Source organism: Trichosurus vulpecula, chromosome 6, assembly GCF_011100635.1.
Source record: "Trichosurus vulpecula isolate mTriVul1 chromosome 6, mTriVul1.pri, whole genome shotgun sequence".
NCBI lineage: Eukaryota > Metazoa > Chordata > Mammalia > Diprotodontia > Phalangeridae > Trichosurus > Trichosurus vulpecula.
The window spans coordinates 69,402,259-69,690,616 of record NC_050578.1 but is presented as its reverse complement, the minus strand read 5'-3'; the positions used below and the strand labels follow the sequence as shown (position 1 = coordinate 69,690,616).

At 37.9% G+C, this 288,358-nt stretch overlaps 2 protein-coding genes and 1 pseudogene across 6 annotated transcripts; 2 read left to right on the top strand and 1 right to left on the bottom strand.

Annotated features, from left to right (window-relative positions):
- Positions 1-72,845: 72,845 nt before the first annotated feature.
- AFF1 (AF4/FMR2 family member 1) lies at positions 72,846-208,643 on the top strand. Of its 2 annotated transcripts, none has more exons than XM_036762792.1 (21): positions 72,846-73,315; positions 119,437-119,557; positions 120,331-121,254; positions 141,200-141,241; positions 153,760-153,846; positions 160,265-160,301; positions 161,679-161,730; positions 166,186-166,240; positions 166,377-166,411; positions 167,891-168,047; positions 171,898-172,830; positions 182,122-182,222; positions 185,407-185,638; positions 192,220-192,302; positions 192,403-192,463; positions 198,333-198,469; positions 199,654-199,725; positions 200,328-200,421; positions 200,552-200,595; positions 202,268-202,476; positions 203,383-208,643. In XM_036762792.1, the coding sequence occupies exons 1-21, from the start codon at positions 73,287-73,289 to the stop codon at positions 203,502-203,504; spliced, it is 3,627 nt and encodes a 1,208-aa protein (XP_036618687.1). In that variant the 5' UTR covers positions 72,846-73,286; the 3' UTR covers positions 203,505-208,643. The 2 variants fall into 2 exon arrangements, with proteins under 2 accessions (XP_036618687.1, XP_036618686.1); XM_036762791.1 differs by having other exon boundaries at positions 141,197-141,241.
- Positions 208,644-217,939: 9,296 nt separating this feature from the next.
- Positions 217,940-257,097, bottom strand: KLHL8 (kelch like family member 8). Of its 4 annotated transcripts, XM_036763098.1 has the most exons (11): positions 256,873-257,044; positions 252,680-252,801; positions 245,823-246,180; positions 240,596-241,144; positions 237,488-237,674; positions 236,191-236,334; positions 235,055-235,166; positions 231,660-231,828; positions 231,068-231,227; positions 220,698-220,899; positions 217,940-220,150 (listed from the first exon to the last, which is right to left on the bottom strand). In XM_036763098.1, exons 3-11 carry the CDS (start codon positions 246,144-246,146, stop codon positions 220,027-220,029), a joined length of 1,971 nt encoding a protein of 656 aa, XP_036618993.1. In that variant the 5' UTR covers positions 246,147-246,180; positions 252,680-252,801; positions 256,873-257,044; the 3' UTR covers positions 217,940-220,026. The 4 variants fall into 4 exon arrangements, with proteins under 4 accessions (XP_036618993.1, XP_036618992.1, XP_036618991.1 ...); XM_036763097.1 differs by lacking the exon at positions 252,680-252,801 and having other exon boundaries at positions 256,873-257,097; XM_036763096.1 differs by lacking the exons at positions 252,680-252,801; positions 256,873-257,044 and adding an exon at positions 256,312-256,332.
- A 27,720-nt stretch (positions 257,098-284,817) lies between these two features.
- LOC118855429 lies at positions 284,818-285,230 on the top strand (annotated as a pseudogene).
- The last annotated feature ends 3,128 nt before the right edge of the window (positions 285,231-288,358 follow it).

Here is a 288,358-nt window from a genome sequence, read left to right as displayed (position 1 = left end):
TTTAACATTAAAAAAAAGAAAGATCATGGCAATTGGTCCCATCACTTCCTAGCAAATAGAGGGAGAAGGAGTGGAAGCACTGTCAGATTTTGTATTCTTGAGCTCAAAGATCACTGCAGATGGTGACTTCAGAGATATCACCTTGCCATAGTCAAAGCTATGTTTTTTCCAGTAGTAATGTAGGGCTGTGAGAGTTGGACTATAAGGAAAGCTGAGCACCACAAAATAGATGCTTTTGAATTGTGATGCTAGAGAAGACTTTTGGGAGTCCCTGGGAGAGAGCAACGAGATCAAATCAGTCAATATTTAAAGAAATTAATTCAGGCTATTCGCTGGAAGGACAAATGCTGAAGCTGAAGCTTAGAGTACTGGCCCTGGAGTCAGGAGGATGTGAGTTCAAATCCCACCTCAGACACTTGACACTAGCTGTGTGACCTTGGGCGAGTCATTTAACCCCAACTACCTTGCCTCCCCCCTCCAAAAAAAATTATGAAAGAGATGATTTTAGAGAAACCTGGGAAAACTTGAATTGATGAAGTGAACAGAACAAGAACAAAAACAAAAAGTGTTGAAGGAAAAAAAATATGAATACTATATCCTGTATTTTAGGCACAAATCTCCCTGAAACAATTTTATTTTATTTAACATTATTCTATATCCAAGTTATTTTTAGCTTGGAGAGAATAATGTCCAAATTGGCATAGTTCTCCCAGGCCCCCTGACATGTTTCTCTACCCCAAGATTATTGAGGTAATTTATAAGAATCTTAAACAAGGAAAAGGATATAATATGTTAAAATACAGTTTGTATTAACATTCCAGAATTATCACCATCCAGTTCTTTCTTGGACATTCCCCTGATGCCAATCACTTCAAGAGGGTGAGGAGGCAATTATTTAGACAATTGTCAACTTTGGTTATCACCCTTTATCCACTTGTCCAAAAAAAAAATCTTAGCTTTTGTCCTAACTGAAAAGGTCTGGAAAAGGCTTTAGGCTGGAGAAAATATTATTTCTTATTGTTTTCAATTTTACTAAAAAGGTAGCTTTTAACATGCTTCCCACAAATGCAAAATAATTCTGAAAGATCTAATAATTTTGATCGATGCAATCCCCCATCAAACCACCAGAGGGCCAGTGACGAAGGAAGCTATCCGATTCCTGGTAGAGAGGTGATGTGTTGCACAGTGAGATATGTCTTTGAATATGGCCAGTGCAAAATTATTTTGCTTGACTCTGCCTATTTGTTATGATTTTTTTTTCCAATTTAGGGAGTACTTGAGAGGGGACAGAAGACCAATAGGTAGTACTGTCAAAAAAGACAGAAAAGAAATAAAATATGGTGATTGAAGAATTTTTTTAAATGCATAAAAGAACAGAATAAACACTTTTGAAAATAAAGGTTGCAGTTTTTATATGCTTCTTTTCAAAAAGCAAGCTGTATGTGGTAGAAATTTACAGTTGCCCATATAATCATCTTTTTCTGTTTTATGTATATGGAAATGTTCATTTTGTGTAGCATTTGCTCAGTTCTGTTTTTTAAAACAACTATTTGAAGGGACAGCTAGATAGTGCAGCTAAGTGGGGCAGTGGATAGAGCACCAGTCCTAGAGTCAGGAGAGACCTGAATTCAAATCTGGCCTCAAACACTTACTAGCTTTGTGACCCTGGGCAAATCACTTAACCTCAATTGCTTCCAAAAAAAAAGTTATTTGGTACTGTTTAAGAATAGAAAAGTCAATCAGTGTTACAGTTAAGTTACAGCACAAACAAAAGGAAATGAACAAAGTAGCATAATGTTCAATGAACCTGAGACCCCCAAATGGGAAAACTAGAAAGCAGTCTGGCAGAAACTGTAAAGACCAACATCTTGCACAACAGTTCAAAAGGATATATTTATATATAAAAGACCACAAAACAAGCAAATTAAAAGATCAAAGAAGGAGATAACTTTCTCAACTATGGATTATGAAAAAAATTCATGAACAAAGGATAGCAAAAGTCACAGAAGATAACATATATAATTTGGGCTTCATAAAATTGAAAAACGTTTGCATGAACAAAATGAATTCATTTTAAATTAGAAAGAAATATTTTTCCAACAAGTTTCTCAGATAAAAATCTGATATCCAAAATTTTATCCAGATAATTCATAACACTAAGAGCTATTCCCCAATAAGTGGTCAAAGCATACAAACAGCAGTTCTCAAAGGAAGAAATCCAATCACCAATCCTATGTGTAACAAGGCAGTCTCCCCACACGTAGTACAGATTTTTTGATGTGGCTTATAGGGAGGCCAAAATAGACACACATCTAGTATCTCCTCACCCTAGCCTTCTCCAAGGGAGACTTTAATTCCTGCCAGGGAGGCAAGCAGGAGGTTGGAGCCAGAAACTTGACCACTCTGCTCTCCTCAGAAAGAGGGGGTACCAGATTTGAATGATATCTATCTATTCCCTTAAATAGTGTTAGTCTAGGGGATATCATTTTCAGGTTCAAGCTAAACTCCTGATTGCTATTCTTTATTGGGGAAAGGAATACCCCCAAGCTTTACATCCAAGGCTTGAAACCCACTTATCCAAATTGGTAGCAAAATTAAAATCTGAGAGACTATACAGATGAGAACATATATCAGACAATTCAAAGTAAAAGAGCTTTCACACTGGGAATGAGATAACTCAGTTCAGCAGAGAGAAATTTCCAGATCTCACCCAAAAAGGAAATTCCCTGAAGTCTCTAGTGTAGCAAGCTAGGGACAGGGACATAATCGAGACTTCTAGCTCCTCTCCATGTTGGCCTTTTCCCAGAGTCTTTTCCTACCTTCAGTAACTTTGAAGTAGGATTGGCATTGAACAAATCTCTCTCAAAGCTGGAAGCCACAAACACTAAAGAGATTGAAGAGGCAGAAGCTGCTTAAAAAATTGGATCTCCTCTCTCCTACTGTCATTAATTCTGCCTACCCTTCCTATAGTCATAGCATTGATTGCCACCAATGAGGAGAGAGTCCCACACCAATGGGTTTTTTGGTTCAGGTTACATATATCAAAAATTTTCCAGATCACTATAAATTAGAAAAATTCAAATTAAAACCATTGAGATTTCTACTTCATACATACCAGATTGGAAACGATAACTAAAAAATGAAAGTGGTAATTATTGTGGGGATTGACGTTAGGGCATTATTAGAGGAGCTGTGAATTGATCCAATCATAATTGTGCATACTCTTTGACCCAGTGATCTTACTACTTGGCTTATACACCAATGAGATGAAAGAAAAAGGGAAAGATTCCAAATGTACAAAAGTATTTATAGCAGTACTTTTTGTCATGGCACTCTAAAAGGGGTGCCAGTTAATTAGGAAATGGCTGAATACATTTCGATATGTGAATGTAATTTAATATTATTTTGCCAAAAGGAATGATAAAAGATCTGGCAGAAACCATTTAACACATCTTACACAACAGAGTCCAAAAGGAGACATGTCCTGTTTATAAAAGGCTACATCACTAGCCAATGAAAGGTTCAGAGAAGGAGATACCTTTACAAACTATGAATGAAGAATCCATGAACAAACAAGGGATAAAGAGGATCACAGAAGGTAAAATTTGAAGAATTTTGGGAAGACGTGAATTGTTACAGAGAGAAGAAAACATAACTACTAAAATCAACTAGAAGTACAACTATAACATTGTAAAAAAAAATCTTTGAAAGACTTAAGAAAAAGGAAGATGATGAATGCTGGAGAAGATGTGGGAAAATTGGAAATCTAATGCATTGTTGGTGGAGTTGTAAACTGATCCAACTATTCTGGAGAGCAATTTGGAACTTTGCTGAAAGGGTGATAAAACTGTGCATACCCTTTGATCCAGCTAGTAGGATTGGTGCCCACTACTAAGGTACCACAACTAGGTCTGTGCCCCAAGGAGATCATAAAAAAAGGGAAAAGGACCTACTTGTACAAAAATATGTATAGCAGCTCTTTTTGTGGTGGCCAAGAATTGGAAATAGAGGGGATGCCCATCAATTGGGGAATGGCTGAACAAGTGGTTTATGAGTGTAATGGAATACTACTGTGCTATAAGAAATGATGAGCAAGCAGGTAGATTTCAGAAAAACCTGGAAAGACTTATATGAACTGATATTGAATGAAGTGAGCAGAACCAGGAGAAGATTGTATATAGTAATAGTAACATTGTAAGATGAACAACTATGATTGACTTAGCTCTTCTTAGCAATACAATGATCCAAGACAATTCCAAAAGACTCATGATGGAAAATGCTATCCACATCCAGAGAAAGAACTATAGAGTCTGCAGATGAAAGCATAGTATTTTCACTTCTTTTTTTTTGTTTGTTTTTTCTTTCCTGTGGTTTTTCCTTTTTGTTCTGATTCTTCTTTCACAACATGACTAATATGGAAATATGTTTAATATGATTGCACATGTATAACCTATATCAGATTGGCTTGCTGTCTTGGGGGGAGTAGGGTAGAGAGGGAGAAAAATTTGGAGCTCAAACTCTTATAAAAATGAATGTTGAGAACTATCTTTACATGTAATTGGAAAAAATAAAATACTATTAAAAATAAATTTTTAAAAATAAGACTTAATAACTCTGATTGATGTAATGACTAACCATTGCTCTACAAGGGTGATGATGAAGCATGTTACCCACTACTTGACAGAGAGGCAGGGCTATGAAAGAGCAAATTGAAATATACATTTTTGAACATAGCTAACATGTGCATTTGTTTTACTTAACTGCGCATATTTGTTCCATAAGAGGGTTTTATTGGTGATAGAGGAGCTTGAAATAAGGGAAGGAGAGGGGAACTAGAAATATGGCTGCCTTCTCCCCAAAAAATGAAGAAAAGAAAGCAAAAAGGGCCACTGTCACACTTTAAATGACCAGAAAAGCCCAAAGAGACTTTTAAGTTCAGGAGACAGACAAGCAGTACAACTTTGAAACTAACATCCCTTTCTAAAAAATGTAACATATAAGAGAGTCATGATTTTATTCTCTTCTGTGTACATGGAAATGCTCATGTTTGATAATGTTTATAAAAGTGCAGTCAAAAATATTTATACTTTTTTAATTAAAAAGAAAAAACAAAAACATACCTTCTACCATTATTAATTCTAAATGGATAATAGATCAAAATATTAAAAGTAACCATAAAAAATAGAGGAAAAAGGAAGGCAAAGCTTACTTACAAATAGAGGGAAAATTCATAATCAAGCAAGAGATTAAAAGGACCATATTTTTAAACCAGACTTGAGATTTCATTAGCATAGAAAACGTCCAGTGAGGAAATTCCTTCTAATAATGAAGATAGCTATCTGTTCTTCAATTTACTGTCTGAATAATGCTGAGTGAGCAGAGAAGAGCCAGGAGAACGTTGTGCACAGCCACAGATATATGGATTCCGTAAGGACCAACCCTGACATACTTCGCTCTTCTCAGCAACCTAAGGTGCAAGGACAACTCCAGGGGACTCACGATGGACAATGCTATCTTCATCCAGAGAAAGAACTGTGAAGTTTGAATACAGATTGAGGCGTACTACATGCTTGCCTTTTTTGCTTCTCTTTTGTTTTTGTTTTTGGGTTTGGTTTTTTTTTGGTTCTGTTTCTTCTTTCTCATGATTCATTCCATTGGTCATAATTCTTCTCCACAACTTGACTAGTGTATAAATTAATTCAATGCGAAGTTATACATGGTAGCTATATGAGATTCCATGCCGTCTTGGGAAGGGAGGGGGGAGGGAGGGGAGAAAATCTGGAACTCAAAATCATGTAGAACCGTGTATGGTAAACTAAAAATAAATAAATAAATTTTAAAAAAATAAAAATAAATAAAAATAAAAAAATAAAAAAAAAATTTACCGTCTGAGAGAGTTGTCCGGGGGGCATTGAGAAATTTCTCAAAGTGACTTGTGATAATTAGTCAGTGAAAGAGACTTGAACCCAGGTTCTCCTGCCTCTGAATCCACTGTCATGATGCCTTTAAAAAGACATAATAAAATACAAAGCAATTTTAATTATCCAAAATATAAAGGCATTTGCAGAAATTAAATCAACAGAATCAAAAGAAAAAATACAGATTGGAGAAAAAAGCTTTTCACCAAATATCTCTGAATAAAAATCTAATGCATACCATCTACCAACATTTCCTCAAATATCCTAACTTCCCAGTTCCTCAAATATCCTAACTATGACTTCTACTCCACCACAACTACACACAGAAATAGACCTATCTTTGATCTTGCTATCATGCACAAGGGTTTTACTTCCATGTTCATTAATTCCACAATTCCTGATCATAATCTTTTATCATTCTATCTTTCCCTCTACCTTTTCTTCATCTTCACTATGGCCTCAATCCCTCCACCCCTCGGTTGGTTACCAGGCCATCTCCCCTGCACTAGCCACAATCTCTTCCCTTCCCTATCTCCTTACCTGATGAAACAATTCAACTTTATCCTATTCTCTGCATTCAAATCCCTTGACCCTTTGTCCCATTGACAATCATTCCAGGTCTCTCACAAATCTTCAGTCTCTCACTATCTACTGGCTGCTTACCTGCCACCTATAAACACCTGCCACCTATAAATCCCACACTTAAAAAAAAGAAAAAAAAGGTTGAATCTCACTTGGTCCAATCATCCTTGCTAGCTATCATCTTTATCTCTTCTCTTTGTGGCTAAATTCCTTGAAGAAAGCCATTTATCCTCAATGCCTCCACTTTCTCTCCTCTTCCACTCTACCAAATCCTATATAATATGGCTTCTGACCTTAATATTCAACCCAAACTCCTCTTTCCAAATGTCACTAGTGATTCTTTAATTGTCACATTGAATGACTTACTCTTTTTACTTGCCAAATCTAAACCCCCTACATGTACCTTTGATCCCCTATACTTCCATCTTCTCAAGCAGATTGTAGCCTCAATCAGCACCAATTCCCTTGAATCTCTAACCTCTCCCTATCTACTCTGGTTCCCTCCTTACTGCCTTCAAACATGTCCAAGTGTCTCCATGCTTAAAAAAAAAAACCCAAACCTTTCACTAGACAAGTCAAATTGTCAGCCTATCTCTCTTCTCCCTTTTTCAACCAAACTCCTAGAAAAAGTTATCTACATTCATTTCCTCCTCCTTCCTCTCCTCTCATTCACTCTTCAAGCCTTTGTAATTTGGTTTCTGAACTCATCATTCAACTGAAACTTCTCTCTTCAAGGTTACTAAAGATCTTTTAATTGTTAGAATGTTATGGTATTCTTTCAGTTCTCCTGCTTCTCAAATCTATCTGCTATATTTGACAGTTCATCACAACCTCTTGGATATGCTCTCTCCTCTGTAGATTTTCAAAAAATCTTTCTCTTGTCTCAGTCTTCTCAGTCTCCTTTGCTGAATCTTTATCAAGGCCACACTTCTCTTTTTTTTTTTTTGAAGGGAGAAACCAGGGCAATTGGGGTTAAGTGATTTGCCCACGGTCACAGAGCTAGTAAGTGTGTCAAGTGTCAGAGGCTGGATTTGAACTCAGGTCCTCCTGACTCCAGGGCCAGTACTCTACTCCCTTTGCCATCTAGCTGCCCCCAGGTCATACTTCTAATGATGAGTACTTCCTAAAACTCTCTTCTAGGCCCCTGTCTCTTTCTCCCTCTATATTCTCATGATGACCTCATCAGCTCTGATGAGTTTAACTATTACTTCTACGTAGTTGATCCTGAGATCTATATATTCAACCCCAGTGTCTTCCCTGACCTTGAGTCCCATCTCACCGATTGACTATTAAACATTTTAAACTTGATATATCAGAGACATGTTAAGTTCAACATGTCCAAAGCTGAACTTATTATCTTTTCCCCTAAATATTCCCCTCTTCCAAACTTCCCTATTTCTGTCAAATAAATCACTCTCCTTCCAGTTTCTCAAGTTTGTAATCTTGGCTTTAAAGTTCAACTCTGTTAGAAGCATATCAACCCTCATTATTCCAACTTCATCATTCAAGTGAAGCTGTTTTCTTCAATCTTATCAATGATTTCCTAATTTGCAAATTCAGTGGTCTTTTCTCAGTTCTTATAGTTCTTGATTTCTGTAGCCTTTGACAATGTCTGTCGTTTTTTTCCTCTTAATACTCTCTTCTCTCTAGGTTTTTATGACACTGCTGTCTCATGGTTCTCTTCCTATGACTGTTTTGCGGTATTTTATTCTTTATACTTATATCCCAAGTGACTAAAATGGTGCCTGGCACAAAACAGATACTAAATAAATACTTAATTGACTGAATATTGTTAAACCTGAAAATTTGGTTGAAGGAAACAACAGAGCTAGGTGATAGAAAAATCCATGTTGTTTATTATTTTCCCTTAAAGCATAGCGGAGCTAGCTTACTTGTACGTACAAGGAGTCAGAGTATAAACTCTGGCTGCCTGAACAAAGCAATGAGAAAACTTATATACGTTATTTTAGCAGAGCTAGCAAGCCTGTATGACCTCATTTTTATGACCCCCATGTATGTTTAACCACGATACAAGAAGAGGATTTTCCTTAATGGAATAGATTGTAAATACAACAAATTAGATAGTTGAGAGAGTGTCAATTGGAATTACTACCCCAGGATCTCTGTGTTTAATTTGCCATTAACATTCCACAACATAGTATATGCCCATAAAATGTTAAGATAAGGAAAAGTCACATAATTCAAGATAGTGTCTGGGGTCAAGGTTTTCACCCTTAATGGCCATGGACAGAGCAAGGAATGCTCCATCTGGATTTTGTTGATATAAGATAGAGATATCTCTGAGCTTACTCAGAGAACAAAGAGACTGTTAGGATCAGGCTTTTCTTCTGGTTAAGTAGTTCAGGCCCTGAGTCTTATTGAAATTACAAAAATGATATAAAATAGTATAATATTTTCCACAATATCAATAATTGAAACTTTAAAAGTAGTAGGTTATAGCAGTAGTCATGAGTGATTATATCCTTTTTTTGTTTGTTTCTTTCAAATACTTGTAAATGTTCTGTTTAGTCAAGTCAACAAGCATTTATTAAAGCCCTTATTGTGTAACATAATATTACATATTATATTTATTGCAGAAGATACAGAAGTAAGGCAAAAATAGTCCCTGTCCTCCAAAAGTTCACATTCAAAAGTAGGAAACAACATGTCAACAAATATTTATGAATGTGTGTATGTATGTATATCTACATGTATTATTGTATTATAGATGATATTTTACACATATTAACATTCCATATTTATTAAACAGCAACATTCCATGTTACTATAGTATATTGTACATATATTAGGTATACACACATATATTACACATATATACAAATATATTATGCACGCATACACAAGTGTACATGTTCAGTCTGTGTGTGTGTGTGTGTGTGTGTGTAATTATAGGTAATCTCAGAGGAAAGGTATCAGCATTGAGGGAGACCAGGAAACACCAAAGATGGTACTTGAGCTGTGATTCGATGAAAGCCAGGATAGCCAGGAGGCAAGGAGAGCATTCCAGGCATGAGGGACAGCTAGTGAAAAGGCATAATGCAGGGAGATCGAGTGTCTTGTGTGAAAAACAGGAAAGAAGCCAATGTCATTGGATTGTAGACTTCATGGAAGGGAGTAAAGTTTAAGAAGACTGGAAGGGTAGGAAGGACTTTAAAATTGAAATAGGGAATTTTATATTTGATTCTGAACATGACAGAGAGCTACTAGAGTTTATTGAATGAGGTGGGGGAAAGAGGGAGGTGGAGAGGTTGACAAGCCAAGCCTGTACTTTAGGAAGATTGTTTTGCTGGTTGAGTAGAGAAAGGACTGGAGTGGTGAGCAAGCAGCTTAGGAAGGGAGACCAACCAGCACACTGTTGCAATAGTCTAGATTTGAGGTAAAGAGGGCCTCCACCAGGGTGGGAGCAGTGTCAGAGGAGAGAAGGGGGAATAGATGAGAGATGTTTCAAAGGCAGAAACAATGGGACCCGTTTAAACCTATATCTTGATGCACAAATCAATTAAGAAGAAATTAAGAAAAATATTTACATTCTGGAACTTTATATCGAATGTGAATATACGATAGTTTCATCATAACCCAGAAAAAACACTAGCTACTGTCAGCCTAGATGTCTTAAGTCACTGCATAGTAACCCCTAAAGAAAAATCCTTTAAACTGAGGCCTGTTAATGCTAAGTTGGGTCAAAGATATAACTTCAATACATATTATTCCAGATACAATTTCATAATTTTCATAATCAATAGTCAGGCAATTTATCATATAAATCACTTCTGTAATATAAACAAACTGTCATGCCCCACTTTGGCTATGTTTGCATTGAGGAAGGGCTTAGCATGTTTGTAAAAGTGTCCAAAATCACTTCTAATCTCAAGGTGGAAATTACAAAGCATTTATTTCCTTACTCCTTTCCTGTTCTTTTTTCTTAAGGAGATTCAAAAGTTCCTCATACTTTCTTAATCCTGCATGTCTTATTATTACACAATCATGTCCCAAGTCTACCGTCAGAACTAGTTTTCTTCATTGTACTGAGTCTCTCCTTCGCAAATTATCACAAGTATTCTTATACAATTCCAATTAATTACAAAACTTATACTTTTCCTGATCAAAATGGGGATCAAACTTCCATGAGTTTGGGGAAAATATCTGCCTCTCCAGAAACAGAAATTTGCTAAGACTGTCTTCAGTCTTCATTTTATTCACCTGGATAAATCCACAGATTCTATCTAGAAGGAGGTCTCTACTGCATTAAGAGATTTCTTGCCCCACTTAGATATTCTTTTTTTTTGAAAGTCGATAAACATTTATTAAGCACCTACTAAGTATCAGGCACAATGCTAAATTCTGAGAATACAAATACCAAAAAGAAAGATACTCCCTAGCCTCAAGGAGCTTACAATCTAATGGGGAAAGATAACACACAAAAGGGAGTTGAAAAGGTGTGGGGGCAGGGATAGTATGATGTTGTAGAGGTCCAAAAGAGTGCAGCTGGATGGGAAATGAAAAGATGGCTGCCAAATGCAAGTTATACAAGGAGCTCACTACCTTCCAAACAGAGAAGTCCCACCTACTTCGAGTATTCTAATAGCATTAATTAGCACCTGGCACCTGATCTCCACAACTCCTAAATCCATCTCTCCCCACCCCACCTCCCACCCCTCCCCACCCACTTTCCCAGCTTGAGTTCTTAAAAGCTTACAAATACAACATCTATGCCAACTCCTTTTACGTGATTACGCTTCTAATACTTAAATCGTTTAGAGAAGAAACACAGTGGTAAGGTAAAATTCTCCTAAAATTAAATTTTGCTAATTCTTGATTTAAATGATCCTTTTTCCAGGATGAAGAGAAGAGATAAGTGGTTCTTAAGCACCAGAAAAGGTTTAAAAATTGCAAAAACAGGGTTTTTTTTTCCCTTTTTTTCTGTTTTATGGAGAATCCTCCAGGAAAATTCCTTCTAAATTCTCTTTGAACTCACTAGAAACTGGCTTCAGCTTTGTTTAAGAACTGAGCATTTTCTGTCACTCTCTAAGGAAGAGAATGATAGAGTAAGTTGTTTGTGTGAAAATTTCACAGTTTCTTTTTAAGTCCTAGGGAGCTGTCACTTCAAACACCCACTAGGATATTTCAGCATTTATTTAAAAAAATTGAAACCACATTTTCATCATAATTTTAGAGAATGCCTGGTAAACAGATTACTTTTCAGTTCACAAATTTAGTCTCTAGCTTGCAACATATATAACAAGATGGAGTCAATGTGGTTCACTCAATTCCCACAATTCCTTCATACACTAATGTTGGCAGGTCTGGGAATTAGTACAAACATTTTGGAAGGCAATTGGATTGGGAAGTAGTTTGGCAGAAACTAAGTATAGACCAACATTTCACAGTACATGCTAAAATAAGCTCAAAATAGTACATAACTTAGACATAAAAGGGAATATCATAAGCAAATTGGCAGAACATGGAAGAAATTACCTGTCAGATATATGAATAAGGGAAGAGTTCAAGACCCAAAAAGAGACAGAGAAGATCACATGAGGTAAAATGTGGGGGAGAAGGCAGAGAAAATGAAGGTGGATTTTCATTGATTAATTTTTTGCTGATTTAAAAAAAAAGGTAATGAAGCTGTCTTCAAGGCTTAATTAACTTGGGTTATTGAGACTCAAGTCATTGACATAGCTTCCTGGAGCCTTAAGTACAAAAATCAATCAAAGAGGGGTTAGTTAGGAAGGCTTTCACCAGCAGGGAAACTATGCTCAACTATCAATGTTGTATCCTTATTAAATATCTTTGCTATGTTATTAGAAGGTGAACTTCCTTTTGTTAATTGTTATGATAATCTATGAGTATCTCATTTAATTCTTGTTCCAAGCCTCAAACACCAGACTGGCCTGAATCAGGGTTTATTCTACAAATAAATATCTATTATCTACTATATTAATAACTGAGATCTTAAAGTACAGAAAACTTTTCGTCTTCATTCTTATTGCCTTAGACTTTTCCAAATAATCTTACGAAAAGGAGAAATTAAAATCATAGTGCCTGAAATAACAGAAACTTAAACCAACAAACATTTTTAATATCAAGAACTAGCAATTTTTGGCCAATGTAGTAGAAAAATATTCTTATCCCATAGACCGCATTAGCTTAACAAAAGACCCCACAGGCCTATCCTACCTACCTATCCTATCCTACCCTACTGATTACTTTTTCACTTGCCTAAAAATTCTCTTGGGTATAACACATTATGACCTTCTCCACTCTTAGTCATCTGATGTCTTTTCGATATACACAGTATATTAGCTCTCCACAGTGTGGAGAGATGGGGGTTAAAAGGAAATGCATAGGTTGAGTGAAGAGATAATCAATGAAAAATGGAGTTACAACAGAGTGTTAAATCCCAGATCCTTGCTATATCTCTATTGTTCTTTGCCAACATCCAGAGGGCAAGAGAGGATGGAATAGCATAGTATTTCTTTGTATTCATGCTCTTTGTACCAATGTCAATGGCATGATGGTAACCCTCCATAGTGACCTCAAACTGGGTGGGTTTCTAACAGTTGGTCTAACAGTTTTCCGTTTTCTTCATTTGCTGATTGGGAAATTACCCAGTCATTAAATGCATCCTGCCTTTAGGTTTAAGATTAGCTTGTGTACCATTTGGAAAGTCCTCATAGGCTTATAGGCCTCTCGGGGCATGCCAAAGGATTTCCAGTGGCCTGTGAAAAACATACAGGGGCAGGCCGGATTTATACCTATGCTTTCAGGTATATTTAATAGGCATGAATGTTGTATTTTAGCAAAATCTTTTTCTGCATCTACTGATATAATCATATGATTTTTGTTGCTTTTTGTTATTGATATACTCAAATATGTTAATAGTTTTCCTTATATTGAACCAGTCCTTCATTCCTGGTATAAATCCCACTTAGTCACAATGTTTATAATCTTTGTGATAGATTGCTGTAGTTTCCTAGCTAATATTTTACTTAGAATTTTTATACCAATATTCATTAGTAAAATTGTTCTATTATTTTCTTTTTCTGTTCTTGCTCTTCCCGGTTTAGGTATTAATACCATGTTAGGTACCGATATTAGGCATCAATATCATATTAGGTACCAATACCATAAAAGGAGTTTGTTAGGACCCCTTTGCCTATTATTGCAGGGCAAGTGAGGGTAAGTGACTTGCCCAAGGTCACACAGCTAGTGAGCGTGTCAAGTGTCTGAGGCTGGATTTGAACTGGGGTTCTCCTGACTCCAGGGCCGGTGTTCTACTCGCTGTGCCACCTAGCTGCCCCAAAATAATTTATTTAATATTGGAATTAATTGATCTTCAAAGGTTTGGTAGAATTCACTTGTAAATCCATCTGATCCTGATGCTTTTTTTCTTAGAAAGCTTATTTCTGGCCTGATCAATTTCTTTTTCTAAAATAGGCTTACTTTAAAAAAAATAAATAAAATAGGCTTATTTAGACACTCTATTTCCTCTTCTGTTAATCTGAGTAGTTTATATTTTTATAGTTATTCTTCCATTTAACTGAAATTGTTAAACTTATTGGCATATAACTAGGGAAAGTAATTCCTAGTAATTAGTTTCATCTTCATTAGTAGTGTTTTCATCCTTTTCATTTTTGATATTAGTGATTTGGTTTTCTCTCTTTTTAATATTTATATTAACCAATGGTTCATCTATTTTATTGTTTTTTTCCCCATAAAACCAGCTCCTAGTTTTGCTTCTTAAGTCAATGGTTTTCTTACATTCAATTTTATTAATCTCATTTTTAATTTTAGGACTTCCAATTTGGTGTTTAATTAGGGATTTTTAAGTTGTTCTTTTCCTAGTTTTTAAAATTGCATATCCAATTTATTGATTTGCTCTTTACTTTATTGATGTAAGCATTTAGAAATATAAATTTTTCTCTGATTACTGAATCCCATAATTTTGGTATGTTGTCTCATTATTATCATTGCCATTTTTATCATTCTCTTTAATAAAATTATTTATTGTTTCTACGATTTTTTTATTTGAACCGCTCATTATTTAAGATTAGATTATTTAGTCTCTAATTAATTTTTATCTGTTTCCTTGGTCCTGAAGTAAATGTAATTTTTACCGCATTTTCTGAAAAGGATGCATTTAATATTTCTGCTTTTTTGTACTTGACTAAAAAGTTTTTATGCCCTGATATATGGCTAATTTTGTAAACATGCGATATATCACTGAGAAAAAGGCATATTCCTTTCTATTTCTCCAATTCTTATGTTCAAGGAGCTTTTTTCTAGTATTTTTGTGCCTCTTTTGCAAGATATTAATTTTTTTCATAATTTTCTTACATAATCCTTATTTCTTTTCCCAATTTTTCCACTACTGCTATTATTTGATTTTTAAAATAATTTTTTGCTCTTTTTAGAAAACTTCTTTCTTTAGCTTTTCTAGGAATTCTTGTTGGACTTGTGTCCAATGTGCAATTTCTTTGAAGCTTTCTTTGTAGATGTTTCAAGTACACTTTTCTTCTTGCCTTGAACTGAAAATTCTGATAAGAGTGAAATTCAATCATTGCCCATTTCCCCCCACTTTTTTTCCCCTTTGCATTGTGAAAACTCTTCCTTGTATACATCTTTTATATGAGATACTTTTCTTCATTCTTCTTCTCTCTTCTCCCAGTGCATCCCTTTTTCTCTGTCTTTTGTTTTTCTTTTCTTTTTTTTGAGGGGGAAGGCCGGGCAATTAAGGTTAGGTGACCTGCCCAAGGTCACACAGCTAGTAAGTGTGTCAAGTGTCTGAGGCTGGAATTGATCTCAGGTCCTCCTGATTCCAGGGCTGGTGCTCTACCCACTGAGCCACCTAGCTGCCCCAGCCTTCCATTCTTCTTTTGAGATTATCCCATTATAATAGACTCACTCGCATTCCCTCTAAGTAGACTCCTTCTAACAGCCTTAATGATAATATTCTTGTACTCATATATCATCTTTCCATATATGAATGAAAAGTTTAATTTTGTTAAATCTCTGATGATTTCTCACTCATGTTTACCTTTTTATGCTCCTTTTGATTCTTGTGTTTGAATGTTAAATTTTCTATTCAGCTCTGGTCTTTTCATCAAAATATTTGAAAATCCTCTATTTCATTAAATATCAATTTTCCCCCTATAGCATCATACTCATCTTTGCTGGGTAGGTTATACTTAGTTGAAATCCTAACTCCTTTGCATTCTGGAAAATCACATTATAAGCCCTCTGCTCCTTTATGAAGCTACTACATTTTTTGTGATTCTGACTGTGCCTCCACAGTCAGGAATTTGAATTATTTCTTTCTGGTTGCTTTTAGTATTTTCTCCTTGACCCTGGCACTCTGGATTTTGACTATAATATTTCTGTGAGTTTTTATTTTGGTATTTCTTTTCATAGGTGATGGGTTTATTCTTTCAATTTCTACTGAGATTTTTAAGGTATCTGGGAAGTTTTCCTTTATAATTTCTTGAAATATGATGTTAAAGACCCCCCTTTCTCTATCATAGTCTTTCAGATAGTCCAATAATTCTTTAATTATCTCTCCTTGATCTATTTTCAAGTCAGTTGTTTCTCCTATGAGATCTTTCACATTTTCTTCTATTTTTTCAGATTTTTGACTTTCATTGTTTATGCCTTATGAAGTCATTAACTTCCACTTGACCAATTCTAAATTTTAATTAGTTATGTAGTTAACTAGTAGTTAAGTAGTGAGGTTTTTGTCTCTCTTTTGTCTTTTGGCCAATTCTGATTTTTAATGAGTTACATTCTTAAGTATTTTTTTTGTACCTCTTTTCACCATTTGGCTAATTCTGATTTTTAAGGAATTATTTCCTTCAATTTTTTTGTGCCTCTTTTATTATGCTATTAATTTTCTTTTCATAACTTTCTCATATAGCTCTCAGTCCTGTTCCCAACTTTTCCTTTCCCAGTCTTATTTGATGCTTAAAATAATTTTTTTTATTTTTAAAAAAAAATCTCTTTAGCTCTTGCTTGGCTTATATCCAATCCATATTTTTTCTTTGAAGCAAAGTAGATATTTTCAAATCATTGTCTTCTTCTGAGTTTATGTCTTAAGCTTCCCTGTGGTCAGATTCTATTTTTGGTGTTTGCCCATTGTTCCAGTCTGCTTCTTGACTTTGGACTTTACATTGTAGTTGGGCTCTGCTCACCTTGGAGCGAGATGACTAACCTAAGCTTATGTGTTTTATGTCCTTCTTCTGCAGGTTTTGGTGTGATCCAAAGACAGGTCTATTCACTGCCCTTCTATTCTCTTTTTTTTTTTTGGAGGGGGGAAGGCAGGGCAATTGGGGTTAAGTGACATGCCCAAGGGCTTCTATTCTCTATTCTGTTTTTTTCATAGGTAAGGCCCCTGTTCCCTGGTGACTGTGACTACTCCTCTCAGCCCTGGAATTGCAATCTAAAACAGTGTAATAGGCAATGGAACTGTCAAATGTCAACTGATCCTGTTTCTAGTTCTAGTATGGGAGTGAGTTCTCTTTATGACCAAGTGTTCAATCCCCCTTATTATCCCTGCATACTGCTGCAGCCCACAGCCAGTGACACTTCTACTGTGTTCCACTTCTGCTATTTTGCACTCCTGGACAGCTCCCACCCCAGTGTCCACTGACTTCTCTTTCTGTCCTCCTAAGCTGCCCTGGGTGGGAAAAATGACTCACTGTGACTTTTTTTTTTTAAATTTCACTGTGACTTTTTCTTGGCTTTCCCACTCAGAACTTTGTTGTTTTCTGTGGCCATTTCGCAGGTCAAGTTTTGGGGATCGCTTGGCAGTTCGGACCTTTCTAACTAACCATTCTGCTGACTTCCAGTCTTGCATCTCCAACTACCAATTAGACATCTTGAATTGGATGTCCTGTAAAGACTCAACAAGAGCCAAACTGAATTCATTATCTTTCCCCTAAGCCTTCTCCCTTCTCAACTTCCCTGTTAGTGTCAAGGGTAAGGTCTCTCTTAAGGACTGTGGAATTGATTGTGCGATACGGGAGACACTAGCACAGGACTGCTCAGTATGGTGTGCCCACATCAGAGAAGGTGCTGTGCTCTCTGAGCAAAGCAGAATTGAAACACCTCAAAGGAAACACAGGATATGCAAATTTAGAGAATGCACCCCAAATGTTCACAGGGACTATTGGTGCCCCACCTGTGGTAGAGCATTCTGAGCTTGTATCTGTCTGATCAGCCACAGTCAGACACGTTGAAACTTGACTCTAGCATAGTGATGTCATTATGGTCCTCTTCAAGAACAAAGGACGACAACTAAACAATCAACCAACCAAGGGTGCCCCCATCCTTCCAAATCCCCAGATGACACACTCTATATATATCATACTTGACTCCTTTCCTGCCAAGACCTGTCTATTTTGCCTTTGCAATAACTCTTGCATAAGTCCTTTTGTTTCCTCTGATACTGCCCTTGTGTGGGCCTTTATCACTTTATGGCAAGATTACTGCAGTAGTCTGCTGGTTGGTCTCCTTGCTACAAGTGTCTTCCCACTCCAGTTCATCCCCTTCTCTGCTATCAGAATGATCCTTCTGAAGCTCAGATATGACCATGGCCACTCCGTACTCAATACACTCCAGTGGCCCTCCACTGCCTCCAGGATCAAAGATAAAATCCTCTGCTGTTTAAAGCTTTTATAAGCTATGCCCCCCTTTCCATTCTTATTATATATTACCTAAATGCCCCCACATCCATAGATGCTGCTCTCTGTCATTACTGTAACAAGACACTCCATCTCCAGACTCTGGGCATTTTCATTGGCTGTATCCCTTGCCTGGAATGCTCTCCTTCCACATCTCTACTTTCTGGATTCCTTCGCTTCTTATACATTCCATCTAAAACCCCACCTTCTACAGTAAGCCTTTCCCAATGCTCCTTAATTCTAGGGTCTTCCCTCTACTGATTATTTCCAATTTATCTGGGCCATCACTAGTTGTCTTGACTTGTTTTGCCACTGGACTTCAAGCATTCTGGAGGAAAGAGTGAGGGTAATAACTCTGCCCAACTCTGCCTCACTTATATCCAATTTTCTTGCAAGTCAAGACATCACCTTCCAGAAGTCATTGGTCCTTTTCAAGAACTAAGGATGAACAACAATCCAATTTATCCTGTATATAGCTTGTTTGTACAACTTATACTGTATATAGCTCATTTCTACATAGTTGTTTGTATATTGTCTCTTCCATTAGACCAGTGGTGGGGAACCTTTGGCCTCAAGGCCACATGTGGCCCTCTGAGTCCTTAAGTGCAGCCCTTTGACTGAATCCAAGCTTCATAGAACAAATCCCCTTAATAAAAGAATTTATTCTGTGAAGTTTGGATTATTCAAAGGGTAGCACTTGAAGACCCAGAGGGCCATATGTGACCTCAAGGCCGTAGGTTCCCCATCCCTAAATTAGACTATGAGAGTAGAGAATGTCTTTTGCCTTTCTTCATATATATATATATAAAGATTGACTGATTATTACATTTCACAGTGGTTTTTTTTTAAATAAAATTTGGCTTTGGGCTTAATCTTAGTTTAAACAAAACAATTCTTTACCCTACTCATTGAAAGTAGGCAGGATCAGCCTTATGGTTATAGCTAGTATTGTAGGCACTCTATCTTTTATCTTTTTATGTTCTCCTTCTAGCCTTTTTATTTTCTTTTTCTATGAATTAAGACCACTTCTGGGCCCACTGTGTTTGAAACAATGTACCCCTTCTGTTTCCCTAGGAGATTCACCTGCTCTGCACTCTTACATTGTTCTCAACTAGATTCAGCCCTGGGGGACTCTATCTTCTAACGAGGGGGGCAGTGAAAGGCTCCTTTTTCTCATACTTCTACTAACAGGACAATTAACAATAGCTTAGGTCAATGCCTATAAGTAGAGGTGGAGTACAGTAAAAAGGTATTAAATGTGGTAGAGAGTAATCAAGTGTGGATAAGTACTTACTTCTTAAACACAAAATAAATGCTAAATAACACAAAAGACTCACAGCACGCGTTGACATAAAATCTTAAAACAGAATTCAGTAATTTAACTTTTATGTACTATAATACTCTCCCAGACGGCTGATATTCAGACTTCAAAACATAGTTTGCAGAATGGCTTATGAGGCATTTTACATTTCACCTTGGCTCTGCACTGTCCATACAACTCTTAGTCCATATTTTCTGGTGAAATGGGCTAGTCTTAGTGGCAACTTCTTGTTGTAGTTGTGTTCTCCAGGATTACTGAAATAGTTGCAAAGGACTCCTGCCTAAGCTGACAGCCAGCTTTGACTAAAAAAATACCCATACTCTCTGGGTCATAAACCTGGACATATTCATCTCATAGATACCTATTTACCAAAGACTGGGAAGAGAAGATTCATAAGAAGCAGCCCAAGACCCCGGCTCAGGATTCTCTAATCATGGCAGGTACTTTAGCAGAGGAGTGCTCACTGTGGGATGGTGGATGGGAGTAGGGGGGTAGGAGAGGGAAAGCAAAGAGTGAGTTATTGTCATGGTGTGGGGGAAAGATCAAAGGACCATTCAGGGTTTGTTTGTTTGTTTTTTCAAATTTTTCCGATTTTCCAATTGCTTTCAGTACTGACCTATCACATGGCCAGAAGTAGCTAGGGAATTGATTAGTCATTCTCAAACTGCCCAAAGTGGGAATCTCTGTATGCTCTGATGCTACCCCTGTTAACACTTTAATACGAATATATTTCTGATATATTTTGCTTTAACTTCATTTTTGAATAGATTTCTCCCCTTTCCTGTGTAATAACGGTTATTAAAAAAAAAACCCAATTCGGTCAAACCAATCAGGACATCAATTGTGTCTGATAATGCATGCAATACTCCTCACCCATTGACCTCCTCTCCTGACTGCAAAGATGGGAGGTACATTTTCACCAAATCTTCTCTATGGGCGAACAGCAATCTCCTTTATACTTTGGCCTTTTCTGGTTGGACTTGGCAGAGGGGGAGGCTTGCTCCTGACCATTGCGGTGGAGAGAAAGGAGGGAGCTTGAACTGAGTAGTAGAGAGTAAGTGGTAGGATTGGGGAAGGGGAAGGGAGGGCGGGGCAAGTGTGGGGCAGGCCCTCCTCCAGGGAAGGGCGTGGTTAGGAAGCTCCGGGCGTTCTCCGTTCGCTGGGGAGCAGAGCTGCGAGCTTGCTTTCGCGTCTTTTCGGGCCCTCTTGGCTTCCACACTTTCTTTGCAGGTTCTTTGCATCATCTGAAGCCAGAAGCCTCAGGGCCACCGCTGAACTAGTGTCTCTGCTCATTTCTCCCCGTGTCTTCTTCTCCTTTGGACTTGACCAAGTCAAGGGAGTGGGGGGGGGGGGGGTGGGGGGCGTTAAAGGGAGCAGGACTACCGCTAAAGTGTTGAAGGTAAGCTCTCTGCCCCTTCCATGGGTTTTAATCTAGCTCAATTACCTTCCTTCTCCTCGGACTGAAATAGCTGACTGTCATCCTTCTTGCCCTTTGCGGGCAAGGGGGTGGGGAGGTCAGAACAAAATTCTGGGAGGAAAAAGCCAGCGAAACAGCTGGGGGTGGGGGGTGGGGGCAAGCAGACTACCTTGCCTCCGAAATAGACAAACGTTAGTTCGTATTTTCTCAGTTTTTTCCTGTGAGAGATTGTGATTGGGCGCAAAGGAATATACTCAGAAGTTTATGGTGGAAAAAGGATAAAACTCCGGTGGGATGGGGGAGGTAACACTTTTGGCTTCGCCTTTCTTCCCTCTCCAACTTTTTCCTACCTCCAACCTCCATTTCTCATCTTTTCTCCCGTACTCAGACCCCGCTAGTGAAAACAAATTGGCAGAGAAATGCAGCCATCTAGATGGTTAATGCAGAAGGCATTTGGAGTGGAGGGCAAGTTTCCTGTCCGGGGAGAGGCCGAGGGTAGCAAAGGAACCAAGAAAAGTTTGTATTACCTGCAGAGACTCAGCTCTTCTAGAAATATCCTAGGGTCCGGTGAAATCAAGGGAGAGCATTTGGATTCAGACTTCATTACTTTGTGTGTGTATATTCTCCCTGTGCCGTATTAAATATAGTTGGGGAGGGGAGATCTCCAGGTCAGCAAGGTTAAAAAGGCAGTATACTAATTGTACTTAGGACTTGCGTAACTAGCGCTTACATACATACACACATACATACATACATGTGTGTATATATCCATATGCACTTTTATATGTATGTATCTAACGGCTTAAATATGTTTTTCTTTCCTTTCCAACTCCTCTCATACTAGAAGTCTTCAGTATATGCAGTGATAGTCCCTCAAAAAGTCCTGGTTTGTTTTCCTTCGTTTTTTAAATATTTATTTATTTTATTTTCAATTCAGGGAACAAAACAAGCATTTCCATAATTCCTCACCGTTTTCATTGCCCATGATATATTCCTAGCTTCACCTCAGCTACACTGAGTCATAGCCTTGACCTTGCCGTCACACAAAATGTACTTCCCGCCAGCTCTCATTTCCTCACCCTTAAACCCTTATATTCCCCCCAGTTTGGAAACTTTGCTTAACATACTAGTTGCTTTTTCTTCCTTCCTTCCTAGTTATTGAATCTTCCCCTCTTTTTTCCTCTCAGATAAAATTTCCATTCCTCTCTTCCCCTTCAACTTGTTTTGTTTTTAAAATTTCATTTTCTCTATCTTTTTCTAAAAAGGATTTCTTTGTTTCATTGTCTTCATTATTTATCTTCCCTTTCTGTCTACTCTAGACTTTTATTTTTTGATTTATGGCCCTTATACATATTTAGTCTTTTGCTATCTAGAAGATGCTTCTTTGGGGGTTTCTTTTAGTTTCTATGTTAATTATTTTGGGGATCTTGCCCCCTTTTTGATTTTTGCAAGTGATAGAGAGGATATTGCTCCACGATATGAATTTTCCTGTCTCTGATTATACAGTTCAGTATTGACATTCGCCCTCCCCATGATCATTTTTACATCATTTGCTTGGAAATCTCCTTAGTTCCATGCCCTCCCACTTTTCCTTTCCACTCCTAAGACTGGATGAGTGGTCTCTGTAAGAACCAAATCCCCACAGTTTATATACCCATTGTAAGGTCCCCATCTCCCTTTACAAAATTCTCCCATTGAAACAAAATTTTCCCCCTTTCTTTCCTGTCTTTTCAGTCCCTCCCTTTTCTTGCCTCCTCACCCATTTCTTGTAGGCTCTCTTTTTTTCTGAGAGATTACAAGAATTATTTTCTCTCTACTGTTAGCCTTTGACTTGATTAGGCTGCATGACATATTTCCCTCTGTCTTCCTCTTTTCTTCCCTCTCAAGATTCTCACTGGACCTGGGCTGGCAAAGTGGAAGGCAAATGCCAGGCAGGCAGGTGGAGTGGGCCAAGGTGGGGTGGCAGTGCATGAGTGGGAACTGGACTTCCTTTGTATTGCACCAGAAGATTTAAAATAAATATGGCACTTTACCTTGAAAAAGACCTGAAGTTTACTAGTGGAAGTGGCCATTGGAAGAATTGTAACTTGTGAGACATTGTGAAATGGTGCAGTTTTCTGCATTCTTGCTGTTTATTGAGGAGGAAATGGAGCATAAGCAAACACCAATTTGGAGTTAAGCTCATATTGTTCCCTAATACATCAATTGTATTGGAACAATGTCACATTTTCAAAACATTTGTTACAGCAGAATTGACTGTGTTTTTTAAAAAGAAATCTTTTAATGTGCTCAGTTGTTACTTTGTTGATGTGGTTCTTGTTTGATGTAGGTTTGCCTTTTATGTCAGTCGGGGACATTTAAAATGCAAATTATTTGTTTAGGTCTAGTTTTCTTTCTAGGAAGGCTTTAATGCTTTTATATTGAACATCTATCTTTTCTCATTTGCAGGGTATGTTGCTTTGGGTTATATCTTGAGAAAGTATCTTTGCTTTTCATAACAAGTTATTCCTAATTCCTTCTCGTGGTTTCTGGTGGGCACAGAATAGTTTTGTGTTATTTGAAATTCCTTTCCCTTGTATTTTGAAAGTTTTTCTCTGGGTTATTTGCTGTTTTTTGTTGTTCATCATTGGAATTTTAAAATTAAATCACTATATGTTTGCAGCATAGGTTTTTTTCCCCCTTTTCTGGAGGCAGTCTATAGGCTCTTTTTGATTGGCACTGTGTTTTCTGTGTTTAGAAATTCTGGGCAGTTTTCTTGTATTATTTTTCACATCATGTTGTTCAGATTTTTTGACTTGTTATGTTCTTCCTGGGAAACTATAAGTTGTCTCTTTGTAATTCTTAAGTTGTTTCTACATATCCTGTAGAGGTCAATGTTTTGCTTGTATGGAGATCAAGCTTTCTTTCAATGTTACTGCTTTTTGTTTCTCTTCCAAATTATTCTTTGCTTCCATGTTATTTGCATTCACAATCAATTGGCAAATTCTCTTTCTCTGTCTCTCTCTCTCTCTTTCTCAACTTGCCACCTTGGATTCAAGTTTTGGGGTTTTTTTTTTTTGGTGAGGCAATCAAGTTTAAGTGACTTGCCCAGGGTCACAAAGCTAATAAGTGTCAAGTGTCAGAAGCTGAATTTGAACTCAGGTCCTCTTGACTCCAGGGCTGGTGCTCTATCCACTATACCACCTAGCTGCCCCCAAGTTTTTCTATTCTCCTAATTATTTCTGCTGTGGCAAAATTCTTCATTCTCTTTTAAACCATTTAGGAACTGCATGCTAAGATTCTGTGATTTCTTTAAAAACCATACCGTCTTCCGCCTCATCAGCTGTTGATTTATTTTCCTTTGTCTTACAATATTTATCCATAGATTTCCAGGCTATTTTACATGATCTGCGGGCTGCAGTCCCTTCTGTTATTATTCATTTCCTTGTGTATCTGCTTATGCTCAAGGTCTTTAATTGAGGATTTTTCCTTCTGAGATCCTTGATAATTTCAGTCTTTTTCTTTTCCTTCTTTTCTCCTATTGGTCACTTTTGGACTCTCTACATTTTGATAGTGGTTTCGTTGGAGGCTGGACCTCTGAACTATCTTAGCCTCTTTCACTGGAAAATTAACGTTTCGCAGGCCTCTTAACCTCTGTCCTAAGTGACTTTAGAGGGTCAGAATTGTCCCCAGCTGGTTAGCATACTGCACTCTCTCTCAGACTTAATGGACTGTCACATAGCTCCCCCCCCCCAATATGTTCTGTCTTAGTTTCCTCTGTTCTAGTCTGAGCAAGCATCTGCGTTTTCACTTTCTGTAGCCCTAGGACAAGGGGGCAGGGTAGAGTTGAGTTCGGGTTGTAAATTGATGCCTTAGCTTGGGCAACCCTGCTGCCACAGGAGGTGGCAAAGGACAAAGTATTGAAAGGGTGTTAGGAGTAAAGGATTAGTCTTTTCTACTGTTAGTTTCTTAAAGTGTTAACCTCTTTAGGGTTTTTTGTATTCTTGTTGCAACAATTCAGTGGGGGGGTGGGGTGAAAACCAACACAAGCCCAACAACAAGAATGCTGCCGGCACAGATTCTTTTGATCTGCTTTACTAAGGAAAGTAGTGTTAAGGGGTTAACAATCTTAATTCAATCCAACATACAAATATATCATTTCACTTAGTTCTGGGGAAAAAGCCAGCATCCTGAGCAAATACAAACAAATTACAAACATACATTATAAATAGACCAAATACAATTCATAGTTACCAAGAAACCAATGAGCCAGGGAGCTCATAACAATGGCTGGCCCAGAGTCACTCACTACTCCTCCTGTGGCTCAGAGCCCCCAGCAAATCGTTCTGTTCTCTCTTTTTTATAGAGTCTTTGGATCATCTGAGCCATCAGAACTTAGGTGCCTACTGTGGGCTCTGGTCTTAGCAACTCCCCTTAGGGCCCTGAGGGCTTCACGCCCACATTGGTTTAGTACCTAGTAGATAGAGGTTTGGGTGTGGGGTTTTGCACCTAGTAAGGCTCAATCAAAGACACTTAATTAATCTATCATTCTAAAACAGTAAGAAAGTCCCACCTTAGTTACCAGTGCAATTCTAGACCCTGGATACACCTGAAATTTCTTTATTTTTGTGTACAATTCCTATTTTGGAGAGGTTTGAGAGGTCTTAATGATAGTAGACAATATCTAGCCCCTGATCGGCTTTGTCATGTGACCAGGAAGTCCTCATATGTTGTCATTCCATGTTTCCTTCTGCCTAACACTACCTAACTTGTTCTACATCTTTGCTAGAAGCCCTGGTCCCACTACCCCAATTTCTTGCCCAGGCAGTCACCCTTGCAGTGTTGGCACTGTCCTTACTTCTCTGTCTTGAACCCTTGATAAACCAGTTCAGTTCTACACTGTCCTCGAGTACTTTGTCTTCTGGCCTTCTGCCATGCCTCGCCTTTTGCTACGTTCACCATCCACTGCCTTCCCTCCAATTCATGTGCTGCAGAAGGAAGCTAGAGAAGAATCACCCAAACATGCTGACTGGAACCTCTACAGATTTTTGTTGCATAATCTCAACTGGACCCTCACTGAAGCAAGGCAATTTCATACCTCTAATCAGTTCACTATCCCACTCACCACAGTGCCTTTTCCAAATCTTTTCATTCCCCCTTAGGTTTCCCATGGTACTTTCTATCCCACCCTTTCAGCTGAGAACCTTATCTCATGTTTCATTTGCTGGGTGCTCCCTTTAGTCCTTTTCCCCTCATTCCACCTCACTCAGATACCTGTTTCCTCCTTATCTAGTGGCCCTTCTTACCAAGGCAAACCACTCTACAAGGACAAATTATCTCATTCAGTCCTATCTTCTTTGGCACATTGACCCTTCTGCAATCAACACTCTTTTTAATTGATTTTCCCCTATTGACTATAAACACACTTTGCCATAGATGAGCTGTGTGACCTTCACCAGCCATTCAGCTGCCTCTCTGGACCTCAGTTGCATCATCTCTAAAATGAGGGTGGGAAGATGCACTAGATTGCTTTTAAGATTCTTCCCAGCTCTAAATCTGTGCTCTTATCTGAAGTCTCAATGTTCATTTTCAGTCTGATTCTACAAAGATAAAAAGCCTTGAAGTTCTATCTCCTAGACTCACCAAGAACTTCCTCTGGATTTCATTTGTGAAAGGAATAGCAGCAACGATTAACAAATATTTATTAAGTACTTGCTATGTTCTGGGTGGTAAGGACTGGGGATACAAAGACAAAAGGAACCCTCAAGGGGCCTACGCTGAAATGAGGAGGAAGATGTAAAGTCAGGAAGCAATTAAAATCAAAATGTTAACAAATAAAAATATAGCCAGAAAAGCCTCAAGTATAGAAAACATCTACTGTCTCATAGTTTATATGGTCACAGGTAGCACCCTCTCTCTCTCCCCCCCCCCCCACCCTGTCTGTGTGTGTGTGTGTGTGTGTGTGTGTGTGTATGTACATCTACATATACACACACACATATTACTATATACATATAGTATACGTACACACAACAGATAAAAATTAGTCTGGCAAATTATGTTTTAAAGCAGCAATTATGTTTTCCACCACAGATTCAGACTCTGTGAGATGATTATGTGTGTTATAATTGAACACGTTGTCTTCTAGTTAGGGATTCTTAACTGGAGGTCCTGAACCTGGTGGTATTGTGTTTTTTTCACTTTGTTTTGTTTTGAGTAACTGCATTTCCATGTAATTAGTTTCCTTTATAATTCTAGATATTTTATTTTACATATTTAAAAACATGATTCTGAGAAGTGGTCCATAGGCTTCTCCAGACACTGTCAAAGGGATCTAGAACACAAGATAAGAACCCTTGGGTCTAGTGTGTCAGAATTCCAAGTTAATCACAAATGACTCAGAAATATTTACTCTAATATTCCATTTAAAATAGGTTCATTGTATGCCTATGAACTGGTGGCTAGATGGCAGTGGGCCTAGGGTCAGGAAGCCTTGAGTTCAAATCTGGCCTCAGACACTAGCTATATGACCCTGGACAAGTCACTTAACCCCATTTGCCTCAATTTCCTCATCTGTAAAATGAGCTGGAGAAGGAAATGGCAAATCACTCCAATATCTTTGTAAAGAAAATCTCAAATGGTGTCATGATGGGTCAGACATGACTGAAATAATTGAATAACAACAACAGTACATATAAAAACCCAAGAATTCCTGCCTGCAAGGCCAATATACCCCCTTTCAACAGTTATCCTCCTCATTGTAAAGAAGAGCCCCACCTCACCAAATTCACTGTCCTAAAATCTAGGGCCTGCCCCTACTCAGGTATTGATTAATTGTTCTAAGTAGTCTTCCAGGATTCCTTTCTTATTCAAATAAATTCTAAGTGTTTTTCTTCAGTTCAAATATTCCCCATTTTTGTTTTTACTTTCTTCTACTAGTTCAACGACCAAAAAAAAAATTTCCAAAGAAAAAGAAGAGCAAGAAAGCAAAATGGGTGTCTGATGAGGCTTTCCAGATAGCTGAGGAAAGACAGAAAGGGCAAGAGAAATGAGATAGGGAAAAATACCCAACTGAATGAAGAATTCCAGGGAATAGCAAGGAGAAATAAGAAAGTTTTCTTAAATGAACAATGAAAAGAAATAGAAAAAAGCAATAGAATGGGAAAGACAAGAGACCCCTTCAAGAAAATTAGAGACATCAAGGGAATATTTCATGGAAAAATGGGCATGATAAAAGACAAAAATGGTAGGGACTTAATAGAAATGGAAGAGATTTCTAGGTGGCAAGAATACATAGAAGAACTATACAAGACAGATCTTAACATCACTGATGACCATGATGGTATGGTTTCTGATCTGGAGCCAGACATCTTGGAGGTGGGCCTTAGGAAGCACTGCTAACAATAAGGCTATTGGAGGCAATGGAATTCCAGCTGATAGATCTGTTTAACAGATGATGCTGTTAAAGTGCTACACTCAACATGGCAGCAAATTTGGAAAACACAATAGCCCCTGGATTAGAAAAGAACAGTTTACATCCGAATCCCAAAGAAAGGCAATGCCAAAGAATGTTCGAATTACTAAACAATTGCACTCATTTCACACACCAGCAAAATTATTGCTTAAAATTCTGCAAGCTTGAATTCAGCAATATGTGAACCGAGAATTATCAGAGGTACAGGCTGGTTTTCGAAGAGGCAGAGGAACTAGAGACCAAATTGCCAGTGTTTGCCGGATTTTGGAGAAAACAAGCATGTTCCAGAAAAACAAATACTTCTTCATTGACTACATTAAATCCTTTGACTGTATAGATCACAACAAAATGTGGCAAGTCCTCAAGGATATGGGAGTCCCATTCGTCTTACATGTATGCTGAGGAACCTGTATGTGGGCCAAGAAACAACAAGTTAGAACCAAACATGGAACACGTTATTGGTTCAAGATTGGGAAAGGAATACAACAAGGCTATATGTTGTCACCATATTTATTTAACTTACATATAGAATTCATCGTGTGTAAGGCCAGGATGGATGAATCAAAAACCGTAATTAAAGTTGCTGGGAAAAATAGCAACAATCTCAGCTATGCAGACAATACTATGATGGCAGAAAGTGAAGAAGAATTAAAAAGCCTTTTGATGAGGGTGAAAGAGAGTGTAAAACCTGGCTTGAAGCTTAACATCAAAAAACTAAGATATTTTACACCCTGAAGATCGAACTTATTCTACATTTAACTCCCACAATTTGTCCTTCCTGAAATAATTCAATAAAAGAAAAACCCTCATAGTCACTTCTTTATTTGCAAACTGTGAAAATTCTTTTATCTAATGATGATGTTCATCTTTCCCTATTCCTTATGACCCTTAACACTGATCTTTATCCTCACTGTGACCTCCCTTCCTCAGTTCTTTCCCAAGCCATCACTGCTCTGCCTATACTCTCTTCCCTTCCCTATCTGAACTTCCTGGTGAACCAGCTACCTCTTGGATCAAGAGGTATTTCTCCTGCACAAGAGATATTGAAGTCTCCTGTCACTACCATGTTACCATCCATGAAACTCAATGTTTCCTTCATGAATTTGGGTGGTAATGCCATATTGGTTTGTTGCCTATGGTTCCTTTCAGCATAATATAGTTTACTTATTTGTTCCTTTTTATTTTCTGAATGTTTGATAGCATGATGGCAAGTCCTGATTTTCGGGATTCATTTGATCCATAGTAAATTTTTTTCCATTTCTTCAGTTTTATTTTGTATAAGTCTTAGTTTAAAAAAAATGTTTTGGTTAGCCACAGATTGTAGGGTTTTGTTTTCTTATCCAGTATGTCACTCTTGTTTTATTGGATTGTTTAATCCATTCATATTTAAAGTTACAAGAGTTAGGTTTATATTTTCCTCTGTAAAATTGTTTTTTTCCCCCTGAGTTAGGTTTTTTCTCCTTCTGCTGTAAACATAGTATTATGTTCCTCCAATTACTTTAGTTTTTTTTTTTTTAGGTGTCCCTGTTCCCACTGGCTCTCTCTCCCCTGCCTTTCTCCCTCCCCACCCGTCTGTTCTTTCTGTTTGGATTTTGTGCATGTGTTCTCTTCTTCATTTATCTGGCTATGTATTTCCTCCCCCTCTTTTTTCCTTTCTTCCTCTTCAGCTAGCCCTGTTCATTAGTTTTTTAAATTTCATTTTTGCATCCTTTTCAAAGAAGGATTTCTATTATTTTCTTCATTTTCAGTCTTCTTGTTCTGTTTATTCTAGACCCCCATTCTCTGTTTTATGAGCCCTATAATCTTCTGATCTCTCTCTTTTCTCTGTATTCTTTATGTAGTGAGAGCTTTTAAGGTATCCAGAGTAGGCTCCAGCCTCTAGGTGCTTTCTGCCACTGTCTTGTAGAGTTTATCCTTTTTTATTGTGCCTCACTCTCTGAACAGTGCCATTTATTGCAAATATCTGTCTGCCCAATGGTATGGGTCCTCCACTCCCAATCTGTACCCTCTTTTTTTTCTGGTTCTTTTTTTTCCCTGTATTTGCCTCGAAATCACTTCACTATGTCTATGTTCTGTCACTGCTCCAGGTGCTAGTCACCCCCAGGAGTACCACCTCCCCTCTTCCAGGACAAGTATATTTTTCAGGCACCAAATCCCTCAGGCCTTGTCCAGTGTAAGACCCTTACTCCCTTCACCCATAAGAGCATTCATCAGTGGGACCCCCTCCTACCTCCAAAGTATGGCCTCCTTCCTTTCTCCCCTTTTCAGTCTTTCCCTCTTCCTGGACCTCATCCACTCCCTTGTAGGGTCTTTCTGAGACCACAGACCCTTGATCTGACCCCTGTGCATCACTCACTCCCCTTTATCCTGTTTTTCCACTCTTCCCCTTTCCTATATGTTGTAATATATTTAAATATATTTATATATAAACATATAAAAAATATAAATTCTATAATATATGTTATATATTACATATAAGTTACATATATGTGTATATAAAATATAACATGCATAAATATAAAAATATAATCACACTAATATATAATTATAATATATTTATACATATATAATACATATTAAATATATTTAAATATATTCTCACAAAAGAAGCATTTACCTCTAGGCATGATGTCTCCGCGTTCTATCCATAATGCCCCCATCCTCTTCTACTAAATTTCTACCTTTCCCACTGTCTCCTTGTGTGCATTTGGGCATAATTCCACATTGTTCTCCAAAATGACTGGATCAATTCACAGTTCTACCAACAGTGATTTAATGTCCCAATTTTTCCATATCCCCTCCAACATTTGTCACTTTACCTTCCATCATTTTAGCCAATCTGATAGATATAAAATATCTCAAGGTTGTGTTAATTTGCATTTCTTTAATCAATAATTTAGAACTTTTTTTTCATATGACTATAAATTGTTTTGGTTTCTTCATTGGAAAACTGCCAGTTCATATCTTTTGACCATTTATCAATTGGGGAATATTTTTTTTCTCTTCTATGTTATGAAAATGTTTGTTTTATTTCTTAAGTTTAGAGTAAAATAAAATTTTAAAAAGATTAAAAAATAAGAATAGAGAAAAGTTTCTTACTGGTCTTTTTCTCTTGTCCTTCTGGTGCTCTTACTGGTCTGTATTCATTCCTCCTGCAATTCTGTTGTTTGGGGTCCTCAAGAAGCAAATAATTTCTTCGGGTCTGGTTTTCTTTCTAAAAATGTTACAAATTCTTTTTTTATTATTGAATGTCCATCTTTTGTCCTGTATGGTTAACATTAGATGTGTAGGATTAGCCGCTCTGGGCTGTATCCTGAGCTTCACCACTCTTAGGAACACATTCCATTCCCTTCTCCTTTTTCTAGTGAGTCTAGAATAGTCTTGCATCACTCAATTGTCCTTTAAGGCTAAATTGCACTCTGACCTCTTACAGGAAGCCTTTTCTGATTTTTCTGCTTACATGTTGTATTCCCTCAGTAGGAGAGAAACTCTTTGAAGAAATGGCTGCTTTTTTGTTGTTTGTTTTTTTGTCTTAGTTTGCCTAAAGTAGGCTCTATGGCAGGGGTGGGGAACCTGTGGTATCCAGAGGTCACGTGTGGCCTTCTAGGTCCTTGGGTACAGCTTTTTGACTGAGTCTAGGTTTTACAGAACAGATCCTTTAATTAAGGGGATTTGTTTCATGAAGTTTGGATTCAGCCAAAGGGCTCTACTTGAGGATCTAGAGGGCCACATGTGTCCTGGAAGCCACAGGTTCCCCACCCCTGCTCTATGGGGTAGAAAGCCTTGAATATAGTTTTTGGTAAGGTTTTCCTAGATTATGTCATGGGAATTTCTGAGGGCCCATGGTTATGTGATGTCATCCATTCATTCCACAAATATTTATTTATCATCTGCCCACACAATGGGAGATGTGTGGGAAAGCAAGCTAGGATAGAAATGTGGATCAGTTTTCACATTCTGTAAGCAAGAACTATTTGGGCCTATGGGTTGAAGTTCAATATTATGTATTTCATATCTATATTCAGGTACTTTGTAAATTACAGTTTAAAATCCTCTTTTTTCTTCCAGATGTGCAGATTTCCCTCTTTCCATTGACTGGTCATGATGCAATCTAAGGACCAAATCAGTAGCAGTGGCAATGGGTAAGAATGGCATTTGAATCAGTCGGGGTAAGAGTTTGATCTTATTAAATATAATGACTTTTTATGTAGTCAGAATTACTGTTGAAAAGCTTTAAAATTGCCCATAAAGTGTATATGTAATACCATTTTTTGGTTGGAGGTGAGGAGAATCACTAGACCTTTGATTTGTTTGGAGTAGGAAACCACTTTGCCTATGCAGGTCATCCTTTGTCTTGCAATCTATAACTTAGAGCCCTGGGGCACTGAAAGTTTAAGCAACTTACCCAGGGTCACAGTCAGTATATGTAGGTGGAGACTTAAACCCAGGTCTTCCTGATGTGGAAGCCTGCATTCTCACCATAAGCAGTGAGGTGGTATAATGGATGGAGTGTTGGACTTGTAGTCAGGAGGATCTGATTCCTTCAGACACTTACTAGCTGGGTGAGTCTGTTGCTCCAGGCTCCCCCTCAAACCTCCTACCTGTGCCTTCCTGGGAAGGAGTGAACTTCTTAGCCTTTCTGAGCAGTCATCTAATTTTCATCACCCTCCATGTACCCTCTCCCAGATGCAGCTCCCTTCTCTCTCTTTACAGTTGCCTGACACACTTAGTCAACTCTACTCTGGGACTTCTATGGACCATGATCACCTACCTGAACTCATTCCTCAATGATTAACATATTCTCACCCCATCATATTCTTCTCATCCCAGAAATTCTGAACACTGAGCTGTGATGATTAGTACCCTATTCTCTATCCCCTTATCTCATAGTTCTATCCTCTTCAACCCAGCTTCCTCGATGTCCTACTCTAAAGCTAGCCACCCTTTCCCTCTTTCCATCGTGCTCTCTGAAATGCCTGTTCCTTAGGTAACAAACAAGTTTTCATTTCAAATCATTTTCTTTCTTGTTCCCTCCTTCTTGTACGTATTGAGACCTGGCTCTCTCCTGATAATACAGCTTCCCTGGCCACCTTTTCCAGAACTGGGTGTATTTTCACTAATACTCCCTCACTCATTTGTCTTTGTAGGGGAGTGGGAACACTCCTTCCTCCCCAGTGACAATTCCAGTCTCTCCCTGTACCACCGTCATTTAGCAACCACTTCTTTGAGGTTCACTTGAGCCATATATACAATACCCAATCAAGATTTTGGTGGCTGTTTACTGGCTTCCCTTTCCTTTGTCAGATTAAAATTAAGGCAAACTGGCACAGAGTTCTGAGTACATTCAGCTTATTGATAAGGCTAGCAGTTACCAACAAAATGGATCTCAGCTTCTCAGTCAGCCAAAAGACCAGCGCTTACTAGCTTTCATATAGTTTTGGAGAAGTATACAGGATATTAAGGGAAGTCTACTATCTCTGGTTGCTGAGCTCTTTTCAGGGCTGCTTTCCACCTTTGATGTCCACCTGCCATCCACCTCTTACCTGTGGCTCCAAGAAGCTGTGGCACATGCAGCAGTCACACTCCGGTAAAACTATTTTGGCAGACCAGCTAAACCAGGTTGAGGGTAACAGAACTCAAACTTGTTAGTGAATGAGTGAGGTGTCTACCCTAAATATGTGACAATTTTCCCTGTGGAATAGGTGCATGTTAACACTTTGTTCCAACGGGCCATGAAGGTGATGGAAGCAGGCACTGTGGAGCGTTCAGAACTTGGTGAGACATCAGCGATGCCAGAATCATCCACTGTGTCCTAAGCCATCACCAGTCATCTTGACTTTGATTACTCTGGAAGAGAGAGTGAGAGTGATGACTTCACACAATTATGCCTTACTTAAATCCAATTTATGTGCAAATCAAGACATAACCCATACCATTTTACCATTGTTATCTACCTTGAAGTCCTGTAGCAACAGGCAAGTGACAAAGCAGCAGGTGAGGATACAATGGGAGCTGTAGTCACAACCCTGCACATAGGTGGCCCAGGGTCATCATCTTGTTGGACTGAAGCATCAGTAGGATTCAGCAGCCTCCTGACTGTCTGAGCAGCCTTTTTTAAGGTCTGTGCTGCTCACCTCCTGGTATGAGGAAAGGCCACCTATAGTTCGAGGGCATGATCTGGGAAAGGATCCAGCAGTAGAGACAGAGAAGGTGATATCAGGTAGATAGGAGGAAAAGCAGGAGAGAATGGTGTCCCAAAAACCTAGAGAAAAGAGAGTATCAAGGAGGGGAGTGTTTAACAGTGTCAAAGGCTGCAGATATGTCAAGGAGAATGAGGATTGAGAAAAGGCCATTGGATTTGGCCACTAAGAAATCATTAGAAACTTTAGAGAGAGCAGTTTTGCAGGAGTGATAATGTCGGGAGCCAGATTGTAAGGGGATAAGGAGAAAGCAAGAGGAAAGAAAGTGGAGGCAAATATTGGATATACATAGCCTTTTTGAGGAGTTTAGCTACATAGCACAGAATTGATACAGGAAGATAGTAAGGATGGAAGAATCAGTTGAGGAATTTTTCAGGATAGGGGAGTCGTGGGCATGTTTGTAGGCAGTAGGAAATAAACCAGTGGAAAGGGAAGGATTGAAAATTTGTGAAAGAATGGGCATTACAGAGTGGGCAATCTGTTGGAAAAGACAGGATAAAATGAGATCGCTTAGAGTTAGCCTTTAGTAAGCCCCCTTCATCACGTGATACAGAGGTAAAGGAGGAGAGAGTATCAGAAGCCATCTAAGTAGTAGGAAATGAAGAAGAGAGAGTTCGTGGTGGATGGCATCAATTTTTTTTACAAAATATGAGCCAAGATTCTCAGCTGAGAGTGTTGGGGAAAAGGGAGCCGCATCCTGTAGGAATCTCAAACCCAATGTGTCCAAATCTGAACTCACTATCTCTTCTCCTCATCCCCTCACCCCAGTTCTTCCTACTTAAGAATTTCCCTATTTCTCTTATGGGCACCACCATTCTTCAGTTACCACAGACATTTCATTTCTTAACTCTTCCTCCTCACACATAGCCAATCTTGTCATTTCTACTTCTACAAAATCTCGAGCATCTGTCCCTTCTCCACTTACAAAGCCACTCTTCTGTTTCAGACTCTCATTATATGTGACCTACACTTCTGCTCCTTGCTGATTTTTCTGCCTCAGGTCTCTCCTTCCTACACTACAGCTGCCTAAGTGGTTTTCTTAAAGGACAGGTTTAACCATGACTCTCTCCTTACCAACTAAACTGCATTGGCTCTCTGATGCCTCTAGAATCAAACATTACCTCCTCCATTTCACTTGGAAACCTTTTATGACCTGGCCCTGACCCACCTTCCCAATTTTTATTATTTATTAGTCCCCTCCCACAGTCTTAAGTCCAATCAGACTGACTTTCTTGCTGTTTCTGATACTCCATATTCCACTTCTGAGTTTTTGTATTGGTGGTCTCCCATGACCTTTCACTTTACTTTTAGGATTCCTAGTTTCCTATAAAATTACTCATGTGATACCTACTACTTGAAGCCTTTCCTGACTCCCTCTTCCCAATCCCTTTTGCTATTTTCTCTCTTCTCCTTCAAAAAAATTACCTCCTTTCTTTTGAATCTAACTCGTGTACACTTACTTTTTTTGTGTAGTCTTTACTTCAGTAGAATTTAAGTGACTTAACAATAAAGATAATTTAACTTTTGGCTTTTACATCCCATATGCCTAGAATCAATGCCTGGCTTAGAGCAGGTGCTTAATAAATGCTTGCTGATTTGATTATGACTCCCTCTTAGTTGTATCTGTAATGTCTGAGGGGTTGAGGTAACCAATAGGATGCCATTTGCAAACAGGCTTATCTGGGAAACTTCAATATACATTTGTATTCTATATTGGATTCCAATGCCTAAAAACATTTATTTCATGCCTTTCCTGACATTTTAATGATCAGATGGTTTTCTATTGCTAAATTATTCAACTAATCTTAAATAATTTCGATATATGGATGGGGGTGTTTCTCTTGGTCAGAGAGACCCTTTAAAGCATTATTTGGTTGTATTAAATAACAATTTTTATTTAATCAACAAACAAAAACACAGAAGAATCTTGTATTCTCTAGTTTAATTCTCAGGTGGTAAAGGTGTGGTTTATTATGAAATATCAGTTGGGAAAGCCTACCTGTTCTCTACTAATGCTTTAATTGGGAATGTCCTTGATGCATATGGAGATGTTTGCATAAAAATGTTATATACACACACACACACATACATACATATGTACGTACGTATACATACAGACACATATACACACATATATACATATACATACATACACACATGCGTACGTATACATACAGACACATATACACACATATATACATATACACACACATATATCCATACATGTATACACATGCATACATACACACACATATCTCTGGGGTATTAGGTGTATAGGTCAGCAGTTGCTAATGGTCTTTCCATTGTAATAAGGTTGGAGATTTTTTCCTACCTCTTTCTTACCATTATTTCAGATACCTTATCAAGCGACACCTTAATGACCCCACATTTATGTTATATAATCTAATCCAGTTACTTAATTCTGTTTTTTAAAGTGTTATTTTCTTCAGTATTTTTTGTGCCTCCCTCCTTCACCTAGATCTGTCAGGTCTAACTGCTGAGCCACTCATGGTGACATTTGAAAGATCAAAGAAAATAGGAGAGATATCCCAACATTGGAGAAGGGCAAATGTTCCAGTTAAAAAAAAAAAGTAGTCAGAGGGTAGATCTGTAAACTGGCCAGAGAGTATGACTTTGATTCTTGCGAAAACTTAGAAAGGGTCATTAAAGAGTTATGTGGCAGACATCTAGAAAGGAAAGGCATAATTTCAAGGAGCCTAGCTTCCTCAGGGACAAACCATGCTAAAATAACCTCATTTCCCTTTTTGACAGAATCATTAAGCTTGTAAATGAGATGGATATTTTGGATGTAGTTTACCTGGGTTTTTAACAAAGCTTTTGCTGAAGTAATAATATCTCATAATAGTCCTGTGGAAGAGATGGAAAGATGTGAACTAGACGATGATATAATCAGATGGATTCACACCTGGCTGGATGCCCAGATTCAAAGAGTGGTTGTTAATGGTCTGCATCCTTACCTCCCTTCAGCATGGGGAGGGCTCCAGTGGAGCACCCCAGGGATCTGTGTTTGGAGCACTGCTGTTTAACATTTTTGTCAGGAATAGCAGATATGCTTAGCAAATTTTTATATAACACAAAACTCGGGGAGACCTAACACTGGCTGGAGGATCCAAAAAGGTTTTTCACAAGCATTGGTTGAATCTAATTAAAGATGAAATTCAGTATGGATAAACACAAAATCTTGCGCTTTGATATCAAAAATCTACTCCACAAATTGTTGTTGTTATTTGTCCTTTGTTCTCAAAGAGTACCATGACATTGGTGAATTGGATTTAAGTAAAGGAGGGCTGTTGCAAGGTCACCAACCTCCCTTTCTCCTCCAGAGCCATCTGGATCCAGTGGCACAATATAGGTCAGGATGACTGGAGATGGCCCTGGATGCAGGGGGAGACCTTGGCCTTTTTAAGCTAACATCTTTCCAGTTCTCATTTTGATTGAGGCAACGCCCATTCAGTGATTAAGGCTAGTTGAGAAATGAGCCAAGGAATGGCCCCTTTTAGTGGGGGAAGGCATGGATAACAGTCTTTGTTCTGGGATTTTTAGAACACTGCAATCAAAATATGAGTCAGCAGGATGATGTGGCAGCCAAAGCATCTAATGTAATCTTGGGCTGCATTAGAAAGAGGAAGAGTGGCCAGGAATAGGGAGGTGATAATCCCACTGTATTTTGCCCTTGTCAGAACTCATCTGGAATACTGTGTTCAGTTCTGATTGATAAGCTGGAGAGTGTCCAGAAGAGGGCGATCAAGAAGAGGGAAGGGCCTTGAGGCCATGACATAGGAAGTTTGATTGGAAGAATTTGACATGTTTAGCCTGCTGAAGAGGAGATTGGGAATGATAACTGTTTTCAAGTATTTGGAAGGCTATCTATCATGTGGAGGAATCGGACTTGTTCTGTTTGGCTCTAGGTAACAGAACAAAGTAGAAATATTAAAGATTTCAGTTTAATCTCCATATGGAGATAAGCTTCCTAACAGTTTGAGCTATCCAAATGTGGGAGTGGGTCTTACCTCTCAAAGTGGTAAGCTGACTTTCCTTAGAGGTCTTCAGGCAGAGGTTGAATGACCACTCGTGGGCTGTGTTATGGTGGGGATTCTTTTTTTTTGTTTTTTTTTGATAGGGCTGCTGAAATTCCTTCCAATTTAAATTCTATGATTCTAAAATATACCATTTTAGAATTGTATTCAGTTGTGTACCAAAGGAAAATGTGTTTATTAGAAAGAGCTCAGTATTGCCTGCTACAATAACCTTCTGGTATTAACTCCTAAAGGAAAGACTAGAGTTTAATAGTTTCAGTAGAAATGTAAATTCCTTTAGGGTAGGAGCTGATTCATTTTTGTTTTTGTATCCTTAGCTCACATTCTAGTGCTTAGCACTAGACATGATGATACTGGTGCTTAATAAATACTCTTTGATTATGAGTTATCTCCTAGCCTTGGTCTACTGGTCTGGTGATAGGCATTTGTGAATGTTCTAAACTTTGAATAATGGGATGGGGATTAGGAAAATTTTTCCCATTTCCCAGATGGTTGTGTAGGTAGCCAAGAAAGCTCAAGCAGCTCCATTTTGTCTTTAGTCTCTCTGTTTTGCCCCTGACCCTCCCCACCCTGTCTATGACCTCCCTTACTGCTGAAGAAGAGCCTTTCTTGTTAATAATCCTGCAGTAGGCCCCATCCAATCAAGGGATACCACATCCCTTATTCCAACCCTGCAAGCCCTTAGCAACCAGCCTTGTCCAATCCTTAGGTACCCCATACCCAATTCATCTCCCACTTAAATTGAAACCTGTATAAGCTTTGTCCCTTTGTTCCTTTGGCTAGTCTCTGCCTATGTGGGTTGATGGGGGGCAGTGGGGGTCCCTTATGGGTGAACTCAATAAACCTTTGTTGGTTCCTGAATTTTTGTTTTGGGTTTGATATTGGTTCTGGTTGTGGTTGAAACCAACAGTTTTACCCACAGTTGACTCTTAGGCAGATTCTTTGTGTTCTACATACATCTCTGTGAATAGCCTTGTCATGCAAAGTGTGGTTTGGAATCAAAAGACCTGAGTTCTGTTCTCAGGCCAGCTACTTATTATTTGTTTGACACTGGCTATTTTACTTACCCTCTTTGGGCCTATTTTTCCTTGTCTGTAAAGTGAGGGTTTGATGGGATTGCCTCAGAGTTCCTTTGTATCACTGCTAGAAATGCCTAGAATTCATGAGGCAGCTAACAGGTGCAGTGGAAAGAGTGCTGTGGAGTCAGGAAGACCCAAGTTCAAATTTGGCTTCAGATACTTACTAGCTGTGTGACTTTGGGCAAGTCACTTGACCTCTTTTTGCCTTAATCCACTGGAGAAGGAAATGGCAAACTGCTCCATTCCAGCATTCTTGCCAAGAAAAACCCCATGGACATTATGGTCCATGGGATCACAAAGAATCCGATATGGCTAAATAACTGAACAACAAAATTTATTGCCTTAGGATAATAAGACTTGGAATTTAGTTTCTTAGGTTGTTCCATTTTCTTTAAATGATTGTTTCTACTTTGTAATGTCTCTTACTGCCTCTGATGAGGTACAGACTCTGGAAACCCCCTGAACTTTCCCTGAATCTTCCCACTTGATTTGGCATTTGCCTGAGTCTATTATTCCCCTCAACTGGCCTTTCATTATCACTAAGCCCAATTCTCTGTTACCCTTAACCTAGCCCAGGCCTTCATTGTCTGTTACCTCTGGATTGCCTCTGGCTACTTCCCACCCTTGATCCTATCAAAACCCCATTCTCTTGGTTCCTGCTGTGGGACCTCTAGTCACCCCAGCCTGCAGGCCACTCCCATCAAGATCCTCTTTGAAACCTTCCTCCAATCACCCCAGACTACTGGCCATTCCCATCAAGATCCTCCCTAGACCCCTCCTCCAGACTCCTTGGCCAACCCTAGATACCTGCCACAGTCTTTCTGTATATAAAATATAAGGCTCCGTTAAGGTGCTCAGATTCAATCTGGCCTGCTTACCTAAGTGTTACAAATGCTCATATTCCTTAAGAGTATAGCCAATGCTGATTCCTTAAGAGTCTGGCCAATATGGCGGATTCTTAATAAATCTTGTTTTCCTTTGGCTGAAAGGAGGCTTGGGTCAAATTCATTCGTGCAGTACCTACATGTTGCTTTTTGGGGTCCCAGCACCCCTAAACCTCAACACCTCCATTACTTTTTTCTTGTACTGATGTTCCAAGATTTCCCCCTACAACCAAAATTTGGGGACATATATTAAATACCTAAAAATGCAAAACTGTTAAGGTATGGGAGACAGGGTGGCTTCCTCATTTCTGTTTAGTCTGGAAACTTTTACTATGGAGAAAGCTTTTAAGAGACTAGGAAGCTTGATGTATGTCCCGGGTCCTGTCCAGGAGGAGGCCTAAAGGCAGGAAGTATTTAAATTTAATTTTGAGCACTTTCCTGGAATCACCTTATCTATCATCACCCTCTGCTGTCCTGGGGAGAAGACTGATTTTCTTTTATACTCAGAGGCTCAGGGGCGAGTGATTAGCCCAAGGCCTTGCAGCCTAGCTGGGACTGGGATGGGGATCAGAGTGGTTTTCTGACTGTCAATCTAAAGCTCTTTTTACTATATGAGGAATTTAGAACTTCAGAAAAAAGTTATGTAGTAATGCCTGTGTAATTTACTGAATATCTCTGTGAAGGGCAAAGTTGGCTTGCTGGAGATGCTTCTTACTTTCCCTCCCAACCAGAAAAAGGCTGGACAGGAATGCTCCCAGACCACACCTATTTCCCCCCTACTGGGACTGACTCTGGACTGGGCCTTCCCTTTTGGCTATTGTTTTCTCTTCAGATTTCCCTCCCTTCCTTAGAGTTAGGGTGGAAACATTTGTCTGGAAATCTGGAGTGAGCCACTCCTTGGTTTCATGCTACTTGTTCTGCCACCCAGTTAAAATCCTGGAAACTATTTTCTGTAGACCCAGGTCACTTTCCATCCTTCCTCACTTAGTATATTCTGTACATGGGTCACAGTTTTTCTCTCCTCCCTAACTCCTTCCTTCATACATCACTCTTCCCTCAACTACGCTAACCACTCATTTGCTCAACCTACTCACTTTCCATGACCCACCTCTACCCCACCTCAGCCACACAAAAGATGATGGGACTCTTGATCTTCCCCTCACCCACAAATATACCACTTCCATCTTCAAGAATTCTGAATTCCCCGTCTCTGACCACAGTCTGTTGATTTTCTACCTCACCATCTGCCTTCCCTTACTTACTTAATTTGTCCACACTGTGACCTACCCCTTGATCCCTCAGTTCTCTCCCAAGCCATTTTTCTTACAACTAGCCATATCTTTATTTTTCCCCCTGATCTTGACTTGTTGGGGAACCAATTTAGATCCACACTGTCTTCTTTCTTGAGTTCCTAGCCACCTCATCATTTTGCTGATGGAACCCTGCCAAATCTCAGCCTTGGATCACTTGCTGCTACTATGTATGTGTTACTGAACCAAGGTGGAGGAAATTGTGCCATGGTTCTGATTGGGTCCACTACAAATTTATGTTACATGACCTCTTCTGCAGCTAGGCAGTCCTACTATACCTCCCTCATCAACTCATTATCCCATTCTCCATAGTAACTCTTTCAAGCCTTTTCATCTCTTCTTAAACCTCCCATGCCTCCTCCTCCCCCCACCCCACCCTCTGAGCTAAGAACCTTGCCTCATATTTTACAGAAAAAAATTGTCATTCACCATGAGCTCTCTCTTCTCCTCTCTTCCTCATCTTCTATCACTCGTGCTTTCTGCTACTCTCACCTCCATCTCTATCTCACCTGATGAAGTGGCCTCATTCCTTACCAAGGCTAAGTGATCTCATGCCATCCCGTCTCCTCCAACAGATTGCTCCCTCTGTCATCCCCATTCTATCACTTATTTTCAATCTATCCCTGGCTCCTGGCTCCTTCCCTGCTACTTATAAAAATGCTCATGTCTTCCGTATCCTCAAAAAAACTCATTTGATCCTTCCACCCCCTGCTATCTTCCTGTATTTCTTTTGCCCTTTGTGACTAAAGTTCTTGAAAATATCATGCTTCCGCATTCTCTCTTTTCATTCTTATCTTAACCCCTTAAAATCTGGCTTATTTAAAATAATAGCACTTTTTATTTACTTATTTTTATTTTTTTAGTTTCATTTATTTTATTTTTAATTTATGGAATAAAACAAGCATTTCTGTAACAGTATAATTTAAAAAATGATTGCGCACAAAACTGCAAATCTATTATGACAATTTACTATTCCTTTTAAATATATAATAAAGTTATCATAAATTTTTTCCCTTCCCCCTCCCACTCAGAGATGGCTACCACTAGATACAAATATGTATGTGTGTATATGTGTGTGTGTGTATATATATATATATACACACATATATATATACACACACATATATATACATATATATATAATGTAAAATCATTCTAAACATACTTCTATTTATCAGTTCTTTCTCTGCATACAGATGGCATTTTCTTTCATATGTCCTTTGTACTTAATTTGGGTGTTTATAATATTCAAAATGACTTATTTGCTCAAAGTTGTTCTTAAAACAATATTGCTGTTATAGCATACAGTCTGGGTTTTGACCTCATCGTTCCACTGAATTTCCTCTCTCCAAAGTATTGATGATCTTATAATTGCCAAATTCAATGGCCTTTTCTCAATCCTCATTCTTTTTTTAAAAAATTATTTATTTTTAGTTTAAAACATTCAGTTCCTCAAGTTTTTGAGTTTCAAATTTTCTCCCCCTCTCTTTCCTCCCTCCTCCCCACCCAAGACTGCATGCAATCTGATATAGGTTCTTTCACACTAAACATATTTTCACAGTAGTCACGTTGTAAAGAAGAATTTAACCAATGGAATGAACCACGAGAAAGAAGAAACAACAAACAAAAACAAAACAAAACAAAAGAGAAAATAGTTAGCTTCAACCTGCATTCAGACTTCTTAATTCTTTCTCTGGATGTGGATAGCTTTTTCCGTCATGAGTCTTCTGGCGCTGTCTTAGAACCTTGCATTGCTGAGAAAAGCCAAGTCTTTTCAAAGTTAGTCATCACAGATACAATGTAGCTGTAATTGTGTATAATGCTCTCCTGGTTCTGCTCCGCTCACTCGGCATCAGATCATATAAGATTCCAGGTTGTTATAAACTCCTCATTTCTTATATCACAATAGTACTCCATTACATTCATATACCACAACTTGTTTAGCCACTGCCCAATTGATGGGCATCCCCTTCATTTCCAATTCCTTGTCACCACAAAAAGAACTGCTATAAATATTTTTGAACACAACGGGTCCTTTTCCCGCTTCTATGATTTCTTTGTGATACAGCCCTAGAAGTGGTATTGCTGGGTCAAAGGGTATATACATTTTTATAGCCCTTTGGGTATAGTTCCAAATTGCTCTCCAGAATGGCTGGTTCAGTTCACAACTCCACCAACAATGTAACAATGTTCCAATTTTCCCACATCATCTCCAGTTTTGTTGTTCCATTTTTTGTTTTTGTTGTTCCATTCTCTTGTTTTGTCACTTTAGCTAATCTGACAGGAGAGATGTGGTACCTAAGAGTTCTTTTGATTTGCATTTCTCTAGTTAATAGTGTCAGTCCTCATTCTCTTCAACCGTTCTGCAGCCTTTGCTCATCCTACCCTTGGCACTCTCTTCTCTCCAGGTTTTTGGGATACCACTTTCATCTTGTGTTTGTATGACCTATCTGATTGTTCCTTTTCAGTTTTCTTTGCTGGATCCTCATGGAGATCCCTTCCTCTAATCAAAGGTGGTCTCGTAGGGGTCTGCACTAGGCCCTCTTCTCTTCTCCCATCATACCTACTTCCCTCGATGGTCTCATCAGCCCCCATGGATTTAATTTTCATCTCTATACTGATGATTCTCAGATCTACCTTTCCTGCCCAAATCTCTGCTGACCTCCAATCTTGTATCTCCAGTTGCCTTTCTGGTGTCTTGAGCTAGATAGATATCCAGTAAACGTGTCCAAAACAACTCATCTTTCTCCTTAAACCATTTCCACCTCCTGTCTTCCCTGTTACTATTGAGGTCAGGCTTGGGCATCATCCTAGAACCCTCACTATCTCTTACCCCCATAACCAATCTGTTCGTAAGGCCTGTTGATGACATCTTTGCAAAGTCTCTTGATGCCTTTGTCTCCAAAAAGTACTCTGATCCAGTAACACTGACCTCCTTGCTTTTCTACAAACAAGACACTATCTTTCTACTTCTGGTATTTTCTCTGGCTGTCCCCCTCCTCATATCTGCCTACTCACCTGCCTGGTTTCCTTTAAAGCCCAACTAAAATCTCTTCTTTTATTGGAAGCCTTCCCCAGCCCCTTAATTCTAGTGCCATCCCCCTTTTAATTGCTTCCTTATTTATCTAGTATATGACTTGTTTGTACATATTTGTTTGCACATTAGATTGTAAGCTCCTTTAGGGCAGGGACTGTCTTTTGCCTCTTTTTGTATCTCCAGGAAATACTGGAATATAGTGCCTGGCACATAGTAGGTAATACTAAATGTTTATTGATTGACTAACTGAAATAACTGACATGGTGCTTCTGACCAGAAGCAATGGCTCCAGATTGATATGGTTTATTTTTCTTTGCTCTTTTAGGGGAATTCATAATAAAATACAAAATAAACTAACATAGCTTAGATGAGGAACTTTCATAGTATTTACATCCTATGAAACTACAGAGCGGCTGTCACACTTAAATTCTGACTTCAGATTTATATGTTATCTTCGTTGAACTCAAATGTTTATGTGAAAGATAACCAGAGGGACAGCACGGTGGTACAGTGGATAGAGCACTGGCCCTGGAGTCAGGAGGACCTGAGTTCAAATCTAGCCTCAGACACAATAGCTGCATGACCCTGGGCAAGTCACTTAACCCTGATCTCCTCCCCCTCCCCCACCAAAAAATTAAGGAAAAAAAGATAACCAGGATAACAAAAAAGAACCTTTAGATCATAACCAGAAACAAAAGATGGAAAGGCTTTGTGGCTGTATTTCCATTACTCAGAGATGGACAGTTCAGTATTTCTTCTTGATCTGTAGCTCAAGCCACCAGAACCCAGGGGCAGATATTTTCCTTCTCATGGATATCTTTCCTATTGCTTTTCTGGTACTAGGAGAGAGAAGACATTGGCTCTTGTTGCTGCCACTTCTGGGCTTTTCGCCTCCTCTTTCATGTTTCTCCAGAGTACTGCTCAGACCAGTTCTCACAGCAGCAATTGTTCCTTGACTAGGAACATGAGCAAAGACTCCAACCTGTTGAACTGATTGTGAGATTTAATCTATTTTCAATGTATATTCTTTAGCTTAGTCTTCTGCCACCTCCTAATATATGTAAGATGAAAAATAAGTAATTTTCATTATTAGAATATGGCAGTTGGCTAAAATACACTTTTAATCTTGGAAAACCTTTTTTAATTCTTTGGATGTTCTCAGAAAAAAATAAATAGTACATAGTCTGCCTTTGAACTATGACAACTTTCTAACAATGTTACACAAAGTATAAATCTCAAAGAATTTTGTGGGTCCTTGAGAACCTCCTCTCAGGTCCTCTATCACATCTATAACTTTCTTGTGACCTGGATTAATGTGCTTTTTTAAAAAATATTTTATTTTTTCAATTACATGAAAAAACAAAATGTTAACATTCTTTTTTTTTTAATTTTGGAGTTCCAAATTCTCTTCATTCCTCTTCTCCCTCATTGAGAAGGCAAGCAATTTGGTATAGGTTATCCCTGTTCAGTCTTGCAAAGCAAATTTGCATATTGGTCATATCGCGAAAGAAAACACAGACCAATTAATGTATTTATTCAGTGCTATGAAAAGAAATGCTAGAAGAAACAAGAAAAGTAAAGAAAATCAAAAAAATATATACTTCAATATCTATTTAGACTCTATCAGTTCTTTCTCTGGAGGTGGTTAGCATTTTTCTTCCTAAGTCCTTTATTTGTCTTAGATCAATATTGCTAAGAATGTTGGGACTAGCTACATGGCACAGTGGATAGAATGCTGGGCCTGGAGTCAAGAAGACTTATCTTCCTAAATTCAAATCTAGCCTCAGACACTTATTCTCCATGTGACCCTGGGCAAATCACTTAACCCTCTTTGCCTCAGTTTCCTTATATGTGAAATGAGCTGGAGAAGGAAATGGCAAACCATTTCAGTATCTTTGCCATGAAAACCCCAAATGGGGTCACAAAAGGTCGGACATGACTGAACAACATATTGCTGAGAATAGCTAAGTTGTTCACAGTTGATTATCATACAGTGTTGCTGTTACTACTTACAGTGTTCTGCTTCTGTTCACTTCACTTTGCATCAGTTGATATAAATCTTTCCAGGTTTTTCAGAAAGCGCCCTGCTTATCTTTTCTTATAGCACAATCATATTCCTTCACAATCATATACCACAACTTGTTCAGCCATTTCCCAGTTGATGAGTATTTCCTCAATGTCCAATTCTTTGTCACCACAAAAAAGAAGTGCTATAAAATTTTTGAACATATAGAGCTTTTTCCCTTTAAAAAAATCTCTTTGGGATACAGACAGACCTGGTAGTGGTATTGTTGGGTCAAAGGGTATGCACTGTTTTATAGCCCTTTGGGCATGGTTCCAATTCTCCAGAATGGGTAGATCAGTTCACAACTCCACCAAAAGTATGTTAGTGCCAATTTTTCCCACATTTCCTTCAATATTTGTCATTTTCCTTTTCTTTCATTTTAGTCAATCTGATATGTGCTAGATGGTATCTTAGAGTTGTTTTAATTTGCATTTCTCTAATCAATAGTGATTTAGAGCACTTTTCACATAAGTATGGATAGCTTTGATTTCTTCTGAAAATTACCTGTTCATATCCTTTGACCATTTATCAATTGGAAAATGACTTGTGTTCTTTCAAATTTCACTGAGTGCTCTATATTTTTGAGAAATAAGGTCTTTATCAGAGATATTTGCTGGAAAAAAAATTTTCCCCAGTTTTCTTGCTTTCCTTCTAATCTTGGCTACATTTGTTTTGTTTGTACAAAACTTTTGTCATATAATAAAATTTGAATGGTATACTATTTGCATATATGTTTAGTATTGCTATTATTTCATTGTCTGTGGCACCTTTCAGCAAAATATCTTTTCCCTGTTTATCTCTGTTTAGATCTGTTTTTGCTTTTTCTTTGTCTGAGATCATGATTGCTATTCCTGCTTTTTTTTTTACTTCAGCTGAAGCATAATGTATTCTGCTATAGCTTTTAACCTTTACTCTATGTATATCTCTCTTCTTCAAGTACATTTCTTGTAAACAACCTATTGTAGGATTCTGGTTTTTAATCCAGTCTGCTATCTGCTTCTGTTTTATGCATGACTTCATCCCATTCATATTCACAATTATGACTACTTAATGTATATTGCCATCCATCCCACTTTTCCTCCCTGTATATCCTTCTCTCTTTCCTTTCACTTTGTTCCTCCTCAAAAGTGTTTTGCTTCTGACCATTGCTTCCCCCAGTCTGCCCTCTCTTCTGTCAGTTCCACTGCTTCTCTTATTCCCCTCCCCTCCTATTTCCCTGTAAGGTCAGATAGATTTTTATACCCAAGTAAGTGTGTATGTTATTCCCTCTTTGAGCCAATTCTGATGAAAATAAGGTTCAAGCATTGCCTGCCATGACTCCTCCCACCATTTCCCCCTCCAATGTAAATGCTCTTTCTTGCCTCTTTTATATGAGATAATTTACCCCATTCTACCTTTTCCTTCTCTCTTCTCCCAGTGGATCCCTCTTCCTCACTTCTTAAATTTATTTTATTTTTTGGATATCATCCCATCATTATCAACTCACACCCATGCCTTCTGTCTCTGTGTGCTCCTTCTAAGTGTCCTAATAATGATAATGTTCTTAGGAGTTACAAGAATCATTTTCCCATGTAGGAATGTAAACAGTTTAACCTTATTGAATCCCTTAGAATTTCTCTTTCCTATTTTTACCATTTTATGCTTCTCTTGAGTCTTATATTTGAAAGTCATATTTCCTATTCAACTGCAGTCTGTTCTTCTAAAAATCCTCCGTTTCATCAAATGTCAGTTCCCCACCATGCCTCCCCAGTCCCCTGAAGGGGGTTTGTGTTGAAATAACTCAGTTTTGTGGGGTAGGTGATTCCTGGTTGTAATCCTAGTTCCTTTGCCCTCTGGAATATCATATTCCAAGCCCTTCAATTCTTTAATATAGAAGCTGCTAAATTTTGTGTTATGCTTATTGTGGCTCCACAGTATTTGAATTATTTCTTTCCGGCTGCTTGCACTATTTTCTCCTTCACCTGGGAGCTCTGGAATTTTGCTATACTGTTCCTGGGAGTTTTCATTTTGGGATCTCTTTCAGGAGGTGATTGGTGGATTCTGTCCATTTCTGTTTTACCCTTTAGTTCTAGGTTATCTGGGCAGGTTTCCTTGATAATTTCTTGAAAGATAATGTCTAGGTTCTTTTTTGATTACGTCTTTAAGGTAGTCCAATAATTCTTATCTCTCCTTGATATATTTTCCAGGTCAGTGAGATATTTCAACGTTTTCTTCTATTTGTTTTTCATTCTTTTTATATTGTTTTATTGTTTCTTGATGTCTGGTGGAGTCCTTGGCTTCTACTTGCCCAATTCTGATTCTTAAGGAATATTTTCTTCATTGATCTTTTGTGCCTCCTTTTCCATTTGGTCTATTCTGTTTTTTAAGGTGTTATTTTCTTCAGTGTTTTTTTGTGCCTCCTTTACCAAGCTGTTGACTCTTTTTTCAGGATTTTCTTGCATCACTGTCATTTCTTTTCCCCATTTTTCCCCTACCTCTCTTATTCGATTTTTAATAATCCTTTGTTCTTCTAAAATTTTTTTTTGAGCTGGGGGCTGAAACCAATTGATATTTTTCTTTTAGGCTTCGCATGTAGCTGTTTTAACATCTTCATCTGAGTTTGTTTTGAGCTTCACTCTCACAATAGTAACCTTCTATAGTCAGGTTCTTTTTTTGTTGTTGCTATTTGCTCATTTTCCAGTCTATTTCTTTATCTTTAACTTTAAGTTAAGGTTGGGCTCTGCCCCTGGGGTGGAGGGGACACTGTCCCAATCTTCAGATTTTTTTTTGTGCCGCTGTTTTCAGGGCTTGTTCTGAGGGTCTGTAAGTTTTCATTTCTTCTAAGGTGATATGATCTAAAGGAGAGATGTGGTCACTGCTTTCCTGGCCTATGCTCTCTTGTCCATGAGCAACCACTAGCACTCTTTTCTGCCTTGGAACTGTCACTAGGGTTCCCCTTCTTCAGTCACATTATATAGTGTATTGGTGCTTGTTCTCACCCAGGGATTAGAAACAGAACCACATCCGTGCAATGCAACAAAATCCTGTACTTGGTGCCAGCAAAGAGACCCCTGTAATCTCCTACTGACCAGTTAGTTGTCTGACCTCCTTATTGTCTGTTTGCTGAGAGCTCCAGAAACTGGTGCTGCTGATTCAGTTGCCCCCAAGGCCTGCTGCTGGCTTGCCAGGGCACAGCCTGCATTGGATTGTACTCCACTCTCACCCCAATGAGACAGGCCTTTCCTGCCAACCTAAGTTATCTTGGTCTGAAAAATCATTTTATTTCCCTTCCTTTCATTTGTTCTGCTGCTCCAGCATTCATTTTGAGGTGTTATTTTAGAGTTGTTTGGAGGGGAATTTAGGAGAGCTCAGATAACTGCCGTATTTGGATTAATGTTTTAAAGGTATCTTCATGGGTGGTGATGAGTAGGGAAAATGAAGAGAATAATCCAAAAGCTGTTAGGGGAACAGGGATATATATTCTTTGCATTATATTTGTCCAAACAGGGCTTGAAGTAGATGGAATTTACTTTTTATGGAGGGCTTCAATTTAGCCTGTACATTTGAGGCCTGTATAATCAACTTCTCCTGTTCTTCCTCCTTGCCAACTTACTTCATCAGTGAGGCTAGTGATCAGTAGAGGAAGGTAGGAAATGGAGATATCTATTGCCTCTCTTTATTCAACTGTCCTTTTCTCTCCTCATTCTGAGACCCTGGGGCACATGACTGACTTTGCTTCTCTTATTTTTTGAATGTGTTACATTTATAAGACAAGAGCTATGAAGTATTTTATGGTCCAGCAGAAGTATGTTATGATTTGAGAGTTACTGAGACAATAATATTTTGGGGTTTCGAGTTTCTTAAATTATACCTAGTATAGTATTATTAACATTCTTATTTCTTCCTTTGACCAATATATTGTGAGGACTTACAGATTGGGAGGTAGGGTGGACAAGGTGGTATTAAATGATTTCTAAGGTCCCTTCCACCTTTTAGCAAAATTTCTCTAATGTTTTTTATTTGCTTCTCCCTCAATTAAAAAATAGATAGCTTGAGTAGAAAAGAGGTTAGATAAATTTAAAAGTAAGACAGTTGTCATAGGATTCACAATTGGAGGTGACTTTAAAAGATATTGTCCAATCCTGTCATTTTTTTCAGATGAAAAACCAGTTGTAGAAGAAGGGGATTTGCAGCCAAATCTAGTGCTTTTTCCCCTCTATATGTTCCAAACCAAGAGTCCCTAAGGAGCCATATATAGATTCATTGAACAATTAGATTTCAAACCACTTTATGGATTGGAACCATTTGGACATGACTTGCAAGGTAGAAGGGGACCAATTAGTGTCTAGAGGTGGAAAACTAGCTGAAATTATTGGTACAGTTTCACTCGGTGAGCACTGTCCTTGGTGCTCTTGATTTTAACATGCTTTGGAGACAGCTCTCATTTTTTTCCCCTCCCCTTCCTTCTCTTTTTCCCTTGACATCTGACTAGTATTTTAGGTTTTTCCCTCTTCGGATCTTCCAGGCAAAGGAAATATCAATGTTAAGAGCAGCCCTTAAACAACAACAAGAAGCATCCCAGCTTCCTTAGTGAGTACCCTTGCCATGGTAGATATTAAAAGAATATGAACAAATTGGTGTTTTTTGAAGAGGTGTTCTTCATTAGTACAAGGTTCTAGGGTTCCTTTTTTGGAGCTTGCTTGAAAGGCTGTCTACTCTAGCCCCCTCATTTTACAGAGAAGGAACTGAGGTCCAAAGAGGTTAAATGACTTGCCCAAGGTCACAAGGTAGGGAATGATTAAAGAAGGATTTGAACTCAGGTCCTCTGTATCTAAATTCTGTTCTCTTTCCACTGTATCAGGCTGCCTTTTACTTTTAGTAACAAATAATATTTCAGTACCATCTATGTGTAGAGGAATACAAAAACGAATTAGACTCAATTCCTATTGTTCAAGAACTTGCCAAACTGTGTTATAGGAGGAAATAAGATATTTACATGAGTAACTAAGGTATGAGGCATGGCATGATGCCACAAAAGAGAGAGGAAACAGTGTGCTGTGTCTGGCATCCAAGGACCAAGAGAGGCTCTGTTCTCAGCTCTGTTGGTTTGCTGCCTGTGTGATCTTGGGCAAGTCTGTAGTCCTCTCTGAGCCTTGTCTTCCTCACTTAGAAGAAAAAAAATAGGTGATGAATGAACATTTCCGAGGTCTCTTCCTTCACAAATTCATTATCTTACTGAAGAGGTTAAAGTAAAAATGATGATGGTAGGGGAACCATAGGTTCCTAGGGGTGCTCATGACCCCAAAATACCGACACACTGGGTGCTGCTGAAAGAATTCGACTCAAGCCTTCTCAGCCAAGGGAAAAGACTTAAAGTTTATTAGGGATTCACCATAATGCGTTGTCTTAAGAAATCCCACACTTTGTGATGCCTGTTTTCACAAGCGGGCTAGATTCAATCTAAGCTGAGTTAGATTGAACCTGAGCGCCTTCATGGAGGCAAGATGGAGATTATATACACAAAGATTGTAGGAGGGATTGAGGGGTGGTCTGGGCTGACTAGAGGAGGGCTTTAGGGAGGGTCCTGAGGAGGAGTCTAAGGAGGACAAGATGAGGTCAGAGTCCAGCAACCAAGAGAATGGGATTAATGGTGGGAAGTAGCTGAAGGCATGGATACTGATAGTATCAAGGGTGGGAAGTAGCTGGACAGTAAAGGGCCCGGCTAGGTAGAGATTTGGGCCTAATGATAATGTAAGGCTTATGGCCTTAGGGGAAGGCCAGATCTAGTTGGAAGATTCAAGGACAGTTCAAGGAGGCTCCCAGAGACTGTATTCCAGATTCAAGGGGGTTGCCAGAGACTCTGCCCTCATCATTACCACCACCTCAAACTTATCCCTCTCTCAAACTCCCCTGTTTTTTTCATGGTACTATTGAGTTATATAGATTCCCAACCTCAGAATTATCTTTTGATTCTTCACTTTGGCCCTACAGAGCCAAGCAATTTCTAATTGGTATGTTGAGGTTTAGGGATGCTGGGAACTCAGAAAGAGCAACATGCAGATCCTGCCCCAAGGAAATTGACCCAAGCCTTTTTTCAGCCAAAGACAGTTTATTAAAACACCGATAGAAGGTGGGCAGGATTCTAGAAATCCACCATAGTGGCCAGACTCTTAAGGAATCTGAGCCTTGCCTAGACTTTTAAGGTATTTGAGCACTTTCATGGAGGCAGGATGGATCTTTTATATGGAAGACTGTAGTAATGGAGAAGGCAATGAAAGGGCAGTTAATTAACTAGGAAAGGCCAGTTGCCCCAGGTGAAAGCCAGGAACCTGAACCACTTGGGAAAGTCCAGAGCTTTTCCTTTTGGGGATCCAGATCCCAAAGGCATGGCCTTTTCCTTTTGGGGATTCAGATCCCATCCCCATCAGATACAGGGGATAGAGTGCTAGGCCTGGAGTCAGGAAGACCGGAGTTCAAGTCTGGCCTCAGACACTAGCTGTGTGACCCTGAGCAAATCACTTGACCCTGTTTGCCTCAGTTTCCTCAACTGTAAAATGAGCTGGAGAGGGAAATGCCAAACCACTCTAGTATCTTTGTCAAGAAAACTTCAAGGAGAGCCACAAAGAGTCAGATACTATTGAACACAACTAAATATATTTCTACGTTATCTTTAGCATCTGTTTTCTTTTCTTTAATTCAGAGCCGCTATTTTAATTCATGCCCTCGTCACCTTTGGGCTTGACTATTGGTGTAGTTTCCTTATGGATCTCCCTTCTAATCCATCCCCCAAATAGCTGTCAAAATGATTTTAATGCCGAGGTCGGACCACGTCACTGCCCCCTTGCTCCTGTGGCTAGAATTTACAGCGAGAATAAAATATAAACTTTCTGATCGGCATTTAAAATCTAACCCAACCTATCTTTCCAGCCTTACTGATACCCTTCACATTTGGGTCTACTTTCACTGTACCTCAAAGAGGGCAATTTATCCCTCCCCCCCCCACCCACCCACCAGTCTTTTAGTGAGTGAGTCCTTCCTGTCTTTGAAGGCTTAGCACAAATACCACTTTCACCCAAGTTACTTTGTAATGATATTGTTTACATATATGTACACATTTAGCCTCTCTTAGTTAAAATGTAATCAAGAATTGTTTCACTTTTACCCTTATATTCTTAGCACCCAGTAGAGTGATGGGCACATAGTAGGAGCTTAATAGTTGCTTGTTTGATTGATCTCAGTGGATGAAGAAAGTGGCTATAGGATTTAAACCATTTTTATTAATTATTTTTAGTTTTTATACTTCTGTCATTTCCATAATGGTCCATTTCATTTATAACAAAAAACAGTAAAGCAAAATTACCCAGCTATCTTTAAGACAGCATAATACATTTTTTAAAAAGTAATTTTTAGTAATTTTCATTTACATTATTATAATTTTATAGATTGTTCATTGGCAATTAGATTTTAAAAGAGGAAGGAATTTGTGAGGAAATCAGAAGGAGCTCCGAGTTCTTGGGAAGCTTCTTTTGAGAGGTGCTTTTTAACTGCCTAATTCCTAGGGATCTTTGCTCTTAGTTGGAAATATGCTTCCTTTTGTTTTCACTTTGACTGACCCATAGCTTCTTTTGCAAATGAAAAGACAAGCTGGAGGAAGTGGGAATCCCAATAATCACTGCCTCTTTTCCCGTCTGAATTTAAAAGGATCTCCTGTCAAATAGAAGCTACAGGACCCATTACTTGTAAACAAGGAAGATGACCTTAAAACAATTTTTTTTAAATTGAAAGTAAATATTTTCTAATAGGATTTGGGGATTCTTGGTTTAGGACTGCTTGCTTGCCTCCCTAACAGCAGAGGTTCTCCAACTTTTTAGTTTTAGAATTGTTTAATACTCTCAATACTTATTAGAAGTATTGAGAAATACCTCTCCCCCTCAAACAAACCATTAATGTTGATTATACCTATCAATGTTTATTGTATTAGAAATTAAAACATCTTAGTATTATTTCAAATATAATTTTAACTGTAGGGATCTATGGAAAAGGTTTTGGGGATCCACAGGGATCCACAATAGTCCTTGCCCTCACGAAGCTTAAGTTTTACTGACTGAAGTAAAGCCTTTTTATCTATATTTTATTAAGTAAGTACCTACTGTGTTCCTAGCAATTGTGCTAAGCTCCATGGATACAAAGAAAGGCAAAAAACAGTTCCTGCCTTGAGGAACTCACAATCTAATGGGAGAGGCAGTGTTTGACCAACATTCTAAATCAGATATATACAGAATACACTGGAAATGATATCAGAGGGTATAGCACTAAGGTAAATTGAGTTGGAAGAAGGCATTAAAGACTGCTTTTTTTCTGATTATGTTATAAAACGCCATTTGGTTTTTAAAATCTTTAATAGTAATAGCTGACACTTATATAGTGTGTTAAGGCTTGCATGGTGAAGTGAATACCCTGTGAGGTAGATATTACAGATAGCCATAGGATCACAAGATCATAGATTTAGAATTGAAGGGACTTTAGAGATCATAGAGTAAAAGCCTTCATTTTACAGATGAGGAAACTGAGGCCCAGAGAGGTTAAGCAGCTTGTATAAAAAGGTTAGAGAAGTAGTGACGAGGAGGGATTTGAGCCACTGTAGTTTGGACTCCAGTTTCAGGCTATGTCCTTTTTAGGTATGCATGAATACACACAGTTGTAGAATAAGGCATTCAGAAATATGGGACTGTATGAGGTTTGAATTTGTTGGATTTTTGTAAATATCTAAGTCTACATGTCTTTAAATTCAGTCTAGAGTTCTAAGACCTACTGTTCACTAGTTCCTTCTCTGTCCATTTCTCTTCTTCTATACCTTCATGGTCTGTCTATTCCACTAAAACCTGTCTAAAAGAGCTAAATCATAAGGTACTGAAGATCAGACTTAGCCTCTTATAGTCTCTACTACAAACAGAGCTGGTCATAGTAGAGGATCAAAAGTCATTGAATTGCCTGATTCTCTCAGGAGAGAATCACTTCCCAAGAAGCTCTATACTAAAGGGGAGGTGAGAGTTCTGGGCAGGCCTGTTGGCAGGTGAGCCCTGTTAATGATTTCCTTCAGTTGAGAGTTTCTTGGTTTTAGATAAGATAGACCTCTAGGGCTTTGCTGCTTAATTTCATCATTATTGATATTTTAAACAATTGTTTAACAAATAAGACATTTTAAGCATAGAAGTATTTGCAAAGAACTATGATGTATAGTAAATATTCAAATAAAAGAAAATGTCAGCAAATAGTTAATGTTAATATGGTTTTGGTTCATATTAGCATGAATTTGGCCAGTATTCAAACAGTGGAATGTTTAGATTTCCTAGTAAAGTTAACGGTACTACATAGAATTATATGCCGAAATTGCCAACTTAAGGGCTAATTGTGTTTCCAAAATTAGTTATTTTTTGAAATATCACTGATAAGATTTTTGTAAAGTATACCATGCATATAAATCTATTAATATTTATTTGGGCAGCTAGGTGGTGCAGTGAGTAGAGCACCAACCCTGGAGTCAGGAGGACCTGAGTTCAAATCTGGCCTCAGACACTTAACCTATGTACTAGCTGTATGATCTTGGCAAGTCACTTAACCCCAATTGCCCTGCCAAAAACAAAAAACAAAACAAAAAACCCATTTATTTTATTTGCTAGAATGACTCATTGTTAGCAGTAGATAGGGCCACAGAAACACATATATCATGGCAACAGTTATAAGCAAGCCTCACTTGTTAGATCATGACAGCTTCCTTCCTATGTGCCCCTGTTCTGGTTCCTGGAAACATCAACCTTAACCTTTTACTCTGTGTGTCAACATTTCCTCCTCTTCCTTTTGACTTGATGCCAGTGAATTCCTTTGTATCTTTAAGTTGATTATTAGTCTTTAATTCTTGCAGAAGAACCATCATGCTTTCCCCCCCAAATTTATTTACTGGTTTTTCTCAGGATTGGAGAAAACATCTGGGTTTCTCAAGAAATTCCAGGATGGGTTTCCTACAGGGAAACATTACTTCCTGGTCATTGGATATTTAACAAAAGGAGGGTTACTTTGCCCCAGAATAGCAAGGCTATGCAAGAAGGATATTGTGACATTTAGTTTCTCTGGATGTGGACCTCCCCCTTGTCATTATGTGGAAACCCATCTGTTGTGCAGGGCAGACTAACATGGCTCAAGTGGGCTTTAGGAAATCCATCAAGTCTAAGGAGTCTAGACTGCAGATTTCTTATTTCCTTAGATGACTAATAAGCTGCATGAGGAAAATTGGATCCAATCAGGTTCCAGTGGCAGTGTGGTCTTCTTTTAGGCAAAGTCTTCCCATATTGTTAGTGGGAAGAATGAGGCTGCATCAGGGAAACAATGGTCCTTTCACAGCTGGACATGAGATGAAACTTCAAAGTTGTTTTAATTTACGTTTTCTTACTATTAACAATATGGCACTGTCTTCCATGTAATTATGTTTAATGTGAAATTCTTTTGAAAATTGTCCAAATGTTTCAACCGCAACCAAGAGAATGTCAGCATCAGTCATAGAGCCATGGCCTATGTCACTATCCATACTGAAGTGAAGAAATTAAGGGAATTGAGGAGATTAGGACAGCAAGTGATTAATTATGGGAATTGAGCAAACCGCACTGACTCCATCTTGTGACTCAATTCTGGAGCTAGCCCTTTCTCTTCGATTATGCATCTAGTCCAACTTCTGTCTTGTGAGAAAACTTTATTCCATTGTTTAAACCTGGTGCTGTGTGGCTGGGAAGCTGGACCATCTCTGCTTGCTCTTTATAGCCCATTTGAATATAGTTGTAAAACTATGAAGAGGGTCCCACCATGGGATATCTGCATTTGTTTAGGCAATTGGGTTTCTGCTATAACCTGTTGAATTTTGTGGAGACTTATTGCAATATCTCCTGATTGCTTAATATAAGATCAACATGATTGATTGATCATAGCACAGGCCTCTCTTTGTGTAGATGTCTCAATTTAAAAAACAACAGCAAGATGGACTCACTTGTGGCCTGAACCTACCTCTCAAATTTCAAGGAGGACATTTCTAGCTGCCTGCTTTAAGGTGGTCACCCCAGTATATGGACGTGGACCAGAAGGCTTGTATTCCTGGACTTTCTTTTTGTATAGAGTTCACTCAGTGAAAATAAACACTGACCCAATGGGCCAAGCAAAACAATGATGCAAAGCCCTATGTTAAGTGCTGGGAGTTCAGAGGGTTCCTGCTCACAGAGTGTTCACAGTCTAACAGGGGAGACAATACATATGGAAGATTTAGTAGCATCAGTTCTCCCTGGAACCTGGCAACTCACAATTGTTTTTCTAAGCATGGCATTTCAGTCTCAGATATTCAAGGAGAGTGGTCAGAAACACTTGGTATGGGCAGGTTGAGTTCTGCTGGTCTGAAAATTCTTAATGTAGTGAGAAACTTCAGTGGCCTATTCTGTGTTGCAGCTCCTGCTTCATAAAGTTCCTTCCCTCTGTTTTGTAATTCCTTATGTATAAGAAGCCACCGACATATCCCCTCCCAACAATAATATATAGAAGGATTTTGCTTTCAACCAAACAGCAAAAGGAGAAAGGTCTGCTTCACATGGGGAAAGCAAGGAGAAGTAAGTCGGTTTTAGAACATAATTTACCAGTCAGGGTCTTCAGTTCTTTGTTCATATGTTCAATATTTATCATAGAGATTTATCCTGAACTCTGGGGTTGATAAGGAGTATAAAACTTGGGAGTTCTTCTGAGACAGGAATAAATTTGAGAGCATATTAAGTCTTTTATGAGACTCCTTGTCTGAATCTATATGTGCTGGTGGTCTGTACTGGAGCACAATCTCTTTAAGAAGAAATTTAGGAACAAAATTAGCTGTATCTTTGGGACCAAGAAATGTCTCAACCCAGAATTCACCTGAAATTTTAGAAAAATTTGAGCTGTTTCTATCTTTACCTAAGCCTTGTATCTAATATGAATGTGCCATCAACAGGCTGAAGGAGGAATCCTAAGAATCTATGAAGGCTTGTACTGGAAAATTAGCCCTTATGTGTCTTTAGTATAAATTAATTTCACTTTCTTTACAATTAACAGTGCAATTTTATATGTAAAATCCTGAACCCATTTTTAAGAACTTGTTACCAAGTCCTCAAGCAACTCATTTACTTAGTTGCTTGTGGACTTGAATGCAAATTCAGGTTGGAAACAGTAATATCTTTCGTTAGATTATGGCAGCTCAGATGGTTAGTATTAAAACTAAATTATCACTTTTTGCAGATGATATGATGATTTACTTAGAGAATCCTGGAGAATCAAGTAAAAAACTACTTGAAATAATAAACAACTTTAGCAAAGTTGCAGGATATAAAACAAACCCTCATAAATCCCCGGCATTCCTATACATCACTAACAGCGCCCAACAGCAAGAGATAGAAAGAGAAATTCCTTTCAAAGTTACTGTAGACACTATAAAATATTTGGGAGTCTATCTGGAAGACAAACCCAGGGCCTATATGAACATAATTATGAAACACTTTTCACGCGAATAAAGTCAGATCTAAATAAATGGAAAAATATCAGATGCTTATGGATAAGCCAAGCTAATATAATAAAAATGACAGCTGTACCCAAATTTATCTATTCAGTGCCATACCAATCGAACTAACAAAAAATTATTTTACAGAGCTGGATAAAATAATAACAAAATTCATCTGGAAGAACAAGAGGTCTAGAATATCTAGGGTTTTAATGAAAAGAAATGCTAGGGAAGGTAGCCTAGCCATACCAGATATTAAACTGTACTGTAAAGCAGTAGTCATCAAAACTACCTGGTACTGGCTAAGAAACAGAGTGGTGGATCAGTGGAATAGGATAGGAACACAAGATGGAGAAGTCAACAACTATAGCAATCTACTCTTTGATAAACCCAAAGAATCCAGCTTCTGGGCTGAGAATTCACTATTTCACAAAAACTGCGGGGAGAATTGGAAAATGGTAGGGCAGAAACTGGGCATAGACCAATATCTAACACCATATACAACAATAAAGTCAAAATGGGTTAATGATTTAGGAATAAAGACTGATACTATAAGCAATTTGGGAGAGTAAGGAATAGTTTACCTATCAGATTTATGGAAAAGAAAAGATTCGTGACCCAACAAGAGATAGAGACCATTACAAAATGCAAAATGGATAACTTTGATTATGTTAAATTGAAATGTTTTTGTATAAAAAAAAGCCAATGCAACAAAGATTAGGAGGGAAGCAGAAAATTGGGAGAAAATATTTACAACCAGTGTCTCTGATAAAGGCTTCATCTCCAAAATATACAGGGAACTGAGCCAAATTTATAGGAATACAAGTCATTCCCCAATTGAGAAATGGTCAAAGGATATGAACAGGCAGTTTTCAGAGGAAGAAATTAAAGATATCTATAGGCATATGAAAAAATGCTCGAAACCACTACTGGTTAGAGAAATGCAAATCAAAACAACTCTGAGCTACCATATCTCTCCTGTCAGATTGGCTAAAATGACAAAACAGGAAAATGATAAATTCTGGAGAGGATGTGGGAAAACTGGAACATTGTTACATTGCTGGTAGAGTTGTGAACTGATCCAGCCATTCTGGAGAGCAATTTGAACTATGCCCAAAGGGCTATAAAAATGTTCATACCTTTTGACCCAGCAATGCCACTTCTAGGGTTGTATCCCAAAGAGATCACACAAGTGGGAAAAGGACCCTTATGCACAAAAATATTTATAGCTGCTCTTTTTGTGGTGGCAAAGAATTGGAAATCAAAGGGATGCCCATCAATTGGGGAATGGCTGAACAAGTTGTGGTATATGAATGTAATGGAATACTATTGTGCTATAAGAAATTGGGATGAAACGAACTTTGTAACAGCCTGGAAAAACCTACACAATATAATGCTGAGTGAGCGGAGCAGAGCCCGGAGAACATTATACACAACCACAGATACGTGGATTCTGTGATGACTAACCCTGATAGACTGCTTTTCTCAGCAACACAAGGTGCAAAGACAACTCCAAAGGACTCACGTTGGAGAATGCTATCTATATCCAGAGAAAGAACTGTGGAGTCTAAATGCAGATTGAGGCACACTCTATGCTCACCTTTTTTTTTTCCCCTTTTTTTTCCTCTTGTTTTTGTTTTTGGGGTTTTTTTTTTGGTTCTGTTTCTTCTTTCTCATGATTCATTCCATTAGTCATAATTCTTTACAACTTGACTAGTGTGTAAATAAGTTCAATGCAAAGTTATATGTAGAAGATGGATTCCATGCTGTCTTGGGGAGGGAGGTGGAGCCAGGGGCGGGGGTGGAGGAAGAAAATCTGGAACTCAAATTATGTAGAACCAAGTGTTTTAAACTAAAAATAAAAAAAAATAAAATAGAAAGGAAAAAAAAGAATAATCACATTCTGGAGTTTTACCCATTTACAGTTAATACTAGCTCACACATCCAGTGAATAGTTGATTCAAAAGTCCCCAGAAAATTCCTAGTTATTATAAGTTTCCAGAAGAACATGTTCTTATTAATTCTTAGCTCCTAAGGCAAAATGAAATCTCTGAATCTAAAATCTGTTGTTACTAAGTTGGTTCAAAGTTGCAATTTCACTTCATGTTAATTATTAAAAGATACAATTTCATGACTTTCCAAGTGATCTTAGACGAAATTCACTCTGTATTTAAAGTTAACTCGTACATTTTCCCACTCTGCCTGGGAAGGTCCTAGTTCCTCAAACTGTAAGCACACCAGAATTTCGTATCATGCTGATCTTATGACCCAGCCCACGTAGGAAGTCCTGAGCAATCTCACAGATGCAGGTCTCTGAAGAGGATTTTGCTATACTTCTCTCCCAACAGTGAGTCAGTATTATTTTTTAATTTGAAACAAAATAGTTTTAATACATATTTGTCACATTCTTTTAAGGATTTAATTCATGGCAGCATCCAGATACAAAAAGGTAAGTTACCATTCTAATGTCATTTCTGATGCAATGTTTTCTCAAATTTCATAGCTTAAGAACAGTTTTAGAAATATGATAACACACACGATGTTACGTATTTAAAACTTATTAGCAGTCAGGTGATATTAATTCAGTCAAATGCATTTCCAAATTCTCTTACATAGAAAATAATTTATTTTATTGTGCCTGGCATTTTATACTAGTCACATCTTAATCCAGTATGGAGAAATTATACCCAACCATAATTTATATGGTGCTTACGACATGCCAGGATTTTTCTGGTTTTTAAAGCCTAATTTAAAAATTTCAGAGCCTTGCCTTCTGTAGTACTTTAACATATTTCATTTTTGACTTCTCATTGGTTATTTGAATTTCTCAAATATATCAGCATAACAATTTGTTAACCTATATCACAAGGCAGTTATAAGAGTAGAATTGAAGGTTTTCCCTTTATAAGGCTTAAATCTGAATGGAGTCAATGCCAATGTAGAAAAGCACTCTTTAAGTAGTAGAAGATACCAAGGAAATATTTTGTCCAGTTGAATTCCTCTAAGGTCTGAATATTGCATTGTTCACTCTGCATAAGCCAGGCACTGTGTTAAATACATCACAATTATATAGTCCTCTCAACAACCCCAGGAAGGGCGAGCTATTTTTTTTTTATTATCCCCTTTGCAGATTATGGAAACTGAGGCAGACAGGTGAATTAACTTGCTCAAGGCTAATAGCAAATGTACTATAATTTCAGAATTTAATGCAAAATACTTTACTGAAATACTGACTACAATTTCCTAATAGTTCTGAGAACACATCTTACTGCAAATGAGACCACATCATTTAATTTTGGGCAAACATTTAAATCAAATTGGGGGTCACAATCTCCAATGATAATATTGAGAACCTTCATTTTCCTAGGGTCATTTACTGTTAACATTTCATTCATATTAAATAGTAATTTGGCCTGAGAAATGATGAGAGAGGTTGGTCTTTCATCTACACCAGAGCCAGCAGAAGGCAGGTATTCCAATGTTATGCGTAGTCATGTTATATACGTAGACCATATTTCTCCTACAAACCTCCCTGTGTAGTGAGTCATTTCTCTAGCCAGCTATAATCTCCTCTGCAGGGTTTCAGGAGTTCTAGTCCAGAGTTCTAGGGGTTATGGTGTTCCTCCTCTAATTTCTTAGCTCAAGATTCTGTTTCTTTTACAAAGGTATATTTATAGGCCGTCAGATAGTGCAGCAGATAGAACACTGGACTTGAAATCAGGAAGACATGAGTTGAAATCCTGCCTCAGACACATATTGGCTCGGTGACCCTGTGTGAGCATGTCACTTAGACTCTGGTTGCCTCAGTTTCCACATCTGTAAAATGGGGATAATATAGCACTTACCAGGGTTGTTGTGAGGATCAAATGAGATAATATTTGTAAAGTGTTTTACAAACTTTAAAGTGCTACAAAATGCTCCTAGTATTATGATGATTATTGATAATGATGATAATTATGATGATGATGATTTCAAATGTAGAGCAAGAGAAATACAAGTATTTCCCTCTCCTTTGGGGAGAGTGGGCTTAAGCTTAATACAGTTTCTACATAGCTTTGGTCCCAGTCAGTACACACCCAAATGTGGCATCTTGCTGGATGAGTTCTCTTCTTTGTTACAACTGGGCTGAGTCCCAAAGACAGGACTGATCCCTGGAGATTGCGCCTCTTTCCTCAGGGCATTGATGCTAGGCTGACTGCAAAATCCAATTATGGACTCCATTCCTGAACTCTCAGTTGAGTTTTAGAAACTCAGCAGGTGATAGTATCCAACTTATTCCAGATGGGCAAAGAACAAAGGCTTGGATGGGAGAAGACTCATGGCTTCCCCTTGGTGCTTCAATACACACCATCAGCTAGCAGGAAGTGAATGAAAGAAAGAGGCCAGACCCAGAGAGAGAGCTCTGAGGCCATCTAGAACCTTGTCAGTGTGCCCCTACTCTGACTTTATAGCCACACCCAATCAAGTGGCTTATGTTCAGCACCTGATTGGCAGACTGGAAATAGTTAGAAAATGTCTGCGTGTGTTTCAGATTCTCTCTAAGGCAGTTCCATTATATGTTACCAGCCTCTTCACAAAGGCAGTTGTATCAGTGACCCTGTTCATTTGCCACTCCCCTATTACATAACTGCCCATACCATGCCTTTGGGCTAGTACCCTTTGGCACAATACATACTATCTGTAAGCATTATGGAACTCAACAACTGGCACCTGTAAGCTTGGACCTAGGTACCTGAACTAGGAGGTAGAGATAGCTATGAACTGTTTTACCCTTTGAGGAGTAGTGGCTTTTTCAGACTGGGTTCAGTGGGTGCTACCAAGAAAGAAGGGCCTTCCAGGGGTAGCTAAGTGGTCCAGTGAGTAGAGCACTGGCCCTGGAGTCAAGAGGACCTGAGTTCACATCCAGCCTCAGACACTTGATATACTTACTAGCCATGTGACCTTGGGCAAGTCACTTAACCCCAATTGTCGTGGCTTCCCCCCCACCAAAAAAAAAAGAATTAAGTAGCCTTCCTTTTGGGGTAACTAGGTGGCACAGTGAATAGAGCACTGGCCCTGGAGTCAGGAGGACCTGAGTTCAAATCCAGCTTCAGACACTTGACACACTTACTAGCTGTTCGACCTTGGACAAGTCACTTAATTCCAATTGCATTGCCTTCCCCCCTCCAAAAAAAAAAAAGAGCCTTCCTAACTCTTGAGAGGCATTGACCACCCTTCACTACTCACATGAGCATTTTACCAAGGTGTTATTTTAATAAGTTGGAGGCCAGTACTTTCACAATACCAACCTTCTTTCAAAGCACAGATCACATGCCGCCTTCAAGAAATCCTTCCTCATTTCATCAGTTATTACTTCTTTTTACCTTTTGAAATTACTTTGTAAATGTTTTCTTATCTATGTACATGTTGAACATTTCCATAGATCTTTCTGCTTTTTGTCAGTATGTACTCGATATCTAGCACAGGGCCCTGGACATTTCAGGCACATAATAAATGTTTGTTAAATTACGTTTTAGAATTTGGTGGGAAATTACTGTTTCATTCATATTCAGCATGTGATCTGGTCACTGGTGGTGGCATTGTTCAGTTATATCTGGCTTATTGTGACCCCATGGACCATACTGTTTGTGGCGTTTTCTTGGCAAAGATACTGGAGTGGTTTGCTTTTTCCTTCTCCAGTAGATTAAGGCAAACAGAGGTTAAGTGACTTTGCCAGAGTCACACAGCTAGTATGTGTCTGAGGCTGGATTTGAATTTGTCTTCTTGACTCCAGGTCCAGCCACCTGGTTGCCTCCCTAATCACTGGTAGCTAAAACTAGAAGATACCTCAGTTCATTCTAATATCAAATACCTACTATGTGCAAGGCATTGTCATAGCAAAAATCTCATTCTGTTGATATTTTAACAAAATTTTAAAAAATAGACTTTTTAAAAATGTCATTTTAGTTTCCCCAAGCATCCCTCCCCCTTCTAGAGAGTTATCCCATATAATGTAGTGTTTTTAAAAAGTGAGATATTTATAAAATGCTTAGTACAGTGCTTGGCACATAGCAGGTGCTTATTTCCTTCCCTTCCCCCTCAAAGCTATAAAAAGAAAAAGAGGGGAAAAATCAGCATAACTCATTTATACATTGAGTTTCTGAAAATTTGTGTTATTTGTAACTTGATGAACATTCTGCCTTTTCAAAGGGTTGAAGTAGGAGTATCTTCTCATATCTCTTTTGAGCCGTGCTTCTTTATAATTTTGTTTCATTTAGTTCTGGGGTATGTGTGATGGGGGAGGTGTCTTTCCCCCCATTGTTGAGGTTAGTAGATATGTTGTTTTCTTAGCTGTGCTTAGTACACCCTGCATCAGTTCATGTAGATCTTTCCATCCTTTGCTATATTCACCACACTCATCATTTCTTAGAGCATAATAATATTCCATTATATTCATGCATTTGTTTAGTCATTTCCTGATCTATGGGCATCTACTTTATTTCTAATTCTTTGCTATCACAAAAAGTTCTACTCTAGATATTTTAGTGTATAGAGACTTTTTTTTTTAAATCAGTGCTATCTTTGGGGTACAAACTCAGTAATGTAATCATTGGGAATGGGTCAAAGAGTATGGACATTTTTAGTCACTTTATATGCATAATTCCAAATTATTTTCTAAAATAGTTGTACCAATTCACAGCACCACTAAAAACTGTGCCTATGTTCAGAAAAACCTTGACAGCACTATCTTGTGTTATCTTTGCAATTTGCAGAATGCGAAGTGAAATTTCAGGCTTGTTTTGATTTGCATTCTTCTTATCATTAGTGATTTGGATCATTCTTTCCTTTGGTTGTTAACAGTTTGTGATTCTTCTTTTCAGAATTGTTTGCCTCATATCGTTTGACAACTTATCTATTGGGGATTGGCTATTGGTTATATATAGTTTATGTATCTTGGATACCAAACTTTTTTTTAAAGAAATTTGATGCAAAGATTTTTTCTTATTCAGTTGCTTCCCTTGTTATTTTAGGTATTTTAATTTTGTTTGTGCAGAAGCTTTTCAGTTTTATGTAATCAAAGTTTTCTGTTTTATCTTTTGTAATTGCTTCTACCCCTTCTTTGGTTAAGACTACATTTCCTGCTCATAGCTGTGAGAAATATATGGTCTACTTCTCTTTTAATTTTTTATGGTATGATCTTTACTAGTGAAGTCATATATACCTTTAGGATGTATTATGAAATATACTGTAAGGTACCGATTTCTGTCAGACCACTTTCCAATTTTCCCTGTAATTTTTATCAAATAGGGAGTTTTTTCTGTACCTGGTGATTTGAGTTCCATGAGTTCTGATTCTCCTTTGTCTAGTATGTTCCATTGACCTGCTTTTCTATTTTTAATCAATATCAGATAGTTCTGATTTATGTTATTTTATGTTAAAGTCTGGAAATGGCATTCCCCCTTCTTTTTCCCCTCCTTTCATCATTTGCCTTGATACTCTAGATCTTTTGTTTTTCTGAATGAATTTTGTTATTATTTTATCAAGTTTTATAAAGTATCCCTTTGATAATTTGTTATAGCATTAAAAGTGTAAATTAACTTTGATAGTATTATCATTTTTATTATATTGACAGGGCCCCACCATGAGCTGACATTTTTTTAGGTATTTGAGTTCTTTATTTCTCTTTTTTTTGAGGGTGGAAGGCAGGGTAATTAGGGTTAAGTGACTTGCCTAAGGTCACACAGCTAGTAAGTGTGTCAAGTGTCTGAGGCCAGATTTGAACTCAGGTCCTCCTGACTCCAGGGCTGGTGGTCTATTCACTGCGCCACCTGTCTGCCTCGAGTTCTTTATTTCTCGAAGAAGCATTTTGTGATCTAACTAATGATTGTTTTTGTGTATTGTACTAGATTGATTCCTCAGATACTCTTAAGTATTTTGTAGTTATTTGGAATGAAGTTTCCTTTTCTTGCCTCTTGCCTCTTCAATGATACATATACAAATGCAGTTGATATTGAGAGTTTATTTTGTAACCTGCAACTTTGCTTGAATTTATTGTCTGAATTAACAATAATCTTTGCTTATTCTTTAGAACGGAAGTGCCAGATACCTTTGCCAGCAGGACTCATTGCAGTTCCTGAGTACAGCCCAAACCAGATTAAAATGTAATTGGGAAATATTTAATAAAATAAATAAAAATGCCATAAAAATAGATATTAAGCATTTTAAAAGTAAGTTAATGTGTGGCCCACAGGGATCCTTATGTATGGATTAGTGGCCCCATTTCTATTTGAATCTGACACTACTGCTCTAGCATATCATCGTAAGTATCTTTGCTGATTCCCTAGGATTTTCCAAGTAACCATTATTATATCATCAGTAAATAGGGATAATTTTATCTTCTCTTTACCTGTATTTGTGTCTTTAATTTCTTTCTCTTTTTACTATTGCTAGCATTTCCAGAACTATATTCAGTAATAGTGGGGAGAGTCGGTAACCTTACTTTACTCCCATGCTTATTGAAAAAGGTTCTAGTGTAACCCCATTGAATATGATGAGGTTTTTAAGATAAATATTTTTAAGTGGTATTTTTAAAAAGGTCCCACTATTCCTGTACATTGTGGGGTTATTTTAGCATAAATGAGAGATGTACATCTTTGCATCTTTGTCATAAATACAACTTGATCATAAATGAATGATGTCTTGGAAGCATGGTTGTCTCTTTGACAAGATTTTATTTAATTTTTTAAAAATTTCATAGTCACTAATGATATTTGACATATACATGTATATATATGCATATATATATATTTTTTAATCCTTCCCTGGTTTAAGCATTTATCTCATAAAAGAATACTGATGAGTGTTTTCTTTCTCAATTTTTGAGAATAATTTGTATAGTAGCAGTGTTTGATAGAATTCTCCTTTGAATCCCTCAGGACCAGGAATTTATTTTCTTTGGTAGTTGCTTTACAGCTAGTCTGTAAAGAAGTCTGTTTACAGAAGTCTTTTGCCTTTTCTGAGATTGGGTTCTTTAAGAACTTGATTTTATCTTCTGGTGGCTTTGGTATTTTTAAAAAAAATAAAATTTCCCCTGCCTTCAAGGAGCTTACAATTTAATGGGGGAAGACTGAAAAGGGTGGTGGAGAGTGGAAGGAGAAGGTACCTGGGACAGAAGCATGATGAAGAAATCCAAAGGAGTGCAGCTCTCTAGGACATGAAGAGATGGCCACCCTTATACTCTCCTTAAAAGGAGACTTTGGGAGGAGCCCTTGTACTCTCCTTAAAAGGAGACTTTGAAAGGAACTCATCACACCATCCAGTTAGAGGAGATCCAGAGGCAAAGGGTTCTGGTAGGGTATGAATACCAAGGTTGATGATCTTGCAGAATGATGAAGTTCCTGGGGCCATGATGTAGAAGTCCAGTGGAGTATAGCCAGGTAAGAAATTGAGATGGTTTATTACAAGGGATACCTTCTAGGGTAGAAGAAAGGAGGTGCATTGGAAAATGTACATAATAAAAAAACAAATGATATCAATAAAATTACTTTTAATTAGTGAATATCAAGGGCCAGTTTTTGACAGTATGCTAGATTTAGAGTAAAAATCTCAAATCAGATCATAGCTCTTATCATTTTATTAGTCCCATAATCTTGGGTTTTTTTGTTTTTTTGTTTTTTGCTTTTTGAGGCAGTCGGGGTTAAGTGATTTGCCAAGGATCATACAGCTAGTAAGTGTCTGAGGCTGGATTTGAACTCAGGTCCTTCTGACTCCAGGGTTGGTGCTCTATCTACTACACCACCTATCTGCCCATCCCATAATCTTGTTAGCTAGGTGGTGCAGTAGACAGGGTGCTCAGCCTGGAGTCAGAAAGACTAATCTTCCTGAGTTGAAATTCAGCTTCAGATTCTAGTTGTGTGACCCTGGGCAAGTCACTTAGGCCTGTTTGCCTCAGTTTCTTCATCTGTAAAAATGTGCAGGAGAGGAAAATGGCAAACCACTCCAGTATCTTTGCCAAGAAAATCCCAAATGGGGTCACAAAGAGTTACACACAACTGAAATGACTAAACAAAAAATCTTGTATAAGTCATTTATTCTGGACTCTATTAATTGAGGGCATTGGAGTAGATGATCTCTAATTCAGTTCATTTAGTGTCTACTATGGGCAAGGCACTACTCGAGAAAGACAAAAATGAAAATAGTCCCAGCCTTCAAGGAACTTGTGTTTTAGTGTGGGGAAATAGCAAGAGCCTATAACAACATGTACTTAGTAAATCTGAATAACTTGTGTGTGTGTGTGTGTGTGTGTGTGTGTGTGTGTGTGTGTGTGTGTAAGAGGAAGTATAAACAGCTGGGATCAGCTATAAGTGTTTACTGTAGGGTTTGTCACTTGAGATGAAGCTTTAGTGTAGCCAAGAGCAGGAGGTGAGGAAGAGAATGCCTTCCAGGAAAGGGAGACAATCTCTCTCTCTGTCTTCCAGTTTTGCATCACCAACTGCCTTTGCGACATCTCAATTTGGATTTGCAGCATCCGAACTTGTCCCCAAACACCTCATCCTCCCTTATTCCCCCTCCCCTTATATATCCATTACATTGCCAAATCTTGATACTTCTATCTTTCACAAGATTTCATATTTTTATATATATATATATATATATGTATATATGTATATGTTTGTGTGTCAGTGTATACATACATACATACATATATATATATATATTCTCTTCTTTCTGTTTCTATAACCCCCACCCTTGAGACCCATTTCCCTGCCTCAAGTCTTTCCCCCATTACAATCCAGCTTTCACTTAGCTGCCAAAGTGATTTTCCATCTGTGTCAAATTCCTATGGCTCTGGCTTCTTTCTTACCTTCAGGCTGAAATATAACCCCCTTTGTCATTTAATGCTCACTCTTCTCTACCACTGCTATACTGCCCTCAACTGTCCTTCCTCCCTTGGGACCATCCAGTTCTTATCTCTGTCCTTTGCCCTGGCTGGCTGCTGCTCCACCTCCCCCCCCCCCCCCAGCCGCAGCCTGGAATTCTCCTTCTTCTTACCTAGGTCTCATCGTTTTCCTGATTCCTTTTAAGACTCAGCTCGATTCTCACCTTCTAAGAGAGGTTTTTTCTGGCTCCCTTAGCTCCTAGAGCTTTTGTGTTTCCTATTGCCTTCCATCTGCTTTGTAGTTATCTCATAAGTCATTATCTACATGTTTTCTCTCCCGGTTGAGTCTGAGCTCCTTGAGGGCAGGGACTGTTTTTGTCTTTTTTTCTCCTATCACTTACTATGGTAATATGTTTGCCCTGCACTTACCATATGGTAATTGTCTGGAACATAATAAGCAGGGCCATTTTTGTCTGGAAAATAACGTATGTGCTGAAAAATGTGAAAGAACTTTGTAAATCAGCTTTGAGCCAGACTATGGAAAGATCGAAATGTGAAACAGGATTTTCTCTTTTTGTCCTGGAGACAGTAGTTTATTGAACAGGAGAGTGTCACGGCCACGTCAATCCTGAGGTTTTGGAAGATCGTTTTGGCAGCTGTGTGGAGGATGAATTGGACAGGGCAGACTCGAGGCAGGAAGGTCAATTAGGAGACAATTGTGATAGTGCAGAGGAGAGATGATGAAGGCCTGATGTTGAGTAAGTGGAGAGAAGGGAAATGTATTTAAGGGATATTGTGGAGAGAGAAAGGACATTTAGAAACTGACTGGGTAGGGGCACCTAAATGGTGCAGTGCGCAGAGGTCCGCGTTTGAAGTTAGTAAGACCTGAGATTGGATTTTGCCTGGATATAGCTGTGTGACCTTGGACAAGTCACTTAACTTCTCAGTCTCTCCTGTAAAATGAGGATAATTATAGCACCTATCTCCCAGTGTTATTGTGAGGATTAAATGAAATAAAATATGTAAAGTGCTGTGAAAGCCCTAAAACTATATAAATGCTCGATGTTATTATAATTTTTATACTGAAGGTTGAGTCAGGGATGATACTGAGGTTCAGAACCTGGATGACTGAAAGGATGGTAGTGTTCAGAAGAGAAATCAGGAAGTTAAGAAAAGAGATACTTTTGGGGGGGAATTAGAATGTCCTCCAAACTAGCACATTTTGGATATGTCTTTGGGAAATCCAGATGTCTAGGTGACAGTTGGTGTCGGGGAAACTGGAACTCATACTCTGAGGGCTGACTATGTAAATGTTAGGAGTCATCTACCTAGTTATGATAATTAAACTCTTGGGAATCCGTGTGATCACCCTGAGAGAGTGAATGTATATATTCTTTCCAGCTCTAAATTCTTTGGTCCTACATTTATGAATTATAGAATAACAAGTCAGTTTCATATCAAATGGTGCATGGAATAATTTTACAATTCCACATAATTTGGCTTCGTGCTTTCAGGTTATTGAACAATATTTTTTTCATCCATATCTGTATTTTCATTGGCATAAACTGTCACTGAGCAGTCTCTTTCAATCAGTGCAAATGTGAGGAGTTTAGAAGTTAGATAATTTGTTTAGGTTTACACTTAGTATATACCAGAGGCTGACTTGAACCCAGTTTTTCCCCCGCTTTCAAGTCACTAGGTCACCCAGCCTTGAAGCTAGAGCCTGGAGGGGGAGTAGTATCCTTAAGAGAGAGTGGGAGGGAAGTCCTATAACACAACACAAGCTGTTAGTAGCACGGTATGGTATTGCAACATTTAGCAACAGTAACTCAGTCCATTTATTAGTAAATATAAAGTGGCACTTAACTGTAATACAAACAAGGATATTTGTGTTGGTGTTATCTCCCATGATGTTTCAGAAATACTTTGAGGTTCCGGGACCTTTTTCTTTTGAAAAAGCACAAAATAAATGCCAAACGAATCAAATAAAACGAAAGTGGAAAGGAAATGCAGTACTCCCACATTTCCTCGTTGTGCAAGTCATAATTGTCCTCCAAAGATTTCCTTTCATGAGTAATTTCCATTCTCTCTTTCCCCAGTTGTTCCTACGACGTGCATCGGGAGTGCTGGGGAGCAGCAGCAGGGCACTCTGTTCCAGGGATGCCAGTTTCTACTTTGTTAGGCATCTGGCAAACGATCACTCTGCAGGCGGGTCTCTGGCAGCTCTCCGGCCCCTGCGCTTCAGCACCTCCTCCTTGATAGGCTGGCCACCCTGGCTTGTATTTTTTTTTCTATCCAATCCTCCTCTTTTTCTGGCCTTAATAGGCTAACATGCCCAATTAAGGAGGTGGACTGTACCACAAGAATCTTCTTGGAAGGGGTTTGTTTTTTTTTTTTTTAATCTACGCAATCCAGCAATTTTCTTTTGCCCAGGGAATGATTTCTTCCCTTCCTCCTTTTTCAGTTTGGTTTTTTGCTTTGAGTTGCTGGCCAGTGAGTTTCCTTAGCTGCATTTCTTTCCTTTCCAGCATTTTTGCCCCGCTTGATATTAAATGCTTTAAATTCCGGAGCTTAAAAAGGAACTCCCTGAGCCTAGGAAAGTGAGGCAAACTTGCTGAAACCCAGAGTGCCCGGATGTCTATCAGAATTCATGTAATCCCAAACTGAACTAAAGGCTTAGTTTAGGAAACTGGAGTCTCTGGGAACAGGTAGGAAAGTGACTTTTTTTTTTTTTTTTTTTGTAAAGAGAGTGCAGTGTATAAGGGAGATAGGAAGCAGACATCCACTGACTCACTCTCAACAAATGCTGAAGGAGATTTTGGCTGGAGGGTCAGCCAGATGAGAGGGTTGATGGACTGCAGACTTTTTGCTTTATGAACTTAATTATGGCTTCCCCGTCAAGGTAAGGAAAGCACAGGGAGAAACTTTTTTTTAAACTAAGGCCTGGGGGTTGGAACGTTTGTTGTTAAAAGGGTAGGGAAAGAAAAGCAGTAAGTAGCTTTTCCATTGCTTTTCTCATCATTTTTCATGTTAATGTCTTTATTTTTTACCCCCAGTCTCAAAATAGTTTTCTTTATTGTTACTCCGGGTGCATGTAATCTAGTAAGGAAGGAAATAATGTATTGATTTGCATGAAAAATGAAGATTGAAATTTGTTTTGGAAGAGAGTGGGAATTGTTTGGAGTAAAATTATTTATGTGATTATCTGTTTCTAAACTGTTGGTCAGTCTTTTTGTGTACCCTTGCTTCTTGTATCACCATTTGTGATTTTTAGGTGAGTTAAATTAGGGTTAAGTAAAATAGAGTTCATGTTTGATAAGGTATTTGGAAACTTGCCAGATGTTACTCAGGATTTTGCTAATAAAATGTATAGTTTTGTATCAAATGGCTGTGAGTGAAACTTCAGAGTTGGGAAAGACTGGAGATGGACTTCGAATCGGGAAGGGGAGAGAATAATTAACTACATTTGTTGTCACTGGACCTGGGTTTGTTGTTGTCTGGTTGATATCAAGAAAGTAGTTAATTACGTTGAAATTCAAACTGCCCTGTGGTGTTTTCACTTTCTTCTGACCGCTACTACTTCCAGAGATACTTCAAATGAGCAAAGTAGACATTTGCTTTTAACTCCTTGAATGTATTAGAAAACAGGGCAAGCTCTCATCCCAGGACTCCATTTCTGAAAAGTGAAAAGAGAAACAGGTCTCCAGCTGAAGTTTTAAGTGCCCTACCTATTTTGGTGTGGTCTGTAGACTAAGCCTGTCATGGATTGGGGGAAAAAAAAAGCATAGTATATGATGATAGAAAATATTGTGGTAATATACAGGTAATTCCCAAAAGGTTATCTCCATCAATGCAGATTAACACCTCTGCAGTTTATACAGACTTAGAGAATTACTCAGACTTCTGAGTTCCTAGCCAGGATCTTGTGGCCAGTACCTGTCAGAGGTCTGAGTTGAACTCAGATCTTCTTGGCTCCATGGCTAAATTCTGTCCACTGCTACCCTTCAGGGATAAGAAGCACTAGAAACTTGGATTTGAGCTGATCCACCAATTTCACTCACTGGTTTTGACTTTTTCGCCTAGTGGCAAAAGTGGCTGAGAAGGAAAGGCTGAGTACTTATAGAAGAAATCTATTTTTCCTCCTCCATTCCTGCTAGAATTCCTCAGCTCTGTGATTTAGAGTCTGCAGAGAAGTTTCAGAGTATCTCCAGCTGTTCTAGATTGCTCCTCATTATGTCCTGGAACCCCAGAGGGGATAAGGGTAGACTTGCTTGTGATGAACAGATTTCATGCTCCTTGCACACAGACCTAACACTGCTAGTGCCAGTGCGAAACATTTTATCATACTTATGCACTGAGAAAGGAGTGTGCAGGATGATTTCAGATCATTTTTGAATTTCAAGCAAATCTTATAACTAATGCAGTGTTGCATTAGATTTACAAGTTCTGGGCTAATTAAGAGTCATAGGATTTGGGGAATCATAGAACAACTTTACTGTGTACCACACACCACATTTTCCACTCCTTTTCACTCATCTTCCATTTAGATTATGTTGGCCTCCTTTATCCTTGGTTGTGAGATGGTTTAGAGACGTGTTTGTAGGATTTGGAGTCAGCCACGCCCAACTGCCTATTCCTGTGACCCATGGCAGGTCACTTAAACTCTCTTTCCTTATCCGTAAAGTGAAGAGGTGGAGTGGGGTGGACTAGATGTCATCTAATATTCAATTCTAAGTCTTATGATCCCTGGGGATTTATGAGTCAGATTCCTTCTATCTTACAGGACCCATGGGTGGGAAACCTGCAGATTTGTTCTGTGAGGTTCGGATTGCTGTACTTGAGGACCTAGAGGGCTACTTGTGGTTCCCCCACAGATTCCCCACCCCATTCCATGAACTAGGAGAAAACTTGACTTGATTTTCTGGTGGTAGAGCCTGAAGGTAAATTAAATTGGATTCTTGTAGCACTGAGGAAGGGGGCACCTAGGTGGCCCAGTGCATAGTGTCTGGTCTGGAGTCAGGAAGAATGGAGTTCAAATTTGACCTCAGATACTTACTAGCCATGTAACCCTGGGCAAGTCACTTAATCCTATTTGCCTCAGCTTTCTCATCTATAAAATGAGCTGGAGAAGGAAATGGCAAAGCACTCCAGTATCTCTGCCTAGAAAACCCCAAATGGGGTTACAGAGAGTTGGACGTGACTGAAAAATGACTGAACCACAACAGCACTGTTGAATGTCCTGTGTCATACTGTATATTGTAGGGGGGCCTGGTAGACTTTTTGCCCACTGGACATTGGTATAAGGGAGCAAATGAGTATTAAGATTGGATTGGGATCATATACATTGAAACATATGCAAAACCTGCTAACCTGCATTGTCATACTTAAAATATGTGTCTCCTGTAAATGGAAAGAATTTCGGCAGAGTGACAGAATGAACCTTTTTCAGAATTAAAGATGGGAGAAGTTATTTGTAGGATGAGTGCATTTAATGGTAGAAAAGAGTACTAAGGATTATCTTCAGGTTTGTTATACTGCTCACTGTGCCTTTTAACATTAAATTTTCCGTAATCTACCACCCAACTCCACAATTAGATTATGTTGTATGAGGGAAGAGACCACATCTCACATTGTATTACTTTGTGTCTCCAGGGAGCCAAGGGAGGCTAAATTACATCATTTCTCTCAAATCTAAAAGTACAGAGTGTTTTCCTTTATATAGGAGAGAAGATAAAATGAAGAAAATGTGAATGGGTTTTTTTTTAATGGTTTTTCATTATGTGTTTTTAAAGATATTTCATATGTGGTTTATTTTCCATTCTCTTGAATGGTTGGTTACCCAGCTATGTGACTTTGAAAATTCAGAGTCAGGTAAGGCATGACATACATTATTTTAAACTTTCAGAAATTTTTGTCAACTTTTCCGGTGCTTGCTCTTAGAAAGTAGGCCTGCTTTCTGCAAGTGTGAGACTTCCAAGATGGTCCTGTGGTCCAATTAAATAAGAACAATTTTTAAAACTTGTACTTTCTTGATTATAATTGCAATTGGTTTCATCTTTGAAACTGGGAAAATTAGTGTTTTATTATGGAAATAACATAATGGTCATGTTTTCTTCTGGTGAAAATCAATGAAGTTTTTTGTGTGTGTTTTTAAATCAAGTTAGAGAAAGTCGAATGAGAGAGTCTTAACATGACACATTTGTGTTTTTTCGGGGGGGGATAAGCATGCTTTGGACTGAGTCAGCTCTGTAGGGAATGTTGTTGGTGAATATTGCTTGGAAATGTGAATGCTTTGTTCTGTTCTGTCTCCCTTCCCCCTTCCCTATTGGAGAGCCAGCCCTATCTATGAGAAAGGCTACATACCTTTTACTCAACTGTATTAAAAAGTCATGATTTTATGTATGCATTTTTTTTTAAAACCAGAGACGCTTGTCTTTTGATGGTAATTTTGCATAGTCAGCTTCTTTTTGTAGTAGCCATCTCTGCTTTTGCCTGTTTTCTTAAATCAAGTTTTCTTATTTAGGAGAATTACATCTGGGGACTCTGTGCGTGAGGATAGGTTCTGTTCCTTCCTAACTTCCCAGGTTTACTGCTTTTAAGCTGGAGGTGATTTCTTCAAGAGGTTGGCAGTTTTCCTCTGGTAATGACTTCCCAGAGTTAGTCTGTAGTTTACTGATAATTTTAAAATCACTGAAATCACAAAGAGGAGAATTGTTCCTAAGATACTGTTATTAATCTCCAGAACTTGAGGATCTTGCTACATGGAGGAGAGCATTCTGCTCACCAAAAGCAGGACCAATGTTTTATAAGCCATGCATTCTTCTGTTTCATCTTAAGGAATTCAAGGTGATAGAGCTACTGATCTGTGATAATTAAAAGGAATAATGGGGAAGAATAATGTTGAAAGTAAAAGGATTAGGGAAGCAATGAGCAAGCTAGTGATTTTGCAGCATAGTAATTTATATAACATTTTGACTCTATGCTTACATTTCCTCTTTTGACATAAATTGAAGATGTACATGAGCACTATTTGCAATTTATATTTATTTTCACTTTACAGAGAAGTCTCTTGGTTAATTGTAACTTGAGGTAGGACTAAGACTTTGGTCTCTTCCCAACTGTTGGGTTTCTTTTAGTGAATTATGAGTAAATTTTTATTAGCCTTGTATGTGGGAATACCCTTTAAGTACAGGTAATGAAGGTGACATCAGAGACTACTACCTACCTGTTTTTTAAAGATCACCTGTTCTGTAGTCATTGGCAGTTGGAATTTAGCGTGTAGGTGGTTTTAAAAAAAAAAATCTTAATTTTATGTTTACTTTGGATTGAAGGGTGTTTTCCTCATTGAGGAGAAGGAAATCCTATACTTTGGACTTGCTTGATTTGGAGTTCATAGTTTTCTGTGATTAAAAGAAGATAATCCTTTATTTCTCAGTTACTTTAACAATAAAAACAAGAATTGTTGGGTTTATTAATCTCTTCAGTGCTTGGAAGAATAAATACAAAACTTGAATTCAGTTCAATTTAATAAGCATTTGAGAAGTGGCCATAATGTGCTAGGCATTTTGCTACTTACCAGGCCTAAAAAGATAAAAATGAAAGCCCTTACTTTTTCAAGGAGAAATAAGTACAGAGAATAAGTACAAATAGCAACATCTAAGTTCCTTCCACATGCAAGGTGATGGGGATACAATATTAAAAAATGAAACACTCCAATTACAAAGTAATTTGTGGGGAGGGAGTTGAATTAGCAATTTGAAGGGACTTTGGGAATGGTAGTTTTAGGAAGTAGAATTTGGGTTTAACAAAAGGATTTCCAGAAGCAACCTGGAGAGACCCCTTGGAGATACCCCAAGGCCTATCCTTCCTTGACTGTCTTCCCCTCCCCCCGTCCGCCATACCCATTAGTTTTATTTATCTTGTAAGCATTTTGTATCTACTTAGTCCCCACCCATTGTAGAGTATAAGTTGCTTGTGGGCCAGGACTTTCATTTTTCTCTTTGGAGTCCCAGCCTCGGTTCTGACATTTACATTGATGGGTAGATCAGTGTTTGAACCCAAGGAGTGAATAAATTCAATCTGTGAGATTTGAATTTCTTAATCTGTATAATGAATGTTTAGGGTCATGACCTCTGAATCTTCAATCAGACGTAAAACCCTTTGAAAGCTATGAGCTTGCACTTCCGGATCTATATAAATCTAATTACTTAACCATCTAAAAATGAAGTAATTAGAGGAGAACTTGAAAAGTTTCAGATGATCTTTCCTAATAAATCCAGTTAGCTGGTAGCATTTTAACTTTACTAAGGATGGTTAGCTTATTTTATTGTAGACAGAATGTACATGAAAAGGATGCTGGATTTTTAGTCCAAAGACCTTGATTCAAATCTTGCCTTGGTCCCTTAACTCTTTTGTAACTTTGGAAGCCTTTAACTTCTCTGAACCTCATTTCTTTATCGGTAAAATGGTGGGCTTGGTCTACATCAGGGCTGTCCAAAATGTGGCCGCGGATTGATTTGTGCATCCTGCCTACAAGAATAGAAATTTACATAAATGCTTAGGAAATGAAGGCGAGCTACCTCAGAGCTCTCCCTAAAATGGCAAATCAAAATATATTGTCTATTGTTTCGATAAAAACCTAAGGTTGTACAGCCCTGGTCTACATCAGTGGTGTCAAACTCAAATAGAAATGGGACCACAAATCCCTACAGAAAGATCTTTTTGGACCCCTAGGTTGCCTTAGTTGTAAGATGTAGTATTATCTGTGTTTAATTGTCTTTTTATTAATTTTGTTAAATATTGCCTATTAATGGTTTAATCTACTTCCATTGCATTTATGTTGGTCACATGCACCTATTGTGCATGACACTTCTGGTCTATATGACCTCTAAGGAGGGCGTGCCCCTTCGTTTCAATCTATAAATTCAGTCAAAATAATAACGAATGTTTTATCATTCCTGTGAATCATTCAAATCTCTTAGTTTCATTTTCACTTAAGGTTAAGATTTTAGGGTTAATGGTTGAGGATCAAGAGTTTTGCCTTTTCCTGCTATTTGTTTACTGGGTGGGAGGTTACTTCAGTTTTCTGGGCTGTGATTTATGATGTTAATAATTATACTAATGGAACAATTACAATTAGATATTAAAGCTGATAAATTTTCGGTTGTCTTTTTTTTCTGATGATTGTAATTTATCTTTTTTTCCCATGCTTTTTCCTTCCCTGAAAAGTACTTTCCTGTGGTATTTTCTGTTTTTCATTTTCCATTTTAACTTAACCTGTTTAATCTCCTATCTGGCACCTTAAAAGTCTCTTTTTCAAAGTAGTCATTTGGAATTAAACTTTTTTTAAAAACTTTTTATAAACAAAAGATGACCTCTTCCACAGATAGAATAGGATGTTAGATTATTTTGTTTCTTATATTGCTTTTTTTCTAACTCATAGAACTTGTTTATAATTAAAATTTATTCATTTGTTTCATTTTAGTAATGTTCTTTCCCTTATATTTGTAGATCTGTACTGGCTACCAGGAAACTTTTAACTGTAGATTCCTCCTGCCAAGTTAGATTTTCTATTTCTTCTATTCCTGGCTTGGGTGTATTTATCTCTTTACTTTCTGTTTTCACTTTACTTCCTACATCCAAAATGACCCTTGCTTTCTTGGTAGGAATACCTAATGTTGGTTCAGCCTAGATAAAAGTTCCCAAATAAAAGAAAAAGAAAGTTTGAGACAGGTATTTTTAGGCCCTCCCAATGTTTATTCAATTGTATTGTATTGGCCTCTGTACAGTTTTTCCAATTAGAGGAACTGTCTAAGATAGTATCTTTCTTAGGAACAGAATGCTACCACTCGAGCTTTATTTTTCTCTTTCATTTTATTATATAGAAACCATTGTTGTGAGTCATCATAGTTACTTCCCCTAACAAAATACTGACTCATAATTTATTAGAGCAGTTATACTTTTTTAGTTAGATGAAAATCTTGGTCAAGAAATCAGGTCAGTCAGTGTCTGCCTTCTCCACAATTTCTGGAATTTCTCCTTTTCTTTCGCCACAGCCACAGTTCAGGAAATCCTTTGTTATGTTAGAAATACCGTGGTATTATTTAGTAATGCACCTGGGGGAAAATGTTGTGAGAGATCTTACAAGTTCTTACACCTGACCTTCTTAAGAGGACAGTCTAAATAGAGAAAGTTGTAACTGACAAGCTCAGTCTACTGTTGTGAATTCCAGGGCTATGCATGTAGAAGACTAACATCAGACTCTTTAGATCCTCTAGAAAGCAATGACTGTATTTTGTGTTACAAAATAGGAAAACATAGTAGAGTTTAAAATTTACCTTAATTTTTTTTAATGATCTCGGATCCAAAGAAATGCATGTTGCCTTCCTGGAGCTATGTTCTTTTTCTTACTTAAAGAACAAATACCCCAAAATCCCCCGAAAGAGGGCTAATTTTACTTAAGATTTTTCTTGGCTAGAACAATGTCTTCTTTACCAAAAGATGCCTGAAAATAAAACCCAGTTAAGTTAATGATGTTGCCTCTAGTTTACCGCTTTCTTTCTCCAAGTGATTGGCTACATTTGTGAATTATGTATGATTTAATGAAATGTTTTTAGAGCTTGTGAAATGATAGTTTATAGCTGTATCATCATTATTTTATTGCACAGTTGTGCTGTTATTGAATATTAAATAATAAAATCAAAGGATAACATTACAGGGAACTGAATATTTGAATTAGAGCAAATGGTATTTCCCCATAATAAAATTAAGGAACTGGTCTCAGGAATGTGGGTGTTGCAACTTTTCAATTCTTGGAACTTTGTTTACAGGAAATTATTTGTCCTTTCAAAAGCAAAGCTGCAAATTCAAGTATAAGGCAGTGCTCTGGGATTGCCCTCTGCAATATAATTAAATTTCAATTTTTTTGCATGCATTTTTGTGGTAACAAGACTGTAAGATTACACATGGTTTTGGGCCTGGGTAATAGGGATATAACATGGTTGATTTTCTAATTTTGCAAGCAGATTTGTTTCCTTTCTGGAAATATTTATTTTCTCCAACAGAATAGAAGGTGTGTGTATGATATTTTTTACTGGGTATGTTTCTGGATGGTTGTGTGTAAAATGAATCATATTTTCCTGTTTTGTATTTTAACTTCAATCAATCAAAACTGTCTGCTATAAGCCTAGCAGTGTGTTGTTTATATGTATATTTGCCTTGGTTGGGGAAAGGTGGTAAGAGGAGGGAAGAAAATACCTGTACACATAATTTTAGAAATCCTTTACCTTCTTTTGTGATCTTCAGCTCACAAGTTAACAATTTAGAATGCACATTTACAAGTATTCTAGCCTGTTTGTAAAGTAGAAGGTGGAAATTACCCAAATGTAGGAAAAAACTTTATTTGAAAGTTTTAAAAAATCTTATTTAGTGTAAAAAAAAAAGGCAATCCAAGAACTTTGAGTTTACAGCCAGTAAGTTTAATCAGTTGATTGTTGAAGTCCTCACATTAAGAATAAGCTTAACATAGTATGGTTAGTACTTTTTCTACTCCTTTATACTGCCTATTCTCACTTTACCTCCTGTGTTTAATTTCATTTTCCTTATTTCAAAAATAAAAATCATAAGACTTATACTATCTCCATTCATAGGGATCATAAGAACAGCATTTATTACAGTTTGCTTTTAAGAAGGCTGTATCTGCTCCAAAGCACAATAGCCATGGGGTACCAGATTGTATTTGTCCACTAGAATAAATCACCGATACTCCCTTTTCCTCCATTGGCCTTCCCCTACTGCAGTCCAAAAATTAACCACCAAGACATTGCATTCCAGGTCTCCTGATTATGCCAGATGTCTTGGACCAGGCCAGGGATTCAGGGTTGGGATTGGATCGCTGTGAAACTTTATTCATAGACCATAAAATTCATTAAAATAACTTTAGGACCTCCCCATGGCTGAGACTACTCAAAAACTCTTTCTAGCTAGAAAGCTAGATTCTGGAATGGTGTTGTGGCCCCAACCTTCTCTCTCCCCGTCCCCTCCCCCCCCCAGTACCTCTACCTCCACTAGGAGGGAGGGATTTAAGAAGAACATTGTTCTTGTTGACTTGGGCAAACCCATGTGGTCCTGTCTCAAGGCAGCCATGAATATAGCCAAAAATAAGAGAAGGCTGAGAAATCACAGTGGAAATTTCACAAATTTCACAAAGTTAGAAATCTTTCTCTATGTAGGAATTGATCACCTAGAGGCACAAAATCTATAAAATATTTGAAACATTTTGAAACTGACAAAATATTTATGATAGGACTGGGAGTTTTTTTCTTTTTTCCTTTTAAAGTGTTGGGGAGGTGTAGAAGGAAAGAAGAAATCATATTTTCATGTTTATTTTCTCTCATCCATTCTATGAACTCAGTTATCAAGTGTTCATATTTGTCATCTTGGGGTTCTTCAAGGTCTTTGTGTCCCTCCATAAAATGTAGTTTTGTGGTGTAATTATACTTCTAAGGCTTATATAGGAAGAAGAGATAGTTCACGAACTGAGTGTTGAGCATTGAATATACTGTAAGATGTGGTTCATATATTGGTTAGCTTTGCCAAACTGCCATCTTTATCTCTCTTTTTAACAATTGTGATAAAGCATGGCTGGAAGTGAATGGAAATGAATGGAAATGAAGATGTAAAAAAAAATATATAAAAGTTTAGGAAATATATTAGAATTAAGATCCTCCGTATACCTATGTAGTATACCAATCAGAATATTTAAATTCAACTAGCTTTATTACAGCCTATCTATACAAACTAATGATTGTTTAAATTTCAATTTAGAATACTCCTAAGTACCAGCTATTTCTACTGCACAAATAATTTAGATAAGCAGCTAGATTGCTCAGTGGTTAGAGCAGTAGGCCTGGAGTCAGGAAGACCTGAGTTCAAATGTGGCTTTAGATAATTACTAGCGGTGTGACCCTGGGCAAGTCACTTAACCCTCATCCTGTTAAATGAGCTGGAACAGGAAGTGGCAAACCACTCTAATGTCTCTGCCAAGAAAATCCCGAAAGGGGTCACAAAGAGTTGGAAACAACTGAACAACAACAAAAAATTTAGAAATTGTTCTTTTCAATTTTCGGGATTTTTTACAGTCACTCATGGTTTCAACTTTTTAAAATTAAAATCAGTAGCTCGAAAGAAATGATTATATCTTTCTGCAGAATCCCTTTCATTACATATGTGTATATTGAGAATGTACTGATATATTTGTCTTTCCAGTTGAAATGCCAAAGAAAACTGTCAATTTTCAAACTGATAATTGTTCTAAGTTTTAAGTCGGTTGCAGCAAAGTTTAAGTTTTACTGGATTTGGACTTGAATTGCGAACCTGCCATTTTTAATTTTTCTAAGGTTTTGATAATTTCTGATTTTCCTTTTTAAAAATATTTTTATTTTCAGTTTTCAGCACTAACTTTTATAAGATTTTGACCTTTATATTTTCTTCATATTTTCTTTTAACCCTGCAAAATGAAGCTTGTAGCAACATATATGTGTGTGTGTGTGTGTGTGTGTGTGTGTGTGTGTGTATGTATATATAGTATTTTTATTTTAAACTTTAAAATGAACTTATATGATTGTTAATATGATTATTTTTTAAAGGCTAGTGCTGTAATATGAACAGGAACATTGAGATGAATGTGTAGAAAAGTACTTTTAGTATTCCATATTAGTTTAAAACTATTTAAGAGGTTAAATTTCCACAGTCATGCACATCAAGATAAATGAAGGATTACAGAGTAGAGATTGGGTTTAGGACAGTGATTGAATAGAATCACTAAAATCTGTTTTGGTGATCCATAGCAGGAGCAGTAGGTGAAACCCTCTTGTGGTGGTACAGTAGTTTCTATGGCCAATAAAAAGTCCCAGCCATGTGCACTGTCCCCCTTTCAGACTTGGTGGGTGCAATAGACCATAGTCTGCCTGATGACTCACTAACCACATTTTCAGATGGAGATACATGGGGCTGATTCCAGAGTTTGAGGACAAAGTAAATCCCCTTTGTTAAATGTTCAGTGACTCATGATGCCTCATTTTGTCCCAACATTGAATCTGAACTGAGGGTGTAGCTTTAGAACCACTCTAGTCTACAACACCCTTTGTACAAGTTAAGCTAATTTTGCTTTAAAAGGTGTTGAAAACATCCGTGAGCCTTGGTTGGCTCTGAGAAAGTAGAGGTTCAAGCTGCAGATATCACTTTCTGGTCTCCTGTGTACAAAGTGGCCAGAAGCTGCTAAGTGTCCTCACTGCTGCTGATTGTTCAATGTCCTTCTCCTGCTATGACTAATTAAATCTCTTTTTGTTAATAGTTGATTGATTTATTTGTTAACAGTTGATTGATTTATGCATGTTTCATCTTGATCCAATATTTAACTATGAAGGGACTGTCTTGAGTGGAACCAAACTGGAACAAGGTCTTAGGTATGTTAGTGGACTGAACTACAAGACATTTTTATATTCTTTCTCCATACAAGTTTAAAAAACCTTGTTACAATAATTAGCTCTTTTTGAGTCTAGGGCAGTGTAATGGCCCCTCAGGGTAACATGGCCCCTTTCTCTGCTGCTTTGGGGAGTTTATTTTAGGTGAAGAGTTAAGAGAACAATCACGATCACTCTAACCTTCTACTTAGGAAAATATAAGCAGAGGTTTGGCGTTCTGCCTCAGTCTTCATTTATATTTATCCCTAGTTTACCCTTGGGCTCTTTATGGTTGAAGCAAAATTTAGATTACCAGAAACATCTTGGGTAATGAAGTAGCAAATTATATTGCAGTATATATCAGATGGTACCTGGAGGGGTAGTTGAGGAAAGAACAGACCTTCTTCCCTTACTCATTGATCCATGATTCCATTCATTAGAGAATCCCCTCCATTAATGCTCATGGCGTCCCATTTTGTTTGTTTCTTGCCTATGTTCTAAACATTTGCCATAGCAAGGCAACCTAGGGTGCTTGGGGCCATGGTTGTTTTTTTTTAAAAAAAAAAATTTACCATCACTTTAAAAATAGTTTTTTATTGATATCTTTCTTTATAACACCCCAAATTCTCCCATATCCTCCCTCTCCCCTCCCAGAGAGCTATCTCATAGAAAAGTTTTTAAAGAAAAAAAGATAATAGAAGAGAAATAGCAAAACTGATCATTATTAACATTGAAAAAGTCTGATAATTGGTGCCATATGCCTTACCAGAGGACCTCCCCACTTTGCAAAGGGGTTGGGGTTGGATTGTCTTCTTTCAAAGACAAAGATCTCTTTTTGTCATTTTGCAGCATCTTCTTTTGCTTGTTTTGAGGATTTTCTTTTCATTTCCATCGTAATTATAGTGTTGTTTTCTTAGCTTACTTCATTTTGCATCAGTTCATGCAGATCTAACCATACTTCTGTATTCACATTCATAGAGCACAGTGAGATCCCATATCCATGTACTACAGTCGTTTTACACGTTCCCAGTCACTACAATTCTTTGCTCTCACAAAAGGCTCATTTCTCTTGATATCTAGAACTAATTTTTTTAAAACTAGTTTTTTTTTCCCCAACGTTCTTTCCACTCAGATTTCCTGAGTATATTTTGAATCTCCATGCAAATTTCTGCCTTCTACTGAGATGATCACCCATCTCTAATTATCTTATCTCTGCAAAAACAATTTCTTTTTTTCACAAGACTTGAGCTTCACTGGCCCCTTTAAAACATTCCTGCTCAACCACAGGTACATTAGTTGTTGAAACATTACTTTGAAGCCTCACCTTTTCCACCTTCCTCATTCTCTTGGGATATTCCTCTTCATTATTTCCTTTTTTTCTTCCTCCTCTACCTCCATCTCAGTGACCCTCACTACAGGCTTATGACTTAAGCAATAAGAGTATGACCAATATTTTACCTTTGGAGAAATTCAGGCTTAAAAAGAGGTAGAATGACTTAGCTGCCCCCTCCCAGTCCTAAACAACCCTTCTCAGGAAAGAAAGGGATGATAGAGGAGTAGAACGGGAGTAGTTGAGACCAAAGCTGATATATAATGTGAGAAGCCAGTGAGAGGTTTTAAATCACATTGGGATGTGGTCAAAATATGTGACCAAATTAGATTGTTTTTATTAGTTTGAATTGATCAAAGGGTGGTTAAGTTGATTAGTAAAGGTTGTAGTAGTCTTAAGTATTCAGTGACGTAGTTATTTGCATGTTCTTACAGTTTTAGTACCATGTGTTGCTCAAGCTGCCTGTGTAAGTAACTCTGTCTCCGGACCTGGATGTCCTCATGGAAAAATATAGAGTGAAAAATAAAGTTTAAAAAGTTCAGATGAAGTGTTTTGTAGAATTCAGAACTGGAAGGTCCACATACTCCATTCTCCTCCTTTTATAGATGAGGAAATTGAAACATGGTGAAGGGGAAGAGTGACTTTCTGTAATGTTAATGGGATCTAAGATCTTCTCCCCCTTCCCTCCATTAATTGGCCTCAGGGAGCCCATTAAAGGAAGCTTGCTTAGGGGAGGCTTGCTTGTAGGAAGGCTTTCATGCCCTTTTGCTAATTTCTAAGGCCCTGAGTCACAAGGGTGATGCTTTCTGGCTCTGAGAAGTGTATATATACTCAGTATTTTGCTTTGGGGGTTTGCTTATGAGAAGGATCTTGTGATTCTCTGGTCATGACTCTGAGTAGCCATATGTTGAGGATCCCCCGCCTCCCCTGCTCAGATGTAAAGGCTCTCTTGATTCAGTGCTGCATGTAAAATTTTTAGCAATATCGCTTTGATTCAGGCAGTTAAGAACCCTCTCTGTTGGTCTTTATGCTAATTTCTTTGCTTGTATTTTCTGTGTATTTTTTCTGCTTGTATTTTCTCTGACATTCAGGGGGCTGACTTTTCCCCTGAACTAGTGAATATAATTAAAGAAGATTGTTGACTCCTTTAAAGTTGCTTTCTTTTAAAAGCAGATCAAAGAACCTGCTAGCAGGCCATGCTGGGGAATGCTAGAGTGCTAGCTGCCACACTTTCCCACGAGTCTGAGAGGTAAATGGTAGAATTGGGATTCACATCCACATCTTCTGACTGTGAGTGCAGGACTTTTGCAACAAAACCTCTGTGGCCCTAAATGATTTCTAGAGTTCCTTCTAGCTCTAAGGTTCCATGACCCTCCTGTCCTAGGGACAGTTTTAGATATAATTTTTTGGGTTTGTTTGTAAATGTGTTTTCCAGAGATTTTAGCATAGCTGTTTTGTAGAAGGAAGATGACATTTGAAAACTATTTTGAAATGGGAAAAAGCAAGGGAATTCATTTCTATCTTGTATAGAAATTAATGGATAACCAGAAAATTTCCCCAAACATAATAAACAATATGTTAAAATTCAAATAGAAAAGCAAGTTGGTTTTAGGAGGATTAAAAGGATAGACACTTCTCAGGAATGTGTGATTTTTAGATGGTTCTTAAGGATACACTTAATTATTCACAACTTCTTTATTTGCCCCAAAGCAGGAGTCCTAGTTTTCAATTCAAACCAACTTCTGCGTTTTCTTTAAGAATGCAGAATTTTTTTTGGTCAGACTCCATATTAGTTTTGTTACGCTTTTGTTGTTTTTGTGATAAAGAATTTTTTTAAAAGGAAGATTTTAGACATGTTTCATTTCTAGAAGGTGTTACATTGCAGTAACTATCAACAAGATGAGACTAACCCTAAATTAGTAATTTAGTAAATTAGTGATGTAAATTAGTCTTAGCTGGAGTAGTGAAGTATTTAGCATTTTAATCCCAGAAACTTTCTGTTCCTTAAACCTAGTCATTGGTTTCCATTCTCTAGAAGACTAGACCCTGCACCTGACACCATCACCTCCGGAAAGAAGAAAGCAAGGCCAGGGTGAGAAGAATAGCCAGACTGGAAAATGATCGTGCTTTCATCATGTTATTCATGGAATTTCTACTATTTCCTGCCTAAAATAGTTGAAAGATTCCTGGATTTGAAAGCAGACGACTTGCCTTTGAATTCTGACTTTGCTAATTGAATGAGTATAATCTTGATTAAACCACTCTCTTTCCTTGAAGAGGGGAGGTGCTTTACTAAATCCTTTTTCTCTACCCCAGTCCCTTAATTCTATTTTAGCCTCAATCTATTTACATGTAGTACAATACTTATTGAATTCAGTAATATGCCTCCCTTAATTAATATTATTAATTTGCATTTGATAGTATTTTAACAACAAAAACCTGTTCAAAGACTTTAACATATCATCTAATTATTTTCCTCATAATACTCTATAAGGTAGATTGAGGCCTCCCTATTTTATATATAAGGTAATGCAAATGATATGACCAGGGTCGTGTAGGAGGTTGTTAGAATTCAGTAGAATTGAATTGGGAAGGAAAAACTTCCTTAGTTTTTCAGAATCCAAATTCTACAAGTCTATCATTAGTTAATAATGGCTAGCGTTTATGTAGTTCTTTAAGGTTTGCAAAGCACTTTATATATGCTGTCTCATTTTTATCCCCACAAGTTAAGTGACTTAGCCAGGGTCATCCAGCTCACAGGTGTCTGAGGTAGAATTCCAACTCAGGTCTTCCTGACTTGAGTCCAGCACAATCTACTGCCCTACTTTGAGAATCCCTCAAAGATTTGTGTGATAGAACTTACTGTCATATAAAGACTATTGGTCATCTTATCATAGAGGATATTACATTTCCAGGAGAGATTATTTTAAAAGTACTCGGTAGGCTAGAGATAAACCTTGCTTGACAGTGTTCTGAATAAAGATTTAATGTCTATTTCAAATTAAGTTAGGAAATGTTATTTCCTTTTTTTCTTAGAAGTATGGGGTTTAATCCACATTTATTTTTCTACAACTTTCTATAAAGTATAGTTTTTCATTTTTAAAATACTTTTTGGTAAAGTGTAGCTTTTTATCTTGATTTAAATCTATCCATATCATTATCAAGGCACAAAAATAAAATAAAAACAGTGTTGACTGGCCTGCTAGTAACCCCAATCTATCAATTGAGTTTTTCTGTTTCTGAAAATGATAGGATTCTGCAAAATGTCCTGCTGTGTCTTAAATGTTCATTTTCAATTATTTTTTAAATTCTTTGATTTTTTTACGTTACTCATTTCCACCCAGTGAAACCTCTTTTGTAACAGAGAAAAAGTTATGCAAAATAAACCTATATTGTGACTTCTGACATTTTCATGCAATATTTCTCCACCGGTAGTCTCCCACATCTCCAAGAAAAGAAGGAGGAAGGTCCATCCTTTCTTCATTGCTTCTCAGGGGCGAACCTTAGTTACTGAAAAATACGTAGCTTTCAGTTTCTTCCTCACAACCCCTGTCCCTGCTTTTACATTGTTGTTGTATGTGCTATTTTCTTAGTCCTCCTTACTTCACTTGACATCGTTTAACATCAGTCTTTGCCTGAATCTCTAAATTCTTGTTATTAGTGAAGTAACATTGCATCATTGTCTACCCCCACCATTTGTTCAGCCAGTTTTCAATTAATAGGCACCCACTTTGTTTCTGTGTTCTTGTTTCCTGTTGTAGAAAATGCTGCTATGAATATTTTGATGGTATTTATCCAACAAGCATGTATCAAGCATCTACTATGTGTTAGACATTGTGTTGGGTGCCCACTCCCCCCCCCCCCCAAAAAAAAAACCCAAAGAAACCTTGCCTGCAATGAGCTTACATTCTATTGAGGAAAGAAGTAAGTCCCCAAAAAGTAAATAGCGAGTGTAAGTTAAATAAATAAAAGGAAGAGAATATGGACTCATTTCATGTAGGAGTCAATCCTAGAGCTGGCACACTTTTTGGGTTCGTCCTTCATTTTCGAAGAGGACCATGATGACATGACTTGCAGTTGATTTTGATTTGAGTGAGGGAGGGCTGTGCTGGGACACTGAGGAGCACAGAAGAAGATTTCAGGCATGGGTCGGTCAGCCTTTGCAGAAGCTTTATGAGAGGAAATGAGGTACCTCTGATTAAAAGTGGCTTGGTTGGTTGGAACATAATTGTACATACAACGTGTATGTAAACACTCACTATCTCTTAAGTTATGAAATAATAAAAGATTATTGTGGCCTTAAACTGGTAATGCATTAATGGTGTAAAAGGGTCCATTCTTACTCTGAAGCTGCACCACCTGACAAGGTGTCAGATACTGTCAGTGTCTTCTAGTTGATATATGATAATATATTCTGAAATATTACAAATCATGCCTAAAAACTACATTTTCTACTTTTTTTTGTCCATTCATGTTTCCTCATTTTAATTCACCTCCTTTCAATGTCCCCTTTTAATTGGTCGGTATGTACCTCATTGCTACTTCTCCATTTTGTACTCTATGATGGTTGGAATTTGCTTTGAGCGGAGGCAATCAGTGGATTCTCCCTATAATTTATGGTTTGTGTTATCCAAGTAGACCTGATGGTCCTTACCTTCCTTGTTTCTTCCACAAAAGGAAGAGTTGTTAAGGACTTGAAATAGGAGTTTATTTTATGCTAGATGTAATAGCAGGTTACTAGGGCTGGGCAGTGACCCAACCAAAACTGTTTTAGGAATATCGCTGTGGAAGCTGAATGGAGGATGAATTGGAAAACGGAGGCAGGAAGGGAAATGAATAGGTCCTGGAGATAGACAGTGAAGACCTGGCCTAGAGTGGTGGTTTTGTGAATGTAGAGAAGAGGATGATGCCTATGAGAGACATGGGCCATTCAACTTGGCAACTGATTGCACATGGGTAGTACTTAGTAAATTCAAGCTAAATTAGCCAGTGGAGAATTTCTTCTTGATTTGTTTATTGGTCATATCACATAGTAAATGAGTGCACTATGTCTAGGGTTATGGGAACTCAATTTAAACCCCTCCTTTGTGCTTTTATACCCCTTTTACTTCAGGCTAGCTACTTCCACTCTCCTATCTCTTGTGCTAAGAGAGGGTGTACTAAATGAGGGAGAGGCTAGGTTGCACCATGGGCCAAGAGCACTGGGCTTAGAATCAAGAAGCCTCATCTTCCTGAGTTCAAATCCAGCCTCACACATGCATTAGCTATGTGTGACCCTGTTTGCCTCAGTTTTCTCATCTGTAAAGTGAGCTGGAGAAACAGAGGTCCACTCCAGTATCTTTGCCAAGAAAAGCCCTTATGGGGCCACGAAAAGTGGGACATGACTGAAATGACTGAACAACGTACTAGATGACCTCTTTTCCAGCTAGAGATCCTGTGATTATGAAGTCAGTAGAAAGTAGAGGCGCAGTATGATGTCTTTTGAATGTAGCTTTCCAAAAGTCTTTAGCTGGGGAAGCTGGGCGAGGGCATTATTTATAATCTTATAAACAAGACAGTTAAGTAGCTCTCTTGCTTTGCTGGGATAAACAGTTTACTAGGCCATCTAACCTGTTGAGGCAGTCAGTTTTATAATAACAGAAAATTCTGTTGAAGAGGGTGTGAGTATGTAATAGCTCTGTTATCCTGTAAAGAAAAAGTCAAGCCAGTTTGCTTTTTCAGAAATCCCAATATTCAGTTAGACACACTTTGAGAAATTTATAGATCTGTCTATATCAGTTTTATGATTTGGGATCATTGATCTAAATTTTGATGAGTCCAGTAGCTTTGGGGGAGAGTTATTTTAGAAAATACTCTCCTTTCTAGGTTTCTGGCTACAGTTGCTAAGAATCCCAGCTGGAGGAGGCCATGGTGACCGAAGCTAGGTGTATTTTTTTAACCTAATTGCCCATATCATCTGGCCCACAGGGTGTGTGTGTGTGTGTTTTCTGGGACTACTTTAGGATTTGGGGTTTAGGGAGTTAGAGCAGTGGTGTCAAAACTGAAATAGAAACAGATACCCGTTGAACCATGTTTTAATTTTAAAAAAAGCACAAGCGAACATTATCTATGTTGTATTGTATTTTTATTTATTTTGTGAAACATTTCTCAATTCTATTTTAATCTATTCAGGTTACACTTGGGAGCTTTGCAGGTTACAGGGCTTGGACACATGTTTGACACCTGATTTGGAGAGAAGGCTAGAGAGGGCCTCTGAAAATTGAGTTGTGGCTGAGCAGTTACAGATTTTGGTTACAATTCATAGATCTAGCAAAGGACACCCAGCAGTTTTTATTATAAGTGGTTAGTTGGTAAGTATGGTTATGCTTTGCTTCATGCAGTTGATATTTTCCTCAAGTGTTGAACATAAAAGTTTTTAAAAATATGCTAGAGCAGTTTGCTATTTTAAGGAGTACTTTTAAATGAAATACTTTTGAAAATGACCTCTCGTTTATGTGCAAAACTGATTTTTAGTAGCCCAAGTTGATTTGAAGTAGGTACTGCTGAAACTTTATGTAACGCTCTTTAGTCCTTAATTTCCAACTAGCAAATTGACTAAAAGATTTATTAATAAACAATAAACTGGCACAGAAAGGAAAACAATGACCTATTGTAAGGGAATACCCATTACAGTACTGTTAAGGCCTGTAAGTATTACCATGTAAGTATCCATACAATAACTGTTACAAGTTTTCATTTCCTATATGTCTCCTACTCTGTGTAGCTGACTAGAATGGTACCATGAAGCTATCTCTCTTTTGTAGTAATTCATTTCTATAACATAAACAAGATGTATAATATGAACATGAAGTATTTACGAAGGAAGAAAAGGAAGCTTTTCTTTTATGGTTGCAAACTTATTGAATTAATTTTTTTACCAAATATGAATAAGCAATTAACCCTTCATTTTTGTTGTGATTTATTACCAATTTATTATTTGAAAGAAGTGGCCAAGGGGCAGAGCAGATTAGATTAAGAAGCTGGCTGTTTTGAAAGTGCTATTACCGAAGAAACATTTTAGAATTCTAGTCTATTTCTGCTTCTATAAAATTATCTTGTCATCTGTGTATGTATAAACAAGCAGAAACTAGAGTAACAAGGTATGGAATTTTGCCTAGGCAAAGATAACTTCTGGAGAGAGAGAGGGAGCGGTGTGTGTGTGTGTGTGTGTGTGTGTGTGTACGTGTATGCATGCACATGTATACACCTATATGCATGTATGTGTGTGTGTACACACATAATATATTTATATATAACATGATGCTTCACTACGTGGAATTTTCAAATTACCTTCTAAGGTAATTTGGGGGGACAGGAGTGAGAAGTCTCAGTCCTTGAAAACACAAAAGTCTTTTTTCCTTCCTGTTTCATGTTATTTAAAAAAAATTTTTTGAGTGAGAAAAGGTTGGTTTGAAGGAACATAATATTTTCTTCTCTTCTTTAGAGAAATTATTTAGATCTTGCTATTTCCTCTGTTATTCTTTTTGTTTTGAATCTATACTCAAGACACCGCTTACCTTGTTATTTTCCCAACTAAGACTTTTATTGCTATGCGTGTCCTTGTTGCCTTCTGCTCTGGGTAAGCAAGACCAAATAACGCCCAGCCTTTTTTTCTTGGTTGAAGCAGTGGCTGTTGTGTTGGCCTGGTTTTAGGAACTGTGATCTGTTTTATTCCGAAACTGGAAAGTAAAAAGTTCAATCCACAGTGCAGAGGTAAATGCTTACTTTTGGAGAAGTAAACTTGGTGCTGTTTTTCTTTTAAAAAAAAATTGATTTTACATAATGATTTCCAGATATACTCTTCCCTTCTCCCTTCCCATGTAGCCATCCTTAGAAAAAAGCACAATTCAGCAAAACTAACCACAGTCGAACACACAGTACCTTGTATAACATCCTGATGTCATTGGTTCTTTTCAAGTGGGAAGCCCTCTGGCAAGCACTGCAGATACAAATGGAAGCAAAGAATGATAGTGTCTGCCCTCAAGAAGCTTATATTCTCTTGGGGAGAGACAAAAGGGAGCTGAAAGCATTGGGGGAATGTGCGAAGGTGCCCCTGGAAGCCAAGAATAGGAGGGGAATGGAGGCCAGCCTGGACTCCTCCACAAAGAAGAGGCTGTAGGAAGAATCCATTTATGGATGGGAGAAGAGAATGAGCCTTACTGAGGAACCCCCAGATGCTGTGGTGTTCCAGGGATGAGGTAGAGGGTTAGCAGACCTACACTTTAGGAAAATCACTTTGGCCTGTCCAGATTGTCATAAGCAGCTGAATGGATGAGGTCCATAATTTCTCCATTCAGCTGCTTATGATAATCTGGACAATGTGCATGTTTGATCTATGTGTTTGTCTTTTCTTAAGTGAAGAGTTAGGTTAGACTTTGTAGTGTGGTTGTGAGTCTCAGTTAGGCATTAGGTAGTTCAGTAGTCCAGTACTTACTGCAATTCTTATGGTCTCTAATGGAGATAGGCCATGAGCAAATGGAAGTAGGGTAGGTACAGAGGGTAGCTACAGACAGATGACTGAACAGAGTAGCTAATTGCTATGGGGTTCAAGAGGCTGGAGCAGGATCCTAGGGCTGAAAGGAACAATGTTAAGACAATTTTAACTTGTGTGAATATTGATTGTGATCGTAGTTATAGACTACGTTAGATGGTTGTGAATCATCTTAAGGAAACTGAGGGACACAGGAGATAAGTGCCTTGCTCAGGTCACATGGCTAAGTGTCCAAGGCCATATTTGAACTCAGGTGTTCAGAACTTTAGGCTCAGTACTCTATTCACTGCACAATCTAGCTGCCTCTACTAACCAAGTCAACATCATACTTGACATCCATCACTGGTGAATACTAATGGAGAAAAGGAGATTTGGAAAGGGGGGTTGATGTTATTATATGTTAAGATAATTATAAGATGGCTGCATTGCACAATGGCTAGTCCTTTGGATTTCTGATGGGAGAGGTTGTGGATTTGAATCCCATCACAATCATTTTATTCTGGAGTTTCTGAGTTACTAATCTTTGGAAATGTTGCATTTGATTCCTTGTGGAGCCTTATCGAAATAACAGCATTAACACCTTAATATGATTTTCTGTTGCACTAAAAACAGATGTCTTTAGATTGTAAACTGCATAATTTGTATCTATGCATCTATCACTTTAAATTGCCCTAACATAGCAAGTATCTGTAATAAAGATACAATGGTACTTAGCTCTTCTGTACACAGCCCTCTGTCCATCCAGGTAATCAGGGTTGTCATCTCTAAGTTAATTTTTTAGTAACCCTGCCCCTTAACTTCCTTTATATCCTGCTAATCATGTCCTCTGAGTAATATGTCATCTATGAAACGATGTAGCAAACAGATACCTAGGTCAGTTTTGACTAAGTGTTGTACACACAAGTTTTGGCATGCACTGGGCTTTTTAACATATCTTTATGGCAATCTACAGAAAGTATACTGTGTCCCCTGCTACATGAAGGCAGCTTATTACTGTCTTTTTTCAGCCACAGGTACCACATAGAGCCATGTTTGTTGTTATTCAGTTGTTTCAGTTGTGTCTGACTCTTTGTGACCCCATTTGGAGTTTTCTTGGCAGAGGTACTTGAGTGGTTTGCTATTTCCTTCTTCAGCTCATTTTACAGATGAAGAAATTGAGGGAAACAGGGTTAAGTGACTTGTCCAGGGTCACACAGCTAATAAGTATCTGAGGTCAGATTTGAACTCAGGAAGAGGAGTCTTCCCGACTCCACGCCTGGTACTCAATCCACTGTGCCACCTAGCTACCTAGAGCTATACTACTTAAATCAGTAACCAAAACCTAAGACCCTTTAATTTCATCAATCATTTGCAAAATATTTAAAGGGATTCCCTTATTAGTTTCAATCTTGGTAGCAAATAATTTTCCGTAGTCTCCTGTGACTTTCCACTTACTGCTTGCCTTTTTTTTAACTGGTATGGACTAATTCCTTCCTATTCCAAATCCTTTCTGTCTTCTGGCAATTTCCTCATCTCCTTTGATTCTATATTTGGGGGCATTTACACCTCACTTTGGGGTGGGTCAGGCTCTGGGATTCCCTAAGGCTTTTACTACTAATAATTGAATGTTTCTATAAGGCAAAATTTCTTCTCAATACATACAGCCCTTCCAATTATTAACAAAATAACAACAACTCTCTATCTCTCCTTGGGCCAATATGAGATTTTTAACTTTTTTATGTACCTTTCAATCTGGGACTTCAGATTTTCCAGAATCATTTATCCAAGTCTGCTATTAGGGTTGATCTCTCTTCCTGCCCCCCACTTTTATTTTTTTTTTCCTCACTGTGTCTGCTGTTATGATCACTTGCGAACCAGTATACACTAAAGCCAATGCAGAATGGTCTCTCCCTTATTGTGCTGAATTTGTGGTTTCAGCTGGAGGAGATTGTAGAAACTTAACAAAGGGTCCTCCAAATTCTTATAGCAAAATTCGATCCCAATCTAGAGGAGCCGGGGGTGGTGGTGGGTTGGGGGGGTGGCACTAGTTTAACTTTGCATAAGTTGCATTCTAAATTTTTTTTCTACTTTTAAGAGGACTTTTATATAAATTTCCATTGCCTTTTAATTGAGTTTTGGGTGTACAGTGCATCAGAGTAAACTCTTAATTTCTTTTAATTCTCTTTTCTTTCTGACCCTTGCAGATCCCAGAATTGCTCTTCTCCCTACATATTGATTCAATTTTCCACTTTCTTTTCAGCACTGTTACTTTCTCAGTCCCGCGCTGTGCTGTTCCAAATGTTGTCCCAGACCATCTCCAGGACTAGTTTTCTTTTACTCCATTGAATCTCATGTGCAAATTAGCACATTTTTCTTAGGCATCTCAAGTTCATAAGAAAACTTTACTTTTCCTTGATCAAAACTGAAACTTAAAAGGTTTACAATTTTTCTTTGTGCCGAACAAAATTATCCTAATTTGCTTTCTCTTTTTAAACATGTGCAATTATGTAAAACATTTCCATATTAGTCATTTTGCACAAAAAGACTCGAGTAAAAGGGAAAAATGAAAGTAAGAAAGTGAAACATAGCATGCTTCAGTCTGTATTCAGTCAATATCAGTTCTTTCTCTGGAGGCAGGTAGTATACTTCATCCCTATTCCTTTGGGATTGTCCTAGGTCATTATATAGCTGAGAATACCTAAATCATTCACATTTTTTCATCCAGCAATATTGCTGTTACTGTATACAACGTTCTCCTAGTTCTGTTCACTTCACTACGCATCAGTTCATATATGTCCTTCCAGCTTTTTCTGAAATCATCCTGCTTGTCATCTCTTATAGAACAATGATGTTCCATTACAATCATATACTACAGCTGGTTTAGCCATTCCCCAATTGATGGGGATCCCAATTTTTAGCTACCACAAAAGAGCTGCTATACATATTTTTGTACAAATAAATCTTTTTCTTTTTTTTTTTTTTTTGGATGTCTTTGGGATACAGTCCTTGCTGCATCAAAGGACAATGCACAGTTTTATAGTCCTTTGGGCATAGTTCCAATCAATTTGGTTTCTTAAGAACTAGCAAATGCATGTCTGTTTTAATTCTTTTAGGTGACTTTGTCTCTAATTTACCAAGGCAATTAAATTTCATTAAGTCATTCACAGAAAATCTCAGTGGTCAGGTAAATCACTCTCCTGAAATGAAATTATACCTTTCCCCCAAATTATTTAAGCAAGTTTTTTTTTTTTGGCCTCCGTCTGTAGAGAAGAGGTAATAGTAGCTTCACCAGGCAGTTGTTAAGCACCAGGCACTTCTTAAGGCCGTGAAGCTTCCCACTGCCTAACAGCAATCTTTTTTTTTTTTTTTTTTTTTTACATTCTCCGGGAAAGAGGGAGAGTGATAGAGGGATCTGGGTCCTATTTGTATGCAAATTCCACAGTCTCTACTTTTAACAATACTAGGCTGCTACATTCCACCAAATCCTGGAGGATATTTCAGCATATGTAAAAACATTCAAATTACACTCCGACTCGATGTAGAAATATACATTAGACAGATTATACTTTAGTCACAAATTTAGTCTCTCTTTAGTTCCTAAAACTATAATTTCCTACAAATGGGAAAAGGATATTTATTACCTCCTATTTGTCTTTCTGCATTCCCAACTTAGGTGCGCAGAGATTTTGAAGCCTTTAAAGGCTTTGAACCTTTTGACAAAAAAGTTCTCACTGTTTACAGCCTTTTTCCTTTGGTTGATCAGACAGCTGGAAAAAGGTTAGCTAGATTTACCAGGACACAGAATACAGACACTACTAACAGCATATACTCTACATTACATTTAAAACAAACAGGAAAGAACTATAAGCAAAACTCTCCTAAAGTCTCAAGGCAAAAGATGTTTTACTTCTTATTTTTACTGCCCTGTCCTTGAAGGCTGCTTGGCATAGTACCTCTAATAGCCTCCAAAGCATCTGTTAATTTTTTTTTTTTTACTGTATCTTAACCTATTTTCATAGGTAGGGAGATTCTGATTTGTGTGAAATTGGGTCGGTTTTTCCTTTCCTATCTTAGTAATAGAAGATTCCAAATGTCTCGGGAGGGATGTTTTTTAAGGCTTTAAATTTCAGTGGCTTGGGCTTTATAAAAGTCCTAAGTCCTCTGGCTGCTGGTTTAATATCCTTATCTTGCTTACCCACATTTCTACCTATGCAGTTGGTTATGAGTTTCCATCTTATCTCTAAGGTACCACAAGATGGGTTTAGTGGGGCATTTTCTCTTTAAATTCTTCTCTTAATTTTTAACCATATTAACTTGAGCTCAAGTTCTGATCTGTTTCCAGAGATAGAGGAAAAAGAAAAGAATTCCCTGCTGCTAAGACTCCGGGGTTAGTAACATGATCCTTGGTCCCTCCAGAGAAGACAGGAGGTCAGTGTAGAATCTGTTCACCTTTCCCTTAATGGCAGAGGTGTGGCTGCTCAGAAGCCTAGGTCACCCCTGCCTAGTAGCTTATGGATCTAAAAAGGAGGAATTTTCTGTTGCTGAGCAGGAGTTCAGTTTTCTCATTTGTGAGAAAGCTATTTCCAGCCCTGGTCATCAGCTTATGTATTATGTAAAGACAAATAAATGCTGGAAATCAGTTTATTATACTATCCTCTTTCTATCTTTCCTCTCCTTTGATTGGAGGACAGGTGTGAAGAGCTCCTCCCCAAACTTTCCTGATTTGACTCCACTCCACTGGGGTGCTCCATCATCTTTCCCCCTTCCCTCTTTCATTTTCCTCCCCTATTAGATTGTAGACTTCTTGAGGACAAGATCTGTCCTTCCTTTTCATATCTGTACCCCACCCTCCCTCCCAGGGCTTGACACATAATAAGTACTTAATAAATGTTTATTGACTGAATGGGATGGCTTTAACAGTATCCCATCTCTGATTCAGTCATCATTTATATTTTCAACTATGACTGTTCCCAAGTTGATAAATTTGTTGACTACATAATTTGATTGTTAGTTTACTTCAAAATTACCAACAAGGTTTATAGTATTTTTTTCATTGGTGGCTTAGCTTGCCAGAAGATCCACATATAGGCTTAAAACAAAATGGAATCAGTTTTGCTAAGTTGACAGACTTATTCCTATTATCTTATTAAAGTGCTAAACCTTATTTTCACTGTACTCAGACTCCAAGTAGCTGAGACTTTTTTGGGGGCTCACTAGATAACAAGGAAGCTCTGTCAGTGGAACCCAAACCAATAATGCCCTTAGGGATAGCTTTGTCCTGGATCTGCTCCTTGTTGTGGGAGGATGGGGGAAGGGAGAAGGAGAAGGAAGGCAGGAAGCTGAAGGAGGTTCTGGGATGGCTTTGTCTTTTAGGTAAAGCCTCTCCATTTCACAGCTCCCAAGTGAGTTTTCTTATAGTCAGGGATCCATGCATTTGAAACAAAAAGAGCAGCATCTGGTGTTTGAACCTTTGAACTTAACTCTAAATCATTATAGGTACTAAACTGGGCTCTGGATGGGTACTTAATCATGACTATTTGAAAATGTTCTAGAACTATCTACCAGAAATCATTGCCTGATTTCTGGGATTCTGAACTCTTGTTTTATTTTTTTTCAGGCTCCCATTAAATTAATGGAAATTGATATGGTGCCATTAACTTCCTTTTATTTTTATTATGAATTTATCTTAAACATAAACGTGTCTACCTCTTAAAGTAATGCATATTCTATATATGAAAGTGAACTTCAGAGTAGGTGTAACATACTAACATGGATTTCTCTTTCTCAGACAATTCTGTATCATTTCTGAAATTTTCCTTGGGCACATGCAAATATTCTTCTTTCCAGTTTTAGTTTCCTTTTTTTCCTGTATTTGCATCTTTCCTTTTAATCTTCATATTAGTTATTTTTGTTGCGTGTCCCATTAACACTGCTTAACCAATCTCCCAACTCTTGGACTTTTATGGTGTTTTTTTTTTAATTTTGCCGTTTTCTATAGTACAAATAATGCTTCATTTGTAACTAACTTTGACTAATTGACTTTGAAAGATTTGAATTGATACTATTCTTCCTGTTTGATAAGGACTCTATCTGGCTTTTCTCTGAAATTTTTGTAAGGCTTAATTTTTCTTCAAGTCAACATTTGGAGTATATATTCTCAGTAGTTCGTTATACCAGTTTAACTCTTGTGAAATTTAAATACCTAATGCTGAAAATAGCAATTTTCTCATCTGGCTGGAGTCCTAATTGGGATTATTTTAGTAAATCTAATTTCATTTTATTTGGAGGAGGATGACTGTATGGTTAATATATTTTTTGTCTTGTTTTCAATATCAGCTGAATGATTTTATATATTGGAGCATTCTGTAATCCTTATAAGTTTTAAATTAAACTACTTGATGAGGCAAGCACTTTACTAGCCTCGTTGTAACTGAATCTTATGTGGAGTAAGCCTGTCCAAGAAAGTAACTGAGAGAAAGCAATTTTGAAATATCTCTTTGGCACTGGCCTATTTGCTTATTCTTTTTACATAAAGTGGATTGTAAACTTTTGTTTCTTAGATTTTCTCTGACTTTTATTAAAAGAAGTAATTTTGATACTAAATATCCAAGGATTTATCTGAGAAGGTTTTAGTATACAAATTCCTTCACATAACACTAAAAAAAAAAAGGCTTTCCTGTTTTCACATCCTTGAATATTTACTTTTCCTTCAGCTACAGTGAACACTCTGATAGATCTGTTTAAATCTTACTTTGATAAAATAGTTGACATAGCTCAATTTAATTATTACTCTTAGGAAGAAACAAACATTGTAGTTTTGAAGTATGCTGAGTTTCATTATAATGCAAATGTGGAAAATGGTTCCCGGTCAGTTTTCTCATTGGAGGAGTTTTGATTTACACTAAATATATCAGTATAATAAAATATATAAAAATAAAATAAATGTATCAGCATAACAGAAGTTAAAACAGAGTCTAGGGAGAGACCTAAAAAGCTTGAAAATTATAAAAGATAGCCTCTACTTACCATAGTACCTCTGTCTAGAATGAAAAAAAGTCATTTGCGTAAAATGACTGGAGCCCAAGTCTCTTGGGATTTTACTCTAGTTCATTTATCCTTGAATACTTGGTGTACATTTGCCCCACTTTTGAGAGCATAATATGAACCGGAGTGTTCTTTTTTCCAGATCAGAGTACTGTAGTGCTCCTAAAATAGAAAGGAGAATTGATTGCTTATCCAAAATAAATAATGCTGTTGAAAGTTGATCTTACGTGTTGGTGAATTGCCACATCTAATCCTTACGTAACATGGAAAGTAAATTTAAGAAATGATGTTCTCTCCAGTGAATTAAAGCCATGTTTTTGAGTTAGAAACCATCGCTCATAGATGTAGAGGGCTATGTAAATATCTAATCAATCGATTAGTTGATAGATGGGTTAGGAGCTGGAGAGGGGAAGGGCAGCACTAGTTGCCAGGGAGCATTAAAAGGCATTTATCAATACAGCCTGACTAATCTACTTCAGCTGTAGGGCCTGGAATTCAATCTGTATCGGATTCCAAAGCAGTGACTTTTCCCTATATTTACATATAGGTTTTCTAATTGAAGGGACAAATCTTCCTCTACCCCTTACCCCCTGGTCTTGAGTGTTTAATTTTCTTATAAATAGGAAAATTCAAGAGCATAAAAGCAGAAACTCTTCTTTATTTGCTTTTGTACAAGAGAGTGCTTTCTGAAATGAAATTAGTTTACTAATTGCTTATTCAAATTGCCAAACTTAGTATTTATTAGGCTTAAAAGTCTTCTCCAGTGCTGTTAAATCTTGAAGCTTTTTGGACATCAATAAATACTCCTCAAGTGGGCCCGACAAACAAAAGCCTGCAGGTGCTCCAATTAATTTGTTTAGGTAATTATTCACTTTAAAAGTACTGGGAGTTTAGCAGAGAGAAGGAGTTTATCTGTAGCAATATTTAAGCTTTTATACATTCAGTGCATATGTTCAGCATTTGACCCCTTCAGAGACATCCTGGTTACAATAGCTGACTGGAAAGTTGGTGAAGGCTTGCCTGTGTCTTTGTTCTTATTCATATCACAGTTGGATTCCTACACATGTGACTAATTGGGTTCAGGCCTAGAACCTTTACTCACATGGAGACTGCAGCACGTGGGCATGTTATCTACATGGCTAAGAGACAAAAAACACCTTGTGACGTGGTGTACGTGGTGTCTTCCCTCAAAGTAGGAAGTGCTGTGCTAACCAGGAAACTTTGTAGACACAGGATTACAGCAGAGGTTAACATACCAGGAGATATTGTATTGTTGTGTCTTTAAGGCCATGCATGTTTATTTACAGCCTGACCTTGAGGGAGAACTGAGCATGAAGTGATTTGATAGCACATTAGAAATGAATTATGAACCCTGATGTTATTCTTGGTCCTGGGTTTTCTAAGACCACAGTATGAAATACCTTTTTGAATAAAAATGACTGTAAAAGAAGAAGTTTCCATTACCTCAGTGTTTAGAAATTTTTGTTTCTTTGGGATATGTATAAATTAGTATTTTTACTTATTTTCCTAAAATAGTTTATTGAGATATTCTTTTTACATTACCAAAATTACACCAAGTATCCTTTCTCTTTCCCCTTCCCAGAGAGTCATCCTATATAAAAATGATCTTTTTAAAGGAAATAAAGAGAGGAAAAAAATAAGCAAAGCTGATCATTATATTAAAAAAAGCATGAAAATATATTCACTTTAGCACTTATGTGGACATCTACAAAGGAGTGAGGAAGCTACTAGGTAGTTCAGGAGAGAGAGTGCTGGGCCTGGAGTCAGGGAGACTTGAGTTCAAATCCAGCCTCAGACAGTAGCAGTGTGACCCTGGGCAAGTCACTTAACCTCTGTTTTCCTTAATCCACTGGAGAAGGAAATGGCAAACCCCTCCAGTATCTTTGCCAAGAAAACCCTATAGACAATATTGGCATGCTATGGTCCACATATTCATGAAGAGTTGGACATGACTGAATGACAACAACAACAACATAGGAGTGAGGTGTCTGTCTTCTCAAATCTCCTCTTTGAGTCCATATGTGTCCATTTGCAATATTTACTTTTAGTGGTTTTGTGGTAGTTCTTTCTAATTTACCTTGTTGTAGTTAAATGTGTGAATTATTTTCTTGTCTCTTCTTACTTCACTCTGCATCTGTTCACTTATAACTTTCCATGCTTTTCTACATCCAATTTGTTGTTTCTTTTAAAAAAAAAGTTTTTAAATTAAAAAAAATTTTTTTCCAACATTGACTTTTTTTATTTTTTTGTTTTTGCACGGGGGAAGGCAGAGCAATTGGGCTTAAGTAACATTTACTTTTCTAAGATTTTGAGTTTTAAATTTCTCCCTCTCCCTCCCTGAGACAATATGCAATCTGATATAGGCTATACATGTGCAATCATATTAAACATATTTCCATATTAGTCATGTTATAAACCAAGAATTGAAATGAAAGGAAAGAACCATGACACGTTTGCTGTTTTTAAAGCATTGTAATATCCCATTTCACTGTTGTACCAGAATTTATTTAGCCATCCTCCAATTGATTGGAATATTCTTTTTTTTACAGTTCTTCACTGTCACAACATATGATGCTATAAATATTGTGTCACATGGGGACTTGGCTTCTTATCCGGGACCTCATTGGGGTATAAGACCAGTAGTTGAATCACTTTTTTGCATTTTCACCACATGTGCTGGAGCCAGCTCAGACTGGCCCAGGCAGATTATCAAAGACCTCAGAAGGCAGCAAATGCTACAAATGGACTTACTGTTTTGTTGATTTTCTGATAAAGTGTTGGTAATGCAGATTTCATTTAAAAATGTCTAGGGGGAGAATCTACATTTTCTAGGACAGCCTTGCCTAATTCCAAATTGCTTTCCAAAGTGACTACATATTTGACTGCTATACCAAGGGTGCTCTAGCATGCCCACCTTCTCACAACATTGATAATTGACTAGTTCCTTTTTGTGACTTTGCCTTTTCAAAGGGTGTGAAATGAAACCTCAGGATTGTTTTGATTTGCATTTTCTTTTCAGATTAGTAATTTGGGGAATTCTTTCATGTGGTTGTTAATAGTTTGCAGTTCTTCTTTTTGAGAAAGTTTGTTTGTTTCTTTTGACCTCTATCTGTTGGGGATTGATTTTTGGTCTTAATTTATCAATATTTATGAATTTTAGTTAATTGTTTATGTTGGTTACCAAACCCTTATGAGAGAAATTTGATAAAAAGATTCTTTTCCCTCTTCCACAGGTCTCCTTTTATCCCAGGTGCATTAATTTGGTTTTATTTAAAAGCTTTTCAGTTTCATGTATTCAAAGTTATAGATTTTATCTTCTCTAATTGCTTTTGTCTTTTACTTGGGTAAGAATCCATCTCCTGCCCATTGCTGTGAAAAGTGTATGGTATGCTTCTCTTCTAATTTTTTTATGATATGATCTTTAATATAACATATCCACTGAGAATATATTGTAGAATATGGTATAATTTCCACCAGACTGTTTTCTACTTTTCCCAACAATTTTGATCAAATAGAGAGTCCTTTCCTAAACAATTTGTGCTTGTGTAGTTTTCCAAACACTAGGTTATAGAGATCCCCATTGTGTCTGATTTTCCCTTGTCTGGTCTGTTCAATTCTTGTTTTTAAGCTAGACCATATGGTTTTGATGACTATTGTTTTCTAATATAGTTGGCGGTCTGGAAATGCTATTCCCCCTTTGTCCCTACCTTTTTAAGAAAAAAAAAATCATTTCCTTTGATATTTGCTATTCTTTTGAATACATATTCTATACCTATATTGAATATGTATTCTGTCCCTTGACATCTTCAATTTTTTCCAGATGAATTTTGAAAATTATTTTGTTGAGTTCTATAAAGTATCTTTTTGATCATTTGAGTAGTATAGCACTGCAAATATATATTAACTTTGATGGTGTTGTCATTTTCATTATATTGGCATGATCAGACCATGAACATTGAATATTCCTCCTTCCATTTCAGTTCTTCATTTCTTGAAAGAGAAGTTTATAATTTAGCTTATACAAGTCTTTTATGTGCTTTTGTAGATTGATCCCCAGGTATTTTGTGCATTTTGTAGTTATTTGGAATGGATTTCCCTTTCATTATTGCATCTTGGATTTTGTTATTATATAGAATGATAGTTAAATTTTGAGGCTCTATTTTGAAGTCTGTAACTTTGCTTAAGGTGGGTTTAAAAGTGGACGCAATACTGGGCCTGAAGTTAGGAAGTTCTAAGTTAAAATTCAGCCTTAGATACTTTCTAGAAGTGTGACCTTGAGCAAGTCACTTAACTTCTGTTTGGCTCAGTTTTCTCATCTGTAAAATGAAGTTAATAAAAGCACCTACCTCAGAGGATTGTTGAGGATTAAATGAGAAAATATTTTTAAAATACTTAGCACAGTGCTTGATGTACAATGGGCACTTAATAATGCTCATTCCCTCACCTTCTCCCCTTCAGTGAATATCTTTGCTGATTTCCTAGGATTTTCTAAGTAAAACACCATGTGATCAGAAAATGGGGATAGTTTTATCCCCTCTTTGTATATTTTTATATCTTTAATTTCTTTCTTTTGTCTTATTGTTAACACTTCTAGTATTCTTATCAAATAATAGTGGAGTGAGCATCCTTGCTTTAAATCTGTATTTATTGATAAAGTTTCTAATGTATCCCCAGTATGCATGATGTATCCCTATTGTTGGTTTAGGTAGATGGTTTTATCGAATTTATTTGTTTAAAAAGTTTTATTTCATTTAGCAAAAATCTTCCTTCTCACCTTCCCAACCCTAATGCTAACTCCAACCAATTCTGACCCCATGCCCAATTGAAAACAAAAGAAAAGCTAAAGACATTACAAACAAGTATAATCAATCAAAACAAATTTCTACATTGACCATGTCCAGAAAAATGTTTGTCTTTTTGTACTCTTGAGTCCTTCACCTCTTTTTCAGGAAGTGGGTCTCGTGTTTCATCATTATTCCTCTGGAATTATATTAGGTCATCATGCTGAATAAAAGTTCCAGATTTCTTTTACAATTGTTTGCCTTTATCATATTGTTGTGATTGTAGAAAACATTATCCTGGTTCTGTTCCCTTCACTGCATTAGTCCATACAAATCTTCTCAGGTTTCTCTGAAACCCTTTCCATCATTTCTTATATAGCACAACAGTATTACATTATATCTGTAGGTCATAATTTATTTATCCTTTCACCAATTTATGGGAACCACCTCACTTTCCTATTCTTTGTCACCTCAAAAAGAGCTGTAAGTATTTTTGTACATCCTTAGAATTTGTTTTGCTTAGGACTGAACCCTCCCTTAACTTAATCTTCCTTCTAGTTGCCCCTCCTGTACCTCCTCTTTCTTATTTCCCTATTAAATGATATATATTTCTATTCCCCACTCTGTTTGTGTGTGTGTGTGCTTCTCTTTTTGACCATTTCAGATAAAAATGAGGTTCGAGTATCAGCTGCTCCTCCATGCCTTCCTCATTGTTTGTATAGACTTCTACTTAAACATTCTTGATTATGTGAGATAATTTTTCCTAACCTCCCCTGGTCTTAAGATCAAGATATAGTAGAACCATTCATATGCCTTGTATAATTAGATTTCCTCTATGACCCCTGATGCTGATAGGATTTAGAGGAGACACAGCATCTCCCCCAAATTTGAATGTAAGCTGTTTATCTTTGTTTATCTCTTATTGTTCATTCATTTTACTGTTTTGTGTTTTTCTTCACTACTATGTTTGAACCTCAAAGTTTCTCTGTAGCTCTTGAATGCTTTATTTCATTAAAGGGTCCATTTACCCCCCTGTTGCATTACATTGTTTTTCTAAGTAAATTATTCTTGGCTTTAGCACCCTATACTTTACCTTCTGCTCTTTTATAGTGGTAACTGCCAGGTCATGTGTGATTCTGTCTGTGGCTTCTTAGTGCTTAAAATCTTTCTTTCCAGGTGCTTGTATTCTTTTTTTCTTTGACTTGGAATAGCAGGATCTGGGGTATTATGTTCCTAGGAGTTTTCATTATGGAGTTTCTTTCAAGAGGTGAGTGGTGTATTTTTTTTTTCTATTGCAACAGTCTTTTAAGATAATTTTGAAATTGGATGTCTAGGCTCATTCAGATAGTCCAGCAATTCTTAAATTGTTCTCCTTGTGTTTTCCAGGTCAGTTGTTTTTGTTGTGAGATACTTTACATTTTCTTGCATGTTTTCAGTCTTTTTACTTTTGCCTCATGAAGTCATTGACATCTACTGGATCCATTCAACTTTCCAGGGAGTTAGTTCCTTGTACAAGGTTTTGTACCTCTTGTGCCAAGTTATGTATTACCTTTCCAATTCTTTTTTCCATAGCTCTTGTTCTTTTTCAGTTTTTTTTTTCTCAAGTGGTGCATTTCATTTATAAAAACATTTTGACTCTTGCTTTATCTCTTCTAGGTATTTTAGTTAAATATTTGCCCCAGATTGGTTTTTTGTCTCCCCCTTCCCCAAGTATTTGTTTGTAGATGTTATGGTTTAATTCTCTTTTGCGTTTGGGTTGAATTTCCTTGATATCATAATACCTCTTTATGGTGGGATTCTTTTTTTGTTTGTTCATTCTCTCAGCCTGCTTCCTGACTTCAGATTTCACATTACAGCTGCACTCCGCACACTTCTGGAGATAAAGTCTGGGCTGACTCTGTTTGCTCCATTCTTGGGAACGTTGAGTATTATGTTATTGCAAGATGTCAGAGACAGCTCACGCTGGGGACCTGCAAGCTTTCATTGCTTCTAGAGTGGTCTGATCCAGGGCAAAATGTGATTGCTGTCCTCCCAGTCTGAACTGTGCAAGTTCCTGACTTGGCTTTGAGGCCGAACAAGAGTAGACTGCTGCTAGACACAGCCCCTATCAGCCAGCTGGCAAGCTCTCCTGGTTCAGAGTGGCAGAACTGCAGGCTCCACTTTGGTCTGGGATTCTTGCCTGGTCATTCCTCTGCAGACTGACCTAGATACTGTAACTGAGACCCAGCTCTGCTCTTAGGGTCTGAACCACATAGCTATTGCTTGCTTCTGAACTCCCTTTCTTTGCACTCTGCATGGAACCTCCCTCCCCCTGTGATCCTCCACTTCTCTGTCTGCCCTGGCTCTGTCCCAGAACTGGGTAATGAATGAAGAAAACTGCCAATTTGTACTTTTCTCCGTTGCCGTGCCCCATGTGGGTGTGCTGGTTCTTTGGTATGGTTTTGGAACCTCCTAGCATAGAGTCTCCTTGGGCACCGGAGTGCTTGTAAGGGATGCTCCTGTCCTGTCCTTGGCACCTGGCCTTGTCACCGTGTCAACAGACCTCTCCATCTCAAGCTGGGCTGGAGAAATGACATTCTGTGACCTTTTTTGGATATCCCCGTCAGGAATTGGTCTAGTGCATTTTCTAGATCTCTTTGGGGGGAAATTTGGCTTTGCTGTTTCTTATTGCTCTACCATCTTTGCTCCCTTCTATTTTTTTATTGCATTAAAAGAAATTCCCTCTACCCTGTATTTTGTGGTTTTTTTTGTTTTTTTTTTTAGCAATCTGTTGTGGTAATCCTATTGTGGTTTTGGTTATTTTTATTCTTTTTAATTCTTTTTTTTTTGGAGGGGAGAAGGTAAGGTAGTTGGGGTTAAGTGACTTGCCTAAGGTCACACAGCTAGTAAGTGTTAGATGTCTGAGGCTGCATTTGCCCTCAGGTCCTGCTGACTCCAGGGCCAGTGCTCTATTCACTGAACCACCTAGTTGCCCCTAGTTTTATTGTTAATATGATTGTGTTGCTTGTTTTCCTAATGTTTCCTAGTGTTTTCCTTGTATTCCTGGTATAAATCCAATTTGTTCATAATGAATGGTTTCTTCAGTGTTACTATATAGTATTTTTGATAATTTTGAATTCATATAAGCAACATTAGTTTGTTTTTCCTTTGCTTTATCCTTCTCTCCTTTCTTGAGTTAGCTGTCAGGACTGTTTTTCTCAGCAGTGGAGTCTGGTGGGGTGTTTGCTTTTCTCAGTTTTTGAGAATAATTTGTGTGGTATTAGTACTAGTTCTACTAAAGTTTGATAGAATTCTTCTGTGAATCCACCAGGACCAACCAAGAGGTTTGGTTGTTTTGTTTTTTTTTTCCTCTTGGTAGTTTTTTTACAGCTGGTTTTATTTTCTTTTTTTTCTGAGATTAGTTTGCCCTGTTTCCTTTGTGTTCTTTGTTTTGTCAACATATAACTGTGTGAAGGTTCAGATAATTCTTTTATTTCTTTGGTTTTCTTGTGAAGTGAGTAGAACTCAAACAATAATTTTTCCAATAACAGTAACATTTTAAAGAAAGACATTTTGGGCATAGTTCCAAGCTTCCTTCCAGAATGTTTGAAATGCTGTCTTATTTGTGGTTTCTTTTCTTCAAGCTCCTTCAATCATTGATAGTTTTCATTTTTGTCATCTTTGCCGACCTAAAGGGTAGAACCTCACAATTGTTTTCATTTTCATCCTTGTGGTTTAAGTAATTATGGAAGGTTTCAGAGATACTTGGGAAGGCCTAACTCCCTCCTATTTGCCTTAACCTTCCAGTCATCTGCTTTACTTCCAGACAGGTACTCTTCAGCACTCCCCAGGTTGCCAGTCCAAGATACTCAATCTTTTGGCTCCGGAGCCCCAGGCATTTTCTCTGAACTTCCCTAGCTTCCTTTAAGTCTCAACTAAAATCTGACTTTTTACTGGAAATCTTCCCCAACCCCTTTTACTTCTAGTTCCTTTTCTTTGTTATTCTTTCCTGTTTATCCCACATATAGCTTGCTTTGTGTATATTTGTTTGCATCTTGTCTCCTTCACTAGGTTGTAAGCTCCTTGGGGGCAGGCACTGTCTTGGCTTTTTTAGGGCTTAGCCCAATGCCTGGCACTTATTAAATGTTTATTGATTGATTATAGAAGAAAGCAGAAGGAAGGCTAGAAGGAAACACAAACAGGCAGTACAGCTTTGAAAAGTACAAATAGTTGAAAAAGTACAAAAAGTTGAATTTCTTATATTTGAAGGAAAAAAGCTGTACTACTAGATTCATAGTTTCATGTACAATTCTCTTTTTTTCACTTTTTAAATGCTTATTTAACTTCATAATAAAAAAATAAAAGTAAGCAATAAGGTATAACTTATTTTCTAGGAATTTGGCTGAGAAAGGAAAGAGGTATAGGACAGTAGCTTTAAGAGGTCAAGTAAGGAGTTTTTAAAGATTCAGGATGGAGAGAGATTGAGGATTGGGAGACAGGGTTGATTGGGGTTGGGGAAATTTGTTGGAGAAGGGATGGTTTGGATCATGTGAAGGGGCTGGCCTTGTGGGAAGGAGGGCTGCTTTTTCAGCAGAAACTAGAGTAAATGAGATATTAGGGAGTGATGTGAAGAAAGGGTGAAGACAGAACTCCTGGCATTAATATTCATGGAGATGTCTTCTACTGAGAGCATGGGGAAAGAGGATCATTTGGAATGTTTCAGGAAAGTTTGGAGGTGTGCTACAGTATAGCAAATTTAGGAAGGGAGAGAATCAATTTGAGAGGAGTAAAGCAATATCTTATTGTGGGGAGAGGCCATTTGAGATAATGTAACCTGAATTCATATGGAGTTTTTATAGTTTTTTAATTGGGAAATATTTAAGTAAATAGTCATCTCTTCTCTCCTCTCAGGGATTGGTCAAAAAACCTCCAAGCCATCTTGTAAGAAATGAGAGGAGGAGTTTTGTTTCCATAGAACTAAAGGTGTACTTCCCCGGCCCCCACTCCAGCTTTAGGAGAAATCAGGCCTCAAGGTCGGTCAGGGAAATTAGGGAATTGGAGAGGCCAAGCCAGGTGGAACCAGTTCAAGCTTATCTAGGGTCTGGTCTTGGTCAAGAGTCCAGGCCTACTGATTTGCATAATTTGCATATGTTAAAGAGGGACCATAAGGGAGTAAAGAATGTAGACAAGGAAAATCTAATTAACTTCACTTTTGCTTCTGTGTCCTTATTATCCTACCTATATAAACAGTATAACCTAGGAAAACTATGTAGAAAATAAAGAATGTAAACTAACCATAACTCTAGCAGGAGTGGAGGGAATGCTGCACCGCCGCGCCCCGCCCCCCCACCCCCAGCTGTATCGGCGTGAGTGTTCCAGGGAGCACTACACCCGCTCTCTGGAGGAGCGTAATAAGTGCCTTCTCTGCCCATGCTGGTACTGAGTTCTTTGGGTGAGAATGGGCAAATCACATGGATCTTCCCAAGGTCATGCAACCACAAAAGCAACAAGCAGGGTGAGCTCATCTTGGGCTGACGTCCTGACCTTGCCTTGGGGAGTGCTGTGATCCCTACTGTGCTGTTAAGAGGGCTACCACTCAGGATTCCCCCAGGGAACCCTGTGGTCTGCACAGCCTTCTTAAGGGGCCATCACTTGGGTCTGACCCCTAGGAGGCCCTGTGATCCCCACAGATTAAGGGGGGGGCTACCACTTGGTCTTCCTCTGGGAGTCCTGTGGTCTGCACAGCCTTCCTTAAGGGTCATCACATGGCTCTTTCCTGGGGTCCAACCCTAGGAGGTCCTGTGATTTCCCCACAGCCATTCTAAGGGGCCATCACTTGGGTCCTCCTTAGGGTCTGAACCCTAGGAGGCCCTGTGATCCCCACAGATTAAGGGGGGACAACTACCATGTGGTCTTCCTCTGGAAGTCCTGTGGTCTGTACAGCCTTCCCTAGGGATTGTCACAGGGTTCTTCCTCAGGACTTTGGCACTGCCTAGGAAGTCCAGTGATCCCCAAAACCGCATTTTCTCACAATTTGGGGAAGTCCAGTGATCCCCAAAACCACATTTCTCACAATCTAGAATTTTGCCCAATCAATAATTCATATAATTGAATTATTTCTTTTTTTTTTTTAAGCCTACTCAAATCTGTTATCATTTAGGGAGTTTCTCCCAACAAATAAGAGCGCAACCAATTCATACCTGCCTGTCCTGTGGGATTCTTGCTTTTAGTCTCCTAAAAGTTTTTCACAGGTAGTCTGCCCAATGTCCTAGAGCCCTGGCCAGGTACCAGAGGAGCACTCTTGTCTGTCATCTGTCATCTCTTGCTTTTCCTGTGTGACCAGACCATTTCTGCTCCTGACATGTGAACTCCCAGTGATGTCCTTTACTCCTGTTTTTTTCGAGTTCCTTATAGATCATGCATTGTAACCTGTTTACAATCATTTCACATTTCTCCATTGCCCTCTGTGTGATCCTTTTTTTTGGAGGTGATAGTGTTCTATGTCTCACTGACTTATAACAATGCTGAGAAAATGTTTTTTTGAGAAGGTGGAACTTTGCTTTCATAAAAAGTTTTGAGTCAACGAAAGGATTTTTCTGTTACCCAAAAGCCATCTAGCCTATTCTCGTCTCGTGCATCTGTATTGTCTAAGTTATACATACTATTGGACCAGCTTTATAGGACAACCATACCTTCTAAATGCATATTGAAATCTGACCCATAGACATTTTTCATCCACTTAGTTTTTCCTATGTGGATGGTCAGCCAAAACTCTTGAGTGATTAGAGATCTTCAGGAAGCTTTGCACTGTCCTTGGACTTGATGCAATCAGCAAAATTTGATCCCTTCCACAAATAGGAGTATGGGAAGACCTCGACATACACAGGAAACATCTTTTGACCTGGACTCTGTGCTTGATTACCTCCATCACAATGATGGATGCCTTTGGTAAGCATACTTCTCTCCATTTTATTCCTCTCCTGATGTTTATTATTTGTTAAACAGGTCATTTAACAAGGTTATTTCTGTTGTTACATCTTCTAAGGAATCCTGAATCGTTTTTGGTGAATGGATGTAAAAAGAATCTGAAAGCAATATTTTAATCCTACAGAATCAATTTTTTGTTAATTAATAAACAATAAATACAGTAGCATTTAATATTCACTATATCTTTTAGTCAAACATAAGGTGGTAAAGATTCATGATTTACATAACTTTGAAGACCTTCTTTATCCTTAATAATGCTTACATTGAGGATGCCCTCAAATCTTGTATTGTCATTCAGTCATTCAGTCATGTCTGACTCTTTGTGATCTCATTTGGGGTTTTCTCGGCAAAGAAATTAGAGTGGCTTCACCATTTCCTGCTCTAGTTCATTTTACTGGGGCAAATGGGGTTAAGCGACTTACCTAGGGTCACTTAGCTAGTAAGTGTCTGAGGCTAGATTTTAAATTGGGAAGATAAGTCTTCCTGATTCCAGGCCTGACACCTCTATTAAGAGTACCACCTAGCTGCCCCCAAATCTTGTATTAGATGCCTCTAAAGATTTTGTATAGTAAGGAGACTTGGCAAATTTTGTTGGTAGCTATTAATGTTTGATTGGTCACCCTTTTCTGTATTTTTCCCATGCCACTGGTATATTTCTTTCCTGATACCTTACATATTGCTCCTTTGTTGGCCTTTATTATTTCTCCAGTGCCATTTCTATGTCCTTTGCTAATAATTCATGGACTATGAAGTTAAGTGCAAGTGTGGTGCTTCTACTACATTTTGTTGAAATGGTTTGCGCAACTCTTCCATTCTTCTTCTATTTGTAGTGCTCCCAATTTTTGTCTTTAAATGCCCTTTGAGAGGGGTGACTTTGCTTAGTTTGATGTCTTGCCATGTTGTCTTTAAGCCAGTTTTACTTTCCAGTGTTTGTTTCTTCTTTATGAGTTGATAGTACTCATAAATGTCCCATCATTCTTTTTTATATACTTTTCCTAAGAAATTTATTTTTTAATAAGGTGAAGCTTTTGGAAATCATTTCTCTCCGTTTGGCTAGAAGTTAAATACTTGCTAATTTAGGTGCTTTCTGAGCTCTTTTGGTCTCCTTGTGGCAATTCATTTGCATTGTTTTAACTTCCTGATGAAATTATTATAGTCAATATGATTTGTCTTGCCTTTTCCCCATTTTTTATTTTCCACAATTTGTTTCAATAATTCTGTTAAATCTTTTCATTGTACATTGTCTTATTTTCTCACTTTTTTAAAAACTATTTCTGATCTTATTACAGATAAGTTGATAGTATGCTGATAGCTGATTCAGCTCTCATCAATAATGTCTTTTCCCGTCTGTTTAAACACCTAATCCATTTGTCAGTGGAAATGACATTAAAGAAAAGACATTTACTATAAGGACCTTGGGGCCTTTCCATATGACTTATAGCTGAAAACTTCTGTGTGTATTGTCTACCCTAGAGCTCTTATACATTGGGGCGGAAATTGGGAAATACTTAACATAATAACTAAAAATATAATAAAACATAGATAACATTACATTTTAAAACTAAGTCAATATTGTGACCTGCCAGGGTCCTTATGGTTGAGGATGGGGCTATTTTACTTTTCTAATTGTATCCCCAATACTTAACACCATGTATCAGTACACATGGCATAGAGTAAAAATGCTTTTAAAAAAAAATTCCTTGTATTGGGATTTTTTGCTTAGCGTAGTGCCTGTCTATTCATTTTTTGAAGAAAGTATTCATGATAATGAGGTGTGAGGCTTCCATGTATTTGACCATTTCTTTTTCCTGGACCATACTTTCCTATATATTTTTCCCATACCCATCTTTGCACTGAAGTAAATAGGTATCAGAGTATATACTGTCAGCCGGATCAAACCGGCCTCTATCATGTGGATTGGCCAAAATTGAATGGAGCAGGCTAGAGACAGGTGAGTCAGGAATCAGACAGAAGTTTAATTTCAAAGTGAGGGAGACAGCTTCCAAGCAAGGAGGCTGATTAGACACAGTGCCGGTGCCACCCTTAGTGAGGGTGTGCTACTGTAACTGTGTGCCCAGCTATAGATTGTAACTGTATGCTTTGCTCCATTTGTATCTGTCTCTTCACTTTGTCTGTGTTTCTTAGAAGTGGGGTTGGACGAGGACCTGGGCCACTGGACTCTCTGGTACCAATGGGAAAGGACAAGGCGCCACTGGAGATTTATTCCTTCAGTCTGACCCCTCATTGTCTGGTGAGTCCTGTGCCCTTGTCCCTGCTCCAATACCCGAGCTCTGTCTTGGGCGAGTTCTTTGGAAAACTCCAGGGCCCTCGGGTGACCCGATTGGCCTTGGACCACTTTGGTAAGGATATCCTTTCTTAAACTGCTCACTGCTATTAATTGGTCCCTTTGTGTACCTCTGTGTTTTTAAACTGCATGCCTCTGTAAAATTGTAAATGCATGCCTCTATTGTTTCTTAAACTACACACTGTAACTGTGTCTCTTAAAAACCAGTAAAGTTAGAACTGTAACTTTGCACTTTGTTAAAACTATCCGTGCACTTTGTTAAAACTATCAGTGTCTGTATGATCCCAGAGTGAAGGGAAAAAAAGGTACAAGGTTTGCACCTCTAGTTAACTCTTCCTTAGTCAGAGACTCTCTCCCTCTTATTCTGTTAACCCCTCTCAAATAAAGATGTTGGAAAAAAAATGCTGGAAAAATGTAAGAAAACTTGAATTACATTCTGGTTGCAGAAATTTATTAGTTGTGCAGTCTTAGGCAAGTTATCCTGTCTCTGTTTGCCCCAGTTTCCTGATCTGTAAAGAGAAAAATAATAATGGCACCCACTTCTCAGGATTGGTGAGGATCAAAATATTATGATGATTGTAAAGTGCTTAACACAGTGACTGGTATGTGCTAAGCACTATATTATTATTATCATTATTAATATTCTCTAATTGAATGTAATTGTTCCATACCTGGTAACTCTAAAGTGGTATTAAAATGCCAAAGGTAATAAGATTAATGATTTTTATATTGGATAATTTGGAAATGTAATTAGGGGCATCCGAAGTTTTATTTATATTATTGTATTTCTAAATTCTGTTATATGTAACAGAAATGCTATTAGACAAAACAACTTTTTAATCTGGATCATCACCAACAACTACTGACCAACTGCCACCAAAAGGGAGATATAGGAGCCTGGGAAGTACCAATATCCCCCAGACCCCTGTTCTTGCTTCTAGCTCAGCCCTCATAGCCGTCACCGGGGGAGGAAGCTTCTATGGAAAAGGGCTGGCCATCCTACCAAGTGCAATACCCAGGGCGGGCAACCTAGCCTCAATGAAGCTGCAAGGTGTTCTGAGGAAGAGCAGTAGGCAGCATGTGCCTGTCAAGTCCCACCACCACCATTTCTCCTCAGACCTTGAGAGACAGACATTCCAAGAGCCTTTGGAGCAGCGTTACTTCTAACCCGTCACACTGGGAATCAGCCTCTGTGGAGATGCATTCTGGCAACCGCTTCTGCAAGTCCTACAGTCACATCTTTCGAAGTTCCCAAAAACTCCTTGCCACCAAAGCCCTTGGTACTGTCAGATAGTTCAGCATATTGTCAGTGGAAATGACATTAAAGAGTAGGCATTTTTGTCTGCCACCCTAAGGACCTTGGGACCTGACTTTAAGCTGAAACCTTCTACGTATTGTCCATCAATCAGAATGTGAGTTCTGTGAGAACAGGGAATGTCTTACCTTCTGTTTGTATGTGCTTTACATGTAGCGAGCACTAAATAAATTCATTCATTCATTTTTTCTCAGGAACTTATGTTGGTACATTAACTGTTATTACTTTTATGGGGGCCTTCCCCCACCCCAATACTTATCATTTGTGCTGCAGGATGTGATGACCAAATGTCGCATGAGATAATGCTTCTTGTAACTTGCGGGCATATGATGAAACCAACCCACCAGCTTCTTCTTTGCCTCTCCAAAGAGTACCTGTGAGCCATTTTTCCATTTAGTTACAACTTTCTTCTTTCTCCTGATCAGTTACTAGCATTTGTAAAGTGCCTGTGAGGTACCAGGCATTGCATTAAGGTCTGCTTTCTTTTATAGCCAGAAGGTCAACCTTGATTTGCTTAAACTACTCCAGCAGTTTGTCCACATGCTGGTCACAGGATAGCATTACATTTAAGATGCTGGTAATCATAATGACATTTCTTGATGGTCTGAAAAAATTGTGAATCTTAGTGCCCCCTTGCCCATTTTCTACTATTCTGTTACTATCACTGCATACATTTGGCATAGAGTCATTAAAATTTTTTTTTTTTGTTATATGGATTACCATCTGCATGCCCCCACCCACATTCCTCACCAGGTAGCCTGCCTACTAATGATGTACATCTCCATAATTAGCTAGGCTGGGCCTCAGTAAACCAACTCAGTTTGTTAATGGGACCACTCTCAAAGCCGTTATAACATGGTACTACCTGCCAGTGCTTTTGCTCCACAGCTTACTCTTTAGGGGGTCACCTCTACAGCAAGATGAGGAATAGAGATGGGTATCAACCAATACCAATTAACAAAGAGAGATTTCCATTGTTTACTTTGCTCATATATTCTGTTCATCCAGAAATCTCAGAATGTATTTTTTTTCCTTTTTTATATTATTACTGGTTAAGGTGCCTCTGCAGCATTTGAAGCAATTTTAACTTGTTCTTTTGAAATAAGTATTTCATAGTATTTATTATATACTCCTTGTGTTAAATTCAGGGGGGGGAAACCACATAATTCGATACAGGTTTGTAATTATAAATTGTAAAAAATAGCAACTATTTTATATAGTCTGTAATTTTCTTAGACATAGAAATTTGGAGTTTCTTGTAGAGCAGAATGATATGTTTTAGGAAGATCTCTTTGGCAACAGTACCAGGATGGATTGTTAGAGGGGAGAGATGTGGCACAAGGTTGGTGATGCTTTTGGAAATCATTTCTTGGTTGAGGCAAGGAGAACAAGATAAAGAAGAAGATGGCTAATACAATAGTCCAGGCCACAGGTGATGATGACCTGAATGGGAGTTGTCATTGTGTGGTTGGAAAAGAGGCACTGAGTTAGGAATGACAAGGTTTGTTAACTGCTGTGTTCCGTGGAGTGAGGCAAAATGAGGAAATCCAGAGTAATATCAGGATTGCAAACCTGGTATCTAGAAGGATGGTGGTGAGCTTGATGGCATGAAAAAGACAGTTTTCTTAGGTGACCTTTCTCACCTATATTGCTCCTCCGTAATGTATGTCGTATCACATTTTAACTGCATTGGTCCTGACATCAATGCAATTTTTCTTTTGCTTTTGTGTTTTTATTTTTAAGGAAAAATTCCATATAGATCTTGGAAAATACATTTCTTTCTGGCTGTGTCATCTTGGCAAAGTCACTTAATCTCCCTGGAATTAAATTTCCTCAACTTGTTAAAATGAGTTGAGCTAGGTGATTCTGCGACATCCATTACTGTTGTAAAACTTGACAATAGAAGAATTTGGTCTTGAAGTTTTCATTTCTTTCTGTCGTCTTCAAGCCTTTATGCCATACTCCTAATTTCCGAGATAAACAGTATAGAGAAATGCCATTGAATTTATTTCATTCCCATCCACTTCTCAGAAGATAATTCAGTTTTGAGTAAACTCTTGAGTGTGTAGGTTTTAAGCCTACTCAGAAGTGAGCCCAGGAGTTTCTTTCTGGTATATTGTTCCTTGGGACAGCGTTTCATCCAGTGATTCTTCTGCTTGGTTTGGTCTCCAAAAGTAATCGAGCTTTAAAAGGAGAGTGTTAGATTTTGTATCTGTGTCTCTACTCTGCTTTTAAACACTTAGGCACTGATGTAATTTCCCTTCTGTGTTCCTTTGTGGCACCTGAGCAGCCTGTATAATGAAGATAGAAACTTACTTCGAATTAGAGAGAAGGAGAGACGCAACCAGGAGGTTCACCAAGAGAAAAAGTCCTTCCCTGTGAACGCACCTCTCTTTGGAGAACCCTACAAGGTACTTACCACGTACAAGAGTATACGTGCTTGTAAAGCCATGTGCTGAAAAGAATTTGGTGCAAGTCGGTTTGCACAGTGGTTGTAATTGTTGAATTAGAAAAAGAAAATCTAAATTGTAATGACACATAGATTAAGTTTAAAGAATTAAGAAAAACATCTGTACCACATGGCTAAGGTTACAGAAGTCGTGGAACTGGGAATGGTCATTCCCTGATAGCTTTGTCCTGGAAGATTGTGTAATTTCCCTTTATTTTTTAATTCTTTCCCTTTAATTTTTACTTCCCCACTCGGAGCCATCTCCTCGTAAGAAACAACTAATAAGAAAGAGAGGGGTAAAAAAGATATTTCAGCAAAATTAACCAACAGATCAACCAAGTCTGATAGCATATGCTGTGTGTAGGGTCTCCCAGCTCTGCAAAGAAGTAAGGGAAGTATTTGTCTCTTCAGAGCCAAGCTTGGTCCTTGTAATTACACAGGATGCAGGGCTTTTTGGTTGATCTCTTTGTATTGTGTTTGTTTACTTTCTTCTGCTTACTTCACTTAGTAACTCCATGCATCTCTAAATTCCTTAAACCTGTTATTTCTAATAGCAATACATTTTCACTACGTTCATGTACCACAGTCATTTTAGCCATGTCCCAGTCAACATCTAGCTTCTTTTTATTCCGGTTCTTATGCTATCACAAAAAAAGTGTTGTTATGGATCATTAGTGATATTTCTGGGTCAAGGAGATTTTAATTGTGACACTTTTCTATTTAATTTTTTTTCAGACTAGCAAAGGAGATGAGTTGTCCAGTAGGATTCAGAATACATTGGGTAATTATGAAGAAGTCAAGGAACTGATCAGTACCAAAAACCCGAATCTCTTTGGTATCCCTGAAGAAAGTAGCATCCCTTTAACCCCGCAAGGAAAATCTAGATGTTTATTCTATCCTGAGAAGACTAATAATATCTCACAGTTATCATTTTTCAATAGTGTCCATCACCAAGTTATTAATACTCCTGCCTCTGGGTCTTCCATTTACATCCCTTCTCATTGTCCAAAAGCAACTCAGTCAAGAATGGAACCAGCCTTGAGCTTACATATCAAAAATGATGGTATGTCTGGCATTCAGCACCAAGGAAAGTACTACAATGGTCAGGAACGGCTTCATAGGAGTCAGAACAAGAAAGATGAGCACCAGCCTGAAGGAACCCCTTGCATTGAGCTTTCAGACTCGGCCCTAGAGATGAAAGGTTCTCTCATGTCATCTGCACTGTCTTCCTCAGTTGTACCATTGGCATCTCGACATTCCAACCAACCAGCTGGGTCCAGGATGCTGGGAAGCAGCAAGGGTAGTAGTAAGGGCTGTGCCCAAGCTAAATCTCCCATGCACCTAGCACTAGAGTCTAAAGAGGAAGAGACACTGCCACATAGTTTGGCTCTAGTCACTAGCTTAGGGTTACCAACTTCCCAGCCTCCTCCTCAAACGTTCCCCCCTCCTTCCCTGCCCTCAAAAACCACAGCCATGCAGCAGAAGCCTACAGCATATGTTCGGCCCATGGATGGTCAAGATCAGGCACCAAGTCAGTCACCTGAGCTGAAACCACTGCCTGAGGATTACCATGGACATTCCTATGAGAAAATACCAGATTTTAAAGGGACTGCCAAAGCCAAACTCTCTAAGTTGAAAATGCCTCCAGAGTCCACGGAGGTAAGTGGAATTCCCTGAGTCCCTTGTGCTTTGTGGACAGAGGGGACTGTTGAAAGCATGGTGCAATAGGGTTGTATCTGGCATGCTATCATGGTGGTTGTTGTGAAGTAGGGAACTCAGGCTTGAGATGAATCACTGATAATAGAAGAGAATTTTGCAGATTGGTTTTGAGCTTAGAAGCCTGATTTGAGGGATGAAGGAAGGTGGTATATGAGGTCTGGGACATAAAAAAGGAACAACAGCAGGACAAAAGCCTTTAGAGAGTTTATCAATAGTTGGCTTCTGAAATTGGGAATAAATGTAACCTCAAAAAAAAATTCGGTATCATGGTATTATCTTGTTCTTTAATTTTTCAGATAGGGAAACTGAGGCCCAGAGAGGTTAAAAGGTTAAGTTCAACTTCACACAGCTATTATTAAATGACTAAAGAGGATTTTGAGTCCAGCATACTATCTAGTGTTTTATGTTGCCCCTTTTCTGTTACCATTTCTATTAAGTCTTATCTAGCAGAAAAGATCTGTTGATTGGGAGTTGGTCTCATTTGGAAATTAGTCATAAATATAAGGCACAGTTTGATTCAGATGTGTGTCAAAAGGCAACACAGAACTAAAGAAAATTGTTCCTTTTGAGAATGTCATGAAAGAATTATTTTTGAGGGAAGAGAGTAAGTTATTTTATTCTACTGCTTTAATGTTTCTTTTAATTTCCACCTCATGTTGCACTTTGCAGAATTGGAGGGTATTATTTTTTTGCTTATTAGAAATCTCTCACCAATTTTACTCTCTCCTTCTTAAATGACATCTGCCCTTTCCTTCTATTTCTCTACTGACCATAATCTGTTTCTGCAGTGTGCTCCAGTAACTCGTGTGTGTGTGTGTTTGTGTGTGTGTTATTGTGTTCATGTGATCCCCCGTCCTTTGTATGATTCACATGGCCCTGAGGTTTATGTGATGCCCCTACCACCCACTCTTTCCTCTTTGTTTTGTCTTCATCTTTTGTGAGGGAGTAAGTCCCTTCTGTTTCCTCTTCCTTTCTTGCATACTATATTCCATTTTTTCCTCCTTTTTCTTTGTTTTCTTAGTACCATTAAAACAAAAGAAAAAAACACTCCCCAATCCTCCTCTGTCTTGTTCAGCTACATCTGCAACCTCTGCAGACATTAGGACACTTAAGGTCTGCTCCATTCTCATCCCTCCATTTGAATGTTAGCACTTTCTCAACTTGTGGTCTGTTTTATATGTGCAGGTTTTTCTAGGGCTCTTTGGACCTCTTGTATTTACAGTAAGTCAGTCAGTAAGGATTTATTAAGGCCTTTGGTGTGGTAGGAACTAAGCTGAGTCGTGGAGTTTCCAAAGAAAGGTAGAAGTCTCTTTTCCCAAGGTGCTCATGGTCTAATGGGGGAGAGAACATGCAAACAACTATATACAAACAAGCTACATACAGAATAAATTGGAAATAAAATCAGCTGAGAGAGTGCATTGGAATGAGAAGGGCTCCTTGTAGATTAGGATTTTAATTGGGGTTTGAAGGTAGCCAGGGAAGCCAAGGGATAGACATAAGAAGAGAGAGCATTCCAGGCATGGAGAACAGCCAGAGGAAATACCTGGAGTCAGGAGATGAAATGGCTTGTTTGAAGAAATGGAAAGAGGCTAGTTTTGTTGGATCAAAGAGGAAGTGGGAGTGGTTAGATATATCTCCTCAGCTCTGCTCCCTCCCCTACTCTTAAATGATGTTGGCCAGGGCATGAGTTCAGTGGCTAAGACTCAGCTCTGCAGTTTTCAGGAACTCCAAGGGTTTAGCTCTTCCTGGTAGCTTGATTTAATATTTTGACCTTGACTCTCCTTCTCCTTGGCTAGTCCTGAATGTGGAGTTAGATCTGTCCCAGGCCCTGATTGAACAACCCACCAAGCAGATGTTATTGATGGCACTGGTATTAGGATTCCTGCAAGATCCCAGGTGCTAGGGAAAACAAAAAAAAAAAAAGGATATCTGGTTAATTTGATAGAGACATTGGCATTTACTGTGCTAGTTGTGGATAAGAGCAGTGATTTGGCTGAGGTAGTTAACAAATATTTAGTTGACAGTCTTCCCTAAAGCAGTCATTCCTGCGCGCGCGCGCGCACACACACACACACACACTCACACACTCTCTCTCTCTCAACTAATTAATTTTTTATGGTGAGGGGGTCTGCATGTGCATGTGTACATTTTAAAAAGTTAAAGTGATGTCAGAATTTAATATTTGGACTGACGTAAAGAAATTAAAGTAGTAGAAAAAAACAAGGAATATTCTCTATTCCCCCCCTCCCCCAACCCTAAGGTCCCTTCCTGAAAAGTTAAACTTGAATGTTATAGGAATGATTTGTTATTTGAGAAAAGAGTAGGAGCGATAGGGATAAAAGCTGAGTTATGGTGACATGTCTAAAAAGAAGTTGGAAGGAACATTATTTTCCTTTTATATGCTAACTTCATATAAACCAAGTCAGAAAGAAAAACCTCTTTCCTATATTTACGAATGTGTATATAGTTGGGTTTTGTAACCCTCCCCTCTTATTTCTTTTCTTCCACTATGAGAGAGCAGTTTATTTTTTAAAATCTTGAACATAGCTTTGTTTTCCTCAGATTAAAATTTCTTGAAGTCTGAAGATAGGTGCAGGGGTGGGGAACATGTGGCTTTCTAGGTCCTCAACTGCAGCCCTTTGATTGAATCCAAACTTCTAAGAACAAATGATTTGTGCATTGATTCGATTGATAACGTTTCTGGTATCCTTAAACCATCTGCACTTGAGGACCTAGAGGGCCACATGTGGCCTCAAGGGTGCAGCTTCCCCACTCCTGGGTTACAGTCTGTTCTCCAAGCCCGTAATTATTTAATGGCATAAATTATTTTACCTGCTAAACTTCATGTAATAGTTTTTTATCATTAGGTACATTTTTTACTTAGTCCATGCATTTAGAATTCTGCAAATAAAGTGACTAAAGTTTCCACAGAGACTCCATAACTGGGTTTATTTCCCAAAGAAGCCATCAGTATGAAAAAAGGTCCCATATACTCTGAAATATTTGTAGCAGCACTTTCTGTAATAGTTAAGAAAAAGTAGATGCCCATCAAGTAGGGAATGGCTAAACAAACTGTGTATAATGGAATATTACTGAGCTGTAAGCAATGTGTGTGATGATTCCGAGAAGCATGGAAAGACCTCTGTGAACTGATCATAGTGAAGTAGGCAGACCCAGGAAAGCAGTGTATCCAGTAACTACAACAATGTAAATGGAAAGAATACCAACACACCAACTAATTCAAAGTAAATGTGACAAAATTATAAAGATCAAATAGGACTCAAGGAGATTTAAGAAGTCACCCCAACTTACCCCTGTGTGGAGGTGGAAAGGCCACAGGTGTTACACATTGTTCATGTTTTCACACTTTCTCAACTTATTGATCCATTGTGCTGACTTTTTTTTTCTCTTTAAAAAATACTATTTATCATATGAGATGGCTCTTAGGGAGTGGGAGGTGGGAGCGAAGATACCATGGGGTATCTGGTGATGTAAGAAACAGAAAAAAACACCACTAAAAATTAAAAAAAATAAACGAAAGGAAGATTGCCTAAAGGTAAGTTGGTCAAGCAGGAAGATATCACTTCTTTAACACTTGAAGGACCAAGTGCGTCAGTTGACATGAAAATATGATTTTACTTTGAAATAAAAAATTTCACCCACTATCACTGTTTCCTTTCCCTTATAGATTAAAAAAAGTGCATTGATTCAGTAGATGCAGTTTGATTCTTTGTGGTACTCTTAAATTCCCATCCTTCTACCATTAGCAAGTGATTCTCAGCTCTCAAAGGATTGAAGTCCCAGCAAAAAGAAAAAAAACAAACTTTCCTTCTGGGACAGGTCGGGATAACTATCCAGTTCAAATTTTTCCATCAGGTTTCAATTTAAATATGCTATCATGAAATAAAAACTGAAGACAAACATCAACTTAACGGTTACTTAAGGGTCACTCAGATTAAGCTGGTTTTAGCAACTGTACATTATCTTCCAGAAGAGAGTATATATACAATTTGTGGGAAAAGGGGTGAGAGAGAAAGTGACTGTACCCTGTGCTCAGCAAAAAGCATAGTACAGTTTAAAAACTTGAATAGTTTAGCTAGTTTCCACAACTGTGACTACTTAATACTACAGCAAAAACTGTTTATTTGAGGGCAGAGATATTTGCTTTTCTCATTTTAAACCAAGAAGTGCCAGATATAGAACTTTTAAAATTTTGTGTGGTTGTTCAGTTGTATCTGACTCTTTGTGACCCTGTTTGAGGTTTTCTTGGCAAAGATACTGGAGAGGTTTGCCATTTCCTTCTCCAGCTCATTTTATAGATAAGGAACTGAGGCAGACAGGGTTGAGTGACTTGCCCAGGATAACACAGCTAGTAAGTGCCTGAGGCCAGATTGAAACTCAGGAAGATGAGTTTTCCTGACTCCAGGCTTGGTGCTCTATTCACTGTAGGGCCACTTAGCCACGTGTTTAAAATCTTGTACCATGTATAAAATCAGTGTACATCTGGAGGATGCAAAGAACAAATGAGAGACTGTTTTTTTTTTTAAGCTTAAAATCTAATTAGGGATAGGCCACATACAAAATACCCAAGAAGAGATTAAGACAAATAGTAAGGAGATTAGGGATGGTGTCCTGGAGAAGACTGTTAGCTGACTTGGATTTTAGTGCACAGAATATTTCCACCAGGTGGATATTGAGAAGGAAAAAAATATTTCATTGCATAGGAGAGCATGAGCAAAGACATGGAGATGGTAGAAAATGGCAAGAAATAGAGAAAGGAAATAGCTTGGTCTGGATGGAACAGATCCCAAAACAGAGAAGAGGCTCAAGTAAAGCGTGAAAGGTGGCTAGGAGACAAAAGGCTGGAGAGGAAATGGTGATTGTTGTTGGGCGGGGTTAAGATGCACTCTGTACTTTCTCTAAGATACTCCAAGTCCAAGGAAAACTACTATTTAGGTATTGAATTTTGAGATACCTATGGGACGCCAGCTTGAAATATCCATCTTTCCTCACTTCTCCCCCCACCTACAGCTTCCTATTATCTGTTGTGTTCCCCCATCAGAATATAAGCTCCTTGACAGCAGAGACTGGTGTTTTTTCAGCTTCTGTTCATGTTCCTGAAGCTTAGCTCAGGGCTTGGCACATATTAAATGCTTAATAAATACTTGTAGTTTCTGTTGTTTTGTACTTTGTGGTTTTTTCTCCAGCTTAAGCACAGTGCTGGTCACATAACTAGTGCTTAATAATTACCAACTGATTATTTGATATATTCCTTTTAAAAAAATTTTTTTTTGTTGGGGGGAAGGCAGGGCAATTGGGGTTAAGTGACTTGAGATCACACAGCTAGTAAGTGTGTCAAGTGTCTGAGGCGAGATTTGAACTCAAGTCCTCCTAACTCCAGGGCTGGTGCTCTACTCGCTGCACCGCCTAGCTGCCCCTATTTGATGTATTCTAATGGGGAGATAGCACACAGATGTACAAAGTGCACCAAAAGTCTTACTGTGTTTAAGACTTTAATAGCTTCTATCCTGTCTGTAATGACAAAATATGTAGAAGATAAGGGCGGCAGATGAGAGGACCAGTAAAGCCCTCTGTACAATGTAGTTCTGGAGCTGAGTTCTGAAGCACGCCGAGGATTCTAAGATGTAGCATTGAGGAAGGAGGGCACTTTCCAGACAGGGGAGCCAGATAACCAGTGGAAAGTGTGTTTTGTGTGAGGAACAGCAAGATGACCATTCTGAACTGGATATGTTCTAGCACGTGAAACTCCACACATCAAAAACAGAATAGGGATGGGATAGGGTGTGGATGGTGTAGAGGAACTAGCACTGAACTTGGGGTCAGAAGATATGTATTGAAGTCTGATTCTACCACTTAAGTAGCTGTATGATGCTGGGCTAACCCCTCAGTCTATTGCTTCCTTTACAGAATGGATATGATAATACTTAAGGTATATATTTCATAAGGTTGTTGTTGAGGCAATAAAGAGTTTAAACCGACTATGTGCCAGGCCCTGTACTAAATGCTGGAGATAGGAAGAAAACCAAAAAATAGTTCCTGTCCTCAAGGACAGGAATTACAATTTAATGGGGGAAGACAAAATACAAAAGGAAGCAAAAAGTCAGGCCAGGGTGGTAAAGAAGGTGGAACCTGTGGAGAAGTCCAGAGTCAGGTGAGAAATTAAGATATAGCTGACCCAGGCTCCTTTCTTAAGAGGAGACTCTGTGAGGAGAGGTCTTGGGCCCCATGGTCCAAGGTACTGGATGAAGGGTAAGTCTTTTCAGGATAAAAGAGACACGGGCATGTTTGTAGGCAGTAGGAAATGAACCAGTAGAGGGAGAGAGATTGAAAATAAGTGAAAGAGTGGGGATGACAAAGAGGGCCGTCTGTTGGAGGGAATAGAATAGAATGGGATTGCATGAACAAGTATAGAGATTAGGCATGATGAGGAATAAGACCATTTCATCATGTGAAGGACGAAAGAGTGGGAAAAGGCACCTCAGTGATAGGTGATGAGGAAGGGGGAGTTCAAGGTGAATGGGCATCAATTTTTTTCTGCAAAATTCTCTCCTGAAAGAGTGGGGAGGAGGAGGAGACATGGGAGGTTTGAGAAGGTATGTAAAGGTTTGGAAGAGCCACTGTGGGGAGGGGAAGTTGGTAAGGGAGGTATAGTAGGATTGCCTAGCAGCAGTGAGGACCCAGTTGAGGTTATGTAACAGATTTACAGTGGACCCAGTCAAAATGGTTGTGTGATTTTCTCAATCTTCATTAAGTAGCATGAGGGTAGGTATGAAGGTTAATAATGGTGGGAGTGAACCAAGATCTAGGATTGTCTGGTCATAATTGGAAGTATTTGGTAATATAATAATTGGTAATGGAAGTGTGGGGGTAGAGATTCAAGAGAGAAGTACAATATAGAATTAAATTGGTTCACCCAAGGGGTCAAGATGGGGAGAAGAAGAGAGAGTGACTCGTGCTAGGAAAGAATTGAGGGGTCTAGGGTATTAGAGATGTGGATAAGGAGTTATGCAAGGGAAGTGGAGGAAGAGGTGAAAAACCAATAGATTATTGTCAGATGAGGGGATTTGAGAATTTTTGAACATGGAGGGTGAACATTTGTGGGTAATGGCAGAATCAAAAGAGTATGACCTTTTTTATATGGCTACAGTGGAGTGGAGAAATGGCTCATGGGAAGCGAGTATGTTAAAGAAATGAGTGGTTAGGGTATTTGAAGGGGAATCAATATGTGAGTTCCCTAGTATGAAGGCATGGGGAGGAGAGAAAAATTGTAAGCCAGGTACTGAACTAATTGAGGAAGGATGGAAGAGTGATTTGGGGATCTGTAGGTGACAGCTACCAGCTCTGTTCCTCTTTCCAATTTCAAAACTCTATGTATTGAACCACCTAGCCACCATATTTGCCAATTTGAAATAATTGGCAATGGAATGGAATTGCAAGAGTTTTGTTATTTTGTATTTCTCATTATTAGTGATTGGAAGCATTTTTCATATGGTTGTCAATAACTTGAATTTCTTCTTTTGAGAACTATTTGTTCTTATCCTTTTGTTCATTTAAGTATTGGGAAGTAGATTGTATTCTGTTATAGCTGAGTCAGTACCCTATATATCTTGGATAGCAGACTTTTATTGGAGAAACTTGCTGTAAAGTTCTTTCTTCTCTGTTAACAGTTTCCCTTCAGATTTTCATTGACTTGATTTTTGTTTGTGCAGGAGCTTTCTGATTTTATGTAATCAAAAATCATTAATTTAATCACTTGTCCTCTTCTATTTGTTTCATCAAAAGTATTTCCCCATCTTTAGTTGTTAAAGACATCTTTCTTGCTTCTCGAATTTATTTATAATGTGACTTTTTTATACCTATGACATGTATCCATTTAGAGTTTATCATGCTGTATATGGTGAGTGATGCTAAAATAGACCTAATTTCTCCTAGACTGCTTTCTACTTTTCCCAGCAGTTTTTTTTTCAAAATAGTTGTGTCCTTAGTAGCTTGTGCCTTTGGCTTTATCAAACATACAGCAATTCTCAATTACTTCTGAATCACTTTTACTTAATCTGTTCCCATGATCAACTTTTCTGGGTTTTTGGCTGGTACCAAATACTTCCGATCATTGCTACTTGATAGTGTATTTTGGGATCTTGTAAAAAGCACCCTTCTTTCCCAGTGTGTCTCATTATTTCTCTTGAGAATCTTGAGGGCCCCCTCCTTTTTTAACATCAATTTTTAAAATAAATTTTTCTAGTTATATTGAAAATTCTTTTAAAATTTTATTGTTATGACACTGAATATGTAAATTAGTTTCACAGAATCCAAATTTAGCCTGGAGGATGCTAAGGTCAATGCTGTCATTTTACAGATGAGAAAAGTGACTATAAGACATTCCTCTACACTGCTGATTTATGTATTATTGTAATTTTTATTACATTATCATGGCCTAACCACAAGCAATTAATTCCTTCCCATTTAAGCCTTGTTTTTATTTGTGTAAAAAGTTTTCTTTTTCATTTGTCCTCTGGGTTTTACAGATAATTTCAAAGGATTTCTTTGATATTGAATCTGAGAATGTTATTTAGGGGGTTAATGGGTTTTTACAAAACTGTTCTTCATATAACTCTTGCCCTATAGCTCCTTACAGGTGGCCTTCCTCAATTCTGGAATATGAATATACTCATAACAGACTTAATACTTTATGAGTGAATTGTATTACTTTCCTTTAATTCATCTGTAGCAATCATACATATCCATGCACATTTCCTTATAAAGAAAGGCTTTTCATCCCAATGAAAATAATGTTTTTTAATACAATTCATAATGTTATTAAAATTGGAGTTTAATTTCCAACAGTGTAAGTATAAACACATAAAAACAGAAACAACTTGTTATTTGAGATTTAATAGGAGCTCCCTAGTGGTGGTTTGAATAATTTTTTTGTTTGGTTTGGTTTCCTGTTGCTTTACTACGGGAGTCTGAAATTCTGTTACAATCTTAACATGTATATAGCAGGGGTCATTCACTGATGGCCATTTGGGGCAGTAGACCTCCCTTCCAAAAGTCCACACATTTTGTATGTTGTTAAACTTTACCCACATGGTGCTTGTACAAATCAAAACTGCCTAAGGGACAGATGTTGCCAATTTCACATGTACAGAGGGAAGGCAAATATTGCTAAGCAACCATGTACTTGAGAGAGCATTTTTAGGAGCAGAGCCAGGGGAGATAGTCATGCCTGGGAGCACTTTCTGCTTCTCATGGCTCAGTGCAAGAGAAGAGATGAAAAGATCTTTCCTATCAGGGCTTCCACTCCAGCAGCAAGCACAAAAGACACTCACCCACTGACACTGATTAGGGCTGACAAGGGAATGTATGAAAACAGGGAATCTCTATTGCCATGTAGGAGGGCACTAAGACATGTTCAGAGAGGTAAGTGCGCCACATCGTATGGCTGTGCTATGTGATCAGTGTTGAGCTGTGGCCTCAGGAGCAAGTTGATATTTAGTTTAGGGTAGTTAACAGAGAGCATAAAATAAGGTAGAATGGGAAAAATGCCTAAAAATAACAAATGCTTCTAACCCTTCTCCCTTTCCTGCCCTTCGACTTTTCTCTTTCTCCATTTGTCTTTTCTGTTTGGAGATAGCATGTGAAGAAGAGATTTAGAATCATTTCTGAACCAGGCACAGAACAAAAGAGCTTCTAAACATGTAAGAATTAATGCCAAAGTATCACCTGCTCCTCCCATCTTCCCTCCCTTGCATAAATTTGATAGGTAATTGACAGGTGGTGTGGCTATTCCTTTTTTGGGCTGCCATTAGAGACTTAAAAAAAAGTCTTAAGAGCCTCACCTCTTGAGATTTTCAAGGATGTTATTTTTATTGGGGATGAGGAGTGGCTGTAGATATAATTGTTTTTAAAATATATTTAGGAAATTGATTTTGCTTTTGATCAACATTTTTAAAGAACATTTAAAAACATGAACTTTAATAATATTTAGCAAATATTGATTAGTAAAGAAAAATATAAGTTGAAGAGATTTCTTCATTCTTAAAACTGTGATTGCCCAGTCCTGATCAGGACAGGAAAAGTTAAGATCAGGCCCTTATCAGTGTGTGCAGATTTTTCCTGGTCTTTGTTTTTCTCTGGCACTTAACTTCAAAGGAGGTTGTGTGTGGAGATTGAAATTGAAGTCTCTTTTTCTAGAGGTCTTTAAAAATAGCAAATTTCAACCCTCTAGAAGATTTCCATGTGGTCCTAATTGAAAATTGTATTCATGATTGCTCAAAATATCCTCTAGCCTTGTAATTTTAGGGTTCCTAGTACTAAGTTGTACAGTATGATTTATGATTCTTTGATGTATAATTTATTTTGATAACATTAATTAGCCATTTTTAGGGGTCTGAATTTTTAGTTTTATGATTACTGGATGTGTTTAGGGATGAGTATGGTTTCTTAAAAATTTCTATACTAGATTCTCCCTTGCTCAAAAAGCAATGAGAAATTATCCGAATTTCTTCCTAAAGCAATCAATAAAATCAGTCAACAAAAAGGCATTTATTAAGAATTTACTATATGCCAGGCACTATGCTAGATTCTGGGGATACATGGAATGGAAAGAAATGTTTAAAAAAAATGTAACTGTAGATGTTTCTGGTTGGTTTGAGACATACACAAGGTACAGTGTTTTAAAGTTATTGTACCATACTTGACTTTGTAATGTGAATTTACTTTATTCATTTTTTGACTTTAGGTAAGAAGTTGAGAAGCTGACTGAATTTAGGAAACGATTGTTTCCTCAGGAGAATGTTTAAGGGAATTAAGGCCTATGTGGTTGCTATAATGTCAAGGCTAGTTGAGCTCTGGGAAAATCAGGTGGAACCAAGCTTTTTAGTAAGAAAAATAACTATTTGTTGGATATCGAGAAACCTTTTAATATTTTGTCTAATTAAGATAGTAAAGCATGGTATTTGCTTAGGTCAGGTGAATTTTTACCTGAAGCCACCTGATGCTAATGCCCATTTTGTCATGAAAATTCCACACTGCTTCCTTTTTGCTGGGAATCTGGCAGTATTTCCATTAAAGAGTTGAACTTTGTAGGGTTAAAATTTTTTTTTCCATCCATGCCTTGTTAGATGCTTCAAACTAGCACTGTAGCAGTCTCTGAAAGGGTTTTCCCATGGGTCACATCCAGGTATATGAAACAGGCAGGAGGGACACAGGTGCATTTGTGTGACATACGATTTGAATTTCCTTTGGGGGGCAGGATAGGAGATTGGTTTGATTTAACATTTTTTGCTCTGTACTTCTAAAGTGGGGATAACACCCACTCCTGTCTCTTAAAAGTAACAAAACGTATGTCAGACAACACTTAGAACTTTTCAGAGGAAAGATATGCAATGAAGCATCGTAATCAAGTTATATTAACAGCAACTTAACAAAACCTTTTTCTAGATTGTAAATTTGTAAATAAACCCTGTTGTTTAGGAAAAACTGGTAAATGATTTTGCATGTTTGTTAAGTGATTTCATTAAGTCCATGTTCAGTGCCTGGCACGTAGTAGGCCCTTAATAAATTTGATGAACTCCAGCCTTGGGGCAGGTTGTTTATAAAACCAACTTAGCGAACATCCTAATTCTCATCTACATAAAGACCAGTTTTTCCTTTTGAGAGTAACATGCTGGTCTCATAAAGACATTGTGAAAAATATCCCAATAATTTCATTATTTATGGAAACGAGGGGATAGATGTTACTACCGAGGGTACAAGTATATACTTCTGGAGTATATATTGCCTCTGTACTTTGCTATAATAAGTGACTGTTATCCCTGCTAACTAAAGCTACTCAACATTTGCCCTTTCAGAGAATATGTTTTTTAGGACTTCTATCTGGATGTCTTTTTTAACTTGGGCAAAATGTGGAGTTAGATGTATTAAAAGACAATGGACCGGGTGGAGCCATATTTATTTCTCATCTATCATCTGTGTTTGTTATAGTATCAGTAAGCCCTAGGGCATTTACTGAGCTGCCAGATCATTTCCTCAGGGTATTACATACTTCTAGCCTACCACTTTAGGGTTTGTGGTGTTTTTTTTTTTTTTCAATCAATGCTAGGAGACAACATTAAAGGAGCAGACTGCTCTGGGATTACCTTTGGAATAAGGTCACGACAAAATCTTTCTATCTTTTCAGACAAAGCACAGATTAAATGGTTTACTGTGTACTTATGACTTTAGCTTCCTGCTCCAGAAAATGGTTGATGACTTCTGTCTGGGGCCTGTTTTGTTCTTAGTTTATATTAGCTTTAGAAAAATGTCCTGGGCGTCGCAGGAAGATAGAATTAGAGAGAGCGTCTTTTGGACTCTGCACTTGGCAGTTAAATTGGACAGATAACACATATACACAAGGGAGAAATAGCAATACATTTAATATAGCTCTCTCAAATCCTGTTGGGCTTGAACACCAAATGCCCATGTGACTTCGGCAAGAGGACTCACAGCTAGTCCTTTTTAGTTCTGTTGTTTGTGTAGGTTTTGGGCTTGGGGGAAAATAAGATCAAACTGCAATATAAAACTCCTCCCTATAATGGTATTTTCTTTCAAATCTAGGTTGTTGTGAAATTCTCTTTACAGAGTTACTAACTTACTCTGTAAGAAGAAAAAGTAAACTTCCCTCTATGGAATTATACAACATTTTTCTTTGGCCATAGACTAGGGGATAGGGCTGGGGTAGTAGGGAAAAGCAAAGAGGAAGTTGGGTGGGTTGAAGAAATCTGTTGGGTGTGTGTGTGTGTGTATACGTATTTATATTTGGAACTAAATCGTTGCCCGAGCTTGTTTTTACAGTCTGGATAGGGAGAGCGCCATTTCCTTATTGAGCCTACTAAGTCATTCATTTCTGTGACACTCAGTAGGACCTCATCTGACCTTTCCTCAAAGATGGATGTTCAGAATATTGGGAATTTTTACCTCAATTATTCACGGTCAAAATTTGCAAGACTAGTTAGTAAATTAATACATGACATGTTCTTAGCAAGCACTGATAAGTTTATCTGAATTTTTTGTTCAGTTGTAGTATTTTTAGAGAGGAAAAAAAATCAGCACAACTGATCAGTACCCTGAAAAAAATCTGAAAACATGTGCAATGTATAACACCTGTGGACTCCACCCTCCACTAAGGGTGTTCTTTCCATTTACATCGTAGTTTATTTTATTGTAGTGTATGTTGTTTTCTTAGATCTACATCTATATCAATTCATATCAGTTGTTCCATGCTTTTCTGTACTCATCACACCCATCATTTCTTACAGCACAATAATATTCCATTATATTAGTGTACTCCCGTTTCTTTAGCCATTCTCCAAGTTATGGACGTTTACTTGGTTCCCAATTCTTAACTATCACAGAAAGTGCTGCTATAGATATTTTGGAGAGTATGGGAACTTTTTTCTTATCAATGGCTTCCTTGGGGCATAAGCCCAGTAATAGAGTCTGGTTCAAAGGATATGGACATTTTAGTCACTTTATTTGCATAAATCCAAATTGCTTTTCAAAATGACTCTACCACTTTACAATTCCACCAACAATGTATTAGTGTGACTGTCCTACAATCCCTTCAACATTGACTATTGCCATTTTTTGTCATTTTAATCACTTTATTTGCATAAATCCAAATTGCTTTTCAAAATGACTATACCTCTTTACAGTTCCACCAACAATGTATTAGTGTGACTGTCCTACAATCCCTTCAACATTGACTATTGCCATTTTTTGTCATTTTAATCACTTTGCAGGAAGTGAGGTGAAACCTCAAGGTTATTTTGATTTGCATTTTTCTTATTATTTAGAGCATTCTTTCCTGTTGTTGTGAATATGTTGCAGTTCCTTTGAGAAATATTTGTTTATATCTTTTGATCATTTATCTATTGGCAAATTGCAATTAGTTTTTATATATTAACTGTTTATCTTGGATATAAAAGACATTTGATACAAAGATTACTTATCAGAGAAATTCGATAAATAGATTTTTCTCCCCATTTGATCACTTCCCTTCTGTCTATCCTAGGTGCATTAATTTTGTCTGTGCAGAAGCTTTTCAGTTTCAAGTAATCAGAGTTATTTATTTCATCTTTTATGATTGCCTCTATTTTTTGCTTGAAGAATGTATTTCCTACCCATAGCCATAAGAGGTATATGATCTTCCTGTCTAATATTTTTTTTTTGTAGTATGTTGTTTACTATTAAGGTTGTATATCCATTTAGAATGTATTGTGGAATGTAGTGTTAAGATGTTGATCTACGTACTTTCTGCCAGACTGGTTTTCAGTTTTCCCAGCAGTGTTTATTAAACATATGGAGTTTTTTCCTAGGTAATTTATGTTTTCTACTTTTATCGAAAACTAGGTTATTGAGTTCTCTTGCTTCTCATTGTCCCTTGTGTAGACTGTTCTATTGCCCTCTCTTTTTTTTAATTAATACCAGGTGGCTTTGATGACTGTGACTTAATAATATATTGGTATTCCCTCTTCATTCTTACTTCTTTTCCTCATTTCCCTTGACATTCCCAATCTTTTGTTTTCCAGATGAATTTTCTTATCATTTTATCAAGCTATATAAAGCTAGGTAAATATGGTAGAACATCAAAAGTGCAAATTAAATTTTTTTTTAACATATTGGCACAGTCTAGCCATGAATACTGAATGCTATTTTAATTTCTTTTTTTTCTTTAAGGAGTTCTTTGTAACTGAATATATACTAGTCTTTTGATTGCTTTGCTAGGCTGATCTCTAGATATTTTATGCAATTTCCTTATTATTACTTCTTTTTTAAAAAAAATTGTAACAGAAATGCTGTTGATTTTTGAGATTTTATTTTGTAGCCTGCAACTTTGCTGAACATACTAGTCTCTATTTGTATCTTTGCTGATAACCCAGGATTTTACAATTAAACCATCATATCCTAAGCAAATACGGATAGTTTTATCTCTTCTTTACCTATTTTTATCCCATTAATATCTCTCTCTTTTCTTATTGTTGTTGCTAGCACTTCTGGAACTATATTAAATAATAGTGGGGAGAACATCCTTGCTTCAGTCCTGTATTTACTGGAAAAGGTTCTAGTGTGTTCATATTGCACATGATGCTTGCTTTTGGATTTAGGTAGATGGTTTTTATGATGTTAAAAAAAGTCCCTCTCTGCCTAAACTTTGTAGAGTTTTGAGCATAAAGGAGATGATCATGTGGTTTTGGATGTTTTGGTTTTTAATACGATTAATTATGTCGATGCTTTTCCTAACATTAAACCATCCTTTCATCCCTGATATAAATCCCACTTGGACATAATGGATGAATTTTTGGGGTAAATTGTGGTAGTCTTTTTGATAGAATTGTGTTTAAAATTTTTTCAGTCAGTGTTCATTGGCCTATATGTAGTTTTAAATTTTTTAAAATTTTTTTGGAGGGCAGAAGGCAGGGCAATTGGGGTTAAGTGACTTGCCCAAGGTCACACAGCTAGTAAGTGTGTCAAGTGTCTGAGGCCGCATTTGAACTCAGGTCTTCCTGACTCCAGAGCAGATGCTCTGCTTACTGTGCCACCTAGCTGCCCCTATATGTAGTATTCCTCTGCGTTTTAGCTTTTCCTGGTTTAGGCATTAGGACTATAGGATTCTGGTAGGAGGCTTTCTTTTTCAGTTTTGAGAATAATTTTCCTGTGAATCCAAAAGGAGCAGGAGTTTTTTTTCTTTTACAGTTACATCGATTTCCTTTTCTGAGATTGAGATCTTTAAGATCTCTGTGGTAGTTGTGAAAATATTCCTTTTATCTCTTTGTTGTTACTTATTTTGTTAGTATATAACTATGCATATTATCAATTATTATTAAAATATTATTATTAATATTTTTTTAAATGTAGTTAGCAATTGTTTCTATGATTAGTTTTTTGACCACTCATTATTTAAGATTTCATTATTAAGTCTGTATTTGTCTCTGTATCTTTTGTTTTTGGTCCCTGAACCAATGACTATTTTTGCTGCTTTATGGTCTGTAAAGAGTGTATTACCTGTTTCTGCCTTTTTACATTTGTTTGCAGTATCTTTGTGCTCTCATACATGGTCACCTTTTGTAAAAATTCCATGTAGTGCTGAGAAATAACTTCTTTTCCTTTCTCATTTAGAGATGCTCTAAGTCTTTTCAACTCTGATTTTTCCAGCACTTTGTTCTGTACCATATTTTCCCTTTTGTTGTCTTTTTTTCAAAACTGATAAAGGGATAGTGAGATTTCCTGTCACTATTGTGTTACTCTCAATGCCTTCTTGTAGCTTAGATGCTTCCTTTATGAATCTGGATGCTAAGACATTTGGAATACATGAGTAATTATTATTGATATTGGTTTCTTGTTTGTGGAGCTTTTCAGTGTAATATAGTTTCCTTGTTTAGCCCTTTTCATTTTATTGAATATTTGTTTTTACTTTATTAGATCTCATGATTGCAACTCTTACATTTTTTGGACTCGTGTGCTGCAGAGTAATTTTTTTCCCACACCTCCCAGTTTTATTTTGTGTTTATCTTTGATTCTTAATGTGTTTCTTATAAGCAGCAGATTGTAGGGTTTTGTTTTCTTATCCAAACTGTCACTGTTTAATTCATTCACATTTAAAGTTATGAGAGATTTATATTTTCCTTCATCTGTCTCTGGTATTAGGTTTTTCCCCCCAAGGTTGTGATTTTTTTTTCCGTTTTCCTGTAAAACTACAGTACCATCTTCCTTCAGTTACATTACCTTAACCTCTTCTAATGGTGGCCCTGTTCCCACTGGCTCTCTTTCCCTCACCCCTGATCTTTCCTTTCATTTGTTACCCCTTTTCCTTTAGAGTTTTACTAGAGATCTCCCTTCCCCTCCTCTCCTTCAATTAGTTGTGCTCATTTGCTTTTTAAATTTCATTTTTTGTGCCCCTTTTCAAAAAGGATTCATAAGATTCTCTTCATTTATCTTTTTTGTCTCTTGTCTCTAATTCTCTGATTTGTGATCCTGTAATTTTCTGGTCTCTGTCTTTTCTCTGAGTTCCTTGTGCAATCAAAGCTTCCAAAGTATCCATTCCAGACTCTCACCTCCAGGCAGTTTCTCCTACTGCCTGGTAGAATTTGTCCTGGGGATTCCTTTTTTCACTGTGCCTCATTCCCAGAACAGTATGGATTATTGCTGGTGTCACAAAGGTCACTCACTGTCTCATGGTAAGGCTCCTGTCCCACAATTTTCCTGATTATGTAGCCCACCACTGATCTATACCCTCTCCTGGTTACTGTCCTCCTTCTCCCCAAAATTTTTCTGAAAGTCTTTTTCTTGTGTTCATGTTCTTTCTAGAGACACAAGCGGAAAAACAAAGATGGTCCCCACCCTCTAAGAGATGATATTCTAATGGAGGAAAAGATCACAGAAAAGCGAGCTGAAAATCAGGGTAGCGGGTAGAAAAGAGAAGCCCAAAGTTAGGAAGTGAGCCTGGCTGACTTGAGCACCTCCTCAAAGTGGAAGCTACAGGAGGAGCTCACCAGCCATAGGAGAGGGACACACAGGACTAGATGGTCTAGACTGAGAAAGTCCCAGGGCAAGAGGCATCTTCCTTAGTGAGAAGGCTGCTGGGGAATGGAAGAAAATTCCAGAGAGGTAGTTATTTTCAGCTAATTGAAATATGACTATAGAGTTAGAGGTTCTTAATCTGGGGTTGATGAACTTTTTTTCTTTTATATTTTGATGGGTGTATTTCAGTGTAATTGGTTTCTCTTGTAATCCAGTGTATTTCCTTTTATGCATTTATAAACATTCTGAGCAGGGGTGTATCTTCACCAGACTCTCAGTGGGGTTGATGACAGAAAAAAAGGTTAAGAACTCTTGTTCAGGAGTTAACAGGAACAAGGAAGCCTGGAAATACAAATGTGATAATTACTAGACCTCATCATTCTGACACCAGCTCTGTTTATGATTAGCTCTTTCTCACTTAGCCTGCTTGCACATGAGTTGCCTTATCCGTAAGAAGATTTGAAGGGATCTTAGAAGATAATCTTGTCTCCCTCCCTTTACCAATAGAAGAACTGAGGTACAGAGGGGTTAAGCCTGAAAAAAGATCATTGGAGTTGTAGACTGGCTTTGTTGACTTTGGGAAAAATGCAGCTTTGTACTATAGTGAGGAAGTCAGATGACTTGGGATTGGGAAGGGCTTAGGTCCTGAGGAAGGGAAGGCAAAGGGCTGAGACTTCTCATTTGAAAAGTTTGTCCTTGACAGGAAAGGGAGAATGGGGAAGGGAGACCTAGGAAAGTCAAAGGAAGGGGATATTTCATTGAATAAAAGTCTTGAGTTGGTGGGGAAGATGTAATTTCAAACACTGCTAAGAAGAGAGATTAACTTTGGAAAAAAAAAGACCTAGGAGAAAGATAAGAACTTGAATAAAGATTGAGAACTCTGAGGTGGAGAAAAGTAAAGTTGAGGGAATTCATTTGTTAAAAATCTTTTTTAAAAACAAAAAGGTGACCAAGGCTTCCCCAGGCCCTCCCCATCCTGTGATATCAGTTGCTGCCATCTCTAATGGGGTCTAAAAAATGGGTCCTGAGGACTTACTTCTTTGAATTAAATGAAGTATGAGCCACACTAGCTAGCTGGTGAGGCTACTAGAACAAAAAAGAACCGTGATTTATGATCAGAGGACTTGGCTTCACATCCCATCTCTTCCTGGGACACTCCCTTTAGGCAATCCCTCAACCTCTTTGAATTTCAGTTCCAACTGTGCCACACCCGCCCCACCCCCAGTAATTCCAGAGGTTGTTTTGTTATTTTATCTTATCTCATCCAGTCTTTCCCTATGAATCTTTTGCTAAAGGCAAACTAGACTTTTGCCTCAGTTCTTACCTAGCCTTCAACTACTGAATGGGTGTTGCCTCAGACAAACTGAGACCAGGGAAATACTTAGCTTAAACAGGCCAAAGTCTCCCACTGCACCCGGGCCCAGTGACTCTGGAGGAGAGAGTGAGGCAAATTTATGTTTTCCTGTGAATGTTGTAGGGTACTTAATTATTGGTATAGTAGCACATGCATATAATTTATAAATAGGTAAATTTAGTGCATGTTGGGATTGTATACTTTTATATACATATACACATGTATATGTGTGTGTGTATATGTATACACATAATCTCTGAGAGATTGAGGATTAAAATGTTTAGAGGTTACTTTTGTTTTATGTAATGGGTTTTTCTGCCCACATCTTTTGAATATCTTACCAACCTCTAATCAGATTTAGTTAGCAGCAGAGTTAAATTATGATACAAATGCTGAACTTAGTGTGAATGAAGAATAAACTTCATTTATTCACAGTGCAGTTTTGGCATTCCATCTCAGATTTGAAAGGTTACAGAGCCCTGCCCTGGATCACAGTTGGAATGCCCTTGAAGGTACATCTGCATAAGTGATTCCAATTGACAGGGTAGTCAACTTGTCCTTTACCTTTGAGTTTTTCAGAGGTTCCAGACTGGTGCTAATGAAAAGTTATACATCACTTGATAGGGCACTTTCTGATTACATTTAATTCAACAACTTTCTTCCTTGAGTTTGTGTACATTAAAACTATTTGGCATGGTTTCATAGGTTAGGAATGAATGGCAGTTGGAGATACATACTGCCTTTTTCTTTTGTATTGGCTCAAGTGTGAATTCCCTTGGGTCTTATTTTTCCTTATCTGAATGAAGATCTGAAACTTGGGTATTGTGGTTCTGTGGTGAATTGGTGCTGGTGTTTTTCCTACTAGCTTATTTCAACATTACAGAGTGCTGCTCTTATGCCTTTTTTTTCTTTTTTTTCTTTTTTCCTTTTTTTTTTTTTTACATTCAGCAGGCCTTCCCAAATGAAGTACACTGTGTAGAAGAAATATTAAAGGTGAGTCATTTAATAATGCCTTTTATTGTTTCTGCTTCTATCTAAGTAGGTGGAACTTTCCATTTATTCTCATTTTATTTAATTGGTATCACTCTAAAGATTTACACTTAATGTCCCTGTGATAGTATTGCTTCCTAGAAATTCCCCTCAATTTCCAAGAAGCAAGTAAAATCAACTCAAGTTTTGTTCAAAAATTGATTAGCTTCTCGGTTTGAGATAGAGGCTGAACTTTCATGTCTATGGCAACCTTGAAATGACTCAATTCGGTCAACTCTATGCCTAAGTCAAGTGGATAGAGCTTCAGGCCTGGAGTCAGGAAGACCTGAGTTCAAATCTGGTCTCAGACCCTTACTAGCATGTGACCCTGGGCAAATCACTTAACTATTTGCCTCATTTTCCTCATCTGTAAAATGAGCTGGAGAAGGAAATGGCAAAATGGCAAAGCACGCTAATGTCTCTGCCAAGAAAACCCTAAATGGGGTCACGAAGAGTTGGACACAACTGAAACAACAATTCGTAAATCAATCCAAGTGTTCTTTGAATAACATTTTAGACCCATGCTTCCTAGGAAATAAGCTCCTGATGTTTGGACATCATGACAAATAACAAGCTATGCTTGATTCCATCTCAAAAGGACTTTTAAAAACACTACTTTGTGTAGTCGCTTTTTTGGAATGACCAATTCATGTTAATATTTAAGGGTATTGTAATTTTAGACTATCATTGTATTTATATATTTAAATTATTTTTGATTTGTAGACAGTTAGCTTTGGGAAAGGCCTCAGAGATCTTCTGGTTTAGTCCTCTTATTTTACGTAAAGAATGTCTCTTGTTTACAAATATAAATAGAGTCAAAGGCATGACAAACAAGATCCAGTTCATGCTCCCAAGTCTGGTAGGAAGGGTAGACAGTTAAGGAATTCTAACATGTCCACATACTTACTTACTTCCATTGCCTACTCTTCTCACTGTTGGGACTCAAGGAAAAATGACAGAGTATGAAGGAGGGTACAAAGGGAGAGTTGGGGTATACCATCCGAAATAGATGATTTTGGGGGCAGCTAAGTGCTGCAGTGGACAGAGCACCAGCCCTGGAGTCAGGAGGACCTGAGTTCAGATCTAGCCTCAGATATTTAATAGTTGTGTGACCCTGGGCAAGTCACCTAATCCCAATCAGGGCAGTTCTCCTTGATAATTTCTTGAAAGATGGTATCTAGGCTCTTTTTTTGATCATGGCTTTCAGGTAGTCCAATAATTTTTAAATTATCTCTCCTGGATCTGTTTTCCAGGTCAGTGGTTTTTCCAATGAGATATTTCACATTGTCTTCCATTTTTTCATTCATTTGGTTCTATTTTATAATATCTTGATTTCTCATCAAGTCACTAGCTTCCACTTGCTCCAATCTCATTTTTAAGGTAGTATTTTCTTCAGTGGTCTTTTGGACCTCCTTTTCCATTTGGCTAATTCTGCCTTTCAAGGCATTCTTCTCCTCATTGGCTTTTTGGAGCTCTTTTGCCATTTGAGCTAGTCTATTTTTTAAGGTGTTGTTTTCTTCAGTGTATTTTTCAGTATTTTTTTGGGTCTCCTTTAGCAAGTCGTTGACTTGTTTTTCATGGTTTTCTCGCATCCTTCTCATTTCTCTTCCCAATTTTTCCTCTACTTCTCTAACTTGCTTTTCCAAATCCTTTTTGAGCTCTTCCATGTCCTGGGACCAGTTCATGTTTTTCTTGGAGGCTTTTGTTGTAGGCTCTTTGACTTTGTTGACTTCTTCTGTCTGTATGTTTTGGTCTTCTTTGTCACCAAAGAAAGATTCCAAAGTCTGAGACTGAATCTGGGTGCGTTTTTGCTGCCTGGCCATATTCCCAGCCAACTGACTTGACCCTTGAGTTTTTCAGTGGGATACGACTGCTTGTAGAGTTAAGAGACTATATTCCAAGCTTGGGGGATGCGCCAGCTCTGCCACACCAGCACTCCTCCTTCCCCAAGAACCCCCAACCTGGACTGGACTTAGATCTTCAGCAGGCTCTTCACTCCTGCTCTGATCTGCCACTTAATTCCTCCCACCAGGTGGGCCTGGGCCCAGAAGCAACTGCAGCTGTAGTTCTGTAGCTGCCCCACCTCCGCTGCCCCCGGGATGGTGGCTGAACCACGAACTCCTTTTTTCACTCTGTCCCCAGCAGCTTTTCCCACTAACCTTCTCTGTTGTCTTTGGTGTTTGTGGGTTGAGAAGTCTGGTAACTGCTGCAACTCACTGATTCAGGGCACTAGGACACTCCGCGTGGCTCCTGGTCTGGTTCGTCTGCACCACCCAAGCTGGGCGCTGCTCCGCTCCGCTCCCAGCTCTGTGCGAGATAGACCTCACCAGAGACCATCCAGGCTGTCCTGGGTTGGAGCCCTGCTTCCCTCTGCTATTTTGTGGGTTCTCCAGTTCTAGAATTGGTTCAGAGGCATTTTTTATAGGTTTTTGGAGGGACTTGGCGGGGAGCTCACTCTAGTCCCTGCTTTCCAGCCCCTATCTTGGCTCTGCCCCTGTGTCTCTCGTTTCTCTTTTTTGTCACATCTTTCCAGTATTGTGATGATTCTTAGATTATCTTCTTCTGACCTATTTTCCAAAATACCTTTCATTTTCTCGTTTTAAGACTTGATTTTGTTCTACTATTTCTCGTTGGCTCATGGAATAATTGATTTCTTATTTTTCAGCGATAATTTTCAGGGTGTCTGCTTTTTGATGTTAGGGTTAGCACGTCCTGAACTGAGCTACATGTCTTCTAATTTTTTCCCTCTAAAGCTCAAATGTCATTTGTAATATTCATATTTTAATCTTATTTCTTACAGGGACTCCCGGAGTCTTTGCAACCAAGCAACTACTCTCTTCTTTTGGATTTGTGTCTTGAATGTACCTGTAGCTGTAGAATTTATTTACCTTCTTCTATTTACTTTTTTTCAGCCATACTTCTTGATTTGGGACTTTGTGTCAGATCAGGACCAGGCTGTCTGTTCCTACGCTCTTAGATGGAACAATTGGTCCCTGTTTGGTCCCAGTTTGTATTTTGGGGTGATTCTGTTGCTGGCTTTCATTGCCACTGGTGTCTGTGCTTAGAGTGCCATTGGGTTTCTGCCTTCCTGTATCCTTTTCCTACAAAGTTCTTCATTCAGGACCCTAAGATTTGGTTTAGGTCAATGTGCTATAAACTTGCAGAACCCTTAGGGTATCATAGACTGATTACTGCCCTCTCTGTCTGATTCTTTACTGGCTGGAGTAAGATTGCTACAGGTATTCAGTAGCCCTTGAGATTTCTCATTGGAGTACTCCATTATTCTGCTCCTTGATAATACTGCACTGTTGGCTTCAGGTCACCCACCTAGTATGTGTTAAGAGTCAGGGCTTTAGTCCAGTCTTTTGACTCTAATCCACTGTGCTAAACAACTTACTTGAGCGCGCGCACACACACATACGCACACCTACACACACACACACACCCACACACACACACATACACATATGTGGGTATGGCTATAGGTGTGGTGGACTGTAGGGGCAGAATGAAGAATTCATTTTCAGACGTGGCCAATGTGTTGATTCATTTGGCTTGATTTATTATAAGGGAAGCCTCTATTTGGCAGGGATGCAGGTGGGAAGTCTTTGGAAACTGATAATGATATTTAAAAACAATGAAAAATATCAATATAACAAAGAAAAAATTGTTGGTTTTTTTTTTTAAAGACAGCTGGAAGTCATAAATAGTCTCATGGCAGAGATGTCATATGGGCAGCTAGGTGGTGCAGTGGGTAGAGCTCTAGGCCTGGAGTCAGGAAGACTCACCTTCTTGAATCCATACCCTGCCTCAAGTATTATTAGGTGTCTGACTCTGACAAGTAACTTAACCTGTTTGCTTCAGTTTCCTCATCTGTAAAATGAGCTGGTGAAGGAAATGACAAACTACTCCAATATCTTTGCCAAGAAACACCCCCCTCCCCGCCCCTCCCCCCCCCCCCCATGGGGTCACAAAGAGTCAGACATGACTGAAATGATCTAACAGCAGAGATATCACAGAATAACAGATCTTACTCCCGAAACCTGTGAGTAACACTTTAGATGGGTAGTGCATTTGTGAAATGGAAGACAGACTCTTGTATAGGTAATTGGGGCAAAGCACTTATCTTTCTGTGCTTCACTTTACTCATATATGAAATAATCAAGATGGACTAGATTTCTAAGCTTCCTTATAACTCTAAATCAGTTATCTTTTGGGTTAAAACTATTTCTGCTACAACAATTCACACTATATAGAACTTTGTTGTTTGCAAAGTCTTTTCTTCCCAGCAACACTATGAGATAATGTCCTTATTTCATAGTTAAGGAAAGCTGATGCTTAGGGGTATAAAGTGACTGGCCCATGATGACATAACTAATAACTCTTAGGGTTCCTGTGCAGATTTCCTGAACCTTAAGCCAGTGAACTCTCCACTGTACCTCAGTGCATCTCTTCTGATTCTGGCTCTCTGGCCAGTAATACGAGTAGTTTTCTTCTTTTTTAAAAATAAATTTCTATTGATATTCTTTGTTTTAAAGTCAATGAAATTTTCTAACTCTCTCCATTCTTGTTCCTGAAGAGCCAGCTCCTGTGATATCACTCTAGTGATGTTCATTCAAAGATAGAGAACCTATATGCATAGAGATTTCCATCAGAGTTGCAGAGCCTCAACATGTCAAAGGGGTTGGATTTTCAGAGACCGATTGCTGAGTGTTTATTCTGCTTGCAGAATACCTTGTGAGTGTGCCAGTTAATTCCACTTCTTTCTTAGGGCGATGCTACAGGGCTGGAAACCAGTGTAATTTCAGGCTGGCTTTGGGAAACTGCTCATTTGTCCTGACTCAGAGGAATCTTGCTGCTGCCTCCATCTTCCCCCTCTCTGCACTCTTAACTCCTCTTCATGACTGGCCATGGAAACTGTTGCCACACTGCTCAAATCCACTACTGAGTCGTGACAGGACCCTGAAGGGAAAGGGATTTCCTAGCTGTATGATTTTTTCATACAGTGTCAGGAAACCTCCCAGCTCCTCATTCCTTTATCCCTGTGATTTATCCTTGCCGTCTGTTCTGCATACTCTTCTCCCAACTACTTTCTGTTTTCCCATCTCTGCCCTATCCACATACAGTTCGTATCTTCTTCCCATATCAACGCTTCTTAAAATGTGGCTCTCGGTCCCACATGACCCAGAGTTTAAGAAGTGCTGAAGGGGTCTTGAGTGAAAATTGTTTAAGAAGCCCTGTCCTATATTACTCATCCACTGTGCTTCTAGAACTCCTATCCTGTTATTAACAAACTACCCTTCATCTTACGTTTCACCTCACACTCTTTCTATCTTTTGGCCCTAATTTAGATCTGACTGCTTCTGTAAGACTTTGGATCGCTTGACATATTCTTCAGGACTTGATCATTTTTCTCTGATACACAGAAACAGGAAGAAATGTAACACATCTATAGGTCCTCAATAATACTCCTAAAATTAGTACTACGTAGCCACTGTCACTTAGCACTTCTCCTACTCTGAAGTTCTTAGGATTATGGATTTAGAGCTTAGATATGTATGTGTAAAAGATAATAATATCTTAAAGGATATGTGATCCAACCCCTTGATTTAATAGGTGAGGAAACTGTCCACAAAAGATGAAGTGACTGGCCTAAGATCACATATGTAGTTATTGACAGTTGGCATTTAAAAATTTCAAATCCAGGGTTCTTTCTACTACACCACACCGGTTCATTTCATTTGTCTATACTCTTTGATCTAGATTAGGATTTATTACTCTTGTGTCTGTGAACTTTTTTTAATACATATTTTAAATTATGTTTTTTCAATCAGCAAAAATTCTTCTTGCTTTCACACTCTAATCTCACCTCTCCTCCACTTGAGAAAACAATCCCTGCTACAAGCTGAATTGTCGATCAAAACATTTCCACATTGACTATGTCCAAAATATAATTGTCTCATTCTATATGGAGTCTTTAACCTCTCTATCAAAAGGTAAGTAGCATATGTCATTATTACTCTTCCTCCAGAAAAAGTGGTAGATCATTATGCTGAAAAGAGTTCTAGTATTTCAGAGGTGTTTGCCCTGCCCATACTTCTGTCATTGTATAAATTGTTCTCCTGGCTCCTTTTGCTTCACTAGGTGTCAGATGATGGCAGTCTTTCCAAGGTTTCTCTGAAACCATTTCATTTATCATTTCTTACAACAGAGTAATATTCTACCACATTTATATCTGTTCATCCATCCCCAATTGATGGGCACCCCCTCAAATTCCCATTCTTTGTCACTTCAGAGGAGCTACAAATACCTTTGTACATCTTTAGACTTGGTTTTGCTTAGTCTACTCTCTCCCTTTGCCCCCTCTACCTTCTCCCTTTTCTTTCCTGTTCCCTATGGAATGAAATGTATTTCTGTACCTAAATCTGTGTGCATGTACAGGTATATATTGACCAGTTTAGATGAAAGTGAAGTTCATGTATCAAATATTACCCCACCCCTGCTTGTTTGCATAGGTATCTACTTGTGAGCCCTAATTATGTGAGTTGATTTTCTCTAACCTTGCATTCCTCTTTCCCTCTCTTTCCATTCTTCACTTAAGATCAAGACATAACAGAAACACTCTCTGGCATTGTCTAATTAGACTCACTCTGTGATATCTGATTGTGATAGGGCATGTGTCATCCCCTCTATTAGCACACGAGGTGTTTTTCTTCAGTCATTTACCATTGTTTGTTCATGTTTACTGGTTTATGTTTCTCTTAACTCCTGGTTTTGGATTTCAAAGTTTCTCTTTTATGGTTTTGGGGAGTGTGGAAAATAGGAAGATTACAACTTCATAGTTGGAAGAAAATATGATTGTAATAAAATTGGTGTTGAGGGCTAGCAGCAACCTCTTCCTTTCCATCCTTGACTAAGAAATGTTCATTGTTCTAGGCCAGCTGCAGCAGCAAGGACAGAGATAGCAAACCAGGTTTCTTTGAATAACAAACTAGACATCCTTGAAAGATAGCTTGGATATTAGACCAGACTCTCTGGTGTCCACCTGCATTCTTCAAGGGTGACAGATTTCCTTGACATAAGAGTAGAACAGTGATTAACAGGAGACCTTGATTTCTAAACTTAACTCATTGTAGGAGCCAGACTTCTCTGTTCAGAGACAAAGAATCATGAGGTAGGCAGTCACAGGACAAAATCAACTAACTGTAAATAGGATCAATTAAAAAAAGACCGAGAATCAATCCCTCTTCCTTTTCTCAGAAGAAATGTTTTCCCCTTTTCGGCACAGTTAACCTCTAACCCCAACACCTATCTCCTGTTTATAATCTTTATAATTCTTATGTAATTTTTAACCTTTATAATACCTTTATAATCTTAAATTTCTGCCTCCATTGGGATTTTCCCTGTTGCCCAGTTCTCTTACATGCTTAAAAAAATCCTTCACTTGACTGTGCCAGCCCCTTAGCCCATTATCCATAACGCCATTGCCAAACTCCTAGAAAAAGCCCACTATATTCATCGTCACTCAGTTGAAACTCTTCTTTCCATATGGCCTTGCTTTTCCATTTTCCTCCTAAACCCCATGGCCTTTCTCAGTCTTCATGCTTGTTGACCTTTTTGTGGCTCTTGAACAGATTCCCTGCCCTTAGTTTTCATGACACTCCTGGTTCTCTTCATACCTATCTGGTGGTTCCTTCCCAGGCTACTCTGCCAAATCACCTTCTTTGTCTCATATTCTTAAAGTTCCCTAGGGCTTTGTGTTAGGTCCTCATGTTTCTATATACAATTATCTAGGTCTACTTTTCTCTAAATAAACTTATCTCTTAGCAATCTCATCAGCTGTAATGGATTCATTCATCTGTTTCAGATGATTCCTAAATCTACATGTCTAGCCCTCATCCTGATCTGTTCTTCTTCACTACTGACAACTTTATAGCTGTATTTAGTTGTCCCATAAAGGTCTTAAAATCAGGACATCTAGAAACATCTCGTAATCATCTTCCCCAGATCTGCTTCTTTTACCTAATATTGCCTTTTCTGTTTAGGGTACCACTTTCCTTCCAATTACTCAGGTTCCTTCCAATTACTCAGGTTCTAATTTTTACAAGTCTCCTTGACCCTTCTTTCTACTCTCCCAGTCATTTGTCAAATCCTGTTGATTCTACCAATGCAAATTCTCTTGTATCCATTCCATTATCTCTAGGCACAGAGCTGCCATCATCCCATCTCTCCTGAGCTATTATAATAATATCCTAATTGGTCTCTTTGTTTCTAGTCTCTTCATGCCGTACTGTTCACAGTTGCAGGATGATACTTACATGTTATCCTGGACTTACTCTCTCACATCTCCCATGGCCAATCATTGGTCAAATCCTGGTTTTTCTCTATTCATAGTATCTCTGATATATGTCCTTCTCTCCTGAAAGAACCACCCTGGTGCAGGCCCTCATTACCTTCTGTCTGGACTATAGCTCACTGGTTGGTCTTCTTAATCTTAAGTCTCTTCCTCACTCCAGTCCCTCCTTCACACAGGGGTCAAATTGATCTTCCTAAAAAGAAGATGCGACCATTTCTTCCCTCCCCCTATTCATTAAATTCCATTGGTTTCCCATCACTTTCAAGATCAAATGTAAGATTCTCTGGGTGGTATTCATAGACCTTTAATACCTGGCCCCTTCCATTCCAGCCCTCTAACACCTTATTCCCCTCTGTGTACTCTGAAATCCAGTCTTACCAACTTCCTTGCTGCTCTTTGGGCAAATGCTCCATCTCCAGACTCTATGCTATTTCATCATCAATTCCTGATCCCTGGGACTTTGGTCCCTGTTATTTATATCTCCTGCCTTCCTTGGCTTCCTTCAAGTATTCGCTAAAGTCTTACCTTCTGCAAGAAGCCCTTCCTCATCTCCCTTGATCTTGGTAACTTCTCTGAAATAACCTGCAGTTTATCCTGTATGTATCTTGCTAGTTTATAGTTGTTTATATGTTGGCTCTTCCTTCAGACTGTGAGCCTCCTTGAAAGTAGGGGTTTTTTTGCCTTTTATCTGACTCCAGCGCTTAACACAGAGTCTAGCACAAAGTAGTAGTAGGTACTTCATGAGTGCTAGTTGACCTGTGTTTCAACAGCAGCCATCTAACCCCTTCACAAGAAATTCCAACTCTCTTTTTGCTTCTAGGATAAAATTCGAACTCTTGTCTTTGAAAGCCCTTCACAGTCTGTTTCTCTCCTTTCTTCCTAGACTGATCACACATTACTTTCTGGCTTTCATTCTGCTGTTTAGCTAGCTGTTCCCTTTTCAAGAGCTTTCCATCTCCTGGCAAAGGCCCTATGTTGCTAGAATGCTCTCTTCTTCACCTCCTCCTCAGAGACTCTCCATCTTCTTGCAGAGCACAGCTTAGGGGCTACCTTCTATGGGAAACTTTTCCTGTTTTTCCCAGCTATTAGTGTTCTCTCAGCCCTCAATTAACTTTGTATATGCTTGAATACTTCCAGTGCATTGGCTTTCCTCCAGTAGAGTATAAGCTCCTTGAGGTCAGTAGCTGTTTTTTTTTTATCTTTGAACATATAGTACTTAACCTAGCACAGTACCTAGTTCAATAAATGCTTCTTGAATTAAATGGATCCTTCTGAAAACTAAGTTTCTAGCTTGTAATAATCTTCTTAAAAGAAATCATTTGTCATGCTCTGTGGTACTAAATCAAGCAGATGGCCAAATTGGGTCATGCTAGTAATGAGCACTGGAATACTAAAGCAGAAAATTACAAGATAATTAGAGTAATAGGCAATTTTGGCCTTGAGATACAAAAGGGTAGCGGTTCACAATATTGTATGAGACACAACAAAAAAATCCCCATTCCCCCCCATGCTCTCCCCCACCAGGAAAGTGCAAGAAAGTAAAATATTCTGATGTGACTTTACAAGTAGCTAAGGAAGGGGAAGGGAGAAAGGGAAAGATACCCAACTGAATGGAGAACTCCACAGAAGAGCAAGGAGAGATAAGATTTTTTAACAAATGAACAATGTAAAGAAATAGAAGAAAATAATAGGATGGGAAAGACAAGAGATCTCTTTAAGAGAATTAGAGATATGAAGAGAACATTTTATACAAAAAATGGGCATGACAAAAAACAAAAATGGTAGGGACTTAACAGAAGTAAAAGAGATTAAGAAGAGGTGGCAAGAATACAAAGATCTATACAAGAAAGATCTTAACATTATTAATAACCACAATAGTGTGGTTACTGATCTAGAGCCACATATCCTGGAGAATGAAGAAAAAGTGATCCTTGGGAAGCTTTGCTAATAATAAGGCTAGAAGATGATGGGATTACAGCTGAACTATTTAAACCCATAAAAGGTGATTCTGTTAAAGTGCTGCACTTACTATGCCAGGAAATTAGGAAAACTCAGCAGTGGCCACTGCCTTGGAAAAGATCAGTTTACATCTCAGCCCTAAAGAAGGGCAATGCCCAGGAATGCTCAAATCACCAAATAATTGTGTACGTTTCACACTCCAGCAAGATTGTACTTAAGATTCTGCAAGCTACAATTCAGCAATATGTGAACCAAAAATTTAACAGAAGTACAGGCTGGTTTTCAAAGAGGCAGAGGAACTAAAGACCAAATTGCCAGCATTTGATGGACCATGAAGAAAGCAAGGGAGTTCCAAAAAAATTACTTCTGCTTCATTGACTACGCTAAAGCCTTTGACTATGTGAACTACAACAAAATGTGGCAAGTCCTCAAAGAGATGGGAGTACCAGAGCATCTTACTTGTCTCTTGAGTAACCCGTATGTGGGTCAGAAAATAATGGAACCTAACATGAAATAACGGATTGGTTTAAAATTGGAAAAGACATATGACCGGACTGTATATTGTCACTTTATTTAGCTTGTATGCAGAGTGCAACATGCAAAATGTCAGGCTGGACAAATGAAAAACCAGTATTAAGATTGTTGGGAGATATGTCAACAATCTAGGATATGCAGCAATACCACTATGATGGCAGAAAGTGAAGAAGAACTAATAAGCCTCATGATGAGGGTAAAAGATGATAGTGTAAAAGCTGGCTTGACATCTAAAAAACCAAGATCTTGGTGACTGGTTCCATCAACTCTGGCAAACAGAAGGAGAAGAAATGGAAGCAGTGTCAGATTTTATATTCTTGGGCTCAAAGATTACTGCAAACCATGACTGCAGACGTGAAATTAAAAGATACTTGCTACTTGGAAGGAAATCTATGCCAAATCTGAACAGCATCATAAAAAGCAGAAATATCACCTTGCCAACAAATGCCCATACAGTCAGAGGCATGATTTTTTTCCTGTAGGAATATATGGCTGTGAAAATTGGACTACAAGGAAAGCTAAGTGCCTTGGAATCGGTGCTTTTGAATTGTGATGGTGGAGAAGACTTTTGAGAGTCCCTTGGACAGCAAGGAGATCAAATCAGCCAATACTTAAAGAAATTAATTCACTGGAAGGTCAAATACTGAAGCTGAAGCTTAAATATTTTGCCCACAGAATGAGAGGACAGGACACATTGGAAAGACCCTGATGTTGGGAAAGATTGAAGGTAAAAGGAAAAGAGGATGGCAGAGGATGAGACAGATAAATATGGAAACAATGAACATGAACTTGGACAGACTTTGAGAAATGGTTATGGTCCATAGGGTCACACAGAGTTGAACCTGACTAAACAAGAAAAGTAAGGTTTACAAAATAAGAAAAATTTTTATCATTGTTCATCGTATTTAGAAAAAAGATGTTAATTTGGTAATCACAGAAATCTTTTTTGGCCTGAAGAAAATAAGTGAAAACAAATTTTCATTTTGTTACATTGTTGTTAAGCAGTACATGAAAAAATAAGATTGTATGCTAATGTATATCAGGGAAGTGTTGAATGCATTAAAGCTTAGCAAGTCTAAGTGATAGCCAAGATTTTTTTATTTGTGTAGTTTAAACAGGAAAGTTATGCCATTTCAACTTGAATATTTCCTGCAAATACAATACCAGAACAGAATGTATCCTGCCTGATAATATAATACATTTAGTAAGCTGCCGTCATTATTCTGTCTGTGGTTTGTGTTTCAGTAGTTCATCAGTCCAGCTATTTTGATATGGGTATGTTTAAATATAAATCACTGGTTTAATAGAATTTAGAAACTTTATTAAGTTTAAGCTGCATGTTATTAAATCATTATTTTTTTTAAAAAGATGAATATATTTTTAACAACTCAATTCTGATTTTTTTTCCCGCTGAACTAATTTTTATTCATTTATGCTGAAGATGTTCAATGTTTTGCATATATGATGGGTGACCTATTAAGTTTTTTAAAGGAAATGGATCACAGCTGTCAGTTAAGTTTTTTTCCTAACAGAAGGACTGCTTTCCTTACACATTAATTTTAAATGAACTAAATAAAATACCAGGAAATGGCTTATTTATAATTACTTTCCCTTTCTTCTAATTTTTTTTCAGGAAATGACCCATTCATGGCCTCCACCCTTAACAGCAATCCATACGCCTAATACAGCTGAATCTTCAAAATTTCCCTTCCCAACAAAGGTAAAATTTTTAAGTGCATAAAAAATTCAGCTTATTGTTTACTGGAGCATTGGAATGATACATTAAACAGTAAAAATAAAAACCAAAAACTGTAATTTCTCAACTAGGGAATTGAGTGACCCTGGGTAAGTCACTTAACCTCTCTCTGTAGTTTCCTCAACTCTGAAATGGGGATGATAATAAGACCTACCTTTTAGTGTTGTTGTGAGGATTAAAGGAGCTTTTTCTAAAGCACTTAGCTTTCTTCCTGGTAGAAAGTAGGTGCTTAGTAAGTACTCCTTCCTGCCTGCTTTTATCCCTCTATCCTTCCATCCCTCACAGGGAACTTAAGATCTTAGTTCTAGGTGCAGCGGTTACCCTGCACAAGTCATTTATCTTTATAAAAATGAGGATATTAGATTAGATTATCTCCACTGTTATTCCAGCTCTTAAGTTCTATGTGACTTTGGAAAGTCCTTAGGAACAGTCTAAATGAATTTATGAGTAGTATAACAATTATTGCAAATCTTTTCTGACAAGTATTTTATTTTTTTACAATTCAATTCAATTTTTTTCTTTTTGAACTTATCAAGCACCAAAAAGATTAAGCATTTCCATAATACGTTAAAAATAGGACTTCACACGAAATTGTGAATCTCTGTTTTCTATAAAGCATATAATATATTCCAAGTATATTCAACATGTTACCTTTAAAACTGTTGTTCTTAACTATATTTCCTTATGAACTTTTTTCTTTTGTGCATTTAAAAAAAAATCTTTCAGTAACCTTCTTTTTGTATCACTATTACTAATCCACTCCCCGCCCCCCCCCCCCATCACCACCACATAAAGAAACAAAAAAGCACCATTGTAATAAATAAATATAACCAGGCAAGGTAAATCTACACAGTGGTCATATACGAAAGTGTGTGTCTATTTGAGTCTGTGACTAAAATATGAATTGAGTAACATATTCATCATGATTTCCTCTGCGGTCAATTATAGCTTTAATCAGAATTCTTAAGTCTTTCAAAATTGATTTTATAAATTGTCCTCCTACCTCTGTCCACTTTACTTTGTGTCATTTCATAGGTTGTTTCATGATTCTCTGAAAGCATTTTGTCACTTCTTAGAGTGCAATAATATTACCTTACATCTCTATATCATAATTTGTTCAGCCTTTCTCCAGTTGATGGCCAACCCTTGTCCTTTACTGTCTGCTTTTTAAAAATTCCCTTCAGGATCATCCCTCTGAAGTTGAAGTTCATTTTTACTCTTAACTATTTCCTCTTAGGCATTATTCTTCCCTATCCCCTCCTATTATCATTTACACATGTACTATCCTCTTTCTACACTTAACTCTTGTCTCACCAATGCATGCTTTTGTTATCTATGGGGGCATATTCATAGAGAAATCTGGCAGGGTAATGCATGAGTCCAGAAAAGCCATATGCATGGGGTAACCCACAACTCTATGGATCTGATGTCATTAGTCCATTAAAGAATACTTGTACCACAAGAAGCTGCTTTTCCTCTAGCTGTTCCCCTTTTCCTCAGTTTAGTTGTTTTTCAGTTGTGTCCAACTGTTTTTGGCCCCATTCGGGGTTATCTTCGCAAAGATCTTGGAGTGGTTTGCCATTTCCTTCTCCAGCTCATTTTATAGATGAGGAAACTGAGGCAAACAGGGTGGTTCTGTGATTTGCCCAGGGTCACACAACTCGCATGTGTCAGAGACCAGATTTGAACTCATGAAGATGACTCTTCTGAATCTAAGCCCAGCACTATGTTCACTATGGTGCCCCCAGCTGCCTTAATCCTACTGTTCTCCAACTAGGCAAATCCTCTTCCTCTTTCAAGCTGACAGCATTATAAACTCCTTTAATACATAATCACCCCTAAAAGGTCTCTGAGGGAGTGTTACTCTCTTAATTTAGCTAGCAGTCTCCATTAAACCCGAGAACTACCCAGGAAATCTGGCTGGCTCAGTACAAACAAGCCCAGCCAGATATTCACTCCCTGGGATACTGCATCCTCCAGTTAAAGCTTACAAACCTTTCCTTTAAAGCATAGCAACTGCACGGCATCTTTCCCCTTTCTGCTTTTTCCCTCTCAATACAAAGAAGACAGCAGAGAACCATAGACATTTAACAAATTGTTAAACTACTCTATTTTTGTTCTGATAACAGATATAAAATAAAATGGGCATTCCCAAATACAGAGTGGAAAAGAAAAAGAATATTGCACATGAAATTGCCAAACTAATATTTATAGTTTGCTTTTCTTTTTAAATGTAATAAATTCAACATGTAACTTTAAAAGCTGTTGTACTTATCTGACATTCTTCTGACTTTCCTTCTGTTTTTTTCTGTGCATTTGCAAAAGATTGCTTCAGTGACTCACTTTTCTATATTTTATTTTCCTTTCTTTTTGGCTACCCTAACATGTACATAGCTTTCTTCCTTCTTGGCCCCTATTACCTACCCAATGAAAAAAAGATAAAACCCTTGTCAAAATGTGCAGATTTAAGAAAAACAAATTCCCCATAGGCCAACTTCCAAAATGTCCATCTTCTTCTCTACATTGAGCACATTGCCTTTCTTCCAGTAAGTCAAGAGGATGCTCCATGATCAGCCCTTTGCAATCATAGTTTGTCATCATGTTACTCAGAATTCTTATGTCTTTAAAAGTTTCCTTTCTACACAGTATTGTTGGTACTATATAAATTGTTCTCTTGGATCTGATCATTTCATTTGTTTCAGTACTTTCTAGAATTACTGGACTTCTCTGAAATTAGTCCTTTCATCCTTATTACAGTATAATAATGTGTCACTACGTTCATACACCATAATTGGTTCAGCTTTTCTCCTATTGATGGGTACCCCTTTAAGTTTGCAGTTCTTTGTCATAATAAAAATTAGCTACTATAAATATTTTTGTACATATCAGTCTTGTTTTTCCTTCTATTTTTTTTTAAGTGGTGGTAGTGTAGACAGGTGGTAGACACAGTTCAGTCACTTTGGGGGCATAATTCTAAATTGCTTTCCAGGCTGACTGGACTAATTCCCAAATCCACTAAGAGTGAAGTCCTGTGCTGGTTTTCCTGCAATCAAAGGGCAAGCAAAGTGGGACTTTTTGTTGTCTTTTGTTTTGGAATGCTTTTTAGCACTAAGGCAATCAAGTGCCTTCAACTGAATCTTGCCCTTTTTTTTGTAGAAGACCCACACCCTTTTGCTAGTTAAGTCACAAGAGGTGTGAAGCCCTGGAGAAGTGTGAAGCACTTGGGCCCTGAGAAAAGGGTATATATATATATACCCAGAGGATAGCCATTGATCTCAGAATAAAGAATTGAGAATCAAGAACTCTCAGAACTGCAGGAGAAGTTTTGCTTTGGGGCTTACTCACTGGAAGAGTGTAGTGTGATTTGACCAGATAAGACTCTAGGTAGCCGTTAAGGAGCACCCCCCCCCCCAACCCCAACCAGCTTGAAAAACCCAGATGTTGGTGCTTCTCCATCTGATAACTATGTATGTATAGCTTTGGTCAGACAGCTAGAAGCCTGTCTGTTGTTATTTTCTCTGTTTTTAATTTCTGTTTGTATTTGCTCTGAAGTTCAGGGTGCTGACTTTTTCCCCTGAACTAAGTAAATGATATATGTATGTTTGATTAAAGTGAGATTTTTCACCCCTTGAAGTTGCTTTCCTTAGAAAAGCAAATCAAAGAATCTCTGCTAGCAGCCCTCCTGTGTGCTGGTGTTGTTGGCCTTACACCCCTACAGCAGCTGCTAGTAATATTGTTACAAATACTTCCAACAGTTGTCATTTCCTGTTTTTGCCCTCTTTGCCAGTCTTAATAGGCATGAGGTAGAGCTTTGTAGTGAAGAGGCTTTACCTCTCTAGATGTTCCTCAAAAGCAAGAGCTGACCTTGAATCTCTCATCTGATGAGGGAGGGTCCCTCTCTTTTCAGTCAGTAAAGTACTGGTTGCTGAAACCTTTTAAAGCCTCAGGTGAGCTACTTTTCTACTAACTGCTTGGTCTTTCCCTTCCTGTCCATTCTTAGCCAGGGTAGCCATGCTTCTTTGGCTTCTTCCCTATGTTTCAGTGACTTAAATCAGTGTCTTCAGGTTCTCAGTATCTCACCTTGCACTGAAGAGGTAAAGTCTCACCAAATCTCCTCCTGTGAAATGAATGATCCTAATTTAATTATTTCATGGTTTGTAACATTTGTCTGATACCTGATATTTTTTACTTTTACCTTTATTCCTTAAAATAGTTACATGCAAATAAGTTGATGGACCACAGTGCTTTGTAGCTCCACCCACTCTTCAGTCCATTTCTTTAAACTCACATTTTATCTGTTTTTAATGAATAGAAATTCTTTTTCTGCCCCTTTATACCATTGGAACTGTTCACATACAAAACAGCAGTCACTCTATACCCTTTCCAACGTGTTTTAAGCCTTTACATTAAGAGTCCTTAAATGCTGTTTTGTCATGGACTCCTTAGGCAGTCTGGTGAAGCCTATGGACCCCTTCTCAAAATAATGTTTTAAAATGCATAAAATAGAATTACAGAGGAAACCAAATATATTGAAATACAGTTGATGAAATATTTTTAAAAAACAAGTTCATGGACCTCAAGTTAGGAATCTATATTTCATTCATACCTCAGTCCATTTTCTGTCCCCTTCATCCCCAAATTTTTCACAGCTTATATGAAAACTCTTTCTTTACACATAGATTTTAGTAGTTACTATTAATCCAGAGCTCTTTTTTACTCTTTCTAGGCACCGTGCTGTTCTATATGAAAGAGATAACATCTTACATCCATTGCTAATGGCTTTGGTTCTTTTTCTTTATCGAAAAATCATTTTGCCCCTTTCAGTACTAAAGTATTTCAAAAGGTAGTACCTTTAATTTTGAAGGAGTCCATTACTTTGATAAGGTTATGCCACTTTCTTTTCTAAATTATTTTCCTTCCTCTAGAGTTTTTATTTTCATCATTAAAAATCTCTTGTCCATTTCTTCTAGGTATTCTTACAGTACTTATGGAACACTCATTTTTTTCCTTTGAGTCTCTGCTTGTCTTTTTTGTGAGGTGACTCTTTTTCTAATTTGGATTTTTTGGTTATCTCTAATTCATTCAAATTTCTTTAGAGTGGTTGGTTTCTTCTTATGTTTATTCCTATCTCTGATTCCTGAACTGGGGCTTTGTTCATGGCCCAGACTCTGCCATCACTTGTGCTGGGGCAATGCACCTTCCTACATTTCAGCACTGTCTTTCTTTAGCGATCTGTATTCCTGGAGGGTGTGTGCTTAACGCTCTGGTAGCTTTTGATTCCCTTGGACCTTTGAGGTAGAGAAGATGGACCTATATGTCCTTGTCTGAGCATTGCTCCCAGTGGCTACTAAGATCCACTCTATGGGTATCCAGTTACTCATAGGTTTTCTGAAGGTCCTCTGCTCCTGCTGCCTCCACATAACAGTCTTTCTGGGTTAGAGCACTCTCTATCCAATCTCTGTTCAAGAGATAAGAGTATTTTGTCTTTTGGATTGGCATTGACTTTTTTGGTGGGCCCCTTTTCCTATTGTCTTTGGACTCCTGACTAAATGCAATTTTGTGGTACATGAAGTGACTTATTATTCTTGTTTTTCATAAAATTTCTTGAACATCATTTCATCTAGTGCTATTTTTATTTTGACTAGAATAGGTGTATGGGAGGGTTTATGGGAGGTATATGGAAGTCAGACTTCCTGCCTCAATTCAAGCAATCTTTTGTGTTTCACCTAAGTGTTTTATACTTGTTTTTAGAGACTGGTGTTTAAACTGTTAAAAGATAGTATCTGTGAAGAGGGAGTTTGCCTAATAAAGCTTGGGCCAACTAATAATATGTTAAAGAAATGTAGTTACAATTTCTCTATGGAAATTTGTACTTTCTGGCTTTTAATAATAGGCAAACCATTGCCTTAGAGTAAATATTAGATAATATTTTCTTTTGTACTTAGTGTATTATTAAATTTATTGAGTTTTAATTTGACTGTTTTCCTTGGGATTCCCTTTGGGTTAGCATAAGAAATTTATCATACTTAGTATTTCCTTTGACAATGAATCCTGTGGGCATCGAGGTTGCTCCCCATGATTTGTTCCTAGACGATATATCACAAGTATATTTAATTATGCTCCAAGTCACATTTTTCTTTGCAGTTTCCTATTTTGTTCCTATGTATAGCTCATCTACATTTTTAAAGTGGAGATTATTAGTGATTCAAGTTTACAAGAATGCAGAAAAATATTTCTTTTTTTTTAAAGTATAAGCTATAAAACCACCTCAAAAAATTGAAAGTTTTCCACATTAAAATCCAATAACATTATGATAGCTTTGTACTTATAAGATTCATGAATCTTCCTAAAGTTATTAATGTGAGCTTTTGTTGTTTTCCAGGAATTTCAGCACATTGAATCTGTGTTACAGAACCACAGTAAGTCAAACTTTGTAGCCCATTGTTACAAAGGGAAGTTGAGCATCATTGTTTCTGATTGATAAAATTTAACAATAAGGTTTCATGGTAGAGGCAGAAAATGATTGCCTTAGGCGAATAGAAAAAGTCTGAACATAACCACAGGTAACATCCCATCACCATCACTGTTATTTCTCTTTTTGGACATTGGTCTTTCCCTATCTTGCTCAAGCTAGAAATTGCCAGTCAGTTGCTTGGCCCCACCAGTGATTAGCACAGAAGTTCACACCTGACCTTGGTTAGTTCAGCCTTTCTTAAGTAATGTGGTCATCCACTCCTTGGGACTTGCTATATTGATGTCTTTAGGACATTATCCCCTCCTGGAGCTTAGAACTCCCACATTCACACCATCTACCAACCTCAGCCTTCCCAAGAACAGAACCATTGACATCTGCTACTATGCATGAATAGTTTTACTGATTTATATTTTATGAGGGATAGCTAAGTATAACCAAATGAAATCAATAAACATTTATTAACTGCCTACTGTGTGCCCCATGCTGTGCTTAGCAGTGGTTTCTCCAGTCCCTGTGGCTGTTCTTTGAATTTGCTTCATGAGTATGTAAAATTTCAAAACTTGGTTTAAAGGAAAAGAGAGGTAACCACAGCCTTTCCCAGATTTTTTCATAAATCAGTATTGTTTCCTAATCAAACTTCCAGAAGTCAACTTACACGCGCGCGCGCGCGCGCGCGCACACACACACACACACACACATAGAGTTCCATATATCTTGAAAGGGAAGGAAAGCAAAAGGGTAAAAATCTTCAGCTAACTCTACTCTCTTTCACTTACTATGTTCAATTCACTTGTTCCATTGTTGTCTAATTTACTGCTTTTTTGTAGCTTGGGGGATGGGAAGTAGGAAATGAAAATAAGGAAAGGGGAAGCAGAGATGGAGATGCCTCAGGATAATGAATCTAGAGGCTGGGAATATGATATTGGGCAAAGTACTCATGACAACTAAATTTCACTGTGATAGAAAATTGTGATTGTGTTATAGAATTTGCTCTGTATTTCAAAAAAATGTTACATAATTGTGATGATACTAAGGTAGTCAGAAAACCCAGGTTGGCACCCTGATTCTTGGCCAAGTAATTTCACTTTTGCCCTACCTTACAACAATAGCACATGTTTCTGTAGTTATAATAACTGGTGTTTATATGGCATTTTAGGGTTTTCATGTTGCTTTACACACGTCATTTTTAATCTAAAAATTGGCACATCACAGAGCTATGAAACAAACACATTTTTATCACCATTTTATAGATGTGGCAGATGAGGTGCAAAGAAGAGTGACCATTGGTTGGTTTATCCTTAATATACTTCTCTCTTCACAGAACAGCATGCTACATCTTCAAAAACCTGCTCTAATTCTCAGCCGGCAACATCGTAAGTGTCCCAAATGTGTTCATTGAGGAAGTGCTTCAGAGGGTATTTTGATGTTGTAGTTACTCATCTAAATACACTTAAACATAGGATTTTCTTGAGCCTTTAATTTGGGGTTAACTCTTTTTCGATTAGATTGCTATACTATTTTATATTACTACTCAAAGGATTACTTAATCTCCAAATACTTAAGATCTTATTCTGTCTTGATCATTGTAATTAGTATATGTGTACTTTCATTTTATAATTCTTCTATCTTTCAAAGTCTAAATATAGTGTTTAGATGGTATTAATAGAAAACTTCTTTGAGGAATGACTTGGTCACTTTTGTTGTTCCAGACCCAGGGTTTCATTGGTTAAGGGACTTTTTCTGTCAATACAGTCAAAGCATTTGCTTTGAAAAGAGAGAGTCTTAGCGGGTTAACCCAGGCCCAGCGGGGTGAAGTCCCTATAATCAGTTCATAACAGCAGGTTGGATTAGCAATTAGCGATGGGCCTCATATGGCTCTGGATCAGTGGTGCCAGCATTTTTATGCCTACTTATAATATGATATTTTTAAAACAACTTATTGATTTGTGATGTGCCATGTATTCCGAAGACTTCCAAGACAGAAATGGTTCTGTTTTGACTTGGTGTTACATAAGAGAAATATTTCTTATACCCTCCTTACCTACAACAACAGTGGAGTAGTAAGGATGAGATACTAATCTATTCTGACTCATTACCAAATTCCTTTTACATTATGTCCCTGCAGACAATTCTTAACAATTTTCTTTTAAAATGGCTTAAGGAATAATTTTCTAAAAATAAAAAGTATACCAACAAAAAAGTGTACCATCCATTAATGTAAAATGTGATTTACTTATTCCACTGTTAACTTATGCTAAGCAATGCCAAAGAAAACCATATTTATGCTCTATTAATTTTGGGATAGGGACAAACCTGATGATAAAGATGAAATAAATTACCTTTCAGGCTTAAAATTATTAAGTTTCATCTTAAATTTTAAGAGACAGGTTATTGGGGTAGATGAGTTAAGCTATAGTCCCTTTCATAACAGCATGTGGACCTCTTTTATTTGCTTAAGTAAATTTATATACTTTCAATATAGATTCCAATATACATTTAGGGTTAACTCTTTGCAGTTAGCTTAATTGATACAATTTTATATCATTGCTGTATATTGCTATATACAACATACAAAAGGAGTCCATATATAGACTATTTTTATAAATAGCTTTCAATGGATTTAGTAGTTTAGACCATAATTCCATTGATAGGTAGATATTGTTTTATCTATCAAGCCAGAAAAGACCCAAGTGTGCATGGGTGGGCTATACCCTTAGATAAAGAAGTCACATAAATATGTCCAGAAGCCACCAGGAAGCTGGGAGATTGGGGTAGAACGTTAATCCCTTGGACTAGTCAGTTCTTGAGGACAGTTTCTTTGCTTGTCAAGGAGGGATTCAACCTAGCATCGGGATGGGTGCATGGGGGAAGAAGAACCTTAGCACATAGTGATTCTATCAGAGTGAGGACTAGTCCAGTATAGTTGGAACATGCCATGAAGGACATGCTTGGAAGTAATGTCTAAGAAGAGTAGAAAATTAGGGAAGGTTATGAAGAACTTTAAGTGTCAAAAGGAGTACATATTAGATTCTTGATGTAATGGGGAGCCACTGTGGGATCTGTTAGGTGAGTGGGGAGTAGAGATGAGATGGTCAAACCTGTTCTTCAGGAAAATTACTTTGGTCACTATATAGAGGATATATTGGAATAGGGAAGGATTTGAGCCAAGAAAACCAATTGAGAAGGTATTATAATAATACAGGTAAGTGTTGATGAGGGCCTGAACTAGGGTGGTAGGTGCATGAGGCTGAGGAGTCAAATAACATTGAAGTTGTGAACTTGGGTGACTTGGAGGATAGTTGTGCCCTTAGTAATGATAGTGAAGTTCAAAGGAAGGATTGATTTGGGGAAGAGATAATGATTTTTGTTTTGGACACATCCGAGTCTGATGTACCTAAGGAACATTAATTCAGAATGTCCAGTAGCTAATTGGAAATGCTGGATTGGTGCTCAGAAAAAATTCTAGGGCTGGATATATATAGATCTGAGAATGATTTGCATAAAGGTGGTACTTATAGCCATATTAATGGGATCACTTTGGGAAATACTAAAACAAAAACACTTTAAAATAGTAAAAAAAAATTGTAAAAGAAAAAAAGAGTGGAGCCTTGGGCAATACATTTAGTGGGGGGTGGTTTATAGATGAAGATCTAGCAAAGTAGACTGAGGCGGAGTCCCAGTACGGTAGTAAAACCAAGAGCAATATCATAAAAATTCAGAGGAAAAGAGAGCATCAAGGGGAAGAAAAGTAGTCCTCCTTGTCAATGTCAAGTGTTTTAGACAGATCAAAGATGATGAGGTTTCAGAAAAGGCCATTATATTTGGTAATAAAGAGATTATGGTTTACTTTGGAGAAAGTGATCAGTTTCCTGATGAAGCAGGAAGTCAGATTGCAAAGGGTTTGGAAGACAATGAGAAATGTAGACCAGAGAAGGTATAACCATCTCTGAAAAGGATGGGCTAGGGATACAGTGACATCTCAGAGACCTGAGAGATGGAATGAAAAAGGGGTCTAAAATGAAAGGAAGCTTATGTATTATGGAGTACAGATACCAAATGGCATAGTGGGAAAATCTGTATTATTATTTGGTTGAAGTGGGTGGGAATGAATTTCAGCAGTTGAGATTTGGGAAGTAGGGTTTCTTCTTCAGCGGTCAGTAGTACAGTATTATTGGAATAGGGAAAGTACAAAGGAATGGTAGTATGTTAACCATTTGGAGGGACAACTGGTAGATTTGCCCATTAAGGCAGGTGATTGGAAGGTTGAGTGGCTCCCCTGAACCCAGTCCTTTGACGTCTAATGGGAGCCCCTAAATGACTAAGGAAAGCCTAACAGTGTTATATTCCAGGAACTTCTGCAAATCTGGGCTCAAGCAGGAGAAGCATGTATTCTCAGGAAGAAGATATTTGTTGATTGATTGGCACATCCTAACAGCTTATCTATAAGTTACTGTCTTGATGGGTTGCCTGGGGGATTGAGAAGTTAAGTAGCAGCTATTGTCTGTTAGCATCAAGACTTATATGGGCCTCTGTTCAATAGACCACACTTATACTGCCTGTTGGTCATAATTAATTCCAAGAAAATTTGGCAGTTGTATAGAAATAAGAATAATGAATACAGTTCTGTAGATTTCATTCATCAGCATATTTTCATGGGAAACTCTGTAGTGGAGAGAGGAGGTTATAGAAGAAACATACAAGGTGAAATTTAAAAAAATATATTATTTTTACCCATCTTCGGTCTGAAATACCTCAGATTCCCTCTGAATTGTCTTGAAAGAGTGTTGGGAAATCTGCTCATCTCTTTTCTCATAAAGATAATAGTGAAGGGAAATGAACCTTCCAAAGTGAGATTCTGTTTCTGCTACCTTTGTTGTTAATTTGCCTGCTCTTTAATTAGTAGACTTGCAGAAACTAGAGTATTTTTTTTAACGTGGAGCTGTCTGCCTATTGGGTAAGTTACTGTTTCCTTAAGTGTCAGGTTACCCTAGGATTTTGGTTTTTTTTCTTAAAATATTTTCTCACCCCCTTTCCTGCTTTAATACCTATATAGTATGGCAATACCCTGTCAAATGGGCATTAGACTGAGCTATTTGCCTGCATTTATGTAAGGAAAGTTAATTGGTTAATTCAAACTTAAAATCCGGTGCTTTTGAGGGAAAAGGTTCTGGTCTTGAATTCTGCAGGTTATCTACCCCATTCAAAATGACTGAACTGATTCCTTTGATTCTACATTTGACTTGATGATGTCCATGATGAAGGAAATAGTTTAATTGTTGATATTTGAATTTACATACAAATCTAATTTTAGATTTGGAAGGCTTGCACAGAAAAACTGGGGCATAATATATGTTTGTCATAGTTCTTGAAATTCATATAGTTCAAGAATGAATTTCATTTAAATGTTTTGCCAGGATTCTTATTAGTTTTTCTGTGTCTTACCTATTTTCCTGTTCTCTGTTGCTTAAATTTCACAGTTGCACATGGCAAAATCAAATGCTGCTGTTGGATGAGTTATTAGGGCCATTGAGCGTGTCCCCAAAGTCTTAGTGCAATTTTAAGTCTGTGAGGATCCAAGAAAAAAAGCAAAAATTAACAAAAATTGTGTGTAGAATATGAAGAGTCAGTTTCTCTATTAATATTGAAAAAGAAAGTAGGGACCTTGAGGTTTTGGGTTTCTATTATCAAATTTGAAACAGAGTTCCTAGTGCTTGTTTTTAGTCTTTACTGCTCATATATCACACAAGTTTTAGTAAGTTCAGAAATATAGTAAAGATTGCTTCTCAAACTAAAATTTGTCTCTCTTTTTCTCTCTCTCTGTTTTCTAGGATGTTAGAGGATGACCTTCAGATCAGTGACAGTGAAGACAGTGGTGATGAGCAAGTCAGTTTTACATATGACATAAAACAGAAATTCCTTTTAAGTCCATGTAACTTGCTGTGTTCTAAGTTGCATTAACCAGTTCTTCTCTATTTCTTCCCTCAATTTCCTCTTTTCCTGTCTCTTTGTAAAAACTTAGGCCTCCGAGAAGCCCCCTCCTTGTGCTCCTGCAAGGTACTGTATTTTACCTCACATCTGCAGAAATTTTGATTTTCTGCCAAAAATGGAGAAAATATTTTTTATAATTTTTGAGAGATTCAGCTAGTTCAGACATTCTGTATGTTAGAATCTGTTCTTAGAGTGGGTTTAGGTGAAGTGGATAGAGACTGAGTGCTGGTTAAGTTTAAATTGGTTCTTTTACTATGGTTGGTTCATTAGGCTTAACTTGGGAAATTCATTTGTGGGCATATTTCTTCATTTGAGACCTGCATTAAATAGTAAAAGATAAAAGAAGCCTCTAGGTTTTTTAAAATAAATATCTTTCAGTGTAGTAATCAGAAAAAGTAAATAGGTTTAGTGCTCTTCAATATTCTGTAGTGGCAAACATGTTTAATAGCCTCGAAGAAAGGGAAGTAAAGATGATCTACCAGTTCTTTTGAAGCTCAAAGTTGAGCCCATGACCTTTAAACAACCAACTGATGATAAAGTGTGGATTGGTGATGTAACACTTTGGAAAGGATAGCTCAGAGACTAAAATGAAGTTCATTGGTACTTGAAAGAAAAGTCATGTTTAATGAACCAGGTTTACTTAGCACAGACACACAGCTAACATGCCAATAATTGTAGATATTAATTCTAGATAATATTTGTAATATTTGTCCTAATAGAAGGCCTCTTAATTTTACATTAAGATTCTGTAACAGTCAGATAGCAACAGTATCCAACTGCTTGACAGTGAATTGTTGACAGTGGAGAAATCATCACTCTTTCTTTTAACTTTCTAAAAGCAAAGTTTTGAAGCTGACTGTTGAAAATTGTTTTTTATCAGAAGAAAAATGTGAGAAATTTATTTTAAAAGCCTGAAAATTATGATGCAACTTTTCTTTTGACATTCCTTTAAGAATATTTGGAAACCTTCAAGGTACTAGTTAGTTATATATTCCCTTGGGTGAGAGCACTTTATTCTGTCTACTTTGTTGCTCTCTGCTGGTGTCACACACAATGAGTAATAATGAAATGATTGGTGGATCACCTTCCATTGTGGTTGTACTTGAATGACCTCAAGAAGTTTGTGTGTGTGTGTGTGTGTGTGTGTGTGTGTGTCTGTCTGTCTGTCTGTCTGTCTGTCTGTCTGTGTCTGAACATACCTTGTCCATTGGACACAGTCCTTGGTTATCTCGTAATTTTTTTTAAAGCAGGAACTCGTATTTTCCATTTCCCATATTTAGCACTTGTGTGGTGTGGGAAATCACTTACCCAGTTTTTGCTTCAGTTTCCTTATTGTAAAATGAGAATTTTATACTGGATGGCCTCTGAGGTGCCTTCTAGTTATAGAGCTATGGTTTTGATCTCTTATTGATAACAAAGAGCCCCAATATATTTGCAATGGATGTTTGTTAAAACCAAAAAAAAAAGAGAAATGGGTGCCAGATGGGAGAGGAAAGGGAGAAACCTCATGTGCCGCTGTCTTATTTTCTCCCCCTGGCTTTGCAGCGTTCCGCAGTCCCTTGCAGACAGCGTGGTTTCAGCACATTCCAGCAATACAGAATCAGAGAGCACCAGTGACTCTGACACCTCGTCAGACTCCGAGAGTGAAAGCAGCTCCAGTGACAGTGAAGAGAATGAGCCTTCAGAACCTCCAGCAGCCGAGGTATAGTGGCCCTGGGGTGCAGAAAACCCAGTGTCCCAGGTACAACCTTCTGCCCTTCTGCAGCGGATTTCATGCTGGCACTTCTGCATCCACCTCTTCCCAGGGGAGAAGCATTTCTCTTCCTACCCAACACTGGTTTACCAGCTCTACACATATGAATGGGTTTATTTATTTGTCCAAGCTTCTGCCTTCCTTTTAGGGGAATAGAATGAACCCTACAGATGCTTGTTAGCTGTTGGGAGCATCATTTAAAAAAATTAAATGTTTGTAGAACTTTAACCCTATTTAGGAGAAAAGCTCCACTTAAAAAATTTTCTCTTTCTGTCTCTCTCTTCCTCTCCTTCCTCTCTCCCCCTCTGCCCCCTCCTCCTCCCTTCCTTCCTTTCTTTCTTTTTTTCTTTCTTTCTCTCTTTCTCTCTCTCTTTCTTTCTTTTTTTCCACAACAAAGTCTTTAATACCTTTGAAATTTCTGTCACATTTCATAAATATATTCAGTAAAGGGGAAGACATATAGGTCCTGTTTATTAGTTACTGTAAGCAAGGTAGTTGCTTGGATGGGGATTCAGTGTTAGCCTACTTGGGTAAGCAAAACTTCAGGCAGAAATTTGGGTCAAGAATGAGGTGACAGGGGTTCTTAAAAATAATTTAATGCCATACATGAAAGTATTGAGCGTAAAGTAAATCTTTTCATGGCATTTCTACCTTGATCATGCAGGCTAATAACCCTTTTTTTTGCAGGTTCTTAAGCCAGGATATTTAGCAATATTTTGAGAATGCTTCAAGAAAACTTTTGCCTTAGGCAGTTAGTTGGTATGGTGTCAAGAATGTTGAACTTGGCTCCAGAAAAACATGAGTTCTAATCCTGCCTGAGACATTCACTAGCTGTGTAACCCAGGGCAAATCACTCTCAGCCTTAGTTTTCACATTTGGTTTTTTTTTTTTTTTTTTTTTTTTAGTTTTCACATTTGTAAAGTGGAGATAATAACATCATTTATCTTGCAGTGTTGTTATCAAGATCAGCTGAGATAACATGAGGTTAAGGTCCTTTGAAACTCTTAAACTCATTGTCATCATCATTAAAATATTGTCTCCCAAGTCTGAATGCGTTAGAAACTAAGGTCAATTGCTACCAGTGATTTCTCTGGCTTAATTGCCCACTAAATAGCCTATGTTATTGATGTTTTAAGGTGGGAAGAGTAAAGACTTATGATTCCATCAGTGTAGGTAATTTCTCAGGTAGAAACTTCCTCAAAATCAGGAAGCCGTCTTTAATTTTGTACCTCCAAGAATTACCTGGGAGCACTGAGAGGTTAAGGAACTTAGCCATGGTCAGACCTCTAGTTTCAAATTGGGCCTTTGCGATTCTTGTTCAATGCACTCCCTAATATATAATATATATTATAGAATATATAATATATGTACTATATAAGCTATAGTAGTTTATAGCATTTGTAATTATTTTGAATGAGATTTCTCTTTCTTGCTCTTCCTGCTGGATTTTCTTATTTGTTTTAGTTGATTCTTTAGGATTCTTTAAGCTTACTGTCTTACCATGGACAAAAAGCAGTAGTTTTGTTCCTTTTTTAACTTATGTTTCTTCCTTCAGTTTTGTTTCCTGTCTTACTCCTATACCTAGTATTTCTAGGACCATGTTAAATAGTAGTGGTGATAATGGGCATCCTTGTTTTACTCCTGGAGTATTGTTGGAAAAGCTTCTAATTTTTCCCCATTATGTATATTTGCTTTTGGGTTTAGTTTATACTCTTATATGGTGAATAGTCCATTCATTCTTATGATTTCTAGGGTTTTGAGAGAACTCTAGAAATTTCCCTACAATTTTCTGAGAACTGAGTATTAAATTTTGTCATAAGTCTGGTTAGCATCTATTGATATAATCATTTGCTTTTTATTATTTTATTGTTAAAATGGTTTGTTATATTAATGGTATTCCTTTTGCTGAGCTAACCCTGCATTCCTGATGTGAACCCAGCCTGGCTATAATATGTATAATATTTTTAATATTCTGTTGTAGCCTACTTCAAATATTTTATTTAACATTATTACATCAATTTTCCTTAGGGATATTGGTGTGTAGTTTTCTCTGCTTTATCTCTTCCTGGTTTAATTGTCAGGCTTATATTTCTATTATAGAAAAGATTGGAAGGCAGCTTTCTTTTCTTATTATTCCAGATAGTTTAAGATAGAATCAATTTTTCTTTGAATGGTTGAGAGAATTTACTTGCAAATTAGAGTTTGTTTATTTTTTTCACTTTTAGAGTTTATTTATGGCTTATTCAATTTCTTTTTCTGACATTAGGTTATTTAAATAATTTTAATTCTTTTATTAATCTGGACATTTTGTATTTTTGTTAAGTATTTATCTGTTACCTCTATATTATCAGGTTTTTTACATATAATTGGGCAAAATAACTTTTTATAGTTATAGTTTAATTGTAGTTTGTAATAGTTTCTAATAACTTATTTCCTCTTCAATTGTTATTAGTTTTTATTTCATTTTTTCCTTTTGAAATGAACAATTTGTTTTCCCTTTCTTAAAAAAAATTGAGGTTTTTTTTTTAAATAAAAATCAGCTCCTAGTTTTAATGATCAATTTAATGGACTTGCTTATTTGTTTTATTAATCTCTTCTATAATTTTTAATACTTTCTGAACATATGGTAAGTATCTAGTTGGGGATTTTCTTCAGGGTTTTTTTTAATCGCATGCTCAATTTATGATTTGGTCTTTCTCTGTTGATGAAAGCTATTAGAGAAATAAGTTTTCACCTCAGAATTGCATTTCATAAGTTTTAGTATGTTGACTCATTATTATCATTTTCTTTGATGAAATGTTTTATTGTGTTTAGAGTTTGTTCTTTGACCTTTGATCAGAATTTTTCTTTAGTATTATATAACCACTAATTACTCTGAGATTCTTTCTTTGAGGTCCATTATCAAATATATTTTTTATTGTCTTATGATTTGCAAATAATGTTTTTATTGCTGCTTTCCTATATTCTTTATTGAGGTCTTTATGACCCAGTACCTGGTCAGTTTTTTTAAAGGAGCCCTGTACAGCTGAGAGATATTTGAAGTACTTTCTAGTTCCATTCAGTAATCAGTAGAGAGAGATCATCTCCTCAACCTAGTTGGTTTGGAAACTAGTGTATGTATATATGTGTATTCCAGACAATCAGAAGGTGAGGCCTCAGGGAGGAGAGTACCTCCAGGGATAGAGTGAGCTTCTAAGGTGAAAAGATCCCTGTGCCATGATAGAGAAAGTACTGTGAAGCCTGAAGAGGGATAAAGAGTGGCAATCTAGATGAAGTGGATTCATATTTACAAAAATATAAAGTGCCCAGATTAACTGAATGAGGAGATAGAATACTTACCATATGTTCAGAAAAGAAATGCAAGTTATATTCCCATTTACAGCTTTTATACTTGGTCTTTTTTCATTTGTCTTTTGTATGTAAAAATGTTCATCTTATTTTTTCTTTCAGTTCTGAGTTTAAAAAATTGTAATTGTTGGGGCAGCTAGGTGGTGCAGTGATTAGAGCACTGGTCATGGAGTCAGGAGAACCTGAGTTCAAATCCAGCCTTAGACACTTGACACACTTACTAGCTATGTGACCTTGGGCAAGTCACTTAACCCCAATTGCCCCGCCAGAAAACGAACAAACAAAAGGACTTGCAGATATCTTGGGTAGATTAAAAGGGAAATAAATAAATGGGGCTTCTATGATCCAGACATAGACAAATAAACTCTGGAACAAATGAAAGTTTGACTCTTTTCATGGAAATCATTGCCCAAGATGATAACTTGATACTTTACTCTTTTTTCCCCTTTAGCCTGACCCGCCCACAGCAAATAAATGGCAGCTGGACAACTGGCTTACCAAAGTCACTCAGCCACCTGTATCAGCAGAGAACCTCAATGAAACAGGGCCCCAGCACCAACCCCAGGACATCCAGGGACAAGGCAGCAGTAACACCAGTGGTCATGAGCATTCTATCTCCAATGAGCCCCACCCCTCTAATTCCAGTAAAGCCCCCAGGACTACTCCTGAAATTCCCCATCCTGGCAAGAGAAACTATCCAAAGTCTGTTACACAACAAGGCCCAGATGGACCCCCGCATTGGCAGACAGTTGGTTCAAAACAACCCAAAAAGCCTATAAAAGCTTCGGTCCAGGAAGATTTTCAGGATAACTTGAGGGTCGAAAGTGAGCCAGTCCCTCCACATGGGTCAAAAGACCAGTCTTCCAAAGATAAGCCCAAAGTCAAAACGAAAGGGAGGCCTCGATCTTCCGGAGATAGACAAGAAAAGTTAAAATCTGTGTCAGTGCCCTGTGAAAAGAAGAAGCACAAAAATTCTCACCCAGTGCCTGTGAAAACACCCTCGGACCCTGAACCCACAAAGAACAATATGGATGATCAGAAACTGGACCATTTCCCTGACAGTCCCCAGATTCAGAACCAGGCTGCCACCCATGGCAGTGGCAGCAGGAGTAGTGGATGTAAAGCATCTTTGATTGTTCAAGAAGAACTTGTTGGGAGTAAGGTCCTATTGCCTTTCAGAGACACCAAGTCACTCAGGGATACCTCTTTCCTCCAAAGTCTGGTGGTGAAGATTGACCTTGCCTTCCTTTCTCATGTCCCCAAGACACCTGGGAAGGGGTGCCAGCCAAAGAAAATGGAACACAAGCAACTCCCAACTGGGAATAAGCAGGAGTCAGAGAATAGAAACACAGAGAAACCAAACAAATTGACCACAAAGAGAAAGGTAAGGAAAAAATTTACTCAACCATAATTTGTCCAGGTAATTTTTGTTTTTCCTTTGTTTACTCTCAGCTTTATTCTTACCTTTGTCATATCACATCCAGAATATCTGAGAATTTCCCTTTGTTTATAATGTACCACTGTATAATATGTCAATTTCTCTAGCTTCTAGTGGCTTATATTGGTGAGAGACAAGTGTATTTTCCAGCTTTGGCTTGAGACTGCCAAGTATCCTATATTCTTGCCTCAGTAGCAGCTCTTCATTATTCTTGTTTGGTAGAAAAAGGTGAAATAGTCATTTACTAACCAATTAGAAGATATCATTTTAGGCAGTCACTTAGATACAGTTTATTAGATTATGGAGCTGTTCTTAAAAACATAGGTCTAGAACTGGAAGTGTCCTCACAGGCCATCTCGTTTAAGCTGCCTGTGAAATGAGTTTTATCAGAGAGATCAAGTTGTTCAAGTTAAGAAATTAAGCCCACACAAACTCTGGTGGTAGGGAGTGGGACACACACACACACACACACACACACACACACACACAGAAGCGCGTGCACGCACATGCACACGCACATGCACATGTACACATGCATACATACATAATACATATGCATATATGCACATACCCACATATAAAAACATACTCCACCTGTGTCTGCTAGAAAATATAATGAGAGATTCAGATACTTGGCTTTAGGAAGGAAAACCCATTCCTTTAACATATTAATTAAATTTTTATGACATCCTGGGCACTCTTGAGTAATAGGGATACACTTAGAAAAACAAAGCAGTCCCTGACCTCAAAGAGTTGACAGAGAGTGAGAGAAAACAACTTGCCTTAATATTCATAGAAAATAATAACATGGGGTGGGGGTACTACCAAATTTAGGGCAGTGGTGTCTAACTCAGATAGAAACCAGATTCCTTTGGGCAGCCTATTGCCTTAGAAAACCACAAATTAACATTATATTTTATTTTCATTTATTTTGCAAATATTTTGTAATTGGGTCTTGAGTTTGCCATACTTAGGGCACGGCAAAAGGACAGCTCAGTATTATTCTAAGAGGCTGAGGAAAAAGGATGGTATATTCCAGTTGTGGGGGAAAACATAACAGTGGTCATGGAGGCAGGAAGCAATATCACTTGTGAGGAAAAGCACACAGACCAGTTTTCCTGCAACACAGTTTGTTTAAAGGGGAGTTGGTTCAGTAAGATTAGAAAGGAAGTTGAGTGCATCTGTTACAGACTTTAAACACCCAACAATGGAGCTTGGCATTTATCTCAAGACATACACTTGAGGATATCCATTTGTCAGCTGTATGGAGAGAGTAGAGAATTGTGCAAAGGAGACCAAGTAGGAAGTTATTTCATTGATCCATGGACCTAGACTGGGGGTGTCCATGTCATTGTTGAGACATATTGTGGACACTGAATCAATAGGATATGCCAAGTGATTGGATATGAAGGCATTGAGACTGAGGCAGAAGACTCCATGGTTGTTAGGAGCATGAAGGGAAAGTAGAACCCTTTACAAAAATAAAGAAGTCAGGAAGAGGGAGAAGATGATGATGGTTTTGTTAAGGACACATGGAGTTGTGGGTACAAATTTCGAATTCAGGACAGCTATATAGGTAGCATCTATAGATTAGTAGGGATTTATCTGCATAGAAATCACGCTCAAATCCACAAAAACTGAAGAGATCATCTAGAGAAAATATATAGAAATAAGAAATGTATCTAGGACAGACCCTTAAGAGACATGCACGTTCAGTAGAGAGGATGTGCACAATGATGCAGTAAATGACACCATGAAAGTTCATGAGACAGGTAGAAGTGACTTTCCCTTGGCTATACAGCTAGGTGGTGCCTGAGGAATGGTTTGTGCCCATGTCCTGACTTTTTTCACTATACCACAGTATTTCCATCTTTAAAAACTAAACAAAATAAACCCATCCAGTCTAATGTGCCAAACTTGTGAAAGGATTCATTATGATAGTGTCATATTTCTCCCTCTCTTTTAATTCTTTTTCTCTGTTTATTCATCCCCATGCTACGAGTTTGAGTTAACGAGCATTTATTGAGTCCTCATTGAGAACAGGAAGAGGTAAAAACAGTCTTTTCTCTCAAGGAGCTTCCGAGTCTGAGGGGGATAAAACATACAGACAACTATGTATAAATAAGATGTACAGAATAAATTGGAGAGAATCTCTTACAGAAGGCATTAAGGGGAATCAGGAAACACTTCTTCCCAGAAGTTGAGATTTTAGTTGATACTTGAAGGAAATTAGAGATGGAGATGATTTGGATAGAGAGAATTCCAGGCATGAGAGACAGCTAGCATAGAGTGGTTGCACAAGGAATAAGGAGGCCAGGGTCACTGGACTATGAGGTATATGGAGGGGAGTAAGGTGTAAGAAGATAGGGGAGAAGGACTCTAAGTATTTGCACCCAGGCCTGATGAATGAGAACAGATTTTTGATGACAAGATGTACATAACACCACTAGGTGAGTCTATGGTGGTTGTTTGCTGTTGTAGAAAAATGAAACTTTGTAACTTCTAAACCAAGGACGGTGGTTCTGTCTATCTCATGAATGAAAAAGCATCATAACTTGACATATATTGAAGACTGTCTTAAGTGTGCAGGCTGTGACAATGACAATGACAAAAATGTCATCCTCAAGTAATTTACATTCCAGTGAGTGAGGATAACACATTTAGGGAAATTGTGATAAGGAAAGGGGTATTTTAGTTGTGATCGGAATGTGAGCAGAGCCATGGGGTACACTGACTTTCCTTTTCTCATGGCATTGGCAGCATTCAGCTGATACTTGATCAAGAAATGGAAGTATTAGGAAGGGAGAAGGTCCAGAGTGTACATGTACACCACCATGGCAGCATGACTAGGGAGAAGATACCTGGAGAGTCACCTAGATGTATAAGAGATACTTATCAGTCAGTAGAGCAGCCCTCCTCCTTTTCCCCGTTTGCAGAATTTTGAAGCGGAACAGGTTAACTCTTCTTAAAATATTTTAGTCTTAAGATCTCTTTATATTATAATTATTGAGGACACCAAAGAGCTTTAACTTATGTAAGTTATATCAATCAGCATTTACCATGTTAGAAATTAAAACTGATAATTATTTATGAAAAATAACTCCTCCCCCAAAAAAAGAATTAGTAAGCAATGTCAATGTTTTACATTTTTACAAATCCCTTTGATGTTTGTCTAAATAGAATACAGTTAGATTCTTCTATCTGCTTCTTCACTCCATCTGCTGCTTTTTATTGTTTTTTGACATTCACCAAGAAAACCCAGCCTCACATTGACGTGTAATTGGAAAAGAGGAGTATTTTAAAGCCTTTTCAGATAAGTGATTCTTCTCTGACATTAGATCAAAACATGAGGCATGTTTCTTAATGGTTATTAGATGTAGTATAGAATCTGAAACCATATTAATGAGCTTTCCATTATCTGTTACATTAACATCCGTTGATGAGTTTTGCACTTTGAATGGATCTTTTACCTGTGTGTAATTTTATAACATTATGCATTGGTCATTTGGAAGATATTTGTTTGCCGATTTATGTAGATCTTTCAAATATTGACACATTTCTTTGTTCGATATAAAAGAAATCAAATTCATTGATAGCATCAGTGATCTCATCAGAAAAGTCTTTAAGTCTTGGGAAGCTGTCAAGCTCATCATGGTGAGGATACAAGTTCACCAAAATTCTTATTTTCATGTGAAAGGCTTAATTTTTTTCACCATCAGCAAATAACCATCACTTGTTTTCCTGGAAGTGACAAATTCATCTGCCATATACAAAAGTCTGAATACCCATCGTTTGTCATTCTTTCAGGTAAAAATAGTGCCCAATGAAAAAGTTCCTCATTCAACCCATAGCTCAGCCTTGTGACTGCTTTGCTTGGGGCCAGGGGACAGGGGGAGGGAAGGAGACACAAATATGTTTGGGACTCAGCTGGGCAGGGCTCAGAGCAGGGGGATGGGCAGGACGAGGCCACGCTTTTTTGAAGCACAGGCTCCTCAGGCTGCCATGACGATTTGGAGGGATTGCCAGGCTTACAGCTGTGCTTACTGAACATTGGTCTGGACCAGGTGACTTAGCTTCACAGGGTTGATCTCCTCACTCTTGCTGTGGCAGATCTTGTGCCTGACCTTCCTGAGGGTATCCTGGTACTTTTCCTTTTGATGTGATTCTTCTAGTAGTAGGACTTGGTGTCCAGCTTCACATCCAAAGCTCACTTCTGTATATGTAGTTTTTTCAAGTTGTTGTCCACGTCCACATGCCCATCTGATCTAGTTGCTACCTTCCTTGTGGCTAGGGCCACTTCTTAGTCACCATGATGAAAATGTCAGCTTGAGATGGGACCAGGAAAGCCATTCACTTTCCTTGAAGGCACAAGAGAAGGCTTTGAACAAGGCTGAGAGAAGGGTGACCTAAGGAAGCCCCAAGGTCAAGAAGGTCAAAGTTGAAAATCAAAGTCACCAAGACCAAGAAGACCAGCCTATGCAGCAGTGATAGATAATTGAAGAAGCAGAGGGACTGATAGCTATAACTACCAGGTCAAACCCAAAGGAACGCAGGAGAACTCTTGGTCAGGGTCTTCTGCCCTGGATAAGTACTCTCTTCCCCCTACTTCATTACTTCATCCTACAGAATATTAGGAAAGAAGTGTAGGCAAGGGTTGAGATTTAATAAAATGAATAATTTTTATTGCTTCATCAAGGACACTTTAAAGTTGGCTTTTTTTTTTTTTACTGTTAAAAATGCAGTGGTGAAGAATCTGATGACTTTTGCTACATTTTGGTGCTACGATATGCTTGATTCATGTGAAAACTCCAGCAATTTTACCCACTATTTCCTTTGTACCATCAATACAAATGTCTGCACAAATAAACCATGATATTCAAAAACGTTATTCAGTATAATGAATATTTCCGCACTGCTAGTGTCTGTTGCCAAGCATTCACATAAAGGAAGATCATCTTGGATGGATAATTAATGCTTATACTCGATATACAAGCAAAAGAACAAGTGCAGCCACATCTATAGATTTGTCCCGTTGTAAGGCAAAAGTAGAATTTTACAGACAAGATATTAAGTCAGTGTTCATGTTTGTAGTTAAATCTCTAATTCACAGGTCATGTAGTCTCTGGAAAACTCCAGTGTACAGTCATGAGAGAAGAGTGGGAAAAGTCAAATAGAATTCTAGTATTATTTTGAAAATAGTTTTTAACCAGGGCAGTTAGGTGGTACAGTGAGTAGAGCCATGGCCATGGAGTCAGGAGGACCTAAGTTCAAATCCAGCTTCAGACACTTGACACAATTACTAGCTGTGTGACCTTGGGCAAGTCACTTAACCTCAATTGCCCTGCCTTCCCCCTTCCAACCCACCCCCCTCCAAAAAAACAAAGAAGATATTTTTGATCTCAGGGACATGGAAGGATCTGTGAACTACACTTTGAGAATCGCTGCTCGAGGGCAATTATGTATGTACCCCCTCCCCCTTAACCCAAGCCAATTTAAGGGAGATATTAATGAATATAATACAGATATTTCATGCCATATTTGGTTATGGAATTGTTCTTTGCCTGGCTTGATGTTTCTTCCATACTTCCTTGGAAAAGTAATGGTCTACTCCTCTTAGTGATCCTCATTGGCACCCATTCAAGGGTTTATCATTATAACAATGTACCTTCCAACTTTGACTTGAACTACTGATTTAGTTGAATTTCTAGAACCATATTTTGGGATCCAAGATCACCTTAATGCCATAATTTCTTCTCCTAGAGAGCTTGTAAAGGCATGGATTTTTAAACGTCAAGAAAATTAGATAACAATAGTAGTCTCTCTATATTAGTATTACCAAGAACTTTTTGAGGAATGACTTGGGGAGGGGGGAAGTAGTAATTATTTCAAGATACCAAATCTTGTTTTTTGCAGTCCTACACAAAACTTGCTTGATCCAACCCCAAAGATGCTGTATGTTCTGTTCACTTTTCTTACTTCTGTCAAAATCTTCTTCATTCTTGTACCTAGTTAACCTTGTTTCTTCATTTATTGTCATTTCATCATTTCTCAATGTGGACAGACAGTTCAGTGCAGCTGCTTCCTAGTAGCATTTCTTTTTGGTGTTCGTTTTCGTATGTCCTTTGCATAAAGGTTGAATTTTTTTTTCAATGAAGACTATAAATGCAGAACTTTTGGTTGTATTTTGAACTTTGTTTCCACCATCACTCCTCACCCTTTTATAGTTTTAAATAGGCAACATGCTTTTTTTTTTAATCTTTTCACTGTTAACTTGGCTCAGCAGCCTATGAAGGAGTGCTGAGAGCAGTTGAAGTGTGAGTAATCTTGTTTGCCAAGGGACCTTATGATTATCAGAACTATTATCATTGATGTGTTTATAGAAATATTACTGTCATAATGGCTCTGAGCAGGTCTTCAGCTGTGACATCTAGAACACTTTACCTGTATTTTACCACCAAAGAAGTAGGTCGGCATAATGGATTAATACTGATCCAATATTAGTCCCTTATCCTTGATGCTTTGTCTTACTACATCTTTCCAAATTATCCTTGGATCACTCCCACCATCTGACTTTTCCACTTCTAACTGAAACAGAAGCTGCTAAACAGAATTGGAAAAAACATACAACCATTCTGAATGGGTTCACTACAAATTCATGTTATCTAAACTTACCTGGACCCTCAGTGCACCTGATTTTCTGTGCCACTTCCTTAAGTAGATATTCCAAACCTGTTTTCTCCTCAACCCTTTGACTCTGTGACCCTGCCTTCTGCCCCAAGATAACTCTCTGTATTAACAAATCTCTTAATGTTATACCTTATTCTCTTTTGTTTAGTCTTTGATGAAGTGATGGCCTTTCTCATCATGGCCAACCTCTCTGTATAAATCCTTGATCTCATCTAGTAGCGTTTCTAGTAGCACTCATATAGAGTGGCCACCCACAGTTTAAGAAGCACTGAAGGTGTCATAAGAAGCCCTCTTCTACAGCACATTGCCCCCCACATTCATTCTTCTAGTCAAATCTTCATCTCTACATCTGTAGGTTCTTTCCCTGTGACTTAAAAATATGTCCCATTTTCCTTTGTCCTTAAAAATTCTTAGTAATCCTACCATCTCCTCAAACCACTGTTCCATATTTCTCTTCCATTTCTCAGCCAAACTCCTTGCAAAGCTGCCCATTCTCAGTGACTTTACTTCTTCTCCTCTCACTTCAGCCAAGTCAGACCTTTTTCAGTCCTACTTCTAGTCTCTTTACCCAACTGAAATTGCTCTCTCAAAAATCAAGTTATCGCATTTGCCATGTTTAAAAACATTTTCTTCATCCTAATCCTTCTTGGCCTTTGAAACCTACTGATAACTACTGACTACCCTTTCTTTGGAGCTATTGTCTTCTCTATGGGTTTTCTCTTGGTTTTCCTACTAGAGAAAGGGAACAACTGCGTGTGCATTCTTTTTTTTTTTACAACACCTTACAATGATACAATGTGTGAAAATACATTGAATGAGGATAAAGTAGTAATGGAGCCTCTTTGGAGGAAGGCCAGGAGATCAGATTTCAATCAGCCTGTGTGAGCTTGGAATATTGGACATTGTATTTGGGTCATGCTTCCTTCAAGTGAACAAAATTTGGGTCGTGCTTCCTTCAAGTGAATGGAGACCTACGACAATGCTAGGGAAAAGAGAAGTAGCATCAGGCGCTTAAAATCCTGACTCTGCCACTTCTGGGCAAGTCATTTCTCTGAGTTTCCTCATCTGTAAAATGAAGGTATAGGATTGTATGGCCTTTGAGGGTCCTATCAGCTCCAGAACTATGATCCTAGGCCCCTAACTCTATACTCTATATATTCCTCAATGTTCTCATCAGTTCTTGTGGGTATGATTATTAGCTCTTTGCTTATTCCCCAGAAATTCAACCCCCATTATTAATTATTAATTGAACATTTCAAATTTGATGTCCTAGAGACATCTCAAATTAAACACATCCAAAGCAAAATTCATTATCTTTTTGCCAAAACTCACATACCTCCCAAATTTCCCCACGTTTTTTGAAGATACTTTCACCCTTCTAAAATCTCGTGTTCCTAATCCTTTTGTAAAACTTGACTGTCCATCATCCCGCAGAGCCAATCAGTTACCAAATCATGTCATCTTTACCTCTACCCTTTCAGCCCCCAAGATAATTAGATTCCCAAATCCCTTGATATCGTCTCATTCTCTTTTATATTATGGTCTCTGATGAAGTGATGCCCTTTCTCACCATGGCCAACCTCTGTGTTTGTGTAAATGTTTTTTCCAATGATATCCCATAAGACTTTTACAAAGGTTTGGGAGCTCTCTCTCTGCATTCATCTGGGATTGGCCTCCATCTGATACCTGGTTACTTTTGAGGGAATTTTTGAGAGTTAGTGGGGACTGGAGGAAAAATCTAGTCATATTGGTCATGTGACCTGGAATATTCCTCTTAACCTGATAATTTGAAAAGTGGGTTATTTTCTTTTTCATCTTGACTTTTGAGAGAGAATTTCAAGTTTTTAAGGAAGGCTGACTTGATGCTACCCTAAGTTTACCTCACCTGAGGAAATTATAGTTGGAAGAGCCGGGGTTGTGCTATGGATTCCACTGCTCAGTCACGTAAAGACGTTTACATGAAGTAAACTTAGCATTGCAGAGCTGGTATGAGGGAATCGATAGGGGCCAGGCATGGGGACAGGGGCTAGTGGTATTGTCTAGACATTTCCTTTGCATGGAATTACCAAAGCTCATTCCAAGAAAGTGAAAGGAATATGAGTTAGTAAAATTGTAGAACTTTTTTCAAATTTAATATCATTACTTTCAGATATTAAAGGAGTAACAAAGAAGGTTAACAAAGTTTTGATGAGCTCTTGGACCAAGTGATCCATTTGAAGAAACAGATCAAAGTAATTTGAAAAGAGCTTCTAATTGTATACATAGTTGCTTTTTATGTGCTTAAAATCTTTATTCCCTCACAGTAGTTAAATAATCACAGTCACCTTAAGTCCTTCATTTGAAAGCCTGAGAAAGAATTAATAATATTATGGCATGCTGAGAGGTTTTTTTATTTTTTAGTGCATGTACTGATATTTTAAAAAGAAAAACAAAATCTGAATTGTCAGGCCCAAGGTTCTCATACTTTACCTGTACTGGGCATTTTTCTTACGTTGTTTTACTTGTATGTTTAAGTCTGTGATGTGAAAGTTTCTCTTAATTCCCTCATAGGGAGAAGCAGAAAGAGACCTTGACAGCAAGAAAATCAAACTGGAGAAAGAATCCAAACTCTGTTCATCATCTTCTGCTCACAAAGACTCTAGTAAAACAAAGTGAGTATAAAGACGAGCACACTGAAGAGTGAAAGTGACCATATTGTCCAGAATGGCTTCCATGTTTTCTAGTCTATGAAACCTAAAACTGATCATCATAGCCCCACCCTAGTAGAGAGCTCATCTTTTACATTTCTATATTATATTATTTCTTGTTGACACATAATGCATAAACAATAAACACCTTATCAAATGTATGAAATACATCCCCTGAAAAGGTTAGTTGTCATAGTTGAACTATGAACTATAGTTCATAGTTTTAATGGGACTAAATCTAGAACAATGTGTGAAAATTTATTTGTTTGAAATTGTACAGTAACTCCCATTAAAATATGCTGAATGTGACTCAATTTAGGCATACATACATGTATATATGTACGCACATATACATATGTGTGTATGTATTGCTTTTACTCGATACTTTTCTCCTGAGGACATTTCCATGAGAATTACCAATTCGCATTGCTCTAGATTTAGGTATATCAGAAGCAAAATAAATCTCTTTTTAAATAAATGAAAATTTATACATATCTTGGATTTATCTAGGTGTTATTAATATTTTCCTTTTTTCTACTACTTAGACATTTTAAAAAATATTGACTGAATATTCTGTTCTCTGTTTTTTAAACTATTGCCACTATTTAGCTCTCATTACCTTTCATCAGGACTGTTAAATTAGAGGGTTAACAAGTATTCTGTATAAGTCTATCAGAATAATCTTCCTAAAATACAGTACTACTCATAATACTCTTCTTTAAGAACCCTCAAAGATTTCCCATTGTGTAAGCAATCTAAACACTTTAGTGGCCTATTCAAGCACTCTGTCCCCTGAGCCCCTGCGTAGTCCATCAGGGCACCACTCCACACGGTCTCTGCTACAACTAGCCAAGCTGGACAGCTCCCCTAAATATACCCTAAACTCTCCTCTTTCTCAAATACCTTCTCATTTTTATCTGTCCAAATTCGACCTCTTCTTATAGCCTCAGTTCATATAATGAGGCAGCATGGTACTTTTTGTGTTATTGACCTCTCTTTGGCAGTCTGGTGAAGTATATGGATTGCTTATCAAAAATAATATTTTTAAATTCATAAAACATATAACTACAAAAGGAAATCAATTATATGAAATGCAGTTACCAAAATTAAAAAAAAAAGGCCACAGGCCCTAAGTTAAGAACCTCTGCTCTTGAGTCAGTGGACCGGATCTTGTCTCTGTTGTTTATAGAGAAGAAACAGGCAAAATGCTAGGGATGAGATAAAGGAGAAAGAAATTGCTTCCAAACTTGGGGAGATGGGGCAGAATCACAGGCAGCTTCATTGAGGAGGCAGCATTTGATTTAGCCCTTGAAAGATTTCAAAAGATAGATATTTTGGGGCTCCTTCTGAGCAGCACAAATAAAAGGTAAGTGTGAAGAGGAGTCCTTGACTTCTGGTGAAGAGAGATTGTGAAGGGAGAAGTTTTGGAAGGTCATTTCAGTAAAGGTGGATTGGGCCTTCCAGACTGTAGAGAGAGAACCTTAAGTGACTGGCTAATGAGCTGGGACTGTATTTGGGCAACTGGGAAGCTTTGGAAGGTTTTGAACCAGAGAGTAACATTCTTAGAACTGTGATTTAGGAAAGTGTAGCAGTGTTTAAGATATTTTTGATGGGGAGAAGATTATAAGTAGGGAGATCTGTTGGGAAGATATTGCAGTGATTAAGACAAGAAGCAACAAAAGCCTGAGTTAGTGCATTAACAGTGGAGGAGAGAGATTAAAGAGATTTGGAAGAGGGATTAGGACTTGGTAACTAAATAAGTATGTAAGGAGGAGTAGCCATCTATGACACCAAGATTTCTAGCCTAGCTTACTAGAAAGTTTTGGGTACCAATATTATAAATACAGAAGTTAAGAGGAAGAGAAGCCATATATTTGGTAGAAACTTCCTTGGGAGTTTGTTGTGTTTGAGGTACAGGTTGGAAGATATCTACGTAGAAATGTCCAAAACAAATCTAAGATTGGCTTATTTATATATGACTAGAACTAGAACTAGAACTATGCTTTCTTAATTATTCTCCCATCTTATTTAAATCATCCCTGCACCTTTCCATTTTACCACTGTAAAAGTTTGAGGAAAATGCTGATTTTTTTAATGTTAACACAGTTATTAACTTATGTGAAGATTATCACCCATATATTTCACCTCCACAATAGCACTTTTTTATTAATTATCAGCAACTCTCGAAGTGGTAAGAACTTTCTTCATAAATAAAAGCCCCATGCATTTGGATCACACTTCAGACTTTTTGAGTTATTTTAGTGGTCACACATGAACAACTTGGAAATAGATGAAAAGAAATCTGTGGCTATATTCACTGTATAACAGACTTTGTGCTGTCTCCATAAGCTACTGTTGTTGTCAAGTGGTAAGCTAGCCTTTTCTAATAATGAAATGGTATTTTAACTCCTTTGCTCGCTCTCTCTCTCTCTCTCTCTTTGTCCCCCTCCCCCTTCCCCTCTTATCGAATTTCCCCCTCCTTTTCATCTCATTTGGTGATTTTGATTACAGTATTGCTGTTCTTTCCATTTCTGTTGTTAGAGACACTGTGTATATTGTTGTCTTGGCTCTGTTTAACTTCACTCTGCATCAGTTGATACATCTTCTCATGCTTCTCTGAATTCTTTATATTTGTCATTTCAGATGCTGTACTAATATTCCATTATATTCCTTCACTACATTTTGTTGAGCTATTTCCCACTCAGTGGGTATCTCCATGGGTCCAAGCTCTTTGCCACAACAAAAAGTCATGCTATGAATATTTTGGTAGATGTAAGACCTTTTAAATCTGTCTTTGACCTCCGTGAAGCATCTACCTTTGTGTGTGGGTCTCGGAGTTAAAGGGTCATTTTTTTAAAAGCATAATTCTAAATTGTTTTAGGGTTAGGTTTTCAAGGGCAACAGACATTCCCTGAGATTTCCTTTTATTCCTAGTAGATTCCTATTTGTCTTTATTTGCGTATTAAAAGCATGATATAGATAAGGCTTCTTACTGGTTTTTTTTTTCTTATTCCTCTCCACTTATTGGGATACCAGTAACTTTTTCTTAATTAAGTATAAATACTTAATTTTAATTAATACTTAATAAATACTTTTCATGTAATTGATGTTATGGCCAGATTTAGTTTAGTGTGCTGTTCTTCTCTAGATTGTTGAAGCCCTCCTCAGACTTCCTGAAGAAGGAGCCACCGCCGCCACCATCTGCGTCTCCTTCCCACAAATCGGCCAAGAATGTACATAAAAGACCAAGGAATGAAAGCTACCCCTGTGTTCAAGGGCACTCCAAAAGTACTAGCACCACTAAAGATAGCCATAAAGATTCTTCTTCTAAGCATAAGAAAGTGGAAGGAAAGCCTTCTGGAAATTCTACAACTAATAAAGTGAGTACAGATAACAATGAATTACTGAAATACAGATAATCCTAGATTTTCTTTGAAAAGTATATTTGTTTTTTTAAAAAAAAACCTGTATGTGAGTGTATGTTGTTACATATTATTTTACATGTACATTACATAATATATACATATGTTACATACATATCTATTTTAATTTCCCAAGTAAGAGAATTGACACTATCTTTACTCAGGTTGTCTGTCATTTTTACATGTTAGCTGGCTATTTTTTTGTTGTTGTTGTTGTTGTTGAAGACTGTAGGTTTACATTCCAGTATGGTAAGAGGTAATAATACTTAAATAATACTTAAATAAATAAAAAAATAATACTTAAAATCATACACAAGCTATTCAGTTGATTGAAATGCATTGTGAATCCTTCATTTGGAAAATAGGTTTTTAAGGATGTACTACTTACTATTCAAGGCTTAACTCTTTAAAAATGGATATCACTTTGTCTTTATATCATCCATCATATCCCACTCCTCTCTCCCTTCCAGAAAGCCATTTCTTACAATAATTTAATTTAAGTTCAGCAAAACTAACCACCATATCAAAAAAGTCTCCTATATGCAATGTTCTACATCCATTGTCTTTCGCTTTTGCAAACAATTATAAGATGTTTTCTCTTATCTTTTCTTTGGTGATCAGCTGGTTCAATTTAATTTTGAAACATTTAGTTTTAACTGTTTTGTTGCTATTTGTCCACTATGCTTTCTAGTCATTGTGTATGTTGTTTTGCTGATTATGCTTATTTCCCTTTGAATCAGTTCCATACTTATGTTACATTGTTTCTCACACCATAGAAACACTCCTTACATGTAGTGAAATTTTTGTAGCATTCCCTAATCAATGATCATTTACTTTGTTTTCAATTCTTTGTTACCATAACAAGTGCTATTGTATATGGGGCCTTTATTTTTTATCACTAAAGCTCCTTATTTATATACCTAGCGCTATACGCTCTTGCTCAAAAGTGCTTAAATATTTCAGTCACTCTCTTTGCATAATTCCAAATTGCTTTCAAAAATGGTAGTTCCATTTTACAGCTTCACTGACCATACATTACTGGGCTCATCTTTCCACAACTCTTCTAAATTGGACTACTTTTTTGGTTATCCTTGTCATTTTAGTGGGCATAAAATGAACCCTCAGGGGAGGGGTTATTCTCTTATTAATGACTTGGAACATTCTTTTATATGGTTGTTAATAGTTTACAATTCTTTGTTTAAAAACTCTTTATTCCTATCCTTTGACCATATATTTATTAGGGAATGACTTTCATTATGTATCACAGAGATTTTTCTTCCCCATTCAACTCCTTCTAAGGTGCAACTCTTTTTTTTCATTTAAAAATTTTGAACTTAACAAATGTCAACTAGTGATCATTTCCCAATAAGCAGTAGAACAGAGAGATGTTCATGATTATACAAATCCCTTTTTTTTTTGGTCAGGGTAGGGGGGAAAGGCAACTGGGGTTAAGTGACTCACCTTGGGTCACACAGCTAGTATGGGTCTGAGGTCACCTTTGAATTCAGGTCCTCCTGACTCCCGGGCCAGTACTCGATCCACTGCACCACCTAGCTACTACCCCCTACAAATCTCCGTTATGTACTGCTTGCTTTTCTTTTAAAGTCTATACTAAATTCAACATGTTACTTTCAAAACTGTCCTTATAAGTCTCAACTCTTAAACTTGATTGAAATAACCTTTGGAAAGTAAGAAAGCAAATCTTGAGTCTATAAATATTTTTCATTTCCAGTGTTTTATTGATGCCCTTTTCTTTTTGAAAAACATCACTGTCACTTTCCAGTGACTCTCCTCATCCCCATAGACCTCTCCTTTGTAACCAGTAAGTACTGCTAGCAAAACAAATCAACACATGTCTGAAAATGTACAGTTCTGTCTACCCCTTCTTTGCCAGAAAAACTAAAGAAATGCTCCCTCTTCCATCCTTTATCGTCACAATTAGCGTTTATGTTGATCTATGTTCAAAAGTCATTCAGTATTGTTTTTCTTTACATTATTGTAATGGTCTTGTTGTCCTGGTTTTCCCTATTTTGCCCCCTTTCATTTTATAAAGATCTTGCCAAGTTCTTCTGACCTCATCTAATTCATCATCTTTTGCATGTAGTAATATTCTATTACATTCATAGACCTCATTTTGTTCAACCATTCCCTACATCCCTTCCAGTTCTCTGATAGTATCCACATCTGTAGAAATCTCCTCTCCATTTTTTACCTCCTTGGGATATAATACTAGTAATATCATCCGATCAAAGGATATATACAGTTTAGAGTGACTTTTCTCAGGTGATTCCAAATTGTTTTCCAGAATAATTGGACAAATATATAAATTCACCAATGGTGCATTGGTGCACCTATCTTCTTGTAGCCCTCCAACATAAGCCATATCTATCTTTTTTTTGCCAATCTGATAAATATGAATTGAAGGCTCAGTTCTTTTTATTTGCATTTCCTTCATTATTAGCGATTTGGAGCACTCATTTATATGGTTCTGGCTGTCTTACATTTCTTTGGAAATGTACTTGTCCATATCCTTTAAAACTTGAGTTTTCAAAGTCACAGATCTAGGAGTAGAAAGTACCTCAGAGGCCAACTAGTCCAATCCTTTCATTTTATAAAGAAGGACAATGAAAATCAGGGAGGTTAAGTGATTTATTGCAGGTGGGATGTTATCATAGGTTCTCTAGTTCCAGATCCTGGGCCACAAATTGGGAAACCACTCTTGTTCTAACATTTGTATCTTATACATGTTTTTACATGGCTTCCCATATTACCATGCTTTAATGTTTCAGTCTTAATGGGTTTTAATTTCCTTGCTACCTTCTGAACCTTTGATTTGAATCTGAGTGTTCTTCTGTAATTCTGAGAATTAAGCAAATTTCCTCTCCTTGCCCCAAAAAAAATTCAGAAAATTTGCTATATTTTACAAATTGATACAAGCTAATCAACAGTATTTGATAATGTAAAAAAAAAATTATTTAGGTGATATCTTCATTCCATACTTCACTTTGAATGTGTAAATGTGGCCAGAAGTAGCAAAAGGTGAGAGAGGCACACAGAATTTTAAGTTATTTGTTTTTTTTTTCCTTGAGAGCAAATTAAATTGCATATTGCCCATTTATCACCCAGGGTGAATAAATTTGTAACAGTTTCATCATTATTATTCAACATCTTTAACATTTATTGTTTCTGTGATTTGTTTTTTCACCCACTCGTTCTTCCAGATGTCATTAATTAGTTGTCATTTAGGTCTGTATTATGTGCTCTTGGTTCCCATGTTCATTATGATTTTTGTTTCCTTACAGTCTATAAAAGACAATTCCTTTATTGGGCAGTTTTTGTAAAGGATGCATGGAATGCTGGGAAAAGTATTCTTGAATATTTCCTTTTAAAAATCACCTTTAGTTAGTCATATCTAATTTTTCAAATAATTTATTCAGCTTTGTATTTTCCTTTTTATTTTTTTATTTTTCTGTTTGATTTGTCTATCTCTGAGAAGGGAATATTTTCCTACTATTATTCTGTTATTTGTCAGTAGCCCTTAAAAGTTAACCTTTGTGATATGGCTATGTATTTAATATAGACAATTTTTCATTGTCAAGCTATGTTGCCTTTGACAATAATGTATGTTCCCTAAGTTAGTAGATCCCACTTTAAGAACTGCTCCAGAATCTTTTCCCAGGAATATTAATTCTCAATGGAGGCAATAGAATTCAAGGGCTGGTGTTTTGTGACTATAGGTCAAAAGACCTGTTGCTATTTTTGCCTTTTTTTTTTTTTTACTTATCCTTTATCATTCCTCCCTTTGAATCTGTGATCATGTCTCTTCTAATCATTCCCAGATGGCCAATTACTTCCCTCTACTGCAGGAGCTCTTAACCTCTTATCCATGAACTTTTTAAGAAAAATTGGTAACTGAATATAGTTATCAAAATTATAGCACTAAGCTAATATGTTTGGGCATATTGGGTTTTCTTTCTAATCCTACGTATCTTATGAATTTTATGAAAAAACCATTTAAAAACATTATTTTCAGAAAGGTTCTAAAGGCTTCACCAAAGTGACCCAAGACACACAAAAAAAATGTGAAGAATCCCTGCTTTAGTGGGAGTTAGTTTTTTTGCCCTGCCCTGTAGGACCTCTAGTGTACAACCTAGTAGTTGGGCCTTATCTCATCCCCTTTTATACGCTAGCTCACAACTACCTTTTGAAATAGGTGCTATTATTATCCCCATTTTCCAGGTGAGGAAACTGAACTTGCCCAGGGTTACCGAGCTAGTAAGTATCTGAGAGGATTTTTACTCAAGTCTTCCCCCAAGTCTAACAATCTCCACCATGTAGTTACCTCGACCCTCTACTATGTCTGTGATAGCCACTTCTTGTCGCTGTTCAAGTCAGGCCCCTTCTGATTTCTGTACCCAACCCCTCTGCCCTTTGTACATTCTACCTTCCTACAACCCCCACAACCAAAGGGACAGGGAAAATTCGAAAGCCTCTCAACTACCTTGGCTCTAAAGTCCTCCATTTGTGACCTGGGCCACCCTTTCACTCTATCTAAGAAATTTTCTTTGTATCATCCCATACATGTGATTTTTAATGAGCATTGAAAGGCAGTGTGGTTTAGTGGATTGAGAATTGACCTTGCTGTCAGGATGTCTTGGATTCAAATTTTGCCTCTAAGTATCCCAGACAACATATCTGCAAAACTAAATTTTAAAGCAGGTACCAGTCTCCATTGGTAAAGAGTTTCCTCTCCCAGAATTCCCTGTACTGAGGAAATCATAGGTCTTAATACCCCACTTCCCCCCTCCCCCCAATGAAGAAACTAATATTTTCCCTTAAAATATAACATTAATTCATGTTTGAAAAAGATCCTCATACCCCACCTTCATGTCTAGCTTTAGCCACATGAAAAGAAACATTTCATTTCATCTTCTTTCATTACTCTCCAGTGTTTGGTCAACTTGCATATTAAATATCCTGCTGACCTCTGGATTCTTTGGAAGGAGTAATTTAAGTTTTTCCCTTTTATGGAAAGTACACTTAATTCTTTGATGTTTAGGCTTTAGCCTTGTTTTAGGGATACTGACCAACCATAATCTTGTACTCTTCAGAATATCATTCCAAGTTTTCCTTTTATTTCTTGATTGGTTTTCCACATACCTTGTACTGGACCTTTTCCTATTCTGGTTGGTTTTCTGTGGACCTTGTAATGTGTTCTCCTTGTTCCCTGAAAAAATTTTTCTTTAGTGTTATGGTTTTGAAATCTGGCTAATATGTTATTTGGTAAAATTGGGATTCTTTTTTTTTTCTTACTGTTCTGTGAGTTTACACAATCCATACTTTTGTCATCTACTTTTTCTCTATAATTGCTTGTTTTCCTTTTGGTAATTTTTTTTCTAGAAGTCATAATCTCTAATTCATACATGGGATATCACTGCTAAATATTGTTGACTTCAACAGGCTATGATGTGGGGAGGACTAGAGTTGGAGCCGCAGGAATCAGAGTGCCGGGAGCAATGTTTTTTTTCTGTATCAATTATCCTTAATTTTCCTCCTACTTAAAAAACTTTTTTAATTTATGGAATAAAACAAGCATTTCCATAACATAGTACAAAAAAAACAAAGATGATTGTCCATGAAACTGTAAATCTGCTATGCACAACTTGCTGTTCCTTTCATGTTTGTTTTCCTATGAAAATTATCATGTAAACTTCTTTTTTTCCTTCCCTCCTTCTCCCCGACCCACCCTAGAGATGGTTACCATTAGACACAAATAAGTGTATATATGTATATGTGTGTGTGTGTGTGTGTGTATACATGTATATATATATACACACACACACATATATATGTGTACATACACACACACATACGTGTAAAATTATTGTATGCATACTTCCATTTATCAGTTTTTTCTCTTGATGCAGATAATCCCTCCTCATACTTTCATTATGTTAGTGTATTTGCATCCTATTCGAGATAGAAGATGGAGCTGCTTTTAAGCTATCTTTACCTTTCAATCTTACTATCTTCCCAAGATTCTTCCCTTTCTGTCTCTGCCTGATACTGCAAAGAACTCTTGTCCCTTAGGTGATTTTAATTTTTTTCTTCCTTTAAAAAAAATTGGATTTCCAATTACAGTTGGATTTCCAACTGTAATTTCTTACTCATTTTGTTTTAGATTCAAGATATTTTCTACATCTCATTCTTATCTTAGATCTGGAATCCTTTTAGTATTTGATTAAAAGGAAAAGGGAAGAGAAGAAATAGATTGCGTGAATGCTCATATTTGTAACTGACTGGAAGAAAATTTTAGTGGTAGCTAAGCTGATATATTGGATATTATGCCTTTTGGGCTAACAGGAGTAAACAGAACCAATAGCCTAGGATATTTTAGTTATCAGAAAAATCAGTGCTTGGATTTAGCCAATTTTATTTTGTGCTTTATTTCACCATTTTTATTTTTCACTTCTTAAGGTTGATTTTATGACTCTTCGACCTGAAGTATTGAGTTCTAATCTGTATTATCATTTTTCTAGGCATCTCCAGGTGATATTTTTCCTGTGCCTTCTTTGCCAAATGGTAACTCCAAACCCCCGAAGCATCAAGTCAAGTTTGAAAAGTAAGAATTTGAGTTGTTTGAGATTTTTAAAGTCAATCTCAAAGTGCACTTCAGTCCTGTGCTCTTCTGTGGACTCATTTTGTTTTTCTCTCCCCTTCAGACAAGCTGCTGATTTTTACCTGAAAGAAGCCAAAAAGTTGAAGCACAAGGCAGAGTCAATGGTGAGTGTTCTTCTCTTGGCTCTTTTCTTCTTGTCGTTTTTTTGTTGTTCTGAAACATTCAGTGCCATTAGTCATTTTTAGCCCAAGTGCTAGCGAAAATTATGTTGGAATAAATTTCCTTAGACTCCATTTACTCTAGATTTACATGGGCATTTGTGGAAAGTACAAATTTTAAAGCTAAATTACTGACAAATTTTGTCTTTTTTTTTTTTAATGTGTGCATATTCTCTTTCTTTGTCCCATATCTGCAATTCCAGAATTTCCTTATTCCATGACATATAAAAAGTTTGAGAGACATAGTTTCTGAGTAATTAATCATTTTATTAATCATGCTAGCATGTAATTAATAAAAGGGGTAAGTGACAAAGACCCCTCATGGAACTCACTCAATGCTTATATGCTCTTGGAAGAGTCCCTGTACATGAGTGTGGTAATCGACCGTAGTTAACAAGTAATGAGAGAAAATGAATATTATAATGAGAGATGGAGCTGTTCTAATGAGATGCTGAGGGGCTGTGACTTTGATCATGTTTTTTACTTCCAAATCACCCCCAGCCTCAGGCAATCTAGACAAAATATCTACCTCCGTCCCCCCAGACCTGCCTGAGTGGAACAACCTAGATAAGATAGTTTAGGTGTGGTAAATTTTGGGGAAAGGTCAGGGATCTCCCTAATAATTTGTTATTTAATTAAAATTGATTATTTCTCTCAATTCAAATGTCTGGAAGGCTCAACTGAGTACAAATCAAATTACTGTGCAAACAAAGGCCCTAAGCCAACTCCAATCTGAAGAAGCCAAGGTAAATGTGAGGATAGGTTCAATTTAATTAAATGAGTATCTTTTGTTTTCTATGTGCATGGAACAGTCTTGTGGGTCTAGGCTGCCGGGTCATGCTCACCCCAAAAACTAGAGTTAATTTCCTGAAGCATTTTCATCTAGGAATGATTCTGGTCATCCTAGAATTTCTAAGAGTCAAGATAAAAAACATTTATTAAGCACCTATTATGTACCAGACACTGGGGATACAAAAAATAAAAAATAAACCCCAGCCTCTTCCATCCTCAGAGGTGGTCCTAACTTTCAAGTAGCTCAGAATCTAATGGGTGAGACTACATACAAACAACTATGTGGAACATCAGGAAAAGACTTCTTGCAAAAGGCAGAATTTGAGGTCAGACTTAAAGGAAGCCAGAAGGCCAAGAGGAGGAGGGCGAAAATGGGCGTAGCCTTTGAATCAGCATGGAGTTGAGATGGTGTGCAGGGAATAGCAAGAAAAGGCCAGTGTTACTGCATTGGAAAATACATGAAGGTCAGTAAGGCTTATGTAAATAAGTAGACTAGTATCGTAAGAGTGGGCCAGATTTTCATGTTTTTCATTCAGTCATTTTAGTTGTGACCAACTCTTCATGACCCCATTTGGGGTTTGCCTTTTCCTTTTCCAGCTCCTTTTACAGATGAAGAAACTGAGGCAGATATTGGGTTGTTACTTGCCCAGAGTCACACAGCTAGGAAGTGTCTGAGGCCAGATTTAAACTTAGGAAGATGAGTCTTCCTGACTCTAGGCCCAGCGCTCTAGAACTTCAAAAACCAAACATAGGATTTTATATTTGATCCTGGGAGTAATAGGGAGTTACTAGTTTCTTGAATAAGGGGATGACATGGTCAGATCTGTGCTTTAGGAAGATCAGTTTGAAAGCCAGGTAGAGGATGGGTGACTGGGAGTAGAGGTGACCAACCAGCAGGTTATTGCAATAGTTCAGGCATGAGGTGAAGGCCTGCATCAGGGTGGTCAGTGTTGAAAGGAGGAAGTACCAGAATTGTTAGAAAGCTGTAAAAATCAAGACTTGACCATTGATTAGATATCAGAGGGGGGTTGAGAGAGAATGAAGAGCCAAGGATAGTTGTGAGCCTGTGCTTAGGACTAATCCTTCCTTTTTTCTACCCTCCCCATAATACCCCCATCTTGTTTCTCTTTCCCTCCTATTTTCATGTTGAATAAAATGTATTTTCAAGGTATTTAGTCCCATAAGGGAATTCAGAGTTTCCAGATCAGAGAAGAAATACTACAAGGAACCAAAAAGAACAAAGTCAAGTACTGGGGAGCCACAATAAAGATCATATATGATTTAGCAACCTTTGCTGGTTCTCCAGATGGCACAGCAAATAGACAAAGCATAATTTATCCAGCAGAACTAAGTGTGATGCTTTAAGGGGGAAATGGATTTTTAATGAAATTGAGGATTTCCAAGCATTCCTGGTAAAAAAGACCAGAGCTATGTAGAAACTTTGAAATTCAAACACAGGAATTAAGAGAAACATAAAAAGATAAGCATATGGAGAGATGATACATTTAACCTTGTGAGCTCTTTAATTATCGGGTGTCATAGAGGAAGTCTACTAAGACTTCCTAGAGCTAGGAGTCATCCTCATGTCTTAATGATTTTAAGAGAAGGATGGATAGCAAGCAGAAGAGGAATAATACATTGGGAGTATGAGAAAGGAAGTTTAGGGAGAATTGTCTCACATAAGCAGTGTGCCCCAATAGACAGCTATATAAGCAAGGATAAGAGAATGGGAAGAATGACTGACACATGAACTTCACTCTCATCTGAAGTAGTCAGTGGTTAGAAGAATGCACACATAACAATAGTTGGGTACAGAAATGCATTTTACTCAACATGAAAATAGGAAGGAAAAAGAAGCAAGATGGGGGAATTATGGGGAGGGTAGAATAAAGGAAGGATTAGACCTAAGCAAAACAAAAATGTTTGTAGCTCTAAAGCAGCAAAGAATGGGAATCTGGCAGTGGTTACCACCAACTGGGAAATGTTTCAGCAAGGTATAGTATATAAATATGATAGAATACTATTGTGCCATAAAAAACGATGAAGGGGATGAATTTAGAAAAACCTGGGAAGATTTATATAAACTGATGAGGCAAAAGGAACAAAGCCAGTTTATAATAATGACTATAATCTCATAAAGACAAAGAACTTTGAAAGAATTAGGAACTCTCATCATCATAATGACCAAATAGGATTCCAGAGGACAGATGATGTGAAACATACTATCTGCCTCCTCCTGATAGAGAGGTGAAAGATTCAGAATACAGAATGAGACACTTTTTTGGATGTGGCTAATGCAGAAATGTGTTTTGATTTTCTATGTGTTTCCCTGTTTAGTTTTGTGAATGTGTCTGCATGTTTCTGTGTACAGCCCTCCTTTGTCCAGCTCTATGACAGTGAGGTTCATCTGATGCTCCCACTTTCTTCCATGTTTCTATATTACTCTTCCTCTCACATACCTCAGTTATGAAGTTCCACCTTTTTCGTACTTTCTCAACTAAATTTTTAAACTAACTTTTTCAATTAATGCTTTTGAAACTAAATTGCTCCGTTATTCTCCCTTAAAATCCTCGGAACAGAAACAATTTATCCATGGGTACTCTGTTTTTCTTATTTTATTCCCTCAGCAGCCTTTGAAGACACTATCTGAAGGGACACCTGTTTCTTTTCCTCCATTCTAATGTTAGCATTGTATCATTTCATAGCCCCTTCCGATTGCTCGGGTAAATTTACCTTTCTAGGATGCTCTTGACTCTTGTCTTTGCATTTCACAGATCTTACTCAATTCTGATCTTTTCGCTAAAAGAGCTTGAAAGTCCTCTTCTGTTAAAAATTGGAAGCCCTTATCTTTTGCTTTTTGGAACACTGTATTCCAACTTTCCTGTTACTTAACTGCCAGATCTAGTTCCTTGGTACTGGTACTGCTTCTTTCTGGATTCTTGCAGTATTTTTTTCTTAAATGTGGAAGTTCTACGTTTTGACTTTCACATTCTTTGGGGTTTTCCTCTTGGCTTTTTTTTTTTTTTCAAGAGATGGTTAGTAATTTCTTTCTGTGTTTCCTTGGTCCTCTGATTCTAATAGATCTTTGCAATTTTCATTTATGATTCCTTGAAATACAGCATCCAATCTTTTTTTTAAAAAATAATGATTTTTGCAAATCCTAATGATTAAGATTCTTAATCATTACGCACTAGACGCTTAATTATGCACATGATATCACCAAATCCTCTCAGTAGGAACTCACTGTTTTTAGCTCTTAGTATGGTCAAAATTTAATATGAACGCAACTATTTAAAGGTTTTTTAAAATTCTTGTGGCCATGATGGCTTTTTTGAATGAAGTTTATGTTTCTATTCTGTTCCCAAGTACCACAATGATTTCTAAAAGTATATGCTAATCAGAGATTTGTGCAGTAGGATTTTAGCTTTTTTTTTTTTAACTTGTGATTTTGAAACATTTAAATATGAAAAATACAGGTATATCAGGGAATTCTCCCTGAATTGTTTTCTGGGTTGGTTGTTTTTGACATTAGATCAGAAATTAGATTTTCTTCCATATTTTTCAGTTTTTTCGGTTTTTAAAATTTAAATATATTTTGTTTTAATCATCCAAAATAAATCTTATCACCTGCCCACCCCAAACCTTCCTTGGTTGAGAACATAAGAAAAACAAAAAACCATTACAAACATGTGTAGTCAATCAAAACAAATCTTCACGTAGTTCATGTACAAAAAAATAATTGTCTCGTTCTGCACTCTAAAACCTTTACCTCTCACATCAGGCATGTAGCATGATTCATCATTAGTCCTCTGGAATTGTGGTTGGTTAATACAGTGATAAGAATTTAGCATTGTAGTATGCTGTCATTTATATGTCATAACCTGTTCATTATTTTCTCTATCTATAGGCAACCCCTCAGATTCCCATTCTTTAGAACCTTAAATAAAAGCTTTAAGTATTTTTATACATCTTTGATTTCTTAGGACTAGTCTCTCCCTTAATCTTTCCTCCTTCTAATTTCTCCTCCCCCTTTCCCTCCTTTTTTCTTTTCAGTGAAATGTATTTCTGTACCCAACTGTGGGTATGTGTTTGACCAGTTCAAATGAAAGTGAGGTTCAGGTGTCAGCCATTCCCCTCAAAGCCTCCTCATTTGTATGGATATTTACTTCTGCATTCTGATTATGTGAGATAATTTCCCCTAAACTTCTTTTCCTTCCATCTCAGTATATCCTTCTTCTCTTTCTTTTCTTAAGATCAGTGACATTTAACAGAACTAATCCCAGACTTTGTTTCATTGGACTTTCTTTTGACTTCTGATGGTGATAGGGTTCTGAAAGGACGTGCATCATCTCCATGTATTGGAATGTAGGAATTTATCATTGTTTATTCATGTTTACCTTTTTGTGCTTTTCTTCACTTCTACGTTTGAACTTCAAAGTTGCTACACAGCTCTGTTCTTTTGATAAGGAGGTCATCTAGTTCATTAAAGGTCTCCATTTCCCCCCTGTAACATCATACTCACTTTTGCTGTGTAAGTTATTTTTAACCATAAGCCCCATATCCTTTTCCTTCTGATATATTCTAAGTTCTTTATGGTAGAGGCTGCTAAATTAAGTGTGACTGACTATACCTCTCCAGTACTTGAATTATTTCTTTATGGCTGCTTGTACTATTTTTTTTTATGATCAGGAAGCTTGGGGTTTTGGTTTTGATTTTCCTGAGTTTTCATTTTAGGTTTTCTTTCAGGAAGAGACCAGTGGAGTCTTTCTATTTCTACTTTGTGCCCTCGTTTTGATGATTGTGCCTCTATAACATGGAGGTCTGGACATACTTTTCCCACTTTGTCTCTACTTTTTTCATTGTCTCCCATGATAATCTAGATATTTTGTTTTTCCAAATAAGCTTTGTTATCATTTTATCAGGTTCTATAAAGTGTCCCGTTTGTAATTTGATTGATGTAGCATTAAAAGTCAGAGTCTCTTTTCAGCCTAACAATGACTATGGTTTTTTTTTTTTCCTACAGTCAGACAAGGTTGGAAAAGCATTTAAGTACTTGGATGCTGTCCTATCCTTTATTGAATGTGGAATAGCTTTAGAGACTGAAAGTCCGTCATCCAAAGCCGTTTACTCCATGTTTTCAGACACTGTAGATTTCATTAAGTAAGTATAGTACCTTTGGCGCATCCTTCCTCTCTCCCTTATGTCTACTTTGACACACTTGAACTTTCTATGAGAAAGTGACTTTCCCTGTATCTTAATTCAAGAATCACTTATACAATACCTGAATTTAAGAGCTCATGGGAAGGAAATGCCACCACTGTGCAAAAGGTAATGAAGAGTCTGGATAACTGTTCTGTGAAATCCTGCCTCTTACCCTGAGCTCAGTGATTCTTGTTTTTTCCTCTGGCCCTCTCTTAGGTCTAAGGCCTGCTCTTCATCATCTGTTGTTTGCTTTTCTGAAGGGAAATTCTTTACTCCAGCAGCTCTTTAGCATTGGATTGTATTACCTCAGGCAGTCACAGAGTGAAGTGCTTCCTTATTCAGTTTTTTAAATGGCTTAAACCAACACTTATTAAGCACCTAAGCTTAGGAAGACCTTTTTAAAATATAAATAAGTGTCATGGGCTACCATATTATAGTAGCTGTACTATTACTATGATTTAAAATATACTATATACGCTGACAAAAAAACTGAATTTCATAACACTTTAAAGTGTTTTTATTCATCAAAGTCATATTTAGATACTTTTGAAACACAATACATTTCTACTTTATAAGAAAAGCATTAAGCTATATATTTACATATAAACATCAAAATGATGACCGTGCTTAGGGTGTATCTAGTTTATTTGATCCTTCTTCTCCTGGGGGCCCATAGACTTGGAGATGGTCTAGTGACTAGAGAGCATTGTACTTGGAGTTAGGAAGACTTGAGTTCAAATCTCTATCTTCATACACTTACTAATAAATACTTACTAATGGTGTGACCCTCAGCAAGACACATAACCTGTTTGCCTTAGTTTCCTGATAACATCACCCACCTTGCAGCATTGTTGTGCTGATCACAGTGTCTTTAGCACAATGTCTGTCACATAGTAGACACTATATAAATGCTTATTCCTTTCCTTCCTTTCTCTCTCGTCCTCTCTCCCTTTCCCTTGCCTCCTTCTCCTCAGAGCCACAAATTAAGAGATACTGGCTTTGTACCAGAAGCTGGGTCAATACTTGACTCCACTGCCTTTCTCTCAACCTGCTCTCAATGTTGCCTCTAGGAAAATCCAATATGATGAGATTTGCATTTGGTTTTCCTAACTCACTGGGTATATTTTTCTGCTTCTTTTCAGATTCATAGTATCATTAAAATCCTTTCCAGATTCCCCAACATCTACACAGGAAAAAATTTTCACTGTTTTATGGTATGTACTTTTTTCATTACAGATGTTGCTAAGCATCATTTTTGCATCATTTGAAGGCCTGTTATACTTTGACTTTTATATATTAAGTGGTAAAGAAAATTTTTCAAAAATTTAATTAAGGACTTTAAAATTTTTTCCTTAAAAGATGGTGTATTATAAAGAAAACTATTAGGCTAATGAATTAACCCTGAAGGGCTACATTAAATTAAATACTTAAAACATTAAAATGCTTTAGGACATGGTCACAGTTAATGAACTGATTCATTGCCAAATGGTTTATACTTTGCTTTTAATAGTATATAATGGGTTCAATGAGTATGTCTTTTATATTTATATAAATCTCATTAGATACATATTTAAATATTTGCTGTTTCTTTCAATAAATTTTCTTTTTTGTGATATCCCTAGCAGACACAATACATACATATTTTCTTCCCTAAGATGTGTTTCCTCTATAATATTTTCATTGCAAAAAGAATTATACATACGTAATGTTTTTATTTTTCTGTAAGTGACCATGTGGCTTGAGCTTGCATTCTGTAGCCTTCATCTATTTTTAAATTGCATTAGTTGGTTCATCTATATTCTCTTTTTATATGTAGCATGCGTTGTCAGTCCATTCTTTACATGGCAATGTTTCGTTGTAAGAAAGACACTGCAATAAAGTATTCTCGGACCCTTAATGAACATTTTAAGGTATATTACAACTTATTATCTTTATCCCCCTCTTTCTGACATTTTCCCCAGTACTTGGAAATCTAAATTTAATAGAGTTTGGTGATAATGCCCGCCAATCATGAACTTAACTTCCCTTTTTTTATTGCAGAGTTCATTGAGAGCGGTGCAGGCAACTTCTTCAGGGGTCTCAAGGTAATTGCAAATCCCATCAAAATCTCTACAATTAATCTTTACATTTACTACTTATTCTCACATTTTATACACATATGTGTAAGCACCTAGTCTTTACTTTTATTTTTTTAATTTAAAAATTATTAGATTCTGTTCATACTTGTCTGTCTCTTGAACTTAAGTCATTTATAGTAAATTCACATTTTCTTATAAGATGATCAGGAAGAATACATTACATAGAATTTTAGAGTTGGAAGGGATCAGGTAGATAGAAGGATGAGAGATAGAGATTATATACACGTCAGATAGAAGTGTCTTAACCCATGGTCCTTCATTAGGAACCGAGCTGTGACAACACCTTGGCCCTGACTCCTAGCTCTGCTTTTATCTTTTTAACAATAACTTCCCCCGATTCCCCCATAGTTTGTCTCAAGAATGAAACTACTGATCAAGAAAGGAAAGGAATTTTCCCATTTAAGTCCCTAGAAATGTTGAACTTAATTTTCTGAGACTAAAATTAGTTTCCCCGTTTTTTTTTTTACTTTGACATGTTGTGTAATTATTTTCTGCTCTTGATCATTTGACAGATTTACTACTTTAAAATTACCATCAAAAATGTTTTATTTCAGATTTACACCAAGAAATCACACAGCCTCTCATAATTTAAAAAATAAGACAGAATCATAAAGCATACTCATGAACTCACTGGTCAGCTCTGAACATTTTTGCCAATCCCACTTCTGTGGGACATTGTCCTTAATTACTAGTAAAATAGATGAATTACTTAAAAACGTATGAAAAAAAATTACTTAAAAGTATATATTCTTGAGAATCTTGTGGTCCAGAGAGATGTCCAGATTCAACATGATAATGATCTCATAATAACAGAACTGGAAGGGCCATCAGCAGCCACCTAATCCACATAATACCTTCTAGAAATCTCTATGACCTACCTGACAAGGAAGACCTCCAGTATAAAGGAGGTCACCACTCCCACACTAGCCTGTTCTGTCTTACATTTCGGAAGCTGATTTTTTCTTAACCTAACTATAAGATTTTATATTTATTGCTAGGAGAAAGTGCTACTGAATCTAAAGCCAGGGACAAAGACTCTTGCAGGATCAAGTCCTGTAGTTTCATCTGGTGAACTCGAAATTGCAAATCCACAGCTACTCTGTACCTCAGCCTTGGAGAGTTGTTTGTGGCATTGAATTGGTTAAACAACTTACCTGCTATCATGCAAGCAGTAATATGGTGTCAGAGGTGGAACCTGAAACCTTTTCTCTCTGACTGTGAGGCAGACTTTCTGCCCACTGAGATATGTTGCTTCCCTGAGACCTTATGCATTTGGAACTACCCACGAGGTAGATGTCCATTGTCATGCAAAGTACCCCTATGTACCATGCTTCTTTGTATCTACTTCCCTCTAGAAGCTTACTTCTTTGTAGGGAAGAAAATTATCTTTTCTGTTGTTTTGGAGGTAAAAGTTTTTTTTGTTTATTTTTGTTTCCCCCCCTTAGAACAAGGACAGTTTTATTTTTTTTTTTAATATACTAAGATATAATAACATAGTACTTGCTTTATTTTTGTCCACTCACTATTCTGACTACAGTTTACTCAATACCAGGAAATACAGATGTGCTTTGTTGAGGCTGATCACCCACATATGTAATGAGATTCTCTTTTCTATCAGAAATATAAGCACACCATCACCTCTGTCCCCCATGCCTTCTCCTGCAAGCTCTGGAGCTTTCCAGCCAGGGTCAAGTGGCATCAGCTCAACTGTCAGCACTCCCATTGTGATCCAAAATATGACCTCTTCCTACATCACCATCACTTCCAATATTCTTAACGCATATGATCTTTGGGAACAGGCTGATGCACTAGCAAGGAAGACTACAGGTGGGTGAGAGAGAGGTGGAGTTGGGGAGGGAGAAAGAGAATGTGTGCATGTGTGCGTGTGTGTGTGTCCAGGGGTTAATGTTTTGCTTCAGGAAAAGGGGAGAAGGGGCATGTTAAAGTAGGGACCATGTAGATGTTTACCCCTCAGGTTTAATCAGACTGCTGAATTTTTTTTGTTCTTCCTTCTTTGTCCTGGTTGAATTGCTTAAAGGGCATCTTCATGTCTCTGGCTTGGCCTTACACACTAGAATAGCATGCCCCTTCAAAAAGCACCTTACTGAGAGCCTTTTCCTACTTACCTCCTACTTTCTTTATCAGGCTCATAAAGCAAGATGGAGTCAAGTTGAAAAATTACTGGCTTTTGTCATGCCTGCTGAAGCCAAATACTGGGCTTGTTATGTGTGAGGCAGAGGGGAGGGTAATAAAGCATATTAGGGTTAGTTACCACTCTGGAGCTTTGGGATAGAGGGAGGGAAAATACACCATCTCCTGGACTCTCTTGATGTCTTTTTGATAGTTTTTGTAACTCACTTGCAGTTCATTTCATTCTTAGTAAATTATGTACATGAATTTGTGTTTGAATACTATATTTATAATTTTTTTAGATGAGCAGAAACCATCATTATGGTGAGGATCATGATTTGGAACCTGGAACAAAGGTTTCCTTTGCACAGCCTAGGACTGAGTCCAGTTTGTGGGCTGTGGAAAGCCTGTTCACAGACAGTGGGGGTAGCTGGGGTCGTGTTATCTTTGTGCGTTCTGTTCAAAGCCTACCCTTTGTTAATGTTTCTGCGCATTGTTGAGTATCTCAGTGGTAGTGGTTTCAGATTGCTTTATTTTTCACATAATATTTCTGGACCCTTAACTTCATTTCTCCTTTTCCTTGTTTTCTTCCCCTCCTTCTAGAATTCTTTACAGAGCTCAATGCAAGTGTCTGCACCCTGGCCTTGAACAGCAGTCTGGTCGAGCTGGTTCTCTACACCAGACAAGCCTTACAGCAGTTGCGGCAGGTGGCAAAAACACTCTAACCAGCGACCAGAGCAGCTCAATGCCTGTTGCACTCTGGAAACCTCAGAAAGAGTGGGCCTCAGCTTCGTTGGGACCCCCAACTCGAGATGGAATGAACTAGAGTATAATAGCAGGGAATCTGGCCCCACTTGCAAATCCTGAAACTGTGCCCACATCCTTTGGGCAGGGACGTGTGAGTCTATAATAGAGAGAAGAGATGAAGGAGCTGCAGAGTTGGTGACTTTCTTTCCCAAAAGACAAAAGTGCAATGTCTAGCCTTAAGCTGGTTGTGTGTCAGTGGTCTGTAAACATTTCTCTGGCTTTATAACAAGCAAGATAAAAAGTACAATTTGAAAATGAGGCTGAGAAGAAGCAATTCCAGCTTTGAAAGCAGATGCATCTCATCTCAAAATCTTCCACAACCCATTCCAACTATTAACACAAAGAATTCTTTCCATGATTTTTTTTAAGCAATGATTTTTGGTATAGCATTTGGGATGTTGTATGTCCCTTTCTTTATTTTTAAATTTTATTTATTTCTTTAATTTTGAAGAGGAAAGGGGGGTGGGGTATTTGTTCTAACTGCCATACATTGAAACATAAGTTGTGAAGGATTCTAGGGTATCACATTTTCTGCCCTGTGAATTAAGGCTTTGATGAAATTGAGTGTTTCAGGAGTTCACACACATTGAGATATGGTCTTCTGTACTCCAAGTTAACTTCTTAAACATTACTTCTTTGGCTTCTCTATTAGTTAGGGACAGCAATAGAGTTATTCTGAGTCGAGAGCGGTAGAGAAGAATAGAGACCGAGTTTATGGAGGCACATCTCAATATCTCCATTGCTTATCAGAGTAACTGTATTCTGCATTTCCTATCTTAGTGAAAAGGGAACCAACCTTTATTTCTGCCAAGCTTGGTAGCTTATGAATTTTTGTTATTTTTTCAACTAGACATAAAATATGAAGGATTAAACTGTAAGATGCCCAGAAACTCAAAATTCTGTCAAAAAAAGTGAAATCCATTTTTGAATTATGGTGACATTGTTTTGTTTTGGTCACAGGTAATTTTATTTATTTTATTTGGAAGATTAGATCCTATTGAGTTGTTCTTTCTAGAAAAAATTAATTTCAGGTAGCTCGGGGGCAAATCCTTTTCTATTTCTTGTCTTCCCAAGAGGATATAAAAGCATTGCAGTGATGATTCTTGCTTGTTAATAAATTTTCCCCCATGTCTTGGCTCCATAGCTCTTGAGTCAAGCAGACTTGATTACATTAATATAAAATAATGCCTTTCTTCCTAAATTCTTTGCCCTAATGATGTACATTTGTTCATTTTTAAAACCTTCGAATGGAAGGCAAAGTCCTCAGGTTGCTCAACAGCCATATCTGCTGTACCCAAACCGATTTTTCCATGTCCTGCTATAAACCAGAGAACTGAAACATCATTTTGACTATAGTGTGTTTAAAAGTAAATTCTTCTTCCTGTTCAGTTTCTAATAGAATCATTTTCCCTCCTGTACTTGCCCTAGCTTTGTCCCATGCATCCTACATGAGTATTTGAAATTTCCTAATTGACTTTCTGAGGCAAAGCCATGATCTTTTTAAAAATGCAATATCAAAACTATTGCTAAGTAAGCAATAATTGTCAGGTTGTAGATTTATAGCATTGTGTGTATTCCCCATTTTGGGGGTCGAGTGAGGAGCAGCAGCATAATGTTGCTGGCCATATGAGATCATCTAGCCACATCTACCCTCTATCTGGGAAGTAGAAGAGAAAAATACAGCTTGAGGACATTGATTTCTGTTCTTCACAACGGGTTCTGATCTATGCACATTGGGTCAGGGTGTGTGAGCTCTTTGCGAGCTAAAGTTCATTTTAGACTACTTCACAGGTAGTGAAAGGGCTGGTTTGGTTCTTCTTCAGTGGTCTTGCACTTTTTGGGGGGAAGGAGGTGTTTTATGTTGAAAATTCAGTGATTCTTTGGAAGGTCGATCAATTTTCATAGTTCTATGTGCACAGTTGTGAGCATTGTATGATTCAGGTTCTTAATTGCAACACACACTGCACCTATGAGAGAATTATTTGTGGAGCCCTTTTTATGTATTATATAAAATGTAGTGGCTGCTGAGTCCTGTTAATTAATATTCACAAAGTCTTTTGCTGTTACAGTTGTATATAGGAATTTAAAGGATATTTTAAAAATCAGATGCACTTTTTTCATTGCATGCTTCAAATCCCGAAAGCAAAATTTATACTTAAGCAGACAATTAAAAGACTAGTTTATACAAGTAAACCTTTCAATTATGTGAAATTCTCAATACACGTAAGAAGCAAGCAGTACACGCTTGATGATGAGATAGACTTTTAAGAGTTTTCCAAGAGAAAAAAGAAAAAACAGTATAAAATCTTTCCTTTGGTACTATAGTTTTGCTGGAATGTCTTTATTTTTTTGTTTTTCTTTTTGTAGGAAGAGGAGAAATATTTTACTTAGAAAAGGAGCCTTCAAGTTTTCTGCCCTTGTGGAGATATTTAAAATGTGAATGAGTTTGATATTTTAACTTAAGAACCCTGCTTAACAATAAAACTCACTTTATATAATTATATACCCAGTTCTACTGAAAAGATGATCATCTAAAGTGGGGGGGGGGGAGAGAGTGAGTGAGTGTGGGTGTGTGTATGTGTGTATGTACCCAGAACCAGAAATAGGCAAGAGAGAGGGCACACAGTAAAGGGAACTGAGTAATTAGCATTCAGATAACCTTTTGGCAATCATTGGGTTCTTTGTTTGCTTTTTCCTATAACATTCAACCTGGAAAATGTCTGCTTTTAGGAGTAGAAGGACTTTAATTTTACTAATCTTTGGAATCTCCAATGTAGAATCAATTTTTCTCATAGACATGGGAACACTAACACCACACATCCAGATCCTCTAGGGCAAAAATGTCAAACTCACAGCTTGAACCTGATTAAAATGTAATTGAGAAGTTTACCAAAAATAAATAGAAACAGAGTTCAACATAGATAATCTTAATTTGTGATTTTCTAGGTCAATAGGTGACCAACAGGGATGTTTCTCTGAGTTTGACACCATTGCTCTAGGGTATTTAGCAACTGTATATAGATTTCCTATTCACCAATATGGGTTTAGTATTATGATTAAATGTAAACTTTTTAAAGAATGAATAAGATCACTTCTCTCCTTCTTCCCCCCCCCCCCTCCCCCCAAAGAGTGAAGAAAGGTTATATCTTTGACAGCTAAGGCTATGTGTCAGGAAGAAAGTGGGTCCAATGAAATTGGCCTGATTTTTATAATGAAGGGTTGTCCTGATGAGTTTCTTTTTGTTTTTGTGTTTGTCTTTTTCTTTCTGAGAATTTTCCCCACTCAGTGGATATATTTATTGAGCCTTTATTGACCAAACTTAATTTTAAGATAGTATATTATTTATTTGGAGTTTGTTTGCTTTGGACCTCTCTCTCTGTAAGTCCCATTATTTCTGTAGCTCTAGGTGGTGATGAATATGAGGAGTTGAAATCTTAGGTTAAGGAGAATAAGTATAAAGCTTAATGCTGTGTTTCCACTTTTCCCACCTTCTCCTCCAACATGCCCTTTCTCCTCTTCATTGTTCCTTGTTCCAGACACTACATGGCCCCATTGGCTAAGGTTGCCTTACTATCTATTTGTACTTCCAACAGCCACTTCCACTTCAGATTAGCGATACTTAGAGCCTTCCGAGAATGGGTGTTTCCTTTTTTTTTTTTAATCATTAATTTTTCTCACTGGGAAATTAAATCATCTGAAAAAGAATTATTCTATAATTTAAATTGTGGTAGAAGGCTCTGTCTCAGTGGAAGTACTTTTTCCTCTAAGTAATTTTCCCTCCTTTTTCTCTTTAATATACTACCTCCTTTTACTTTGCTTTTCCCATTATTGTAATTAAGTGGAAAGAGAGGGCTCCTCCTCACTCCCAACTGTGTTTTTTTATTTGTTTTGGAGGAGTGAGGTAGGTGGAATGGGATTGGGAGATTCAGTGGTTCATCTCCAAAAGCTTCACTTGGTATTTTGGGTCACCAAGTCACAAATACATAGCCCAGTGTGGGAGTACTTTCTCTTTGGTATATTTAATTTTGTACACTGGCAATATCTTTAGTTCCTCTTTATAACTAAAAGACAGGAACTGCCTATCACTTTTCTAAAAATGTATTCTTGCAATATTGGTGGTTTCTGTATTCTCTTTGGTCTCCATAGGGAATTCTGCCCCATCATGAGCTGTCAACAGGAAATTAGTTATATTGAGAAATGTCTATACAAGGAAGTAAGACTGCAAACAACTAATAATTAAGCCACATTCATTAGATCCAGGCCTTTTATTATGAGGCCAGATGGTGGCTGACCTAAAGAAATGAAACTTATTTTGCTTAAAAGTTAGCTTTTAAGTGATTAACACAGGCAGTATTAACTTTGCCAATTGTCCAGGCCATCAAGATGTATTAATTAAAAAAAAAAAATTACTGCACATCCCCCTCAAATTAAGTACCTACTATCCATATTTTTTTTATCTTTATTTTTTAGAATTTTTGAATGTGATCATGTTTTGGGTCATTTGAAGCAAGTTTGCCTTTTTATTTATTATCATTATATCATATATGGTTTTGCGCCATTTTTTTTGTAACCTTAGCAATAAATCAAATCTTGGTATTATAATCTGAAGAGGTTTATTTTTAAATAAATAAATTTCCATCTGATGAATGGGGAATCACTGGTCTCTCTTGAAATAATATAAATTTTCATTTAATCTTTATTGTCAAAGTATCAGCAACCTATTCAGCAGTACTGATTTTGTATGTAGACTTTGTATTTATGTAGTTATTTCAAGGGGAAGATGTGCAAAAAAAAATTAACAGAAAGAAATGTACTTTATTTTCTTTAGTGATGAGAATGCCTTCTAGAACTTCTGTTCATATGATTTAGCTGCCATATGTTGTCCTGCAAAGGGACATACCAGAACTGTGAGGAAATTTTAGTTTTTCTTTAATGGGAGAAAAAGTTTGTGGGAGATAATTCCAAAGATGGCATGCCATAGATCTTTTGCTCATAATTGCAGTTTTCAAAATTTTTGAATTTACTTGTTATTTTTAAATTCTTTTCTTTTTACAAGAGGATTGTTATAAAATAAAATATTTAGAAAAAATACTGGATTTTGGTCCATGTAGTGTTATTTCTTTTTATTCCTTTGTCTGAAGACCCTTTCATGTATAGTGTTTTATTATCTCTTTATCAGAGTTCTACTGCAGTGGTTCATCGTGATCTGGGGACTAAATGGGTCCTTAGAGCTTGCAACTCTCAGGCAAGTAGGTTAGTTTTACCAAGCTAAATTGACTTCATGTATGATCCCAGAAGTTGACTATTATGTGTTATTTGAGGACCAGTTCAGAGTGGCATATCATTCAAATGTTTGTTTGAACAGTAGAAACTGTGGCGGTAGGGGTGGGAGGGGAGAACAAAAGGAATGTTTGCATATCAGAGCAACTTAAAATGAAATATGTGTCTTTGAAATGTGCTATAACTGAGAAGTTATATGTGTAAAGCACTTAAAGTGTGTGCTGACAATAACCCACTGACATATTTTGTGTACGGCTTAATGTCAAAGATGTATAGCAACATTTTATAAATTAAAAGAGAAATTATATCAAAACAGAACCCCTTTCACCTCACACCTAGCTTGTAGCCAAAGATGACAAAAAATTGCAATAGTCAACGTCAAAGGGGTTGCAGAAAGACAAGAACACTAGTGCATTGATGATGGAGCTGTGAATTATACAAAGTAATTGGAATCATGCAAACCCTCTGACCTGGAAATTCCATCACTAGACATTTGGTGGAGGTCACTGACAAAAAGATAGGCCTCATGTACGCCATTTTGTGGTACCAAAGAACTTACAATTGATTATAAAATGGCTAAATGTTGTCACATCAATGTAACTGCATATTACTGTGCTGTAAGTAACAATGGACATGAGAACAAGAAGCATAAAAAAATTCACATGAACTGATGCAAAATGAAGTAAGAAGAGCCAGGAAAACAATATGCACAATAAGCACAACAATGGAAATGTAATGAAAAGCTATTACAAAGCAATAGAAAATTAATATTGTGGGGTCATGTGACCAACAATATGGGTGTTTTCTCTGATGCTCATGACTTCATAAATTTCTCCAAAACAGAAATTATGTGCCACAGATAAAGTAACTTGAGTGTCTCTACAGTCTAGGAACCCCAAAGAAGGTAAACTCCACAAACTCATGCCTACGTTGAATTCATTCAACATTCCCTTACCCATAGCCCATCACACTCCCAGAAGCAAGGCTTTGCTAGCTGACCCAGCCCACAGGTCTGCAACAAAACAATCTTCAAATTCTAGTTCCCTCTCTCTCTTTCTAAGTGTGGTGGTGATCCAAGTTCCAAACTGCAGAAATCTGCTGAGGCCTCAAGTCAGCATTTTTTGTAGCACAGAGGGAAAGGGGTAGGACATGTGTCTTGGGCTTGAAATAGAGCACAACCCCACACTGGCCATTTCCCCCACTAGAGAGAGCTAAGAGATTCAAACTCCGAATGACAAAAGTCATCTCATGATGCCCAAGCATCAGGAATGGCAGTGAAAATGCATGGAGGGATATTAGGTGGCTCACTGGATAGAGCGCTGACCTTGGAGTCAGGGAGAACTGAGTTCAAATCTGGCCTCTGACACATACTAGCTGTGTTGTTTGAGGGAATGAAATTAGGCCAGTTTCACAAGAATATGTTGAGGGATTAGATATAAGAATACTGAAAAGGTCAAAAGGGACCAGGTTGTGAAGGGTTTTGAATGCCCAACTGAGGACGTGACGAGGAGCCACTGGAATTTGTGTGTGTGTGAAAGACGGACAGACATAGATCTGTGCTTTCAGAAGATTAATTTGACATCTGTCTGCAGTGGGAGACTTGAAACAGAGACTAATCAGCAGGCTATTGAAATATTCCAGGAATGAGATAATGAGGGCTTGTATCATGGTGGTAACAGTAGCAAAAGAGAGAAGGGGGCATATATGAGATGTTATAAAGATATCAACAATTCTTGGCAATAGATTGCATATGGTAGTTTTTTTTTGGCAGGGGAGGGGTGGGTTAGAAAGAGTGAAGAGTCAAGATAGGTACCTAGGTTGTGAGTCTTTATGACTGGTGTCCTCCACATTAAGAGGGGAGTTAGGAAAGGGGAGGCTTTGTAGTGAAAGATACTGAGTTCACTATTGGACATGTTGAGTTATATGTGTAAGGGACATCCAGTTTGAAATGTCCCATAGGCAGTTGAAGATGCAAGTTTATAAGTTAGGAGAGAAGCTAGAGCTGCATGATCTGATAATCACCAGCATAGAGATAATAATTGGTTCTATGATGCCTGATGAAGTCACCAAGTGAAATAGTATAAAATGAGAAGAGGACCCAGGAGAGAGCCAAGAGCCATCTATTATTAGTGAGCATGACTGGGATAAGATCCAGACTAAGAAATAGCCGTCCTACAAGGAGGAGGAAACTCAGGATAGGGTAGCGTCATGGAAATCTGGAGAAAGAGTATCCAGGAAAAGAGGGTGATGTGACAGTGTCAAAGGCTGCAGAACAGTTAGGAAGATAAAAATTGAGAAAAGGCCATTAAATTTAGCAATTGAGAGTTCAATGGCAACTTTGAAGACAGTAGTTTTAGTTGAATAATGAGGTTGGAAGTCAGACTTTGAGGGGTGAAGGAAACATTTGGAAGAGCTGCTGCAACGAGTAGGGCTAATTAAAAAGGGGAAATAAATGGATTGCCTTGTGGACCAAATCAGCAGAATTTTGTGATTTTTTTCTAGTTTGGTTCAGTAGCATATGAGTAGGAGTAAAGGCAGCAGATGGTTTAAATCTGAGGCTAAGGCTGGGCAGGGTCAGATCAATGACAGGATAAGGGGCTGGGGACTTGAGTAAAATGCATAGTTGAACTGGTTTCCCAAGGGGCCAAGATGGGAAGAGGAGTAGTCAGTCTGCCGACCTGGGAAAGAACTGGGGTGTTGAGAAGTTGAGAGGTCACAATGAGCATGAAGAATAAGGTTTCAGAAGTGGAATAATAGATTATGATCAGATAAAGGAATTTCAGAGTGTATGAATGCAGAAATGTGGGTAATAGCAAAATCAAGTTTATGATCTTTCTATGTAGCTAAGTTGGGGGGAGAAGTTGGTTGTATCAAATAACTAAGTTGAGAACTGGGAGGTTAGGCTGGCATATCCATATATATCTATATATGTATTGATATCTCCTCTGACAAGAGCAAAAATCGATGAGAGGAAAATTTTTTATCTAGGAACTGAACTCAGTGAGGAAGGGAGTGTCCTGGACAATTTGTGATTGGAGACCAGTCTGGATGGAATGGAATATGGTGGACTAGTGGTGAAAATAGTTGCAGCCAAGCCCCTGAGGGGATATTGCCTTCTGTTGTTACTGTTTTTTCCTGTTGATTTAACTGTGAATGTTCAAGACCTTTTGTGTTTCCTTCTTCCTGAAACCTTTGGTACTTTCAATCTCCCTCCACCCTCTTCCGCCTTCTCCCCCACAGCAACCCTCCCCTCCCTCTCTTACTTTATCATTCACTTTCTAACTCTCCTCTGGTTATGGTCTCCCCTAGGGGCTGCATCTCAGCCTCCTCCCACACTGGGTTATTTAGTCTCCACCCCAACTGATTGGGTCATCAAAATTGGTCCCAGCTGGATGCTGTGCTCTTTCCCTCAGGTTTTGTGGAGTGCTGCACAGCTCCCCAGTATGCAGCACCCGGTCTTGGTGACCTGTCCAGTTCTCTCTGTTTCTCAGTAATCTGATTTGTCATCAGGAGGTCAAGGCTTGTTTCCTCCTACACTGACAGACCAGAGCTTTGCAGCACTAGTGCTCCAGAGTAGCCTTTTGCTACTTGGCTGTGGAAGCCCAAGTAAACTTCCAGAGCTTGGGGTGGGAGGGTATTCATAGCACTGGAAAAAAGGAGGTGAGACCAACTATAGAGATAGGTTTTGTTGTAAGCCTTTTGGTGTAGCCCTACTGTGGGAGGTGGAGAAGGGGTGCTGAATGAACTCAAGGTCAATGTGAGTTCCTGTTATTTTTTTAACCTTTTAGATTCTGGGTGTCCTAGACCATGGAGACAGCTTAAGTTGCTTATCTTTGGCACATAATTTGTTCTGCAGAGATTTGGGAGACTGGAAAAAGTATCTAGTCTGCCACCTTATTGCTTAGCACCTGGTCCACATGACCAATTCATATACATACATATTTATCTATTTATATATATATATAGTCAGACACATATATACATCTACATAAACACAGATGTATATGTATATATTTCTAAGTGTTGGAGAGCCAGGTTTCCCCTAAGAACTGCTTTGGCTGCATCTTTAAATTCTTGGTATGCTTTTTCATTGCAGTAATTTGATGCAATTATCTGTTGTTCCTATGATTTGTTCCTTGACCCGCTGATTCTTTAGGATTGTCTCCATTTAAGTTTGACTCTTTCCTTCAAAAGCTATTTACTAATGATGAGTTTATTGTGCTATCGTCAGTAATAGGGAGGCTTGCTGCTTTTTGGCTATGAAAGTAAAACTTAGAAACCTATATTTTAGGCTTAAAGTCTGGCAGAGATAATGCATGAATATTAATACATAAAAGATTGGAGGGAGATTGGAAGGATGGTTTCATTTGCTAATTGAATTGTTCCTTCTGGCAATATGTATTTTAGCATTCAGAAATTAAATTTCATTAGAGAAATAAAAATATATTAAGTTTAACTTTAGGGTTTCTTTGATCTAAACAGAATTATAGAACTAAGCATAGGCAGGACCATTCACCCTTCTAAGTAAACTGATAAAATCATCCGGCTTCTAAAGCACTTCATAACCCGATGCCTTCCTACTTAACCTATCTCCTTACACCTTGCTCCCCATCGTGTGCTCTGCAATCCAGTAACACTAGCTTCTTTGCTAAGATACAAGATACTCCATCTCCCTAATCCAGGCATTTAAAAAAAAATGAAAAGGGCTATCTCCTGGAATCTCACCCTTCATCTCTGCCTCCTTATTTACCTCAGGTCTCAGCTACAATCACACCTCCTTCAAGAATCCTTTCCTAATACTCATTAATTTGAGCCCCTTTCATTATCACCAATTTATTGTCTGTATATTTCTTCTATTTGTTCATAGTTGTTTGCATGTTGTCTAGACTGCAAAGGCAGGGACTTTGTATCTTGTTTTGCATCCCTAATGCTTAGCACAGTGCCAGGTGCATAGTGGGCCCTCAATGAGTGCCTTTTGAGTGATACTAACTTCACTGATGTACTCTTTGGGGAAACACCTAATTTCCTGGAAAACTCAGGCTAATAGGGAGTAAACAAAAAGGGCCAACCTACACCCCACCCCACCCCCGCCAATTTGAAGTCCAGGATAAAAAGGACATTTTAGTTTAAAAAAGACATTCCTTCTTTTACCAATACTGTCTAGGATTCTTTTTATTATAGTCAAAGGTGAATAAGGCAGTAATTAATTGGACTAAGCCATTACTGCCCTGAGTTTGGAAAAGTCCTTCCTGACTCCAGACTAGGACACTGTTTTCTTTCAATGTGACGGAGTACAGATAAGGTTTTGGGACCAAGGACACAAATAACTTTCTAAATTAATACTTCTTGGAAAACAGGCTTAGTGTGCTTCTATACCGCATTTTTTCCCCTGGGTTTTAGACACTTCACATGGTCAATTTTTGTAAGGCAAAATTTTTGTAAGGTAAAAGTAAGCTACAAATTTACAACCTTCCATTCCAATTCTGTAACCATGGGAGACTATCTTATCAAACTTCTCTAAAATTTTATTCAGACACTTAACTTCTTATCTTTTTGGTAGTTTAGACTAGGTCTGAAAGGGGCAAACAAAGATTTAAAATCCCAGTTATGGTAATCAAGTTGTCAGGTCATCAAAATGGCTGAAGAGGATGATGGGGGATGTGAAGACAACCACAAACCAGGTACTGAAATTATGTAAGCTAGATGAGTGGTGGCAACAAGAAATGGGAATCATGATAAATGCTCCACAGTGCATGTCCAGTTTTTCTTATGTGACTAGAATGTACTCAGAGCCTCCCTCCCACCACCCCTCTTCTCAATTCCCAATTACCCAGCCCCCACTTAAATGCTGAATATCTACCCTTGGTTGGATGCAGACCCACTATCCTTACTTCTGACAAAGATGCTCCACTCCCCTCTGCTCTTCAGGCCCGTTCTCTTCTTGGCCAGGGACCATGGCCTTAGCACTGACCCTTCAAGTCCTACACACCCCAGGTACCACCTGGCTTTCCCTTCTGCCATGAAACTGAGCCCTCCTTTACATTTTGTCTCACCCAATTAAAATGTGAACGTCTTTTAAGTTTAGCTTAAGTGCTCAACATTTAAATACTTTTCCATTCTTTGACAAATGACTGCATGAATTGAGTGGTGAAAGTTTTCCTAGCTAATCTCTAGGACCTTGAGTATTTGAACAGGAAAAAAGGGGGATATTTATAGAAAGATTCTGTCTCGATTCAGAGGAGTCAAGATGAGGTTACTAGCTAGAGCACTATAATGAGCAAATGAAGGGATGAGGTACAAACACTGGGTTAAGAGCTGTCTGAAGTACAGAAATAATGCTGAATTATTTGTGATTCATTTGAGGAAATTAAGTCCTGTTTCAAAAAGGAGACAGAGTAAAGCAACTGAGGTAGCTGACTTGGTGTCATTTGACAAGTTTGAAGCATAGATCACAGAAAAACATTTTATTATGGTGATTTGTCTTGTCCAGCCACATTTTTTTTACTTAGTATTTTCATTAGTATTTTTCAACTAAGAAATTTCCAAAAAATCTAAACTGCCACATATGATGTCTATTCAAGGACTGTCATCGAGAAGGTATTTAAATGATTAACAACTTTCACTGATCAATAAGTATTTGAGTGACTCCCACAGGCAAGGCACTATATTAGGTCCTAGAATAGCAAAAATAAAACAGTCCCTTGTCCTCAGGATTTTATATTCCATCAGTGAAGTCATGTACACCTATAATCATATATGAAGTAAACAAAAAAGTTGGGAGTCAGTAGCAGTTTTCATGGGGAGGGTAATAGAGAAAGGCCTCCTATAGAAGGTATTATTTGAGTTGAATTTTGAACAAAGCTAAGAATTCTAAGAGGTAGAAAATAGATGGATGGAACTTAGATTCCATGAAAGAAACTGGTATGTAATAAGCCTAGAAAAGGAGGCTGGAGCCAGATTGTGAAGGTGTTTAAATTCCAACTGTTAGAACATTTTATTCTAGAAGCAATACTAGACCTCTGAAGCATAAGTCTATGGAAAAAGAAAAAGATACTAAGAGGAATGCTTCCCAGATCAGTTTTAACAATATCATTTTAGAAAGTATAATACAGGGGAAGGAACTACATTAATCATAGAAACTAAGTTCGAATTCAAGCTCTATGTGACTGGGCAAGTCTCAACTTCCTCATCTGTAAAATTAGAGTCCATTCTGGTTCTAAATGTACAATTCTATGATTTTAGATAATGTACCTTAAGCTTTGATGGCTCTCAAACATTTGGTGGGTTTTCTTTTCTAAAACTTCTGAGTACTTTATGCCTCTCCTATATTTTTGTTTTACTTTGTATCATTATTTCTACTACCTATCTCTACTACATTGCAAGTTTTTTTTTTCTTTCCTGGGGCCCTGCACATGGTAGGCACTTCGTAAATGTTTGAAGTGGGTTAAATATACCAGCATTCTAAGGTTCAAGTAAGATAGCCCCCCAGCAGCATAACTCGCTGGGGCAGCTGCAGGGGGTTGGGGAGGGCAGGGAGGGACTGCTGAAACAGAGAGATGCCAGCGTAGCAACTGCACCAATTATACCTGAAACAACTGCACAGGAATCCAACACTGGCAACATGGATTTTTCCATTTGCTAGCTGTGCATATAATGTGCCGCTAGATGGCAGTAATTTCCAGAACAAAATACTATACAGAGAAATTTAGTATTATTAACCATGCTATACCTTAAGGGAATCAGAAATGAGGCATATAAAGGAAAAATAGAGCACTAGGTCTGGGATGTTAGTATAACTAAGCATGAAACAGTGTGGTCAGAACGTTATTGTTTTGGGTCTGAGGCCATCAGAAAACTTCCAGAACACAAAAAGAACAGGGACAACGCTCTTCAGAAAACCTTGTTTTTGGCAGAACAGAATTCAAGCTTGGGCTTGGCTTTACAAGAAGTACTGGAGCAGTGAGTCTCCTGTTTGTGGAATTGCTCATGGCTAATGTGAACAGGTGTGTGGGTCCTTCTCGGTTCTCCTCAAGGTAGGTAGGGTTGACAAACTCATGATTGAATTTCACTACTTTCACTGACAAAACAATTACAGCATGCTCTTTGAAGCTTTGCTTGACCAATGTTCAATCAACACTAAGCACCTACAAAGTTCAAGCCTCTATGATACATGAGGATATAAAGAGTGCAGACAGACCCTGTTCTCAAGGAGTTGGGAATTTAATGGAGGTGGACGAAGACTGTGATACAAGGGAGAGAGAATGGCAAAGTGCTACAAGAAATCTTAAGAGAGCTAGATCATTTGGGCAGGGGGTGGAGGGGTGAGGATCTATGGAGAGAAGGCAGCTTTTCTGATGGGAATGACATCTAAGTTTCATTAAAGGAAAGGAGGGACTTGAAAAGTGACACAGAGGTGGGGAGTCCATTCTAGGCAGAAGGGATGGTGAAAGCAAAGACTCAGAAAGCACTAGCATCCTTTCCCAGGGCATCACCCCTGTACTGGCAGTCTCTCCTCCTTTCCCCATCTTGACCTCTTGGGAAGGTAGTTCAATTCTATAATGTTCTCTTCTTTTGAGTTCCTTGCCCCTCTTATAAGGGATAAAAACCATCAAAGATTAAAATAATTAAGACTTCCCAACAAAGTGATCATAACCCTTGTATACCTCATCTTCGGGGTACACCTCTTAAACGATACTTCCACCCTTTCCAAACTCAAGACCTTGCTTCACATATGTACCACAGAATATACCTCTATATATTTAAGGGGAGGTGGAGTCACCCCCCCTTTTCATTGTAACCTTGTTTTGGGTGGTTTTGGTAATTTTTGGGGAGTAATCTTCTGAACTTCAGTACATACTACCGAGTATGTTCACATTCTTTATTCTCTTCAAAAGTTCACAAGCACTGTATATCAAAGAGCTGTGGTTACAGTACCAAAAGTTGAACAGAAAAGACTATATATTCTAGATGACTCTCATGGTTAAAAATTAGAAATGTTACTGCTCTCAACAATGGCCCAATTTCATGCTGCATACACACAACAAACACAGCCAGCAAAAACTTCAAAGAAAAAAACAATTTAAAATCAAGGTTTAATAAGAGATTCACACAAAAAAAATTAAGAGTTATGACAGGTGGTTAGCACTACATCAAGAAAAAAAGTACTAGATCTCATAATATATAATAACTATCTGAAGTGAGATCAGGGCTGTTTGGTGACAATATGTTTTTGTGACTGCCTCAAATGTTGAATTTTTCCCCCAAAGCAGTGTCTACAACCAACTCTGGTATGTAAGGTAGCCTTTAGTTTCATGCAGCGTACAAAGACAAGCCTGTCACTGTTTTCAAGGCCTGCCTGTGAATGTCCTGAGTCTTCCTGAGTACTGCAGTCTGAGCACAGGTTAACAGAAACTTGCTTGGGGAGCTTTCCTCCCCTGTGGGATATCGGATTCTTGATATGCTTTTTAAAAACTTACCACACTGAGTAGCGTTGAGAGTCATTTATCCATGGGCAAAGTAGAACTAGCAACTCCTTGATTCTATGACTTATGCTACCGAAAATGGTGCTCTTTGGTGTTCTACTGCAATGAAATGCTGAAGCTTCTGCTTTAAGCAGAATGAGGAAAGTTCAGAACATTCCTCCTAAGAACATGCAGGGAAACCTCTATGCTTAAGTAAAAGTGGGGTCTCTCCCCTCAGTCACTCAGTATCTAACTACTAACTAACCTGCAGATAGAAAACAGAATCTTAAATAAATATCTGTGAACAAATAAATACACATTATTCAATGGTTAAGCCATTTTAGAACGCAAGTTATTTTCATGAAGAGCTGTCAGGTCGGTGGGCAGAATAATATCTGGGCTCAAGCTCCAGGAAAGTTCTTTGTCCTAGAGCTTAAGAGAATGAAACATAGCTGGTAGGAAAATGGTGAAACTCTTCACATTTATTAATACTTGTCTTGTACTGGTTTTATGACAGGTTGAACTTATTAGCAAACTAGAGCCAGTGATGAAAGTTTGTTTAAAAAAAAGTATTTCATTTCCTAACATGGACTTTTGTTTTGCATATGTATAATCTATATCAAATTGTTCCCCCGCTCATTGAGAAGGGAAGTGAAAGAATTTGGAACTCAGAAATTTAAAAAAAAAAAAACAAATGTTAAAAAGTGTTTTTATATGTAACTGGGGGAAAAATAAAATTTTAAATAAGTATTTCATTTCCTTAAGAACTAAAACCAGATGTTATACCCAGGAAAGGGACAGGTCAGCCAGCAGCCTGATGGACAGGAAATATTAAACCTGGGCTTTTAGTCAAGAGCCCATCAAAGAAGGACAGGAAAAAACGGCTTTCCTGATTCTCTGCCTTTGGACACCGTCTGATCAAGATTCCTGGCTCATTTCTAAGATTTCCAACTGGACAAAGTATCAAATAAGACAAATGTTCTCCTAACCACAAATCAGCCCCCTTTTTATTTACCATAAAACAAATCCATTAAACAGTCAAATTTTAATATCAGAAATATGCATCTTTAGCTTAGTATGACTGACTGAGCTTTACTAGCTTTGTACATTATACAAATACTCTTTAAATGCAGCCTAGTGCACTCAGAATAGTGCAAACATGTTTTACTTTTGTAAACATCTGAGAAATTTAAATCATCCAGTAAAAAAAAAAGGAAAATAAACCTTTTTAGTATAAAGTGGAAATATCCTTCATCAAGAAAAAAATTAATACCAAAAGTATTCCAATTTTCTCCTTACTCACAGATTGAAAATTCAGTAGGATCTCATTGTCTAACTTTGAAAAAGTAATGACTGCAAATTACTGTAATGTAACTTTAAAAATTACTCAGATTTAAAAAAAACAGATTTCAGGTGTTTTGGCACTTGCTTTAAAATCACCTCTCTTCTGGAAACTTTAAGTTGGAACAAGACTCCAGTATTGCTTCAATTTCTGTCAAAATGACAGTGTCAGTGTTCGCCTTAGTACTGATAATTCCTCATGGTGAGCATCTGAAGATGTGCTTATTCAGAGCATCGTACAGTTGATATTCAAATAAGAAGCCAGCTGTAGTTATAGCCTGTTCCAAGATGATCATACCAAAACTCTAGCTGTCTTTCCTTTTGGGAAGGACAGAACTGCTGATGGTGGGCATTCAAGTCACATACAGTCAACCACATTACTGGATCCTTGGCCCACATCACGGATTTGAGTACTTAGACAGGAACACACAGCTACACCTGCTCCAGCCCTGCAGTGAGACACTGATCCTACAAGCTCCCACCTGGTGATGTAAAAAAGAAATTGTATTATCTTAACAAGCCTCGTTTACCCCACTCTCAAGTAAGAATGATTTGATTACAGAAATCATAGGTTTTAGAAATGCTGTCATCCAACACCTTCATTTTACAGAGTAAAAAACTCAGGTCTAAAGAAATGATGAATTTCAAAGGTCACATAAAACATATGAACTAGAGTGAATCCGACTCCAAATACAGTGTTCTTCCCATCACACCATAAAAAGAATCCTGTTTTTGATCCATAGTAAATTCTGACAGCAAGAAGATAGTTATAATCTAAATTCTTTTTATGCCCCAATAACCTTTAGTACTATGTAAATACTGAACAGGCATTCAAAAAATAATTTTGGAATTAACTATTACTAGTGAAAAATGAAATTGTCTGAATGAATACAAAGACTGGTTAAAACCGAAAATAAAAATCCCTAAAATTCAGTTGGGAGGAAAAAAATCAAGCTGAGATTCTGGAATTACAGAACACACACACACACACACACACACACACACACAAAAAATAAAGAAAACAGTTACCTGTTCACCACTGGATCAAAAGCTTCCACAGTATTGAGGTATGCATTGCCATTATGACCACCAACAGCAAAAATTTTGCCCATCACTGTAGCAATCCCCACACCCCCCCTAGGAGTGGTGAGCTCCGCTACATACTCCCATTTGTTGTTTCTAGGGTCAAACCGTTCAACTGAACTAAGAGGAGAATTATCATCAAATCCACCTATAAAGAGAAAACATTCAAATACTTAAATGAGCTTGAGAATCTTTATAACTTGACTTTTACAAGAGCTAATCAGTGGTCTCACAATAACACCTGATCAGAACAGCTGACATCTCTAGTACTTACTATGGGCCAGGCACTGTGCATGCGCTTTACAATTATTATCTCACGTGATCCTCACAACAGCCCAGAAAGGTCAATACTATTGTTCTCTTCATCTTACAGATGAGAAAATGGAGGCAAACAGGTGAAGCTACTTGCCTGGGTTCATATGGCTAATAAGTGTCTGAAGATGAAATTTGAACTCAGAGGTCTTCCTGACTTCAGGCCCAGCGCTCTACCCACTGGGCCACCCAGCTGCCCCCAGAACACTACTAATTGAGATCAATGAAGAAAAACAGTATTATCCCTTTATCAAACTAGTTAACTTGGGGGAAGGACCACCAGCATTCCAAGAGATTACAGAAGAAAGGAAACTGAACTGGAAAGGGATTTAGAGAATACTTAGTTTAGCCTTTTGAAACGAATAATGTGCTGGGGGCTTTTTCCTCCCCCGGCTGAACTTTTAAGATGCAGACAATACAGTGGCATGGCTTCCCTGGAATATCAGCTTGGAACAAAGAACAGAGTACTAACACTTAAAGTCAGGAGGACACAGATTCGAATCCTGCCTCTAACATTCATTATGTGTGACCATGGGTAAATGCCTCATCTTCTTCAGCCTCAGTCTCCATATCTGTAAAATGTGGTAACATTTTTCAACCTCACAGGGTGCAACATCACGTGTAATGTGCTCTGTAAACTTTAAATTGCTATATGTTAGTTTATTTTTCTCTGAAGACTAAGACCACAATGTAGACAAAAAAAGGCATTTGTCCTATTCTGGATAGTGAAAATGCCCAAGAAGAAAAATATACTATAGTTTTCTAAAGTTTAGGAAATATCTAAAAGTTCACAGTCTAACAATTTAAATAAATTCCCTCCCTTAATCCTGAATAAACTAGGTTGGTCAACACAACTACAATTAAATACATGACAATTTTTGCCCAGCCTGCAAGTTTTATACCACATATCCTAGAGGATGATAATTTACTACTTGACATTTCAAAGGGTAAAATATTTAGATAACTAAACAATTCTCTCCTTCCACCAAAAATATATTTCCATATTCTTTTTAAGATCCCTTTCAAACTGACTGAATCATAGTTCTCCTGTGACTAACTCTTTCTTTATCTAAATGTCTTTCTTTAGACTAGCAAGTAGTAATGATATGCTCAATCTAGGTAACTGGGTCACTTACAGAAGAAAAACTGACAGTTAATTTGGAGGCAATTGGGTTAAGTGACTTGCCTAGGGCCACACAGCTAGTAAGGGGCTAAGGCCAAACTTGAACTCAGGTCTTTCTGACTCCAGGGCTGGTCTCCAACACGCCACCCAGCTGCCCCAACAGTTAACTTTAGCAACTGTCAACTAAGAGCTATTGGATATAAGTTTAATTATTGCTAACCAAAAGTGCTGTATTAACTGTCTTGTCTTTCCTAAAGCTACAAAGTTTATAGCTTGGAAGTATAAATAACCCCATAATAACAGAAGGACAGTGTGATATGGAGGAAGGAATTCTGGAATTAGAGGCAAAAAACCGTAGCCTAGTGCTGGGTCTACTATGTAGCATCTGTGTGTCCTTGGCCAAGTCACTTTTCTGTTTTAATCATTTGTAGCAGATTAAAAATAATACTTGTACCATCTAAAGTTCACAGGGGTCTTCTGAAAATCAAATGCAATAATATATGTAAAGTAATACATGAACTTAAGTTTTCAAAAATAAAACTTTAATGTAACTGTTTTTATTTCACTTACATTTTCTAATGTATCTCCTTGCCTTTCCTCATCCTCCTTGCCCTGCCCTCCCCTCCCCTCCCCTAAGCCGTCCCTTTTAAAAAAGAATAAAAAGTTCAGCAAAACCAATCAACACTCCAACAAAGTTTGTTGCTACACAGTATAATGTTCCATACCCACAGTCCTCATCTTCTGGAAAGAAACAGGAAAACTTGAGTTTTTATTATTTATTAGGTAAAGAGTCTAAGAATTTCAATGGAAATTTAACAGTAGAGGGAATAAGAGGCTGACTTCTTTTGAAGATAGGTAAGGTTTATTGGAAATAGAAAGAAGATAAGAAAAAAAGCAAGGAATCAAACTACAGGATAAATATAGCAGGAGGACATGCTTAAATGTGGCCTTTAAAGAATAATGGTGAGAAGAAAAATACTCTGGCAATAGTAATAATTATTTCTATTTTTTGGTCACAACTAATGAGATCTTTCAAATTTTTTCCAACCTGCTCAACCTCCATGGGCTTCTCTTTTTTATTTTCAAAACACATCTAGCTCTAAAATAGAAATATTAAATTCTCTTATAATTATTTTTCTCCTACAATCTTCTCTTTTTCACAATTCAATTTTATAATATCCCACTTGGTGCACATATATACTTAATGATGTTAGTTTACTGTCTATGGGACCTTTAAATATTACCTTATTTCTGTTGATCCCTCACTAAATCACTTTTTTGCCCTACATGAAATTATGGTGGCAACTTCTGCCTGAAGCAAATTTTATCCCAACCTTTCATTTTTAAGCTGTTTTATATTTCTGGCATATAGGAAATAGTTGAGCTTTATTTTCTAATCTACTCTGCCATTACCTTTCATTTAAGATTTAAATCCATTCACATTTAAGGTTATAACAGTTAGGCTTGTGTTTTCTTCCACTTAATTCAATGATGCTTTTTCCACCTCCTTTCTAAGTATTTGGGACCTACATTTAGTATACACTTATATAAACTTGATCTCAGTTTCTCCTTTGTTCCCTCCTATTTTTCTTTGCCCTGTCCCAAGTCACTTGAGTTTACTTCAAATATTCTTTCTTTTACTTGTTTGATCTTCCCTTTCTGAGCCCCAATAAAAATACCACTCAGAATCCTCCCTGTCTCGGTCCTGTTGAGTAATATTCATTTCCTTTTCAAAGAAGTGTTCATTTACAAATCATTCCTTGTTTCTTTCCCATTCTAGTCCACTCTTACGTCTAGTTGCCCATTCACGGGCTTACCATTCTTTCTTGGTTGTCTATGTTAGTCATACAAAATAAAGTTTCTGGAGGAACAAAAGCCTTGCTGTCACTATTCATCTATATTAACATAATAACAGATCACACACCTTCCTCTTTTTCCATTTTTTTGGTTTTATATAAATATTTTAGGGGCCTTTTTCTGATAAACGCTACTTCTTGAAATCTAAGCTAAAGAAGGAACAGTATGTCATGGTGGGAAAGGTGTGTTACAGAGCTTAGTCCTACTCCATTCCCTTACATTTATTGCTTATCATAGGCCAATATGTGCTTCCTTTGGACTTGTTTCTGACCATCCTGGAGCCCCAAATAACCCTTTCTTATAAGGTGGAATGTATCCTATTTTTAGGGTACAAATATATCATGGTATAATATGTCCTATGTTGTATTATAAAAAATAAGTAAATTATTTCAAAGGCATGGATATACTTATGTGAACAGTAAGAGTTTATCAGATGCACAGTGAAGTGAGCAGAACCAGAAGAACAATTTATACAATATTATAAACATTATAACAATTAACAATATTATAAAAATGAAATTTTGAATATGCTTTTAATGAACAATGAGAAGAAAAATTTCTGTAACAGTATTGTAAAAAACAAATCTGAAAGCTGTAACCATCAATACAATGACCATTCACGATTCCAGAAGATCAATGATAATGCTATTCATTACAGAGAGGTAACAAATTTAAGGGTATGGAACTTGCAATTTCTCTTAAGTGGGGTGGGTTGAGTAAAAGCATACAAACAAGGAGGAAGAAATAGTGGGGAGTGTTTGGCAAACATGCAGGGCACAGAAAGACAAAAACAGTGGGGTATATAAATATATCTAATTTTAACAGCTAAACAAGCAGGGATAGGGAGTGGGTACTTAGGAGGAAGGATAAGAGGGGAGTGAAAAGTCACAAATAAAACAAACTTCCTAATCTTGAAGAGGCAAATAAAAGAAAGGAGGAAAAAAAAGAACTATTATCTGAGGGGCACCTGACATTGCCTCTTAGATAACTGGAGAAAGGCTATATAAGTTCACGGTAGTACATGAATGTAATACAATACACTATGCCATAAGAGATGATGAAAGACACATTTTCAGAGAACCCTAGAGAGTGTGAACTGAGTCAGAGAATGAAGGAAGCATAATTAAAAGAACATTTTATAGGACAGCAACACTGTGAAGAAATGCCGTTCTGAACAAGTTATGAACTCTGATGAATGCAATGATCAACCTTTTTTCCAGAGGATCTATGATGAAATACATCACTTCCTGAAAGGAAGGGTGACAGACACAAGGTACAGAGATATTCTTTTTTTGTACATGGCCAGTGTGGAGTTTTTTTGTTTGACTCTATTTGTTACAAGGGTCATTTTTCCTTTCTTATCCTGCATTTTTAATTGGGGTGAAGAGTTATCCATAGTAATGCCAAAAAAGGTTCATAACAACATTGTTAAAAGGCACATCAGAGAACAGGCCAAAGCTCAGAAGAAAGCTCAAATAAGCAGGCCAGTTTAGAAAGTAACCTGGAGGACTTATTATATAACTTATTTTCAAAGTAAGCAGTATGAAATGGTGATTCAGTTTCACAGAGAATCTTTTTGTATTTTGTGTTTCTCTGATTTAATTACTACCTGAACACTCTTTGAAGACAGTAAAATTCTGAAGGGACGTAGCTTTCTGAATGTAAGCTCTATATTATCACACAACTTCATCCAGTTTCTCAAATAAATTTACCAAGTTTCTCTGGATTTTTGTGTTTTTATTTTAAAGTTTCTACTCAGCTCTAGTTTTTTAATCAGAAATGCTTGAAGGCCCTTTATTACATTTAAAATCCACTCCCCACTCCCCCCCCCCAATCACTATACTCAACTCCTCAGGATAAGTTTTTCTTCATTATAAGGCCATCCATATCTTTTCCCTTTTGGAATATTATATATCAAGCTTTCCCTCTCATTTAAAATAGAACCTATCAAATCTTATATGATCTTGACTTTGTGGCTGCTCAGTCATTTCAGTCGTGACCAAGTCTTCATAGCCCCATTTGGGGTTTACCTGGCAAAGATACTGGAGTGGTTTGCTATTTCTTTCTCCAGGTCTTTTTACAGATGAGTAAATGGAGGCAAAGAGGGATAAGTGATTTGCCCAAGGTCACATAGCTAGTGTCTGAGGCTGCATTTGAATTCAGGTCTTCCTGACTTCAGGCCTGGCACTATCCACTGCGCCACCTGGCTGCTGCCCACGATCCTGACTATTCTTTCACATTGTTTCTTCCTGGAAAGTTGCAGTATTTTTTCTTTGGTTGTAGGAGCTCTGGATATTGGCTATGATACTCCTGGGACTTTTTGGAGTTTCTTTCATGAAGTGATTGGTGGACTGGTAGCTTCATTTTGCCCTTTCGTAATAAGAGATCTACCAAGTTTTCATTTATGATTTTTTGAAATACTGTCAAGGCACTTTAAAAAACAAAATCATGATTTAAAATTCTCTCTCCTTGATCTGTTTTCAAGGCCATTTGTTATACATCATGTATCTTATACTTTCTTCTATTTTTTTCCCAAGTTCTTTATTTTGTTCTAGTATGTCTTGCTCTCACACAGTCACTGATTTCTGTTTGGCTGATTTAAGATTCCAGAAAGTCTTACTCTGCTACTGCTTAATATTTCTTCTCTAGGCAATTTATTCTCTTTCTAATTTTCCTTTAGAATTTTAATTTCATTTTTTTATCTCTTTCCTCTATTCATATAATCCTTGTGGAAAATCTATTCTTTATCTTGTGAGCCTCTGCTTGCCATTAGGCAGCTAGGTCACCAAGTGACCTGGGGCCCGGAATCAGGAAGACATGAGTTCAAATCCACCCTCAGACACTTAGTGTGTGGACTTGTTCTTTAACCTCTCTTTGCCTCAGTTTCCTCAACTGTAAAATAGGGATGACGATAATGATAGCACTCATCTCCCCGAGATATTGTGATGATTCAATGAGATATTTTCAAAGTGTTTAATGTGACGCTTGGCCACTAAATATAGTTATTCTCATTTTTGTTAGCATTAATAAAACCATCAATATTAGCAATTGTATTAATAATATAATTATGATAATGCTAATAATGATAACTGTTACACAGTTACTATCTCCTAGTCTAGATTTGTGGGCATCTCTCGATCTACAGTCTTTTTTTATACTGGTCAATATCCTCTTTAGATTACTTTTCCTAGCTGTTTTAGGTTCCTGAATTGGGACTTTGTGCCAGATCCAAGCTCTGTCCTTGGCTGTATTTCTGGGTGGTGTGGTCAGCCCTGCTTGGCTTTGGCCTGTCACTTTAGAGTCCTGTGCTGACTGCCACCTCCTGAGCTTAGGAATCCTGGGATCTCTGAGGTTCAGAGAGACACCTTCAAAGCCCTTCCATGTCACCTCAGGACAGAGTTGCTAGAGACCTTGGAGCCTCTGGGCAGTTGGGTTGTCCAGGTCTGAGCACTGCTCGATGCTATTCCTAATGGCTTCCCAGCTCTCTCTTCTGGATTTCCAACTTACTTGGGACTTTTTTTTTGGGGGGGGGGGGGGAGGAGGAATTCCCTACTATTGTTGCCCCCAGACACTAAGCCTTGCTGGCTACATGTGTGTCTGGTTGTGCTGGGATATTTGTTTGCCTGTGATGGTCCTGGCTTTCCTTGTGGCCTCCTTCATTTGCCCATGCCCATGCATGTGTAGTTTCAGGGTATAAGAAGCCACTATACTTTCTCATTAGATTTTTAAAATAATATTCAGTTTGGTACAAATTTCAGTTGGATGCCAGGAAATCTAGGTCAGGCAGCCATTGTGACACACAGACCAGGTCCTCCCACGTGGTCCCTCACCTGACCACCCTCCTCTTGCCAGAATACTGAGGCCAATAACAATTCTCTGGATCATTACAATTGCTCAGCATACTTCCTTTTTGTGTTCTTTTTATTTGCCTTATCAAAACCATTTTACTCTGCATGACTTCATAAGTCATCCCTTGGTGCCATGAATTACTCATAGTTGTCCTTTCTTACTCTACAATAATATTCCACTAAATTCACAGGCCACAATGTGTTCATTCCCCAAATGAGAGGCACTGATTTTATTTCCAGTTTTTGGGTAACACAAGTGCTACAATAAATACTTTTAAGCCTTTATGCCTTTGACCTCTTTGGGATATATATGGCCAGCAGTAAGATTGCTGGGTCGATGGGTATACAACAGGTAAGTGACTTTGTCTAGCCTAGTTCCCAATAGGTTGAACCAATTCACCTGTCCACTCACAAACTATTAGGATGCTTTTCTTCCCACAGCCTCAACAAAATTTCTTATCTCCTTTTTGTTAACTTTGCCAGTTTGATAGATGTGACGTGAAATCTAGGAGTTGTTTGAATTTGCCTATTCCTTATTAAGTAGTGATTTGAAATATTAACTAATAGTCTGCAATTCTTTATACACGTCACCTTGCCCATGAAGTCTTTCCTGATTCCCTCAAATGTCTTTATTTCTGTCAAAAGCAGAAGCTTCCTTCCAATTCACTCTCCCTCAACCCATGTGTGTAATCAAGTCACCAAATACTGCCACTCCTCCCTTCCCAACAGTTCTAGCATCTGCTCTCTTCTCCTACTCACAAAGCTATCACCTTAGTTCAGGCTTTTGTCACCTCTCACCTAATGCACTTCAACAGACTCCAAAGGTCTCTCTGCATCAAGTATCTCACTTCTCCAGTCTATTCTAAACACTGCAGCCTAATTAGTTTTCAAGTACAGATCTAACCGTTTTACTTACCTACTCAATCAACTCCAGTGGCTTCCTATTGCCACTAGATAAAATATAAACTCCTCTGTTTACCTATAAAAGACCTGAACAACCTGGCTCTAACCTGCCTTTCTAGCCACATTAGACATGACTCTCCTTCCTCTTCCTTTGTGACCAGAGGAAGCTTCTTCACACAACACCGTACGGCCTTTGCACCAGCCATCTCATATCTTCAGACTGCATTCCTTCCTTACCTAAGCTTCTTAGTGTCCCTTCTTCCTTCAAGACATAGCTTAAGCTCCATTTTCTGTATGAAGTCTTTCCTGTTAGTATGCACCCTACTAAACCACTTTGTAGTTAATCACTGTGTATCTATTTGGTTGATTCTCCTGATACGTAGTGTATGTTAATACGTGCACTTCTCACCCCCCCCCCCCCCCCCCCCCCCCCCCCCCGCTGAAATGTAAGCTTCTTGGGAACGTTTTATTGTTTGTACTCACCGGTCCAGAGCCCACAGTGTACCTGAGGGATTGATATCCCCCTCCAAACAATCTTGCATATTTTGTATGTACTTTGTACAATGTTTCCTCCAAAAGAATGAAAGCTCATGAAGGGCAGGCTCTGTTTCATTTCTTTGAATCCCCAGCACCAAAAACAAAGCTTGGCACTAAAATGCCTGCTGACTGATTATGTGTCAATTCCTTAAAGGTTTTAGACATCAATGCTTTCAGGTAATTTTCTACCACAGAATTAACAACAATTTCTTAGTTTTGATGAGACTCCTTTTACCCTCCCTGTTGGTTTATCCTCAGGCTTTCCCTGCCACTTTCTTGCCATCTGCTCCACCCTTTTTGATCAATTTGTTTGAGATAAACGGGTGAATGGGAAAAAAATTGCTAAGCACTGGGGATACAAAAACAAACAAACAAACAAACCACGACACTCCCTCTCCTCAAGGAGCTCATATTGTAATGGCAGAGACAAGATACAAAGAAAGTTTCCACTGGAAAAGTCCTTAGAGTGCAAAGCAAAGCAGACAGTAATTCATCTTCTTTAGTGTAGTTTCCAATGATAAAACCATATTGGTTTATGATGTGAAACTACTTGACAGTGTGAAAGTATTCTACATTGGGCCTGACTCAGGACAGTCCCCTGGTAGTTTATAACAAAATTAGACACCTAGGTCTTTCTACCTAGTAACAAGAGATTTACTTAGCTATACCAGGAGGACAGTCAACAAGGATGGGCACTGAGGACACCCCAAATTTAGTCAGCTGAGGGAAGCTCCCTTGCCTTGGTTGCCCTCTTGGCTGCTCTCATGCCAAGCATGAGAGAGGACCTGGACCTCCTTTTGGCTGTTTTCACTTGGGCAACCAGAAAGTGATCTGACAGCCTAAGTCTTTATTACCCTGAGCACCAAGTCTTAAGGAGGGCTTATAAACTTTTTAAAGGAAAAACTAGCTTAACTTGCGTAGGACGTAGGTTAGAATACTGCCCCTACCACGAAGGACTTTGGAATCAAGAATTTTCTTTCCTGGGTCTTTAGTAGCTGTGGGTACTGAGAAAACAGCAGCTTAATATCAGTCACTGGCACGGTTTAGTCCCTCCCTAGCAATTACTTCAGTGTTTTTTCCTATCTAGAGCTGGGAAATGTCAGGGTCATTATAACTGGGTTTGTACCATCCTCCCTTCCCTTGGCATGGAAGACTGGCTTTGTATGAGTGGGACTCCTCTCTCTTGTATTTTACACCTGGTCACCTTTTTCCATCCCTTCTGTGATATTATAGGTTCCGTCTGCTGATTTCAATAATTATTCAATAATTATCTAAAGATACAAGTTACATACAACCAACTAAAGGGAACTATTGTTATATTTCTGTTAAGACTGAAGTGGGTAAAGAAACAGTTCAGAAACATTTATGTATGTAACAATTCTGTTTTCCTTAAGGTATTCAACAGTTCTTTAGAAATGATTATCAGAAATCTAGGTCTTACTATTATTTAAATATTATTTGAAAAAGAGAACTGATTTTGTGAGATTACTATCTTTATAAAAAGAAACAGCAATTTTCTACTCTAAGATAATTGTCTTTAAAACAGAGTTTATATTAGAGAAGGAGATTTGGAGATATAAGAAACAGCTCTAAACTAAAGGAAAGAAATAAAAAGACATACTAAGCTCCTCCCTATTTAGTGTAACAACAACACATAGATAATGGTTTTGAAACATCATCATTATTCTTACTACATGAAACTAAAATGATAATTATGAAAAGGATTTACTACTTACCTACAACGTATAAGCAGCCATGAAGCTCACTAACACCATTGCCTGCTCTTCGCTGACCCATCTCTTTAACTTCTATCCATTTATTCAAATGTGGGTCATATCTCTCCACACTAGACAAAGAGGCCAGCCCATCATTGCCTCCCACAGCATAAACATAGTTCTAAATTTTAAAATAGAAATTAAGGCTAGCTTTAGAATTGATTCTACATATTGCCAGCGATATACCTATGATGTATGCAAAAGTAATTACTTCATAATATGGTGTTACAAAGAGATGGCATGGCACTCAACATCGAAATACACAAACACCGGTTTCATCTGATTGATTTTGAAGAACTGAAGAATTCTAAAGAATAAGACAATCTGCAAAATGTTTTTAACCTGGTAGACCAGTATCCGGGACCCACCAAGCTTCTGGATCTAAAGGATTATCAATGTCAACCATCTTGATGTGCAGTCCATTGCTTACAAACATAGCAACATTTAACAATAAATATTTTAAAGACAGAATTTCATGTCAGAGTTTAGATAATTTACTTTGCAATTGGGCACAGTAATAATAATTCAACAGAAAAGTCAAAAGAGAACTTACTATTAGAGCTACTGAACCAACCCCTCCTCGGGGAGTATTCATTGGAGCCACTCCACTCCACTGATCAGATTCAATGTCATATCTCTCCACATCATTGAAGCAGGTATTGTCATCTAACCCTCCTATGGCATAAATTGGACCTCCGAGAGAGGCCAAGGCAATTCCTCGTCTACAAAGGCAACAGAATGAATCATTAGCAAACGGGTATTTTCAGGAAGAAAGTTAAATGCAATTAGTTGGTGAGTGTGCTATCTCCCCATCATTCCATTATTAATATCCATCTCCTCATCATTTATAAACTCACTAATGTACAAGATACATGGTCATCCCAACATCAGACAGACCATTTTCATATAAGATATTTACTAAAGCTATTACTTCCAAAAACCACTTGCTCTTATAAATGTGATGACATGCATGGCAAGGTGAGGTGAGAAGCATTTATATTTATACCACCTAGTGTGTGCCAGGTGTTGTGTTAAGCACTTTACAAATATTACCTCATTTGATCCTCACAACAATCCTGCAAGGTAGGTACTGTTATTATTCCCATTTTGCAGTTGAGGAAACTAAGGCAAAGAGAAGTTAAATGACTTGCCCAAGGTCACACAACTAGTAAATGCCTGAGGCTGGATTTGAACTCAGATCTTCTTGAATCCAGGACTAGTACTCTACTCACTGCACCACCTAATAAAAGAATCCTAATAATAGGGGTTAAAGAAAAAAAAGAACTTTAAATCTCTATGATGCTCCAAAGCATTAGAGAGCATATTATGAGATATATAAATACAGAGAACACTTGTTAAGCACTTACTATGCACCAGACACTGTATGGAGAGCTGGCGATATAAACACAAGCAAGCAAGACAGTTCCTGCTCTCAAGGAGCTTATGTTCTAACATGGGAAGACAATATATAAAAGGGATTGGGAAGGCGGAGAGGGAAACCCTGGCTTGATTCCGAGACAGCTAGGAAGTAAGGTGGAAGCCAGATCCAAGCAGTTAAGTAAGGTGAAAAGCTTATTTATCACATGGGGTGGTTTCCAAGGGCAGAGTCCAAGTTTTTTGCAGGTTTGATGGCTGGAGAGCAGACATCATGGTTGCAAGATTGCCAAGAATTACAACCATAGATTGGCTGCACAGTTCAAAACGTCTGTCAATCAACAATTTCACATGTATATTGGTTTAGTTAATCGCTCCCTAATTTTTCATAAAAAAGATATAAAATCAATTTAAAAGTTTTTATGAAATATCTACTCAAGGTACTGTGCTATGTCATATATTTAATCTATTTCAATTTTATTCCCTAGTAAAGAATATGTATTGACATTTACCAACTTAGGGAAATGCTTTGCAACCTGTGGGGACCCAGATCTCTGCCGAGTTACTGTGTGTACTTCTTGAACACAAGAAAAATAACAATCGTCTATTATATTTACCACCAAGAAAATATGCAGTATGATATTGCAGAATAAGGAAGTATGCTTGCTTTAGATTGACTGCAGTGAACTTGTGTGTATGTATGCATATATGTGTAAGTGTATGTATGAATATTTTTCAAGAGTTGCTTTGAGTTCAAACTCAAAGTTGTTTCACCTAATTACTCATTCAAAAAACAACAAACAAATGAGTGAAAAATGCCTGTTGGGAAGACTATGATACCCAGTTAATAGACAACCTATAAAGCTTATCCATCACCATATACAACTTGGTTGCAAATGAAGTAGTTGGATCCAGAATCAACCAGTAGAAGACAAGAGATTGTTTATGAGAAACTGTGAAGTTCATTTACTGATCCCCAAATTCCCCAAAGGTACATTTTTTAAAAATCATTATTTATTTATTTAATATTTTTAGTTTTCAGCATTAATTTTCACAAGAGGTACATTTTTTTAAGCAACTCAATTAAATATATATGTATTGATTGCATACTATGGATCAGATACTGCCTAAATCAGGTACTGCTTGATATACAAATATCTGGGCTTTTAAATTATTATATTATTTTTTAAGTTTATTTTCTCTCTTCCAATGCACTTCATTCCTTGAAAGGAAAAAAACAACCCCAAGCCCATGTAACCAATATTCATAGTGAACCAAAACAAATACCTTCACGGCCCTCTGGGATTGTGGTGGGCCATGTTACCAATTATAATGTCTTTCAAAGTTGTTAGTTTTGCCAATGTGATAGATTGCTAGCCTAGTGCTGCCCATTTCACTTGTCTTCCTAAGGCTCTCTGAAACTGTTCCTTTTGTTACTGTTATGGTGCAATAATATTCTATTACATTAATAAACTATTATCTGTTCACTTTTCTCCAAACCCTTTTTGTCTCTGGGTCTGTGCTACTACAAACAGTGGCTGTAGACATTTTTGTACATATGGGTCCTCTTCCGCTGATTTCTTTGGGGGCATAGTATTATAAAAGTATCTCTGGCAAAGAGTATGCCATTTAGTAATTTTGTGGGCATAATACAAAGATTGCCCAGATCAATTTACATCTCCACTAACAGTGTGTTAATATGCTTATTTTCCCTTGGCCCCTCCAATATTTGGCTTTTAAAAAAAGTCACCTTTACCAATTTGATGGGTGTTAAGGTGGAACCCCAGAGTTACTATAATTTGCATTTATCTAATTATTAGTGTTTTGGAGTATTTTCTAATATGGCTATTGATAACTTGGATTTCTTCTATTGAAAATTGCTTGTTTACATCCTTGGCACACTTGAGTGACTGACCACTTATCAAGCTGGGGAATGGCACTTTATTCTAAATAAAATGGCATCGGTTCCATACATGTATTGGAAATTTTTATTAGAAAAACTGACTTAAAAGCTCCCCCCCAGTTAAATGTTTTCCTTCTAATTTTACCTACATATGGTTTTGCTATAATCACAATAGTTCTTTATATTCTTTTATATCCTGTGACCATCTCTAGTCTTAATGTGGTTATGAATTCTTCCTCTACCTATAACTCTAAAAGGTAATTTCTTTCTTGCTGTAATTTGCTTATGATGTCACACTTTGTGTTTAAGTCATGTGTCCATTTGGAACTTGTCTTGGTATACAGAGTGGGATACTGGTCTATACCAAATTTATGCTATATTACTTCCAGTTTTTTCAGCAGCTTTTTCCCCTTCCCCCAAACAGAAAGTCTTTACTGGAGTCTTTGGGGTTTTGTCTGCCCTCCAACAAAAGTAGTACATTATCACAGGTGTTCAATAAATGTTGACAAAATGTATCTAAAAGGGTCTTGCATATGTCTCAAAAACAGAAGGGGATAAAGGACATTCATGTTTCTCTTTTTTAAATAATATGAAGAAGTAACTATAATGCTATCATTTTAAAATACTAGTTTTTATCTCCCTCGTAGACAAAGAAATTCACATGGACCTACCTCTTTGTGTTCATTGATGCTTTCATCATCCACTTATTAGTGAGAGGATCAAACACCTCCATGGTGCCTAAATGTTCATTTCCATCATGTCCGCCAACTGCATAGACTTTGCCTATCAAAACAGAAATAGCTTTATTTAATCTAAATAAACTCATCTGTTAACAATTGTGACACCAAAAAGTTGCACGAAACAATCACTATTAGCGGTATAATTATTTTTATTAACTGTCTAATTTAATCAGTTAAAACTTAAAGCATTTTTACTATGACATTCTCCCTCCACACCCTCCCCCCCCAACCTGGTAATCTCCTTTTGGGCTTTCCTTCAAGTCTCAGCTAAAATCATACCTTCTATAAGAAACCGTTCCCAGTTCTCCTTAATCTTAGTACCTTCTCTCTGAGATTACTCCCACTTCATCCTGTATACAGCTTGTCTGTATGTATTTGTTTGCTTGTTTCCTCCATTAGCTCTCAGAGCAGCAACTATTTTTTGCCTTTCTTTGTATCCCCAGCAATTGGCACAGTGCCTGGCACATGGTTGGTGCTCAATAAATTTTAATTGACTGAAATAACTAAAGTATGCCAATTCACACGAAAAAATAAAAAAATGACTTGTACTTTCTCCTTTTGGTGTTATAATTCTGAAGAAGTGTAGGCAATTTTGAAGAGAATTAATTTTTAAGGAAAAAACCCTCTAATCTTTAAAAGAGTACGGAAAAGGCAAATTCATTACTCAGTCTGACATGTATTTTTTAAATGTTTTTTTCTAGCACCTATTAAGCAAATAGAATTATTTTAATTTAATTTTTAACTTAAGAACTGGTTTTATTTTCAGTCTACAACATTTCTACACTGTGGATCTAGCAATAATTGACTTGACTCAAAACAAAATGGCTTTTCATAATGATGAAGTTACCAATTAGACATTTTGTCTACTAACTGAAAAAACATCTAGGAATTACATATATGTGTACATTTATGCATGCACACATATGCGCATATGTTAAAATGCACATTGTATACATACATGTATACGTAAGCAGGAGTCATTTTTATATGTTAACAGGACTTATCGACTAAATATTTTAAGGTGGGATATAATAATGGAAAAATTTGGTTTAAGCAATGTTACCAACCTCCCACAGATATTACACCCACGTGACGCCTTCGACTATTCATTTCTGGTCCAAAGAACCAACTATTTTTGTTTATTGAATAGCATTCAATGCTTCGAAATGGGTCACCTGATCCACCTCGACCACCTACACAGAACAGCACACCTGAAAGAGGAGATACCAAACAGTTTAATCTCAGAATTGCCAACTCAGAGACAGGATTGAAAATAAAACCCTACCTGTGAAATAAACTCAAATTTTCAGAAACTTCAAGGAAAAAAATAATCTTTCAGAATGCATTCACTATAGTCACATTTGTAAAGCAAATGAAAAAGGAATCTAAGATTATTCTAGGTCTGTGTTACTACTTCCATGAAGACATCTAATTACAAGAATACAACTAAGGATTTCATCAACAAAGTATAATTTCCTCAGAGAGAAGCCAGTATTTTTAGCTATTTGGATCATCTTATCAGATAATTCTCGTTCAAAAGAACTAAAAAAAAAAAAAAATCCTATACTACTTGGCAAAAGTGATTTTACGCAATTTTTTGAAGACCATTGACAGTTCTTATCTATCCTAATTCCAAAAGAGAAAAAGGTTTGAAAAATGCTTCAAGGGGACTGATGGCTATTTATAGTGAAGACGACTGATGTTGTACATCTTCACCAATATTACTTATGTATCATTTATGTTTAATTGAAATCTTTTCAAAATTGTTATTCCATTAATTGGTTTATAAATTTCCATATAAAATGGTACCTAATGTAAGGAAAGCTTTCAGCATTTTTTACAATCCAGAAGACTATCCTTCCAGTGAACCAAACCTTCCCTACATGAGATCAAAGATTTAAAGCTAGAAAGGTCTGTGGAGTTCATCTAATCCAACCCCCTCACACTTCACAGATATGGAAACAGAAACACAAAGAGTTCACGTCAATGTCCCAGACTGTACAGCTGGTTATCAGAATATCCGGGATGTGGACCCAGGTAACCTGACAGAAACTTGCCAAAGCTGATGATGGGAAGGAACTTCTCCCAATCCTGCCTGCTTCTTCGTATAACACTCATCTGCGTCTCAAACCCCACATTTTGACTCTGACAAACTGGCAGAGGAGTTCTCAGTGAAACTGAGTCTACACCTCATATGGGGAGGGAGGATGCATATTTATAGGAATATTCAGACATACTTAGTGGCGCTCACTTATTTATTTATTCAAAATTATTTTGCACAAAGTTTAACACTACCAACCCAAAGTACATCAACGGCAATCACAACCCATCAGCATTTGTTGATGAAAAGGGAAATTGAATTACCAGCAGTCTGCTTCCTTGGAGTGGTTCGAATGGAGTACTCAAAGTCAGGCACTGCCCTGCTGCTCAAGTGAAGATGGTAATTTCTTGCTTCATCAAGTAAATCCCTACATTTTAGATTTTGCTTGACAATTTCTTCTTTTGCCACAACACCCATAAGAAAATCAATGGGCAACAGTGGTAGTCGAACCTGAAGGAATCGTGAACAAAGTATTAAGTTGTTACACTGATGTTAAATACCAAGTGGATAGCTAACTGCAATGTAGAATGCCCACCTCTGCCATAGTGCCATTCCACTCTGACCCTGGATCTTCTTTGTAAGGGACCATCCACCCCACCATTACTCCTGAGATCCTTCACGTCCTTGCCCTCTGCTGCACTACACTTCCTGCCAGACCCTAATAACTGCTTGGTCTTTTTATTTGCTGAACTGAACCTTCCTTAGGTGTCACCTCATCCAGTTAGAATGTGAGCTCCTTGAGGGCAAGGCCAGTCTCAATTTTCTATTTGGAAGTCCAGTGATTAGCACAAAGTAAGCATGGATAAATGATTTTTTATTTGTGGTTGATTTAAGTTGTACTCCCTATTTCAATGCCTTAGACTGGGTCTCCTTGGGTTAAACTGTCTGACATGGGGTATACATCCCTTCTTAAAACCTGAATTTAAAGTTGTTAGACCAGATGAAAAGTTTAATCGTGCTTTTTAAACCTTAACTTAATACACACTTAATAAACATTTATTGAGTACCTGCACTGTTAGGAGCCAAAAGAGAATATTTAAAGACAATTAAGACTCAGTCTCTACCCTCAAGGCAACTAGTTGGGGGATGAGGCAGTGGAGGTAAGTTATGTATGTAAATTAAAGTATAAAGGTAAAGGTGATTTTTTTAAAAGTGCTATGAAAGTGCACAGGATAGGAATAGTCACTTTTATCCCTTGGGAGAGATGTGCACAAATAAGGGAAAGCAACTTACGTGCATGTGAACAGGGTCACAGAGGATGAGTAGCATTGTTCTAAATAGCCTAGATATGTGGGTTGAGTGATACTGTCACCATCCAAAGTCCATCTCAAAGACAAAGTCTGATAAACTCCTGCTTTAGGTTTTGGAGGTTTTTCTTTTCTTTTTTTTTTTTTTTGGTTTAGGTAAAAGCTTAATATGAATAGAAGGCAAACTCCTCTCAGGAAAAAACAATTTTACTTTTCTATTTCTCAACTCTTTTTGCACAAAATTTCTACTGATCCCACCCCAAATGCTAATCCTCTCTGTCCCTGGCTGCCCTGCGTTAATCAGATACACATTTATTCAGTTCTACTGATCCACACACATAGGTATGTATGTGTATTCACACACGTATCTACAGTCATCTCTGCATCTCCACATTTTCTCCTATAGAATGTTAAGTTCTCTGAGAGCAGGGATTATCTCCTTTAACCTGACAGTCCTAATGCCTTGCATATAAGTGCTTAACAGACATAGCACATAGGAGGCACTTAACAAATGTTTACTGACTGATTTATTGTTATTAGAGGTGTCTATGGAACAACGAGACTATTTTGTTTTTAACCAACAAACGAAGTTATACAAAAGAATATTTCCCTTCAAAGATGCCAACCTAAAGGCTGTATACTTATTCCTACCATTCCCTCAAAGCACTTGTGGAATGTTTTCCTAACATGGATTAATTTTAGCACCTATGCACATACTTTTAAATATTCTTATTTGCAGCAAATCTTTGTTTTTTGAAGGTAAAACTGATTTTTGGAAATATCAAAAACCCACTTAATGAATAAAAGGGGAAGGGAGAAGGGCATAAATATTTATAAAGCAGCTACTACATGCTATGCTACATTGTGCTGAAACACTTTACAAATATTATCTCATCTGATGCTCACAGTAACTTTGAGAGGTAGATGTTGTTATTTTTCACTTGAGGAAATTATGGCAAACTGAGGTTAAGTGACTTGCCCAAAGTCACACAACTACCAAGTGCTTGAGGCTAACGTGAATTCAGGTCTTAAATATAATAAGATGGATGACTAGACTAGGTAACACCATGCTTAATCCAAAATACAGTAACCATAAAGAGACTGACTTTTCTTGTGCAGGCTGTCCACTGACAGCGATGGCAATTCCAAAATAAAAGTTCCAGAAAATGTTTTGAGCAGTATGGGTTTAAGTACTACATACATTCGCTCCTAAAATCACTACTTCATAGAACAAGTTTTATTTATGGATATTATGGAATGTATCTAGTTTTAAAATTCATTCATAATAAAAACTGTAACAAAACTGCTTTTTCAGACTAGTCTGCATGCCTACAAACTAAACTAAAGGCACCCATCATTCAGAAGTTCATAAAGACTCCATCTGCTTCCATTGGCATTTAAAAATCTTTGAAAAATATAACCTTGTATTAAAGAAATGGTAGCTTGGAAAACGATTATCATCAGTAGGATAGCTAACTCCTCTACTGAGCAAGAGCTTGAATGCTTAGGTGTGATGAGTAGGTAAGTAAACATAGTCCTTAAAGTAGCATTTCTTTCCTTAGTAGGGTCAACCAGAATTTTTGTTGAGCAAAGCAATTCATAAAGATTTCGAAATTGTTAACAGCTCTAATTATGCTGCAGTTTCATTTTGTCAGGAGACATTTGTGTGTTTTTTATTGTAAATGTTTTTGATGTCATAATTCTTTTAACCTCATTCGTTTCTGTATAGACTCAATTTTCTAAAGTGTAGATTTTAATTCAGAACAACAGTTTTTTCATATTAAAGGACAGAAGAGGGCCATTTCTAACATTTTGGTTTTTAAAAATTAGTGAATAGGATTTCTAGTCCTAGGCTAGCAAGAACAAACCCCCACTCAAAAGTCTATAAACTGTTAATAGCCACAGATAAAACAGGCAAAGATCCAATTTGTTGTCTTATTAGTACACTTAGCGGTACACCAAGTATTGCCAGTTAAAACCTTTTTAAGCATTATAGTCAATCAATGACTACTATATTTCTTCTCATAATATGTATTTTTCCCCCAGCAGAAGAAACACATAGCTATGTTTTCACAATGCTCCTGCTTCTTCCTTCAATACAATTATATCTCCATTTTATCCTACCTGAGCAAGTATTTCATCCAACCATAGCGCATGATGCTGAGGATTGGCAAGAAGCCACTTGATGGCGGCACGATAGACCTGCTTTTCATTCTCAATGTTTAGATCACTCGAGGACAAAAGCTTATGGAGATGCTGGGGTGACACACTCACAAAATCTTCACATTCCACCACTTCAGCAAAATGTTCACAGGCATATCGGTCTGCCATGTCCATTAAGTCAATGCGGTTGTGACTCTCTGCAAAAGCTCGGACTGCCAAGCAATTAGAAGGATGAAAATGTAACTTCATGTATTCACAACAAGCTCTAGCCACCAGCTCTACCTGGAGAATACAGGCTGCATATAAAAGAGGCTGGACATTGTCAACTGTCAAAGTGAGCCGGGAAGAATAGACAAACTTCACCAAGTCTTCTATTGCATCACCATCAAAATCCCTGATCTCAATGAGTGTCTGCTTAGCTTCAGCCATTTCGGAAAGAAACATGGCTCTGAAGTAAGGAATAACACAAGCCAGTACCAGTTTGTGGCAGGAGATTAGCTTTGAACCAACCTATTGGAAGAAGGGAAAGTAATGCAAAAATAGTCTAAGTCCATGCTTATAGCTGAGAAATGCTGAAGTTTTGGTATTTTTTTAAAGAGCAAATTAGTAATCTCTTACTTTAGAACTAAGCCAACTGTAGACCCATTTTTTCCCCTTCAGTTCAACCAGTTTAATTTTTAAATTTGGTATATGGCCGATCAGAGCTAAGGCCTTTCAAAGTTAAAAACTTAGTAGTAACTTGAAAGAGCTCAATAACTACATTTCTAAATCATTAATAAAGGAGTAAAAAATAAAAAAGGGGACAAGTTCCCTTAAGCAATGTTTAACCCAAAGAAAGATTCTAGGGTTTTTTAAGAGAATTTTTCCTTTTATTTATATACAAAACATTGAAATTATATGCTTTTTTCAAAAAAGAAATACTTAAATCCATTTATAGTACAAATTTCTCTAAGTCAACTTTGCAAATGAAATAAGCTATATCATATAGGTCTGAAAGTTATTTTAAAAAATTACTAAGAGAATCCATATTTACTTAGTACTTACAAAACAAGCTCATCCTCCAGACTGAAAAATTTTATTAATCAGAATATATGAAGAGTATCAATTTATTATTTCCAATTTTCATAAAAAACAAAAGCTTCTATCTTAAACTATTTGGGACAGGAATGTCCATTTGACCAATTTCTAGATTGGCCTTACTAATTTTCCTCTTCCAAGGTAAGCTTCCTAAAGCAGTTGTGTGTGGGAAAAACTTAAGAATGGAAATAAGAATACAATTAATGTAAATAAAAAATGTTAAATTATTTTTCTTCTTCATGTGAATTTTCATATGGAATATGCTACTTCTGTAAATTTCCTCTGAAAGGCTAACCAATAATTGCATTGTATAAAGGAAAAAGGCCTGTCCTTTGAGCTTAAGTCTTACTCTCACAAATCTAGCTCTGAGACCAAAGACAAATCACTTCCCTTCCCAGGGCCTCAGGCAACTAAGGCTGCAGAAATGACCCGAGGAGTCACCAATCTCTAACCATGGAATTTTCACAAGTGTGATTCACTACACCAATGAAATCATAGGTCTGGACAAAAATAAAACTAAACCCGACATAAGACAGTTGCCTGAAGAGAGTAACAAACACAAGAATAGCTCTAAGACTACAATATAAATCCTACAACCCAGTAATAATGAATGTGCTACAATGTGAATTATGAAGATATTATAAACCATAGGAATTTTTCTTGGAGTAGAAAGGGCAAACACAGCCTATTTAATTACGAGCTAGAGCTACAAAATGTTTTTTTCTATTTGAATTTCGTAGCATAAATATTTTAGAAAAATACAAAATGCAGGACTAAGAGTCCAATAAAATACAGTTGGCAACCTAGACCAAAAAAATTTATCAATTACAAATTTACTTAAATCCCAGAGCAGAATGTTAAGTTTGCTGCTTAAAAATTTTCTTTTAGAAATGTATAAAATCTTAAGTATCTCTAGAATCACTTTCTGGATTTTTTGTATATAATTTTTTTTTTTGGAATGGGGGAAGGCAGAGCAATTGGGGTTAAGTGACTTGCCCAAGGTCACAGAGCTAGTGTGTCAAGTGTCTGAGGGCACATTTGAACTCAGGTCCTCCTTACTCCTGGGCCAGTGCTTTACTCACTGTGCCACCTAGCTGCCCTGCTTGTATATACTACTGAAAGGATTCAGTTTTTATGCTAGCATTGTTAAATTAGATGTTACAGAATACGGAATTACATGATGTAGCAGCACTGTTGCATAACAAACATTCTAGAGTTCCCAGACACATTGTTCTACTTCTGCTGACTCTTAACCCAAGCTCTACAAATCAACGAGAGGAAGAGCTCTTCATGTGGTTTTTGATAGTCTCTACTTCTCCATACATGTTTAAATTTCTTGGTTAAAATAAATTTAAAGGACAGAGCCAAAAAGGCAGACTTGCCTAAGCTCTCCCAAAGTCCCCTCCAAATAACTTTTAAAAAGGAAGTCTGGAACAGCAGAAAAGGATGGGGTAAAACAATTTTCCAGCCCAAGAAAGTTGGCAGGAAAGGTCTATCACACTGGGTTGGGGTGAGAGAACAGAGTCTATCCCAGATAGCCAACAGCAGGCCTTGGGGGGGGGGGGGCGCCACTAAATTATCATCATCAACAGCAGCTTCCAGAGCTCAGTCCACAGAAGGTTAAGGGGGTCAAACAGGGGTCCCCTCACTGGCACTGAGTAGAAGACTCAGTTGCATTGCCCATAGGTAGATCTAGGATGCAATCCTGGGTCACAGTCCAAAGATGAGGAGGAGCACAAGCACAACAGAGCTTGCAGCCAGAGGGGAGCAGGGACCCTGGTCACAGTTCCACGGTGGAAGGGAGTCTCTGTGGTTGCTCACAGATCAGAGCACTGACCAGGAGAGCAGTAACCACATGTCTCCTTAGATCATACCAGCTTGGAAGAAATAAAAACTTGCAGGCTCCCAGAACTAGCTCTGAAAACAGCTGCACAAAAAGCCTGAAGCTTGGGACAGTGTCCCACCCCAGAAGCAGAACCCAACTCTAAAGTTAAAAGTCAAGAAACAGGCAGGAAAAATGAGCAAACAACAACAAAGAAGAACCTGATATTAGAAAGTTACTATGGGGGCAGGGAAGAGTAAAACACAAACTCAGAAGACAAGAAAGTCAAAGAACTGCTACAGCCAAAGCCTAAAAGAAAAAGTGAATTGGTCTCAAAAACAAAAAATTCCTAGAGGAGTTCGAAAGAGAATTTTAAAAATCAAACAAGAATGGTAAAGGAAAAGTTGGGAAAAGAAATGAGAATGATCTAAGAAAATCATGACAAACAAGTCAACAGGTTGGTAGAGGTACAAACACTAAAGAAAATAACACCTTGAAAAACAGAATTGGCTAAATGAGAAAAGATATACAAAAATTCACTGAAGAAAAGAACTCCTTAAAAAGGTGAATTGACCAAATGAAAAAGGAGATACAAAAGCTCACTGAAGAAAATAATTCCTTAAAAATTAGAATCAGGATGGGACAGCTAGGTGGCGCAGCAAATAGAGCACCAGACCTGGAGGAAGGAGGACCTGAGTTCAAATCCGACCTCAGACACACGACACACTTACTACCTGTGTGACCCTTGGCAAGTCACTTAACCCCAACTACCCTACCTTCCCCCATAAAAAAAAAATAAGAATTAGGCAAGTGGAAGCTAATGATTCCATGAGATATCAAGAAAAAAAATCAAAAGAATGAAAAAAAATAGAAGAAAATGTAAACTACCTCACTGGAAAAGCTGACCTGAAAAACAGATCAAGGAGAAAAAATTTTAAGAATTTTGGACTACCTGAAAGCCATGTTCAAAAAAAGAGTGTAGACATCATATTTCAAGAAATTATCAAGGAAAATTGTCCAAATGCCCTAGAACCAAAGGGCAAAATAGAAATCAAAAGAATCCACCCCTCACCTCCTAAAAGAAACCCCAAAATTAAAACTCCCAGGAATATTGTAACCAAATTCCAGAGCTCCCAGGTGAAGAAGAAAATACTTCAAAACAGCCAGAAAGAAACAATTCAAATATCATGGAGCCACAGTCAGAATAACACAAGATTTAGTGGCTTCTACATTAGAGGATCGGAGGGCTTATAATGTGATATTTGAGAGGCTAAAGGAACTAGAAATACAACCAAGAATCACCTACCCAGCAAAACAGAATAATCCTTCAGGGGGGGAAAATGGACATTCTATTAGGCAGGTGACATCTACATAGGTAAGTATAAATACAAGACAGAAAGTTTTAAGGACAAAGTATAGGTCGAAGAAAGTGCCCTCCAGGAAAATCTGAGGAGAAAAAAAAACTGATTGGGGGAGAATCAGGTGAAGAAATGGAGAGAGGAAAAGGGCAAGGATCTGCAAGGTCAGTGCAATACTTCTTCTACAAGATCCTCACTGATAATGGAGGCAAGATTCAGTTTCTATTAATTATATTCATAGATGTTAAAATACCCAAAAAATTAAACGAAGAGTTATGACTCGGAGTATGTTCAGATGGCATCTTCTGGGGAAGAGCCTCTCTCATTTTAGGCAAGCTGATCCTGCTATGATGGACACACCATCATAGGGCAAGGCCCGTACTTTGACTTTTTGGCTTAGAGCGTCCTGCATCGCACTAGTGCTCAGTATACTACTAAACTCCTCTCCAACCCTCAGGATTTGCATATTCCCAGACTCCACCCCTAGCTGAAATTTGTTGCCTGCTAGGTAGGTGTCAAGAAGGTCATCAGAGTTCTATCCCAGGAGGTGTAAGGATACCTCCTCTCCTTAGAGTCCTGGGGAAATAAAGGAATAGAAAAAATAAAGAAAAGGCAGAGAAACCCCAAGGTCTGGGTAATGTGTATGAAGCCCTGACTGCCCAGGAACCCTTGCTTAAACGTTCAGTGTTTCAACTGCTCATGGCAAAGAATACTGCTCTGTGAACCAAAACCAAAACAAACAAACAAGAAAAAACATGGGAGTGCCACTGATTTAGCCCTACCAGAGCTCTTACTATGCTGGCATGGCATTCATGAACTTAGGGGTCATCTCCATACCAAGATGAGGCATAAGTGTAGCACAGGGTAACAAAAAACCTTAAGATTTGTCACATAACAAAGTAACAGATGGGAAGAAAAGATGCAATACCACCTTCAGTGTCACATCACAAAGTTCACCATCTTCATAGAATCGTAAGAGTGAACTGTGAAAATCTTTCCAAGCTTCATTGGCTTCAAATGTGTAAGATTCTTCTCCATCACCATCTCTATTTGAGGACCTGTCCTCCTGTTGATGCTGCTGCTGCTGCTGTTTTTTCCCCTTTATCAAATGAGTCTTAGCTGATTCTGGGCGCAAAGACTGTGAAGCCATTGACAATATTCTTCTTTCAATGCTGATTTGTTCGCACATTTCCCATTGATTTAAAAAAATTTGGGGGGTGGGGGAAGAGGAGAGATATAACCTATCAATCTTCATACACCTTTTATGTTCAGTTCAATTTGTCATTTCCCTGTTAGTAGATAAGGGGAAAAAAACCATCATTAGTATTTTATTTTGCTTATTCTCTAGATCTGTAGTAACAACACCCTCCAGTATCAAAATCAAAGCCAACAAAATATCAAGTACCAGGGTAGATGCTCTATACACTTCAGATAATAATGTCAAATTTATTCATACTAATGAATTCTCACCAGAATTAGTCAAATTATCTTGAAGCACAACAAATTAGGTACTTACATGCTGTCATCTGAAAGGAACTGTTCTTGATAAAACCTATGATTTTACATTTATTCTAGTCAGATATTATCCCCAATGATTTAAAAAACATTATTTTATTAGATTTAGTTTAAAATTCAATATTCTTTGTAGCGGTATAGAAAATTTCCAATCATAAAAATCAATTTTCTTAAAAAATAACCTTGCCTCTATTATCAGTTAAAATCATATAGAAGTAGAATTAATACTTATTTTGTTTAGCCCAGACGTAAGAACTAACAACGATAGAACTAACAACGGGTGAAGTTGCAGAGTTGGGTTTAAGTTTGTAAATAAAAATGTCCTATTAATTGGGAGACAATAGACTACTTAAGAAAGGGGTTCTGCCCAATACAAGTCTTCAGGCAATGCTAGATGATGGCTGATCAGGGGCATTACATACAGACTTTGGTTCAGGCACGGGTCAGACACCTACAGATGACCAAGTTCCCAGTGGTATCAAACCGAAATAGGAGGCTACTGATGCATACACAAGGACCCCTTGTGAGCTGCATACTGACTTCATCTTAAAATGTAATATCTACGTTTTTATGTTTTGTTAAATATTTTTCAATTACAAATGAATGTGATTCAGGCTGCACTCGGGAGTGCTGTGGGCCACATGTGGGCCTTGTGTTTGACATTTCTGGTCTATGCTTTCAGAGCTCTCACTATGCTGGCAGGGCTTTCATCTCCATCTCTGTGCCAACATGAGGCATGACAGTAATGCAGGGTAACAGAAAAAGCTTAAGATTATCACATAGCACAAAGTAACAGATGGGAAGAAAACATACAATACAACCTTCAGCATCACCATCTTCATAAAATCAGAGGAGGGAAACTGAAAATCTCTCCAAGCTTCACTGGCTTCCAAAGTATAAGACTCTTCCCCATCACCATCTCTATTTGAGGTGGTGGAGATAAAGTGCTGTTGCACTTTATCTAAGGAAATGCTTTGGCTAATTTTACCATTTGGTAAACTTATTTACAAATCAAGAGTAAAGAAAAACATGAAACTGGGGGCAAAAATTTCACAGCCAAGTTTCAGGTCTCATTTCTCAAATATATAGGGAACTGAGAGCAATTTGGAACTATGCCCAAAGGGTTTTAAAACTGTGCATACATTTTGACTCAGCAATGCCACTACTAGGCCTGTATTCCAAAAAGATCATAAAAATGGGAAAAGGACCTATGAGTACAAAAATATTGATAGCAGCTCATTTTGTGGTGGCAAAGAATTGGAAACTGAGGGGTCACCCATCAACTCTGGAATGGCTGAACAAATTGTGGTAGAATATTATTGGGCTGTAAGAAATGAAGAAGGGGATGGTTTCAGAAAAGCCTAGGAAGACTTATATATGAAATAATGCAAAGTGAAGTCAAGAAAACCAGGTGAACAAAATGTACAAAGTAACAGCAATATTGTAATAATTAACAGTGAAAGACTTAACAACTCTTAAAAATACAATGATCAGTGACAATCGCAAAGGAACACAGAATTGTGAACTATCAATTGGACTGTTTTCCTTGTGCTTGTCTTTTTTTTTTCAAAAGTACTTATCTAATATTAACTCAATAGATACTATTTTTTTGTATAACCTAGAGTTAAAAGCAGCATGCTATTTTTGACTGACAAGACTCACATAACTGTATAATCCATAAAGATCTTCCCTCTGTTGTCAATACCATTTATATATCCTATAGTTATTCAGATCCAGAAACCATAGTAGGCTTTAATAATTGTAAACAGGATAATTATATTAACATACTATTTTCAAGTTAGTACTGTTGTTGATACCAAGTCAATGGCAGAGTCATTCTGCTACTAAATGTAATCCCACCAAGGCAGACGAACAAAATGCTGGTGCTTTTAACATACACTTACAGGCCGCTGACATGGACAATCTCTCCAATGACGTAGATTGCAATCCACCCATGCCTGTCTATCCTATGCAACTCTAATCAGCAACTTCTTATAAATTCACCACACAGGGGACCGCAACATCTCGAGGCCTTCCTCAAGGTCTCCTGATATGGAGATTCCAATGGAGCATGCAAGAAATACATTTCTCAGTTTTGCTGTGAGAAGTTTATTTCTCACTTTTGCTATGTGCTCAGTATAACTTTTGGTTTTTTGTTTTGTTTTTGTTTTTTGGCAGGGCAATTGGGGTTAAGTGACTTGCTCAAGGTCACACAGCTAGTATATGTGTCAAGTGTCTGAGGTGGCATTTGAACTCAGGTCCTCCTGACTCCAGGGCTGGTGCTCTACTCACTGCATCACCTAGCTGCCCCTCAGCACAACTTTTTATGGTTATATATTTCCCTGAAGACTTCTTTCATACCACTTCTACTGAAAAAATGTCATGCGTAATGTGCTACAGTCTGCTCACATCCACCATGTACTCCTCCATTGCCAGCTGGAGGACCCTGAACACCTATTTTTCAGTCTACAGTACAGTATTCCATGACTTAGAGCCATGCATCACACCAGAAGAATGTTGCTTAAAAAGCTGGGATTTTTTGAACAAGGACAATAGTAGGAATAAATCTGAAGAAATCTGATGGTAATAGCCAGTTTCAGGTAACAACTAGTTAAGTGACAATGCCAGGCAGGATTCAAACTGAGGTCTTCTGATTTTAAGTGCTACACTTTCCACTACACCATGCTTCCTTTTAATGATCATCAACACCATCTGAATGAATTATAAAAACTTCACTGAAGAGAAAACAGGCAAAGTGATCACTGATCTTCTCCACCAAGATAGCCTGTTCTAGGCTTTGTCCAGGAAGAAACATTATCAGTTACCATAAATATGCTTTCCTGTCAGTCAGCTGGGGGTCACAACAAAGGTTACCAAACACGTATTTTGTTTGTAAAGGTTTTCCTATGTGTGGGGACAGCTATAATAGAAGATGATAAAACTAGATTTCCAAAGTAAATGCTAGGACTGAAGGGGAGAAGGAGAGACGAGATTTTATATCAGGAGGTTCTACCATACTACTTTCCTACATAGCTTTTAAAATTGAGGCATAATGGACTGCCATTCTAATCCTGACCTTTCCCCTGCCTTTGTTTGTGTCATGCTCTGTGTTTTGTAAAGGCTACTTTCCTTCACCTCTCAACTCCCATTTCCATATTTTGAAGTCCCTCTCCATTCTTCAAGGCCTAAATCGCATACAAGCTTCCTCCCAATGAGACTAGTGTGTATAATATTTGTCTGGCTGGCCAAATGTTTACTTAATTTGAGAAGTAAAGTCAGTGTTCTGGAGTTGAGAACAATTTAAGAACCACTCATTTAAATCTTTCCTCAAATTAATACATAATATCATTCTAGACTCCTCATTCCAACTAACCCAATACATCCAATCTTTGGCCAATCCTGTCATTTCTACCCTCATCCCATCTCTCGTTCTTGTCCCCTTCTTTTCATGTACACAGCCCAAACCCTATTCCAAAGCACTACCTTTTGCACTGGACTATCCAATGGCCTTCTAATTTGTCTCCTCACCTCATCTCCTCATTCCAGATCATCCTCCAAATAGCTGCCAAGGTGATTTCTTCCCCAGGTCTGACCACATGTCAATATAAACTCCTCTGTTTAGCATTTAACTCTTTATAACTTGGCACCTTCTTTTTGTCTATGATTTAATTATACTGGCTTACTTGTAGTTCCTTGAACACAACACTCCATCTCCTGTATCTAAGCTTCCACACTGGCTGGCCTCAATGCCTGGAATGTTCTGCACTTCCCTTTCCCCTGTGTTTCCCTGGCCTCCTTCAAGACTCAGCTCAAACCCCACTTCTGCAAGCCTTTCCTGGTCCCATCAGGTATTAGCGCCTTCACTTCTCAGATTACCTTCAATCTACCTTGTATATTGCTTGTATGTAGCTTATTATTTACATGTTATTTCCTCCATTAGAGGGCAGTTCTGCTTTCTGCCTCTCCATATCCTTAGTGCTTTGCATGATGACTGGCACATAGCAAGCACTTGATAAATGCCTGACTATCCTGATGGCGCTAAAAGCTGGTTCCCAGCGACTCTAGGATTGGGAAAGGCAAGGGGAATTGGAGGGGTATATCAATCTTTAGAGAAACTTTTCCATATACTGGCATCTAGGAGAGACCCTTCACCCTCCTTTGAAGTGTGTACTTAACCAAATGACTCCTTGCCTTGAGCCTCTAAGGGCTCAATACAATAATACTGCATCTTAGGGCCAAACACTCAATAGCTAGTTATCGATGCAGAACCCATTGTGTTCTCTCGGTTCCCACAGCCTTTAGAAAGGTGGGGGAGTGAGCCCAAAGGTCTGAGTAAATTTGGAAGAACCTCTAGAAAAAGAAGGCATCATCCAGACAACTTTTAAAAGGGACTTAGGCCACTTAAATACTCTTTTAAAAGCCCAGATGAGGCTATTAGCAATAGCTGTCATTTATACAACACATTGTAGTTTTACAAAGATTAACTCATTTGATCCTCACAATCACACTGTATGTTAAGACTGGTAAAAACCCCCATCTGACTGATGAGAAAACTGAGGCAGGCTACTATCAAAGTTTTTTCTGCCTCTAAGTCCTTTATTCTTTCCATTCTAACACACTGTAATAGCAATTTAGATGTGAAGATCTTCTGTATTGTTATTATTGCCTTACTGATACACACACTACCTCCAGTTATCAAGAGACGTATAGTAAAGAAAGAGCCAACCTTAATGCCAGAAGACCTGAGTTCAAGTCCAGTTCCTGACAAATACCAATTGTGTGACACTGGTCACTTAACGTCTCAGAGCTCTAAGCAACTTTCTTAAGAATTCAAGTTGCGTAAAAGGTGCCAACTTGCAAGGTGGTAAAGGGAGTTTCCTGAGTGAAGAGTTCTGTATATTAATGCAAACCCAGGTTCAGTCCCCTTTTCTATTCCTATTCCTAGTCAATACTTTCAGAGAGAAGTTTCCATTTGCTTGTATTTGTATTGCCAGCATTTAACAGTGCCTGATACATAATGAGCACTTCATAAATGTTCTGTACACTCTGATACATCATATATGTATTACATAAATGGTACATGTTCTTTGTGGCTGTTATATAGGACTTTTATAAGGTAGGTGAAGAGAAGTGGAAAGAAGAGAAGATCCTAGGAGTCAAGACAGCTGGGTGTGAGGCCTCTTAGGCAAGCTAGTTATCATCTTTGAGCTTTGGTTTCTTCAGTCAAAAGATGAAGGGGTTGGACTAGGTGGTCACTAAGAGACTCCTAACTCTTAGAATCTTAGAGTAACTTGAGCCACTTAAAATTATTATGGAAGCAGGATGGCATAAATGATAAAGAAACAGCCTTGAAGCCAGGAAGCCCTGAACTTTCTAGGTATGTGTTTTCTCATTGAGGAATTCTGCCTTTTGTTTGAGAACGTTAAATTATTTATGAAAAATGACTGGGGCCAGAGAGATTTTCACAGACGGAATGGATCTCTTTCTCTTTGGAGTTTTCTCATTCTCTAAAATGAGATGTTTAGAGTTAGAAGACAATAAATTTGTTTCTGGTAGAGCTGTGCCAAAAAAACTAGAAGAGCAAATTTAGTGTTTCTTTCACATTACACTGGAAAGGAATTATTAACCAGACTGACCCTGGAGAATGTCTAATTTTAGCTCAATTCTTGAATGCCTGTATACTTTTACTCAATAAAAATAAAGGCAGAGAGATAGTAATCTGTAAAACAGAGTTGTTATTTTTCTTAAACAAAAAGCATGTGAAAATAAGATAGGCACAAAATTACTCTGAGATGCTTGAAAGATGATAACTAGTTATAACTTTTTTCACTTAGTCAATTTCAGAAAATTAACTATTCACAAATATTTCTCACAGCAGATCTTAACTGGCAAATTAGGAAAGTTGCATAACAAAACTCATGTTACTGAAAATTTGCATGAAAACGATTTCCTTTTCTCAGAGTCAGAGCACAGTAGAATTTGTATCTAAAATCAAGTCAACAAACATTTATTAAGTGCTTATTATATACCAGGCACTGTGCTAAGTGTTGGGAATACAAGTAAAAAGAAAGCTAGGCTCTGCCATTAATAAATACAAAAGCAAAAAGATTCTCATTCTAACGGGATAAGACAACATAAAAGGGGGATGGAGAGTGAGGAAGGACCCACACACAGGAACATGGAAAATCCTGGAGCCTCAGGAGTGGAGATGGTAGACGAGAAGCATGGCTGGCCTTATAACTTCCTCAACTGGAGGTTCGAAGAGGAACTCACCAATAGAGGAGTAGGCGACCATAGGATCAAAAGGATCTTCCAGGAAGAGAAGGCTGTTTCTAGGCAGTAAGGGTTGAGGCATCTTCCAGGGTGAGAAGATCTTCCAGGTGAAGAAAAAGGTCCTTAGAGTCAAGAGCAGAGGCCAGAAAGGAATGAAGACGTGAGCATGGCTGGCCCAAACCCTTCCTTAAAATGAAGTTCCCATCAGGAACTGACCAATCAACAGGGGTGAAAGAATCTTCTAGGTTGAGAAGGTGACTGTGTCTTAAGTGCCCAATGTAGAAAACTGTAGACTCTTCAGAGTCTATTTCCCTTTACACTATAAGCCTAGGAGGCCAAACACACAGATTTGCAATTTATTCCATATATCTTAAATTCTTGACTTACGTCTCTGAGTACAGTATTCAATGTTAGGTGAAAATGTTTGCCAATTTCCACCCCTTCATCCCCAACACATACTGTCCAATGTTGTCTTGTTGCCCAAACTCATTAACAAAATTGTGACTGGCAACATTTGCCCATTAAATCCTCACTAGGCTTTGTGGATGCTAGCAGTTAACTGATCCAGAAACAAGGGTTGGCCTGAAACCACACAGCTCTATAGCCTAGCAACTTATCCCTAGAGAAATAGATCAGTTTGATACAACAGTTCAGATTTCAGTGATAAAAGCTGAAATTTAACTTAGTTGACATTAAGTCTAAAATTCTCAAATTTCAATTAAGTATATTAAAGAACCTCTAATTTATCAACTATACTATGAAAAATGACCTAATTCATATAAACAAGTTTAAAATTTTTAAAAGAGGAGGAAGAAATATTTCTTGAAGATATGCTGGTCTGTTCTCCATTTAAAACAATACTGAAAGCCATATAATTATCAACTAGTATTTAACATTCACTAGATGCCTCTATATTGCATATCACAGAGATGGGGGATGTTCCTTTTCCTGCAAGGGCTAATAATCTAAAGCTTCCAGTATGAAAAAGGAAGCCCTGTTTGTCCTTTATTATTGCGTTTTCAAATACAGTAGCCTTAGAAAATAAACCACAAGAAAATGTCTAACGCTGGATCAGTCCAGTCATGGTCCTATATGAACATAAACATTACATTATTATTGGGTTATAGATGTTATATTCTAAAATATAACATTTCAATACTAGAAAGAAAGCAGAGAGTAAATGCTCTATGTCATTCATTTAAACAACCATCCCAAGAAAGGGCAATGAAATAGAGAACTTTACTAATGGTCCTTCCAATTCTGTTATTATTAGAACAGGACTGACTCATGTGAACTAAAAAGTCATTGGAATTCTGATAACACACTCACTACAAATACATTTCTTCGATGAAAAAAATTTATCTTTTCCACATTAACATAGACTAACTAAATCCACTGGAAAATGAACTACTAGAGTTTTCCTTTAGAATATATAGTCTATAGAAAGGAAGACAAAATCCCTTCAAGTAGGACTCCATGCATCTTATACAACTTTAACTGTATTAGAAACTAGTATGCACGAGAAATAAGAGATTAAAAACCTTTCACTTCATCTTGATTAATTTCAACAGGTTAATACAGAATAAATAAATTTAAGGAAGCAGACTTACTATATGTAACATGGCAGAAATAAAATCAAATTCAAGTACTGATAAATACAATCATGTATATTATCAACTCTCTCATAAACCTAAGTCTTCATCTTCAAAATAAATGACTTTGTGGTATATCCAAATACAGAAAACCAAAATAAACCTACATCTGGTTTTCCTTAAACATAGAAATCTTGGAATAACTTTTTAAAAGCCCAAATTCATATTCCTATAAGGGTTATACTTAACTGTCATAATAATGACTAAGCTTCTAATACTATATATCTATTAATCAATGATTTAGTTCATAAAGCTCCCTGAGAATGGAACAAATTTTCTCTCAATAAATTCAGCGTCTTAAAATATTTATCTGATATCAGGATACTTAGGTATATCAAGTGCTGAGAGATTAAATTGCCTTAAACATCCAGGATGACCCTAAAGGTAGCTATAGGTAGTTGGCAACATTATAGTGGAATCTATTTTACATCCAATATTCATAGCAATTAGTACATATATTTTTAAATGTAAATTTCAAGGCATGCCTTGTATGAACTGTAAAATGCTAGATAAAAGTGAGTTATTATTACACTAGACTCTGTGACCGACTAAATTTACATCATGAAGTAGTAAGAAGAAAGACTTCCAGTCTAGAGAAGTAGTCAAGAAGCTACCTTGGCTGCCCACACTCTTCCAGGGGTAGGGAATCCTTTGACCTCCAGGGCACATATGACCCTCTAGGTTCTCAAGGGCCCCCCTTTGACTGAATCCAAATTTCACAGAACAAATCCCCTTAATAAAAGGATTTGTTCTGTGAAGTTTACATTCAGTCAAAGGACCACACTTGAAGACCTAGAGGACCACATGTGACCTCGAGACCCCTGGGAGTCTTGGCTATGCCTGGGCCGAGGGGGAAGGATGGTGGGAAAGTATACAAAGTATTGATAAAAAGCAAACTGTTAATGTTAAACAAGTCAACATAAATGAGAGTAAAACAATGAAAAAATTCTATCAGCAGATGCGATTCTCTGCTAAGCTTTTCAAACAGTTGTTTTTAAAATAAAATTCTCTTAAGATAGGCTCACAAGAATGGTGAGGGTCTCGGGTGTTTTATTAAAGGGCATTCAGTTCAGAATTTTAAGATGAAAAACTGCCAAAGACTGAGAGAAGCCAAATACTTGAGGCTTCACAACGCAAAAATACTAGAGAAAAATCGCACTCCTAACTTAACTGGCAGGCAAAATATTGGGGGGGGGGGAAGGCCTTGTTCTCATGAAGCCACAAAATCCTGTGAAGAAACCTAAAAACAAATGTCTTCTGGGTGCTAAGCGCTGAAAACTTATCCCTGGGGTTAGAGAATTACCTAAAAAATATTTCACTATTTCAATATAATGCTTTCACTTGCAATCCCATGTATTTTGTGCATTTTAAAACAATTTGAAAAGGTGTCCATAGGCTTAGTCAGACGGCCAGAGGAATCCACAACACAAAAAGCGGTGGGAGCTATATATTATACATGTAATTGTGCACAAAATAAATTCAAGGTAACTTTTCTTTTAGGAGGAGGTACTGGCAGCTCCAGGAAATTAGGGAAGGTGCACGGTTTGCACCCCTTTCTATCACACAGAGGGCCACACGACGTCCACAAATGTGACTGCATCGCGACTTAAAAGCAGTCGTACCTACGCTGCAGGATTATCACTGAGGATCAGAGGAGATAATACGGTAAAGCCCTCTGAAAACAGCGAAGTGCCAAATAAATGCTAGCTAGGACATGATACAAAGATACCAATTCAATTGTTATCTCTACGCAGACGATCCTGAGATCCGTTTACGCGCCACCAAAGCTCGCCTGACCTCTCCACCTGCCTGCTGGATACTGGACAGCCCGACGGCCACGACAGCCTTAATACATTCACAAGTGAACTTCTCTTCACCTCAGCCCTCTCCTAGGCACTGCGATCTCCCCACTCCCCCCCCCGCTGGAAGCAGGTGTCACGGCCCCTCCCCCCCTCCGAGGCCAGGTCCTGCCTCTTCTACCTTCACCGTCTCCGCTTATCGCTCAAAGGTTTTAAGTCGCGTCTGACCCGGGGCCCCGTTGGGGTCACGATCTGGTTTGCCGTTTCCTTCACTGGCTCACTTTACAGATGAGGAAACTGAGGCGGGCAGGGTGCAGTGACTCGGGCAGGGTCTCGGGGCTGGGCAGCGTCAGTGGTCGGGGCCCCCTCCCCGCTCCCGGAGCAGCCCCAGACGCCGCCAGGCCTCCCGGCAGCTCCAGGCCCCCGGCTCCGGGGGGCGCTCTCGGCTCGCCCCCTCCCCTTCCAGAAGCGTCTCCTCTTTTCCGGACGCTCGACGGACCCCGGAGTCTCCGCGGCGTCCGTCCCGCCTCCCCCAGCGCCCCCGCCCGGCGAGAAAAGTGGGGGATGGGCGGCGAGCCTGCCCGAAGCGGACACGGCCCCCCGCACCCCGCCCCCGCCACCTCCCCGAGGGCCAGGGCGATGGTGGGCGACGGGTCTCCCCTCAGGGGCACAGCGGGGTGCACGGCGCAGGGGGGGAGGACAGTGGAGGGAGGGGGATCAAGCAGACTGGAGGCCTCGTTACCTAGCTTGGTCTGAAATGGGTCCACCCCCCTCCTTCTCCCCGGCTCTTCCACAAGAGGAGCAGCTGCCCCGGGGCCCCGGCTCCGAGCGAGCCGCTCTGGAGCTTCCTGCCGGCGGGTCGAGCTACGACTGGCGGGGGTTGGGGCGGGGAAAGCCTGGGGCGCCTTTAGCGCGCGCCCCGGCAGCTCCGCCCCCCAGTGCCATCACTGCGCATGCGCGGGCGGGCGAGCCTGGGCGGAGATCACCCTGGGAAGTGTAGTTCTGGGTCCTCTGCTCTTCCCTCTCGCAGGGCTGGAGGTGAGCCCGGGGAGGTGAGAGGCACGTGCTGGGCGTGGAGCACAGCTAGGTCCTAACGGCTTCCTCTGCATTTGCCCAAGACTTTCGAGGCTGGACAGTCCACCCCGCCTCATTAATCAACATAGCAACATGCATATATATATATATTACTAGATATGGAGATATGCAACTATATCTACATATCCACATCTATCTGTATGTACATGTGCATTGTGTGTCCAGGGAGGGGCAGCAGAAACAAAAGTAAAACTGTCATTCAGGGAGAGTAAACAACAGTTGAAGAGGGCTGGAGGAGTTATCTGTCATGTTCCCTAGGTAGGCTGTTTCCTGGGTGTGTTTTTAATGTATGTATGATGTATGTTCATTATTAGTATTTTAAAATTATAATTATTACATAAAACACTCAATCTGTGTTAGTCACTGTGCTAAATTCTGGGGATTCAAAGAAAAAAAAAATAAAATCAATCCTTGTCCCAAAGGAGCTTGCAATTCTTGGGGAGACAACAATATACATTTAAGTTTACAAAAATGTATTTGTAGAAGATAATATTGAGTGAAACCAAACCAACGTCTGTGCTGCTTTCTTTCCTTTCTGACACTGCTATCCCCCGGGTGCAGATCCTCATCACCCCAGGCCTGGACTAATGCAATGGACTGCTCATTGGTCAGCCTGCCCCAAGTCTATTTACTCCCATCCTTCCTCCACTCAGTTATCTTTGATCTTTTTAAAGCACAGGTCTCAGCATGTCACCCTCTTATTCAATAAATTCCAGTGGTTCCCTCTTACCTCCAGTATCATTCTCTGTTTTAATTTTATAACCTGGCCCACTTCTACCTTTCCAATCTTTTCACATCTTATTCTGATTCACATACTCCCTGATCCAGTGACACTGGTCTCCCTGATACTCCTTTCACAAGACCCTCCAACTCTGGTTCTACGCATTGTCACTGACTGTCCCCCATGTTTGGAATTCTCTTCCTATCTCTGCCTCCTGATTTAGCTAGCTTCTTTCAAGTCTCAGCTAAACTTACAACTTCTAGACAAACCTTTTCCCATCCTTTTTAATGTTAGATCCTTGCCTCTAATAACCCCCCTCCCAATTTATTCTCTATATATCTCGTTGGTTTACTGTTTGCATGCTTCCTTCCTCCCTGCCCCTTGAGAGAAATGATTAGTTGTCCCTCATATTAATAATCAGTAATTGAATTAGGACCAAGATTTTTTTCAAAAGCCTGTAGGTTGTTCATGGATGATAATGAGATTGGATTAACTTTCTGCTCAATCTGGTTCAGACCTCACTCAGGTGGGGAAGCCCATTGTGTTCTTCTCAGGTTTGAGCAGACTGCCCAAGGCTGAGCAATTTAGAAGTAAAAGACATGACCAAAGTTGATTAGAAGGGGTCCTACCCTTCATTGTAATATCCACTCTCTCATTGTTAACCAATCAGAATTTATTGCCATCCTCAAGATCACCCACTCTTCCAAGGGCATATAAACTGGGGGTTCACCACCCTGAGGCAGGTCTTTGACATTTGAAAGTGCCACTCACCTCCTTTGTTCATAAAATGTTGACATTATTAATGAAATGATTAATTACCCAGACATTTCATCTCTTAAACTTTTTAAATGTCACATACCCCCACCTTTGATTGTAAGGTTCTTGAAATTAGTGTGAGAAATGGTGGAAGCAGCTTTGTTTCGACAGAGTTGAAAGTATTCTCCCCTCCCCCCAACCTTAGCAGAATGTAAGTCAGGTGACTGGTTAATGAGAGCTGTGATCAGGTGAAAGGTTAGAAACTTGTATGCATGTTTAATGAGCCATTTGAGGAGGGCATGACAAGTAGGCAGTCAGGGGGTTGCATCTGACCATTGAAGAGTCAGGTGGGAGATAAGAATTGGGAGTCAATAAAAGGACTGGCATGTGTCTGAGTCCTTGTACTCTCTCCTGTACTCTGTTCAAGGTGTTAGAAATATGCTTGACATATGCTTCAGGTATCAAGGGCAATTTATTATTATTGAGAAATCCAAAGGAATCAGGCTTATGTTCCTGGCCAGGAGTGGATTCCACCCTTCTTTAGGAAGAGGGAGTAGGGAATACAGGAGTGATACCAACTTTATTCTGTTAGACTGACATAGATTGGTGCACCATCAGCTCAGTACCTCCCTTCAGAGAATGGATTGGTCTGCTCTCTTCTGGGTTACAATCTTCCCTACATGCCCCCCACACGCAACTCCTTGGTATGTTTGCCCCACCTCAACATCTGTCCCATGTTCAAAAATGGCAGAAAATTCCTCCCTGTGGGTGTGTAAGGTAATATATTCAATTAGTCAATTAAGCATGCATGGTAGCCATTTGACTCAGTTTTTTCTTCAACCCTGACCATTATCTGGCCGGTTTAGACCAGTTTTCCTAACATCCTGAATCTGTGGTCTCTGCAAAACTGCAAACTTTATTCCCATTGACTGGGGACCCCCATCCTGGTTAATTTTTACTCCTTCTTTGTTCAGGCTGACACTTCATTATTTATTCTGTGGAACTTAATTAACTCTGACTTCCCTAACTTTTACCAATCTCTCACAAGGGGATGTACCATTTATTCAGAATGAATAAATGTAATTAATACCTTCCTGGCTTCCCAATGAGTATTGTTTATTCCTAGACAATGTGAGTATATTTATAACATCAGGAATATTTTTTTTGCCTTTTTTTTTATCCCCAGTGCTTGGCATACTACCTGCTGAAAAGAAAGTGCTTAATAAATACTTTCTGATGATTTAAATGAGGCAAAAGAGGAAGTAGCTGAAGTTGACAGGCTTTTTTGAATGCCTCTAAAACCACAGAGCCCTCTCTCCACACCAGGTTAGCTAAGTAGAACCAGTTACATAATGTCCAAGCATGCGCCATAATCTCTGAGATATTTTTCTTACAAATTCTCCCAGAAGTAAGATTCCTTGTGTCCTCCAAGTGAAGCACTGGGCACATGTACTAGATCCCCTTTACACATATATACAAAGTAAATATAAGGCTGTTCATGGTTTTGCTCTCTGAGCTATCCAACTTCCCCTCCTTGCCTGCCTGGATGCTTTCATATTTTATGAGGATAGGGTTTATGAGAAACTTTTATTTCAAACTTATGATTTAATTTATGTATCTATCTAGTGCTTTACAGAGGACATAGGAACAGAAACTTTGTTTACATGTAACCTCTGACTTTGTGGGACATGTACTGGTGAATTGGATCCCTCAGATGTTAGCAACTAGCTCAGATTCCAGGAGTAACCCTTTGGGTCTGCATTTCTTATACTCTGTAGTTCATTTTCCACTGGGATGTGCTTCTCACACTCCAGATTTTTTCCCCATGACTGAGCTGTTTCCTCACATAGAACTTTGCTCCAACACCTGGGGCTTTCTCACTCTGGAACATCTCTCTGCCAAAGTGGTCTCCTCCTTCCACTGGTGAGTTCCTTCAAGGAAGTTCCGTTCTGGAGATGGTCCAAGTCTGGCCATACCTCATTCACCTCCCAGCTGTACTTTTGACTCTCTAGACGTCATTATCACAACCGTATTTGGGTCCTTTGTTGACCTCATGCCCTTACCACCTCACTCTCATTTTCAGTTGCCTTTCATGTGCAGTCATCCCTCATTAGAAGTAAGCTCTTTGAGGACAGGGACTGTCTTTTTCTTTTTCTTTTTGCTTGTATTTATATCCTCAGCACAGTGTCTAGTACAGAGTAAGTTCATGATTCCCCCACCATAGTGCTTCTCACATAAACAGTGAAGCAGTATGATTCAGCTCTTAGGAAAGTCATTTACTCCAATGGCACAGCCACTATAGTAATTACAAAACATTGGCCTCATGATCTCTCTTCTACATTACATATAAACAGGGAAAAACAGGTAAAGGCAGAATGCAACATTGGTGAGGCAAATGTGGAGGATATATGTATGACAAAGGCAATTCACAACCACTATCACTGTAGCACCTTTTCTGAGTTATTATTTAAAGTCCTGAGGGTCTGCTCTTCTCCACAGCTTGACCTTCAATTGCCAGGACTAGCCACCTGAAGTTAGTTCCTCCCTCAGGTGACTGTCTGTATGAATCTATGTAGGTCTGGAGTGTGGATCTTTGTACCCCACTGGGTGCAGTGTCTCCTACTGATCTTGTAGGAGCTTGGCTTCAAAGCTAAGAGGTCAATGTAGGGAGAGAGGGGAAAAAAAGTCCCAGTGTCCCTCACAGAAATTCATCAAGATTTTTAGATATTTAAAGCTCCCAGAGACACGGCCAATTCCTTTGCTTAACGAATCCCAAGCCATTCTCCTCTTGACCCAACAGAAAAGCATTTGTACCTCACAAAGGGATGAGGGCATAAGTGGATCTTTTATAATTAGTTTAACACCTCATTAGCATAGAGGCAGCTAGATGGCACAATTAATAGAACACTGGATCCAGCATCAGGAAGACCTGAATCCAGATTTGACTTCAGACAATTACACTAGCTATGTGAACCTAGGCAACTCACAGTTTTCTTGTCTAGCTTTTATTAATATTATATTTTGTGACTATATCAATTGAGGGATGAGGGAGAGAATCGCATCACTCTTCTCTTACATATAAATGAATCCATAATGTTTATAATTTCAAGAAAGCAGGTGCTTGAACCATGTCCAAGGCCAAAACTTAAAAAAAAAGATCATTACACAGTGTGAGTTATGGGAAGACATAAAACGTCCATTTTCCAGGAAATGCAAGAACTCAGTAATGCAATAAACTGATGGGGGAAATGATTAGAGAGGATGAGAATAAAGTAAAAAAAAAAACCCACAAAATCTTATAAGGAAAGAAAGAGAAATGAATTGTTAGGATTTCAGAGTAATAAGTGAATCAGTAGATGAAAAAAGTATTTAAGTGTTTATGCCTGGCACTGTGATAAAACTATAAGCAAGTGAGACAGTCCCTGCCTTCAAGGGGCTTACCAGATGATGAAGGAAGGCATATGAAGGGAGGTGGTGAAGGTGGCATATTTTGACAATGTCAAGAAAGTGACAGGAAAGCCTGGTTACAGGCAAGGTTAGGGTGAGGACTCACCTATGAGAGTCCAGGGTCCCAGCGGCAGAGTCCAAGATCAAGTGGTAGGAGGAAGATGTTCAGAACATAGATTATATGGAAATGGCCAGGAAGAGGCTTTATGGACTGGTTCAGGGAAGCCCATACCTTTTATACAGATATATAAATATTAATTTCTGTATTTGCTAAGTATAACCTCTTCCGTCTATTTCAGGATAAAATCCCTCTATGGTACTAATGTATATTAACATATTCTTACATATACAGCTTTGATTATTCTGCTTGCAAACTGGCAGAAACTAAACTTTAATTTTTAAGAAGCTGACTTACCTCCCTGGATTCAGGGGTCTGTGGAACCAGTACCAGTCAGGAAGGCCAATTGTGAAGTTTTCAATGTGAGCTGAAGTTTACACGTTGGAAATCTGAAAATGCTATAATTAGGGCCTGATGTATTATTTTGTTGATGGTCTAGACCGTGGGAAGACAAATTATAGGCTGAGGGTCAAACCTTGCCCTCCATCTGTTTTGATATGGCCAGTGAGCTTTACATTTTTAAATACAATAAAACTTTATTAAAACATGTAAAACTAATTCTTAACTTCCTGGTCATACAAAAGCAGACAAACCATATGTGGCCTGTGGGCCATAGTATGTCTACCCACCCACCTCTAGATTTGAGCAAGAGATGGAAATTGATATTAAATTATTAAATTAATTAAAATATTAAAATTAAATATTAAAAATGGGCTACGTGTTTATTTTTTTCCCCCAGAGAGCCCATCAAACATTTACCAGCACACTTCTGCCTGGGTTTTAACCTATCTGCATAAACAATTTTCTAGTAGTCATTTTCATGACTTTGAGCTTTTTAGCTCACATTTATGTGGTAGAAAGAGAAGCTGATCACAGTTTTTAACATTCCAAGGTTTCTTTCTTCAAAGTCTTAGGATTTTTCAAGTTTTAATTTTCAAATTTCAAAAGGTCCTAAGACATACTGTAGAATCACAGAGTTTCAGAGGTCAAAGGAGCCTCATTCAGGGTCACCCAAGGTAAAGTAGCTCCTCCTATAAAGGTCTGGCAAGCTTAGAATATGATGTTCTAAGAAATAAAAGATAGAGGCTTGTAACTAAGAATAAAACTTAGCAAACCTATAGGGTGAAAATTGACCTCTAATGAAATAGATTTCTAAGCATTATCGATGAAAAGACCATAACTGAGTAGAAACTTTCAAATTCGAACACGAGTCAAGAGAGCCTTGATAAAAGGACAAATATGAGTAAGCAATTAGAAGGTACTACATAAAAATGAAGTGTTTACTATACTAAGATCTATAGTGTGTGTGTGTGTGTGTGTGTGTGTGTGTGTAGTACCTGTTGTGGTTATTGCTGTTCAGTTATGTCCAACTCTTCCTAACACCATTTAGGGTTTTCTTGGCAAAGATATTGGAGTGGTTTGCTATTTCCTTCTCCAATTCATTTTACAGATGAGGAAACTGATGCAAATAGGGTTAAGTGACTTGCCCAGGGTCACACAGCTAGTAGGTGTCTAAGGCTAGATTTGAACTTGGGTCTTCCTAATTTTAAGCCTGGTACTCTGTCCACCAGGCCATAGTACCTGTGGTACATATCTATCTATCTATCTATCTATCTATCTATCTATCTATCTATCTATCTATCTTTATATCTATACACATACATGAATGTATATGTGTGTATATATAATATCTAAACTACTATTTGTAGTACAGACATAGACACACAGATATACACAGACATATATGTGTGTGTGCATATATACACACATACATTTTATATATACATGCACACACACACACACACACACATATATATATACAAACATGGAGAGACAGAGCATGTAATGGAGGGGGTTGGAAGGGTGGAATTGGAGGGGGACAGGGGTTCCAACTATCAAAAAGGTAAGAGAATATTTTACTTCAAATGGTAGAACAGTGAGTTTGACTTGTTCCTGGCAAAATTCTAAAACATACTATTAAAGGGATGCTCACAGAATATCTGTAAGAAGAGGCACCAATCACGAAGAGCCAGCATGGTGTCATTAAATTATTTGGAGACTAAATAACTTACAAAAAATTGGTAGGTCCCAGCTGTACCACTAACTAGGACCATGCCCTCAAAAGATCAAAGAAATAGAAATGACTCATATGTACAAAGTATGTATAGCAGGGTTTTTTTTTTGTAGTGTCAAGTAACTGTAAACTATAAAGTCATTGTATATGAATACAATGGAATACTATTGTAATATAAGAAATGATAAAAAAAAAGCCAGTTTCTGAGAAGTCTGGGAAAGCTTATATAAGAACTGATGGAGAATGAACTGCATAGAATCAGGAGAAAATTTTAGATAATTGTGAAAACAAACAAATTTGAAAAACTTAAGAACTCTTATAAATGCCATAACTAATCAATATTTTAGCAGAACAATGATAAAGCATGCTACCAACCTCCTGATGGATAGGTGATGGACTCAGGGAGCTGAATGAGTATAATTTTGGATATAACCATATGAGAATTTACTTTGCTTGACTTAACTGTGTATTTGTCAGGAGGATTTTTTTTTTTAATTGGGAGAGATGAAGTAAGGGAAGAGAAAATAGGTTTTTGTTCATTGAAAAAAAATTAATTGGATTTATTAAAAAAACAAATTATATAAACAATAGATACTTTCATCTAAGATAATAACAACAGAATTTTTTTATATAGCCAAAGCAATCCTTTGGGAAAAATTTACATATCCTAACTCCTTTATAAACAAAAAAGAGAAAGAATAGATCAATGAATAGGATATATAACTTTAAAAAATTACTAAACCCTCCCCTCCAAATTTTAAAACCTCAAATAAATATCAAAATAGAAATTATGAAAATCAAAAAAGGGATTAACAAAATTAAAAGCAAAAAAATGGAATTAGTAAATAAACCTAACACTTGGCATTTTTTTTGGAGGGGTGGGGTGTGGAATAAACCATTAGCTAATTTGATCTTAACAAGAAAGGAGAAAACCAAATTTACCAATGTCAGAAATGAAAAGTAACTCACAACAGATGAAGAAAAAATAAAAGATATTGTTAGAAACTACTTTACCCAACTATAAGCCAGTAAAATAAACAACTTAAATGAAATGAATATTTATGAAAATACAAAATGCACATAATTAACAGAACAAGAAATATAGACCTTAACTCAACCCCAGAAAAAAAATTAACTGTGGACCCTTTCCAGAAGGATGAAGGATAAAGCAGGATATCACCCCTACTATTGAGTAGTAGGTTAGTAGGGGAAAAATAATACTTTTATCAGATGATGTTAGTCAATTAGAGAACCCTAAGGAGTCAACTGAAAATAAATTAAAAAAACAATTGCTGCAAATTTGCAAGATATAAAATTAATTTGCACAAATTGTCAACATTTCTGTATATTGCCAACAACACAAAGCACGAAGAGATAGGAAAAAAGTCTGCTTAAAAGAATAACAATGTATAGAAAACACCTGAGAGTCTTTCTACCATCATATACATGGGGAATGTGATGAATACAATTATGAAATATTCTTTACACAAATAAATACAGACCTAAATAATTGGAGAAATATTAAATTCTCATGAGTCAGCAAAGCATTATAATAATAACATAATATAATAATAACAATAGCAATATTGCCTAAATAATTTATTTAGTGCTGTACCAAAGTACTAAATGATTACTTTATAGAACATGAACAAATAATCATGAAATTCATCAGGAGAAACAAAAGGAAAGAATTTCAAGGGAAGTAATGAAAAGATGCTAATGAAGGAAACCTAGAAATACCAAATCTGAAACTATATTACAAAGCAGTAATTTTTTTTTTAAAGACTTCATTTTCCCATCTAGGCCTGGGCAGAAGTAAAGTGGCTTTGCACAGGTTGATACTAGTATTCATACATACAAGAGCTTTGGACCTGTTTTCTTCCTAACTTGGGAAAGTTGGACCTCAAGTGGGCCACCTATTGGTCCCCTGTTCTCTGGGTCTCACCATATTAATTCAGAAATTAAGGGGTCCAATCAGTATAGCCCACCACAGCTCAGAACTCCTGAAACTATCAAATGCTTGTTCCACAAAAGACAATCATGAATAGCAATGTTTAACAAGACAAATAGTAAAACAGAAATCAAGGAAGTTATGTAGATTAGGGTAAATGACAGCATAGACAGAAAAGTAAATTAGCTATTTGGTTTAGGTGCAAAAATGAAATCTGAACTCAACAACAACAAAAAGAATGATTCCATTAGGAAAATCGATTCTTAGTTGGTCTCTAAAATTGCTTGGAAGATGCTGGAAGTCAAGGGGGTATATTGGTGGGTAGGGGCAGCATTCCTTACATGTCTGAAACTCCAGGGGCTCCCATTAATCCTTCCCTCTCCTACATCTCTCCTGAACTCAATTTCTCTCTCTCTCCCAAATCCATGTTCCTAGAATCCTCATCACATGTTCAGCCATCTCTCACTCAATCAGGAGTCCTATCTTCCTCTGTGTATTCAGCACTCAGGTCACAAAATTGTTCTCCAAGGAATAACCCCAAGCTGCCTTTTGGCAGGGCTGCCACATTTCAATAAGTATGAATAAAGAATAGTAAATAAGCAAGAATGTGTGCAATTGACTCCACTGTGTCATGCTTACATGATTAGCATGTATTGGAATGCAGTAGGTTAGGGAAGGGCACAAGTTTCCCCAGAGGTTGGAAGGTGAACCAAGAGACTAATTGGATAACCCCATATTTACTTGACTAATAAGAGGTCTGATGTCACTCAAAAAGGAGCAGAGCTGGGGAGAGGGTTAGCCCCCTCTCTTAGAAACATGGAGAGTTGGGCATTTCCCCACCCCTCTCTGATGTTTAGTGGAGTATATAACTTCCAGGATGAACTTGGCACTTTTGGGCTCTGCTCCTTGTCAATCCATCCAATCAGGTAACTGAGTAGCATGGCCCCTGATAATTAAGCTGGGAATGGGGAGAAGGGAATAGGGGATAGAATGTTTTTATCACATGATTCTGACCAGATTTGGGGTCAGGCCTACCCTTGGTCAGGACTACTTCAAGACCTCTTCCCTCCAAATCTTTTTTCTTTCCCCACTCCCAAGCCTATCCAGGGACAAGCCAGCTCTCTCCGTGTATTCTTAGTCTTACTTTAAACCAGTCTTTCCCTTTCCTCTTCCCCAAAAGCTCCAAGATACACATTTTATGTTTTCTGTCACATTTTATGTTATTGTGGTCTGTTATGGTATTTTCCTATCATTTAACTCATTTATCAACCCTCCAAGTGACATTTTGGAGCACATCTCTATGCTGTTTAAAATTGTCCTATCTCTGGTGATGAAGTTTCTGACAAAGACGGTGTTGCATGTCATCTTTTTTTTTAAGTAGAGGGATTACTGTAATGTACTTTAAAAGACACCTGATTTGAGTCAATCATAGATAAGAGCCAAGGTTTATAATTCTTGCAGAGCATTTTGCAGAGCAAATTCTAGTTAGAATCTCTGGAAGTTTAATTTTCTCTTATCTGCAACAGAAAAAAAACCAGAATTTAATTGTTTTATTGATAGAAAATTGAGAATACCTAGAGAAGAAAGGAGAAAGAAATTACCTTTCTATTTAAAAAAAGCAAAGGGGGAAAATGTTTGTATATTTTCCAAGGAGCAGTATGATAAAAATGTAATACATAGTTACATAACTAATGATGTAGAGTTTTATGGTACCAACTTTATAATTTTCTTTCCATTTCCATTACTTTACAGATAGAACTGGCTCTTAACCTTGAAGTCATCCTGGATTCCCTCTGCCCTCTCTTACCTCACATGTAGTCAATTGGCACATTGTACCTATTCTACCTTAGTAACATCCCTTACATCCATCCATTCCCATTGATACCAAACATACTTTGGAGAAGAACTAGGCTCATTGGGAATGGTTTCTTATAGGAGAAAGAATCATTTGAGTCGAGCTTTGAAGTGACCAAGGGATTCTGATAGGTGGAGGTAAGGGAGGAGAGCATTTGAAGCATAAGAGTGAGCCTGTGGAAGGAAAATAGATGGGAATTCCAATGTCATAAGTGGGGAAGAGAAAAGAGAACAATTTGGCTGAGAGGAAATAGTGCCCAATACATCAGGAATGGGAGGCAAATGTCAGTTGGGAAAGGGCTTTAAATGCCAAACAGAAGAGTTTAAATTTTATTTCAGAGGCTTATTCAAGAAGCCAAGGCTTTTTGAGTGGGAAAAAGCTCCCTAGTTCTATTGAGTAAAGTCATTCAGGTTCATAATTTCAGACTCATCCTTGAATCTTCCTTCACAGGAAATTAATTCCTCATATCCCGGGACTTTCCATGTCTTGTTACTTCGACCTTTGTGATATCTCGAACTTAGCACTTGTGGCACTGTCTTCTTGGATATGCTATAGTTGGGTAGGCATACACACTCCAAGTGAAAGAGTCTACTACCACCAGGGGGGGCTCATGTTCTTTTCTCCTTCCATTGATAAAAAGTCAATGCACATGAGCTGTAGTAACTTATTGATTTTTATTGTTGTTCAGGCGTTTCAGTCATGTCCGACTCTTTGTGACCCCATTTGGGGTTTTCTTGGCAAAGATACTGGAGTGGTTTGTCATTTCATTCTCTAGCTCATTTTACATATGAGGAAACTGAGGCAAATAGTGTTAAGTGATTTGCTCAGGGGTACGTATCTCGTAAGTGTCTGAGGTCTGATTTGAACTCATGTCTTCCTGACTCCAGGCCCACCACTCTATCCACTGCACCACCTAGCTGCCCATATTTGATTTTTATACACTTCCAGAATTCAGCATAAGTTGGTACTGGTGGAACACAATCATTAAGAAGTTTCACGCTTTTTAGAAAATTAGTTTAATTTTAACTACATTTAATAACTTAAATTTTTATCTAATTTTACTAGTTATCTCCATTAATTTTTTCTTTTGTTTGTCTATACTATTATTCTCTCACCATGATTAAGTAAATAACCCCTTACCTCCCATAACCCTTGATACGTGCATGGACAGTTGGAGCAAAAGAAACTCCGTATTGACCATACCTGAAAATGTATATCTTTTTGTACATTTTAAGTATATTACATCTATCAGGAGGTGATAGGCATGCTTCACCTTCATTCTTTTGAACTCATGGTTTATTATTAAGTTGATAAGTGTTTTCGAAAGTCTTTTTTTATATAATGTCATTGTAAAAATTGTTCTAGTTCTGTTCACTTTACTCTGCATCAGTTCAGAGGTCTTCTTAGTTTTATCTGAAACTCTATTTCATCATCAATTGTGGTACATTAATTCTTATGCTACAATTTGTTTAGCAGTTTCCTTACAGGAAGAAATCTCATTAGTTTCCAAATTTTGGCTGCCACAAAAAGAGCTAGGTCCTTCTCTTTTATCTTTTTTTTTTTTTTTAAATAAAGCATATGCACAGTTTAGTCATTTTGGGGCATAGTTCTAAATTACTTTCTAGAATGGCTATACCAATTCGCAGTCATTATACTGGTTTCCCATAGCCCCTCCAACATTTGTCATTTTCTTCTTTTGTCATTTTTGCTAGTCTAATTAGTGTGCATGAAGTCCCAAAGTTGCTTTCATTTGAATTTCTCTGTTCTTTATTTAGCCTCACAGCTCAGGTTAAAACAAAGACCTTCATTTGGGAATTTACAGGAAATTGGTACAAACAAGAGATTTATTGCTATGCAGTACAGCAAGCAGACCAAAAAAAAAAAAAAAAGGCATGTACACACACTATATGGCAACATAGAAGGGCAGAGGTTCATTCCCACAGATGCAAGAAATCCACCCAACGTGAGGTGGAAGAAGTTGTGTTGGGGAGAGCACATGGTCTAGGTAGGGAAGTTTTATACCCCTACAAAATAAATTTGGTAGAGAATAGGTAATCAGTGCCAGATATAGGATGGCCATTCCTAATCAAACCCAGATATAGTAGAATTCTCTTGGCTACTTACTGATAGCAGGCTCAGGTGAGTCTTGGATAGGAGTTTCTTTTTTGGGACCATAGATTGGGAGAAGGTATATTAGGAAGGCAGAATTTATGATTTCAAAGAGAATCTCATATGTGCCTAAAAGGTCTGGAACCGCAGGATATAAGGAATTCTCTAGGCAGAAGGCAGGAGAACTAAAGCATGTATTTACACTCCACAATAACAAGCCCACAAACCAGCATCCCCATTTTGATATTTTCATCAAAAGCTTCCAGGCCCAATAAGTCCGCCTTACAAGGGTAATCAGAAGGCCACAGAGAAGCGAGATGGTATAAGGCAAAATCGTATACATGCTTCCCCTCTACAGTAAGAAGATTACCCACTAGCCTCTAGTCAGCTCTGCTACCGGCAGCTCAGCTTCGGCTGTAGGTGTCTCTGGCTCCAACCGGAAAAGGAAAGGAGGATCTTCAAGCTGTCCTCTCCCCTCTTATAGAGTTTTTGACATCATCAAGTGCCGCCTGAACGACCAGGGCCGATTGGTTCTTGACTTGGCCCCTCCCCCAGCATAGACCACGTTAACACACCTCCCCTCAGCCAGCGCCACGACTCATCACACAGGAAGCTCTGGTCCTGCCCCAGAAGAGCAAGCCCCAGCGTCCAGGGAAGCTCAACGAGGCGAGCTGAGTCATTCAAAGAAAACAAAGTCCATTCTGGCTACACTCCACCCCTCACAATGTTCTAGGATGCACAATCCAATCATAATTCAAATTAAATTATATATCCTAGAACATTGTGATCCAATTATGCAGGAAACTAAAACATATCATTCACAATAAAGCAAAACATATCATTCAGTGACATTCCCAAATATTGGTTTACGATTCAAATGTGATCCACCCCTAGATCCCAGCCAGATAATCTCTTCAATCAATCATCCCAAAATAATTATTAATAATTCAGATGTCCACCCCTAGATCTTCGTATCCATTACATAGGATCAATAATATCATAACAATAAAACAATATAGCAAGGATAACACAAAATAAGTACACAGAACACTATCATCATCCCCCCCTCAAACAATTGGGGCTCAAAATCTTGGGGTAAGGGGTGAAAGTCTCATTTTCCATAGCTTCTTCTTGCTGAAATTGGATGTAGAGGTGTCCCTGTCCCAAAGAGTCCAATTCCAGAGTTCAGTTCTTTAGCAAGCTGGCAGGAATTCCAAGAATGCTACGTGCTTAGGCAGTCACCGGAAACTGCAGGGTGCTTAAACCTGCAGGAGACAGAACTAGCGACAAGGTTAACTAAAACAGAGAACAAAAAGAGTAGGCAAGTATGGGCTATTATCCTTCAAATAAAATCATCTCCAGTTTAGTTGAAATTTCAGTTATGCAGAGATCCAATATCAGAGCCAAACTCAGATGGGAAATGTTTCTTTTTAAACGGAACACAATGAGGAAACTAAGCCAAGAAGATCCCACCCTAGATGGAGACCAGGATTGTCCTCCCAGCCTTTCCCCAGATGTACAAGGGAAACCAGGAGGATCCCATCCTAGATAGACTAGGATTGTCCTCCCAGCCTTTCCCCAGATGTACAAGGGAAACCAGGAGGATCCCATCCTAGATAGACTAGGATTGTCCTCCCAGACTTTCCCCAGATGTACAAGCTTTCATCCGTTAATCACACAAAGTCACCTTCCCTCTGAGTGGCTTGTGGCAATTACCAGCATCAGCCATACCTGTGGGGTCCGTGAATCTAATATTATAGCCCTATTCACGGTAAAATATATGGTTCAGGGGCACGATTTGGTAATTATCTTCCCCTGAATAGACAACTGTTACAGTGTTGTTCTTCCCATGGGCTATGACTTCTGCAGCCTTTGGAATATCATCTGGCTTCCGTTTTACCCATACCTTAGCTCCCAACTTTATTCTATCAATGGAGCAAGCCCCTTTTGCCCCTCTAGTAGTTATTTTGGGAGGAGGGTCAGTTTTCACAAAGGGTATTTTTTCACAGGGGATAATAATCACTTGAACTGTCCTATCATTCCTACCAAATTGTACAGGTTTTTCACCCAAATTCTGGAGTGTCACAACAATTTCTTTTTGATAATTCGAATCTATCACTCCAGCCAATACATGTACTCCTTGAGCTGCTAATCCTGGTTTAGGTAATATCTGTCCAAAATGATTCTTGGGGATTCTCATACATACTCCAGTAGGGGTTTTTCTTATCTCTTTCCTATTCAACCTAAAATTCTCTATACAATGTAAATCATATCCTGCCGAACCAGGTGTTCCTGGACATGGTAGGGGGACATCTTCCCTCACAGTCCAAAATTCAATATTTTGGATCTCACGTGTTTGCTGTTCTCTAATCTGCAAATTTGGGGTCATCATTCTGGCTAGAGGTATACTCCCCCCAAGGAACTATTATTCAAATTACGTAAGTCAATAGACAAATTATCCTTCCAATGTCGATATGAATTATTAGAGCTTAATTTTCTCAGCTGTTCTTTCAACAATCCATTCATTCTTTCAATCAGCCCAGATGCTTGTGGGTAATATGGAATATGATATATCCATTCTATATTGTTCAACACACAATATCTTTTCACTTCTTTGCCCTTGAAATGTGACCCATTGTCACTTTGAATCTGCATTGGGGGTCCATAGTATAAACTTACAATATCTAGGGTTTTACAGGTGTTTTTCTGAGTTGCATCCTTATAAGGACAAGCCACTAGTACACCTGAATAGGTGTCAACACACGTACATACATATTTACATCCTTTATCCTGGGGTAGTGGGCCAATATAATCTATCTGCCAAATTTGGGCTGGAACTTTTCCCCTTGCTATTTCTCCAGTTACTATCCTAGGAAGAGTTCGTTCTTTTTCTAATTGACATATACAACACCCCTCTGTTATTTGTTTTAACAACGCATGAGAGATACTGATACCCCGATCCTGTGCCCATCGGTGGGTGGCCTGGACCCCTAAATGGCTGGCGGTCTGGTGGACCCATCTTGCTAAGGCTGAGTCATCAGTTGGAGTTGGAGTAAGGACAATACATTCAGTGGCAATCTTATCTAGTCGATCCGCGTGTGCATTGTACTCACGCTCTGGTGTGGTCAGGGTTGGGTGAGCATCAACATGAAAAACTGACAAATCCGTAACGAAAGACATGTCCCATATATTTTCCTATAACTCTTTACCCCAAACTTGTTTGCCATGAATCTCCCAATTCTGATTCCTCCATATAGGCATCCAAGTAGCTAATCCATTAGCTACCGCCCATGAATCAGTAAATATATGACACTGTCCTCCCTTCTCCATTCTGATGGCCTGATGTACTGCCATCAGTTCAGCATATTGGCTACTTCCCCCTATCCCAGAACTTTCCAGAGTTCGCCTAGTACACGGGTTATAGGCTACTGCTTTCCAATGTCTCTTCTGTCCTAAATATTTTGCTGTCCCGTCAGTAAACCAAGCGTGTTTCTTCTGTTCTACACTTAGTCCATCATACCCATTATTCCATTTCACTAAGGATGGCACCATCTGTTGCTTAGATTCAATGGGTTTTTCATTTCTCTCAGTGCCAATGTTCGCCACCGATTCATGTAAAGCAGAAACTCCACTTTTGCCTGCTCTGGACCTATTCTGAATATACCACTTCCATTTGATTATGCTCGCCTCTTGTGCATGTCCAATTCTGTGAGAAGCTGGGGTACTCATTACCCAAGTCATAATTGGAATTCCAGGCCTTAATATCACTTCATGACCCAGGGTTAGTTGCTCAGTTTCTACTAAAGCCCAATATGCAGCTAACAGCTGCTTCTCAAAAGGTGTATACTGCACTCCAGATGAGGGCAATTTCCTTGACCAAAAGCCTAAAGGTACACTTCGGCTCTGTTGTTTTTGCCACAGACTCCAATTTGCATAGTCATCTTGTACAGTCACTTGTAACTCCACTGGCCCATTTTGCATAGGCCATAAGTCCAGGGCTAATTGTATAGCAGCCTTTGCTTCCTCAAAAGCTCTACTTTGTTCAAGGCCCCAATCGAATTCATATTTCTTTCTGGTGACTTTATACAAGGGTTTTAAAATTTGTCCCAAATGTGGGATGTGGTGTCTCCAATAACCAAATAGCCCTATGAACTTTTGGGCCTCTTTCTTATTAGTAGGGGTGGGAAAATCCTGAATTTTTTTTCGAGCTTGTGGGAGAATTTCTCGCAGTCCTCTATTCCACTGTATCCCCAAGAATTTTACAGTTTTAGTTGGCCCTTGAACCTTTGCGGGGTTGATTTCCCATCCTTTGCTTTTCATATGGTCAATTAATAATGCTAAACTCTCCTCCACTTCTTTTATATTCTTTCTATGTATCATGATGTCATCTATGTAATGTGTGAGCTGTACACCAGGTAGCTTTAATTCATCCAAATGCTCAGGTACAATCCTGTGGCAAATAGTTGGGCTATGAATATATCCTTGTGGCAGGCGTGTAAATGTACACTGTCGGCCTTGCCAAGCAAAAGCAAACTGGTTCCATTGCTTGGGGTCTATTGGGATCGTAAAGAAGGCATTGGCCAAATCAATAACTGCATACCAAGTCCCTTCGTGTTTTTGTATTCTCTCTATTAAAGTAACCGTGTCTGGAACAGCAGCATACAAGGGAGGAGTCACTTTGTTCAGCTGTCTATAATCTACTGTCATCCTCCATGTCCCATCTGACTTTCGGACTGGCCAGACAGGGTTGTTCCATTGAGTAGTTGTAGGGACTAACACTCCTGCCTCAACACATTCTCTTATAGTGTTGGCAATTTCATCTTGCCCACCTGGCACATGATATTGCCTCAAAGTAATTACTTCAGAAGGTTCGGGCAAAGTGATTGGATCCATCTTGATTTTCCCCACTAAGACTGCATTAATGCCTATTTTCCTCACAGCAAACTGGTATTTCCCTTCAGGTAAATTTAAGGTCATACCCTTCAAAATGTCTATTCCAATGATGTATTCAGGAATAGACACAATAACCACACTATATTCTTTCTTGGGCAACTGTCCAATTTTCATCATCAATTTAACTTGTCTGGCTGATATTTCAGTCCCTCCTAGTCCTGTGATGGTAATAGGAGTTCCATGGCTGAATTTGTCTGGATTCCCATAGATAAGGGTGGCCTCGGCCCCAGTGTCTATCAATGCCCTAGTTACTGTACTTGACCCATTTTTCCAATATATGGTCAAGTTAATGTGAGGTCTGCAATCCAGCTTATGTATTTCCTTAATTTGGGCTGGGGCCTGGCCTGTTTCCTAGTATTCCCTAGCATGTGATTCACTTGAGTATGAAGGTTCACCATCTGTAGCATTTGCAGGAGCAGTTCTTATTTCCCTGTCTCTCCTGTTATTGAGTCCTTTATCTTGGTACATCCTGTACAATTCATTGGTTGGAATGCCATCTATCATTTCAAAACCTACCCCTGCTCTCAATAGAGCAGTAAACTTTTCTTTTCTTGTCACTCCATTTTGGCGCCAAGTTTATTGGCTGTTCACCCTTCTCTCTCGAGGAGATCTATCCCTTCCCCAGTTTCCTAAGTCATGTAACTGTAAAATCTTATTTATCACCTCTGTAAGATGGCTCCCTACTTCCCCAAGTAACAGATTCAAAATTCGTTGTTTATAAGCAGGGGGAGCTGTCCTAATTATTAAATTCCTATGAGGGATTCCTATGGGATCATTGTAATATTTGTCTGCAGTTCCTGTCATAATAGCAGTCTTCATTACCTCCTCCTTTAGTCTCATGATACAATCTTTAAGTGAATACCAGGGTCTGTGCTCAGTGGGCCACATAGAATCATTAGTATATCTCTTATTGCATCCCGCAGCAGCTAATGCCAACAGAGTAGTCCTGCTAGCATCATCTCCTTGCTGATGATGTTCCCTAAAAGCTTGCTGAACTAGAGGATCGTGGCTGATACCTATGAATCTCATACAGTCCCTCTTATCTACTAATATTCCACCGGCCCCTTGATCACTGAGCCTTACCATCCAAGATATTAATGGTTCTCCTACTCTTTGGCTGAATCTACTCAAAATATCTGTGACCTCTTGTGGAGAGAAATCTTCCTGAAATTCCCTCGTAACTAAATTGCCACCTCTGGTTTCTGTCCTCCTCCTCTCTACAGGACGAACGCTTGTCTGAGTATTTAACCATCTCCCATTCTCTGTGGGAGGGATGTCCTGAACCCTAGTAGCATTTTCTCTCTCAGCCCCTAACATTGTCTCATTTTCCCCCCACTCGCTTCCCCTGCCACCATGGCAAGGACAAAGCAGGCAGTCAGGCTTGGTCTGGGCTGAGTTGGGATGCACTCTTGGCTTATTTGGCCTCCTGTTGCTCCTAGCCACATTAATAGAAAAGTTCTCATCTGAGTCAGTGGGTTCTTGAGCAGCAATTTGTTCTCCTGCTATCTGAGATTCCCCTTCTTGCTGTGGGGTAGGAGCGCCCCCATCTCTTTCACTTAATCTCAATCTTTCATATACTAGCCGGTAGGCTGATAACACTATCCAGCTTTGCCTAGATAGTGATGCCCCTGACTGAATCCCAACCTCTTGTAAACACCTTTCCAAATCCTTAGGATCTCCTCTCTGTAGCCTTGGTTCCCAGTTTTCACAGGGTCCGGCTTTTTTAGCCAATTCCTTTGCTAAGGAGGAATAAAATGGATCCTCCCACCCTGGGATATTCATCTCTTCCTCTGAAGTTCTTCTGCTTCTGAACAGAGATCTTATATCTAGCGATCCCATCCACCTCGTCGCCAAATATATTAGGAAGGCAGAATTTATGATTTCAAAGAGAATCTCATATGTGCCTAAAAGGTCTGGAACCGCAGGATATAAGGAATTCTCTAGGCGGAAGGCAGGAGAACTAAAGCATGTATTTACACTCCACAATAACAAGCCCACAAACCAGCATCCCCATTTTGATATTTTCATCAAAAGCTTCCAGGCCCAATAAGTCCGCCTTACAAGGGTAATCAGAAGGCCACAGAGAAGCGAGATGGTATAAGGCAAAATCGTATACATGCTTCCCCTCTACGGTAAGAAGATTACCCACTAGCCTCTAGTCAGCTCTGCTACCGGCAGCTCAGCTTCGGCTGTAGGTGTCTCTGGCTCCAACCGGAAAAGGAAAGGAGGATCTTCAAGCTGTCCTCTCCCCTCTTATAGAGTTTTTGACATCATCAAGCGCCGCCTGAACGACCAGGGCCGATTGGTTCTTGACTTGGCCCCTCCCCCAGCATAGACCACGTTAACACACCTCCCCTCAGCCAGCGCCACGACTCATCACACAGGAAGCTCTGGTCCTGCCCCGGAAGAGCAAGCCCCAGCGTCCAGGGAAGCTCAACAAGGCGAGCTGAGTCATTCAAAGAAAACAAAGTCCATTCTGGCTACAGAAGGTTTGAATTGGCTATCTGAGGCAGCTCACAGCTAAGAGTTTTATTGAACTAGAGGCTATGAGCGTTAACTGTTTGACACAGGGTTAAAATAGGTCAGAAAAATATGAACCTGTCTATCCTTGCCTATATGGTCCAATTAGTCCATTTGCCATAACTCATGAGGACAGAGAGATCTAGGAATTGTGTCTTTAAGTCTATATCTTCTTGGGTAGAAAGAACAGTAAATAGCACAGTCCTTGACTATCTGAGTAATCAGAGCAGCTTCTGGTATAATACTAAGGTGAGCAAATCACTGGGTCAATGCAGAGAAGAAACGTATTTTCTCCTTGACCTGGGAGCTCTGGAATTTGGCTATAATATTCCTATAATATTTTCATTTTGGGATCTCTTTCAGGAGGTGATAGGTGGATTCTTTCAATTTCTATTTTACCCTCTGGTTTGAGAATATTGGAGCAGTTTTCCTTGATAATTTCTTGAAAGATAACATCTAGGCTCTTTTTTTGATCATGGCTTTCAGGTAGTTCAATAATTTTTAAATTATCTCTCTTGGATCTGTTTTCCAGGTCAGTTGTTTTTCACATTGTCTTCTATTTTTTTCATTCTTTTGGTTTTGTTTTTATTGTTTCTTGATTTCTCATAAAGTCATTAGCTACCATTTGCTTAATTCTAATTTTTAAGGAATTATTTTCTTCAGTGAGTTTTTCTACCCCCCTTTCCATTTGGCCAATTATATTTTTTAAGGAGCTTTTTTCTACCCTCCCCCCACCCCAAGATGGCATATATTCTGATTGCCCCTTTCCCCAGTAAGCTCTCCCTTCTGTCACCCCACTCCCCCCCATCCCCTTTCCCCTTACTTTCTTGTAGGGCAAGATAGATTTCTATACCCCATTGCTTGTATATCTTATTTCCCAGTTGCATGTAAAAAAAACCAAACAACTTTTTTTCTTTCAGCACTTGTTTTTAGAACTTTGAGTTCCAAATTTTCTCCCTTCTTCCCTCCCCACCCACCCTCCTTGAGAAGGGAAGCAATTCGACATAGGCCACATATGTATCATTATGCAAAACACTTCCATAACAGTCATTTTCCCTCCATCCTATGCTGTCCGCCTTTATTCAGTTTTATCCCCTTGACCCTGGCCCTTTTCAAAAGTGTTTGCTTTTGATTACCTCCTCCCCTGCTCTGCCCTCCCTTCTATCATCCCCTCTCTCATCCCCTTTCCCCCCTACTTTCCTGTAGTGTAAGATACCCAATTGAGTGTGTATGTTATTCCCTGCTTTTAAGTCAAATCTGATGAGAGCAAGATTCATTCATTCACTTTGACCTGCCCCCTCTTCCCTTCCAATAGAATTGTTTTTTCTTGCCACTTTTATGTGAGGTAATTTACCCCATTCTATCTCTCCCTTTCTCCTTCTCCCAATATATTTCTCTCTCACCTCTTAATTATATTTATTTATTTATTTTTAGATATCATCCCGTCATATTCAACTCACCCTGTGCCCTTTGTCTATATATATATGCATGTTCCCTTCAACTACCCTAATACTTAGAAAGGTTTCATGAGTTACAAATATCATCTTTCCATGTAGGAATGTAACTCAAACAGTTCAAGTTTGGTAAGTCCCTTATGATTTCTCTTTCCTGTTTACCTTTTCATGCTTCTCTTGATTCTTGTATTTGAAAGTCAAATTTTCTCTTTAGCTCTGGTCTTTTCTTTTTCAAGAATGCTTGAATGTCCTCTATTTTATTGAAAATCCATATTTTGTCCTGGAGTATTATACTCAGTTTTGCTGGGTAGGTGATTCTTGGTTTTAATTCTGACTCCTTTGACCTCTGGAATATCATATTCCAAGCCCTTCAATCCCTTAATGTAATAGCTGCTAGATCTTGTGTCATCCTAATTGTGTTTCCACAATACTCGAATTGTTTCTTTCTGGCTGCTTGCGATATTTTCTACTCGACTTGGGAACTCTGGAATTTGGCAACAATATTACTAGGAGTTTTCTTTTTGAGATCTTTTTCAAGGGGTGTTTGGTGGATTCTTTAAATTTCTATTTTACCCTCTAGTTCTAGAATATCAGGACAGTTTTCCTTGGTAATTTCTTGAAAGATAATGTCAAAGCTTTTTATCATGACTTTCAGATAGTCCAATAATTTTTAAGTCATCTCTCCTGGATCTATTCTCTAGGTCAGTGGTTTTTCCAATGAGATATTTCACATTGTCTTCCATGTTTTCATTCCTTTGGTTCTGTTTTATAATATCTTGATTTCTCATAAAGTCACTAGCTTCTTCTTGCTCCAATCTAATTTTTAAGGTAGTATTTTCTTCAGTGGTTTTTTGGACCTCCTTTTCCATTTGGCTAATTCTGCCTTTTAAAGCATTCTTCCCCTCATTGGCTTTTTGGAGCTCTTTTGCCATTTGGGTTAGTCTATTTTTTAAGGTGTTATTTTCTTCAGTATTTTTTTGGATTTCCTTTAGCAAATCATTGACTTGTTTTTCATGATTTTCTTGCATTACTGTCATTTCTCTTCCCAGTTTTTCCTCTACTTCTCTTACTTGCCTTTCCAAATCCTTTTTGAGCTCTTCCATGGCCTGAGACCAATTCATATTTTTCTTGGAGGCTTTTGATGTGGGCTCTTTAACTTTGTTGACTTGTTTTGATCTTGTCACCAAAAAAAGATTCAATAGTCTGCGTCCTTTTGTGCTGCCTGTTCATGTTCCCAGCCAACTACTTGGCCCTTGAGTTTTTTTGTCAGGGTATAACTGTTTGTAGAGTAGAGAGTACTTTGTCCCAAGCTTTAGGGGCTGCACTGCTGTTTTCAGAGCTACTTCTACTCCATTGTCACTACAAGTTCTGCCACAGCAGCACTCCTCCTCCCCCAAGAACCACCAACGGGGACCGGGACCCAGATCCAAGCAGGACAAAGCAAGAGAACCCTGTCTCTGCACCAGCAAAGCACTCCCTGCACTCCTGCTCTGATCTACTATTTGATTCCTCCCACCGTGTGAGCCTGGGGCCAGAAGCAACCACAGCTGGAGCTCTGGAAGCAGCTGCAGGAGCTTCCTGCTGCTGCAGCCACCATGCCACACCACCTCTGCCACCCCCAGGTCTGGGGCTGACCACACACTCCTCTCACCCTGATCCAGCAGTTTTCCCACTGACCTGCTAAGTTGTCTATGGGTGTTTTTGGGTTGAGAAGTCTGGTAGGTGCCACAGCTCAGTGATTTGTGGCCCTACGGCATGCTCCAACCGATCTCCTCAGTGCCTGGTCTGTCCTGGCGTGGCCCACACTGGGCTGTGCTCTGCTTCCAGCATGGTGCGATAGACACTTCCCAGCGACCATCCAGGTCGTCTTGGGCTGGAGACCTGCTTCCCTCTGTTATTTCATGGGTTCTGTAGCTCTAAAATTTGTTCAGAGCCATTTTTTACAGGTGTTTGTAGTGATTTGGGGGAGAGCTTAAGTGAGTCCCTGTTTTCTTGCCTCCATCTTGGCTCTGCCCCCCCCCCCAAGTTTTCTTCTTCAATGAATTTCTGTGCTTCTTTTTCCATTTGGCCAATGTTAAGTTTTAAGGCATTTTTCTCCTCATTAGCTTTTTGTACTTCTTTTACCATTTGGCCTAGTCTGTTTTTTAAGGTGTTATTTTCCTTGGTATTTTTTTTGTGTCTCCTTACCAAGCTATTGACTTATTTTTCATGATTTTCTTGCATCACTCTCACTTCTCTTCCCAATTTTTCCTCTTCTTCTCTTACTTGATTTTCAAAATACTTTTGGAGCTCTTTCATGGCATGAGACCAATTCATATTTTTCTTGGAGGCTTTGTATATAGGAACTTTGACTTTGTTATTTTCTTCTGAGTGTGTGTTTTGATCTTCCTTGTCACCCTAATAACTTTCTATGTTCAGAATATTTTTCTGTTGTTTCCTCATTTTCCCAGCCTATTACTTGATTTTTAACTCTTTGTTAAAGTAGGGCTCTGCTTCTAGGGAGGAGGGCGCATTGTCCCAAGCTTCAGGGGTTTTATGCAGCTGTTTTCAGAGATTCTTCTAAGGATCTGTAAGTTTTCAGTTCTTCCAAAGTGGCGTGATCTAAGGAGAGGTGCTTATTACTCTTCTGGCCTGTGCTCTGGTCTATGAGTCACCATGAACACTCTTTTCTGCCCTGTAACTGTGACCAGGGTCCCTACTCCAATGTAGCCACATGCTCTCCTATGCTAGTGCTCCTCCTTGCCCTGGGATTGCCACCCAGGTCTGTGATCCAGATCCAAGTATGGATAAAGCAACAGAATCTTGCCTCAGTGTTAGCAAAGAGACCCCTGTAATCTCCTTCTGACTAGTTGTTCAACCCCTTTAAGGTCTGTGGGCTGAGAGCTCCAGAAGTAGCCACTGCTGCTGCTGATTCAGGGGCTCCCACAGCCTACTCTTGGTTTGCTGGAGCCAGGTCTGCACTGGTACAGCCTCTGCTGGACTGCGCTTCTCTCTCACCCTGGTGCAAAAGACCTTTCTTGCTGACCTTCTAAGCTGTCTTGGGCTGGAAATTTGTTTCACTCTGTCATTTTGTGGGTTCTGCTGCTCTAGAATTTGTTAAGAGTCATTATTTAAAGGTATTTGTGGGGGCTTGGGGGAGAGCTCAGGTGAGTCCCTGCCCTTATTCCGCCATCTTGGTTCTGCCTCTATTTATTTCATTTTCAACATCATTTAGATAAAAAATAATTTGGGTACTATAATTATAGTCCACCTCATTTATAGTTTACTAAAAAAATTCCCCCAAACAATGCTGTGATTGATCAAGTAGTATTCCTCATTTACAAATGAGGAAGCTTAAAACTCAGAGAACTTAAGTAAGGGGAAAAATTATGACTTTAATCTTGGATTCTAATTTGAATCCAAGTCCAGAGCTTTTTAAATGTGAAGGGCATAGTATTTTGCCTCTAACAGTTTCATCTTTGGCATAGCTAACACTTCTAAGCATGAAGTCTTAGGCTCAAAGGTCACAGAATCAGAGCTGGAGAGGGCATTTTACAGATCAGGAAACCAAGGCTCAAAGAGATGAAGTCACTTGCCCAAGGTCACACAGATAGCAAGTAGCAAAGGTGGAATTTGAACTGAGGTCCACTGATCCCAGCATTTCCCACTGTACCACCAGGACTTTCACTCTTACTTACTACTTGCGTATAGAAGCATAGAACATTAGAGCTGGAGTACCCTGAAAGATTGTATCCAATTCCTTTTATTCCAATTTTCTGTATAATAAATCTATGCTGACCAGGCCTTTGGCATTGGCATTTTCTTTGGAACATCTAAAAATGGACATTCTAGGAAGTGGTTACGCTTATATATATTTTATGCCTACTTATAATTTATAGGTTATGCCTATATAAAATTGTCAAAGTCACAATTTAAAAAAAAAAGACAAGTGAACAAATAAAATGAAAATACACAGGAAAAAATATGATAGAATACTGCATTAGTCATAGCACTTAAAACTTCTAGATGGAATTTTAAAGGAAAACAATTGCTCTCAAAATAGTATCATGCCCTAGATACCTCTTCAATGTGCCCTTATTTACAGTAATTATATGTAATCGAATTTTTTTGATTGTTTGGGAGAGTTTTTTTTTTGGTAAACTATAAATGAGATGGGCTATAATTATAGTACCCAAATTATTTTTTTTCTAGATCATGTTGAAAGTGAAGGAAATAGAGGCAGAGCCAAGATGGTGGAGTAAAAGCAGGGACTCACCTGAGCTCTCCCCCAAACCCCTACAAATACATTTAAATAATGACTCTAAACAAATTCCAGAGCAGCAGAACCCACAATAATTGAATTTTGAATGGATATTTTTTATTTTATTGTTTCTCCAATTACATGTAAAAACAATTTTTAACATTTGTTTTTAAAATTTTTTGAATGCCAAATTCTTTCTCTCACTCTCTCCCTCATTGAGAAGGCAAGCAATTTGATATAAGCTGTACATGTGCAGTCATGGAAAACATAATTTATATGGAATAATTGAAAACTAAATCTCTTTCTGTATGGATTTATTTTTTTTAATCAGATGGGATAAATTGGATATTTGTTTTAGTTGGCAGTATTGAGTGTTATGCCACAGTGAATTCCTGACAAATGGGTTCAAGGATATCATTTAACTAAATAATGAATGTTTAACTTTAAAAAGCAAAAGTCCTCTTGCAAACATTGGGCTCAGCCAATATAAGATAGATAGAATGGCCACCTTTGCCCACATTAACAAATAAACAGATCATCTGAATGAGAGGAAGTAACACCCATTCTGACTCATTAACCAAATTTACTTTGACCAGGTCTTTATCTGGAAAAAGAATTATCAGGTCTTTAATCCCTTTCACTAAAAGTAAGAAAAGAACAAAAAGAAAAAATATGAAAACAGTTTTGAAAGTGTAAGTTTATCTTAAAAAGCAAATTACCTTATTTTACAAAAAAAATCCTTCTTTATTTTATTCTAAACTTAAGAAATAAAGCAAGCATTTCCATAACACACTAGAATAAAGAAAATGATTTTACATGAAACTGCAAATCTATTGTGTACAACTTGCTATTCCTTTTAAATACATAATAAAATTATCATGTAACTTTTTCTTCCCCCTGTTATATATATTTTATGTATATTCTCTGTGTGTATATGTATCTACAGCTATGTATTTAGATATTGATAGATATATGAGTTTGTGTTTTCTCATCCTATAGAATGTAAGCACCAGGGACTTTCATTTTTATCTTTGCCTCCCAAGTACTAAGCACATTGAAGGGACTTAATAAATATTTGTTTGTTGATTAATGGATTTTTCTGGTATTTTAATGGATCTAAAAAGATACTGGAGTGGTTTGCCATTTCCTTCTCCAGCTTTTTTTTAACATGTTATTATATGCGTTGTTTAGTTATCCTGTTTTTCATCATCTTTTGCTTTTTTGTATTTAAAAATATTATTGATGTCTCTCTGGGTAGGCTAGGGGCAGGGATACAGGGGGAAACTATAGTGATGTAAAAAAAGGCAACAAAGCCCTATTTAAAAAGATATTACAAATGAAAGAAAAGTTGTATAAGAAGTGCTCTAGGGGGTCTTTTCCAGACAGCAGACAAGATGGCGGAAGTGGAGCAGAAGAAGAAGCGAACCTTCTGGAAGTTCACCTACCGCGGCGTGGACCTGGATCAGCTGTTGAACGTGTCCTATGAACAGCTCGTGCAGCTGTGCAGCGCTCGGCAGCGTCGGCAAACAGCATTCCCTCCTGAAGCATCTGAGGAAGGCCAAGAAGCAGGCGCCCCCATGGAAAAGCCAGAGGTAGTGAAGACACACTTTCGTGACATGATCGTCCTGCCCCAGATGGTGGGAAGTATGTGGGCGTCTATAATGGCAAGACCTTCAGTCAGGTAGAAATTAAGCCCGAGATGATCGGACACTACCTGGGTGAATTCTCTATCACCTACAAGCCTGTGAAAGATGGCCGGCCAGGTATTGGAGCCACCCACTCCTCTAGTTTCATATCTCTCAAGTAACCTGGATCCTAACAATAAAAACACGAAGGTTCTTAAAAAGTCTTCTAGGGTCTATATAGATCATGAGTCAGTGAACTTGGATGGAAAAATTATATTTGTATTTCAATAAAATTGATATCCTTTACAAAAAAAAATTGATGGCCATAGTGCATTGCCTCTAACAGTCTCATCTTCGGCAGTTAACAGTTAATTTAGTTAAAAGTTAATTATATATTGCTATTATGACAAAGGCAAACAGGTGAGTTTCCCTGGATCTTTGGGACTCTGAGCCATGTCTGAATGAGTCATGTGTAGTTTAGCCCAGTGCTGAAGGGTTTGGCAACAAACCCTGGGTGTTCTTTGGATCTGTCCAACTGGCCAGAAGAGACAGACCTTGTGGGAGTTATTTAGATAGTGCAGAGCCGAAGTGAAGATGAAAAACCTATTTAAGTTGCACTAAGAACTTAATGTTTTAGTTTTAAATGCAGCACATGCTTTGAAGCTGCTATTCTGAGTCCTATTCACAGTCATGAATCTGGTCTCCAGAGTGTAATTTCTATGCCACTTCAGGGTTTAAGGGTTAACCTTGAGGGATTATGGTTGTTTTTCTAATGCTCTTTCACTCAGAAGGTTCCACTGGTATACTCCCTGCCATGATTATCAGTTGATATCATTAAGTAAGATAGACTTAATTTGCTTTTAGAGATGAGAATTTGGAGGTATAATAAATGTAATTGATATAAATATTCGCCTTTAACGTCTGCAACACATTGTTCTGCTGATGCATTAAGTCCAGGGGAAAGTAGGCTCAAGTTCAGAGAATACCTGTGGTCCTTTTGCACAGGCCATCAAGATGAGGCCCTCAAGTGTCTGGGGTAGCTTTTTTTTTTTTTTGCTGGATTCTTTGTGGAGCCTTGAATCTGTTTCCTCATGTCTTTCAGTGTATCATTGACTCCTGATGTAGACCCTGCTGTCAACACTTCTGGGGTCACCACTAGAACAGTAATAGCTAATAATAATAATAATAATAGTTAACATGAGCTTAATAATAATAATAATATAGTTAACATTACACTTACTATATACCAGGCACTGTGCTAAGCACTTTACAAATATAATCTTACAAGAACTCTGGGATGTTGTTGTTCATTTTGTGTTTGAGGCCAAATTTGAATTCAGGTCTTCTTGACTTCAGAGGTAGCTAGGTAGCTCACTGGTTAGATAGAACACTGGGTCTGAACACCCATGTTAAGATGTCCCTGCTTTCTATGGGACCTAATAGACCACAGTCTATTTAGTACAGGTGAATCTCAAGCAATATGTACTGGACCATGAGGATTATAGCAAAATTATAGCATTTATTTATAGCAGTATATATACATATAGGTTATAGCATTCCTTTGTCAAGGAATATTCCAAGACACTGAAGGCATTGCTTGATTCCAGTAGACTACATAGGGATCTTCCTGAAACATTTCCAACAATGTTCTTAAAGGCTGTGTTCTTAAAGGCTGTGTTTTGACATCTAAGGTAAAACTCAAATGCCCTAATGTTGCGTTGGCCTCAATGTAAATGAATGGGAGCTCAGTAACTTGCTTTCCTCTTAAGCTAGGCCAGGAATTTACAGGGAGAGAATGTTGTTTCATTGTAAATGGAAAACATTCCACAGAAAGACAGGAAATCTGCTGTCATTCAGGACATTTATTTGACTTCAAGATCCTTACTATTATCACCAATGCATTAAGTCCATTAAGATCCAATTTGGATTTCTTTGCCCAAGAAAGGGCTCTCCTCTTTCAGTAAAAGTTCTACAAAAGGAAGTCCTTCCTGCCAATTAAGGGAAACAGAAAAGTCTTAATTCGACCCAAAATACTCAAAACTGGAACAATCTAGGCCTATTGTATCGTATTGAATTCAACTAAAGAAAAGTCTTGATGAAATACAATCTTGCCTATTAAATGACTTGTCTTATACAAATGATTCTCACATCTATAATGGATATTCATTGATTAATCAAGACAAATTAGAAAGGTACTCCAACAAAACAGGAAGTGCCATATACTATCCTTCTTCATTGCACTAGTCTGTCCAAGGAGTTGATGTTCCTTATTCCAATATTTTTGTTTTTGATATGATTATATTAATTGCTTTCCTAATGTTGAACCATCCTTGCATGTCTGATGTAAATTCAACTTGGTAATAATAATTTCTTGGATGAACCATTGAAGTCTGTTTGACAGGATTATATTTAGAATTTTGGAAGTGCTATTAATGATATTGGCCTATAATTCTTCTGTGTTTTATCCTTCTCTGGTTTAGGTATTAGCATTATATTTGTTTCATAAAAGGAATTTGGTAGGGTTCTTTCTTTCCCAAATATTGAGAATAATTTGTATAGTATTAATACTAAATGCTTTTTAAAAAAAGTTTAATAGGATTCCTGTTACTCTATTATCATTACCAGTCTGTCATTTCATTTTATTTATTTTTTATGAGGCAATAGGGGTTTAAGTGACTTGCCCAGGGTAACACAGCTAGTAAGTGTCAAGTGCCTGAGGCCTGGTTTTAACTCAGTTCCTCCTGACTCTAGGGTCAGTACTCTATTTACTGTGCCACCCAGCTGCCCCTCAGTCTGTTATTCTAAATGATTTTCCTTGGGCTTTTGGGTGGGGGTATAGAGAGCTACAGTGTACAACTCGAAGAGCTAGACCCCTTCTTTTAAAAACAAATTATTTAGTATTTCATTTTTCTCCAGTTACATGTAAAAATAATTTTTAACATTCATTTTTAAAACTTTGAGATCCAAATTCTCTCCCTTCCTCCCTACCCACCCCACCTCATTGAGATGGCAAGCAATTAGATATAGGTTATGCATGTGAAGTCATGCAAAACATTTCCATAATGGTTATGTTGTGAAAGTAAACATAGACAAGGAAAAACTAGTTTTAAAAAAGTCTGCTTCCATCTGTATTCAGACACCATCAGTTCTTTCTCTGGGGATGGATAGCATTTTTCATCATAAATCCTTCAGAGTTGTCTTGGATCATGGTATTGCTGAGAATAGCTAAGTCATTTACAGGTGATCATCTTACAACTTTGCTATTACTCTGTACGCAGTACATTTCACTCTGTCTCAGCTTATATGAAAT

Excerpts from the sequence above, each read along its gene's own strand:
- AFF1 (XM_036762791.1), top strand. The coding sequence starts at position 73,287 with ATGAACTTAATTATGGCTTCCCCGTCAAG. Across the intron at positions 73,316-119,436 it reads ATTATGGCTTCCCCGTCAAG|CCTGTATAATGAAGATAGAA; the intron begins GTAAGGAAAGCA and ends GCACCTGAGCAG. Across the intron at positions 166,241-166,376 it reads AAGACAGTGGTGATGAGCAA|GCCTCCGAGAAGCCCCCTCC; the intron begins GTCAGTTTTACA and ends GTAAAAACTTAG.
- KLHL8 (XM_036763097.1), bottom strand. The coding sequence starts at position 246,146 with ATGAAGATTGATAGGTTATATCTCTCCTCTTCCCCCACCCCCCAAATT. Across the intron at positions 241,145-245,822 it reads TTTGTGATGTGACACTGAAG|GTTGGTTCAAAGCTAATCTC; the intron begins GTGGTATTGCAT and ends TTCTTCCAATAG. Across the intron at positions 236,335-237,487 it reads TCCAAGGAAGCAGACTGCTG|GTGTGCTGTTCTGTGTAGGT; the intron begins GTAATTCAATTT and ends CTCCTCTTTCAG.